This window comes from Syngnathus acus, chromosome 15, assembly GCF_901709675.1.
Source record: "Syngnathus acus chromosome 15, fSynAcu1.2, whole genome shotgun sequence".
Classification (NCBI taxonomy): domain Eukaryota; kingdom Metazoa; phylum Chordata; class Actinopteri; order Syngnathiformes; family Syngnathidae; genus Syngnathus; species Syngnathus acus.
The window spans coordinates 5,005,986-5,286,213 of NC_051100.1; the positions used below are offsets into that span (position 1 = coordinate 5,005,986).

General features: G+C 41.7%; 22 protein-coding genes and 1 long non-coding RNA gene across 45 annotated transcripts; 11 read left to right on the forward strand and 12 right to left on the reverse strand.

Moving 5' to 3' along the window:
* Positions 1 to 26,039: 26,039 nt before the first annotated feature.
* Positions 26,040 to 48,994, reverse strand: ccser2a (coiled-coil serine-rich protein 2a). Of its 4 annotated transcripts, XM_037271218.1 has the most exons (12): positions 48,522 to 48,994; positions 43,630 to 45,029; positions 43,326 to 43,540; positions 41,702 to 41,795; positions 39,359 to 39,452; positions 39,111 to 39,291; positions 38,306 to 38,377; positions 38,119 to 38,238; positions 36,447 to 36,578; positions 34,025 to 34,109; positions 33,043 to 33,082; positions 30,250 to 30,447 (listed from the first exon to the last, which is right to left on the reverse strand). In XM_037271218.1, exons 2-12 carry the CDS (start codon positions 44,984 to 44,986, stop codon positions 30,396 to 30,398), a joined length of 2,442 nt encoding a protein of 813 aa, XP_037127113.1. In that variant the 5' UTR covers positions 44,987 to 45,029; positions 48,522 to 48,994; the 3' UTR covers positions 30,250 to 30,395. The 4 variants fall into 4 exon arrangements, with proteins under 4 accessions (XP_037127111.1, XP_037127112.1, XP_037127114.1 ...); XM_037271219.1 differs by lacking the exon at positions 33,043 to 33,082 and having other exon boundaries at positions 30,229 to 30,447; XM_037271216.1 differs by lacking the exons at positions 33,043 to 33,082; positions 34,025 to 34,109 and having other exon boundaries at positions 26,040 to 30,447.
* Positions 48,995 to 49,602: 608 nt separating this feature from the next.
* On the reverse strand, positions 49,603 to 51,835 carry dnajc12 (DnaJ (Hsp40) homolog, subfamily C, member 12). Its single transcript, XM_037271232.1, has 5 exons — positions 51,220 to 51,835; positions 51,017 to 51,095; positions 50,722 to 50,861; positions 50,506 to 50,647; positions 49,603 to 50,146 (listed from the first exon to the last, which is right to left on the reverse strand). Exons 1-5 carry the CDS (start codon positions 51,295 to 51,297, stop codon positions 50,061 to 50,063), a joined length of 525 nt encoding a protein of 174 aa, XP_037127127.1. The 5' UTR covers positions 51,298 to 51,835; the 3' UTR covers positions 49,603 to 50,060.
* A 2-nt stretch (positions 51,836 to 51,837) lies between these two features.
* sirt1 (sirtuin 1) lies at positions 51,838 to 56,415 on the forward strand. Its single transcript, XM_037271221.1, has 9 exons — positions 51,838 to 52,224; positions 52,668 to 52,790; positions 52,876 to 53,111; positions 53,407 to 53,559; positions 53,658 to 53,805; positions 53,887 to 53,966; positions 54,183 to 54,366; positions 54,451 to 54,969; positions 55,166 to 56,415. The coding sequence occupies exons 1-9, from the start codon at positions 51,879 to 51,881 to the stop codon at positions 55,444 to 55,446; spliced, it is 2,070 nt and encodes a 689-aa protein (XP_037127116.1). The 5' UTR covers positions 51,838 to 51,878; the 3' UTR covers positions 55,447 to 56,415.
* A 692-nt stretch (positions 56,416 to 57,107) lies between these two features.
* Positions 57,108 to 59,899, forward strand: cacul1 (CDK2 associated cullin domain 1). 3 transcript variants are annotated; one of them, XM_037271228.1, is made up of 8 exons: positions 57,108 to 57,558; positions 57,668 to 57,794; positions 57,959 to 58,061; positions 58,180 to 58,275; positions 58,698 to 58,800; positions 59,192 to 59,281; positions 59,384 to 59,522; positions 59,705 to 59,899. In XM_037271228.1, exons 1-8 carry the CDS (start codon positions 57,237 to 57,239, stop codon positions 59,742 to 59,744), a joined length of 1,020 nt encoding a protein of 339 aa, XP_037127123.1. In that variant the 5' UTR covers positions 57,108 to 57,236; the 3' UTR covers positions 59,745 to 59,899. The 3 variants fall into 3 exon arrangements, with proteins under 3 accessions (XP_037127123.1, XP_037127125.1, XP_037127124.1); XM_037271230.1 differs by lacking the exon at positions 59,384 to 59,522 and having other exon boundaries at positions 59,192 to 59,331; XM_037271229.1 differs by lacking the exon at positions 59,384 to 59,522.
* On the reverse strand, positions 58,273 to 83,997 carry LOC119134510. The gene is made up of 5 exons (XR_005100352.1): positions 83,942 to 83,997; positions 83,224 to 83,309; positions 82,855 to 82,984; positions 77,804 to 77,873; positions 58,273 to 58,396 (listed from the first exon to the last, which is right to left on the reverse strand). It is a non-coding gene; the product is annotated as an uncharacterized LOC119134510 (long non-coding RNA).
* Positions 61,860 to 73,537, forward strand: mypn (myopalladin). Of its 2 annotated transcripts, XM_037271211.1 has the most exons (21): positions 61,860 to 62,068; positions 63,088 to 64,149; positions 65,821 to 65,996; positions 66,154 to 66,193; positions 66,281 to 66,605; positions 66,685 to 66,759; positions 66,832 to 66,973; positions 67,060 to 67,083; positions 67,422 to 67,538; positions 67,619 to 68,324; positions 69,063 to 70,070; positions 70,139 to 70,271; positions 70,549 to 70,629; positions 71,339 to 71,560; positions 71,635 to 71,784; positions 71,869 to 71,948; positions 72,226 to 72,352; positions 72,430 to 72,637; positions 72,712 to 72,877; positions 72,943 to 73,076; positions 73,159 to 73,537. In XM_037271211.1, the coding sequence occupies exons 2-21, from the start codon at positions 63,089 to 63,091 to the stop codon at positions 73,335 to 73,337; spliced, it is 5,154 nt and encodes a 1,717-aa protein (XP_037127106.1). In that variant the 5' UTR covers positions 61,860 to 62,068; position 63,088; the 3' UTR covers positions 73,338 to 73,537. The 2 variants fall into 2 exon arrangements, with proteins under 2 accessions (XP_037127106.1, XP_037127107.1); XM_037271212.1 differs by lacking the exon at positions 70,549 to 70,629.
* atoh7 (atonal bHLH transcription factor 7) lies at positions 76,431 to 77,064 on the forward strand. Its single transcript, XM_037271231.1, has one exon. The coding sequence runs from the start codon at positions 76,446 to 76,448 to the stop codon at positions 77,055 to 77,057; it is 612 nt and encodes a 203-aa protein (XP_037127126.1). The 5' UTR covers positions 76,431 to 76,445; the 3' UTR covers positions 77,058 to 77,064.
* On the forward strand, positions 79,681 to 85,283 carry pkd2l1 (polycystic kidney disease 2-like 1). The gene is made up of 15 exons (XM_037271220.1): positions 79,681 to 79,994; positions 80,125 to 80,238; positions 81,027 to 81,154; positions 81,237 to 81,490; positions 81,567 to 81,791; positions 81,859 to 82,087; positions 82,164 to 82,334; positions 82,407 to 82,588; positions 82,668 to 82,788; positions 82,873 to 82,971; positions 83,042 to 83,163; positions 83,243 to 83,360; positions 83,468 to 83,601; positions 84,280 to 84,418; positions 84,601 to 85,283. Exons 1-15 carry the CDS (start codon positions 79,721 to 79,723, stop codon positions 84,712 to 84,714), a joined length of 2,424 nt encoding a protein of 807 aa, XP_037127115.1. The 5' UTR covers positions 79,681 to 79,720; the 3' UTR covers positions 84,715 to 85,283.
* tial1 (TIA1 cytotoxic granule-associated RNA binding protein-like 1) lies at positions 85,279 to 91,570 on the reverse strand. 3 transcript variants are annotated; one of them, XM_037271224.1, is made up of 12 exons: positions 91,391 to 91,570; positions 90,895 to 90,991; positions 90,547 to 90,645; positions 90,387 to 90,441; positions 90,222 to 90,309; positions 88,326 to 88,401; positions 87,968 to 88,076; positions 87,791 to 87,886; positions 87,619 to 87,703; positions 87,414 to 87,537; positions 87,173 to 87,318; positions 85,279 to 87,062 (listed from the first exon to the last, which is right to left on the reverse strand). In XM_037271224.1, exons 1-12 carry the CDS (start codon positions 91,417 to 91,419, stop codon positions 86,939 to 86,941), a joined length of 1,128 nt encoding a protein of 375 aa, XP_037127119.1. In that variant the 5' UTR covers positions 91,420 to 91,570; the 3' UTR covers positions 85,279 to 86,938. The 3 variants fall into 3 exon arrangements, with proteins under 3 accessions (XP_037127119.1, XP_037127120.1, XP_037127121.1); XM_037271225.1 differs by lacking the exons at positions 90,387 to 90,441; positions 90,547 to 90,645; positions 90,895 to 90,991; positions 91,391 to 91,570 and adding an exon at positions 89,068 to 89,137; XM_037271226.1 differs by lacking the exons at positions 90,222 to 90,309; positions 90,387 to 90,441; positions 90,547 to 90,645; positions 90,895 to 90,991; positions 91,391 to 91,570 and adding an exon at positions 88,784 to 88,856.
* A 370-nt stretch (positions 91,571 to 91,940) lies between these two features.
* On the forward strand, positions 91,941 to 95,871 carry bag3 (BCL2 associated athanogene 3). Its single transcript, XM_037271223.1, has 4 exons — positions 91,941 to 92,249; positions 93,643 to 93,978; positions 94,060 to 94,398; positions 94,483 to 95,871. The coding sequence occupies exons 1-4, from the start codon at positions 92,052 to 92,054 to the stop codon at positions 95,272 to 95,274; spliced, it is 1,665 nt and encodes a 554-aa protein (XP_037127118.1). The 5' UTR covers positions 91,941 to 92,051; the 3' UTR covers positions 95,275 to 95,871.
* Positions 95,872 to 96,874: 1,003 nt separating this feature from the next.
* On the forward strand, positions 96,875 to 107,335 carry inpp5f (inositol polyphosphate-5-phosphatase F). Of its 2 annotated transcripts, none has more exons than XM_037271213.1 (20): positions 96,875 to 97,353; positions 98,226 to 98,306; positions 98,714 to 98,850; positions 99,344 to 99,469; positions 99,609 to 99,794; positions 99,899 to 99,955; positions 100,658 to 100,856; positions 101,007 to 101,186; positions 101,347 to 101,414; positions 101,742 to 101,866; positions 101,966 to 102,043; positions 102,189 to 102,309; positions 102,424 to 102,552; positions 102,646 to 102,763; positions 102,844 to 103,042; positions 103,183 to 103,254; positions 103,322 to 103,395; positions 103,609 to 103,737; positions 103,930 to 104,017; positions 104,104 to 107,335. In XM_037271213.1, exons 1-20 carry the CDS (start codon positions 97,257 to 97,259, stop codon positions 105,239 to 105,241), a joined length of 3,402 nt encoding a protein of 1,133 aa, XP_037127108.1. In that variant the 5' UTR covers positions 96,875 to 97,256; the 3' UTR covers positions 105,242 to 107,335. The 2 variants fall into 2 exon arrangements, with proteins under 2 accessions (XP_037127108.1, XP_037127109.1); XM_037271214.1 differs by having other exon boundaries at positions 99,627 to 99,794.
* LOC119134503 (minichromosome maintenance complex binding protein) lies at positions 107,166 to 111,567 on the reverse strand. Its single transcript, XM_037271222.1, has 16 exons — positions 111,510 to 111,567; positions 111,169 to 111,260; positions 110,960 to 111,100; positions 110,823 to 110,864; positions 110,661 to 110,750; positions 110,453 to 110,588; positions 110,253 to 110,380; positions 110,081 to 110,178; positions 109,843 to 110,015; positions 109,581 to 109,704; positions 109,396 to 109,513; positions 109,067 to 109,232; positions 108,860 to 108,993; positions 108,162 to 108,329; positions 107,914 to 108,002; positions 107,166 to 107,808 (listed from the first exon to the last, which is right to left on the reverse strand). Exons 1-16 carry the CDS (start codon positions 111,565 to 111,567, stop codon positions 107,682 to 107,684), a joined length of 1,884 nt encoding a protein of 627 aa, XP_037127117.1. The 3' UTR covers positions 107,166 to 107,681.
* A 564-nt stretch (positions 111,568 to 112,131) lies between these two features.
* Positions 112,132 to 117,764, forward strand: LOC119134584 (SEC23 interacting protein). Its single transcript, XM_037271402.1, has 19 exons — positions 112,132 to 112,331; positions 112,772 to 113,295; positions 113,380 to 113,596; positions 113,688 to 113,881; positions 113,972 to 114,061; positions 114,179 to 114,299; positions 114,399 to 114,488; positions 114,686 to 114,827; positions 114,901 to 115,109; positions 115,199 to 115,287; positions 115,400 to 115,540; positions 115,677 to 115,772; positions 115,843 to 115,983; positions 116,045 to 116,200; positions 116,275 to 116,377; positions 116,474 to 116,656; positions 116,717 to 116,885; positions 116,985 to 117,057; positions 117,446 to 117,764. The coding sequence occupies exons 1-19, from the start codon at positions 112,199 to 112,201 to the stop codon at positions 117,455 to 117,457; spliced, it is 2,883 nt and encodes a 960-aa protein (XP_037127297.1). The 5' UTR covers positions 112,132 to 112,198; the 3' UTR covers positions 117,458 to 117,764.
* Positions 117,243 to 122,836, reverse strand: csgalnact2 (chondroitin sulfate N-acetylgalactosaminyltransferase 2). The gene is made up of 8 exons (XM_037271403.1): positions 122,706 to 122,836; positions 120,192 to 121,061; positions 119,415 to 119,631; positions 119,256 to 119,357; positions 118,989 to 119,167; positions 118,826 to 118,920; positions 118,654 to 118,735; positions 117,243 to 118,586 (listed from the first exon to the last, which is right to left on the reverse strand). The coding sequence occupies exons 2-8, from the start codon at positions 120,841 to 120,843 to the stop codon at positions 118,294 to 118,296; spliced, it is 1,620 nt and encodes a 539-aa protein (XP_037127298.1). The 5' UTR covers positions 120,844 to 121,061; positions 122,706 to 122,836; the 3' UTR covers positions 117,243 to 118,293.
* Positions 122,837 to 124,339: 1,503 nt separating this feature from the next.
* On the reverse strand, positions 124,340 to 137,811 carry ret (ret proto-oncogene receptor tyrosine kinase). Of its 2 annotated transcripts, XM_037271308.1 has the most exons (20): positions 137,490 to 137,810; positions 131,003 to 131,248; positions 130,565 to 130,858; positions 130,082 to 130,320; positions 129,813 to 130,008; positions 129,544 to 129,743; positions 129,187 to 129,469; positions 128,916 to 129,041; positions 128,715 to 128,825; positions 128,503 to 128,616; positions 127,862 to 128,106; positions 127,651 to 127,798; positions 127,404 to 127,511; positions 127,114 to 127,328; positions 126,905 to 127,027; positions 126,763 to 126,833; positions 126,532 to 126,669; positions 126,343 to 126,442; positions 125,958 to 126,105; positions 124,340 to 125,203 (listed from the first exon to the last, which is right to left on the reverse strand). In XM_037271308.1, the coding sequence occupies exons 1-20, from the start codon at positions 137,569 to 137,571 to the stop codon at positions 125,046 to 125,048; spliced, it is 3,345 nt and encodes a 1,114-aa protein (XP_037127203.1). In that variant the 5' UTR covers positions 137,572 to 137,810; the 3' UTR covers positions 124,340 to 125,045. The 2 variants fall into 2 exon arrangements, with proteins under 2 accessions (XP_037127203.1, XP_037127204.1); XM_037271309.1 differs by lacking the exon at positions 124,340 to 125,203 and having other exon boundaries at positions 125,571 to 126,105; positions 137,490 to 137,811.
* Positions 137,812 to 138,585: 774 nt separating this feature from the next.
* Positions 138,586 to 157,683, reverse strand: si:dkey-192p21.6 (uncharacterized protein LOC565246 homolog). Its single transcript, XM_037271310.1, has 18 exons — positions 156,690 to 157,683; positions 156,289 to 156,383; positions 156,098 to 156,219; positions 155,251 to 155,369; positions 153,308 to 153,377; positions 153,162 to 153,228; positions 152,193 to 152,275; positions 149,461 to 149,537; positions 148,549 to 148,579; positions 148,294 to 148,454; positions 146,811 to 146,923; positions 146,278 to 146,399; positions 145,619 to 145,742; positions 145,461 to 145,547; positions 144,737 to 144,814; positions 142,281 to 142,351; positions 140,874 to 140,986; positions 138,586 to 140,789 (listed from the first exon to the last, which is right to left on the reverse strand). The coding sequence occupies exons 1-18, from the start codon at positions 156,769 to 156,771 to the stop codon at positions 140,608 to 140,610; spliced, it is 1,797 nt and encodes a 598-aa protein (XP_037127205.1). The 5' UTR covers positions 156,772 to 157,683; the 3' UTR covers positions 138,586 to 140,607.
* Positions 157,684 to 157,798: 115 nt separating this feature from the next.
* Positions 157,799 to 159,964, forward strand: pcbd1 (pterin-4 alpha-carbinolamine dehydratase/dimerization cofactor of hepatocyte nuclear factor 1 alpha). The gene is made up of 4 exons (XM_037271314.1): positions 157,799 to 157,930; positions 158,498 to 158,629; positions 158,705 to 158,785; positions 159,087 to 159,964. The coding sequence occupies exons 1-4, from the start codon at positions 157,928 to 157,930 to the stop codon at positions 159,177 to 159,179; spliced, it is 309 nt and encodes a 102-aa protein (XP_037127209.1). The 5' UTR covers positions 157,799 to 157,927; the 3' UTR covers positions 159,180 to 159,964.
* A 114-nt stretch (positions 159,965 to 160,078) lies between these two features.
* On the reverse strand, positions 160,079 to 166,855 carry sgpl1 (sphingosine-1-phosphate lyase 1). Of its 2 annotated transcripts, none has more exons than XM_037271311.1 (14): positions 166,703 to 166,855; positions 164,223 to 164,388; positions 163,960 to 164,027; positions 163,627 to 163,774; positions 163,470 to 163,549; positions 163,186 to 163,314; positions 163,014 to 163,102; positions 162,775 to 162,883; positions 162,593 to 162,691; positions 162,370 to 162,516; positions 162,040 to 162,278; positions 161,819 to 161,965; positions 161,625 to 161,745; positions 160,079 to 161,379 (listed from the first exon to the last, which is right to left on the reverse strand). In XM_037271311.1, the coding sequence occupies exons 1-14, from the start codon at positions 166,712 to 166,714 to the stop codon at positions 161,236 to 161,238; spliced, it is 1,698 nt and encodes a 565-aa protein (XP_037127206.1). In that variant the 5' UTR covers positions 166,715 to 166,855; the 3' UTR covers positions 160,079 to 161,235. The 2 variants fall into 2 exon arrangements, with proteins under 2 accessions (XP_037127206.1, XP_037127207.1); XM_037271312.1 differs by lacking the exon at positions 166,703 to 166,855 and adding an exon at positions 164,834 to 164,937.
* Positions 166,856 to 172,615: 5,760 nt separating this feature from the next.
* pdlim1 (PDZ and LIM domain 1 (elfin)) lies at positions 172,616 to 177,730 on the reverse strand. The gene is made up of 7 exons (XM_037272253.1): positions 177,500 to 177,730; positions 176,449 to 176,600; positions 175,490 to 175,574; positions 174,759 to 174,943; positions 174,087 to 174,232; positions 173,815 to 173,932; positions 172,616 to 173,155 (listed from the first exon to the last, which is right to left on the reverse strand). Exons 1-7 carry the CDS (start codon positions 177,590 to 177,592, stop codon positions 172,969 to 172,971), a joined length of 966 nt encoding a protein of 321 aa, XP_037128148.1. The 5' UTR covers positions 177,593 to 177,730; the 3' UTR covers positions 172,616 to 172,968.
* A 687-nt stretch (positions 177,731 to 178,417) lies between these two features.
* LOC119134313 (sorbin and SH3 domain-containing protein 1) lies at positions 178,418 to 204,422 on the reverse strand. Of its 9 annotated transcripts, none has more exons than XM_037270881.1 (28): positions 204,278 to 204,422; positions 198,309 to 198,351; positions 198,130 to 198,216; positions 197,774 to 197,890; positions 196,812 to 196,903; positions 196,594 to 196,735; positions 196,407 to 196,436; positions 195,388 to 195,530; positions 195,219 to 195,279; positions 195,031 to 195,099; positions 194,299 to 194,334; positions 194,092 to 194,194; positions 193,327 to 193,441; positions 192,081 to 192,164; positions 189,370 to 189,419; positions 187,851 to 188,029; positions 184,529 to 185,920; positions 183,948 to 184,012; positions 183,616 to 183,786; positions 183,446 to 183,492; positions 183,166 to 183,280; positions 182,974 to 183,099; positions 182,702 to 182,896; positions 182,066 to 182,581; positions 181,518 to 181,613; positions 180,941 to 180,993; positions 180,561 to 180,667; positions 178,418 to 180,430 (listed from the first exon to the last, which is right to left on the reverse strand). In XM_037270881.1, the coding sequence occupies exons 3-28, from the start codon at positions 198,161 to 198,163 to the stop codon at positions 180,363 to 180,365; spliced, it is 4,206 nt and encodes a 1,401-aa protein (XP_037126776.1). In that variant the 5' UTR covers positions 198,164 to 198,216; positions 198,309 to 198,351; positions 204,278 to 204,422; the 3' UTR covers positions 178,418 to 180,362. The 9 variants fall into 9 exon arrangements, with proteins under 9 accessions (XP_037126776.1, XP_037126772.1, XP_037126773.1 ...); XM_037270877.1 differs by having other exon boundaries at positions 180,941 to 181,128; XM_037270878.1 differs by lacking the exon at positions 196,407 to 196,436 and having other exon boundaries at positions 180,941 to 181,128.
* Positions 204,423 to 204,964: 542 nt separating this feature from the next.
* pik3ap1 (phosphoinositide-3-kinase adaptor protein 1) lies at positions 204,965 to 210,392 on the reverse strand. The gene is made up of 17 exons (XM_037271459.1): positions 210,169 to 210,392; positions 208,873 to 209,307; positions 208,659 to 208,759; positions 208,443 to 208,587; positions 208,192 to 208,334; positions 207,983 to 208,112; positions 207,444 to 207,640; positions 207,217 to 207,361; positions 207,053 to 207,115; positions 206,735 to 206,980; positions 206,600 to 206,656; positions 206,324 to 206,514; positions 206,171 to 206,243; positions 205,915 to 206,082; positions 205,646 to 205,716; positions 205,470 to 205,567; positions 204,965 to 205,256 (listed from the first exon to the last, which is right to left on the reverse strand). Exons 1-17 carry the CDS (start codon positions 210,197 to 210,199, stop codon positions 205,139 to 205,141), a joined length of 2,412 nt encoding a protein of 803 aa, XP_037127354.1. The 5' UTR covers positions 210,200 to 210,392; the 3' UTR covers positions 204,965 to 205,138.
* Positions 210,393 to 224,604: 14,212 nt separating this feature from the next.
* Positions 224,605 to 236,424, forward strand: fam204a (family with sequence similarity 204 member A). 2 transcript variants are annotated; one of them, XM_037270886.1, is made up of 7 exons: positions 224,605 to 224,944; positions 225,219 to 225,309; positions 225,963 to 225,993; positions 226,112 to 226,217; positions 227,520 to 227,609; positions 235,816 to 235,925; positions 236,082 to 236,424. In XM_037270886.1, the coding sequence occupies exons 1-7, from the start codon at positions 224,747 to 224,749 to the stop codon at positions 236,131 to 236,133; spliced, it is 678 nt and encodes a 225-aa protein (XP_037126781.1). In that variant the 5' UTR covers positions 224,605 to 224,746; the 3' UTR covers positions 236,134 to 236,424. The 2 variants fall into 2 exon arrangements, with proteins under 2 accessions (XP_037126781.1, XP_037126783.1); XM_037270888.1 differs by having other exon boundaries at positions 226,115 to 226,217; positions 235,816 to 235,924; positions 236,081 to 236,424.
* A 29,524-nt stretch (positions 236,425 to 265,948) lies between these two features.
* Positions 265,949 to 276,261, forward strand: LOC119134591 (rab11 family-interacting protein 2). Of its 3 annotated transcripts, none has more exons than XM_037271414.1 (6): positions 265,949 to 266,132; positions 267,030 to 267,550; positions 269,533 to 269,921; positions 270,155 to 270,506; positions 271,059 to 271,131; positions 272,641 to 276,261. In XM_037271414.1, exons 2-6 carry the CDS (start codon positions 267,198 to 267,200, stop codon positions 272,863 to 272,865), a joined length of 1,392 nt encoding a protein of 463 aa, XP_037127309.1. In that variant the 5' UTR covers positions 265,949 to 266,132; positions 267,030 to 267,197; the 3' UTR covers positions 272,866 to 276,261. The 3 variants fall into 3 exon arrangements, with proteins under 3 accessions (XP_037127309.1, XP_037127311.1, XP_037127310.1); XM_037271416.1 differs by having other exon boundaries at positions 271,068 to 271,131; XM_037271415.1 differs by having other exon boundaries at positions 270,161 to 270,506.
* Positions 276,262 to 280,228: the final 3,967 nt, after the last annotated feature.

Consider the following 280,228-nt stretch of genomic DNA (forward strand, 5'->3'; position numbering starts at 1 on the left):
AGTCTTTTGAACTGTACGCCCTAATCCGGTCAGATAAAAAAAGTAGTGCTTTGGCGCCCAGCTTGTTGCATGTCAATCTGTGTTAAATTGCATTAAACCAAATTCTCTTTACCTAATCTTTGGGCCAATTCCAATTTCTGATGCGGAATATTTGCGACTCGGAAGCACAGCTGGAGTTAAACGTCACACTTGGACGATTACTTCTTTTGTTTAAAAGGACAGCGCGATTTACGCCGTAACGCTAGGTTCTTATTTTTGGGCGTACGGGACACAATGCAAAAACGATTCCGGTCATGTTCTTTATTTCGATCTCTTCAACCCATTGGCTGTATGACAACAAGCCCTATCCTTCAAAATAAGTACAGTTTCAAAGCATGTTTAAGTGGTTGCGCTCAGAGGCGTAGCCAAGCCGGGGCGAGCCGGGGCGGCGCCCCGGTTAGGACTCCCTGCGCCCCGGTTGAAAAAAATCGAGCTTTTTCGATTCTTCATTTTCATGCCGTTTTTTTCTTTCGGTCTTGCGCGAATGTGCTTGCGCTATTCTATGTGCGCGATGTTATCCATTCACCGTTTGCCTCCCGGACTCGGATGTTGTTTTAGCGATCAGCGAACAGCGTGGGTGATGTTCGATTTTCTTTCCTGTGGGCGTGCGCCCCTACTGGAAAAATTCCTGGCTACGCCTCTGGTTGCGCTCTTTATGGCGATGCAGCGCAGGCGGATGTTTTAATGAAACGGAACCGAAATGTCAAAAAATGACAGGAAGATCAGAGATGCTTTACGCTCCAACATCATAAAAAAATAAAAAAATAAACAATCCAATAAACATGAAAGAACATGCAAGCTTGGGGTCGTTTCATGTCGTATTAAAGAAGAAGAAATAAGACTGTTGTGAAGTGAAGAATAGCGTACATCAGGGACGTGCGGTCAAAGGGGAAAAACAAATTCAATTGTTTTTATTATACGGAGGCTACGAAAAAAGGTTCTCCAGGAGGGGGTGCTAGTGATCCCGGGATGCTTCATGCGCCTACCTGTAGAATAAGAGACCTCCAGTTCAAATTTACAATGAGCAACTGAGGCGCAGTCGTCCATTTATTTCGTTTTAGTTTTGTTTTTCCCCGTTTTTACATTTTGTTTTACAATGGAGGATTACAGGAGGTCGGTCATCAGTAAAGGAAGAGCAACTCCGGAGTTAAAAAGTTTGATTCGGGACTTAGGAGCAAACGGAGTGGTACGCACGATCGAAAACAAGTTTTTGATTCCATGTGCTTTATTGAGTGTTTTTATGTGTGATGACTGCTAATATGAGATTTTAATTAAAATAGTTCAAATTAAATAATGAATAAGCCACACTAGAGCAGCGTTCCCCAACTTTTTTTGTGACACGGTTAGGTGCCGGTCAAATTTTACCGGAGGGGGGACGTCAGTGCCTCCCCAGTAATGAACCTCACCGCACGTCACTGGCGTACAAAGCCGTATGCAGGCAATTAAAAGCATTCAAAAGCGCTGAAAAAAATCCAGGGACAGAAAGAGAGCAACAAAATGAAAAGAGAAGATCCTGGGCCATGTCCTTGTCTGTTCTTCTGCTTTGTCCTCCCCACTTCATCGGTGCTGTGGCCATGTAGGACGTGTTCAGGGCAGTCATGCAGACAGTATATTCAATTGATTGAGCACAAAACTTGCTAAGGCGAGTGGTTCATCTTTTTTCTTTTCTCTTTTAATTTGTTCTTCAGCTGCCAAGGACAAAAATGGCAACATTCAGCCATTTTGATGGAAGGCGGAAGCCCTTGAACTAGAAATGTTGTCCTTTTTCCCCTTCGCTACTTTGAAAAGGTTTCCAAATGTTTTAAGATATCTGTGACATCCTTTCATGAAAATACAGCAAGTATAAAAAATGATTCCATCTTTATACAAACCAGCCACATTTGTTTTCAATCAGCACTACCCATAAAAGCAGCCAGCCAGGCGCTCCTGAAAATAAATGATCGGTATACAAGTAATTTTATACTTTATTTTATATCAAATGTTTCTATAAACAATTGTACAAAGTAATCAAATAATTTGGGGAAAAATGCTGAAGAAGACTTTGTAGCTTCTTCCGCACCTCATTTCAGGGGGCTGAAAAGGTGTCCAATGACAGCAAAAGGGTGCTGACAACAGAGCCTTGGGGAACACCAGTGGCGATTAGCTATCATAACACAAAACTCGATTTTTATTTGAAATTTGAACTTCATTTGAACTTTTCTAAACTTTTTATGTCTAACTGTTGAGTCTTTCAGTACTTCTTGCACCACTTGCTATTTAATCTAAAATGAACGTATTGATTTTTGTTTAAATTATTATTGACACAACCTTTGTGGTTTTAATGCGTACCCTGCCTTTTGCCCAAAGTCAGCTGGGATAGGCTCCGGCTTACCTATTACCCTAATGAGGATAAGTGGTAGAGAAAATGGATGGTTGGAAGGGCTAATAAAGCCAATTAGATTGAAATGAATGGAAATGACCGTAGAGTGAGGTCAGGATTTCTCAAATATGAAGCAGACATAAAAAAAAAACAGTAGTTAATATAGAATAATTCAAGGCCTGATGGGCTTTGGTTGCTTAGCAATAATCCCAAACGAGGACGCACTCTGACTTGTTTCAAAATTGCCCGTCGGCCAGCGTTAATGGCCTCCGGCGGCTCACCACGGAACCACGTTGCACAAATCATTTCTCTTGGCAAACATGAAGAACCAAATGGGTGACACACACAGACGAGTGAGTGTGACAGGCTTGACAGCTTACAATGCAGATGCACCGCTAGCTGCTGAAAATAGAGGCAGCGGCGGCATTGTTAGAAGCGATGTTTTTGTATGCGACACCTATGCCATCTTGCCTCAATTTGGCCGTGTGGCTTCTCTAAACACAGCAAGTCTGTGTTCTCTAACAATGACGAGCTGAGTCAGACTATCATCCGCCACCTAACGAGACACGAGATTGGAATTATTAACTTGACAGTGACTGGTTTGAATTTTCTAAAGTCAGCTGTGAGCACCCCCACAATGGCACAGTTAAGTGAATTGCAACAACAATCGAGGTATTCTTATCTGCTCTAGTCTCAACAACCGGAACGTCTCCAACCAATTTACAAGCTCGGCTCATCTGTTTAATTTTTCATCAGTTTTCAGCCCATATGCAGACGAATATGTCACACAGCCCCCCAAAACACCATCTGTCTGATGTTATGTTGGTCGGAATTGCTTAAAAAAAATAGCCAATTAGTGACACTGCACAGAACACAACACATACACACACACACACGCACACTACATTACGTTGAACTCAAACATCTTCAACACTTCATATGAGATAATTTTTTGTGCAACGGTGAATCAAGTTGGCAAAATTCAGTTATACAATAATATAATACTATACATAATAATAATAATATATTATATATTTATTAATATATTTATGAATATAATTATATATACATTTACAATATATGTTAAAAGAGATATCATGTCAGCACAATAACTATTTATGGCAACAGTTGCACTTTGTTTTTTTACTCTTGCACTTCTTTTCTGTCATTCTCCACGCAGAGCGTTCTGCTGCTCTGTCTGTATTTAATTAACAGCCATGCTGCTACTGGATGGCGGGCCGCTCCTCTTAGTGATGATTTATTCATTTACAATAGAAAATATATGGAAAGTACTTTTTTTTTTTTACCAAGCGCATAGAAAGTTCATCTGCATGTGTGTGCAAAAAAGCAAAAGTTTTGCACAAAAGTTTTCTTTTGTCCCCCACCGCAAAATTCCTCACGATTGTCGATCGTTGGCGGAACCCTGCGCTAAACGGGATTCGGCTTGCGTTTATGTTTGGATGGCAACAACCTGAACTCGCGAGCAGCTGTGAGGAGCAGATGGATGTGATCATTTTGGCAGCCAAGCATGCTGACAATCAACCCAATTTTTACACCGAACGTCCAAATATTTTCAATAAACAAGCCACTGCTTCTCCTTTGGCTCGTGTGACTCAAGTACAAGACTGGGATTTGATGGGATGTTTTTTGGAATAATCCCATTTGAGTTGGATTTACGCGCTTTCTCAATACACGGGCCGTGATACGATTCCAGGATCAAAACCGATTCTCCGATTCCAAATTGGTTTTCGTCTCACGCTAGATGGCACAGTTCTAAGCCCGGAATTGTGTCATTCCTGGACTTGAAGCATTTGGTGATGTTTTTCGGTCTTAGTTCAATTTAAGGACATGTTTACATGAGGCTTGTAACATCTGCTGCTGTTGTTTGAAGGAAAATTCATAAAAATGCCTAAAAATCCAATTCAGCAGCTATTGAGAATTTCTGCATGTGCAATCACACAAGCGCTTTGGCTAGAAACCAAAAGTAAAATCTTTCGCTACTTTTGTCTTTAAACTCCGCCGATGAGATGAATGCGTTTGCGTGTTCTATCCGCTGATGTTGCAAGAAAAGTGCAACCGTCGTTACTTACTTGGCCCAAGCAAGCGGCTCATTAGCCGGCTGTAATTTAAAAGCAATAGTTGGATTATAATTATGCTGCTCCAAGGCACATCAGGTGGAGAGTGGACATCTCGCTCTCTCGCTAGCGCATAACTTTTAGAAGCTCTGCTGCAAAAAATAAAATAGGAATTCTAGAGCGAGCTGTGTTGTGTTCATATCGTTCCGTGGAAAGTATTTGAAAATCTTCAAGTGAGGAAGTCGTTTGGTCCCCGACGGTGCTCGGCCTTTTAATGTGTTGCCTCTCGGCGGCAGATCGCCACTTTTCAAGATCATTATGTCGGAGTTATCGTCGCGGCTGTCTTTCCGTTTGAGTCAGGGTTGCAAGTCTCTGGAGCTTGATTCTGAGCTCACTTTGGCGGCCTAGAATACGGCGGTTTTAACGAGGAGGCCGGCCAAGTTAACAGGCGCGACGTTACAATTTTGACGAGGGCCGTAAAAATGCAGGAAATTAGCTAAGTTGAACGTAAGCGCCCGTTAGACGGCTTCGACCCCCTTGAGGAGTTTGACAAACAATTTTCTATTGTGTTAGGCAGCTGCAGCTGATGCAAAAATCCATACAAAAAAATTTACCTGATTGTTTGAATTTACGGTTTAGTTAAGTTACAATAAGGTTAATTTTACGGTTCTGCTAGTATTGGAGGTTAAGCTTTGTTTATATTTGTAAACAAACAATGAAAATTCAAGTTTCCATTCTGTGCCTGCACCGTTGTTGGCGTGACAGCAATACGGTTCCGACGAATCCCATTCCTGCTCTTCGCAAGCCACATTAGTCGCTCGCATTAGCCCGGGCAGTCGAGTCGGGCCGATCGGAGCGCTCGGCTCCGTCCCCGCACTCGCTGTCAGCACAAATATCGGAAGGCAAACGTGAAGACAAGGCAGCAAGGAGCAGCTGGATCGGAAGACATCATTTAACACGCTCGCAGCTGCTATATCGCCCCCCTTTGCCCTGCGCGGGAGTGTGAAAGTTGGCCAAATGTGGTCGACGGGCGTGCGACGATAAATATTTTAAGCGGAGGACTTTGCCTCGTCTCTCCGCATCACTTCACGCCATCCCTCTTCCCCCTCGCCGGCTCGCACGTGCAAAAAAGGCAGCACTCGTGAGGACAAAATGTATTAAAGGGCTGCGGTCGACAGGTAACCTTTTTTTTTTTTTTTTTTCGCCCCACGCTGCCTGACGCGGCGGCCGCTTGGCACGGGTCCGTGTCGCGGCCGCCGCCTCGGGGGGAGTAGATGGCAACAACGACGAAAGCAAAGCGGACAAGCTATGAAGTCATTGAGTGTGTAATTCGAAGAGCGCGTGAGGTGAATGTTTGACTAGAGCTGAGCACATTCCAAAAGACGGTTTTATTTGTCTTACCCTATAATAAAAAATAAAAAAATGCTTTGATTGCTTGCAAAATGTTGATATTAAAAATGGTGGCCTGACTGGAAGAACTGAGTGGAGTTAACGACAAAGGTGCCGACTCATCGCGACCCGGGACGGCCAATGTCACATGCGAGCGAGTCCTCTCGACCCGATCTCCTAAACGTACTTGATGGCAAGTCTCCTGATGAACTTGACACTTTTCCACCTCCGTGCCATTTCTGCGAGGGCGCTTTTTACGCCAAGCGTCACTATGCATCAGCGCAGCGAGATGTCGCAGGGGGAGGCCTCACCTCATCCGACGCGTCGCCGGGTAATTGACGAAAACCGCGGGAGGCCGACGCGGGAAATCTGCTCCGGTGCCCAAATAGGCTATCCGGGGTGCAGATGAACAGGAATATTAGAAATGCTAGCGCGCCTATCCGAAGTATAAATCGTTTCCCTGGTGGAAGGCAAAATTGATGAAATCGGCCATGTTGATTTCGCTTTTCCCGAATAGCTCAAGTCTCAACGCCGGGATAAGCAATCTCACATTTCAGAATCAATACGCCGCCTCGCCATTGAGCGGCGACGAATGTTAGCCCTGCCTCTCGTCCTAACTCAGCTGGGATCGCCTCTAGTGTTGGCTCGTGAGTGAACGATTCGTTCAAATGAACGTTTATTTCAGTGAAAAAGAGTGAACGAATCACTTCCTAAAGTGATTCGTTCTTTTTTCAGTTCATATGACTTCAACCAGTAGGTGTCGGTAATGCGCATTGAAAGCTGGTGCCACCTCGCCGTAAAACAAAACGAAGAAGAAAATGACGTAACTTCCCGTTCAACAACTGAACAGATCTGTGAGTGAACGAGTCAGTGAGTGAGTGAGTGATTTGCATTTCCAGTTCATCGCGAGAACGGATCAGTGAGGGAACGAATCCTGACTTTCCCGTTCGCAGAACGAGATAATGGGTGAACTGCCTTCCTGTGCATCAACGGATCAGTCAGTGAACGTGTTGCGTCTCCTGGCGTGAACTATGTAAGCCAGAATGTAGATTTACGATTTGCCAAGGAAAGAAAGAACACACCACTTCTTTTATGCACGTTTTCTCCAAGCTAATTGCATGAAGGGATGCGCCGTTATGCAAAAACGGGGAGATTATGCTTCTCTTTGGGTCATCTTTATTTTATAACACTTATAGTAGTTTTTAAATAACATGTATGCATATATACGCCTAAATATTGTTATCCAATATATCTATTGCAATTTCACATTTGCTTGTTTGAAATCTACTTTTATTATTATTATTATTTTAATAAACATTAAAACCTGTTAAAACTAGTTTTATTCCTTGTTTTTATTTTTTTGGGCATGAAAACAAAAATCTGACATTTGGTTAACTGCTTTATAAGACAATATGTATATGTGTTTTACGTTGTGTAATATGTGTAATTGGTGTCCCCCAAAATAAAGAGCAAGTAGTCAAATGCACATTCTTGACACGTACAAAAAATGCAAAGTTATTAGGTACACCTGTAGGGGTGGGGCAATGAGAATAAAATCCGATTGGTTGGAAAGGGGGCGCGGTTATGCAGACGTGGGATGTAAAGTAGACGTGGCGTCGATTTGAAATGCTGCCTTCCGATTGGCTGATGGATAAGTGGGCGTGTCAGGCCAATTTTAGCTGCGCTCTGATTGGTCAGACTGAATTTGGGCAGAGGTAGGAGGCGGGCAAAGTGGCACTTAGGATTTTGGAGTTTTCGGTCTTGAGGTGAGCGTGGGTTGCTCTTCTGTCACTGCCATAGTCACGTGTCTTTGGTCGAGTGGTTAACGTCATTCCCTCTGACACGATGGGAATAGTGTTCGAGACCAGCCCTTGGGCTGTACTTTGTCCATTTTCTCTCACTTCTGCTTAAAGATTGTGACTCTTATTTTTCATTTATTTTATTTCCCTTTCACTTGTTTAATACTGCGTCATGATTCGCTGAGGTCTCACGAAGTGGGCGGGGCAATGGGAATGTAATCCGATTGGTTGGAAAGGGGGCGTGGTGATGCAGACGAGGGGTCCTTGTGATTGGTGGGATGTGAAGTAGGCGTGGCGTCGTCAATTTAAAATTGCCTTCCGATTGGCTGTTGGAAAAGTGGACGTGGTCAGGCCCATTTCAGCTGCCCTCTGATTGGTCAGACTGAATTTGGGCAGAGGTAGGAGGCGGGCAAAGTGGCACTTGTTTTCAGTCTTGAGGTGAGCGTGGGTTGCTCTACTGCAGGGGTCACCAAACTACGGCCCGCGGGCCGGATACGGCCCACGGGACCGTTTAATCCGGCCCGCCAACCCTGAACAAATTGCATTATTAAACTTTTTTTTTTTGGTCATTTTGCCTGCAATGACTGCGTTTCCCCAGTAGATGGGGAAGCGCTCGCCTGCGCATTTACTACCGGAAGCCGTGTCAGAAAGCTCGGTGCACACTCACAAGTGCGTGTACGACGTACACTGTACGTACTCAGTAGTACGGACATGGCGCACTCGCGCTCTATTTGTATCAGTCCCGAATTTAGAGCGTGGGCTGTGACGACAGCATTCTTGTAATACGCGCGCTGAGCTTTCAGATGCAGTTTTGCGCTAAAGCCACCCACAAACCTTCCCCTGGAATCCTTCCATTAAAATGAGTCGCCCAAGGAAAAGCAAGGTGGACACAGTGCCGAGCGTTTAAAAGAGAGTGGCCAATTTGGCTCGACGTACGCGACGTGACGTTCAGCCACATGAACGTCAACATCAAACCGTCACAGATCGAGGTAAACGGACCAACACCTCGGATCTCGCCTAAGAATTGCCACAACAAATTTTACTCCAGACTATGACGCACTAGCAAACTTTAACAAAAAAGACAGCGGTGTCTACAAGCCTACTGGAACCTACAAAAGGATAAGGAAGGAACACAAGAACTTTAAGAGACTGCTCATATGTGTCAGAGAGATTCTGCTCTGACAACTGAGCTGAACTTTTATCTGTTAAGATTGTGCATGGCACAACAGAAAGTTAATGTTCCGTGGCTTTTTTTTCTATGAGGAACCCAGAGAGAGTTATTTAGTTATTATTTATTTCCTGTTTTTTCTGTGAAGAACTCAGAGAGGGTTATTTAGTTATTATTTATTTCATTAATAGTGTTATTATTTGTTTCCTGACTTTTTTTCTGTAAAGAACCTGGAAAGGGTTATTAAATAACCGTTATTTGGTTATATGTGGCTTTCTGGAAAACAATAAATTTTTTAAGCTCCCCTACGATCGTCACACTTTTTCTGTTACAAACTGACACCGGCCCCCCATCAGAGAAGGGAAAAGTTATGTGGCCCTCACAGGAAAAAGTTTGGGGACCCCTGCTCTACTGTCACAAATGTAGTCACGAGTCTTTGGTCGAGTGGTTAACGTCATTGCCTCTGACACAATGGGAAAAGTGTTCGAGACCAGCCCTTGGGCTGTACTTTGTCAATTTTCTCTCACTTCTGCATAAAGATTGTGACTCTTGTTTTTCATTTATTTTTTTCCTTTCGCTTGTTTAATACTGCGTCATGATTCGCTGAGGTCTCAGGAAGTGGGCGGGGCAATGAGAATGAAATCCGATTGGTTGGAAAGGGGGCGTGGTGATGCAGACAGGGGTCCTTGTGATTGGTGGGATGTGAAGTAGGCGTGGCGTCGTCAATTTAATATTGCTTTCCGATTGGCTGTTGGAAAAGTGGACGTGGTCAGTCTTGAGGTGAGCGTGGGTTGCTCTTCTGTCACTGCCATAGTCACGAGTCTTTGGCCGAGTGGTTAACGTCATTACCTCTGACACGATGGGATTAGTGTTCGAGACCAGCCCTTGGGCTGTACTTCGTCAATTTTCTCGCACTTCTGCGAGTGTGGCACTTTTCACTTCCATGATTTTTCCTTAATGCGGTGCCCTGTCACGTGGTACGCGAGTGTGCAGAGCGCCATTGGACGAGCAGGCGAGGAAGATTTGAATTGGCGGATGTGACGTCTTGAATTGGGGACGGGGTGTGCTCAAGGGAAGTTGTCATATACAGGTGCGACACGCGGGCGGTTTCTCAGCTAAGCTACCATGCTAGTAAATGTTTGTCGTTCGTTGGTCTTTCTTACGACGGACGCCTTGTTTGTTTGTTGCAGGATTCAAGGCGCCACCGACCGTGTGGCGGTTTCTCGGGTAAGCTAGTATGCTATCAAATGTTTGTCGTTCATTGCCGTTTCTCACGACGGACGCCTTATTTGTTTAATGCAGGATTCAAGGCGAGTTATCAAATACAGGCGCCACCGACCGTGTGGCGGTTTCTCGGGTAAGCTAGTATGCTATCAAATGTTTGTCGTTCATTGCCGTTTCTCACGACGGACGCCTTATTTGTTTAATGCAGGATTCAAGGCGAGTTATCAAATACAGGCGCCACCGACCGTGTGGCGGTTTCTGGGGTAAGCTAGTATGCTATCAAATGTTTGTCGTTCATTGCCGTTTCTCACGACGGACGCCTTATTTGTTTAATGCAGGATTCAAGGCGAGTTATCAAATACAGGCGCCACCGACCGTGTGGCGGTTTCTCGGGTAAGCTAGTATGCTATCAAATGTTTGTCGTTCATTGCCGTTTCTCACGACGGACGCCTTATTTGTTTAATGCAGGATTCAAGGCGAGTTATCAAATACAGGCACCACCGACCGTGTGGCGGTTTCTCGGGTAAGCTAGTATGCTATCAAATGTTTGTCGTTCATTGCCGTTTCTCACGACGGACGCCTTATTTGTTTAATGCAGGATTCAAGGCGAGTTATCAAATACAGGCGCCACCAACCGTGTGGCGGTTTCTCGGGTAAGCTAGTATGCTATCAAATGTTTGTCGTTCATTGCCGTTTCTCACGACGGACGCCTTGTTTGTTTTATGCAGGATTCAAGGCGAGTTATCAAATGCAGGCGCCACCGACCGTGTGGCGGTTTCTCGGGTAAGCTAGTATGCTATCAAATGTTTGTCGTTCATTGCCGTTTCTCACGACGGACGCCTTGTTTGTTTTATGCAGGATTCAAGGCGAGTTATCAAATGCAGGCGCCACCGACCGTGTGGCGGTTTCTCGGGTAAGCTAGTATGCTATCAAATGTTTGTCGTTCATTGCCGTTTCTCACGACGGACGCCTTGTTTGATGCAAGATTTTCACACTCGTCACGACCACCGCAACTGTCGTTTTGCCGCCATTTCAAATCTCTTTGGCGTTTTGTTTCTTCAAATTAACAATGTTGCATTACATATAGTGTGCTATTTCCGTTTATGCAAACTGATGACTGTGACGAATCTGTTACGTCATGTTCAAATCGATTCCAAGATGGCGCCCGCCCGCAACAAACATTTGCGAGCGTGATTTTCCCCCCTTTTGGACGACTGCTCGATTCATGCCGCCATTTTTTAGTGAGTTGTGAGTACTTTTGTCATTACAATATACTGATAATCGTATACATATTTTAAATATAAAACCGTAGTTATGTATAATTGTTGCAAAAATATCATGCCATTGCCACTCTACTCAATGTCTACAAGTGTTGCAATAATTTGTGTTTGTGTTTTTGTAGCGCTCATAAAGGCCTCCCAGCCAGCACCCTTCTATACAAAGCAAGCAGGAGGCTCCTGAGCCATCTCAGTGATGTTGAGGATACTGAGGAAGAGTAGTCCCAAATCAGGTGAAAGCCCGTTGGTGTAAAGTTTCAGTTGACTGTAAATGTGATCACTTTCACCAATTGCACCATTTGTACTTTTCAAGGTTTTTTTTGTATGAAACCAGTGAGCAGGTTGACCGGTGAGAAGCCCTGACGCAGAGCTGTGCTTTACCATTCGCCAGACCAGGCAACTGCCTGGGGCAAGGCCACTAGGGGGCTCTCTTATTTATCCATTTTTACATTTGGCACTTGTCCCTTGTATTCTTGCACTCTCGTACGCTGCTGTGACAAGTAAATTTCCCTGTTGTGGAATAAAGGTCTATCAATCAACCAATGTTGTATTGTAGTGTTTGTATTGTATGGTATGGTATTTGTATGGTATGGTATGGTATTGGACTGTATGGTATTGTTTGTATTGTATGTATTGTGCTGTATGTATCGTATGTACTGTATGTATTGTAGTGTTTGCCATTGTATGGCGTGTTTTGTAGTGTTTGCCATTGTATGGCGTGTTTTGTAGTGTTTGCCATTGTATGGCGTGTTTTGTACTTTGTAGTGTTTGCCATTGTATGGCGTGTTTTGTAGTGTTTGCCATTGTATGGCGCGTTTTGTAGTGTTTGCCATTGTATGGCGCGTTTTGTAGTGTTTGCCATTGTATGGCGCGTTTTGTAGTGTTTGCCATTGTATGGCGCGTTTTGTAGTGTTTGCCATTGTATGGCGCGTTTTGTACTTTGTAGTGTTTGCCATTGTATGGCGTGTTTTGTACTTTGTACTGTTTGCCATTGTATGGCGTGTTTTGTAGTGTTTGCCATTGTATGGCGTGTTTTGTAGTGTTTGCCATTGTATGGCATGTTTTGTAGTGTTTGCCATTGTATGGCGTGTTTTGTACTTTGTAGTGTTTGCCATTGTATGGCGCGTTTTGTACTTTGTAGTGTTTGCCATTGTATGGCGCGTTTTGTACTGTTTCCCATTGTATGGCGTGTTTTGTAGTGTTTGCCATTGTATGGCGCGTTTTGTAGTGTTTGCCATTGTATGCCGTGTTTTGTAGTGTTTGCCATTGTATGGCATGTTTTGTAGTGTTTGCCATTGTATGGCGTGTTTTGTACTTTGTAGTGTTTGCCATTGTATGGCGTGTTTTGTACTTTGTAGTGTTTGCCATTGTATGGCGCGTTTTGTACTTTGTAGTGTTTGCCATTGTATGGCGCGTTTTGTACTGTTTCCCATTGTATGGCGTGTTTTGTAGTGTTTGCCATTGTATGGCGCGTTTTGTAGTGTTTGCCATTGTATGGCGTGTTTTGTAGTGTTTGCCATTGTATGGCGTGTTTTGTACTTTGTAGTGTTTGCCATTGTATGGCGTGTTTTGTAGTGTTTGCCATTGTATGCCGTGTTTTGTAGTGTTTGCCATTGTATGGCATGTTTTGTAGTGTTTGCCATTGTATGGCGTGTTTTGTACTTTGTAGTGTTTGCCATTGTATGGCGTGTTTTGTACTTTGTAGTGTTTGCCATTGTATGGCGCGTTTTGTACTTTGTAGTGTTTGCCATTGTATGGCGCGTTTTGTACTGTTTCCCATTGTATGGCGTGTTTTGTAGTGTTTGCCATTGTATGGCGCGTTTTGTAGTGTTTGCCATTGTATGGCGTGTTTTGTAGTGTTTGCCATTGTATGGCGCGTTTTGTAGTGTTTGCCATTGTATGGCGCGTTTTGTAGTGTTTGCCATTGTATGGCGTGTTTTGTACTTTGTAGTGTTTGCCATTGTATGGCGTGTTTTGTAGTGTTTGTCATTGTATGGCGTGTTTTGTACTGTTTGCCATTGTATGGCGTGTTTTGTACTGTTTGCCATTGTATGGCGTGTTTTGTACTGTTTGCCATTGTATGGCGTGTTTTGTACTGTTTGCCATTGTATGGCGTGTTTTGTAGTGTTTGCCATTGTATGGCGTGTTTTGTAGTGTTTGCCATTGTATGGCATGTTTTGTACTTTGTAGTGTTTGCCATTGTATGGCGTGTTTTGTACTTTGTAGTGTTTGCCATTGTATGGCGCGTTTTGTACTTTGTAGTGTTTGCCATTGTATGGCGCGTTTTGTACTGTTTCCCATTGTATGGCGTGTTTTGTAGTGTTTGCCATTGTATGGCGCGTTTTGTAGTGTTTGCCATTGTATGGCGTGTTTTGTAGTGTTTGCCATTGTATGGCGCGTTTTGTAGTGTTTGCCATTGTATGGCGCGTTTTGTAGTGTTTGCCATTGTATGGCGTGTTTTGTACTTTGTAGTGTTTGCCATTGTATGGCGTGTTTTGTAGTGTTTGTCATTGTATGGCGTGTTTTGTAGTGTTTGCCATTGTATGGCGTGTTTTGTACTTTGTAGTGTTTGCCATTGTATGGCGTGTTTTGTAGTGTTTGCCATTGTATGCCGTGTTTTGTAGTGTTTGCCATTGTATGGCATGTTTTGTAGTGTTTGCCATTGTATGGCGTGTTTTGTACTTTGTAGTGTTTGCCATTGTATGGCGTGTTTTGTACTTTGTAGTGTTTGCCATTGTATGGCGTGTTTTGTACTTTGTAGTGTTTGCCATTGTATGGCGTGTTTTGTACTTTGTAGTGTTTGCCATTGTATGGCGTGTTTTGTACTTTGTAGTGTTTGCCATTGTATGGCGCGTTTTGTACTTTGTAGTGTTTGCCATTGTATGGCGCGTTTTGTACTGTTTCCCATTGTATGGCGTGTTTTGTAGTGTTTGCCATTGTATGGCGCGTTTTGTAGTGTTTGCCATTGTATGGCGTGTTTTGTAGTGTTTGCCATTGTATGGCGCGTTTTGTAGTGTTTGCCATTGTATGGCGCGTTTTGTACTTTGTAGTGTTTGCCATTGTATGGCGCGTTTTGTACTGTTTGCCATTGTATGGCGCGTTTTGTACTGTTTGCCATTGTATGGCGCGTTTTGTAGTGTTTGCCATTGTATGGCGCGTTTTGTACTGTTTGCCATTGTATGGCGCGTTTTGTAGTGTTTGCCATTGTATGGCGTGTTTTGTAGTGTTTGCCATTGTATGGCGTGTTTTGTAGTGTTTGCCATTGTATGGCGTGTTTTGTACTTTGTAGTGTTTGCCATTGTATGGCGTGTTTTGTACTTTGTAGTGTTTGCCATTGTATGGCGTGTTTTGTAGTGTTTGTCATTGTATGGCGTGTTTTGTAGTGTTTGCCATTGTATGGCGTGTTTTGTAGTGTTTGCCATTGTATGGCGTGTTTTGTACTTTGTAGTGTTTGCCATTGTATGGCGTGTTTTGTACTTTGTAGTGTTTGCCATTGTATGGCGTGTTTTGTAGTGTTTGCCATTGTATGGCGCGTTTTGTAGTGTTTGCCATTGTATGGCGTGTTTTGTAGTGTTTGCCATTGTATGGCGCGTTTTGTAGTGTTTGCCATTGTATGGCGCGTTTTGTAGTGTTTGCCATTGTATGGCGTGTTTTGTACTTTGTAGTGTTTGCCATTGTATGGCGTGTTTTGTAGTGTTTGTCATTGTATGGCGTGTTTTGTACTGTTTGCCATTGTATGGCGTGTTTTGTACTGTTTGCCATTGTATGGCGTGTTTTGTAGTGTTTGCCATTGTATGGCGTGTTTTGTAGTGTTTGCCATTGTATGGCGTGTTTTGTAGTGTTTGCCATTGTATGGCATGTTTTGTAGTGTTTGCCATTGTATGGCATGTTTTGTACTTTGTAGTGTTTGCCATTGTATGGCGTGTTTTGTACTTTGTAGTGTTTGCCATTGTATGGCGCGTTTTGTACTTTGTAGTGTTTGCCATTGTATGGCGCGTTTTGTACTGTTTCCCATTGTATGGCGTGTTTTGTAGTGTTTGCCATTGTATGGCGCGTTTTGTAGTGTTTGCCATTGTATGGCGTGTTTTGTAGTGTTTGCCATTGTATGGCGCGTTTTGTAGTGTTTGCCATTGTATGGCGCGTTTTGTAGTGTTTGCCATTGTATGGCGTGTTTTGTACTTTGTAGTGTTTGCCATTGTATGGCGTGTTTTGTAGTGTTTGTCATTGTATGGCGTGTTTTGTAGTGTTTGCCATTGTATGGCGTGTTTTGTACTTTGTAGTGTTTGCCATTGTATGGCGTGTTTTGTAGTGTTTGCCATTGTATGCCGTGTTTTGTAGTGTTTGCCATTGTATGGCATGTTTTGTAGTGTTTGCCATTGTATGGCGTGTTTTGTACTTTGTAGTGTTTGCCATTGTATGGCGTGTTTTGTACTTTGTAGTGTTTGCCATTGTATGGCGTGTTTTGTACTTTGTAGTGTTTGCCATTGTATGGCGCGTTTTGTACTTTGTAGTGTTTGCCATTGTATGGCGCGTTTTGTACTGTTTCCCATTGTATGGCGTGTTTTGTAGTGTTTGCCATTGTATGGCGCGTTTTGTAGTGTTTGCCATTGTATGGCGTGTTTTGTAGTGTTTGCCATTGTATGGCGTGTTTTGTAGTGTTTGCCATTGTATGGCATGTTTTGTAGTGTTTGCCATTGTATGGCATGTTTTGTACTTTGTAGTGTTTGCCATTGTATGGCGCGTTTTGTACTTTGTAGTGTTTGCCATTGTATGGCGCGTTTTGTACTTTGTAGTGTTTGCCATTGTATGGCGCGTTTTGTACTGTTTCCCATTGTATGGCGTGTTTTGTAGTGTTTGCCATTGTATGGCGCGTTTTGTAGTGTTTGCCATTGTATGGCGTGTTTTGTAGTGTTTGCCATTGTATGGCGCGTTTTGTAGTGTTTGCCATTGTATGGCGCGTTTTGTAGTGTTTGCCATTGTATGGCGTGTTTTGTACTTTGTAGTGTTTGCCATTGTATGGCGTGTTTTGTAGTGTTTGTCATTGTATGGCGTGTTTTGTAGTGTTTGCCATTGTATGGCGTGTTTTGTACTTTGTAGTGTTTGCCATTGTATGGCGTGTTTTGTAGTGTTTGCCATTGTATGCCGTGTTTTGTAGTGTTTGCCATTGTATGGCATGTTTTGTAGTGTTTGCCATTGTATGGCGTGTTTTGTACTTTGTAGTGTTTGCCATTGTATGGCGTGTTTTGTACTTTGTAGTGTTTGCCATTGTATGGCGTGTTTTGTACTTTGTAGTGTTTGCCATTGTATGGCGTGTTTTGTACTTTGTAGTGTTTGCCATTGTATGGCGTGTTTTGTACTTTGTAGTGTTTGCCATTGTATGGCGTGTTTTGTACTTTGTAGTGTTTGCCATTGTATGGCGCGTTTTGTACTGTTTCCCATTGTATGGCGTGTTTTGTAGTGTTTGCCATTGTATGGCGTGTTTTGTAGTGTTTGCCATTGTATGGCGTGTTTTGTACTTTGTAGTGTTTGCCATTGTATGGCGTGTTTTGTAGTGTTTGCCATTGTATGGCGTGTTTTGTAGTGTTTGTCATTGTATGGCATGTTTTGTAGTGTTTGCCATTGTATGGCGCGTTTTGTACTTTGTAGTGTTTGCCATTGTATGGCGTGTTTTGTAGTGTTTGTCATTGTATGGCGTGTTTTGTACTTTGTAGTGTTTGCCATTGTATGGCGTGTTTTGTAGTGTTTGCCATTGTATGGCGTGTTTTGTACTTTGTAGTGTTTAATAAGTAGTGCAATAATGCAATGCAATCGTAGTTTGTATCGTTTGCACCGTAGTTTGCATTGCGTGCACCGTAGTTTGTATTGCGTGCACCGTAGTTTGTATCGATACAATATAAAATGCAGTGCAATAATGCAATGCAATCGTAGTTTGTATCGTGTGCATCGTAGTTTGCACCGCGTGCACCGTAGTTTGTATCGATACAATATAAAATGCAGTGCAATAATGCAATGCAATCGTAGTTTGTATCGTGTGCATCGTAGTTTGCACCGTAGTTTGTATTGCGTGCACCGTAGTTTGTATTGCGTGCACCGTAGTTTGTATTGCGTGCACCGTAGTTTGTATCGATACAATATAAAATGCAGTGCAATAATGCAATGCAATCGTAGTTTGTATCGTGTGCATCGTAGTTTGCACCGTAGTTTGTATTGCGTGCACCGTAGTTTGTATCGATACAATATAAAATGCAGTGCAATAATGCAATGCAATCGTAGTTTGTATCGTGTGCATCGTAGTTTGCACCGTAGTTTGTATTGCGTGCACCGTAGTTTGTATCGATACAATATATAATTCAGTGAAATAATGCAGTGCGATAATGCAATCGTAGTTTGTATCGTGTGCATCGTAGTTTGTATCGCGTGCACCGTAGTTTGTACCGTAGTTTGTATCGCGTGCACCGTAGTTTGTAGCGATACAATATAAAATGCAGTGAAATAATGCAGTGCGATAATGCAGTGCAATAATGCAGTGCACTGCATTATCGCACTGCATTATTTCACTGCATTTTATATTGTATCGCTACAAACTACGGTGCACGCAATACAAACTACGGTGCACACGATACAAACTACGATTGCATTGCATTATTGCACTGCATTTTATATTGTATCGATACAAACTACGGTGCACGCAATACAAACTACGGTGCACGCGATACAAACTACGATGCACACGATACAAACTACGATTGCATTATCGCACTGCATTATTTCACTGCATTATATATTGTATCGATACAAACTACGGTGCACGCAATACAAACTACGGTGCACGCGATACAAACTACGGTGCACACGATACAAACTACGATTGCATTGCATTATTGCACTGCATTTTATATTGTATCGATACAAACTACGGTGCACGCAATACAAACTACGGTGCACACGATACAAACTACGATTGCATTGCATTATTGCACTGCATTTTATATTGTATCGATACAAACTACGGTGCACGCAATACAAACTACGGTGCACGCGATACAAACTACGATTGCATTATCGCACTGCATTATATATTGTATCGATACAAACTACGGTGCACGCGATACAAACTACGATGCACACGATACAAACTACGATTGCATTGCATTATTGCACTGCATTTTATATTGTATCGATACAAACTACGGTGCACGCAATACAAACTACGGTGCACGCGATACAAACTACGATTGCATTATCGCACTGCATTATTTCACTGCATTATATATTGTATCGATACAAACTACGGTGCACGCAATACAAACTACGGTGCACGCGATACAAACTACGATTGCATTATATATTGTATCGATACAAACTACGATTGCATTGCATTGCATTATTGCACTACTTATTAAACACTACAAAGTACAAAACACGCCATACAATGGCAAACAGTACAAAACGCGCCATACAATGGCAAACACTACAAAGTACAAAACGCGCCATACAATGGCAAACACTACAAAGTACAAAACGCGCCATACAATGGCAAACACTACAAAGTACAAAACGCGCCATACAATGGCAAACACTACAAAGTACAAAACGCGCCATACAATGGCAAACACTACAAAGTACAAAACGCGCCATACAATGGCAAACACTACAAAACACGCCATACAATGGCAAACACTACAAAACACGCCATACAATGGCAAACACTACAAAGTACAAAACACGCCATACAATGGCAAACACTACAAAACACGCCATACAATGGCAAACACTACAAAACACGCCATACAATGGCAAACACTACAAAACACGCCATACAATGGCAAACACTACAAAACACGCCATACAATGGCAAACACTACAAAGTACAAAACACGCCATACAATGGCAAACACTACAAAACACGCCATACAATGGCAAACACTACAAAACGCGCCATACAATGGCAAACAGTACAAAACGCGCCATACAATGGCAAACACTACAAAACGCGCCATACAATGGCAAACACTACAAAGTACAAAACGCGCCATACAATGGCAAACACTACAAAGTACAAAACGCGCCATACAATGGCAAACACTACAAAACATGCCATACAATGGCAAACACTACAAAACACGCCATACAATGGCAAACACTACAAAACACGCCATACAATGGCAAACACTACAAAGTACAAAACACGCCATACAATGGCAAACACTACAAAACATGCCATACAATGGCAAACACTACAAAGTACAAAACACGCCATACAATGGCAAACACTACAAAGTACAAAACACGCCATACAATGGCAAACACTACAAAGTACAAAACACGCCATACAATGGCAAACACTACAAAACACACCATACAATGGCAAACACTACAAAACACGCCATACAATGGCAAACACTACAAAGTACAAAACACGCCATACAATGGCAAACACTACAAAACACGCCATACAATGGCAAACACTACAAAACACGCCATACAATGGCAAACACTACAAAACACGCCATACAATGGCAAACAGTACAAAACGCGCCATACAATGCCAAACACTACAAAACACGCCATACAATGGCAAACACGCCATACAATGGCAAACACTACAAAACGCGCCATACAATGGCAAACACTACAAAACGCGCCATACAATGGCAAACACTACAAAGTACAAAACGCGCCATACAATGGCAAACACTACAAAACATGCCATACAATGGCAAACACTACAAAACACGCCATACAATGGCAAACACTACAAAACACGCCATACAATGGCAAACACTACAAAACATGCCATACAATGGCAAACACTACAAAGTACAAAACACGCCATACAATGGCAAACACTACAAAGTACAAAACACGCCATACAATGGCAAACACTACAAAGTACAAAACACGCCATACAATGGCAAACACTACAAAGTACAAAACATGCCATACAATGGCAAACACTACAAAACACGCCATACAATGGCAAACACTACAAAACACGCCATACAATGGCAAACAGTACAAAGTACAAAACACGCCATACAATGGCAAACACTACAAAGTACAAAACGCGCCATACAATGGCAAACACTACAAAACGCGCCATACAATGGCAAACACTACAAAACGCGCCATACAATGGCAAACACTACAAAACGCGCCATACAATGGCAAACACTACAAAACGCGCCATACAATGGCAAACACTACAAAACACGCCATACAATGGCAAACACTACAAAGTACAAAACACGCCATACAATGGCAAACACTACAAAACACGCCATACAATGGCAAACACTACAAAACACGCCATACAATGGCAAACACTACAATACATACAGTACATACGATACATACAGCACAATACATACAATACAAACAATACCATACAGTCCAATACCATACCATACCATACAAATACCATACCATACAATACAAACACTACAATACAACATTGGTTGATTGATAGACCTTTATTCCACAACAGGGAAATTTACTTGTCACAGCAGCGTACGAGAGTGCAAGAATACAAGGGACAAGTGCCAAATGTAAAAATGGATAAATAAGAGAGCCCCCTAGTGGCCTTGCCCCAGGCAGTTGCCTGGTCTGGCGAATGGTAAAGCACAGCTCTGCGTCAGGGCTTCTCACCGGTCAACCTGCTCACTGGTTTCATACAAAAAAAACCTTGAAAAGTACAAATGGTGCAATTGGTGAAAGTGATCACATTTACAGTCAACTGAAACTTTACACCAACGGGCTTTCACCTGATTTGGGACTACTCTTCCTCAGTATCCTCAACATCACTGAGATGGCTCAGGAGCCTCCTGCTTGCTTTGTATAGAAGGGTGCTGGCTGGGAGGCCTTTATGAGCGCTACAAAAACACAAACACAAATTATTGCAACACTTGTAGACATTGAGTAGAGTGGCAATGGCATGATATTTTTGCAACAATTATACATAACTACGGTTTTATATTTAAAATATGTATACGATTATCAGTATATTGTAATGACAAAAGTACTCACAACTCACTAAAAAATGGCGGCATGAATCGAGCAGTCGTCCAAAAGGGGGGAAAATCACGCTCGCAAATGTTTGTTGCGGGCGGGCGCCATCTTGGAATCGATTTGAACATGACGTAACAGATTCGTCACAGTCATCAGTTTGCATAAACGGAAATAGCACACTATATGTAATGCAACATTGTTAATTTGAAGAAACAAAACGCCAAAGAGATTTGAAATGGCGGCAAAACGACAGTTGCGGTGGTCGTGACGAGTGTGAAAATCTTGCATCAAACAAGGCGTCCGTCGTGAGAAACGGCAATGAACGACAAACATTTGATAGCATACTAGCTTACCCGAGAAACCGCCACACGGTCGGTGGCGCCTGCATTTGATAACTCGCCTTGAATCCTGCATAAAACAAACAAGGCGTCCGTCGTGAGAAACGGCAATGAACGACAAACATTTGATAGCATACTAGCTTACCCGAGAAACCGCCACACGGTCGGTGGCGCCTGCATTTGATAACTCGCCTTGAATCCTGCATAAAACAAACAAGGCGTCCGTCGTGAGAAACGGCAATGAACGACAAACATTTGATAGCATACTAGCTTACCCGAGAAACCGCCACACGGTTGGTGGCGCCTGTATTTGATAACTCGCCTTGAATCCTGCATTAAACAAATAAGGCGTCCGTCGTGAGAAACGGCAATGAACGACAAACATTTGATAGCATACTAGCTTATCCGAGAAACCGCCACACGGTCGGTGGTGCCTGTATTTGATAACTCGCCTTGAATCCTGCATTAAACAAATAAGGCGTCCGTCGTGAGAAACGGCAATGAACGACAAACATTTGATAGCATACTAGCTTACCCGAGAAACCGCCACACGGTCGGTGGCGCCTGTATTTGATAACTCGCCTTGAATCCTGCATTAAACAAATAAGGCGTCCGTCGTGAGAAACGGCAATGAACGACAAACATTTGATAGCATACTAGCTTACCCGAGAAACCGCCACACGGTCGGTGGCGCCTGTATTTGATAACTCGCCTTGAATCCTGCATTAAACAAATAAGGCGTCCGTCGTGAGAAACGGCAATGAACGACAAACATTTGATAGCATACTAGCTTACCCCAGAAACCGCCACACGGTCGGTGGCGCCTGTATTTGATAACTCGCCTTGAATCCTGCATTAAACAAATAAGGCGTCCGTCGTGAGAAACGGCAATGAACGACAAACATTTGATAGCATACTAGCTTACCCGAGAAACCGCCACACGGTCGGTGGCGCCTGTATTTGATAACTCGCCTTGAATCCTGCATTAAACAAATAAGGCGTCCGTCGTGAGAAACGGCAATGAACGACAAACATTTGATAGCATACTAGCTTACCCGAGAAACCGCCACACGGTCGGTGGCGCCTTGAATCCTGCAACAAACAAACAAGGCGTCCGTCGTAAGAAAGACCAACGAACGACAAACATTTACTAGCATGGTAGCTTAGCTGAGAAACCGCCCGCGTGTCGCACCTGTATATGACAACTTCCCTTGAGCACACCCCGTCCCCAATTCATGACGTCACATCCGCCAATTCAAATCTTCCTCGCCTGCTCGTCCAATGGCGCTCTGCACACTCGCGTACCACGTGACAGGCCACCGCATTAGGGAAAAATCATGGAAGTGAAAAGTGCCACACTCGCAGAAGTGCGAGAAAATTGACGAAGTACAGCCCAAGGGCTGGTCTCGAACACTAATCCCATCGTGTCAGAGTCAATGACGTTAACCACTCGGCCAAAGACTCGTGACTATGGCAGTGACAGAAGAGCAACCCACGCTCACCTCAAGACTGACCACGTCCACTTTTCCAACAGCCAATCGGAAGGCAATATTAAATTGACGACGCCACGCCTACTTCACATCCCACCAATCACAAGGACCCCTGTCTGCATCACCACGCCCCCTTTCCAACCAATCGGATTTCATTCTCATTGCCCCGCCCACTTCCTGAGACCTCAGCGAATCATGACGCAGTATTAAACAAGCGAAAGGAAAAAAATTAATGAAAAATAAGAGTCAATCTTTATGCAGAAGTGAGAGAAAATGGACAAAGTACAGCCCAAGGGCTGGTCTCGAACACTATTCCCATCGTGTCAGAGGTAATGACGTTAACCACTCGACCAAAGACTCGTGACTACATTGGTGACAGAAGAGCAACCCATGCTCACCTCAAGACTGAAAACCCTTCAACGCCACTGCCCGGCTTCTTCCTCAATTTGAAATTGCCTCCCGATTGGCTGTTGGAAAAGTGGGCGTGGTCAGGCCAATTTCAACTGCGCTCTGATTGGTCGTACTGAATTTGGGCAGAGGTAGGAGGCGGGCAAAGTGGCGCAGGTTTTTGAAGGCAGTTTTCAGTCTTGAGGTGAGCGTCGGTTGCTCTTCTGTCACTACTGTAGTCACGAGTCTTTGGTCGAGTGGTTAACGTCATTGCCGTGACAGTAACAAAAGTACTCAAGTAGAAGTAGTGCAGCAGTATTTTTGTCAACACACTTATCCCTACTATGCTAGTTAATCGTTTGCCTACCTATTCCACAACTTCCCACTTACCAAATATTCCAAACTTTCAATTTTGAAATTCACCACAATTTCTCCAAATTGTCTTCATTTCTCAAGTAATTCAACTCGTTTCAACATCATTCGACAGCATTCCCCGAAGAAGTTATTCATAGTTTTCGCCTTCACACGCAATTTCTCCAGAAATTGCATTTTCTAGTTTGATTTTGATGTGCACTACGTAAATATCAAAAGTGGCGTAATTGTAAACAGAAAAGCCACCAGCCTGACGGAGTCAGTAAAAATAGACAATTTGGACTTTCAAGTGGAAAAATAATCACAAATATTTCATTATTTTTCAAAATCATTTGAGATAGTTGACGATACAGTTTGCTTGAAATATATTATACATGAAATATATATGTGGAGCCACAATAAGGGGGCTTTTCTTTTCTTTTTTTAGGTAACGTCATTCCATAGGCCCCCCATCTGCTACTCCTGTCACATTATTCTAAAAGCCAATTAAGGAAAATGTTAAACAAGGTTCCGTCAGCCCCATTCCATTCGTTACTTATTACAACCCTGACAGGAAAGCTGTGCCTTCTTTATTGTTTTTTTTAATACCTTGAATGAAAAACGTATGTGAAGTAATTAATCACAACTTATCTAAATGCACAAATCCCCAAGCTATTGCAAGCGGTGCAAACAAGCGGGAACCGCGTCACTGGTGGGAAATGGCTACAAAACACTCCGTGAATGAATCTGTCCTTCAAACACGTTGACGGCAGGGAGAGTGTCAGCCGGAGTCACGTTCGCCCTGCATTAGCGCGCCATACAGCTGTCTTTGGATGCCAGAGCGCTCGAGATTGCATGTTGTCATCCGGCAAGCGTAAATTCCGTGGACGGCACACTAAACGGGAAGGTCTCCAGATTGTGAAGTGCTGGTTGGCTTCCAAATGGAGAAAAAGCAGGAGGGGCACGACAGGTCCAGTTGTTGGAGAGCCTCTTTGTCTGGCAGCAGATCGGTTTCTGCAGTGCACTTAACCACACGCGGGGATTTGATCAATGCGTGGGAGGCGAGGCAAGTCCGAGGTGATGGAGGTACCTGCCAGGGCCTCACCAGCGGCAGCTCTCTTACTAATACACTCCCTCTCCTGAGGACATGAATCTCAGTCGCGGCTGGAGCCTGCACAAAAACAGAATCCAGAGTGGATATCGAAGTGCAACTTCATACTGTAGAGGCCATGTTTAGCACCTGGAAAAAAAACATTATTTTGGGGTTGAGAGGCTAAAAATGATGGAAACTGCCCCCCCCCCCCAAAAAAAATCCCAAACACTATTGCAGGTTCCATCATTACAGTCACACTCGTTATCAGATTTTTTTGGTCTAGTTATATACGTTTTTTTTGGGGGGGGTATAATTCCACCCAAATGTAATAGATGGCTGCATACTATGTTTTTAAATTTGAAAGAAAAAAAACATATTTCAAGTTCATTTTTGTTTAAGAGATTAGATCAATCATCTCATCCAGATTTTGACCATTTTGATTCAGTCTAATGGGTTAAGCAAATGATTCATGTTTTTAATCATGATATTCTGCTGGTCATTATATGTCGCCAGCATCGATAGATGAACAAAGACACATTATTTTTGGTAAATAAATCATTCTCAGAGCAATTAAATGAAACTGGATATTTTCCCGTGGCACATCTGATGATAATCTTTCAATAGGCATTCACACAAGCCTCATTCATCACTAGATTTTATCATTTAGAACAGGGGGCGGGAACCTTTTTGACTAAGACAGCCATAAAAGCAAAATATTTGGAAATTTGTTTCAGTGAGAACCATAGCTTGTAAAAATAAATTCAACTAAATGTCAGTATAATAAGCCTCTGAATTTATTTTTTAAAATAATGTTATAATACTCACCATTAATGCAACTTCTGCTGCTGCATGGATTTGCTGATGTCAGTGGCTTACATGGTTATGTTCAAAATGTGTGCGCAATATTATATAGATTGAAACATATTTATAATACACACTTAAAATACACAAACACTCACACAATGCTTATGTATATGCTTTTATATACACACACACGCTTGACGGACGGGTGGGCAGGCACTCCAAACAAAACTAAGAGAACGTGTTTCAAAATTATAGTTTATTTCCACAGTGATAGAACCAGTACAGTTCGTATTACCCGTTTACAGTAAGTCCGTGTGAAAGCACTGAAAAGACAGACACGCATACGTATGACCTCTCACCGGATGCCAAACCTTCCAATTAACATTTTAAATATTGTTAAAGTGCATTGGGTTAGTCATTTTTCACAATATTGCACGGCCAGCGTCCACATGCATGTCAGTATGTAATGCTAAATTATGGCTTGTGGTTTTGTTTATTGGTTAATTATCGTGACTTGAAAATGAGCCTATCTAGCAATTGAACAGCAGAAGCGAGACCCCATATGGACAAAGTTATTAAGTATTATTTGTATTTTCACTCAGAGACAACACTTAATCGCCAAGCTGTCAGTATTAAACCTTGTCAGTCATTCGTTAATGAAAAAAAAAATGTTAACCTTTTTCTTTTTTTATACTATTACTGTTGTAACATTACTTGGAGAGAAAATTAAAGGTGGCCTTTAGTGTAAAACTGGTCTAAGTAATACCTGTCAGAACTGAAATGCAATTTCACAAGATTTTTACACAATTTGTGGCTCTTAAATAAATTAAATAAATCTTAATTAAATAGCAGTGACTTCTGCAGCCAATTTGAGGTCAAAGCAGAGCTCAGAAAGTGCAAGTATGCTTCAATGCCTGCCCATTGCGGGTTAGGTAAGACGACCTAACTCGGCGTTAACTACACTGACGCCGTCGCAATCCATCGCACGACAACCCGCTTTCCTCTGATGCTTTTCCTCCTTGTGCAAAACGCCGCTAACACAACTAACAAAAAACAGTCAAAAACAAGTTAGCCAATTCCGGCCCTCGCGCCAGCGTGAGAATTGATCGACGGTGTTTTCAGGCTTTGTGCTTTCGGCGGGAGCCAGACTGATTGGCCGCACTTTTAAACTTAGCGAGGGGATTGATTTGGAGATTAGGGCTTTAGAGCGGCACGCGGTGGGGAGAAGGACGCCGTTGGCCTTGCTTGTTGCCGTGCGCCGTGTTTGCCTTCCCGCCCTGTGGGCAGACGCAGCTTTGACACACACAAACACGCCGCATTGATTTCTGGGTTGGCATTAGCGAGCGATGAGTGACAAGGCCGAGTGGGGTGAAGTGGGGTGCGCGGGGGGGGGGGGGGGGGTCGATACCCCCTTCTGGAGCACGTCGCATCCAAACAAACATATTCCACCTCATGTGCAAACATATTACCCTGCCTCACCCCCTCAGTAATCCAAACACCTTCACGGGCTGCGTTTGAAGTTTGCTCTCTGGCTCTCCCATTGCGTCACCCTCCATTTTATTTATTTTTGGCTTTTTGTGCTGGATTTGTTTGTTCGGTTTGGAATACAGTTGAAACATCCAGCGGCTATTTGAACATAAATCCTCCCATTCGGTTACTTTCAATGGAACCAAATTTCACCTGAATATTGGAGGAAAAGTCACTGATGGTGTAGAGCAGTTCCAGGTCTCTGTGCCTTTAAAAGTGAATTAAAACAAAAATTAAAAGTAAATTATGTTCCAAGTCAATAAATGACAGAATGGCTTAGCACCAGAATGAGAATTACGCAAATGAAATGAGCTGCCAACACAACTAAAACTAGCCCAAATTAAAAATGTTTTTAAATGACACATGATCCTATTATGGCCTTTTAGAGCATTTGTGTAATAATGTTCTTGTGCTGTAGGTTCTTTTAGTAATTTCAGTAAACTTATTTTTATTTCACTGCTTTGCTGCTACGTGTTAGATTATTCATTATATTGAATAAAGCTGCCTTGATTGAGTTCGATTTCAGAGGTTCCGCTCTTATGTGTCTGTTGGGGTCTTGTGTGCTTGTGTGTTCCCTTTCACGTCCATTCTACTTGTGTCACAGGGCCCGTGCATGTGTGTATGTGTCTATGTGTGTTTGTGTGCGTGTGTCTATGTGGAGGGGATGCAGCCGAGTGGTCCCTGCCGGAGGCGTACAGAGGCGAGCGGTCACGCGGCCCCGACAGTGAAGAGAGCAGAGTCCCTGTCAGTGGCTCTTCTTAACACACCACTGCTCGCCATGCGGGAACGTGCGAGGGAGCGTTTGACAGTACAAAAAAAAAAGTGTGGGGAGGAGATAAACAGAATTCAATTAAAAAAAAAAAGTGCCAGATTCTAGTCGACAGATGGAGGCGAGAGCCAAGCACCTTAACGAAGTCCTGTTAGCTGATATTTGCATGATTGCAAATTAGTCATTTGTCGTCTGGCGAAACAACTCGGGATGGGCGAGTGATGACACCAGGTGTCGGTACCGACCTTATTTAAAGGTATCGGGTACTCGTGGTGGATGCTGGTACCAACCAAGTATACTAAAGGCAAAAAATAGATTTGACACAAGTCCTCCTCACCAGTGGGTGGCGCTACACTGTGGCAGTTAGACACTTCTGCCTCAGAAATTCATTGTTTCATATAAAATTATATCCTACAACAGGTGTCGGATTGGTGAGCGGTACTCGTACTCAAAACAAAGTGGCGTGGATAATCCCAAGTAACAAACCATAATATTAGGCACACAGTGACGGAAACACTTTGTCTTCACCGGTAAGACACTATAGCACAGTAGTCTTGACACTTTTTTTTGCTTTTCACTACTGTACAGTATCAACATTAAAATGCATATGTTGATCATTATTATTAATTTATTTATTTTGAGCTGGCAGCCAGTCCGGGGTGTCAGCTGGGATTGACTGCAGCGCACCCGCTTCCCTAATGAGGACAAGGGCTATACAATACGGATGGATGGACGGATGTCTTTGTAAAGCAGAGCGAGTCTCGTATTGGATCTCATTAGTGACTTTATAGTGCTGCTTTCTTCCACTGGGCACACACGGCGGTGCAAAGTAGCCACACGAGTTCTTTTTGCAAGACAGCTTTGTCTCCCACACCTAATCCACCTTTTGTGCCATGACTCACTTTGTCCAGCACAACTTGTTTTTAGCCTCCACGCTCCACCTCCCGCAGCCCTTCAGCTACACTGTAAAGGTCGCGTCTGTGCCACCTTGAAAACGGCCAGCCGCCGCGGGACGGAGGGCGCGGTCGAGCGAGGGCAAGCAATATTGTGTCGTCGTGAATCGAGCAACTAAAATAAAGAGCAGAAGGGGGCTTTTGTGAGTGGCACCTACTAAACCGGAAACGGGCTGGTTTTGGTGCTCAGGGCCACTATTTAATTTTTTAAACACAACAGATGGGCTGTGAGAGGTGAAATAAAAATTTGCTAAAACATTTAAAATCGTTTCTTCTAACACTAAACTCTTAATTAAATATACATATATTTTTTTAGAATTCAAGGAGTCAGGGAGGAGGTCAATTTAGTCCGGGTTGTTAGTGGAAGTTGCAGTCAGTTTTTGTTTAACGTGCCTGCACAAGCACGTGCAGAGCATTTTTTTCCAAACTGAAATATTATCAAGACAATTTTAAAATAATGGACATGAAGTCATATTGTGTGAAAACAACAAAATTGCCTTAAACATCTCATGACGCTAGCGCTGCTAAACTCAGCTGCAGTTCAGTTGTACCCCTGAAATAAAAATATTCTCATAATCTGTAATTGGGATTTGTTTCAGATTTTTTTTTTATGTTGCATTGTAATATTTACAGCCTACGAATGAACTAATTATTGAAACTCATTAATAAAAATGAATAAATACATTTGCAATACATTAAAAAAATGGAGTGACACTTTGGCCACCCCTGCACTAAACGTTTGTAAAAGTGACATGAATGCGGACTTACAGGTTGTGGACTTGCGTTGCTCATCTTGCTACATATTCTACATATTCAGTGGCGCTGCAGCGGCCATCTTTTCTCTTTCCTGTGCTGCATGAGGCTTCTCAGGGAATCTTTGGCTTGGGGAGACACGAGCGACCCAAAGGGGCAATCATCTTGGCCGTCTCCTTGAGCGGCTCCCGGTCGGCGTTCTCTGGGTTTGCGCCACCACGGGGCTCCGAGATGCGGCGGAGCAGAAGCGACGAGGTGCCGCACGGACTGAAGACTTGCTGCCGGGGGCCGCTGTTAAAGCAAGGAAGGCCTCTGGTCGGCGGGGGCAGCTGCCTCGTCTTGCCAGCAAAAGTCTTGGAGGATGACGAGTGTCTGAGCGGCTTGACAGCGGGAAGTGACGCGCCCTCGCCACGGAGGGACGGGGCGGCGACCGGGTCATGCCACGTGGCCGCAGGCGAGCTTGGACACTGACTTGGCCGTAGAAGGTCCGCCACATATGACGTGAGGTCATCGAGAGGAGCGTCGGCGTCAAAACGGGCCCTCGTGTCCTTGTCCTTCGTCTGGTCACTGCGGGCCTCGGTGGGGAGAATTTTTACTGGTCTTCCCGGGCGGAAACGCTCGCTGAAGTTGAAAGGTATTTGAAGCTGCAGGAAAGAGCAAAGAAAAATCCAAAGGATTAAAAAATGAGGATGAAATAGTCATGAAAGAGCATAACGAGGCAGACTTGGAGATGTTTTAGGATGCTGCTCCAGAAATGACACTTTTTTTTTTTTTTTTTTTGATGTCGCGCAGACATTTGAATATTTTTACAGCTGCAAAAGAAAACTCAAAAAGAAAATTAAAAAGTCTCTGTTTCTTTCACTTGTTTATTTGCATCACAGCTGCCAGTCACCAAACTATTCCTGGAACAGGAGAGACAAAGTCACAGAGGAAGCCTTGACTCAGCACTTGGAGGAGTAACCTTGGCGTGCGATTCACGTCTTTCGAGGCGCTTTGTGACGGGCCACCGCAGACCGAGTCAGAGGACCGCAAAGGCGCCTGACTCACAAAGTGCTCACACACTTTTTCAGTGGAAAATGTGTTAGGATTCTCACATCTTGGAAGCATCGTTGATATTTTACATGGGCGACGATTGCCCTCCAGCATTAGCTGCTAAGAAACCAAAGTAAGACAACTTTGCAAAGTAGCCTGTACGCAGCTCACATCATCAATACTAGATGATCATAGACCTGAATCGTTGCTGGAAGAAGAAAAAAAATCAATGTGAAAGGAAATGTTTAGCCATCTGGTTTTTTTTTCCAAGTTGTGGTTTCAGGGAGGAAGACCAACTGAAGCTGTCACACGCGCTTTTTCCACAGCAAATCTTTGACTCTGGCTTCGACAAAAAAAAAACAGCTTGGCAATTTAGCGTCATCCATCTGTCGACGACACCTGGTGCTAATTGGCGCTCATTTGGGTTTGGCCAAGAACGAGCGCTGGAATTTGCCCAAAATGGCTGCTTCAAAGCAAAATGTCCGACTTCCTGTTGCATCTTTTTTTGTGATAGGTGCTTATCCAATGTTGTGCTAATTGTTGAAATTGGTATCAGGTCAACTTTTTTTTTTTGTCTACATCCTCTACATAAAAATGTGCAAAATGATCAGTTAGACCAATAGCTAATACGCAAACCATATTTTTGGATCTAATTCTAAATGCAACGCGGAGAATAGCATCATGAGGTTCCACTTGATGAATAAAATAAAATAGTGGTTGATCGTTTCATGATTTCTCATCTTGTTTGCTTGTCACTTCAACTCAGTAATGACCCGCCGCCAACACAATTCAGCCGAGGTCTGCGACGATGAACTGCTAAAGCACAATGCCGCACCTGTGACCCGGTTGACACTGACGCATTCCCACCGGACGCTCGGCGCTATGAGGTATCTCTGACCTCCTCGCAAGCGCTCAGGCGGCCCCACGAGGAAGCCGAGGAGGCTCATTAGATAAATCCAGTCAACGAGAGGCGATGGCGCAGCTGCTCGGGTCAGAATAAAAGCCAACATTGCACCATCAGCGTTCATCTGGCAGTGCATAAATACAGCTTCCCGATGACCCGTGACCCCACCGCGGGGATGACATCCTACTTAGTCGTGTTGAAGGCGGATTCTTTAAGGCACGGGCGGGCGCTTTATTTTTCGCTATTACTCTGAAACGGCCTGAAGCGATCTGAAGCTATTAACAACATGGTGTGTTTTAGCGCAGCCATTTCGTAAGGATGTGTGAAGATGTGAGTTTGTGTGCTGGCTACTCAGGCCACTGCCTCCTGTTTCTATGCTCCACAGATGACAGGCTGGTCATTGGACGTCCAGGACCACAGCACCACCTGCTGGTACATCGGCGCATAGCATGTTGAAAAATGTATGCTTCATGCCACATTACATGAACCTTGGGTCATTTGGGAATTGCACTTTAGTTTACCTTACTACACTATACTTGCGCCTGACAAATCTATTTTTTTAATGTTTGTTATTGTTTTTATTGTTATTAAACTAAGACTAAAATGACTAAAAACTAAAAATGAATAAAATTTCCCAAAGGACGATGAGGAGGTGGGTCATTGCGACACATCACCAAGTAATCAATAAGGCAGCACCGTGTTTCCGAGCTGGAGGAGGCCAGAGTGTCGTTTAAATGTGGCTGTGAGAACGGCGACACGGATGCCCGAGCACAGCGCTTGCCTGCTTTAGTGAGTCAGTCGTGTCCGACGGCACGTTTGTTCTTGGAAAGACGACACAATCGACGGGTTCCGACAGGAGGATGTGACGCAAACGCACAAGCAAAACCACGCATGCTGTGTTTGACTTCATTTGATGACATGGAAGAAATCAACTAAAAGCAGCATAACAGTTCTGTTTAAAGTGTTTTTTTTAAAATACAGTTCATTATTTGCTCTAATTATTAATTTACATCTGTTCGCAAAGGTTAGTGATAGGCGACTTTAGTAGAAAATTCTGCTTAGGTTGTAAACTGAAGACCCCCTATATGGACAAAAGTCTTGGGACACTACTACTTTCATTTGCACTTGCTTATAGGTGCAATGGTGTCCCAATACTTTTGCCTAATCCAAACTCAACGCACAAAATGAATGCAAAACAGTGAAGACTTAGAAAAATAATAATTAAAAGTGAGCGCACCAAATGCATGCAGATGGAGGAGGGCATGCTTGACGGTTAAGACGTTAGAGAGAAGTTCTACTGTACCAGGCCCGGTCAGTGAAGTACTGCACTAGGTGCTCCACTCCTTGCCACATTCATTACGTGTGGGCAGGCAGAGTTAAGAGGGGAAGATGAGGAGAGGAGGCGTTAAAAGATGAAGGAGTCACAGAGAAGAGTGAAGAGGAAGGCAAAGAGACTTTGCTGAGGTCGGAACAAATTCCACAACAGGATTACTTCACGTTTAGAAGAATGTCACAAAGAGGCAAATGTACCAAATAAACAATTGATAAAATTCGAAATGATGATTTAGATGAGGTAGATTAAGGTTTGGGGGGGGGGGGCATTTTGTTGTTGATTCTAACACTTGGTCGAGGTCATTTTTATGTGAAAATAAATCGGGTATATTTTTGTGTTTGAAAGCCCAGGTAAAAGTTTCCCTGGCTCCCACCTCTTTTGTAGCGCTTAAGAGTGCACTGCACTCCCACCGGTGTTGGGAGAATGAATGCAGCAGTGATGCATTTGTCAAATTTCTTTTTTTTTTTTTTTTTTTTTAATTGCTGATATATATAAAAATAAAAAATAAAGATCTCAAGTGCATTCGTCAATGCTGAAATAACCTGAGGTGTTTGAACAATGTGCCGCATTTATTTCCCCTTCCCTCCTGATTGAAAAGAGCACCGCGTGGCTTTTATGTTTTTCTTCCGACTTTTTTAGCTGCTGGCACGTTCATTTTCTGTTGTTGATATCCTTTAGCGCGGCGTAACCATCAGTAGAACCAGAGTATGGCTTGGTTTTTTATCTTGATAACGGATTAAAAGTCTTGCTAAAAAAGGGGCGTTACGGTCGATAACAGATAGGCGACAGACCTCAGTGTGAGTTCAGGGAAACAAAAATGATCTGCACACAAACAATATAAAGCCAGGAAATTGCGGGTTGAGATGACTTTGCGCTTTTAAATGGCTGTTCCGGTGACAGAGGGTAAAAAAAAACAAAAAAACCCCGGCAGTTTAGCGTGTTAGTGACTCACTCTGTCTGCGCTGGGGCATGCCAGAACAGGTCACGGCCTGGTGCTGTGCCTGCCACGGGGGCGGCGAGGGGGTGGGCAGCACACCCTACGCAGAGAGAAAATACACAGGACAAAAAAAGGCATGACGAAGAGGGACACACACACACACACACACACGCAGAAGGATGAACAAAAGCACATACGGGCAAACTGACACGCACATTTCCTCTGACCAAGTGGAAAAAATCACATTTCCATCCACAGATGTCAGCTGTCAACTTGACAGCTGACATGACGGCTTGCACAAGCTCAGACAGCAGGTGGAGACACATTTTCACCTACATTTGTGTCCATCTAGTTTTTGTGTGTGTGAGCAGTTAATGATTGCAAGGAGCTTACACGCACACACACGAACACAGAGAAACAGTCCCCCCGGAGAGATGAAAAGTGAGACAGCACTACGGTCATCACGTCGGGACGGCAAATCAAACTCTTCTTAAATCGAGAGAAGAAATGAATTGAGTTCCCGGGAGAGGCGGGGGTCCTCCTGCTGAGTTCTGCTGGAGGAAGGATGGAACCTTCACTTTTGTCAATGAACACACGGAAAGCCTTCATTAACAAGGTGTGGGGGGGTCTTTGGCGAGCAATATTTTCTTGCAATAGATGTGTGTGATTCGAGAAGAGCAGCAATGCTTTTAGCACTTCCCTAAATGGTTGATGACCCCCCCCCCCCGACGTTTGGCATTTCAAGGTTGAAAACGTCACGCAAAGAACTAGCTCATCTAGTGGTGTAAGAATACATGATCATCCTGTGCTCTATTATATTTTTATTGCCCCCATGAACGGGACTGTCAAGGAAGCTGCTGTTAACGCTGGAACTGTGAATATTTGAGAGGCTCTTGCTAAGGACTGCAGAGTCCTATCAGCAGATGGTGGAAGCTGATGAAACAGGACACAATATCAAAAGCAAAGAAGGGAAGGTTTGACTGTCGTCTTACGTCACATCAAGAATTTGGCCGCTAATTTTCCCGCTAATCAACTCAACTCTGACTCCCATTTTCTGTGCGCATGTTTTCATGAATGTGTCATGGCGACATCAAGCTCATCAAAGAAGATGATGACAAGAGAGCAAGTGAGAGGATGCTTTCAAATCAATCCAAGGCCGCGTTTATTGTCTTGGCTTTGGTCATGTTTGGCACAATCGCTCGAAAAGAAGAGGGACTTGTTGCCCCAACACACTTTTGAGGACATACCAATGGACGTATAGAGGACAAATGAATAAAAATGTGCATTCGCTAAGCTAAACCTTGATACGTAGCTCCCATTCCAATTTGCAGGAGTATCTCATTGGCGCTATATTTAGACGCACGCGTAATGCCCTGCATCCCAAATTACAGCTATCGCACCAGCCTCCCGTTTTGTTTGCTGAACATCTGAGTGAGCAGCAAAAACATTTCCCCCCACGCTCATGATTGCCTCTGGGAGTCATTCAAGAATATTGTTTTTTTTTTCCCTCCGCTACAATTGACAGTTAAGCGGCAGTTAGAGCGACTAGTCCCGCTGCGACAACTGTTCCCGCCGTTTGTCCCACAAACGTCTAAATTGTACCCGACATAAATTTGGACTGAAATAGACTGCGGGCAGATGGGAATGGCTTGACTGGGGATTTGTTGGCAAAAACTTGAGAAAATGATAGAAATGCTCATAAATGAATTCAACGTCCATTGTATTTCTGATTTTTTTTTTGCGTTAGTCCTCTGGAGCCTACCTGAGCTAATCAGAATTCTCAACATGAGTCAAGTCCAAACTTTCTCATGTTATCGTACAACTTTGTTAACGCGGTTAGATGTTATCAGGATCCCCACTGAGAGCAAGTGGACTCGACTTGCCAGTCGCCCAGGCAACAGTGAAACCACACGATTCTGTGCGTGGCGGGCGCACAGTGTGTGCTTCGGAAGCTCAACCACTCCAGTTTATCAGAGACCGAGCAGCTGGCTATGCAAAGACCCTTTTGAAAGCGCTTTTCGACGAATAAATGGCCTTCATGGATTTTTAGAGGTCTGGGGAAAAACAAAGTGGCTATATTTAAGCCTACATATAATCTGTCAACACGTTAGCAGTTTTACCTCATCACGACACTTCCCGTCTGCCTCTTTCACTCATTCATCTCCTCCATATTTTTTTCCTCCCCTCCGCAACACAAACAGCGGCCTCGCAGCCCGCCCCGGTTATTAAACGTGTGACAAGCCGGCTGACAAGCTCATAAAGCGTCCTGGGCTGCGAGGTCAAAGCTTGGCACCCCGTGCCAAACACAAAAGTTGATGAGTGACTCAGCAATTTGCGGTGGAGAGGACTACCGGCCTCTGTGTGTGGTGCACATTTAATACTGAAGCTAAGAAAATAAAAGGAATAGTGAGTGGGTGTGGATAATATGTGGACTCACAGCGTGACCGGGGGTTCTCCAATGGGTCTGGGTGGCCTTGTCACACGGGCGCTGCAGTCGCTTGTCTCCCGGCGGTCGCAGAAGCGACGGCGCCCTCTGCCTCTGACACCGCACCTGACGCTCTCTAGCGAGCTGGGGGGGGGGGAAAGGCCGGAAGAGAGAAGTTGATTTTACCGGGGGATTATGTGAACATGGACTACTGGATCGAATAACTAGCTCAGCAATAATTGCCTGGGCTGCTCGGGAGGCAAACCAAAATCTTTAAGAGAACAAAGGAAATCTAGTGAAAGCAGGCTCGTGTCGTTTTGTGTTTTAACGAGTCGGGTGAGCAATGAGGCTGACCTAAAGTCATCTATTAAATAATGTACAGCCTGAAATGTCTTTGTCCGAAATCCTTTTTGGCTGTGCGCTACTTTCTCAAAGTGTTTGTATGCCAAGATGAGGCCAATTGCGGACATTGCAAAATATATATATATATTTTTTTAAATGTTTGGAGTTAAACTTACAAGCAAAATCGTGGAAGAAAACAGCTGCATCATTATTAGTGTCAATTTAATGGAGTGGCAGTAGTTTCCGCACATGCGTCATAAAAACACGCCATTCATTTTTAGGATTTGTTTTTATTTGTTAAAGCCCAACTGTAGCTCCTTATTCAACTCCCAACTGATAAATCACCTTTTGTAGCAAGGGCTCAAGAGTTTTGCGCTAAAACTTGTCAACTTTATGTGGGTGACCATCTTTTAAGTCGGCCCGGACACCAAAACACTATAAGAGCCATTTTTGGCATGTGTTGCATTTTTTCCCATTTGTGTACGCCAGCTGCAGTGGTCACCTGACGGAGAAGCCAATATCATTGGAATTCTGCTCTGTCCAATTCTTCTTTGAATTCACTCCGTCAGGTGCCATATGCAATGCCGCCATTCCGCCTTCCTTCCTATCTGTCTGTTGAGGGTGCTGCGATATTGCGTGGGATTGGCGAACCAGTTGTTTAGGTGCTAGCTCTAATTGGGAAGGCTCACGAAGCCTGGATTTGACATTTGGGTATTTGCGGCCGCGGATTTGAATATGTCAGACGGCCGTACAGTTGTTTGGCTAACAAGGGAGAGTCTCTTCAAACCACTAATGAGTGTTAGGATGGAGCAACCTAAAAGCAAACAGGTGCGAGATTATTGGTAGCCGGCGGTGGGCGCAAGGCAACTTGCGGCGGCCACTTCTCGATTTTATCGGTGCCGTGGAGAGTTGCACCGTCCGCCTCTGACTTCAGCATTGTTTGCGGCAAGTACTGATGACATTTCAGACAGAGGGGGAGTCTCAATTCAGACTTGGCAGTGCTCCACTTAACGCAAGATGGGGGGGGTCAGAATGGACGATTTGGAATTACAGCAAAAATGTTCACGTTTGAAATGTTTTTAAATATACGCATACAAAACTCTGCTCTCAGTTAACATTTTCCATTTGACAACTAAGAAAATGTTTTTATGTCAAATAAGTACTTTGAATCCTGAAGCTAGGCTCAATATTAATATCGTTTTTCTGTTTTTGTTTCTGTGAGCATTTTCCACCAAAAATTGAAGAAGAAAAAAAAAAAAAAAAGAACCCAGAAATCTAAGAGAGCATTTCCAGGGAATGAATGTGGGGAAAGAATGTTGGAGCCATAAAGGGGCCGTTTTACCGCTTGTTCCTGCTGATGCTGCTGCAGCTGCTGACACTGCAGAGTGAGCTGAACGATGGTTTTGTCTCGACTCCTAAGTTCTTCTCGGAGCGCGTGCACCTCCTTCAGCAGCTCCTCAAACTGCAGACGTGCACATATGCTCAGCTTCTACAGGAGTGGAGATTGGATCAAATTGTGTTTTTCTTACCTGGGCTACACCATTGGAATTGCCTTCAATCTCCCCCGCAACATTCGCTGTCGAGTCCGCCGTATCCTCCAGCTGGAAGCGCAGAAAGTACACGGTGAGAAGCGATCAATGACAGTTGCTGTAGGGCACGCCTCGAGAGCAATGTCGAGAGGTGGAATAATTTTATTCCTTCACACGTACGCCCCCCCCCCCCCCCCCCCATCCCGCCGGCCTTGGACTGCCAGGCAGCGGTGACAGACCCGTGGCGCAATCTCAGGGTATACTCAACACATTTATTTCTCTAAGAAGCATAAATGTCATCTTGCTGCTTGAGTAAATGCGCTAATGGACTTGGATTATTTTTTCCTTTTAGCCAAAAGGTAGTTCAGAGGTTGAGCATGATGATAGGGCAACTTATTTGCTAGACAAATGATCACGCATTCATCAGCGTTTAGGGTGCACGCATAACAATTATTGGGCAGATTTTTTTGTTCTCTCTCCACTTGGGATTAGTCAGCAATCTGTGGTGTGTGTTAAGCGTTTAGAACGCGAGTTTGCTTTCATGCATGTGCAGCAGAAAAATCTGGAACATCTGAGCGAGGCTATCGTTTTGTTTGTAAACAAACAAGGTTTGGCCAATCAAGCGGCCAGCGAGTGGATTCATTCAACAACAACAGAACTCGTTCCAAGCACCTTTTGATCTGGCTCTCTGTCACCATCCTCTCATTCCTCCAACAGAAACTCAGTTATTGATTTCCTCACACTGGCACGTCAAAGGCATGCAAGCACAAAGGGAAAAAAGCCAATGGAAGAATGAGGGTCGGACCTGCAGTAGGTTTTTCAGCCTGAGCAGTTGGTTCTTGACCAGGCTGCAGTCCTGGCTCATGAGCTCCAGCGAGAGCTCATCGGGCACGGGCGCATGGTTGTGTCGCCTCGCTTCGGAGTGGGGGGCTTGATAGGACATCCTTGAAGACTTGAGGCCATCGTAGTGATGGAAGAACGGTGCCCTGAGAGACAAAGTCGTCGTCATTTTTGTGAAACCGCAATCCATGCAAATGTGCGTTTTTCACTAACCTGCCGTCGCGCTCGGGTCCGTTCCAGCGTTGATGCCGAAGCCGCTGTCCCTGCCGACGAGGCGTGCTCTCACCGTTGGACATTCTGTCAAAGTCTACCACAAAAGTTAAGAACACGGTGAGGCGCGCCAAGGTTGTGGCGAAAAAGAAAAATCGGGACTGCCTTTAAAGCAAATGTTTTGAGTGTGTTGTGAAAGATGAGACGTGCCAGGGTAGGAATTTGTTTTTCAGGCAGCTTTCAAACAGACGCGCACATAACACAAACTATCATATTTTCTGCCGGTGAATACGCCTGCATTCCAAATGCTCTAAAAGCATGCGCATCATGATCTTTCCATCTCTCTCCTCGCTATGCAAACACACACACACACACACACACAAAAAAAAATCGGAACATCCGTTTCATTTCCAAGAATAAAAAAAAAAAAGACAGTCTTTGGAAGGGTAGAGCTGAGAAATGAGCCACGGCGAAGGGAAAAACTGACAAATAACAGAGGCTGACGCCCCCCTTAGAAAAGCCAGGCCTACAGCAAAGAAGAGAGACAGCGAGAAAAGATCATCATCATCATCATCATGGAAATGCTGCTGCTTAAAATACTTTACCCAAAGTGTCACCACACAGCCCGTTTCATTGTCAAGTGTTACATTCCGGCAACCTTGCAGAATCCCGGTAGTTAAAAGAGCCAAAGAATATTCCAGCGAGGAGACGTCTGCCAATTTAGGATGGCCCAGTCAGTCAGAAGGCAAAATCCAGAGTCTGGCTTCTTCTTCGGGGGAACTCCCAAGGAGGAGACTGCTGGTCCGATTTAAGGGGAAACTCTGCGGCCTCCGCCGGCTTAAAAGAAAATGTCACACGCGAGCTTCCCATCCGGTTCTGATCTAACTCCCCGAGTCTTCCCTTTCGCCTTCTTCCTGTTATGTGGCAGAGTCAGGGAGGAAACCAAGAATGGAGCAAAGGGAGGGCCGGCGGAAACTCCGTCGGCAAAACAATACCGCCTTCTTCATCCCGGCGGCCTTGTGGGCCGGGTCTACTACTTCAGCCCCGTCTCACTTTCACTGTGCCTCTTGTGGTACTTGGCCCGAGACGTGGGGCTATAAATACGGACACTTGCCAAAAAAGGAGCAGGAATGGAAAGCGGCATGCCAGTCACATTCCTCCCGAGTGAATATCCCCTTGCTGGTCTGGGACTGTTTACAAACTCAACGCCGGGCGGCAGAGTGAAGCTGCCTGCGACCCACAGCAACACCAAAAAAATAATAAAAAAAACCACACACGCTATGTGACACCGTTAGCTTCATTCGATTCACTTTTGAGGTCATTTTGGTGTTACAACTGATACGAGTAAGGGCAAAACAAAAAGCAGCCTCTCTGCATTAATGGAATCCAATTCGACAGCGCGGCCGTCCGCAGCGAGCGCCCAAGTGAATTACGGCGCCTTCGCGTCCGTTTGAACTCAAGCGCAACATTTTCACCTTTGTGGCGCTAGATAGGGAGAGAGGGAGGTCGTGTTGGCTATCGGCAAATTTGGGAAAATGTTTTCCAGTATGGCCGGTCAAACTGTGAGACAGCCTCCGCCCCCTCCCAATTCCCACCCTGACCATCTTTTGTTTGACACCCTCACATATTCCATCACCATTAGTACCACTAGTAGCGCACGTATTGTCTGAGGCATATCCGTGATTAGATTTGGTGCTTCCCGAAGGAGGCCTCGTCATACATAGCAGGTTGCGCTGTGTCACAGACATTCCAAATCAGCCGGCGCGATAAACAAGCCGGGCAGGAGCGGCCGACCCGAGTTTGCGTCGGGGCTGACAGAAGCGAATTATCGTCATAATAGACGACGGGCGAGGTCAACGTCTCTGAACCGCCTGCCTTTATTCTCTCGCGCATGTGATAGAGCTGCCGGCGCAATCACCATGACCCGATTACCTTCGACGCTTGCAATTAAGCCAATCTGCTCCACTTATGAAGAGGCCGCAATATAAAGGCATTCACAGAGCGACAACAAAAGGCTGCAATTGTGCTGACGTCACAGGGATGTGAAGTAGCACAAAGAGGCGCTCAACTAATCACCTTATTACTCCCGTCAAGGCAATGAAAACGTCTGCCGCCGCGCCTCGATATTCATCGCGCGTTCGGCTTTCATCTGTTTGCGCCGACACGCTCCAGACAGCTGGCAACATCCTCTTCGATGCAGGTTTGTTGCCGAACTGTCATATGCAGCGCGACAAGTAGTCTATAAATAACTCTTCGGCGAGCACGTACACCTCACAAAAGACGTTCAAACAGATGTTGCACGGATGCCCATGTTCTATTGCAGGACTACAAAGAGCGTGAGCTCACCATGCAAACCGTCCTCTGGGAGGTCCACGTCCAGCATGAGGTCCTCGTCATCCACCTCTTCAACCCCTGGGCTGAGCAGATTGTTCAGGATATCCTGAGGATCACAAACAAAAAAACAAAAAACTTTGAAGCTCATTGCAGGCACATCATAACCACACAATTATATTTTTTTCAATTACATTGTTTCCCTTATATATACAGTATAAGAAACAAATCTGGAGGTATTGCTTTGGCACCATCTAGTGGCGAGTTGATGGACTTCAGGTCGTGCTTTTTGCTTCTTTTTTTTTTTTTTTAGACAAAAACATTTCACGTCTTTCTATACAGAATCATACTTAGGGTGAGAGGAAACAACACAAACAATCCATTTGGCAAGTAAAGTCCGAAAGACGTCAAATTTGAAAATTCACGAACAATAATGTGCGCATTCTAAAATGACCACCACCCCTCTCAGTGCATGGCGCGTCATGGAAATGTGATCAAGCCGCGCTTGCCCACACAGTCATTTTGCACGGAGTCAGAGCCAAATATACCCAAAAGACAAAGAAGGAGCCATTTCAAATGCAGGCAGAGATTTGTAGAAGCGTTATGGAGGCACATCGCCACCCCGTGGACAGTTTGTATTACTACAGCATCTCTAACTTCACTGATGTTAATATTTAGTATTTACTAGGTAGAAGGCAGAGGCTATAATGTCTTACACGTTTTTTAAAAAAAGTGTGTCAAAAACAAACTAAATCACATGAGTAAATGACTGTTAATCGGATAAGCATGCTGGTTATGCTGAGAGCAGTAAAGAACACACGCCTGCATTTTTGTTTTTTAAATTCTGACAGGACCATGAACAACATAGTGCCATATATTGCCTGTAAAAGTTGCTGGAAGCATAACCGCATTAAATAATGACTCAAACGATGACTTGATGAGCAATTTGTGTTGTCAATTAGCCACATTTATGGAAAAACAAAAACGTTCTGTCCCTCTCTTTGATTGAGTCGAACGTCCACATCACATGCTGTAAGTGCTACAAAGACGCGGCTTATTATACAATTCATAATCTGGCTTCCGGAAAGCTCTTTACAAGTTCCCGAGATCCGGCGCCATGGTACGCGAGCGGCTGGCAATGCTATTAAAGCACGAGCTGTGGCTGGGGCAGCATTCCTCTCCGGGATAACCTCTTTGCCTAATGAGGAAGGAGGTGAATGCGTCGTGGCAGCGGCGGCCTTGCTAGGCAGGCAATCAAATCTTGAGCGAGGAGTGCCGACCGGAAAGCGATGTACGGCACTTTTTAGAATCGTTATGGATTGATTGGTCTTCGTTTTAAAACTGAGGAATCAAGATTTAGTTTGTTTGTACCATTAATCTGGTTTCTGGCTTTCAAATATAGATCATCATAAATACAAGAGTCAATTACAAAATCTCTTTGCAGGTCAAATGTTTAGAAATAAGCAGCAACCTCATTAGGATGCTTTTTGGGCCAACTTTTCACCAAATAAATTGTAATCGCTCCGCTCAGTTCAATTGCTAAGCGGTTCACGAGGTCGTCCTCTAATCTCTATAATTACAATTTGACTGAGCCAAATTATGCAGATGACGACCACTTTTACATCCGAGTAGGACTCACCATGCTGTTGAGCTCAGAGTCGTCATACAGATCGGACGGATACGTCCCGTCGGGCCCTGCGAAAGGTTCGAGACCTTCTTCGTCCCACATGTAGGTTCCTCCGGAGCTGTTGGAGGGCGAGAGCTCAGAGGATGAAGCTCGGCAGACATCGCCTTCCACGGCCGACTTCACAAGTGCTCCTTGGGAGTCCTGCATGGGGCTTTCGTCATTGTCACCTGGACGAAATGTTAAAAAAGATTTTAAAAAATCAGAAAACCAAGCTCAACGTGAGGATGTTGGAGGTTGATTGATTGGACTGATTTACCTGCCAGATCCCAGTCGGTGGTCTCATCGAGAAAGCGATTGGTCTTGTTGTTGTCGTGAGCGTCGCCGTCACTGAAAACATCCCCTACGCTGTCCAAGTCATCTAAAAAGTCTTCACTGGTGTTTCCTCTGTCGAAGGACGAAGCAGAAGACAAGGACATGTCTTCCGGACCGTCACTAAGAACCTGATCGGCGTTTGGCCGCAGCACACTGCTTTCTTCTTTTGCTCCTCCATCAGTGGGATTTTGATCCGTGTCATCGTGACAGTTTGCTTCTTCATCCTTTCCAGTGGGCTCAGCATCTCCACCTGGAGGAGTGGGTGAAGATTCGATGGCTCCTTTAACCCAGCCTGGAAGTATGGTCTTCTGCTGCTTGGCCTGCGCAGGTTTGGCCTGCCTGAAGCCCAAAGACCTGCCACTCGTCCCCAATAACTTGTTCAAACCGCAAGTGGAGAGCAGCGGCTTCTTCAGAGCTCTGGGAGTGGATGGCGCCGGCGGCGTCGACGGCGCCGCTAGCGAAGAGGCGGCCGCGGGTGCTCGGCTGTACTGCACACCTCCGGTCCCGCCACCGGAAGATCCAGACCCTCCGTGGCCGACGCGCAGAGCCCCGAGTCCTAAACTTAAGCGTCCGTTGCTGACTTGCGGGACTTTGAGCAAACTGCTCCTCGGTGGTCGAAGTTGAGTGTTGGCCAGAGGTTTGGCCAGTTCTACGGCCCGGTTGAAGGAGAAGGAACGTATCATGGGCTGGCTGTTGGGAGACGGAATCTGCTTGAAATGCGTGAAGCTGTTTGAGCGCACCATCTTGTCCAGCTCCAGAGTCTTCAGGCTTTCGCTGGACTGGGAAAGGCGCTCTTTGGAGCTGCTTCTTGGCGGGCCCGAGGAGAACTTGGGCTGTGCCAGGCGGGACTCAGCATCGCTGCGGTCTGCTTTGGGGACGCCGTTGAGAGAGCTTTGACCCATTTTGATGCCGTCTTTGGGGGCGACTTTTAAGGCCTGCTTGGGCGCGGCTTTGGGGCTCGATGCCGCCACCACCAACAACGCTGACCTCCGCATGATGGGCGTCCCCGGGGAGCTACTCTTTGCCTCTCTCGGCATGGAGGGAAGTTGTCTCGTCGTCTCCTTGCCTCCATCCGGCGGGCCGGTGAGGCTGGAGGGGGCTGCCCCTTCATCTCTCCTCCATTTCAGGGAAAAGGGAGACGTTCGGATTGTACCATTTGGGCGTGCTCCAGCGGCAGGCGTCTTGGCGTCCTGGGTGGACGAACCATTGGTCAAGGGTCCGGCGCCGGCACTTGCGGAGCGCCCGCCAAATTTGGGCAGTCTTGACACCATGCCAGAGCCGTTTGACACTTTATCTTCCATCAGATGCCGTAGGAGACATTGATGAGTCTGGACTCACGTGCGGCTAGAGCGAGAAAAAACAAATAGCAAACATTTAGTTTCGCAAGCAAGACTCAAATGCTTCATTCCACCTCGGAGAGAATTCTCGGAACAATAACATAAGCGACAGAGATGGAAGGATGGAGCGCTTGCATGTCTGCGTCTGAAAGCCTGCTCGCCACAAAGAGAGAGCATTTAGTATTCATGGGGCTGCTTTCCAAGGTGACTTAAGACTTGGTAACAAAATCCAGCCCACCTGCTTTCAGGCGGACTCATTTAAGAAGCACGGTTTGCAAATTTGTATATGATAAATATTTATTTCACTTATATTTGTTTTTACCAAACTGACAGTCTATTACTACTTCTGTCAACAATGATTGTTTTTTTAGTTCAGGAAATCTAATCCATATTTAATTTATCCTTGGCATCCGTGCGTGTGTGTTCGTGGGGGAGGTCAACGTGGATGTCGTGCTGCCCCACATTCCCATGCACAAACACACGTGTCGACATTCAGTCGCACTCCGCCGCTGGCATTGAAGCGTCTGACCGTCCTAATCCGCATCAATAAACACACATGGGCGAGCGAGAGTACGCAGAGACATGCTCTATCTCTCTCAAAAAAAAAATCAGGTCAACATGCCGAGACAGAGCCGCCTCCAAAGCCTCTTGCCCCCCTGAGGTCATTGCGCCCAACGAGTCCAAATTGCCGTTTGACCGTACAAGTTCCGTTCACATCCGAACGGGCGTTTATGTGGGTCGCCTCACTCATCAGCGCCGAGCGTTGATTCTCGAACGGGTTGACACACATCCCGAGGTGGGGCACTAAAACGTGTCTGCCATCTGTCAAACCTCTGGCCACTCCCACCTTCTAGGACTACACAGATGAAACAGAAATCGGACAACAAGAAATATAGCCAAGAGTTGGACGATTCAAAGTTATACAAAGGATTGAAACAATTAAATTATTCAAATAGCTCGATTACTTTTCACACCTGCATTAATAGCAAACAAGTGCAGCTAAATAGACACAGTAAGATAAAACAAAATGGCTGAATAAAAAGCTAAAGGGTCAACTCGGTCTCTCACCTTTCAAAGTGAGCGAGAGCCCTCCAGCCGGCGTCTGGTCATGCGGAAAGGCCGGCCGGCTGGCCGCCGTGATCCCCGTGAAGCGATTAACGTTTTGCCGGTGGAGCCGGCTAATAGAATGAGTCAGCACTGACGCCGGCCTAATGTGCACCGAGTGAAAACAACACCGAGCTGAGCGGGGCTTCCGATGCTTACCGACGCTAATCCAATGAAACGCCAAGGACGGCGCCAAGTAGAGACGAGGGCAGGGCGTGGCACCCGAGAGCACAAAACTTAAAAAGCTAAATATAAAAAGAGCCCTGGGGCTCTTAGAGCGAACAATTCTCTCCCCGCCAGCATCAAAAGTGAAAGAAAACATCAAGCGCGCCGACTGGTAACTGGTATTCTATGTCTGGTGGGGACATAAATGTTTAACTGTAGCACGGCTGGGAGTCACATTCTGCTTGGGGACAAAAACAAAGTCGCCGCGACATAAATCATTCAATTTCCAGATTTGGCTTCAAGGGGAAGCAAAGTAGAGGTGAAGTTACATTTGCTTCAAGCACTTCCTGTTCTCATGTTACGCGTCAGGCAGAAATCATACATGGTGTCACCGACGTCGTCGTCGTCCGGAAGCACCCGAGCGAGTGTCTGCTGCTATCTGACCTTGATTTGAGCTCCACTGATGAGATTAAAGTGCATTTAAGGGCCGCGTTTAATTGTCACATTCTGTCGGCCGCACAAGGATTGGAGAAGTTAAGCCGTCTAAAGCAAGGGGCCATCACTGCCAGCTTCTTCTACGCTCATCATTTTGAGTAGACGAGGGGGGGGTTGAAGGATGCTGGAGGAGCTGCTGGCGAAGTTCCAAACTCGTTAGAGAATCTTTCACAAGCGCAACTTTCCAGTCTTAACATCTGCGGACTTACCGAGGGAATGAAGACGTGATCAGCGAGGCTAAGTTTAGCTCTGATGAGAGACCGCATGGAGAGAGAGAGAGAGTGAAGAGAGAAGTAAAAACGACCTACACGAAGCTTCGGGTACTTACACAACACGCAGGCACATAATTGAAGTTCATGATCTCACATGACATTTCTTCATCAACGCGTAGGAGACATCAAGGTAACCTGGTTTAAGATGAACTAATCATCCCGTGGAGGTTTTTTTTTTTTTTTTTAAGAGATGCTTGTTTGCGTTCAACTCCTCTGGGACATATTTGCTTGCCGTCTTTCCTTTCATTGAAATGAATGGAGGTCCAATGAAAGCTGGTCCCACGGAGGGTTTCATATAATAAATGAGACTTTCCTCACAATGCTGTTGCTTCTCCATAATACTAAGCAGACAGGTTAGATGACAAAGCTTAGGCTAGAAAGACCGCATCAAAGGTTCAGTCAAAACCAGAACTGCAACCGACACCAATGACAAACAATACTTAAGTTGGCAAGGCACCAAATTGTTTGTCGCGTATCAGAGAGAACAGTGAGGGATGAAATATGAAAACACGCCGACAGAAAGATCCCCTGTTCAGGGGAAAAAAAAGAAAAAAAAAGGTGATATTCAACCTCACATTGTTGATCTTGAATGCAAGTTGTTGTGCAGGCTGGAGATATTCAGCTGTTTGCTGCTCCGTGGGGGAATCCGATTGTAAAAACACTTCCAGCCAAGGTGACGTTCCACAAGCGGAGCTGACAGGTGTGTGCACAACACACATGTGGATTTCACAAAAACTTTCTCACACTACCAAGGCCATGCGGCACGCGTATCTGCTGACGTGTTGATGTCACGTCGCTTTGCACCGCAATGGATCATAATTAAATCCACTTTTCACTAACAGTAGCTGGTATACAAATATGAAAAGGTGACTTATGACGACCTTGAGTTATATATGAACCCAAGGCAGCCATATCTAAATTTACAACATGAGGGCAACAAGGTGGAATGTGAGTCATCTTTGGTTACTCTTTAATCACGACACGTCCTACATACTTGGCGATTTTGTAGAATTATAAGGCCCAGATCTCTGTGTATTTATACAACGTAAACATGAAATATAGCACTTGAAAGTCCGATGGAAGAGCTGCAAAAATATTTGCAGGGAAGGCCATCTGCTGAGAGATGTTTCTAATATTTTGGTAACCTAATATAGCCACATTAGATGTTAGAAACATGCCACGAAGAGATGCTATGCAATTATGTCAGATTTTGTACTTCTCCAAACAATATTGTATTTTTTTACGATTCTTATGCTGACTCTCCTGTGCAGTTAATCTTACAAACTAATGTCAAAAGATGGTCACGGTACCGTGACAAATTCCATTGATTTCTATCGAGTGACGTCAGCAAATCACATCGTACTTATATCTATTTAAAAAAGTGGAGTTTGCGGTGTAGCGAGCATATCAACAAATGTATAGAACAAATGTGAATAATAAACAAGCAACACAAATGTACTTACCCGATTTAAAAGCACACCGGATGTCAGTAAACAGTCCTCTTGTTTCTTGAAGATGCTAGCTTGGTTAGCCCATAGCAACTTGTTAGCAAGTTGAATTAAACAAAATCGATATTATTCTACACCCCCAAAAAATCTGGTAGAAGTGAGGCGATAGTCGAGGAAAGGGGGAATCGGGCGTTGCGGGAAGTGAAAAATAGAAATACTGGGAAGTAGCAGCCGAGCTCCAGACGGATGCTTCCAATCAACACACACGTCCGTTACTTCTTCCTCCAAAGCCGGGGACAGTGCGCGATGTTGGGCTTTCGAAAGCAAACAAGGTGCCCCTATAGTAGAACTGGAGAGAAGCCCAAACCGAGTAGAATAAATACATTTAAAAGAGGGGGAGCGAGAAGCTCGATTAGAAATTCCAGTGCGAACACCCGACCACGAACAGCACTAGCGACCTCCGGAGGATCCACTCACGATATCCTTCATCAGCTGTGGCGGGGCGGAGCGAGTCTGTCATCGGACACACCCAACTCCTTATACCGAGAAAAGATTTGTCCATTAATAAAATGTTGAGCTTTATTTTAATGTAAATATAGCATAATCAATATTTTCCCAATTTCGTTTTCACGGGACCAAATCGGTTACCGTAGACGTCACATCACTGGGAATTGCAGAAATGTAATTTGAATGCCTACAATTTAAAAAGTGTCAACGCTGACAGTTCATGGCAGTTTTAAAAAGCTTCTAATTGTGACTTATTTTAAGTCGAATGACATCTTATCACTCTCAAATAGGTAAAACTGCCGTTGTCAAGTGTAACCACCAGAGGGTGCTACGAATGGAGACGAACCTAGTAAACTGTAATTGTCAATTTCAACCACTAGAGTGCAGCATTTTTACTTTCTTATCATCACATCATGATAGGTGCAACTAACAGGGGCGGAATTGTGGGATTGCTCTTTGTTTCAATTTATGATTGATTCATTATCCTGAGAAAAAAAAAAGATGAATAAATGAGAGTATCCCAAGCACTTTCTGCTATTCTGAGAAGAAAGAAAAATGCACTTGTGCAGTGGGAATGAAGGGATAACAATTTACAGCAGAATATGGCACATTTTAATTCCTGCATCTCTCTTGACAATATGATAGGTCAAGTATGCATTAATCTATTTTCTATACCACTTGTACTAATTAGGGTTATACAGTACGTGAGTTACAGCCTATCCTAGTTGACTTTGGGCAAGACATCCTGGACTGGGCAAGGCACATAGAAATATAAATGAAACATTTGTATTTACATAATACTATGTCAAACATAAACAATTCAAAATAATTTGATGTAATTGTGTCTAAAGGAGTAACAGCATCCTTGTTCATCCATTTTGCTTGTTAATGTTGCAAACATTGAATTTTGGATCCATGAACACAAAACCAGAATTAGACAGTAACATCTACATTTCCACTTTACACGCAGAATGGCATCACAGCTTGGACATGGTGTCCATAAACAATGCGACTAGAAGTAACAGGGTGTGATGTGCTGTACTGTATTCATATGTCATAATTACGGAACTTCTGCAGCAAATAAGATGCTGAGTCAGCAGCCCAGCGGAAGCGGCGGTGGTAGTAGTAATCACCTAGATAATGACAATAAAATGTTATTATTTTTTTCAAGAAATTAAAACTGTTCTCACAACAGATACACTACTCTCAAAAAGATTTCAAGATATACGTAAAATGCATCTAACTTTTACAGGTGAACTGAATTTTACCCTCTTACAGCTTTTGAATGCACATTCTCTACAGATTGTTTTAGTCTAGAGATGAAAGGCTTAGGTTCATCCTGAAACTTCACCCAAAAGGTGAATATCTCTATCTTCCTTTTTGTACAGTAGCCTCTATCAGAGGACACATGATTTAACAAGAAAAACAATAAAATTAAAAATGGTATTGACATCCACTATTATATGAATAAGGCTGAATGATTAGGAATTACTTGAGGACAGCATTCCTTCACTTGAGGGCATCCCCGGTGCTTCCTGCTGAGAATGAAGATCCTCGGCATGCGTGATTGGGGTTTCTGCATTTGCAGCCTCCAGCATGGGTTCCTTCTTATTTTTCACAGCCCAATGCATTGACTGAAAACATTTTTCAAATTGATCACAATACTGGTTTCTTTTGCAAAAACTTACCACAGTGAAACACCACCTACCGTTTTTACAGAATCATTTAAGGCTTGCCAGTCATGGAATGGAATAGAAACTCCACTTCTCTTCCATAGATCATAGTTTTTTCTTTTGTCGTCATTGCATAAAACCTCTTTGGCTTCTTGTAGCTTTTGAAACTCTGCCACTGTCAGAAAGAAAATGAAGAAATCCTGGTATAAGAGAGCATACTTTAAAAAGAAATAAACTCAATAAAAATATAATCATCTTTAAATAACATATTATATACAGCTATTATTTGAATTTTGAAAAAAAAATATCAGAGCAGTTTAACAGTTATACCTGCGTTGGGGTTATCTTGGTGTTTGTCTGGGTGGCATGCCAAGGCTCTAATCTTGTATTCGTTGATAATCTGTTCAGTCTGCAATAAAAATAAAAATGCTGTAATACTCTTGATGCACATAATTCTAACTTTCAGTTTACATTTTCTCAACTTTTGTGCTGTACAACTTGCCATGAACTGAGCATTACCGACAACAACTTACCGATGATAATTCATCGCATCCTAATAAAGCGTAATAATCTTCCAAATCTTCAGGTCTGCAGTTCAAAACGGCCTCCATTAAACAATGTGATGATTTCGAAGGGAGAAGTTAAAATATCAGCAGCAACCCGCTTTCGTTGACGCTGCCCTCTTCCCACACGTTGTCACGGAGATCCTCGGATTGAAATGAATCCTAATTTCGTGAAATATTTGGGGTTCTCAGAGTGGGAAAGCGGACTGTAATTGCTACCATATGACGTATGATGCATTTGAGTGACTCATCCTACTCTCCAACACATGACGAATTTTAAAGGGACATCGATGCAAATTCTACACATAAGAAAAATGACCAGATAAAGTTCATATTGTGACACGTAAGGCTTTCTGATTCCCCCCAAAAATAAATAAACTGTTGGGAAACGATCGATACCTATACAAATACGTATAATACGTACAGGATTTGTTGTCTTCGTCAAAATTGTCCGACAGTACCTGAACGCAGCATTTTTTTTGTTATGGTTTCATTTTCGTGACGTAAGGGGATGGACGTTCCTATTGCTACTACTGGATGAGAGCACGTCACGTGACCTATGCAAATGAGCCAGCTGTCCTCGGAGGAGGGATCCGCTCCCTCAGCTCAGCGGGCTCTGCGGGCTAAAGATGGCGGACGGAGAGAACAGTCTGGGAAAGGCCTTGTCGGGCGCATCCGATATGGACGAGCCCGCCGCGAAAAAGTCCAAAATTACCCTGACGAGCAGCTACGGCCACAAAGTCACTGACGCTAATGAATTCCCTTGCATGTCTGGAGTCACGGAGAGTTGGGGGGCGGCGGTGAATTGTGGCCAGCCAGCGGAGAAGGAAGCCAAGCCGGCGATGGCGGTAGAGCAGGCCCCAGGAGCGCAAGGCGGAGACAACAATGGCCTGGGACTGCTCGTCTCCAATCCTTTTAAGTCCGCCGTCAAACCAGACGACAGCGCCGTGCTCGGGACATTCGAGGCCAGTGCCGGTAGGTAAAGCGGCAGACGTTGTTAACGCACCAAGCGCCTTTTCTCCGGCGGGTGCACGTTTTACCAAATCGAAGGAAAATTCATTTTTTAACTGAAAAAGGATCGCTCCACTTTTTCCTTCGATAACCAAACTGTACCTGGTGGCAGAGTTTTCCTGACAATGATGACACGTAAGCGAGAAGGAAAATGTCTCATGGAGACATAAGAGGAGTTTTCATGAATGGACTTGTTCCCACGAGACACCGAACTTATAGCGACGTAGCATTTGTTAGCTGGCATGACTTTAGTCCACACCCACTTCCATAAGGGAGTTACCCGCCGACATTATTTTATACATCCATATGTATCAGATGTAACTGGCCGTGTAAATTACCACTCCAAACGTATATTTAGCGATGTCACCCGCACTTGTAGTAATAGTTCTTGCGTTGTCTGCACTCAGGTCTCATTGGGTGTGTCGATCACCCCGCCAATGGCTTTGCTGTCACGCCCGAGCATGTCACGGAGGAGGATGACAGATCCTCGCATGCCAGCTCCAGCGACTGGGCACCTCAACCACATATAGGTGCCTGGGTTGAATTTGAGCACCCTATATCGATTTATGATCATATGGAATGCATGCCGTGCTGAGTTGTCGTCTTTTTGACCAGGTTCCTACAGTTTCATCCAGCAGCACATAAGAGAAACGGACCCACGGACCATTCTGAGGGAGTTGCTGCCCGAGACTGTACTCCCGCCGGATTTAGATGACATGACATTGTGGCAGATCATCATCAACATCTCAGAACCTCCTAAAAGAAAAAAAAGGAAGGATATCAACACCTTGGAAGACGTGGTCAGGCTACTCCATGAAAGTAAAAGAATCCTGGTGCTGACTGGTGCCGGGGTATGTGTCTTGTATTTGTACTCACTTAGTCTCAGCCACACATGAAAAGTAGTTGCCAAATCCTGCACACTGCCCGAGAGTTTGGTCGGGTTCCGCCGCGTCAGTAACCTTAAAATCAATGCAAACATATTTCGTTTGGATTTGAAATCGACCTTTTTGTGACACACCTTGTATGTTCCAGACCCACCCAGAATAAATGAAAATATGTGATGGATAGAAAACAATACATACCAAAGAGTCCATTGTTCATGATTTTACGGGCTTACTACATTTAAATTCTCTGCTCTTCCTTCAGGTGTCCGTTTCGTGCGGGATACCAGATTTCCGCTCCAGAGATGGAATTTATGCCCGTCTTGCTGTTGACTTTCCTGATCTTCCAGACCCACAGTCTATGTTTGACATTGAGTACTTCCAAAGAGACCCAAGGCCATTTTTCAAATTTGCTAAGGTTTGCTTAATGTATGTTTATTCTTACGAAGCTAGTACAGGTGTGAAGTGTGGGTCCCGTTTTGCTCGCAAGTTCTCAGTGCATGGTCTTTGTAACAGGAGATCTACCCGGGTCAGTTCCAGCCTTCGCCCTGTCACAAGTTCATATCGATGCTGGACAAGCAGGGCAAGTTGCTGCGTAACTACACGCAAAATATCGATACGTTAGAACAAGTGGCCGGAGTTCAGCGAATCATCCAGTGTCACGGTAGGTGGCAACGTTAACAGCTCAAGATTATTTGTGAGGGAAATCACAAAGTTTCAAAAAGTCTAACAATGACTCTTTCAGGGTCATTTGCAACTGCTTCCTGTCTCATCTGTAAATACAAAGTGGATTGTGAAGCTGTAAGGGAGGACATCTTTAACCAGGTATGTATGTTGACATTTATTCTACGGCCCGACCACTAAGAATTCTTTGAGGCTGATATTTGGGAGAAAAAAAAAACGATTAATCAATATATTAGCTTACTGTTTTGTCACTTGCAACAACTATATGGATTTACTGTATACCGCTTTAGATTTAAAACAAAACATGTTCTTACATTATGTTCCATTTTTAAAAAAAAACTTTTTTTTTTTTTGCAGCGTGTCCCTCATTGCCCCCGGTGTCTGGATGTTCCTTTAGCAATAATGAAACCAGACATCGTCTTTTTTGGAGAGAATCTTCCAGAAATGTTTCACAGAGCCATGAAGCAGGACAAGGACGAGGTGGATCTTCTAATAGTTATCGGGTCTTCACTTAAAGTCCGACCGGTCGCCCTCATCCCAAGTATGCTCTCGCCCAGACTAGTGAATTTATTTGTGCGCAAAAGTTTTCAGCGGCTTTTTTTTTTCCCCCCCCCGTCCTATCCAGACTCTATTCCTCATGAAGTGCCTCAGGTCTTGATCAATCGGGAGCAGCTGCCTCACCTCAACTTTGACGTGGAGCTGCTCGGCGACTGCGACGTCATCGTCAATGAGCTCTGTCATCGACTGGCCGGGGACTTTGAGCAGCTCTGCTACAACACCGTAAGACTCACCGAGATCACGGAGAAACCTCCCCGGTTAGCGGAGCAGCCACCGTGCGAGGACCTGTCCGCCGCAGACGACAGAACGCCAGAGGAGCCCAGGCGGCACAGTACAGACTCGGTCCGAACGCCTTCGCCGCACAGTCCGAATGTCATAGAAACTGGCGGTCACGTCGCGCCGCCGGAGCCTTGTCCTGACGCTCAGTGTCCCAGCGAAGACAACTCTGAGCCCAACCGGTTCTCACTCAAGGATGCAACTAAAGAAGAGACCGCGGAAGAAAGGAGTCAATCTTCCCACCATGAATTTCGGCGGAGGTGCTGGATGAATCGCATCAGCCGAAGTCCAATCAGCAAGCGCCTTGACAGTAAGTCACAACCTGAGTAGAGATCACTACTGTGTAAATTTGGATCACTCTTTGCTACTTATTTGAAAGTTTTTTTAGTTAAAGGTTTTGTTATTTGTGAATAGTTTTCCAAAAATAGCCAGTGTGCGCTTAAGCTATTCACAGAAGGATAAAACAAAGACGTGGCCATTAAATTCATTCTGCATGTGACCTACAGCGGGCCAGTACCTGTTCCAAGCACCGCATCACTACATCTTCCATGGCGCCGAAGTTTACTCAGACTCTGAGGACGAGACGTCAAGCTCATGCGAAAGCGAAAGTGACAGCGAAGAGTCGGAATGCAGTGGCGACGAGGGAGGGGAGATCAGCGAGCTGGAGGACGCCGACGGAGCGGCCTGCCTCAGAGACACGATACAAGACACTTTGACCAATGAGGCTATGTCGACTTTGCAGACGGACAGTACAGCTGAACAAACTCACAGCAGCACACACTTTTAAAGTATACATTTGACTAAGCACTCATTGTCTTTTTACATATGTATATGTATACATATAAGCTCTTTCATATATTTTTTTTGACTCATCAGACTATCGTCTTTCATCAAATCGTGTGGCAACTTATGTGAATATGGAATTTTTTCAGCCACACACATTGTCATCTTTTTTGTGTTCTTGTATGGAAATGCATCAGTTCATCTACTGCAACTTCTGACTAAAGACAGCAGTTTAAGCTTTAAGTCATGACTGTCATCATAATGTGACATTAACTGTGGCGTGACGTGATGTTTTTGCAACTGTTTTATGTCACGGTAGCATGAACATTTTTGGTCAAAATCCTGCTAAGACGTACCCTCCAATGTCTTACTTGAACATTTTGGCTAACCTGAACACGAACAATTCAACTCTGATGAGGGTAAATGCAGCAGATAACAGTCCTCTTTAAGTTTAAAACCAAAGAACATTTCATCTGAGATCGGAATTCGATATAAGCTTTGTAATATATTCCTCGTGTCAATTGAGTCTCGGAGAGATGATTGAAAAGGTGTTTCCTTCAGACGCGGCAGCTACTTTTTATGGTCCAGCCTCTTATTTTTATACTCCGCTTTGAGACATACTCTGCCCAGAGTAGATGATGGTCTTTCTGTACAAAGTTGTCGTTTGTTTTATTACAAAGCCTTACTATGTTCCATCAACGTGGGGGGGGGGGGGCGATAAAATGCCATCTTCATGAAACCGATCGTTGCTCTTATTTTTCATGGACTATAAGTGGTGTTATAATAATAAGAGTATTCTCTTAGCGCTCGAGCCTGCTGCATGTAAACATGTTGGTCGGGCTGATGAGATTTATGTGAGCCTGGTGCCAACATCATTCACATGCTATTTCAGTCTACGATTGAAGAGTACGGTTTGCCGCCATTTAAATTGTTTTTTCTTCTGGGGTTCTCAGTAAAAAGTTTGGAAAAACAAGGGGTCACTCATCTGTTATTTTTCACACCTTCACACAAAATTGATTTTTGCCTGGACCCAATAAAATTGCCACATCAACATATAATGTACATTTATGAGAAGGGGCACACAGCACCTGAATTGACTATTGTCATTCACCCAAAAAAATGTCTGATTGATAATTGGTTAATTATCTTCACTTAATAGGCAAAACAAAAACTGAGCTGACATATTGGGTCCCTACCCAAAACGTATAAGGAAATATCCATGCTACATACAGATCACACACCTTGCAAAATGAAAATACATGTGCTGTGATGTAAGAATATGTAGCGTCATCAGAGGAAATTAATTTATTCCACTTATTGAAATGACATGTACATGGTGTCCATGATCGACCGTCCCTGAACTTGAACCAATTAATGTCCTAGTTCAAATAGAATTTTGTTTATCATAGAATGAGAGATTGAAAGAATCACAAAGGAGTAGAACTGGCAAATGTTTACGTAAACGGATTTTAAATGAGTTACCCCCTCTAAAAAAGACAACTTTGATGAATAAGCATTTATGCTAATATACTTTTGTATTGCATTTGTTAAATTGAGACAAATAATTGCCGTTTTCACGCCGAGCCAATTGTTGGTGGTAACGCGTCGTCTCGTCGTACGTCTTCACATAGATGACGTTACGAAGAAGAAGTACGTCACGACAATGTCGTAAAAATCCCGTCATCAACAACGCCAAGCTGAAAACAGACTCGGGTGCTTGATAATGCACTTGTCGATATCGAAAGTACGTCCACAGCTTTAAATGCCAGGTATCGGTTCACGGCGAAGGTTGGAATGGAGGCTATGGAAGATGATTGTTCGGACGTAAAAGATGACCATAATCATAACTACTGTACGGCCAGTGAGGTCCAGAAGAGTTCAAGCGGACAACTCTGCGACCTAACTCCGATCCAGCAGCCTGTCTGCTTAGCGGTACCGGGAGGTGAAGTGGGGTCAGTTCGGACGGGTTTACTATGCCGAAGCGCATCGGGTTCGGAGTTCATGGACTCGGACTCAGGCAGCGAGTGCAGCGACGTCGGTGGCGAGACCGAATGCGCGACGCCGGGCGGCGCCTCTGGCCAAGACAAACTCACTCTCGACTCGACTTCAAAGTACCGTAAGTTAACGTTCTTCCTGTACATTCACACCCTTATAATGTCTGTGGTAATAAACCATCATAATAAATAACAAACGGTAACCCTTCCCATGTTCTTATTGCTTTGTAGTTCACAATGCCATGGCCGTGGAAGACTACCGCAACAACCACTGGCCAAACCTGGAGAAGGCCATTGAGCGCCTTCTCATCCAAAATCCCACAGACCACATCTCTGTTTCATACTCTCAAATATACAGGTAATGACCCACATACTGTACAGCAAAGAGCTCACTAAAGATGGGATATTGTGATTTCCCAAGTATGTGGAAGCGTTAAGTGTGGCGAAAGCTACAATCAACAATAACAATCAATATTATCGGCAGAAATAACGGGCCCTTGTATGTTTTGTTTCTTTCCACAGTTACGTCTACAAATGTGTTTGCCAGCAACACTCCGAGCTGCTCTACAATGATCTGAAATCCAAAATAGCAAATCATCTACAGCGGGTATCCTCTGAGCTGAACGTAAGCTAAGCGAAACATTTCGATGCAAATACAGAAGTTCTGTCTCTCCGGAGTGTCTCCCAACCCATCAAGTGCAAAATGAAACCAAACTATGTAATACACTTTATATTGTTTCTAGGAGGTTCCACTTGAAAACCTGATTGAAAGCTTCAACACCGCCCTGACACAATACATCACATCTCTTCAGTGTATTGTCCCAGTGTTTATGTATTTGGTAAGTAACTGACACTGACAGAATGCGGCATTTTTTCTATGGATGTGCTAGTAACATACCTTATTTCACAGTATTGGTAATCGAGATGTCGGCCGATTCGAGGCAGTTTTATGATCAGGACCTAGAAATGAGAAGAATAGAAAATTGACATCAATTTCATGCAATTTAATGGAAATGTCTCTATTGTTATATGAGGGTTTTTTTTTTTTTTAAATGTATCAAAAGTACTAATGGTATCGGTGCTTAGTATCTGTGACTACTTGCACAGCTATCAGTTTGACAAAAGTGGTACCGAACATCACTAATATTTTCCATTCCTTCATCTGGCATTACAATGCTGTTCTCCATTTGACATGCATATTTTTGACAATAAACACACGCGTATACAAAATAGACTCCAATTTGTGCATGATTGTTTTCAGAACAAGTTCTACATTGAATCCAAGCTCCATCGTGACCTGAATCAGGATCTGATGAACCTGTTTGCTAATCACGTGGCAGAGAAATATGTCGACACACTGTTGCGTGAGTACCTTGCGTGAATATGGGAAAATCCCGAGAGTGCGTCTGGAACGATGCAGCCTCATTCCAAAATGGACTAAATACATTTTTGTGCACAGATGCTCCTCATTCAGCCTGATGGCTCTTGAGAGGTGCTGCATAGAGGAATGGGCGTAATTGCTCAAAGACACTAGGTGTGCCAAGCATGTGACTTTTATATTCCAAAAGACTTTGAGGTTGTAATTAGGATTAAGAAATGACTGGATATGAATGCGGACGTATGTGGTTTCGTACAGTTTATTTTGGGAGTTTGTGGAGATAATGAACACAATCCATTTTGGAATAAGGCTGCTGGTTTACTTTGCTTGTTTTTTGGGCAAAATTGTCACTGACTTCTCAAGCCTTTTTCTTTCAGCTCTTCTCATTAAAGCACACACAGTGCCCTTCAAAGTACAGCCGTCTACCATGGCCAGTGTGGTCAAAGGCCTCCACAGCCTCCGACCAGGTGTGGAACCGTAAAACAAAGTTGTTACACTGTGTGTGCGCGCGCGTCAAGTAAGTTGCACAAACCCTACATAACATTTATCATTTTAAAATTCTTTTGTAGAGTGGTCCCAGTTGGCACCTGCTCTCTTCTCTGACTTTATTCCTCTAATCAACCCTCCCGCTCTGGAATCTCTGCTATTGGACTACGCCGCTAATGACCAGAAGCTCCAAATGGAGCTTTCAATGAACGGTTTTCAACGGTTAGTTGCGGACTGGAGCACAGTGTGATGATATACCAAAAAATATATATATAATCGACAAAGCTCAAACCAAATTTCATAATTTTTTCTACTACCTTTACAATTCAGTTAAAAAAACAAATATTTTAGAGGTCAAGTACAATTAAATAATGTGGTTGCAAAAATGTGTTTTTGTTTTTCAGGGGTGATCAGTCTCGCAAGAGGGCCAACGATGACTTCTGAGTGGAAAGTGGGGATCTGCATTTAAACGACCCAACGACCTCACTGTTCCGCATGTAGGACAAGGTTCAGGATTGGCTCACGTTTGACGTAGCATCAGAGTCGGGACGGAGCTTGTGTAAAAGGGAATTGCGGAAAGCCGGAGCCAGGGGGTGGCGAAGTGGACAATGTCATGCCACGGCATGTGTCAACAGGCACACGTACACACAGTGGAGGCTCATACATCTTGACAGTTTTGTGTCTGACGTGCTTAAAACTGCATGAACCAGGCGGGCCTATGTTCCTGTGCCTCCCACTTGTTTATACAATCCGAGAGGACCTTTTTTCCAAAAACCGGTTACACTGATTGTAGCGTTAACGGTTTGTGTCTTCATGGTGTCTGTTCTGATCAAATATTTCATTCCTAACATTACTCATAAAAATGTCTTGCAAATGATGGGGCTAACAAAAACTCGTGCTGCTAATCACCTATACCAGGGGTGTCAAACTCTTTTTTTTCGCGTGCCGCATTGTAGTCATAACTTCTTTCGGAGGGCCATTATGACTGTCAACCCAAATAAATATATGAGCATCTCATATTATATACAGTAAAAGCTACAAAACAAACTGACAAATAACTCGTTTTCAAATCAGACGAGTAAAAACTGGTCAAATATTAAAAAAAAAAAGACTAAAAGTGAAGACAATTTGCAATTCTAGTAACGACACGAATTTGATGCACAATTTGTCTTCGCGGGCCACATAAATGATGTGGTGGGCCGTATTTGGCCCCCGGGCCTTGAGTTTGACACCGTGACCTATACCGTATGTTTGTAAACCAATCCTTTGGTTACACTTCTTTATACTGTGAAGTCAGCAGCAAGAACACAAAAGAGTGTGGCAAGAAATGGGAACTAAACTGTGATTCTACATCCATGTTGTTGCTTTTGTGTTGGTATTAACCAAGCTATGGTTCGAGTAACACCAAAGAGGATTGGCAGGAAAGTACTTAGTATTGATTCAAGCTAATGTTAAATATGCATGTTTACTTATGTATCCAGATTATTTTTTTATACAAACTATTTTTTGTTTTTGTTATTGAATTCAAAATCTGCATTGTAGACTTGCATGTAGGAAGGACTTTTTAGTCACTAGAGTGCCAGAGATCTTATTTGCCTTATGTGTCATTGTAATCGTACAACAACAAAAGATATGCAAATATTACAACAATGTGCAGGTCGACATGAACAGTCTAAGGTTTTTCAAAACGTCTTTATGTACCTTTTTATTATGTCTGTTCCACATTAGATCTGATAAAAGTTTTTGTGTGGAAAAAAATGTGACATAAACCTTCTATCCTCTATATTGCCTGGTGAGTTGGACACTATCCCAATATTGGACTTTCAGAAAGAGGTTCGTGGTCAATTAAAAGGCACTTAGAGACAAAAAAGGAAAATAAATACATTCTGGGATGATTATTTTTGCACTTGAATGCTCATTTGGAGATGTCACAAACATTAGGGAAGGTTTGACAAGATTCCGTTTGTAAATGGCGTCAAGTCTCACTACTTAGCTGCAACATTAAGGCCAAGCAGATCTGTATAACCGAAAGAATTAAATACAACTGAACTGTACTGAGTGATACATTTCTACACCACTAGAGGGAAACAGCATACCATTACCACACTTTAAAAATCTCTGGTCAAGACTCATGAAACCACACTTCTCCACATTGTGTACGATAATAATAGTCTGCCAATGGTAAACAACAACACGAGAATAAGTATAAGAGGTATACACCTGACTGTCCCACAACACTCATCAGTAATACTTTAAATAAAAACAATACAGAAAATACAAAGAAAGAACCATCTCAATCATTCCAGGTGATTTTGCAGGAATGTTTTGCAAATTGTCAGAGCTCTTAATCAGCAGTGTTGACAGTTGACGGTGTGAGTGTGAGAGAGGCTGGGTAAGGGGCTTCTAAATCTGTACGACGGGGGGTCTCTGGCAGTGCGGCCGAGGTGGAATCCCTTTACAGCATGCTCCGGCTGGCCAATGAGCACGGACGCCTCCCAGACATATGGGCCAGGCCTCCCCAAAATAACCTGCGAGCGCGGCGCTGACAAATGTTGCTACTTTTACTGCTGACAGGTTACCCTAACTACTCGCCTTCATATTTCCCTGTAAACGCCAAGGGGAACTCTGTGCGAGAAAAGCGGAAAAGCTGGGCGGCTGCCTGTCCCGAGGTTTTCCCAGGTGGCAGCAAGTCCAAGACCGGAATCTCCCACTTTGACCACAGGTGCAACCTGAGGATCCACCGGTCCCTTCGCAGAGGCCAGCTGCAGGGCTACTCTGAAGGTAAAAACATAACAGCCCTTAAAGTCATTCCTCCTCATCTTCCGCGCAGAGCCTTTAGAAAATCTCTGACACGATGGACTTAAGTCCACTTTTAGATACAGACTGCGAAAGCCGCTGCTTAATTACTTGACCCCCCCGCCCCAACCAGTTGTGTGGTCCTATGTTTGCGCAGCATGAAAACAAACCTTCACACCTCACTCGGCGCTCCCGATTTACGATCATTAGCGTCACTTTGTTGTTTTGATTGTTGTGTGACTGATCAAACTCACGCTAACAAGGTCACACAAGATGAGGAAGCCGCTTTTCTTTGTTGATTTTCTTCATGTAAACTGAGCCCAGGCTATTATTAGATATGACTTGGTGGGTTTGGAGTCTGTTTGCAAAGGATGAATGTACACAACAGCTGCACCTTCAGGTCCGCTGGAAGGGCATTGCAGTGCGCTGAATCGCGCCCATTTGAGTGTCAGTAGCATATGCTCGCCCTATCTCGTGTCTTTATTCCATGACTTGCTCATGCTTAGTATGAGAAAATTATGCAAGGAGGTAACTTTGCAGAAGTGAGGAACGGGATGGTGGAGTCTGTATCCAATCAAACCTGGCACCCGATTAAGACTATGATGGAATTAGATGAAAATAAAATGCTATTTTTGATCAGATCTCTTGCTGCTGTGTCAACAGGCCTGAAGTGAAAATGGAAGGACTTGATGGTTTTGCTGAGAAAACAACCTCAAAGGACTTTGGGGTCATATCAGGGACCTAATTCAGGATTAACTCAGACACATTGTTGAAACGCATCGTATTGCAATCTTCAGTAGGTGTATATTACACGAGCGTATTTCAGTATGATGTGTGAGAGGATTTAGGTTGCATGTGTGAGAGCGTTCCGGTAATGTGATTAAGAGCGTTTCCTCAGTGTGTAAGAGGGAATCCTGAATTATGGCCCCAGTGTCATCATGTCAATAAGAGTGCCGCGAATCTCAGAGTTCTTTTATGATTCTTTCTCCAGCATGCAAGAAAACGCCGCCGATCCGCCACCGTCGCTGTCTCAGCTCTTAAGGGAGAGCTACCTGGCCGAGGCCCGGGCCCAACAGCGTCACAGCGAAATGAGCCGCTCCGACGCGTCGTCGTCACGCCTTCAGATTTTTGGTTCGCTCAAAGGAAAGGCCGAAGACCCGACGGGGCTCCACGAGAGCCAATTGCCGGACCTGTCGGCGTTCCTCAGCCAAGAAGAGCTGGATAAGAGCGTGAACTTGGCCCGCCAGGCCATCGGACATGAGCCCCGTGACGAGAGGGTAGAGGTCAAAGCCGCCGTGGCTCCAAATGCCTCGGCATCCATTGCTTCATCTACGACGTCCTCGGTTCACCTCACAAAGACCCCTCCGGTTCCTTACGTGCCCTCCGCCACGATGCCTTTTGCACCGCCAGTCGATTTGCCAGCAACACAACCGAAGCTAGCACTGGACAGAAAACCACAGGCGGCCTCCATGCGGCAGGACAACAGCACGAGAAACAATAGCGAAGGTCTAAACCACTTGAACAAGTCAACCGGGAACTCCCCATTTGGGGCGGAGACCCAGTCCAAGAAGGAGTTCCTTAACAAGGCGGCCGACTTCATTGAAGAACTCTCGTCTCTCTTCAAGGCAAACACCTCGAAACGGATACGACCGAGGGCGTGCAAAGCCCATCGGAGTCGGAACCAGAACAAGAGCCAGAACGATGGAACAATTTACTCCGACGGCTCAGATAGCAGAGAGCGCTCGGCTATGCCTACGGACCTGGATGAGGACGGGCCCGATCCCGATGTTAGCCACCAGCCAGAGATCCAGCTAGACTCAGGGATTGGTCATGTGGAGTTAGAGGACAGTAGGATTACTGAGGCGCAGCAGTTTGACTCCAAAGAGTTGGAGGTGCCCGAAAGCTTCATTTTGACACAAGCTCAGCCGCGTGCAGATGAGCCATCAACTGAGCCACCTCATTTTATCCAAAAACTGAAAAGCAGAGAAGTTCTGGAGGGTAGCAAAGTCCAGTTAGACTGCATCGTCAGAGGACAGCCTACACCTGAAGTCCGGTAAGGAGCAAAAAATCTGCAACGCATTCATATCTTCAAACAAAAGTGTGACGCATCAGATTTAATTGCTCATGTGAGTGCAATTTAAATGGACGGATTAATTTTGGGATAATTTAGGCATTTCTGTTGCCGTAAGTGTTGATGTTGCACACCAATGTGTTAAAAAAAAATCAGATATGGTCATTTAATGGTAATCGGGCACTTGGGCCTAGAGTGAATATATGCAGCCTTTGGTTAAACAGAATCACTGCCTCAAATATCTGGAGGAAAGATTAGGCAACACCCTTAACAGTTACTGTGTAAAAATAAGCAAACCACCGATAATAGTAAAACGTAAAAGCAGTTCAACTCAATCTTAACTTTACCGTATTAATGAGCTGCACTGCTACAAATCAACTACAAACAATATAAATATATAATATATCGAAATATATTTACTTGAGATGACAATCGTCTGAAAATTTTAAATTGCTGTAGACACAACAGCACGGAGACGACGTACTACAGTATAGGCGAGGTAGAGGGGAGGAGGGGGCATGCTCTAGGTCGTCCTACTGAGCATTGTTGAGGCACTAACGTATACTTGCGCCGGGAGAATGCGAGCGCTCTGCCATTTTTAGCCTGGACTGCCACAGCGAGCTGTGGTCTCGTCTGATAATGGAACCAACTGAGCTCTTGGCAGCAGCATGAACACGAGTGGCACCTTGGTAAGATGCTTTAATTGCTCTTTAGTGGAAACTTTACATTGTTTCTCCGTTTAATTTTTTGTCGTTGTGTAAGTTGTTTTGTAAAAGTTACTTACTCCCTAAAATATTTCTCAAAGCTTAATTTTATACTATTGACCTGATTTTGGCTTCTCGCTTGACTAGGGACTGTTTCAAGGACTTATTTGTCATTTCTAATTGATCTGATTGGTTGTATTTGTGTGTTGAGAAGTTTGCATGACGTGAGTTTGGTGAGGGATTCTCCTTGCTAGATTTGAGCCGCAGAAAGAAAATAGCTCTGACAGGTGCAGCGAGGAGAAGCACACCAACCATCCTCTTTACTACTCATGTTTTTAATTTAGACTCTTACTCATGACAAATGACTCTTGTGGCAGAACATGCTGCAGTGAGGCATGAAAAAGAATTCCAGTGTGCTTTTACTGGGTCTTTACAATTGGACATTATGAGCATGTAAGTTCCAATCAGTTGAGTTTGACGGCAGCATTGAATCTGATTTACTGACAACATCTCGCCAGGGTCACGCCTCATTCCTCTTTGATTATTGGCTGGATTTTTAGAAAGCTTGAGCACTCATCCACTGAAAATAGATGTTGCGAGGGGCTATTGCTCATGTTGCTGCATAACGCATTGGAAGTCAGTCCGCTGTAAAAATACATTCGTTGAAATTATTATTTATTTTTTTAAAGTTGCTGACTAAAAGTTAGTCTCGACTTTCTTAGAATATTGGAGATGACTCAATAAAAACTGATATGGGAACGTCCATGATCGTGTCTGTAGTTTGCAGTGGTGTAGAATTGCGATAAATACCATACGCAACATATTACAAAGATATCTACAACAACAATAATCGACTTATCAAATGAATACCTTAAAAACAGGCGTCGTTTTTATAGCGAAGACGAGAAAGCAAGCTTCATGAAACAATGTTCATGCTGCCCAATTGCAGGTGGTTCTGTGAGGGCAAGGAGTTGGAGAACAGCCCCGACATCCAGATCATCACCAATGGTGAGCTGCACTCTCTGATCATCACAGAGGCTTTTGAGGAGGACACCGGACGTTACTCCTGCTTCGCATCCAACCTTTACGGAACTGACTCTACCTCAGCTGAGATTTATATCGAAGGTGATTTCCTTACTTGTCATTGAAACCTGTTTGCCCGTTTCTTTGCAGACATCAAAATCACTTTTTGGAAACGGTCACTAGAGTGGTTGAAAAAGTTTGAGAACCTCTGCTTTACAGAACTCGTATAAAATTTTCAAATGCACGTGTGAACCTACAGGTGCATCCTCTTCAGACTCTGAGGGGGAACTACACTTTGAGTAAGTTCTCCTGCCCTGCCCATTTCAATTTAAAGCTGTATAAATCACAATATTGGGAATGTTACTTCTTTGTTTTCATTGTGAAAGGCTACAGGACAACGAACCAAACTCCAAACCACTTTCAAGCCAAATCCCGACAGAAGTTAGAGACTCTTCAACAAATCAAACCGCCGGAGAACCAGCAGAGGAGCTCAGCACCCTTGTGAACCAGAAACTCCCAGTTCCTGTCCAGACGATAACCAACTCACCTCCAAGCCCAGAACTTTCTCAATCATCAGCAGCTTATCCAGAAGAGACTGAAACACAAGACCTCACAGAGGGTCAGTTGTTATCCCAGGCTGCTTTGCTAACAGCCACACCGCAGCTTTTAAACCCGCCGCTCCCCAACGCAGCTCAAACGGCTCAACCTGAGGTAGAACAGCCGAAACACTTTCTATCATTAGCGTTGCATTTATCCTGATAAGATGTTGCTTTTTTTTTTGTGTGCCCAGAATCAAACATCTAGCTTCAACCTCCTGCAAGGCTTCAACGGGCAAGGCACCATGGCCGCCCCTGTTTTTACAAAGGTAGAATTAGTCTTCAGCGGATTTGTATTTTTTTGTTGTGACTAATTAAGTATGTTGTTCTCTCATCTCTAGAATCTGCAAGACCTGGTGGCTTCAGAAGGGCAGCTGATAGTGTTAGAGTGCCGTGTGAAGGGAGTGCCGTCCCCTCGAGTGGACTGGTACAAGGAGGCAAAAATCATTGAAGACTCCCCTGATTTTAGAATCCTTCAGAAAAGTAAGCACAGACAAAACGACTTGGAAATTTCTAGGAGCAACGTCAGAAACCAATTATTGACAATGGTGTCCTTTTTTTGTTTTCAGAACCCAGGTCTCCAGCGGAATCAGGTAGCGCTTTTAGGATTCTTCATTTGTAGAAAATTCAAATGATTGCCTTAGGTATGTAACATGCTGTGCGCAAACATAGTGCTCTGAAGTGTTTAGTTCTTGGTGGAGACTCCTGCTCCTCTTCTGTACACAAGCCAGGGCTGCTTTCCTTTGCCTATGCACCTTATAAGGTAGTCTCTCATCCTGCGTGGAACCACCATGGCAGATCATTTCAACCTGCCCTAGATTCAAATAGACTCAGCTGCTTCCCAGCGTTTGTGTGCTCTCCCTCGCAAGACTCCCGACAGCAATCCCATCCCAGCAATTCCTTCATGTGAGTATCACTTTTGTTTCTCCAGAGGAAATATGTACACTGGTCATCGCGGAGGTCTTTAGTGAAGATTCGGGGATGTTTACTTGCACTGCAAGCAACGCTTATGGAGTAACGTCCAGTACCGCAACACTAAAGGTCAAAGGTAATCATTCTGTTTTCTTTTGGAAAAGGAACTCAGTCATTATGATGAATTATGTTTCTCGTCTGATTTGTTTTTTTCAGGTAACAGTGTTAACAACCATGCAATGAGACCTTTTTGCACTTTAACTGTGGAGCCCACTCGAGTCCAACAACCTTCCACGTCGGGTCTCACCATCCCTCCTGTAAAAGCTCAAACTGAGATTGCCCTGACCAATAACATCAAGCCGCACTCCAGCACCATCCGTCTGGATCCGTTAGTCAATAACACCGTCCGTTTGGACCCCTTAAACACCAGCACCCTTCGTCTGCACCCCAACAACTCCAGCATGCTTCGTCCGGACACCTTGCGTACCGGCCTGCACGATCTGGACTCCAACAGCTTGTCCAGTAGTCCCAGTCTCAACCCTCGCAGTGTTGGCACCCCCAATTTAGACCCGCTCACACTTCATCAGGAGAACACAGGACAGCTGGCTCCACACCCCAAAGCCTTCACTGGACTACCTGCGGTTGAACAGGAAGCATCGGGACCTGACGTCAGTTCCAATCACAAGGCAGGCTCTCACCATCACTATCTCCCCAACCCACCTCCTAGCTCCTGCCTCAAGTCAGGGGTCCTGACAAACCACAAAGACTCACGCTCCAGCTCAAGAGTCGGCCTGCGTGTACATTTCAAACTACCTGAGGCTGAGGAGGCGGAGCCAAATGACACATCTGCTCCACTTTATGAAGACACTTCTGATGAATCGGTCAACAAAGGACCGCCGCCAGTGCTGGCAAAACCCAAGCTGTAAGTAGAGCTACTAAGTTTGTGATAATCAAAGAAGGTTCTCAAACAACCTTTGCTCTGTAAGGTCAGGATCCTAAACAGCCTGCTACAGTACACAAAGATACGATTTTGAATCCCAAATCTCATTTTTAGTCCGCATAATATGAACATCTGACCCTCCCCTTCCTATTCCAGTCCAAATATAAATGCTCCTCCTTCAGCTCAACTATTAATCGCAATTCACTAACCCATGGAGGTAGACCTCAAATGTGGACGTTCAGGCTTTCCAAAACAAAGGATGGCATTTTCTACTTGTAAGTTCACGTGCGTTTCTTATTTTACAGAATTACAATTTCTGCTTATACTGTCATCAGTATCACGTGGTTTCCGATCAACATCCTCAAGAAGTTTAATTGCGGCTACTACCTAGGATTGGATTGGAATTTGATCATTTATTTGTTTTTATAAAGGACAAAACAAGAAGGTGATTTAGTAATTGTGGTTGAATATAATGTAAACTGTGACTGTAAGACTGAATTTAATCTGCATATTGAGAGTTCCATTGTTGGTTTGTGGCCAACTTGTTGGTGGTCCTTAAAAGGGCAGATCATCTTCATGCTGACTTTGGCTCACTCCTCTTGGACTTTACAGGACTGACCAGCCGTAATTCATTGGAACACAGAACTGAGCCTCCCTCATGTTCACCATGTATAGAGTCTTTCCAACTCATCTTTTGTGTTACTTGTACTTGATTGACAGGGACCCGGTGCAGCTCCAGCTCCTTCACAACCAGGTTCTTATGGAGCAGCAACAGGAGGGTGAACCCCAGACCCAAAGCCACAATCAGCCTTCACTCCAGGTTAAGCCAGAGACCTCAAATTCTCACGAAGGTTCATTCTGGTCCCTCAGAGAAAAACGCGATTCGCAGTCTTCCTACCTTAACAACAGCTCGCAGTCGACACCCAAGTCTGGATCTCCCCACACCATGACGGCACCTTCAGCGAGTTCTGCTCCTGCGGTCAACACTCCTCTACGATCCTTTCCATCCACTCCCCAGGTTAAGACGACCTCCCTGGTGACGTTGCCTCCACCTATGCCGCAGCTAAACACGGCTCCGCCTCTCAGCGTGGCACCTTCGACCCAGATGAACACCATCCATGCCTCCCACCTCAACCTGTCCACGACAGTTGTTGCCAGATCAACACCCACACCACAGTTTTCCTCCCTGCCGGTGTCAAATTTCAATTCAAGCTCCATAAATTCAACGGCTGCCTCACATCATGTCACGTCTCCGGCTGCTTTTCTGAGAAGCACCCACGCCTCCCTCATGAATCTAACCGCAACCTCACAGGCTTTCAACTATACCCGACCTAAAGAGTTCATCACGGCTCAAACTTTCTCACCCGTCCGGAGTCCCTCCCCAACTGAATCCCCAGTCCCGCTTCTCCACGAACTGGCAGCCGAGCTCAACTCCTCCTTGGCCAATTCGCCATTCTCTCCACCGACCAGGACCTTCCCCACAAGAGTGCTTCAGTCTCCAACGAGCCCATCATTCATATCCTCACCCACGCCGGGCTCAGCGCCAACCTTAAACAACGCGTACGCTTTCAGAGCCCAGTCGCCTCCGCAGGCTTCCTCGCCCACCTCTGGCAACTCCTCACCAAGCCCCATCCAAAACCCTGTGGCTTTCCTGAGCTCCATCCTGCCTTCCTTGAGTCCGTCTCAGCCTACCAACTCCATGGGCCTTCCCAAAGGGGCACCTTTAGGGTATGACTGTTCGCACTAGAGCCCGGCGGGCTGTCACGTGTTTCAAAACATGTCGTTTGTCTTTCAAGGTTGAAAAAGAAGACACCAAAGACGCGGCTCCCGCCAACAGAAAACATTCGCGAGAGCAAAGAAGCCGTTCTTTATGACCTTGAGAAAAAGCTGCAATGTCAAGAAGATCTTCCCATTTTTGCCCATCAGCAGGTACCAAACACACCTTCAGGTAGTTGAATGAGACAGTAGTTTATTCAACATGTTAGTACAGTATGTTATCACTAATTTTAAACTAACCAATATTGTAGGCTGGTAGCTAGTCTGGCTTTCAACAGTTATGTGGACAGTAGAGCATTTTCCCCTCTTAATTCCCGCTCATTGTGTCCATGTACTATATAACCATGCATAACATTCCTCAGCGCGCTTCTCTATTAGTCGGTTTGTGTGTCGCCGTGGGAGTTCATAACCCATCCCTATCCTCTCGTAGAAGCGGAGTATTGAGGGGAAAACAGCGAGCAGACCCCTTGTTGGACCAAACATTCCAGCTACTGTCATTAACTATGATGAGGTACAAGGATCATCTCATTGCAAGCACTGATCCGAAACGCTAACATGATGACACTTCATTCGGTGCCGGTCGCGTTTGGACACCATTTCTCATGCAATAGAATGGTTTGTCCCGACGTTTGACTGGTAACCATTCAAGCATCCATGAACTAATATATCACCTGCACGAAGACATTTATGACATTGTGCTCATGACTCACTGTTGGTTCAATTCAAATTTCACTCATCTGTCCTTTTAAGTTTCTATTTCCCACGTCCTTATCACACAAGCCAAACGTGACATTAAGTTCTTAGGCTCTTCGACAGCTTTTTTTCTTCTCTTGAATTTTGTAATCTGATGAGTCAGCGTTATTTTGCAAATACACTGTGTTCTTATTGAATTTCTGTTCTCTGTTTTACCCTCTCATCTTGCAGCATGAGCTCTTTTTGTGGGAGGGGCTTTCCAGCAGGCATTTTGTCAAACAGATGCTACAGCATGTTGCCAATAAAGTGGTATTAAGTCATAATATTTATGTTTCGGTTCCAGTATTATATTTTGACTTCAATACCACTACTGTGCTATATCAATACAGTATACGCATGTGATTACTGGATAAACTTTCAGAATCTGTGTGCATACATTCTAGTAAGACGATTTCTGGCAGGTAAAAAGGCAAAAAGTACTTGAAGTTTGCTTTCATGGAGCAGTTTTTCCTCTTTTTTTTTTTTAGGAGTACAAAGTTTCCAATTTTGAGCAGAGATTAATGAGCGAGATAGAGTTCCGCTTAGAGCGAACACCAGTGGAGGAGTCAGACGATGACGTGCAACACGACGACGTCCCCTCAGGCAAATGCATCGCGCCCATCTTTGACAAAAAACTCAAGAACTACAAGGCCATGGAGGGAGTACCTGTTACTTTCTCCTGCAAAGTTGTTGGCATCCCCGTACCTAAGGTGAAACATCGAGTGGTGCGAAAGAGCCCGATACTTTTACGTCAATACCTTAGTCATTAATTATTTGTCAACAGGTATACTGGTTCAAAGATGGGAAGCAGATCTTGAGGAAGAATATTCATTATAAAAAAATAAGAGAAGGTGATGGGACGTGTGCTTTACATATAGAGTCCACAACAGCTGATGACGATGGAAATTACACAATCATGGCAGCAAATCCTCAGGTAACGTAACATCATGAATTGAGCTTCTTTTTCGCAATCTCATCCTTCCATACGAATTCCGATTCATCATTTGAAAATCAACAGGGACGAATGAGCTGTTCGGGTCATTTGATAATCCAAACAGGACCACCCCGGAGCAGAATGACCCCCATTAACTCTCAGAGGTAAGCAAAAATACAGATGTCTCCAACAGGGGTTATAAAAAGTCTACACACCCCTGTTGAAAAGCCAGTTTTTTTTTTTGTGAGACTCCAATGTTGCTCTTCAACCATGTCATTGACTATTGACGTTAACTCAAGGCAAGCTGATGTGTTTTGACCACAAGAGGGTGCTAAAGAGCCACACCACCAAAAGAAAATACTGTACTGCAATATCATTGCAATCTTATATAAAGGGGTCAACCGTTAAGGACTTTCTTCAATCTCTTTCAATTTCTTTTAGGGTACGAACTCGTGTACAGGAAGTTGAGGGAGAGCAAACCCATGAGCGTTTTTTCCGGCCTCACTTTGTCCAGGCGCCAGGGGACATGGTTGCACATGAGGGGAGGGTGTGCAGACTAGACTGTAAGGTAGGTAGCATGTTCTGAGCATCACTTTTGCATATTTGCAGGTGCCAGCCTAAAAACGGCTCCTCATTGCCTTTTAGGTAAGTGGTCTGCCCAACCCTGAACTCATGTGGTTGGTCAATGGTAGGCCCATCTATCCAGATCTTTACCATAAGATGCTGGTCCGAGAAAATGGTATCCACTCTTTGATCATTGACCCCCTGACACAGAGAGATGCTGGCACGTATACCTGCATTGCTAGCAACAAAGCAGGGCAAAGTTCCTTCAGTCTAGAACTCAAAGTTGTGGGTGAGTAGATTTCTGATGAAGTGGTGAATAGACAATAGATAAGATTTGAATTTAGATTTTTTTTTTCCCTTCAGAGAAAGAGATGAAACAACCTCCCCAGTTTGTGGAAAAATTGCAGAACATGGGAATCCCTGAAGGGAACTCCGTCCGGATGGAGTGTCGAGTGACGGGCGTGCCCCACCCGCTTATATTCTGGAAAAAAGACAACGACACCCTTCCCAGGACACAGAGTAGAATGAGGTTAGTAAGATCTTTGCCGTACATTCCAAGAGAAATGGTGAAAAGCAACTATGCTTCTGCTTCAGCATGCTGCAGGATGCCACGGGATACGTGTGCCTCCTCATCCAGCCAACCACCAAAGAGGATGCTGGCTGGTATACAGTGTCAGCCAAAAACGAGGCTGGGATTGCGGCTTGCACCTGCAGGCTGGACATCTATGGTACGAAAGTGAGCAGTACCTAGATAAAGCGTCAGCGGCATTACTGAAGATTACACATGTGGCCATGTATTATGACCTTCAGCACAGTGGCATCAGAGCGTGCCGGCGCCCATGAAGACGACGCCACGTGGGGTCAGCCGTTACGCAGCTCTAACAGGCCAAGGGCTCGACATCAAATCGACCTTCCCCACATCGGAGACGAGCCCCTTCCTGTTTTCCAGCTCCCCCGCCGAGGCTACGCTGGAGAGCGAGGAGCTGTGAGGAGCGCCTCCTTGTGGAGGGGAGGGAGAATGTTTACCTACATGGGTCGTTGTGGGATTTGTGTGACGAGTTTGAAGTGAGACACTCGGAGCAAAGAGTGATTGTGAAATGATTGTGCCATTTGCTAGCACAGTGTCACCATTCCGGTATACGTAGGTCATATCAAGAGTGTTTCACAAACAGGAAGAAAAAAAAAAAAATGAACACATTTGCCAAGTCTTAGCTTATGAGCCAGCTATGGAGTTGAATTTTGCTCTCCAACAAGTTTGAATGATTAACATTTGTTTTTTGTTTTTTTTGTAGTAAGTAAAACAAAAAAATATACAATCTGTTCTCGAAGTAGTATATTTTCCCTTGCAAAAAACTAGTTCTTCTAATTTATAATATAATTAAATGTATATGAAAATTAATTTATTTAAAGGAATTTGGGAAATATACTGTATTATTTAAATGGATGATTTAGCATCAGATTGTTTCAACCCAAGTGCATTATTTATGTGAATTCATTAGGGTACCGATTCACCTTTTTGCACCATGTTTTCCATGTGTATGCATGTTGATGGCCGACAATGGATTTTTTTCACAGTTGCAAAGTGTTTTGTAAGTCGCCGAAACGGGATGTCTGAGAGAAGTGAAGTCAAAATTGTTTTAATTGAAACCGATCTTGGCAGTTACAATGATTACTTTCCAGAGTTTGGAAAAATATTGACGGAAAGATTCAAGCACCTACTCTACTTCTGTTATGTTGCACACTGTAAAATAGTCTTCAGAATAAAATTATATTTATTCAAATGAGTCAAAGTTTTTTTCTGTGCACTACATCAAACATAACCCTTAATCACTGAAATTTCAGATTTCTTTAGGGCTTTGTTTTGACTATCTCAAATTCAAAACAAACAGGAGACTCCAGGAGCCAATTAAGCATAGCTAATGAGTCTAATTAGAAGGGAAGAAGGTTCAAATAGGCATAAAATTACATTCACCTTACTTGACCCAATTAGACTGTGAGCCTCATTTGACCAGCTGCCAGGTCGAGTTGCTTGTTGGCTGTCGCTTGTGTGTGCTGCAAAGTCATAAATTTATAATGGGAAAATAACAGTACTCTGAAGGGGATTTTATTATTATTATTATTATTATGGCTGTTATTATTATTATGAATAATATTAATACAGAGGTGGGAAACATTATTATTGTTGCTATTATTCAATAATGTTCTCATCTTCAACTTGATGACCATAAACATTCTATTATGTAAATCAAAAATCTCAAACAGGCCTCATAGTGTTAATTCCGATCCATATGATAACAGTTACGTTTTGAATGATGAGATGCAGAATGATGCTCATTTTGTAATAGTAATCTGGAGATGATGACTGGATTTATGAGACACTTTCTCCCGGGCTAACTAAAACATACGCTTTGTGTCTTAATCTCCATTTCTCCATCAGGGGATGTGGATTTAATGCAGAATGTGTATCTGTTGAGGCTGACGGGTCACTCGTCAGTTGTGACATATGGCTTTTGTCAACACGCCACAACTGAGTCGTAGGTGCTCAAATGAGCCAATCATAAAACGAGTTGGAAGAGCATGGCCTCATCTCAGACGACGAGCCCCTCAGACAAGACAAGCAGCAGCTGGCAAACTACATCAATCTGTAATCAATGAACCAACTGGTAGATGGGATTATATGCCTAATTGCACAGCTAACCAGTCCAGCCCAAAATGACCAGACAGCATCAGCTTGACCCAATAGGAGAGACAGCCTTTATACTCGGCCTCCACGATGATTAATCATTCAAAACTTGCCTCTACACCCAAGTCTGGAGTTGCTCAATCCGAAGCTAGGATTGCATAAATGGCACAAATAGAGCAGCGGCAAATGTGCACAAAGACAAGACAATAATTTAGAAAGTTCTAAAGATAATAGGCATTGTGTTCTCATGGGATTTTGGTATGAGATTTTATTAGAAGAAAAAAAAAAAATCATTCATGGCTGGAATATTTTAATTATCACTGCAAAACCCCTCACATAACTGCCTTAAAAATAACATTAAAAAATGATTTAAAAAAAGCAAATCAAAAAAATTGTCAACGTTTTGTTAGATCTGACTAAAAACTAAACGCTATCCCTTCTAAATTCTTTGTAAAACCTGCCGCTAAATTGTTGCTGAATTTCCATCACAGATTGTTTTTCCTCAAAAAAAGATGATTGTTGTATTATATATATTTAATCTATGCATTGTGCCCCTGAATTCTAAATGAAATGTAACCAGATGGGAAAGACGAGACAGACAAATGATTCTGTCGCTCCCTTTTTTTCTCGGCTTGGTACACAGATCAATTATTTATTCCCCATCTCCATCTGTACTTAACATGTATGCCCACCATATTCTAAATCATTCTGAATCCAAATATCAATTATTATAACTCAAAGAGTATTAACCCTGAGCTACACGGTGAACAATATCATTTCCAGGTTTTGGTGCAATAATCTGGGCACCGTGTTGTCCATATTGTTGAAGATCTTTAATCCCCAGATTTTCAGACAAAATCCCTCGGGTTACAAAGCACACTTACACTTGTGTTGCCTCAGGCTAATAATCAGATTATGAGACACAAGTGGTGAAAGGAGATTTGAGGACGGGCGCACACAAAAAAAAAGCGTTTAGAAATCTCGTTTGCATATTTATTTGTATGGTCTTCTGAAATAAAATACCGATAGTTATTTTTTTTAAAGATAATTAACAAACGAGGAACAATTTTATCCAGTCAGTGTCCAGCGGCTAATTTTAAACTTTTTATATAGTGAGCATCTTTCAATGGGAATTCTTGAACATGATGTGGTTTCATCACAGTTTTACACCCAATAAATAGGAATAGATCCAAACTAATTTTGTTGTCATCTTTATTAATTAAATTCTTTTGCAGCATCAGTTGTGACGAGTTGTGCAAGCAGATGGCAGACTTTGGTGTTTGTGACACATGGCACCGAGTGAAGCCTCGGCCGGAGAGCCCAGCCCGAGATAATTGGAATTTCATTAAGGCTTTTTTGTTTGTGTGTGCCTGTGTGTGTGTGTGTGTGTATTGAGTGTGCATATATACTTTCTATGCATTTGTGTGTATGTGCAGCGAGTGGGTGTGAGGGGGTGGTAGAAGGCAGGGACTCCACCTGCTGCCACCTGTTCATCTGCTGTGCGCCTTATAAAAAGCCGCTCCGTTATGTGCAGCACAGACACCTTGGACTCTTCACACTGTCCGCTTCCAAAGCAAAAGGAGAAAGAGCTTGGGACATGAAGCCTCGCCGCTCGAGCTGCACAGACTCTGGATCCGAATCTTCAGAAGCGGACTCCAAAAGCCCGGAGAAATACGAGTCGGCCACGCGGCGGAGGATGGCCGCCAACGCCAGAGAGAGGAAGAGGATGCAGGGCTTGAACACGGCCTTCGACCGGTTACGAAAAGTGGTGCCGCAGTGGGGTCAAGACAAGAAACTGTCCAAGTATGAAACCCTGCAGATGGCTCTCAGCTACATCATGGCCCTCAACCGGATCCTGACGGACACTAAGAGGAACAACGCTGCACATGTGCAGTGGGTGGACTTGCAATTGGATTGCGTGCAGCCTGACGACTATCAGTACCTCATGAGGTACGATTCCACGGGGCAGGACTATATCAACTCTTCTTTCTCTTATCAGTTTGACGGGCATCAGCTCAACGTATGAAAAAAAAAAAAACAATCTGCCGGTCGGCGTGTAAAACACTCATGTTGTAAGTGGCAATGTGAAACCTTTGTTTTCTCCTATTAAGGAGACCGTAAATACATTTGTATTGATTTATTTCTTTTTTATCATCTTTGTTTGACAAAAGGCTTGTTTTTTTAAAGTCTTGCATATATTTTTGCTAGGATATTGAGCAGGTTCTTCAATACATAGTAAAGATCAGAGACATGTAGTGTAGTGTCATTAAAATGACCAATAGATGTGCAATTGTGTATTTATAGCTGTTTTAAATATACAGTTTTAAATTCAGAGAATTGTAGGTGTTAATTGCACTGTTAAAGCTAATATTGTTGAAGTGAAAAAGTAACTTTCAAGATGGTTTTTGTTTACATGCTAAATTCTAGTTTTGGAATGAGAATAAAATATCTTCTATCAAATATATTCTGCTTTGTCATTACTGTCTTCTATGGAAATTATGATTCTTACTTTTTGCATATAATTACAAATCTATGTTTAGAAGAAAAAAATTGCTTTGCTCAATTGACTGTTTAATATTCAATAGCCAAGCATACATTTGCTTGAGGTGATTTTTATTTTTCATCCACTAGCATTGGAATTTGAATCCCCCCCCCCCCCTTAATAAGCTTATACATCTGCTATCAGTTATTTGTGTGCTACTGAAGACATTGTTATTGAGGAGAGAATGTAATTTATAGGACAGTCTTTATTTGTGCAAGTGACGAGCTTACCTCAGCAGTAATGTCCACTTGCACTGCACCCTGATATGTAAATCCTCCTTTTGTTCACAGCTTCTGTACCCTGAGATAACAGAAACTTACGTCAGCCATGTCATAAAAAACAAAAAAAACAATACACCTTACGCAGCAAAAACCCAAACCACATTAGCATTATTCTTTGAAATAAACAAATTGTTTTTTATTTGTACCTCATGTCTCATGCACACAAAGGATTGTTTACTGCTGGAGCAGCACGACACATTTAAATGGCAATCAGAGCCCATTGTCACAGATTTAAAAAATTTCAATGGGTGGCACAAGCCAGGGCAGCTTAAGGAAGCCTCTGAGCTAGATGCATGGCTTCAGCGGGGGGGGGGGGAGCAAAAATTAAACTCCATTGTGTGCTAATGGCTGTGTGTAATCGCTTAGTTCAGAGTCAGTGGAGCGCGAGCGAGCGGCCAGGGCTGGACCCAAACACTATCAGCTTTAAAAATAAAAGATCCTACAGCAGTGGATTAACCGTAACGCCCAACTGCCATTTAACTGGTGGGCTTTGCAAATTGTTTTGTTTTTGCACAAAACGTATGATGTCCGAAAAAGGTCTTAGAGGTACAATGGTTAATTGTCCGAGGGTTTTAATTGTGAGATGAGGGGGCCATTTTAGCTGGACGTGGCAAACGCTGATACAGATGGTCATAATGACTCAGTGGCTACAATGAATGTTTGCCTACGTATTAAACGCTTTCTGACAGTTGCCATGTCAAAAATGAATAGACGGTAGAGTCAAAAGTGCGTGTCAGTGACACTGCAATTACACTCTTCATTAATTCAGTCACAGGCAGCAAACAGTTGGCAGCAGGCAAAAAAAAAAAAAGAGCATCAACATACAACTTGGTGACACTGCATTATTGCTGATGACAGCAATGTGCTCAGCAGGAAAGTCATTTAGAGGACTGAAACACAAACCAATGTTGCATTTTAAACTGCTGAATTATTCGTAAGACCCTTGAAGACACTAGAGTTGGCAAAATGAATCGATGAATTGACAACTGATCGATTAATCGGCAACTATCTTAACTATTGTTTCTCTTAAATTTGTCCCAATCTATTGATTTTAGCCTGTCAACAGTAATTAATCACTGATTTGTGTCGTCATTCATGAAAACAGACTGATTAATTTTGTTTAATCAAAATAAGAAATTTGAAACTTTTACTCGTCGAATATCATTTGTTGTTTTAATGTTTTTCTATCACCAACTCATTATAAATGAACAACAATAAATGATTAATAAAAAGTAATAAAGGATTCTTCTAATTCTTTCACGCAAAATAAAAGAAATATCCAATGGGATTATCAATAGAATAATCAATTCTAAAAATATTCAATAGTGACATCCCTAGCAGTATTCTATAAAGAGTTTGCCTTCTCTCGATATGGTGTCAATTTTGTTTGATTTATCTTTTAACATTCATTATTATTGCAACTGAGCTATATCGTACCGAGAAGTGTAATATAGCTTCTACTACTGAATACAGAACATTTAAATACATTATTAACATATTTTAATATATTGGAGTTGAGTTCTACAAAACAATGTCAGCACATTCATAATAATAGACAATACAACTGTAATAGTTCTAATAATAACAAAGCAAGACTTCCAGGAATGCGTTCTTGACATTTTCCACTACGGGATAACAATTATGCAAATGTTTAAATTGTCAAGATTTGTGAAATCCATATAAAGCCATCATCATCCCAATTTCCTATCGAGTCAAAATATGACAACAAATGCTCGTGCAGAGAGACGGGCGGCTCCTCCCTCCACAACGCTTATGTCACCTACTCCTTATAACCGTCGGAACACGCAGGTGCTCCAAAACTGCCCGCACTGCCCCCTGCTTCACTTTCCTCTCTGATCCTGCGCTATGAAGAGTCTGAACAACCGTGCCGACAGCCACCTGTCCAGTCAGGTGGAATGCGAGTTGGAGAACATGGGTTCGTGGGTGAACCAGGGTTACATTGGCGACTCGCCGCCCTTGCCTCGAGTCGTGAGCACAGACTACAACCCGCAGCCACTCTTCCAGGGTTCCATGGAGAGAATGTACAACGTGGACATCCCAGGCCCTTTGCCAGAGGAACCACGCTCGGCCGATAAAATCCCGGTGAAGAAACGAAGAGGCTGCTGCTCTTTCATTAAAGGTAGGACTATTATGAACTTGGCTGCTTCTACTTGAAAAATCCTCTCTACCAAGACAGTGATCCGTCACAAATGTTGTGTTTGATTGATCCGAGAACAGAACCATTTTCTTCTTTTCAATATTCTTGGTAGGCTTGTGGGGTACGACATTGACTGAGAACACCTCGGATAACCGGGAACTGTTTGTCCGCACAACTCTACGGGAGTTAATGGTCTACGTGGTCTTTTTGGTGGATATTTGTCTTTGTAAGTAATCAGATCGACACAATGAATGCGTTTGTGCCTGAAATGTGGTTATTAGACAAAGGTGAATGATATTTATTCAGAATGTGATTAGTATTAGGTGCATACAAGCAATGACTAACAGTAGGCCCATGTTGATACAACAAATTGATTTTGATCCCAAAAGATCACTTAGTTTAGTCAAGTTTGTTTGACCCCAAAATTTAGAACTGTCACAATAATTCATGATAAAAATTTCAGACAAATCTGTTTTATCACATGAGCAAGGCTGTCCAAACGTTTGACTGGCACTGCAAATTCAAAACTGACCGATTGATTTTGAAAAGTGTCCAAAAATTGGCGCTTTGAAAAAGAATTGAGAGCATGAGTGAAAACATATCAAGGAAATTGAGATGGTTGGCTTACCCCCAAAAAGTCCTGCTACCACAAATGCCCCCCCCTCCCCCCTTTCGTCAAGCCAACCATTAGTCATGAAAGGACCATGACCACAACCCTTTTGCCTTTTAGCGATAAGAGCATTTGGCCTCATCTTTTGTTTCTTTGTCCGTGTAAACGTTGACATTGTTTGATGAGGCTATTTGCGTCAGGCCGGCGTGCTCTCTCCTCAAACAAATTACAGCCTCTAATCTGGACCCATCTGATGCTTGCAACATAAATACATCCAAAGAACAAGTGTCCAATAGATGGCACGTCTTATCTCGGGAGGGCTGAATGGACCGAGGTTTAAGGAGAGCCTGAGCAAAGGCAGATAAGGATCGAGGTGTTAACAACGTCACGATGTTGTCTTTCAGTGACATACGGTATGACGAGCTCAAGCACCTACTATTACACCAAAGCCATGACTGATCTGTTTGTGAATACGGCCGGAGAAAGTGGGGTTAAGTTTCAGTCCATAAGCACAATGGGAGATTTCTGGACTGTGAGTATTTTGTCTGGATGGATTTCATCATCAGTTGGAAGCAATTTTGATGATTTCAACTTGTTTCTGTATAAACAAACAGTTTGCTCAAGAACCATTATTGGATGGCCTCTACTGGACTAAATGGTACAATAACCAGTCCCTGGACAGTGGAGATCAGTCCTTCATCTACTATGAAAACATGTTGCTGGGAGTTCCAAGGATGAGGCAGATCAAGATCAAGAATAACTCCTGTAAAGTTCATAAAGACTTCCAGGATGAGATCACAGGATGTTACGATGTCTACAACGATAAGAAGGAGGATGATCTCAACTTTGGTCTTATCAACGGCACGGCGTAAGTCACACCTCCTCACGACAGATTCGCACTGCACTTAGTCTTCTTGAGATGTTTATCCTATCCTCCTCTGTAGGTGGAACTATCACACTGAGAAAATGATCAAGGGTTCCTCCCACTGGGGGTTGCTGACCACCTACAGCGGCGCCGGATACTACCAGGACCTGGGTCGAACCAAGGATGAAAGCGCAATTGTACTAAAAGATCTAGAGGAGAACCTTTGGCTGGACCGAGGAACCAGGGCTATTTTCATCGACTTCTCCACTTACAATGCAAACATCAACATGTTCTGTGTCATTAGGTACAGACTGACATCCAAATTGATTGATTGCTATCCCAATTTGTGTTTGACGTCAGTCTGTTGACAGGTTGGTGGCGGAATTCCCGGCAACTGGCGGAGCTATTTCTTCCTACCAGATCCGAACAGTCAAACTGATTCGCTACATCAACTACTGGGACTACTTCATCCTGGGTTGTGAGATGGTCTTCTGCTTATTCATCCTCTATTATGTTGTGGAGGAGATTCTCGAGCTTCGAATACACAAGTTCTCCTACTTCAAAAGCATTTGGAACATTCTTGACATCGTAGTCATACTGGTAAGAACATTTTGTTCAGAACAATCGTTCCACGTTTCAATGAGCTTCAAACAATGACCAAGTTTCTCATTCCCAGCTCGCCATTGTTGCCATTATTTTCAATATTTTCCGTACGGTCAAAGTGGACAAGTTGCTCGGCAAATTGTTGGACCAACCCGAAATCTACGCTGACTTTGAGTTTCTGGCATTCTGGCAAACACAATACAATAATATGAACGCAGTCAACTTGTTCTTTGCGTGGATCAAGGTAAAATACTAGAGTAGGACTCTCAACTTTGACATTTGCCAACATTCCAAACTACTCTTCTTGTCTATGTAGGTCTTCAAGTACATAAGTTTCAATAAGACAATGACTCAGCTGTCCTCTACACTTGGTCGCTGTGCCAAAGACATTGTGGGGTTCGCTATAATGTTCTTCATCGTGTTCTTCGCCTACGCTCAACTCGGATATTTACTCTTTGGTACAGAAGTAGAATCCTTCAGCACCTTTGTCAAGTGCATGTAAGTGATATATCCAAAACAGCAACTTGAATCTGTATTGTGTGTGAACTAACCAGTCTTTCCATCTTTTTTCCTGCAGCTTCACCCAGTTCAGGATTATTCTAGGAGACTTTGATTATGACGCAATTGATCGTGCAAACAGAGTCCTTGGACCGATTTATTTTGTCACATACGTTTTCTTCGTTTTCTTCGTCCTGCTAGTAAGTAAGCCGTCCTGCTACGCGAGTCATTTGCAAGGAAAATATCAGTGTGTATGTAGAGCTTACCGTTTTATATCTCTTCAGAACATGTTTCTTGCCATCATAAATGACACATATTCCGAGGTGAAAGAGGAACTGTCGTCCCAGAAAGATGAGCTCCAGATCACCGACATCATCAAACAGGTAACAGAAATTGCTGGAAAATAGAAAAGTTCAAATATGATCTCACATGGTCTGGGATTTTACCAATCAGAGTTACATGAAGACATTCATGAAGCTGAAACTTAAAAATGAGAAAATATCAGACGTCCAGAGAGCTCTACGCGCGGGGTCTGGCGATATTGAATTCAAAGATTTTAGAGAAACTTTGAAAGAGTAAGTGGAAAAGATTCAGATGATTCCTTGCAATAGTAAAGTTTTAAACACAATTCTCACCACTCTGATGATGTCACAGGATGGGACATGCTGATCATGAAATCTCTGCAGCTTTCTCACAGTTTGACCGTGATGGGAACCACATTCTAGATGAGGATGAACAGGAAAAAATGAAAACAGAGCTGGAGGAAAAAAGGGTTTGTACAGTAACATGCGTTGACCTAAACGACATTCTGATATCTTGGCTTGTCATGCGATGGAACAAAGAGACCAATCAAACTTTTCCATTTTCCCGTTTTCTCAGGATGCCCTTGCTGCTGAACTCAACAATCTTGGAATGAACTATGGGAAAAATTTAGGGGAAAAGCCTCCAATGATCTTAAATGACCAAAAGAACAACGCTGATCACGCATTTATGGACCGAGAGCAGTTTCTAAGGTCACGTTACTGTAATTTCGGGACTATAAACCATACCTGATTATAAACCACACCTGCTAAAATTAGGGGGGAATCTTGTTTTGTTAATATATAAGCTGCACAGGACTATAAAACGCAGGTGTTTTAATGTTTAGTTGTCATTTATAAGAGAATATACACTGAGAGAATTGTTAGAAAAAAAATGGTTCTTTGGGGACGCATACCTTATATCAACATAACGTTTATTGACAGAAATGAAGGAGCTCTCCAAACATAGATATATCCCAGCGACAACCATAATAAACTTAATGTGCAGGGAACACTAGCAACAGACAATAATAAATAAAATGGGACCACTTACAGGAGTAAAGTTGGCAATGCGATACGAGCTAGCCGTAAAGCACGGGAGAAGACGCGACCCGGAAGTAGAATACACGAAAACAAGATGTCATCCACAATAGCCTAGTGCCCTCTAGTGGTCGGAAGAAACCCCTACAGTACATGCAGCAGCTCTATTTCGTTCGTTAAGAGCCAAATCGACTGCCTTTAATTCAAAACCGGCATCATGAGCATTTCTTTTGTCCCCCACAATGAGGCTCTGTGTAGAAAAACTTCCTTTCTTTAACTAAATAGCTTGTGTGAATTGAATTATACAACATTATACAAGTCAATTTACCTTCTCTTCTCTGTTAATTCCAGATTGTCCAGGCAGGTTCTCCACCTTGAAAGTGCCATGTCCGGCATCACAGTGAAGATTGAGTTGATTTTGAAGAAAATTGGGATAGAGGACATAAGCGAACTAAACAAAACCAATGGAAAGTCGGTGACCAATCACATTGTGAGTATAAGCAAATTGCCCGTAGATGTGGTCATTTTGTCAACGTGCACTGAAATTTGCATTTAATCAGACATTACAGTACAGTATAAAAAATGACTTGACTATCAATCGACAACAAAAAAATAAATATTACAACCAGCGTGTGAATGTATGTGACTGTTTTTTCAAATGACCTAATGCAGGCGGATAAAAATGCCTCCGACGGGAGCATCCTGCTTTGTGTGGACCGAGGGACAAAGCCCGCGCTGCCGTCAGGAAGAATTTGCCCCATCCCCACATATGACTGTCACATGTGATAAAACCTTGAGATGTGTTGTTGGAAGCAGTTTCATTAGGGATGACGGAAAAGTTACAGATCAAAAATGTTAATGCTTTAAAAGTAATATATCTTTGCTGAAAATATGCTCCACTCTCATTTCAGCATAGAAATCTTCAACACTTTGGTGCGTTTGAGCTTCGACCGGGTCACATTTCTTTAAAATATGCGCTGTAAATAATGTATTCATTTTTTTATTTGCTTTCTAGACATCAGCACTAGAGCTAAATATGAAATGTTTAAGCTCAAATATTTAAACAACTACAATGTTAAGTAGATTCTGCTTAAATATAAAACTACATATTAGAAGTGTGTACAATATATTCTTGTTAGGCAACACAGCATAACAGATGAATGCCTAAAATGATAGTTGCCTATTTTACCATTTACCCAAAAAGTTGTCAACTTCTTTGCGCAGTACAGTAAAGTGTGAACATTTGTTAATGTGCAATCAAGGGTTTCATAATTATTGAAATCTGCATTAAGGTGTGTTGGTAAAATGTATATGCGGTTAAATAAGTGTCTAATAAACATACTATTCAGATTTGGTTTCAATGTGTCTTTATTTCAAGTGACTAAATGGTTTTTATTTCTAATGAAAACAATTCCCAGCTTTTACTAAACATCACTTGTGTTTTTTTTCACGGAAGCAAGTTGTCATTACATTCAATATCTTATGCGACAAATAGAAACGCACTTTCCAATCGTGCAGTTTGAGCTAAAACATCCGCTTCCTGCTACTTGAAGAAAATGGCTAAATCCTCAGAGGACAATTCAAAATCAAGGGGCACCGCTCTCTGACATTGCTGCTATTTATTCACCGAAGACTTTTCATAACATCCGACCCTTAGTTATGTACGGTATTAAAGCTGCATAGAGTTTTGCAATTATTCTTTATTTTGTCAATTGTTTTGTTCATCCAAACAGCTCTAAACACCACCCCAGAAAAAAAAAAATTTAAACCATCAAGTATGTCTACTATTACACGTGATAAAACAAATGGCAGATAATTTCAAGCCAAATGAAAGGGTGCCTGGTTAAACTTTACTTTTGTTCACCAAAGATCACCAAAAGGGCAAAAGTAGCCATATTTACAAATCCTTCCACTAACATGCAATAACCCAAAATGAAATTAGGCAATCACATCTTAAAGGAAGGACACAAGATCTATTTGTCTTTACAAAGGTGGGTGATTAGAAAATGCTCTATAGTCAGGGATTGGTCTGCGAGGAAGAATGAAAAAGAAAAAATACTTTATATTCCTCTAGGAAACCAGCCCAGAATCAGCATAAAGATGATCTGTCAACAAGATGATGAATTCTTTTCTTGAATTTAACACTTCAATTTAATGTTGAGCCTATCAAAGTCGAGACAGGTTCACTAACATAAAATATGTCAAAAGCTTACTAAGAACATGCTGTTGATCTCACTGAAGCAGAAAAAAAACTTGCTTATAAAAGTAAACAGATACATTTGTTGTCATTATTTTTAAAGCCACAGCACTTTAAAAGAAATTATTGTGCGCCGCAAACTATTTCAGGAGTTTACAAAGCACTTTTCATTTCCATCAAAAAATGCAGTGACTGTTGGGTGTTAGCTGAACACCGACAAACGCTGTTAGGTTGCCGTGGCGCATTGCAATTCTTGCAATGCTGGTTAGAGGCGACACTCTGGCGTTGTACAAACTTAAATTAAGAACATCAACTCAGACTTGTGGCATTTTATTACCGACAGTATCAAATAATAGAAAATGCGCCAAGCGCAGGCAGCGCATAAATATTCTAACAAGGACTACAAGTAACCAATTGAAAAGATTTGATGTTTTTTTTACATTTGTTTTTTGGGAAGTGTGAAGAACATGGTTGACGTATTGCTGTAATTTGAGGTTTCAAACAAAACTATATTTGAGTGACATTCTAGCAAAAGGCACAAATATAGTTTGGGATGTACAGAGTGATGGTATTTTTATTTGTACGTGTATTTTATTTGTATTATTTTATTTGTATTTATTTACATTTTTACTCACATTTGAAATTGGGGAGCGTTTTGGGGGGAAAAACAACAGGCAGGTTCCCTACCTGTGTATTAGTTGAAATGGGCATTCTCATAAAAAAAAAAAAGTGTTACTTGTTACTTGAGGCAAATAGATGCGTTATGAGTACGGTTTGACCAGAGCCGGTTCTCCTCAGTAAATTTGGACCAGCTCACTGTGTTTGATAACCAGTCATGTTGAAGTTGGTCATGTTAGACATGACTGAACTTGCGGAACCTGAAGCCTGAGCTGATTGAGAGCCGAATCCTCCGACCCAGCCGGGTGACTGGGACTGTCTGTGAAAACAATCAATGATAAGCAAAATTGCGGAGAAGCAATATTTCGAAAATTCGTTCCAATTGTGACGTGTCAGTCTAACGAAAGGTTGCGTGAGTTTGGTACATACTCTACACCAAAGCCTTGTTGGTTCCATGACTGGCCATACATGTTGTAGGAGGGAACTTGCCATCCATTAGACACATACTGTTGCCCATATTGCTGCTGCGGACTTCCATAGACCTGATTCCACTGCCCCCACTGACCATATTCAACCTGCGACAAAAAAATCAAATCACTCAATCAGGAGCAAACAAGAGACTTGACTCCAAATGATGTTCATTAAACCAATATCAGAAGATTTACTGTACCTGCTGCGAACCTTTAGTCATGTCAGGAGATTCTTTGCCCCAGTAGCACTTCACGATGTGTCCTTCGATGCCCGTGCCGTTAACTGACACAATGGCATGGGCAGCACTGTCATGGGTGGAAAACCTTTCAAGGAGAAGAGCCCATCAAGCAATTTCACTCCACACGGAACTTGGTTGACATCTAGAGGCCAAACGGTGCAATTACCTGATGAAAGAATATCCTTTCTCTGGGAAGACTCTGATTTCCATGATCTGTCCAAATGGTGAGAAGGTCTGCCGCATTAGTGTATCTGATATCATTTGAGAGAAAAAGTACATTATTGTGAATTTCATCAAAACTGACAAGAGATCCAGCGCAACACTAAATAAGAACTTGCCTGATAATCCTGACTGGATACCTCCACAGTACACAGTACAGTTCTGTGGACTGGATTGGCTCACAACATCATCGAACCGCAATTGTTTTGAGCCATCTGAAACAGAAAAAAAATAAATAAATTGTGACACAGGGAAAAAAAACCTTCACACACAATTTCCTTTCCATCTAAACTTACTGTCCAGTGAATTTTTGGGAGCAGGTGGTTTTCGTGTTGCCCAGTTGGTCCTGATTTGGCGTCCTCCGAGCCACTGCCCTCCCATGTGAGCGATGGCGTTCTCCGCATCCTATAGAAACACATCAACAAGTTGAAACACAGAGTTCACCCAATCCATTGCTATATCTTGATATATGGTATTCTACAAATTATTCTCTTCATGTTATTCTCAACAAAGTTATGCTAAGAAATTACTCAAGGTACAGTTTGAATGTGTGTGTAACTTATATGCACGTCTACATTTATTTTCTCCATAAAGTAGAGTAATAAACAGGAAAAGAAATAACCTTTGATCTGTGTTGCAGCACTGGAGCCTTACCAGTTTGTTGTAGAAGGACACAAATCCATACCCCTTTGATTTGCCTGTCGCCATGTCCTTCACAACACGAGCATCTCTGGAGCAAAATGTGGAAAAAAAAATGTCAGTGAATCTTCCAGTTAGACGGCATTATACTAAAAAAAAATAATAATAAATAAAAGGAGCCACGCAAGACACACTGAATTGTGAATCCACTACACTGTCCTATATTACTGGTAGCTATTAGGACCCTGAACTGAGTGCTGACTCACTGACTCAAAAGCAGGAATTAAGTATACATGCAGTCTAGATTTTACACAACTTAAGATGTATTAGAAATTAATTGCCACAATAGCACCACTTTTTCCACTACGTAGAGTCTCATAAAAAATATGCTGTACGCTATCATGCATTCTTAAAAAAAATAAAAAAGTAGAAATACATAAAGAGGGGGGAAAAAAAGGAATAAAATGGCATACATGGCTAGATTTCTTTATATTCCTCGGTCAATTCTTTACCACCAATTGGAGTATGGCATTTGGGGAGCTGCAAATTTTGAGAAATTGACAATTTTCAGAGACTTTGGAAGAAGACCTTAACACGACAAAACTTAATATACAATTGAAAATGAAACACTTCAAATAGAGATTTAGAGGAAGACATGTCATATTGAATGTGATCATCTATACTATATCACGTTATGACAGAGCATCTACAAATAAAGACAAGAGGAAAAATGGAATAAATAGAGAAAAAAAACTACATCTGAGTCTCCAGAGTGCACAGTTCCTTGCTGTTAGCCTTCAAGCTCCTGTCCAATCCTATGAGCATTTCTGTAAAATAACCAAAATGCTATTACTTGACTGAGACCCACATCTAAAGGCTGTTCACGTTCATATACACGGCTTATATTGCACTGACACTTACCATCGACTAAATATGCAAAGAAGAGCAACACTAGCTGACATAATGCGGAAAAGACACTTCATGAAGTGATGGGTCATCAACAACTCCAAACCGGGCTGATAACAATTATTTGGAGTTTACGAGGATTGGTTAGAGGTTCAGATGCTAGCTCAAGTTATGTTGGCAGATATACAGCTTTTTTTTATTTATTTTTTTCTTCTTATCATGATAACCAACACTGTTGAAACAGAGCGAGATGTGATTTAAGTGCAACTAGATTTGACAAAAAAAAGTCAGTTACTTTTAGAAATTATAGACACTATTCATAATCATTAAAGTTCACAATCATTAACACCAATGTTGTCTGTAAAAATAACATCTTAAGTAATTTTAATATTCTTGGTCTACATGTGCAGTATAGAAGAAGATTGCTTGAAATACACTTACTGATGTCATATGAGGCCCTGGAAAATAGGAGTAATCTGCATAAACTCATTTGGGATTATTTCCTAAACGATAAATGCCACATTTGTGGGAAAGCTCTTAAAGATGAGAATCTACACTTCAATCACATCTGGAAAAAAATTCTGTTTCCCATGAAGGCAAAAAAATAAAGTCTGGCGCTGCTCAAACTGTAATTCAGAATTCAAAATTAATTTACAGTGACTAGACAACATTTGAATAAACCTGCAGAGGTATGCATTTGTTATCCATCCAAGTGATCTTTTCAAAACCACTTTACAGAATTGACCACGGTACAATGTATATACAAATGTTTTTGTTTTGTTGTCATTCTTTTATGGCTTGAAAACACCTATCAATGTCTGTCTTCTGTCTTCTTAATGAAATGTTATGTAACATTTTGAGTACAGTACTGTCTATATAAATATTATTCCTGAAGCCATACAGGGTTTGTGGTGACAAAACACAATTCTTACGGAAAAGCATTATTGTTAAAGCTGTGACAATGGGGGAAAAAAAATAAACAGATTAGTATTAAAAAAAACTTACGAGATTTTCCCAAAAGGTGCAAACGCAGCCCTCACATCTTCAGTGGTGATCTCAGGGCTTAGATCACCCACAAACACGTGGAAATGATCTATGACGCCACAAAAACAATGAGGAAAAAATATCTAACAGTTTCAGTTTCATTAAATAATTGCTTAAAATACTCACTGGATGTGTCTTTCTTTTGGCTACTGGGAGTGGTGGCCCAATTGACTTTGACTTCCTGAAAATAAAGGGTGTAAACATTTCATTTTCTAACCGCCAGGCTGGCACTTTCTACGTCAGAATTTTCAAAAAGACTAAATGTGTAACGTGAAATGTATCCCACCTTTCCAAGTATTTTTCTTCCATTCATAGCTGCTAGGGCTGCTGCAGCATCTCGGTGCTCAAAGAATTCCACAAAGCAATAGGGATCATTGGTTGTATGCTGCAAGATAAAGTGTCAGAGCAAGTAGTTAATTTAAACTTCAGTTACGTTGTATAACTTAAATGATAACCTAAAATTATACCCATATTTATTGGCATAAGGTTCAAATTAAATCACAGCCCAGCTCCGGATATGCCGGTAAATCTGCAATTTTCCCTGAAAACGTTTGTAAAGCACTTATATTTACATTTATTTTTTGTATTTAGATTCTATAATCATACACAGATGCAAAGTAGGTTGACCACTTACCTCTGTGATCATTTTACAACTTTTACATGGCCCTATTTGTGTGAAAAGTTGTAAAACCAGAATTTCAGTCACATCCCTGGAGAGGTTTCCCACGTACCTGGAAGAAAATAAGTTATTTTACACGACTCAAACAAGTCATACATATCATCAACAAAACAAGTAGTGACAATATGATAAAGGTTTGTGTGCACAGGGGTCAACGTGCTTGTGTAACTCGTTTCATTCGCTTGACAGTAAAACAACTCGCCGGGCTAACGCTGCTAACTTGACATTTGCCATGACATTTGCAGTAGTTTGACGCCAATCGTTGTTCTGGAACATATTCTACAAGCTGTAAAGTGATATTTTCTTGCAAACACGGTTGTCCTCAGCTACACTGTTACCTGAAATACAAACCAACAGCTGATTTCGTGTTGGCAGCGCAAATTAAGTTAGCAGCTGCTTTTCGAAATTAGCACAGCAAACGTTTCGTTTTGGTAAAACAATTGGAACTTACAGTGTTCTGGGGTAGCAATCGTCGTCCATTCTTGATGTCGACAGTCACCAAAAGCAATTAAAAAAACAACGATTTTTTTGGTAAGCTTCTGATTTTCGGTTTCGCGGCACACTATGTCAACTTGCTAACTAGCCAGAAGCTAGCTAACCGGACACCAGGTTTACGTCATGCTATTCGCCACGGGTAACGAGAGCGCATGCGTATTCCGTGACGGCACGTATTAGTAAAAGAAAAATAAACTTTTGGTAAACATAAATATCCAGATATCGGATCGCAACCTTTTTTTATGTGCTTATTTATTATGAGTGAAGCCCCCTAATTTTCTGCTTACTTATCAGTGAGAAAACAACTTTTCAAGGGGGTTCCTATTCTATAAATCCAATTATAATTCGGTATGGTAAAAAAAAAAAAAAAAAAAAAAAAAGGGAATTAGAACAACATAAATGGGGCAATGGGTAGATCAAATGATGAAATGATGAAACGTGTTTACTGCGCGTGTGTTTGTGAAGGGGGGGGTGCTGCGCGACATTGGTTAGCGAAGCCATGCCTCTGTATCCAGCGCTGTCCGCCCCCAGCATTAACCCAGCTATTTCGAGAAACTTCCAGCCCACTCTCCCACGTCACTTGAAGGAATCTTTAAAGCGTCCGTCGCCGATATTAAATGTCTCAGTGCTGGGCAGCCAGAAGCATGAACGGCATGAAGACGCAGTCGCCAACAACGACGATGGCGAATAACGACAACGACCCCTTGCCCCTCGGTTGGGAAGTCAAAATTGACCCCCAGACCGGCTGGCCCTTCTTCGTGGATCACAACAGCCGCACCACAACCTGGAACGACCCCAGACACGACACGAATAAGGTAAGGGATGCGCGAGAAAGTTGCTGTATTGAGGAGCGTGCGTTATGACATCTTCATCATGTTACCAGCCGCTCCGACGCGTTAACTGATCCGAGTTGCGCAGTTCACGAATGGTGCTGACCGTAGGCCATGTTTGCCCCCCTTAACTCCCCCACGCATTCCCCTCACGAGCCTTTTCGAACGGATCACCAACCCTGTTTTGTCCCCGCGTGCTGATCTAACGACATAATTACTCGGTGACTCATCCTGCAGTATATGTAGAGACCACCTTTGACTTCTAATATCAGTTCCTGTATGGCGACAAACACCGCGACGTCCTCATATTAAACTTTTCCCTTACAAGGCATTGCCGCAGGGCCACTGTGGCCAGGGGTGCAGTCTATATGTTGGTATTACTGCGTATTTATAGGATGCATGGAGAAATAGTCAGATTTTGATGGATTGACGAGGGACAGAAAAAAAAAATCGGCTCGCATGCTGCCACTTGTTAATCTTCAGTGAGACGTCGCTGTCGAAAGCAGAAGCTGCTGGAAAGACGACAGCTGTCAGTGGATAAAATGGGTGCAATGCTGTTGCCTGTGTGCAGCGTGCAGCGTCCCTTACTCAAATGGCAGAGGGCGAAGGGTCACTCCCAGAAATTTCACAACTTTTGTTTGAGATGGAAAACAGATGGAAAAGGTGCCTAACCATCTTAATGGCAGTGGAATGTAAACACAGAATTGGTTTTGACGTCTTTGAGATTGGTTGTCAGTGGTTACTCAGGCAGAAAGCAACAAACTATGAATAAACCTGTTGCTTGTATTCCACCCTGGCTGTCACTGGCAGTTGCTTCAAGCACTTGAGTTATGCTGTCAACAATACAAAATAGCATTTAATTGCAAATCCACATGAACAGTAGCTGTTCCTTTGTGCGATTATGTTCTGTTTGCATATGAATGTGTTTGGGGGTGGTCCATGTTTTAGAATAGAATAGAATAGAATAGATCTTTATTTGTCATTGTCACATGTACAACGAAATTTAAAAAGTGCCAACCGATCCGCGCATGCGATAAATTTTTTTATTGTCGTTATCGCGAAAATCATGAGTCAGAGAAAGCTGTTGAACACCTGAGCACAGAAAACGTAATAACACATTAATCATACATTCCAGAAACGTGATTCTTAATTAAAAACCGTAAATTCTCTATGGGCTTAAAATATCTTAATAGAGGAGTAGGACCTTGGAAAATTAATAAGGTCCGAATACCGCCTCAGATGTGACATAGGAAAAAAAATAGCTTATCACAATAGAGCATAATTATTTAGAAGTCAACAAAATATTTATTGACCTAATTAAGGTTCTTGTACATGAGTTTGTCTGATTTACTATTGCATACTTTCATGTGTACATCAGGTTAGGGAAATGTCTCCAAATGGACCCAGCACACCACCAGAACCAAGCCCTCAGGAGACGCAGAAGACCTTTGTAAAAGAGATGAAGCACCCCATCCTTCGGCCTGGTTATGTCCCAATCCCAGTCTTCCATGAAGGTGCTGATCTCAAACAGCAACAGCACCCGTGCTATTCGTACATCCACCCAACCACCGCGCAGAATATCAGGACTGAGGGGCGGATACCTTCGCCGACACCGGGGTTTCATTGTAGGCCTAGATCGCCTCTCCATGGACCCGCTGACAGCTGCTCTACGGGGCGTGGAAAATCCAGCTCTCCTGTATCGCAAACAGCGGAGGTTTGTCAAGAACAAAGATCCGTTCTAATTAAGTAGTTGGACTTTACAATGAAAATAAATTAATTTTCTATTGTATTCAAGGTTTATGCTGTCCCGCATAACCATGTCCCACGGCCCAGCAGCACTGGTCTCCAAGCAGGTTACATCCCCATACCAGTAATCCATGAGGGTGGAGGAGGCCAAACACAAGCACAGCCTCAGTTAAATCAACGCATCCCCTATGCAGAGCATCAGCAACCCTTCCACCACCGCCTTCAGCAAGACGAATGGCCCGCCTATTCTTCAGCAATGCAGCCACCTCGAGAAAGGGCCTCTCCCGTATTGTATCCCCAGCAACGAGACATCGCTGCTATTCACCTACCACATCATATCAGAAGTCAGTCACCTGTTGTAACACAGGTTCTGGGTGAAAGACCGCAGGTAATTATTTTTGGACTCGCACATAGACTTGTAGTTGATGTTGGTCCAGATATTAAAAATATTTAAACTTCTGATTGTCCACAGCATGTCATCATGAGAGAGCCACCTCAGAGAGTGGAGCAGGAACAAGTGAGCCCTCCGCAAAAAACAGAAAATATCCAGGTTACACAGCCTTTACGCACAGATGGCGATGGCCAAAAGGCTCCTTTTCAACAGCCTCAGCAACATCAACACTTCCAACAACCTCCACCTCAGCAACATCAACACTTCCAACAACCTCCACCTCAACAACCACAGCAGTCGGCGCAGGCATCGCCTCGGGCATCGCCTCGGGCATCGCCTCAAGCATCGCCGCAGTCCGAGCAATTACCACAACACTTCCCTGAGCCCCATCAAGAAGAGCAAAACACCGCCGACGTCATTTTCCAAACGCCGTCGGAACCAGAAGCGCATGACGCAGCGGCGGCCGTTGCCACAGAAGTCCCACCTGTAAAAGTAGAGGCCGAACAACCGCCCCAGTGTCCCGTCCACCCAGGTTTGGCCAAAGTACAGAAGATAGTTGAGCGGGTTGCTAATCTAGAAGAGGAGGTGAAAAGCTTTGAAGGAAAAAAGAATGATAAGAAATATTTGTTACTGGAGGAACTGCTGACCAAAGAGCTCTTAGCGTTAGACTCCGTCGATCCAGAAGGTCGCGCGGACGTACGGCAGGCGAGAAGAGATGGAGTCCGTCGCGTGCAGACCATACTGGAGGCACTGGAGCAACTGGAGGAGGCACCCACGAGGCCTGCCTTGGCGGCGGGAGACAGCCCGGCACCCAAAGGAGAGCCCAGCATGATCACCAAGGAGAATGTTGAGATGGCAAAGGAGATATCCTAACAAGAAGTGTTTGTTTGTTTGTTTGCTCGTCAACAAAATCACACTCTGCTCAGTATTTGTGAAAGTTGCATGCGTTCATTAACAGTGTTGGTATTTCTTGCCATTCGCCACGTAATCGACGGGAGCTCTGTGCTGTCATGTTTTTTGAGATGACATCGTTGCCTTCAGTATTGTGCCAGTGTTTTCATAATAAGACACCAGTCAAGAGCGAGGTGTTGACAAAGTCAAATTTGATGAAGAGGCCTTTATCGTACAATAAAAAAACAAAAGTATTTTCTTAATGAATGTTATGTCTGTATTCAATATCGTATGAAGCTTTTCTCAATCCAGTCGGCACATTTGTTTGTAAACAGTGCATGAAGAGTGCAAACATTTGGGGCTTTGGAGCTAAACTCGCTGCAAAATGTTGTCAACACAAAAGCATTTCCCCTTTATTACAATGTTGGAGTTGCTATGTGGCATAAAAAAAAATTGAGTTTGTCATTTACGATGCTGCTTTTTGGTACCTGAGTTATTTTTGTCATCTTTGCACTTCATCATGGAAATGTATCACACTGAAATGATCAGCATCAATTTTGAAATATTTGTTTCACCAATTTTGATGTGTTTTGAGTGTTTGTATAGACATTGGTTAATGTGTCATTTCAATGCAATCTATCAAGTATTTATATTTCACGATATAATATTTTATTATATTTATGAATGTGGACCTGTGACGTGAGGACAATCAGTACTTGGTGCTAATAAGGAATCAAGAGTTCTAGATTGTAAGAATGGTCTTTGAAGAAACACCAAAGCCACAATCTGTATTCTAGATTGTAAGAATGGTCTTTGAAGAAACACCAAAGCCACAATCTGTAATGTCACAGACAAAAAAATGCCTTACAAGTGCAATACGACACCAAGCTTATCACTTGAAAAGTGTCAAAATTTGCTTTATCATTAGCCTCGCACAATTTGTGTAATGCCTTATCACTCTCACAAATTACGGATTGTGGCTTAGTATCACAGGTGACGAGTCGCAGAAAAATGCATTGCAAGTTATATTGGTATAGTTGAAATAAACCGTATTTGACAGTAATTCTGACTAATGATTTCATCCACCAAATTCAAGTCATTTAGTAATTAAGTAAAAAAAAAAAATACAGATTATGTACTAAAGTTAGACAACAAAAATAGTACTCCCCACAATACCCATTTTAATTACTTGGCACAATGGGAAAAAATGCACACACTTATAATAAATATGGTACAACAACAACATGTCTTGATGATAGCATTCGATTAATCAATCAGAATTGTTATTATATATTAGGTCTCTTTTTATTAGTCCACTCCTTATAATCGTGCCAGGTTTGATGCATTTCAAGTCTTCTAATTATAAAAATAACAATAGTGTGTGTCATTGCCCAACTGCTTTCTGTATTTCCCCAAAGACGCATCTGAGTCATAGTTGAGAAAGTGTGGGTGAGTGGGAACACGAAAACCTCAACCTCAATTGCGAACAATCACGTTACAAAAAAAAAATAAAAGAATAACAACACATTTCCAGTAGGAACTTTCCACTCCCATTAAAACCAAGTGAGTCTTGACTGGCACGCTACCTGCTTTCCAGTGGTGACGACAGGTCACGTGTCATTGTTTAGAGCAGGAAACCTGGATGGCGGCAGTTCACTGAGATAAGTCCCCTTGTATTTATGATTTACTTTTGTGCCCAGCCTAACAATGGGGAGGAACGTGTATCCAGTGGTGAGGGAGAGCAATCGCTAATATGGGCACAAGTGGAGTAAACCTGGACAATCATCCAGCTGCTGCTAGCTTGTAGCTGTAGCTCACCAGTCAGCCGGAGGGGAACGAGGAGCTAACCCGAGTTAGCAATTCGCTGTCTGGCTAACCGCTGTCATTCTCACGACTTGACTCTTAACCTCCTCAAAGCGGTTGCTTTCGTTAGTGACTTCTTTTGTTGAACATATACGGACAATATGGAGCTATTCCAAGCCAAAGACGATTACATTCTTCAGAACGAGGACCGCGCTCTTTGGTATAGCCGAAAGGATGGTACCGTGACACTGAAACCTGGTACGTATCATTCCAACAGATGATCTTTTCCCTGAAATAAACACATTTTTCTTGACTAGTTGAAATCAAACTCCGAATCCATTTATGAATGCATATTTAGATGTAAGATCATTTGTGATGATCACCACCAACCTTAGCCACGATCATGCTTACAATTTGTTAACTGAATAAAAATAGTAAACAAGGTTGTCGTAGTGTTTTGTCCAATTTTACCGACAAGCCGGGGAATTTTAGTGACTTTTTATATTGCACTCACAGGCGAAAACCAGACATTCAAGTTCTTAATTACACAAATCTAATTAATAGCTGTAACAAGAGTCCAATCATACGTTTGTTTTTTTGACAGCTTCCTTGACTCAATTGTTTTTGGAAACCAGTTTGTTGTGTTTAAGGCTCCTGTAATGGCTTGTCAACGTTTTAAGTGAAAGTAAAAGAAGTGATAAATTAATAGAGCATTTCTTTACTGCTAAGGATGCTGATACCTTGAAGTCCTGTAGTCATCCTAAACAGGTTTACAGTTGCCTCTTTCATTATTTAATTGGAAAGAGGGTTTCCGCTCCTTTCTCAACTTCCACTACACTCCTGTGCACACAGGGAAGTATTTTGTGGAGTCGGGTTTGAATGGTTATTTAAGATTTTGTCCCAATTAATTTGTGGAGTCTGAAGAATTAAGAAATATTAGTATTGCACAAGTCTCATGTCAACATTCTGCTCCCTTTGCCGCACCCTTCATATGTCTCCAATTTTCACCTCTATGATGATGAATGAATGCATCACCAGCAATACGGTTTTCCTTTGACTCAGCCTTACCACTGCTTGGTCTTAAATGATGTCACTTCCACACACACACACGGGTTTTATTTTTCTTTCAGCAACAGACCTACTGCTTGCTTGGAACCCAGTATGTTTGGGCTTGGTGGAAGGAATCATCGGAAAGATACAGCTTCACACAGGTAAAAAAAAAAAAAAAAATGGAAAGCTTCTTAAAAGGGCTACAAAATGGCAAATCTATTTCTGTGACTCGTTTTAAATTCATACGTGAAGGTGTGAAAATGAGTGCAAATGTAGTACTTTGAAATGCATCTCGTGATGATTCAATAGATTTGTTTTCTCCCCATCCTTTGCCTATAAGAAGCACAGAGCCCGAGTTATTTTTATCATACACGCGGGCAATTGTGATATTTTCACAGACATGGTAGTTAAGCAGGAGTTTATACAGTTTTATTCAATATTTATTTACCAGATGTCTGCTGTATTATAAATGATTAATCAGTGTTGAGGCTGGTTCCTTCACACCTTTTCGAATGTGAGAAATTCCACATCCATCATGCACCTCCCCTTCTTCTACTCCTCTTGCCAGATCTTCCTCTCGGCCTTGTATTAATCCGCCAGAAAGCGCTTGTTGGACATTTGCCAGGCAACCACAAAGTCTACAAGATCATCAAGATAGCCGTCATTCCTCTGTCTGATGAAGAGCCGCAGGAGCTGGAGCTGGAGGTGTGTTTGCATCCTATTCAGACAAAGCGTATAACGCTTGACCTCTTTGAGTGTTGCCAAGAATACGATGACTGCGTCAGTGTATGATTCATAATGGGCCCATCCGCTACTACAATATATTCGTGTAGCTTTGTTTTGTTGCGAGGCCCACGTAAAGGTTAGCGAAAGTTTGCTATTGCTAAGATGTCAGTCTTTCAGGGGAGCTTCATGGATGGTGAGGCACAATATTTTCAAGTGAGTAATCCTGACAGTGAAAGATTGCTCCCCAAGAGACTGTTATTAGACTCCACCCTGTTTTACATTGTGCGGCAGAATAATAAGCCCCCCCTCCCTCTCCTCCCACCCTCGCCCATTTGTGCAAACAAATCCAGTTGCTCCATGTAGCATGTCCATGTGTTTCCTCATTTTTGTCAAATTTACATCCATTATAATATCAGGTCTGTCTGGGTGACATTTTGTATCCACTAAAATGACACAAGCTCCTCTTTTTCAGCTGTGCAAAAAGCATCATTTTGGAATTGACAAATCAGAGAAACTGGTTCAGTCTCCTGATGAGTCCAAGTTAATGAAAACCTTAAGCCAGATCAAATCCAATGTGGCTGTGCCCATTAAGAAAAAGGTAGGTCTCACTTCACACACCTTTGGTGTTTCTGATGTTTATTCTACTCTACCCGTTTAACAACTTAACTTCCTACCTAACCTACCCGACCTGGCCCTACTTTCTTACCTACCTAACCCACACAACTTGCCCAATCCAGTATTCCCCTGCCTTCCAGGTAAAGGAAAACAAAGAGAAGGAACGTCTCGAGAGGCGGCTGCTCGATGAGCTCTACAAAATATTCATGGATTCTGACTCCTTCTACTACAGCCCAACCTATGACCTGACAAACACTGTGCAGCGTCAAGGAGAATTGGAAAAGACCAATTTACCGCTTTGGAAGCAGGTCTGGAGGGAAACACAACTTGGACCATGGTCCTAACTTCTATCGGATTGTGAAATATGAAAGTTGGACGGATAAACGAAACTGTTTATTTATTTTTGTGAAAGGTGGATGACCGTTTCTTCTGGAACAAACATATGATTCAAGATCTTGTAGACCTGCAGGTAATGCTTTTCCCCCTATTATTATTTTTTTCCCCTCTCGCATTAAGACTGGAATAAATTTACTGTGTCCAGCTGTCCAAATATCTCAACATGAGCAAAGTTTAAGCACCATGACATGATAATCATTAAGTAATAAAAATGATGCAAGGTACAGAGATTATCTCTTGCATGCAATATGTGATATAGGGTCAAATAGATTGTATTTGTGTCTTAAATAGATTACATGATACTGTTCCTTCAGCAGAGGCGGCTTTTCTCAGATTACCAGTTCATTTACTTTCCAACACTTAGAGCCACAAAGCAAATGTTAAACCACTTGGAATATTGCTTTGGTAAAAATAGGTGTCCTTCCTTCTGTGACATCAGAAGTGCCTCTCCCATGTGCTGTTACAGTGGAACAGGCCTACTCTATTGTATCATTCCATTTCCTTAGTCTCCATGGCCAGCGAAAGCACCGGCGCACAAACACAGCAACAATCTTCTGCTATGCGTTTTTCAATTTGGGAACAAAGAGCTTCGATGAATTGGTGAAGACAAAAATGATTTCATTGGCAAGTCCTAAATTACACAAAAATAGTTTTCATTTTTCTTCTCAATGTTTTTTTCTTTTGCTTCCACTGTGGTCATGTTTGAGTCTTATATTTACTGGACAAGTACTGACAAAGATGTTATTCTAAACAGTAAATATTTCTTCTATCACAGACCCCTGAGGTGGACTTTTGGGTGATACCAATCATCCAGGGCTTTGTCCAAGTGGAGGAACTTGTGGTGAATTACAATGAAACGTCTGATGAGGAACGGAGCAGTCCTGAAACTCCACCGCAGGAGGTGACCTGCGTTGACGACATCCATCCCCGCTTCACCGTCGCCCTCATCTCCAGACGTAGCCGCCACCGAGCAGGTACACTACCAAGCTGTAGCGCTTATGAACTACAAGGTCTTCTTTCCAATATAATTGTTTCAGAGTAGGTTTACATAATACAGAAAACCACTATTGACTTTTCACGTGAAAAAGTTGAATAGTCTCTCTGTCCATTCTCCTCGTCCAAAGGAATGCGGTACAAACGTCGAGGAGTCGATACAGACGGCCATGTGGCTAACTATGTGGAGACGGAGCAGCTGATCCACGTGCACAGCCACACTCTGTCCTTTGTGCAGACTCGTGGCTCTGTGCCTGTCTTCTGGAGCCAGGCAGGATACCGCTACAATCCCCGACCACGCTTGGAGAAAGGTCAGTGGGCGGAAATCATTTCTCAGCCATTATTGCACTTCTCATATTTGTGGCTCATTCTAATCCGAACACATTGTTTGAACATTAGTTTGATAGTCTCTCGAGATATTTTCTGTTGAAATGTTAAAAATGTACATTTGTTTGTTTTCTGCCATTTTAGAAGAGAAGGAGACCATGCCGTACTTTGCTGCCCACTTCGACGAGCAACTTGAACTCTACAGGAAAGAAGTAGGTTTGCAGGTGTATGTGTAATTTTAAAATGATTGTTGCCATTGCACCTCCCTCCCCCAATTGCTTTTGGTGTGAATGTTCGCAGCGTCCTTCCTCGCTAAATCGTTTACACCCTGCCAAAGTGTATTTAGACACCTACCGTCTATTCGTGTATTGCAACACGAGCATTGGTTAGATTAGAGGTGAGCAATTCAATTTGCCATGGGGCCACATGAGAAATGAAGAGTTGTCGAGGAACGCGCCAACATGTTAACCTCAGTTGTGTTCCATATGTTCCAAACTCCAAAATGCGACATGCTATATGCTCTTTGTTCTTCATTTCAGGTCATCATTAACTTAGTTGACCAAAGTGGACGAGAGAAGTTGATTGGGGATGCGTATCTAAAGCAAGTGCTTCTTTACAACAACCCAAACCTCACCTATGTGTCATTTGACTTCCACGAGCACTGGTAAGACAATTACTTTGGCTGTGATGTGTTTACAATTTCATTTTGGGGTAACGCTGTGCATTTTCTTCCCTTTTCTCCGCCTCTCGTACTCTATCTTAGTCGAGGGATGAAATTTGAAAATGTGCAAATACTGACAGATGCCATCTGTGACATCATCACTGACATGAAATGGGCCTGGTAAGTGTGACTGGCTATTTTGCAATGAGCTGAAAAGGACAGTGTGTTATTTTAAGACATTCGAGAAAATCTAGAAAATGATGTACCATAGTGTTATCAGATTTGTCAGCTAATGCACCCTGTTACATTTGGATGTCTCTGCTAGGGTGGACCAAGCTGGCGTCATCTGCAAGCAAGAGGGAATCTTTCGAGTCAATTGCATGGATTGTCTGGACAGGACCAACGTAGTCCAGGCTGCTATTGCTCGGGTGGTTATGGAACAGCAGGTAAAATAATTACAAAGAACAAGAGCATCTATTTCGCCAGCATTCAACCCCTTGGGTTTCTCCGGGGAATCTAGCAAACAGCATTCTCCAATTTCTAATGTTGACTTCTCTCAGCTGAAGAAATTGGGTGTGATGCCTCCGGAGCAGCCGCTACCTCTCCAATGTTATCGGATCTATCAGATCATGTGGGCCAACAATGGCGACACCATCAGCAGACAGTACGCTGGAACAGCAGCACTTAAGGTATGAGTTCTCTTACACACACATCCCGTGTGGGATCCAGTAATGGATTTTACAAAATGGTTTCCAATAGTGAGGACACTGTTTTGTTTGTAGGGAGATTTTACAAGGACGGGGGAGCGAAAACTGGCTGGTGTGATGAAGGATGGCGTGAACTCAGCCAACCGTTACTATCTGAACCGATTCAGAGATGCTTACAGACAAGCAGTAATCGGTAGGAAACCTTTGCCGATAGTGTGCCCGCCCGCACATCAAAACAACTCTTCACGTAGCGTCTCACCATTTGCTTTGCAGATCTCATGATGGGTCATCCAGTGACTGAAGACCTCTATTCGATTTTCAGTAAGGAGAAGGAGCATGAAGAAAAAGAGCAGGAAAGCCAAAGAGGAGCCCAGGAGCAAGTCAGCCTGTTGTTGCAGACATACATGCAGCTTCTCTTACACGATGATGAGAGGTTTCACGGTGGTTGGGCTCTCATTAACTGTGACATGAGGTTTGCAGCACGTTTCTTTCGCGGTTATTTTATGGGTCGTTTAAAGTACAAAGCAACCATTACTATCACATTTACTGTGCTAGAAATCTCTTAAGTGTTTTGAGCTCAAAGTACATATGGCTTCTTCTTCTTCTTTTCAGTCTTATCGACGCCACTAATAAAGACGTGGGCGTTCTTCTGCTTCTGTCTGACAAAGCCTACTACATTGCTTAGTAAGTCTAAACAAAATATTCCAACCTATTCAATGGGATCTCATCCTCTGGTTGCATTCATCCCTAGCTACGACGAAGAAGCGGATAAAGTCAACCAGTACCAGCGCCTCAATTTAGAGGGTTTGGAAAAGATCGAAATTGGTAAGTGTTCAATTTGACTCAAAGCAGAAGCGACTGGGATTTGTGTCACCGTCTGAGTCAGCCAGCATTTCCGAAAAGTGTGTACGTAGCAGTTTCTCTCAGTGCCCTTATATTAATATTGGTGATGATTCATTCAAGGAAATGAAAACTAACACCCCACAAAAAAAAAAAAAAAATGCAAGTGAAGTTGTAAGTGTGAATATTCTTTTGCAGGTCCAGAACCGACACTGTTTGGCAAACCAAAGTTCTGCTGTATGCGTCTGCATTACAAAAATGAAGTGTCAAGTGGATACTTTCACACACTGCGAGCAGCCACCCGAAATCCTGAGGATGACGGAAAAGGTTGCATATGTACCTTTGCATCACTAGACATTGAATATTTTTAGAATCAATTCTATAGATTAATCAGATGAAATGTTCTTTTGTATTCCAAAACCATATTTCTCCATTGTTGATTTAATTCTTAAATATTATACTCCTACACTGTCATTTCTCCTGTGGGGATGATTAAAGGATTTTCTTTTCTTGTTTCAGATACACTACAGTGCATTGCTGAGATGCTTCGCATTACAAAACAGGCCAGGGGGTTGGAACTACTGGTGGTTGAAAAGAAGTTGGAGAGGTCATTTGTACATCCATCACTATATTCATAATACTGCCTAAACACAATGTTAGTCCTGACGTTAATGTTTTTTTTCTTTTCTTCAGGCGTCAGAGCAGACCTCATGAAGATATCATGGGGATCCAGAACAAAATTGGTGAGCAGGCGCAGGGCAGCTCTGGGCTGGCTCAAGGCAAAAGTTTCCTCCTCAATAAGTTCTCCTCTTTGAATCAGAAAGTAAAACAGACCAAAACGAACGTGAACATCAGCACCTTCAAGCCTCTCGGCAAGCTGGGAAATTTCTCTAAGCCTGACGTGAAGGTCAATTTCCTGAAGCCACATGTTAACCTGTGGAAGTCAGACAGCAGCTTGGACACATCTGATGGCAATCCCGTCGCAGGAACCTCCAAAGATACCAACGACGTCAATTTTGATCTCTCGGATGATTCCGACTCTTATAATTCGGACACTGACCAACCGCGCTCCAGCTCCTTTGAGAATGTGGACTACGTGCTGCCCAGCTGTGGCATCGTAGCATCTAACCCGAGACTGGGCAGTCGCTCCCAGTCCGTAAGTAGCGCCGAGCTAAATATTCCCTCAATTATCCGCGTCAGTGGCTGCGAAGGCCAACAGGAGAGCTCTTCTCAGGTCAGCGAAGACAAGTCCCCGGCCTCAGTGGCTGAAGAAGCCATTCTGATTGACTTCGACACTCCCTTTGATGCCTACTGCCACCAGTTTGTCCAGGACGCGCAGACCAAACCCGTCGAGGTCTTCGGAGAACGGCCGCCCAAGCCCATCGTGCCTGCGCAGAATAAAAGCCCAGCGGACCCCAAGCAGCCAAGCACAACGCCACAGCATCAGCAGGAGGAGGAGGAGTCAAACCTCCCCAGGCCATCCCAGCTTGACGTCCAGACCACTACCTCCTCTTCGAACCTTCTCAACATTCAAAAGCCTAGCTCTGCCGTGTCAGGTGGCTCTCAGAGGAGTCTGGGCTCACAGCTGGAGAGCAGCCTTGGCCCTTCGCCCGCTGACAGCAACGGCAGCCGGGTCGTGTCCCCCTTTGCCAAGATCAAGAGCTCCATGGTCCAGGTTGCCAGTCTCACCCAAGCGGGGCTCACTCAGGGCATCAATTTTGCCGTGGCCAAGGTGCAAAAAAGCCCGGAGCCCGAGACGGTCAACGAGGCCCAAGAGAGTGAGTTGAAGGCAATGTTTACGCAGTGCCAGACCAGGATCATTCAGATCTAGTGCTTTGCTCAGAGAAGCAGTTTTGGAGGACGTCATATAAAAACGTGTCGTTAGCGTAGCGGTAGCAATGACTTGTCCTTAGCCTCACTCCTTGGCCAACACATGTGCCGTCACTTATATACCCTTTAGTTTAAGTAGCCAGTGTTGTACAGAATTGAGAACGATAGGCAGTACTAACAATGTTTACATGCACACAAGAACATGCAGTTTCTCTTTTTTAAAAGGAACATTTTGCACCTTACAATATCCTCCAAATTCAGGCGTTTGTCAATTTTATCGGTTGTCACTCGCCATCATATTTTCTTATCTCGATTTTTAAAGCCACCCCTGACAAAATGTGCAATTTAATACTGTATATACATAAAATAAATCCGTTTTTCAAAAGGTTTACCACTTCTACATCGGAGGCACGTTTCTATAAAAGGCTGCATGTGTGCATCAGCAAGCTAAACCATTTTCAAACTAACCCTTCCACTTTGCCTCAGTGGAAGAATTTAACACATATATTCCGGAAAACAAAGCTACAGCAAACCATAAGTCATTTTTAAGGAGCTTGAATGGTGTGCAGTTTTTTGTGCATGTAAACATAACACTGTCCTCAGGTGATTTTAATGCCCACAATGCTTGCATGACAAGTTGGTGCTAATGGCTGACTTTGACAGAGCAGATCATTATTAGCTGCATGATAATAGACCAACTCTGGATTAATAATGTACGACACAGTATGTGCAGGTCACCTATTGGTATTTGTGATAGATAATAATCTTTCGTAAGAGCTGTCCTTAATGTCTGACCAACTAACTTGTGCGGATCCGACATGATGTTCTGGTGTAAACTATTAGAAACTAACAAGACAACACCTATGTAATATCAATATTGTCAAGTGTTGCTATTATGTAGTTCAAACTTTGATGACACAACACCTTAGTAAGAGTTTGATGATTGTGAGTGTGTTCGGAGTATCTGCTCTGTTCCCTGTTTAACACCTTCCCTTGGGATTTTTTGTTTTGTTTTTTATGGATGCTAGGGTGGCAGCTAAATGGAGATAAGAGCATATATCGGAATCAAATATATCAATATATATTTTGAAAAGTTGTATCAAAAGGAAGAAGGGTGTCTCCATATAACCGGTCTTTAAAGGGTCGGACTAATTCACTGTAATTTAAATTCACATTGTAGATTGTTGTTGTATAGACAGCCGAGTAGCACATTCTAAGTATATATGCAAATGCACCGATTCAATTATAAAGAAACTCCTGAAACTGAAAGCTTACTTGCCTTAACGGGGAATTAAAGTGGGACTCTGTGTATATCAGGTATTTGTCGTAAAATCTACGTTTTCGATCCTTTTTTTTCTTCCCCACGTTATATTTGTGTACTGTACTGTATAGAAAATGTTCAGGGTAACTCATCTTGGGATATTTTATCAGCACCCCCCCCCCCCCCCCCATTTTATGATCAGAGGTTTTGCATCATTGTTTTCTGAAAATATTCAATTGGAGACTCTGCCATGCGTAATCTAGGGAGTTAAAGATTTGGGGTCACTGTATCAAACCGATTGTAGTCTGGTCTGTGTTGAGATGGAATATCCCAAGATAATTGGTCACACTTTTCATATTTATCGTCATTAAATTCGCAAGTTTCAATTGTTTACCTTGTGGTTGCTGTATTATTATTATTATTTTGGAGAGTGGAGCTGCCAAAAGCTTTAAGGTATTGCTGGAATGTAGTTTTAATGCAGAAGTTGTATTTAAATAATGCATTAGGATTACAACACTGGAGGAAAAGGAATCCTCAACATTCCTAAGAGACACCACAATTATGTTTTTTTTTTGTAATGTAATAGTTTGCATTATTGTAATCCTGTTGAGGGTGATACTCTTCATTTATTTTTGACACAAGTACTTCAGCAACAATGTATTCATTTTCTTTCTGTTGTGCTTGTCCTGCCCTCCTACAACACGACAAGTTCTTAAAGCATTTCTTCAGCACTGTAGCCATGTCATCTGCTTGTGGGTCACCCCTTTTTTTTAGTCAACCCTCTTCCAGTGTTGACATTGTATTATATATATTAAAGTCTCCTATTTATTCTCATCCTCTTTGGGTGTTACTTGATGGAAAAGTGCATTGTCTACTTTTTGTCCAATATTCCACTGGAATAAAAAGTATGAGTGAATGAATGTGTAGCATGATGTTTGTTATGTACAGTAAGCTCACTTAGCAAATGAATGGGAATACCAGGATACGTGCATTATTTATAAAGGGAAAAAACAAAAAACAAAACTATTTTTCTACAACCTTATTTACATTTGTGAACAATTATAAACATGAACAATTGTGTACAGGCATAGCGGTGACAACTGTTAGCTACACAGCGACAAAAATAACGAACAGATGAAATGAGATTTTTTTTTTAGTATCAAAAAGAGAATAACAGTAATTACGGCTCATTTCCATTGACGCTCTTGTGTTGTTCCATCCTACAACTACGCTGAATCTCTAAGTGTTTGGCCCTCAGCCAGATGTCTCTGGACAGAGATGTGTGTCCCAGGCTCAGAGACAGCAACCTGACAACAGAGACTTGGTCAATTGCCTCCTATGGCACTATTTGAATACATTAAGTGGCACACAGTATAAATAAATAAAATATAAAAAAAAAAATTAGAGCCCACCTTGCTACAATAAGCAATCGGTGCAGGTCCTCAGCACTTATGCTTTGGGGATCGTCCTTCCTCATGTCTACAAAATCATCCTCAACTGACTGAAGACAACAAGGTAAGAAACAATTACAATATGAAATCTGCTCAATATATTTATACAAATTGCTGTCTATGTGAAATGTTTTGCCATCTGAACTTGTCGCTACAGAGGTCTAGGGAAATTTACCAAGAAGTAGGAAGATACGCGGAGAAGGTCTCACCTTGGTCACTTCCTCTGAGATACTGTAGTCCAGCTGCCGAGCCACACTCAGATAGAGTCGGAACTTATTGAACTGTGTGGAGGCTTGCGCATGTGTGGGGATGCTTGTAAGATATTCCTCCAAGTTCTCTGGAGCCACTTGAGGTTGCAGGTGTATCTGACAGTCAGACTGTTGGGTCAAAGAAAGGAATATTTTGACATTGTTTCAATTTCACATGTTGGGAAACATCTCATCATATTACGACTGCGCGTCAGCAAGGTGCAAAAGCTTGACCAGCCGTCACTCCCGACCCAAACAAAAGTGGACATCTGAGCAACCCTGGATGTTGTTTACAATGTGCTGCCCTTCTCTGCAGACTGACGCCTCTCTAGATTGTCCATGTGGCACACAGCTGCCGCCATGGCAACATAACAGCCCAGCACACAGGAATAGCACGCAATGCATTCCTTGCACTGTTGACAACAAAGTGAGACCCATGCTAATGCCCCCCGGCTAGGGATGTGGGTGGGCTTATACGTCCAGCCAATGGCAGCTGAGACAGCAGCGTGATGCTGGCTGGAAACAACCTCCAGCGTCGGACATGATCCAGTCTCAGGAGAGGCTGGTGGAAACCTAACACTTCCCAGGCCTGGCAGGGGGGAGCGGCTTGCTTGTGGCGTGTAGCGTCAAGTGAGATCAGTGTGGCTGCGTGTCCTCACCGACAGCAGGGAGCGCCCCTCCGATGCGATCAGCACGTTAATATTGCAGGGGAATTCCATCTGGTGGTAGTTAAAGTCATAATCAACCTTCTGCCATGTGATCACATTCCCCAAAGCGGTGACATTGCGCACACCTACAGCACCACAAAAACAGCGTTAGGGTCAAATGGTGGCGTCTGAGCTCGCCGGCTCGGGTGGACCCCTCACCTGTCGTGTCCAGCTGTCCCTGCTCCAGCCGGGTCTCATCAAGGAAGAGGGAAGTGTTTTTGGCCAGCTGCAAGGTTCCACTCAACAGCCGGTTGGCCACGTAGTCCTTCTTTGGCACCATACGCATCTGATTCATGTTGTGAAGGTTCATGGCCAGATAGAAGGACTACAGAAGAGGGGTTGGGTGGACACATTATTATTCTTTTTTTTTTGGTAAAAATCAATTTTCCAGAAATATTGTCAACATGGGAAACAATATTCAGAAAGATTTTCAGGTTATAGCACAGAGACAGGATAGCACGATGAAATGAATCTTGAGTTTTACTTACAGAAGGAACAAGTTGTTGGATGACCTTGTAGAGGTGTTGGGTGAACGAGGAGGTGGTGGGACAGCCACTCAGGTTCAGCGCAAACTTGCCCAGAGGTAGCACATCTCGTCTGGCATAGCTACAAAAAGCTCATCATGAAAGCTGCTTCTGTGACTTGCAGAACAACGCAAACACGTGATACATACACGTCAGAAATAAGATGCAGGATGAGGTACTCGGCAGCCAGCGAATCTCCAAGAAGAACGTGCGTTAGATATGCAAGGAATTCACTTCGGACTGACGCCATCTCACTCAGGGTTGAAGATAAAACTAGAAAAGAACACTTAAAGGTTCAAATGGGACATGGATTATTCTGTGTATATGTGCGTAAAAAATGTGGTTCAGTTCATACACGTATCAGACAGAGATTCAAATTCAGGAAATGCACAGCTAAGGGACTTTGCTCACAGGCGTGGTTGTCTTGCAAGGTGGCACAGGGCAGCAGAGGGTTGTTATGTGCCAGTACTTTGGCGTAGACCATGTGGAGGCGAGGAACCAGTGACGCAGGTGGGCTGTGCACTCTCAGCTCCTCCGCTGTCTCCATCGACTCGGAAGGGTCGATGAGGGATGAGGACGCGTCCCTGTGTGGACGTACAAAGCATCAGCGACAGATGTCCAGGCCAAACTACTCTAAATAGTGTCTTACTTGTCTTCTGCCAGAGCGCTGAGAGCAGGACTCACTGAGAGGATGCCATAGACTTCCAGAGTGTCATTCACTTTGAAGCCCTCCCAGTCCTCATAGATCTGCCAAGAACAAACCTTGACTTAGGGCCTAGCAGTCACACACTTCAGTTTGATGACATTTATGGATAATGCACCTTGATTAAGCAAGACGGGCCTTTTTCGCCTGGGAGAGGGAAGTTGAGGTCAAGATGCGAGGCGGACGCCACGTGGTTGGGAACAACGTCCGACTCCTTGCAGTGTTGGGTCGGGGGAACCTGAAGACCTGCAGGAATGAGCAATCTCACTTAAGGTCAACATTGTTGTTAATACAAAAAAAAGTGTTGTGTTCTCATACCTGCATGTGGTTCCCTTTGTTTCTGTGGCTGAGCATCCACACCATCCATCTCATCGTCTTCATAACTCCGCTTTTGTCTGTTTGGAGCGTACGAGGTGGATGGCAGCACTCTCGCTTGACTCAATTCAGCATAACAGTGCAACACAGTTAAGGGAAAGTCAGTAGCGGCGTAATTAAGCGCGCATGTTTTTCATCATGATCAGGATATAGCTTTCACCCAGGAGTTTTCCCCAGGAACAGGTACACAGTAGAAAGTTTGTCTTTCGGATGTCACAATGTTTTTGGAGTTAAAATCCACCTGAGGAAATACACAAGAGTCATTCATTGGGACATTTATGGATCTGGAATGACGCAACTGTGGAGGACTTACCCCGCATTCTGTGACATCTTTGTACTTCCCACACCTTAACACCTGATGTTAGAAAGAAAGAAAAACAAATGATGACATTCTTCACTGGTGAGCTCTATTTAGAGCCGTGAATGTGGAAAAAGACCAAAGATGCTCACTTTGGCTTGAGATGATGGATCAACACCTTCATACACTCTCATGTATAACTCTGGATCAAACATGTCCTGAATCAAACAGCGGAACTTGACCAGGCTGTCAGGCTTCAGGTAGTGCAGTGGGATGTCATTCATCGATGGAACCTAAAACAATAATATAATATTAATATTTTCAAGACAAAAGTATGCTCTGAAAAGGGCGGGACTGTTACCCAGGTGTGAGCATCCTTTTCTTTTAAATGACTTTTGAAGAAATCAACCACTTTTGCCTCCCAACCAGAATTTGGGTCGTTCTGAGATGCAACTGAAATATAACACATTATCAAAAAAAAAAAACATTTATACAAATAATGTACAGAAAAGTGGTTGTGAGAAAATGATTTTTTTATTGAACAAACTTATTTTAAACGATGCGGTGTTACTTATTACGTGACGGCCTCCAATAAATGGAAAGTCACACGAGTACATCATGGCCATGAGCTCCCAAGCTAACCAGTTACACTCACGCGCCGAGTTTTAATGTCGAATAGGGAAGTTCACGTGTGGAGCTTACCAAACATCTCCTCGACAACACCCAGTGGGTTGTTAATCCAATCAAGCGTGGAAGGCATCGTTGCCAAAGACGAATGCTTGACGTTGATGAATGAAACCTAGTAAAGTTAGCGATCGCAATAGTTACTTGCATTTACTTGTGACAGGACGGTAGAAGAAGCTAGGGCGGGAAACAAACGTCACAGGGCTATGCGGGGATGCGTTTGTTTTATACTTTCAGACCTCCCAGATCTATTGTGGCACAGTTGTAACTTCCGTGTTAGGTTTTGTTTCGGCTGTTTCTGTATCGACAAAAGTTTCACCACCCCGAGAAATTTACGCGCAACATAGATTATATGACGAAAAAGGCAGAACTACAACCGTGCCAGTACTTCTTTTCCCTTTCAGGCGGCAGTAAAAACGGGATGTGAGATCACATCCGTATAGCAGGCGATATCCGTTTGAGGGTGCTGCGTTTGGGTTTATTCGGAATTCAGCAAACTAAAACGCGATGGTGTTGGTGGTTTATCCCCTGGCATAAAATAACCACTTATACAGTTCTATTATTAAAATACAGCATTGAGTTGGTATTAGTATATCTCATACAAGTCTACAGTTGATCTGGTAGAACTGAGTTTCTTTCTTCCCAGTTGTCGGGAACGCATCATGCGCATACTACCCCGGTAGTGGCTACGTGTAATTGAGAGCAAAATGGCAGATAGAAAAAACAATAACGTTCCTAACCCCGGCGCAAATTTGTTATTTAGTGGGGCTCCGGAGTTTAACTTTAATTTGCCTTTTATACCAGTGAGTCAAGCCTCCGATCCGGCGGTGCTGTCAGGAGGTAAGATGCCGATAGCCGAAATGTTAGCATACAAGCTTATTAGTTAGCAGACTTCTTGATGAGATGTCATCTCATTTATTTCACTCTTCCGAAAAACACAAATGACAAGCATGATAAATATTGTTGTGTTTTTTTGTTTGTTTGACACGTTAACCCAAATTTGCAACCATGTCATGTGGTCAAAATTTATTTCAACTAGATTGACATTGACTTATATATGCAGTTAACGTTACTCACTTACGTTCACGTATTTACTGTGTTGAAATGAGATTCCATGACGAGTGTTTTTGCCTTTCATATACGGTGCAGTATTGCATTTCTTGTAGTTTAGTTTTGTTTGTTTACAGAACCTAATTTGTCTGTAATAGACTAGTATTATGTATTATTAATGTTTTGTGCATGGATAAACCATTTCATGTTTTAAAATGTGCATCCATCAGAGGATTCTACTGAAGTTGGCGAGGAAGACAGCTTTTTGGGACAGACTTCTGGAAACGCACAAGCTCCTTCCACCTTCAGCTACTTCTCTAACCCAGTAACCAGCAGTGACCCGTTTGCTTCTATTGGCCAAACATCATGCCCGCCACCATCATCGTCCGCAGTAGCAACAGCACCCATGTGTGCCGTCCCGGCGTCTGTTCCTAACAGTGTTAACATGGCCCCGCTGATGCCTCCAAATTCACAGTTGAACACGACTCCTCCTGTTTTCGCCAATACGGTATTTCAAAGCCCGATGGGCCGCCACACTCCTCCCCCCGGTACAATGACCCCACCACCTCCACAGATGCAACCACAGAGTCATAATCCATATAGACACACGGCCACCAGCAGCAAAGCTAGTCCCTATATTCCAGCTCCAGAAGTCCTGCCGCCAAGCCACACACCCCACGCATCACCCTACAATCCCTACTCGGTCACCTCAGGGTCACAATCATTCCCGCTGTCGGGACCCGCAATCACAAAGGTAAACCTCATCTATGCTGAATTGTATTTGTGAAGGTTACTATTATGCATGGAAAAAGTGATTTTCCTCTTCTCCTCCACTTAGCCTCCTCCCACTCACATGCAGGCATCACCACCACCACCTCTCCCAGCCAATCCTACTGGTGCACTGGTGCCTGCTGGGCCCATGATGCAGTACAACTATAATGTATATGAGCCCATTCAGCCACACTGGTTCTACTGCAAGCTAGTGGAATCCAAAAGTGTATGGCTTCCTTTCAGTATCATTGACTCCCTCCAGCTTGAGGAGACGTATAACTCTGGTACGTTTTTTGTTGTTCCTTATTATCACTCATTGTAATTCGGTGAATTTTTACTTGCGTAAAGATTTAAAAATCGTTTTATTCCTTGTAGTTCAGCCAGACCCAGAAAACGTGATCGTACGCACCGACGGAGGTCGGTTTGATGTGCACCTCTACGACCGCACGCGATCAGCTGTTTACTGGGAGGAGGAGGATTCGGAGGTTCGCCGCTGCACTTGGTTTTACAAAGGCGACACGGATAGTCGCTTCACCCCTTACTCTGAGGAGTTCAGCGACAAACTCGAGGTTCGTCATTAAACGTCTTTTTACTGCTAACTAAAAATCAATGTTCAGCACAGTGTGATGTAAATTTCCTTCATATTTTTATTCCCGCAGGCCGAATATAAGAAGGCCGTATCCACCAACCAGTGGCACCGCAAACTGGAGTTCCCATCTGGTGAAACCATTGTCATGCATAATCCAAAGGTAAGCCTAATACGGTCTTGGAAAAGTATTTGTAAAACAATAATTATTTGCTTTACAGCACAGTTATGTTTGTGTTGTTTGACGAGTCACCAAGCTTTGTTGTCAATGTGTCTGTAGGTGATAGTGCAGTTCCAGTCCTCCTCCATGCCCGATGAGTGGAGCACAAACCCGGAAGGACAGAGTCGGCCCAGAGTGGTTAAGAGAGGGATTGACGATGATCATGATCAAGTCCCCGATGGTAGACAAGATCCTCTTGACATAACTTACTATGTCCACACATAAATAGATAGGAGGACACTTCGATAAAGGCCAAATGTGTTCTCGATTTCTTTTCCAGGTGAGCTTGCCAAAGCGGACCATCTTGTGTTCATGGTTCATGGAATTGGTCCCGTGTGTGACCTGAGGTTTCGAAGCATGGTTGAGTGTGGTGAGTTTAATGTCAACGGCTTCTTGGCTGTCTTGTATCACAGGGTTTCAATTTTTCATAATTGTCCAAATTCAAAAAAAAAATTTGTGTTTACTGTAAAGCTTGCTCTTCAGACTTTATTGATGTTGAGCACTGTATATGTGGAATATCGTCCGCACATTTGTTTGCTAACTACAAATGACTGACTGTACTTTCAGTGGACGATTTCCGCAGCGTGTCGCTGAAGCTGCTGCAGAGTCATTTTAAGAAACCTTTGGATGATCACGACATCAGTCGGGTGGAGTTCTTGCCTGTCCATTGGCACACAGCTCTACATGGAGATGCCACAGGGGTGGACAGGTGAGGAGATCTCCACATATATGCTAGCTTGGAAAAGCAAACATTTTAAATTTTTACTCCAACCTCTTTGCAGGAGAATCAAGAAAATCACATTGCCCAGCACTGGGAGATTACGTCACTTTACAAATGAGACCTTGTTAGATGTGCTGTTCTACAACAGTCCTACATACTGCCAGACCATCATGGACACAGTTGCCTTTGAGATTAATCGACTTCATGCACTGTTCATGGAGAGAAACCCTGATTACAAAGGAGCAATATCCGTTGCTGGCCACAGCTTGGGTTAAACCCTCAACCTTTTATCGATAATCTATAGGATGCTTTTTTTTTTAATATATATATATAAATAAAAATTGATATTGTCTCCGCAGGGTCCCTTATTCTCTTTGACTTGCTGTCGAATCAAAAGACTGACATGACCCCTCCTGCAGTACCCGCCGTTAACGGAGAAGCCAAGCAGGTAAATGGCTTTTTTTTTTTAAATTTATCAATCCATCGAGGTTAGTGAGCCGTCAATAATCCTAGCCTCGTATGCTTCAAAGCGGTTAAAAAAATTTGACCCCGAAATCCAGGTGGCAGCCCCAGTTCCACAGCCTGTGGAGGAAGAGCTCAAAGAAGAGGAGTTAGAGGACCTTTCCGCTGTGCTGGAACATCTCGGCCTGTCAGAGTACAAGAACACCTTTGACGAGGAAAAAATTGATATTGAATCTTTTGTAAGTGACAATTAAAGGTCTGATTATTCTGAAATGTTTCATACACACTTTGGTGGATTTTTTTTTTTTCCCCATGATTTAAAGTGTGGGTTTGACTTGACTGATTTGTGTGTCTGTGCTTTTTTTTTTTTTTTAGCTCATGTGTACAATCGAAGACTTGAAGGAGATGGGAATTCCGCTCGGCCCTCGGAAGAAAATTGCTAGATTTGTCAAAGAAAGAGTGACAAAACAGGCAAGTTTATCAAATTCATTTTCTGAACAATGTGACTCTTTTTAAAGTCTGACTTTGTGTACATCTTCAGGAGAAGAAAGCTGAGGTTCAAGCGGTCAGTCAAGTTGTTGAGCCTGTACAAGCTGCTGAGACAAGTCCTGAGAAGAATCTGCCTGCGGGCGTCTCTTCAATCCACGTGGACTACAACTACTTTGAAGTTGGCACTGGCCAGGTACATGAAGATGATTGTCTTTTTGAAACGTGAGCATACTTACCATTTTTTTACTTGGCAGGTGTCTGTGGTCTACCACAATCTCGACTTCAGCCCAGCAAATTTCTTTGCTCTGGGTTCTCCAATCGGCATGTTCTTGACTGTCAGAGGCTTGGAGAAGATTGAAGAGAACTATCAGCTGCCAACCTGCAAAGGATTCTTCAATATTTATCATCCGGTAGGGGTTCCTCCTCATTGTGGATCCAAACGAGTCCACCAGCGTGTCACAAATTTGTCTCATCTTTGTCTCAGTTGGACCCAGTGGCATATAGGATTGAGCCCATGATAATACCAGACTTGGAATTGAAACCTTTTTTGATACCTCATCACAAAGGAAGGAAAAGGCTGCATCTCGGTAAGAGAAGGAATGGCTTGCATAGATATTTCATAGTGACATCCTGTAGCTGAGGTCCCTGGAGCCCTCGCATATGAATGTATGTCGGCGTTTCAGAGCTGAAGGAGAGTCTCTCCAGAATGGGCTCGGACCTGAAGCATGGTTTTATCAGTTCGTTGAAGAGCGCGTGGCAGACACTCAACGAATTTGCTCGCGCCCACACCTCGTCTGCTCAACTTCAGGCAGAGTTGGCTATGGTGGCCAATCAGATTGAAGAGCAGGAGAAAAGAGCACAAGATTGTGAGTCTCTCTTTCACAGATACAATTTCGATATGTGCTTTTGGCAATGTTCCGTTTCAGTTTCAGAGCAAAAAAACCCAGAGATCCCCGAACCACAAAAAGAAGAGGAGGTTCAGGTCAGAATCGGGATGCTGAATGGAGGCAATCGGATCGACTTTGTCCTGCAGGAGAAGCCCATTGAGAGTTTTAATGAGTACCTGTTCGCCCTCCAGAGTCATCTTTGCTATTGGTACAAAACTTTTTCATTCGACAGTCTTGCTTGATTTTTATCCCTAATTTCCATCTAATAAGTAAAAGTAATAATAAATATTGAATTTGTGTTTTGTAGGCAATCTGAAGACACGGCTCTGCTCATCCTCAAGGAGATCTACAAAAGCATGGGGGTCCAACCAGAACACACGGTACATTAGCACAATAAAGCCCCCCCCCCATCATGAAAGACTTTGCCAGTTGTCGGTTTATTTCATGCCATTTTTCTGGATTGTTTGTAATTTCTTTTACTGGCTATCCATGCGTGTTGTATGCAAATGTGTGTAATACAAATGGATTATATTATTTGTCTTAAGAAAAGTGAACGATGCCATTGTAGATTTTAAAGAGTTGACAAGTTTATTAGAACATTTTATAGTATAAATTATAGAACTGGACAAGAAAAGAAATGTAACAGATAAAATGACAATGGACAGGAATGAAGATGTAGCAGCAGTTATTGAAATGAAGCCTGAATGAATGAATCCAATGGGAAAATTGACCAATAAATCATTTTCTTTCACATTTCTTTGTGTTCAGGTGTTTGGCTGAGCGGAAGACAATATCTATTAACTAAATGAAACAACTACATAAAGTTGCAGTAACATTCATGAAGATCACACATCATTGTGAGAGTAAAATGACTACCCACCTGCCCCTTCTTGGTTGACTTCATGTCTCTGTCATCTGACTAGTCTGGAATAAAATTAAAGGAGTCTGCAAGAGTTAAAACATCACAACATAGTTTAAAAAAATAATAATTCACATGGATTAAAGACATATTGTAAAGTATTTACATGAATGTACCATTACTGGGAATAAATAGCGGCAATAAACCAGCCGCACAGGGCAAAAACAACAAAGGAAACAAAGAAAATAAAAATTCAGGTACCTTCAGACGCAATATTAGGTTTGCATGCTCACATTAGATCTTTGCGCCTTCAACAATCACATTAACATGCTTTTCTATTAAGACAGTGACCGATTGTCACGGACAATAAAAAAAGGTCCCTTTTATTAAACAACTCATAAATACAATACTAACTGAATACTGCTGCACAATTAATATTACAATTTGATTTATCCGCCATTTGCCAAATCGATTAAAAAAAAGTGGAATTTCACTTTTAAGAAACGGCTGAAATGTATTGGACGAGGTGACACTTGACGGGTAGCTCAGCAGCAGCAGTGAGGTGGGGTCCATTTCACAGCAAGTCAAAGGTCGATAATACCTGCGAGCTGAATGACTTTTGGGGTAAAAATTATTACAAAATGCAGCAGGGTAAGCAGCGACACGATCATCCGCTCTTTTTTTTTTTTTGTACATTCATTTGTCTACAGCTGTTCATTGTTAATGTCAGCATCTCACAATGGACACGGGTCGATGCTCAGTCTTCCGCTTTGTTCTGCGGCTTGAAGGCCTGTTTGCGGAGATGAGCCTCGATCTCCTCCCGGAACACCAACATTCCCAGGTAGGAGTGGGAGGCCTCGTTCATGGCTTTGGACTGGATGCACATGCGGTACTGTTCCGGAGTCAGCTCGTCGGCGCACTGCTTCTCGTGCCACAGGTGAAAGAGACTGGACACCGGCGTCCGGACCACTATGAGTTCGCTCCGAAGATACTTCCTGTACAAGTGGACGTCTTCGACACCCCAGCCTTTCACTTCAAGATCGAAACCCCCTAAGAGAGGCAAAACGATTAATTCTGGACAAAATCAATAATGAATACATGAAAGATCTTCCCTTACCAATACTTAAGAAATCCGAACGATACTGACACGTCATACCAAAGCCAAAATCTCTCCAAAAACCAGCATCCTTCTTGTGGACCTATTTCAAACAGACATTTATAATATAATAAAATATATTTTGTGTCACTAAAGATGAAACTACATTTAGCCATCAATCAAAAGGTCTTACCAGCTGAAGTTCAACAGGTGGAGCCAGCTCCGAATTTCCATAAACTATGGCAGGATTGTACAGACTAAACACGACTGGATAGAAGACCTTCTTGTCTGTAAAAAAAATAAAAATAAAAGTTCACTTTCAAATATTACAGAATGATTCAAATGAAAATGCATACTTGGTTCTGCGTGGAGACGACACGTATTCAGGAAGTCCAAATTGAAATGAATGTCGACATCGCAGAAAAACATCAGAACATCGCCTTTGTTCCAAGCACGTGCTCCGATATCCAGACCCCGCCCTCGGGAAAACTCCTCATCCACCGGGATCAGAGTGTAATTAGAAAAATTCTCTTCCCTGGCAAAAAAATAACAAATGATACATTCAACATTGTTTCAAGTGCGTGACAATGGCTCATTGTAAGTTTAAAAAAAAAAGGACAAACCTTGACATTGTTTCCAGCGATGACTTCACCTCTTGGAGCCCCTCTTTGCCAAAATAAACCACTGTGAGGTGAATGCGTTTGTCCTGCCGTACACACACCTCCCTAAGAGCAATCGGTGTTACAAGCGAGCACATGTCAGCAGGAAACAAATGTTCTCACCTGAAGTTGTCTAAGAACTGTACAAAGGTTTCTGCTCTGCCCGCCAGTGGCACAATGATGTTGATAATCATTGTGGATGCGTCCACGGTGGTGCTCCTGACTTTCATCAGTGGACCAAAAGGCCTGAAGAGGGTGACGTGGCGGAAGGTGTTGGACTCCTTTTTCGCAAAGAAGAGCTCGTAAAGTGAGCCTTTGTCCCGCTCGGTCCGGTACATGCCTGCCAACGCAGAACGAGAGGATAGCACGAAATTAGCGTGTGGATGTGACTGACAGACAATCGTACAAAATCTCCCAATTATTATTTGTATCTTACGTAATAACAGCGGTTGCATGACAAACATTTCTTGGCATTTATTCCCTTCACAGGATTCTGGAACATTTAGTTGCTTCAACCGACTGAGACATGTCTCTTCATGAATTCCAACGATGGCTTATCCCAACCAATCATGCATGAATAACACGGTTTTAACTCAAATGAATTCATTGTAAATGATAATGATCTTCCCCGCTGTGGGATGAATAAAGTTCTATGATCATCATCATCATATTGTCCCAAAAGATTTTGACATCATTTTTAGGTTTATTTGATTAAAAACGGCATTCCTGGAAAGGAACATCAAATAAAAGTGCTGAGCTTGCATTTGAGGAAAAAAAAAATACAGCAACTGGAACACAGATTTGCACATGGCACACAAGAGGGCCAAATTGGAAACATTTGTTTGAGTATCACAGGCGGCGCCCATATTGAACAGTTTTCTTTTCCTCACTCCAACATACCTTCCACAAAGTGGCCCTCTTTGTAGGCTTGCCTATGCACGGGCACGTCATCCTCCACGCCGTCCTCCTCGTCGGGGTTGTTGATTATTTCCAGCGCCGCTTCGATGACCTCCACCAGTTCGTCTCGGCGATCTTTGCGAACGGGTTTCTCCTCTGGGTGTCGCGTCAGTCCCATCTCCAGCTGGTACACCTTGGATGAGGTGAAGCTCTCAAAAGGCACCAGAGCGTACTCGCTGGGCAGGCGGGCCCCCGCGTTGACCTCGGCCTTATCGATCTGAGAGTGCAGGTAGTCCAGCAGATCTCCCGGCTCTTGCTCCTTGTTCTCGGCTAAGCCCTGCGCCTCGGGGAGCTCCTTCTTGTCCTGCAGGAGTTTCAGCTTCTCGCTCATTTCCTGCAGTTCCTGCTTGAGCTGAGCGATCTGCCGCTTCAGACTGGCGGCACGGTTCAGGTGGCGCTCTTCCTGCTCCTGCAGCAGGGCGTGGTAGTACTCCTTCCCGTAGGGTTCGCCGGCGATGCCGGGCAGGACCAGGCTGACGTCGGCCTGAGGGGTGCACTCCAGCAGGTAGGCTAAAAACAGCAGTAGCAGCAGAAGGAAGAGGCCCAGGAAGAGCCAGCGGACCCGGCCGTGGAGCAGCAACCCCCGTCTGGGCATCGCGCTCTCATACAAGCAACGGCTGAACAGTCGGCATTCCCTTCCCTTCCCTTCCCCTCCCTCCCTCACATCACTTTAGACACAATTGCACAAGAGACATTTTAAATTTCTTTTCTTGCAAGACATTTTAAGAATAAATGGGTGGAAAATTAATTTTGGTCTGGAATTTTTGGATCTTTTGGTAAAATATTCCCCATGTGAATCCATCTGATTGTCACCTACGGATGAGAAAAGAAAAATGGTGATTAGAATGTGCTTCACCATCATGGGCCAGTCACTGGGCAACAATTTTTTTTTTAATCTGAGATGCAAGTAAATGCTGCTGGATGCATTTTTTTTTGCCGCTGATTCCGAATCCGAATAATAATTAACAATGACAATAATAAATATTTAATTATTAGGTTTAGCAACACTTGGATTTTTTTTTCCCGATAGCTAAAAGTTCTAACTCATGTCATATTCATATCACACAAGCTTTTATGACAAACTTAAAAATAAATAGACTAATATGCCAGTAAACAAAGAAAAGTCGTTTTTGAAATCAGGGTTAAAAATGCATTTAGGAACATCTCTTGTTGCGTTTGGAGGGAATATATTTAAAAGAGGATGATTTATGTCACCTACCACATGAGACACAAACAGGCTGACGCCAGTTACATAAGTCAAACTGCACCACAAGGCTCCAAAATTAACAAGAAAAAAAACTGTCCTGCTACTTCCTGTGAAATAACTAGTTTAAAAAATAAATAAAAGCAAAATACTCATCCTGAGATAACAAAATAAGTGAGCCACAACATTATGACCAAGCTTTGCAGTAGAACTGCATCATATAATAAGAGCCGTGTCTCATTTTTTGGAGTTATGAAAGTGCATTATATTGAAGTTTTCAATTCGGCTTTTCACTTTTTAGGCTTGAAGGTCAGTGCTGCAATTCTTCTAACCTGACAGCTTTGGTCGTTACCTGGCTTTTAAATCAGTCACACCGCTACAATGAAAAGCAGCAGGGTGCAAGACGAGCTCACCATTGTAATTCTTATGTACAGCTTGATGATGCAATCACCTTGAATGTCCTTGATTTTTTATTTTTTTTTTAAAGTATATTAAGATTACAGTTTTGAAAGTTGAGTTATATTGTCAGTATTTTTTTCATGTAAGCTGCAAGTAGTTCTTGGCTATTGGCCTGACTTTAAGTTCCCATGATGAACAGGTTGCCAGCAAATTGCAGGGCAATTTTGGAATGTGGGAGCAAGCAGGCAGAAATACAATCGCACAAACTTGGCGATAATTTACGAAATCCTCAGAGGAGGGAACGCCAAACCTCAGAACTGTGAGATTGACAAGCAGCCACATAATGATATCTTAAAGAAAATTCTGGCTTTCGACACAGAGCAAATGAGATGACCATGTTTCATTAAGACTTGTGTGGCTTTTCTCCAATTAGTGAGAGCTCTTCCCATATCCCAAAAACATGCATGTTAGTTATACACTTGAAATTGTCAATGGCTGTGACTAGTCCAGGGTGTAACCTGCTCCACCTTATAAAGGACAAGCACTATAGAAAATGGATGATGGATGGGCTTCAGTCAAGTCATTCATTAACTGTACAAAAGTAAATATATTTTTTAAACATGAGGCAGCGTGAGATCAAAAGCTGTAATAACTCTGTTGATCTGTTTATAAAAGACAAATTGAATTATCAATTATTTTTGTCAACAATTATTCTGAACTCTCTAAACCGGAAGTCGACCAGGTTATGCTGTTAGCTTAGCGACATTGGGTTATCTCTACGGTTTCCCGTTATTTGTCCGTTTTTAAAACGTCCCGCAAGGAAGGTTTGTCGTGCAAACCCAAATACTACTCACGTCATCATGCCCGTGTCCTTCGCGGTTTGCTCTTGAAGGAGGAGGTTGGGAGCGAAGCGCACAGCGACAGGCAGCTTGTGTTGCAAAATGCCACGGAGCAAAAAGAAAAGAGTGGGTCGGCATCTACTTCCGGTCCGCACAAGCCAATAGAGTTCAATCACGTCACTAAACACGTTGACGCTCCTAAGAACAAAATATTTATCGCTCCAAAAACAAAAAAAATAACCAAGTTAAATTGCCGCCCAAGCACCTAAATACATTCATGCAAGGAGAGTCCTGCACTGATATTGTTTCGCTTTTGTTTTAATTATTTGCTGACAAGGATCAACAGAATATAAAAGTTCTCTGAATGGATTCCTGTGAATGATTAATTTCCCTTTAGGAAACAGCCAGTTTTGAATTACAAAATGTGTGGAATTAATTCTACATACTGTTGTGTGGAGGAAGTACGTATTCCTGAATTCTGTACCATATGCTATTCGCTTGTGAGCTGCTCCATAAACCATATACATACCTTCCAAGCAATCTAGGTGAGAGTTCCATAGTGTAGTGCAATGGGTGGGAAATTCCGGTCCTCGAGGGCCGGTGTCCTAGTCAAGTCAAGTCAAGTCAAGTTTATTTGTATAGCCCTAAATCACAAGCAGTCTCAAAGGGCTTCACATAGACAAACAATTGACAATTATTCTCAAAGCATCCCCTGATCTTAAGCTCCCAAAAGGGCAAGGAAAAACTACCAGGGAGAAAATGAGAAACCTTGAGAAGGAACCACAGATTCAATATCACCAGGCTACAATGGATGCACATAAAATATGAAAATCAATGAAAAAGTGGATGTCAACGCGAAGAGCTGTCGGAGGGAGGTGCCCTCGATTGTCCTGGCAGTCCTGCATGTTTTATAGGTCTCCTTGCTGCAGCCCACCTGATTCAAATGATCAGGATTGTTATCCAGCTTCTGCAGACCTTGCTAATTATCTGACCATTTGAATCAGGTTGACATAGGAAACATGCAGGACACCCGCCCTCAAAGCTCAGAATTGCCCACCCCTGGTATAGTGGTTAGTACTCTGGACTCTTGCCCCAGTGACCTGAGTTCAAATCCTGGTTTGACCTGAAATATTTTATCATGGAAACATTTGCAACACAGTTACTCATGTGCTGCCCCATAAAACCATACTAAAGGTGAGGGGTAGGGTTAGGGGTTGGGGACCACTGGCATATACTATATTATTATGGCAGACATCTTGCTTCCAACAACTGGGGCAAGATACAAGAAAGAACATGATGTCACAGAGTACAAACATCACCCCACTCCTAACTGAATGAGAGGCCTGGTCCTGAGGTCTGCCAAACAATACTATTTCATTAAGGAAATATTGACATTTTTTCAAATTATTTGGGGCAATTTAATCATTAAATCACAGCAGGGGTTGTATTTTCCTGATATCGCTTGGGACACTGCCAGCAGCATTGTGACCTTCTACCGCTTGGCCATTGAGAGCATTGTGACCTATTGCATCACAATATGGTTCTCCAACTGCATTCAGGAGAATGTAAGAGGCTCTAGAGTTGTTTTCATGCAATATATTTAGTAGAAGGTTTTCAAGGTCTTTGTCTAAAAAAAAAAGCACTCTGAATTATGTTTATTTTTTATTGTTTATTAACTGTAACATAATCAAAATAAAAAATTGCAATGATAACACTCATCAGTTTACATATTTTGCCATAATTTGCATTAAGTCATCAAACAAAAGTAGCACTGATTTACTGACATTTATATCATTAAAAAAAAATAATCATAATAAAAATAAGAAGTCAGTTACACCCCTGTTTGGAAATATTTCTGAAACATCATGTGGGGAAAACAGAAAATTGGTCTTTGGGCACATTAAGGAGCGCAGTCCTCCAAAGTAAAAACGTCTTGTCCACGCAGTTCCAGCTGTCTACAGCAGATGATGGTAAAGGTGTCCCCTTTAATTCCTGGGCTGGAACATTTATATCTTCACAGTAGCACACTAACATTTGGAGGCTATTGTCGAAGCGGCACAGGCACTTAAAAGACGCTGACGTACAATCTGGTACAACAGTCATGCAGTGATACAACGTGGCTGACATGACTGTGAGGTAATAATTAATATACACAAGAGCTGAATAAAACATGGCCTACTTTGATCCAGCAAGTTTCACGGCAAAAAAACCCCAGAAGATCCCAGTTTTAGTACCCGTGCAACAGAAATAAAAGGGAACCAACTTTAGCATCAAATTGTATATATATACAGTCTTATAGAAATATACACATCTACCAACACATCTTTTCTACAATGTGGATTTGTCTTGTCACATCTAGCTATCAAGCTTGTCCACGGTTTTTGCGGGTGAAGGCAAAGCCATCCAGTTTGCATAAACACTATCATTGGCATATCTTGTAAAGACTGGATTAGTGGCATCATGTCTGTTGAGCGGTACCGGGCTCTTCTCGGGCCAGTTCGGGTATGACATGCCTAAAAATGAGAACACATCATTTTTCTGCACTCAATGAAAGATAAGCAGCGTGCAGACAGCAAGGCTTTTAAATCAAACTCTGCAGTGGCCAGGCTGGAGAGGGTGAGAGAATAAAAAATAAAAAAGCTGACAGACGTGTCTGTTATGGCTTCATGGCTATTTCTTTGTAACGTATCAAGGCATCTGTTAATATTGCATTTGCAACCTGTACATTCTGTATTTTTATCTGAGTGACATCACCAAAGAGTTGCACTCAAAAGCCTTACTGTTTCTCCATTATGGAATCGATTAATAGACATGGAAAAAAGTGAGGAAAATTGAAAGACAATCTGAAAATCAAACCACAAGTTGTGATTGATTCAGCGAGGACCTGTTTCAAATGTCACAACAAAAGGAGGACTTTATGACCAAAAATATATATATATTTTTAAAAAGTAACATACAAATAAAATGGTAATGAAGGGGGGAATGGTGTTTGTTGTATAAATTAAAATGATGTCAGTATTTACATAATTTTTGGTCAATTTTCCTGTACATTAGAAGCAGGTCCAAATCAAAAAAAAAAAGAAATGCAAGACAACAGATAGTATTTCACTGAGCTTTTGTAATTTACGATGAAATGGTCGGGAAGAATCAGCAAAAAGGCATGCCCAGATCACAGTCACTCACACTTGCCTATAGAAAGCCAAAACATAACTCGAGAGCCCGTTTGCCCTTGCTTCTAAAATCGAGTAAATGCATGGGAAATTCTACCATAGAGCTTGTTTTCAATCCATGTGGAGGGGAGGGTTCGAGGGATAGGGGCGTTATTACAGTCCACAAGTGGTGTGTCCTCTTCAGAGAGTGCGTCATCGTACAGCAGGGCGTCAGCAGGCGTGGACGCTGCCAAGTCCAGATAATCCTGACAAAAGCAGATCAAGGTGTGATTAAGCTGATTGGATGAGGTGGGTGGGCGGAGTTTCTTTTTTCTTAAAGCGCACTGCCCCTTTAAGAACGGCAGTGCTAATCAGAATCTGAATCTTTATTGGCCAAGTTTGTGCATGTCAAACGAGGAATTGGGTTGAGAAAAGGATATTGATATGATGTGAAGTCCTTGTTGACTAAAATAAAAATGAAGCAGATTTGCTTTTCACCATACCCGACTTTTAACCATCATCTTTTCCAGTTCTTTGCTGATGTCGGAGAAGGTCGGCCTCTTGTCCGATTCTTGTTTCCAGCATCGGCCCATGAGGTTATACCTGCAGAGGATTTTTTTGTTTTTCAAAATTGCTTGGATGAATATTATTTGATTCGGAGATGTTGTCAAATTACAAAGACGAGGGCTCACATTTCTTCGGAGCAGTTCTCCGGTCTCTCCATCCTGTATCCAGTCTTCAACAGGTTAAAGAGGCGCTCGGGTGCAATGCCCGGGTATGGATTACCTCCTAATGTCACAATTTCCCATAAGAGCACACCAAAGGACCAGCTGGGAAGAAAGGAGAAACATCTTAGTCAACACCGAGTCAGCATAATAGCTTCGATAATGAAGCATCAACTTCAAGATGATGACTGTACTCACACGTCACTTTGGGTCGTGTAAATGTGATCAAACAGGGACTCTATCGCCATCCATTTAACAGGTATCCGACCCTTCAAAAAAAGCCACGAGATTTTGGAGTAAATTCAAAGGTTATGTTTAAAGTTGTTATTTTCATCTTCACCTTGCTTCTCTTAACATAAGAGTCCTCCTCATAAACATCTCTGGAGAGGCCGAAGTCTGAGATTTTCATCTTCCTTCCCTCTGCTACGAGGACATTTCGTGCTGCCAGGTCCCTGTGAACAAGCTGTTTGACCCCCCCCAACCAAAAAAAAAAAAAATCTTATAACACATAATCATAACATATCATGAAGATACCACAAAAAGTCCAACCTTCATTTCAGCTAAATACTGCATGCCTCTGGATATCTGCCATGCAAAGGAGATCAGGTCACCCATGGTCAGCGCCCTGTCGTCTGGGTTCTCCAAATAGCTGGAGTTTCGGTTGGCGTCCATTCCCATGAAACTCGGGCCAACTTTCCGGCTCTCGCGAAGGAAGTTGCGAAGTGACCCAAACTTGGCATATTCCACGATCAGGTATAATGGACCTATTCAGAGGAACACAGTCTTCACACTCCATGCACCACAGCGGCTGTGACTGAGGAACTCTGCTGAGGTCCTACCATCTTGGCTGCACGCTCCGTACATCTTAATGACGTGAGGGTGGTTCACTTGCTTGAGTAAAGTGAATTCTGACAACAGGTCCCGGAGCTCACTATGGGAGGCGTTTTCTATCACGACAAATGAGCCACGACATTAGGTCCACGTACAAATCCGTATTTGTTGGGTGAGAAGAATTAGAGATCAGTAGACAAATAATATTCATTTTATTTTTACTTGTCATGATGACAGGTGAGGCCGAGGTCTTACCTTTCAGCATTTTCACAGCCACGGTAGTGTAACCTGCTTTTCCTTTCAACCTGAATGCCGTCGCTTTGACGACTTTCCCAAACTCTCCCTCTCCCAAAGTCTTGCCGAGCACGAGGTTCTTCCGAGGGAATTCCCATTTGGGATCCTCCTGTTGAAGGAAAATAAACAGGATGTCTCACATGTATCACGTTTGAATTGACGTGTTGCTCACAGGTATTTTAAAGGTGTCGGTCTCGATGGATTCCTGCGAGCCTCTTCGTAGGTTGTTAGCGGGGAAGCTGATGGGGTAAGCCTGGGCCGGCCGGCGGAAAGTCATCTCAGCGGACGCTATTGGGGCCTTGGGTGACTTCTTGTGGTAGCGGTGGATGAAGTAGGATGAAAGGAGGATGGAAACGATGAAGGAGAGGAGCAGAATGGTGGCGATGACCGTCTTGCACATGTCGTCGCAGAGCCCCTCTGCGGGTGAGGGACAGTCGAAATTTAGTACTGAGATCAAGCAGGATAATATTTTGTGTGCTGCGAAAAAAAAAGGGAAAACATTTCAACTGTGTGATTGCAGTCACTCGAAGGAATGTCCAAATCCACAAAATATGAAAATCATCTGGTATGGATAAACTATTTTCTTTTGCTGCAAGGGCAAAAGATGAGACCAAGGACACAGATGCATTGAAGCACCAATAGAGTACTAAAAAAGGAAAAGAAAATGGTGTGGAATTTCGTCAAATTGTTGCACGAAAAAAAAAAAACATCTTCATTCAGCTACTTAATTAATTAATTAATTAATTTATTTATTTATTATGAATAGCCTAGTCCTCTCAAAACCTCAATATCAACACAGATGTGACAACTCACCCTCAATATCGTCTTTTTCACAGAAGCATCTTTCCGTCAAGCAGTAACATGTCCCGTAGCCAGCCTGGATGCCATTTCTTAGACCAAGTTCATGACCTCCTGTGACAGTTTCCTCTTCACAGCCACACACATGCATGTAGTCAACATTGCAAAAGCAACAATCTGCCATCATGACTCTTTAAAAAAAAAAAAAGAGAGATATCAGAACTTACTCGTACAGTCTTGCGGGCATATTGATGTATCTTTGCTTTCGATAGCGTCACAAAAGCTATCTGGACATGTGCGCAGGTCTGGGGAGCAGGTCGAGTAGTTTTCAGCAATTCCTGGAATAATAATCAAATTGCGCACTGGATGTTTGGCTACAGTTTTTTTTTTTTTTTTTTAAACTACTGCATGTGTACTTTTCAAATGACCTTTTTCAGTGCCTTGCCTCCACTGGCATCTCCCCGTCGTCGCCCCCAGGCCTCTGGTGGACTCACAGTCTCCTCGACGTCTGTTTTCCGCGCAGGACACGAGCTGCTGACTCTCCTGGTTCACGACTTGAAAAAAGGCACAACAGACAATAATACTTTACTAAATGTACTGGGAAGAGGAGCAACATAAACTTCATTTTAAATGAATGGGAAGGAAAGATGAAATGTCACGATTATGTCGATAAACCATTTTTTTGCATTCGTATTCCACCTTCAGCATCCAGAATGATTCGGATCTCAGCGCTGACTTCCCCTTGTGCGTTGGCCGCCTGAGCTACAACGATGTACTGCAGATCCTGGCACTCGGCTCTTCGTAGAGACTCCGAGTCGTTGACGTAGAGGAGTCCCCACATTTCGTCAGGCGCCTGGGCGATACTTATGGCCGCATAGCAGGACAGTTCGTCAGCAGAGATGTTCTTATCGGGAACCTTGAGCTGGTATGTGACACTGAAGCCATCAAACTGCTGGCAGTTTTCCACGCAGACTCTCCCAACCTGAAAAGAGGGAGGATTTGATTTGATCCATTCCGGATTGTACCCCAAAAGTAGCAACAGTTGAATTTGAGTACCTGAGCATAAATGGAAGCTCTCCGGGTGAGCGTGAAGATATGCGTGAAGTTCTCAAAGCGGATGTGGACCGGTAAGATGGTGACGTTGAAGTGAAGTGACACAGTTCCCTCCAGACCAGGGTAGGTGGTGTCGTTGACCAGGTAGTCCAGCTGCACACTGCGATTCTCCGTCACAAGCAGGTTCCTCTTCAGGATCAGGTCTAAAAAAAACAGACACAATATTTTCATTTCTATTCTTAAAGAGACGACGCTCACTTGAGATTACTGACCGTAGTTATGAATGGTTTCTCTGACTCCATTATGAGCTGCTTTCTTTTCACTGAAGCTGCGTTTTACATCAAATGTTTCTCTCGTCCATGGGTCCGTGTTGAGCAAGGTCTCAACATACCTATTGTGACTCTGGTCTGTAGAATAGATGGAGGTCAAGTCCCTGTCAAAAACTGACAATGTGCCGTAAGTGCCACCCTGGAAAAAGACAAATGCAATGAATCCGCATTCCTACTCATAAAATCTCAAATCTTGTCTTTTGTTTTCTCACTTTAGTCCGATTGAAACTGATGACGATCTCCGCCGTGTCGGTTAAGTTCACGTATGGCGCGTTATCGTCCTCGTCGTTGACAAAAACATCCAGAGGAGTGTCCAGGGTGGTGATGGCGGCCTCGGAAATAACTGTGCAAACCAGCAGGAGTCTGTAACGTTCACTCTCTTCTCGGTCTAAAGGAGCCGTCACGACCATCTCAGAGGTGTTCTGATTCACAGCGAAGGGAGCGGGTGTCTCTATTTGAACAAGAACATAACAAGACTATTATTTATAAGTTTTGATATCACAGATCAGTAAAAACTGTTCAAATATTTTAAAACATGGTAATAAAAAGCTCTATTTTTTTCAAAATGAAGACAATTTGCAATTTCAGTATTGACACATGAAGTCGATGCACAATTTGTCTTTGCGGGCCGCGTAAAATGATGTGACGGGCCGTATCTGGCCCCCGAGCCTTAGGTTTGACACCAATGCTCTAACCTGATTCCACAGAGTAAGAGATGGTAAAGTTGGGGCACACGTTGAGTCTGGTGAGTCGTCGCAGCTGCATCACGGGCCCGGGGAATCTGTTCTCCATGATGTGTGGTTTGGAGATGTCTCGGTGCGGGAAGCATAACTCTTTCAAATCAGTCTGTGCACATTGTGGCATGGTGGCATTTACAAAGTCCAGGATGATCCGAGGGTTATTTCTCGTGATGCACCAGGACCTCTTGGTGAACTTGGGTAGCGCCATAACAGACAGAGGCAGCTTCTTCACAGACCACGAAGGTTTATCTGATGCAAAGACACAAGAGACAAGCAGGCATTTTAATCTCCAACAGACCTCTTCCTGACGATGGAACTCCTTTATCAGTATGGGAGGAGAGTCGGCAATCTAATTGAATCTTAACGTCCAGGATGCCTGACAGCGGCACTCACATAGCATGGCAAAGTCATTCTCATCCAGGGTTTTGTTCAAGGACAGCACTCCCGTGTTTGTATCCATGTTAAACCAGGAGCTGTAGACGGGCCGCTTGAGCGAGCTGGACCAGCACAGGTAGAAGTGCGGCTTCTCGGACTCGCTGTCCAGCATGGCGTGGACTTGGAGGACCCGGCTCCCTGCTGCCTGGCCAAGATAAATGGTCTCCTTGTACTCATTCTGAGGGAAGTACAATCCTTTAGCTCCTAGTTAAATAAAACACACAATGATAATAGTCCGGTTAGAAGACACACACACACACACACACATCATCAGCAGTGACCCCAATACCCCCCCCCCCCCCATTCAGTTAGCGGAAATTGAAAGGAGGGCTCAAATGACACTTAGGCAGCTCTTTTAATGAATTTCTCATGCGGTCGATAATCGTGCGGTTTCCGATCGTCCTTGTATTCACCTTGAGATGTTTAATTACGCCAGATCACATGATACAGAGGAGAAATGAATCATTACTTGCCAGAGGAAGGGAGAGAGTGGTATTTTGTGCTTGTAAGGCTAATCCATAATGAGCTATATGTTTTACAAGAAAATTGAGATGCGAGTGTCGGTCCTGTAATTACATCCCTGCTATGATCCCCTTTGACGACAGTGGGCGACCATTTAGGGAGCGCGCTAATGTCATTAGCAGACAGCAAAACTAGATTTTCTATTTCTGTTGGTGCAATTCAGGCCTCAGCTCTGGTTTCAGACATTGATTTAATTTCACGGGACTTAGATGACAGGAGGCTGGATTGATGGATAAAATGTTCCTTCCTGAAAGATTGTGATTCACTCAGGGTGGTTGCGACCATTTTTTGTTGAAAGTGTTCCTGGAAGAAAAAAAAGAAAAAAAGAAGTCCTCTTGTTTGTCCCTCCCGTGGGATGAGCTCTAACAATTTAATTTAATTTTATGTCTTTAGATTTTTTTTTTCAGTCACTGCCAAAATAAAGGATAAAGGGAAAACAATTTAATACATCCTAGTAAATGCACATGAGCCTACTAAAATAAATTTTTCATCATTTTGTATGCAATAAATGAGAGTGGAAATATTTTTAATGAACTAAAATGTTTAACCTTGACAAGACAAAATCATTGAAAAAAAAAGCAGTTTAAAAAACATTCTTAAATTTGTTGTCTGCTAATTAGATTATAGCCTCTAGAGGGCACTGTTTTATTTTAGTAAGAGAGACCCTTGCTTGTCACATTGCAAAATGGATAAATCATTCTCATAAATCAGCAAATTGCAATATTGCCTAAGAATGAATTATTTCTAGTCATAAAAAAACAAAAACAAAAATCACATTAGCTTGAATCTGCTTTAGACTAGACTAGAAGATCCCAGTTGCTAACCAGATGGGAGCAAAACATACAAGCAAATTCTGGCTGGATGCCACCGTGGCAACGCAACTTGTTCATCTCAGTCAAAATTCAATTTCTCTCCAGGACTGAAGCCAATGGAAACCAAGTAATCAGACTTAATTGACTGGATCAAGCTGACCTCTCAGGACAAATAATATCTCTGCTTTATAAAAACATGATGACTCATTATACCTCCTCCCCTGAAATGCTACAAAAGTGACATTTGAGTTAGAGTTTATAATACATAACAGAGCAAAAAAAAAAAAAAATGCTCTTCCAAGAATTGAAATATCACAGTAAATTATCCCTGGAACAGGATTAGCCTTTCATATCAAAGTAGATACCGCCATCATAAGATGAACCTTTACAACCTTCATCGTTACAAAAGCAGACGCCGAGCTGCACAATCGCTCGAAAAGTAGGTGTGTAATTTTGCAGGCAATCTCGTGTTTGAACAAGAGGCCTCTTGCAGCCCATTTTTATAATAGCTATTTTCTACCTCTGAGTGGCTACACAAAAAAAAGACAAAAAAACAACCACAATGACAACACACTCTTTGCTTGACCTTGTTGTGATTCCAGAAAGTAATAACGACTCGCGTGTCCATTTTGCTTCGTATATTATCCGCGGAAGGACAAAGGCGACAGAAGCTCATCATAATATCTACGAGATGCGTCGCAAACCCAAAGTGTGTCTAGAGGTGCTGCTAGGGTGGGGACGCCCTTTCTGTTGTCCTAGACGGGAACTCAATTAGCTCAATGCGCGCTTCGACTCAGAGATTTACCAGCAATGAGCTCATGCTCAGTGCACAAACATCTCAAGGAAATAATATTAAGAGTCCCATACGTTTTCCAAATCCTCACTCGTCCCGCTTGCTTTGTGTGAGCACAGAGGCCATTGTTTGCCAAGGTCAAAATGCTCGAGGTGTCCTTGGAAACGACTCATTGGAAAAGCAGCAGAGCAATCAATAACCGTACTAATCAACAGTGCTGCTGATTATTTTTCACTTGATGAGACTGATGGCGGCACGTGGAAAATCATCTCACCCACCGCACACGACAAATCCGTTACAATCGATTATCCGGCTGAATAAAATAAACAATTACACCAAAACCATCAACACCACTTATTATTAGGCAACATTAAATGGGACTGCCTGGATTCAATTAGCTAAAACGTTCCATGTTGAGATATATAATTCCACCCATGAAAGCTGTTATTGATCATAATATTTTAAAAGTCCCTCCTACCCCAATATGCAGTGTTGTTTCATCATATCACACTAGAAGCTCAACCTTTATTAAATCAAGCGCGTGCTTTCAAAGCAATAAGGTGTTAGTGAGGGAATAAAGTCATTTCCTGTAACCGGGGCGAGCATTATGATATATCTGATCACTTTCCAGACAAAAGCTAATCAGGTAGTTTGGCTTTGCTGCATACCTTAACATAATAACCCATTACGCCATCAAGTAATCCAATTAGCTCAAAGAGAAGAGAAGAGCACAAGAGCCAATGGAGCATGTTCATCAGTCATCAACAAATCTAATAGAACATCTCCTTAGGGGTTAGATGAAAGTACAAATTAAGTTTTAAGAACTCCCAGGGGTCTGTCGGTGGGGAGCAAGAATGATGTTGACTTGGCGTCATTATCCTGCTTTGAGAAAACATCTCATCACAGCAGCAGTGATTAGACAATGGGCTTGACTCAAATGTACACACCAAAATAGAAATTACAAATGATAATGATTTCATTACAATTTGACATCAATTCATTTGCTTGCTTTTTTGGTAGGAACTAATCAAAAAAATTGCTGATAAAATGCCATCAAATAAGAATTTTCGATTATTCCTTCAATCTGGATCAAATAGCCCACAAATTCTTTGTTTCACTCCTAGCTGCAAATAGTGTGGAACTGGAAAATAACTTGTCAAGATTCTATGTGAAACAAAAGGGCCAAATTCCCAAAGGGCAAAATCTCAGTCAACGTCTCCTTGTCGTTTCATCGCAACAAATTATATTCTAACCATGCATGAGGAGGAAGCATGACCCATAACTGACTAAAGGATCACGCAGAGTGCCGGGGAAGCCTCCATGCAGGAACATAGACACTACTTCCAACAGATTATAGCTGCATGTATATTTTGATTTATTTTTCTTGAGACGGTGTGAAATTATTTTTATTTTTATTAGCACCTAAAGAAAAATCCCAAATCAGAATACAAAGAGCCATTTTCTAAACCATCAACCAACTAAATTTGTAAGGAAGAAGCTCTCGATCCATCAAACAATTTAAGCGAAAGTCCAGAAAAAAATGAACACCTAATAAAGACCTCACGTATGCTGATATATGGAAAAGACACGCTCAACTTCTACATCATGTTTTCAAATTGTATTGAAAGAAGTGCAGTGACAACAACAGAGACAAATTGACAAGATTAATGACGCTTCCGTATTGGCAACACAAAACAGAAGCTTTACTAAATCATGTAATGTAATAAGGAGCTAAATCAAATAGCAGCATGCACCAAATGAGATTTATTGCTTTGGTGCTGCTAAAGGAGAAAGATGCTGATGAAAAACGGTGGGAGGAGATTTGAGGGGAGGTTGTGGTTGAGGCCTCCTCAGGGATGGACAACACATTGCTGGAGGTTACCACTTGGTTACCAAAGGGCAAAGAGGGTCAAAGGTACGGAAACACGGTCACGGTGGAAAATAAACGGCTCGATGCTTTTATGTGAGAACATGTGTGGGGGAATTGATGGATGACATTCGACTGTCCGCTAAAAAGGATTCAGAAGAAGAACGCCGTGGAGTTTGCGTATCTACAACAAAATCAATTATTAGTCAAGAAAACCATTAAGACTAATCATTAGCTAGTTACAATTTTAAGAAAGTTCTTGATGCAGCAAAAGTGCTTTGAGGAGTTTTTAGATCTTTAACCCTCCTTTACCTGAAGGTGTAAGCTGCGGCTGCTATTAACCACTTAGCTTTAATTTCCCATTTCCTCAGATTCATTACCTCAGCAAGAAACACTTCACCAATCAGTAACAAACAACCTGGAGTGGAGAGGATGTGAACCGCACTCACAAATAAGGCTCGCTTGATTTTCTTTCCCTCTCATTCCATTTGCACATTAAACACAAATACTTATATAAGTTATACGTTTTATTATATTGGATTTTTTTGTCCATTTAGTAGTTTTTCTTATATTGAACAGGTAAGCAAATTCAATAATGATTGTAATCAGCTGATATGACATGCTAATATCATGAGAATATTTTCTGCCATATCACCCAACCTGATTTTCCAACGTCATCATGTTGTGCTTAAGTTAACAGTTGAACCCAATTGATTTTGCACATATTTATTTATTTACATTTTAAATTGATTTTACTTTGTCATTTTGAAGAAATATGAAAACTCAGGATGTCATTAGTTTAATTTTGCACTTGTCAAAATGTATTACAAAGGAATCCTAAACTCAGAGAAAGTGGTTTGAGGGTTTTTTTTCATTTTTTAATTCTCTAATGCAGAAAGACTGTTCTGCCTTTAGTCAGAAATAAAAAAAAGGTCTTGAAAATGATTTTACTCTTGGTATCGAGTACTCATACTGGTATTGTTCTGAAAAAGGGGAAATCTAATAACAAAAATATGTTTGTTTTAATTTTTTTTTTAATTGAGCTATATTACACGGGGAGCTTCGACAAGGAAGATGGTGTCGTTTTCATTGAGGGCTTGAGGGAACAATGAAATCAATGCGATGCGTCATTTCAACAACTGATAACAAACTGAGCGTTGTGTTCAAACAATATTTTGCCAAGGAAAACAAAGAGGCGCTGTTTGCCCGGAAGATGTGAGCAGCTGCCGTGCACCTGCCTGCTGCTCACCTCCTTTCCTCTTTCGCTCCATTGTTGCCATTCGAGGAGATCATATTGGGTGTTTTTCAGCACCCACCTTAATTACCCTTCACTTTCTCACTCAAACCAAAACAATGACGAAAATGCCTTCTGGTATACATGTCAAGCCAATCCGGAGCAACAAATACACAGGATATGTGACGCAAACGAACATCAATCAGCCTTTGTGTGCCCCCGAGAACGCCATAAAGCTGCTGTCAACATGACAAATAATCAGAGGACATTACATACAGCCATGACACCTTAAAAATGATCATGAATCATTTTAACGGCCATGCGAGGTTCTCTCGTGTGATTACCGGTCGCGCCATTTTTTGCAGAAATGAAAAAGCATCTCCATTGAATGACCTCTGATGAAGCCATTCTGCACAATTTTCTACATCATAAAATAAAAACAATGGAGTTGCTCTCTTCTTTGAATCTATGACAGCTTCCTCCTACGGGAACACGTTTTACAAGATGGCCGAATGTGTCTGTGGGAGTTCAACTTGAACTACAGTTTGGAATGTTGGCCTGCCTTACAATCTCCATTCTAGAATATCTCAAAAATGTTGTTTCACACCAAACTCTTCCAAGCAGGTCTTTATGGACTAAGCACTTGGACACAGTCAGTGAGAAACGTCAAAATCCCCCTCCTCACTACTAAAGCATGTCTACTTTTTATTCACAGAATATACTTTGCAGTCCCACAAAGATGTCCACGCTCCTGAGCTATGAGCCCGACTTTAAATATAGAGCGCTAGGAGCAACCATGTCGCTCCAGTTGGGCTGTGGGATTGTGAATGGGATTATGATATTATGATATATGCCTGTATTCACCACCAACATGCCATACCTCACATAACATGACATATGTACACTAGGCCACTTTATAAATGAAGCAAAAAAAAAGACAGCATACTATATTAAAGGCAAAACAATCATTTTTTTAGTTGATTGGTTAATTGATTGAACCGTTCATTTCAAACATGCAGAAGAATAAAAAAAGAAAAGAAAAATATCCATATAAGATTCTGGAACCTATGGCTGAAAAAGAGCAATTCCATTTGTAATATTTATTTGTAACTATAAGTCCAGTTTTAAACCAAATGTTACATGTTTCAAGTACTTTTTTAAATAAGCACCTAACTTTTTCCATCTTGGAAGAAAAAAGTAGAAATGCTGATTCTTACCTCTCAGCAGCATCCACAGCAACAGCAGCAGCAGCGACGCGCCGTTTCCCCGTGACAAACCACAACTTGAGCCCATCTTCATCAACCATAAGTGAAAGTTGATGCATGCAAAGGCAATTCACACACTGTGGAACTATTATAATTAAAAAAAAAAGATAGAATGAAAAGCAACCAGCGCGCGTGTCCCGCCTGGCCGCCGCTCCGAGTCGTGCGTATCCGTGGATCCAGCGGTGCGGTGCGCTGCGGTGCGTTCAGGCTCCAAGTGGCTGCAAGAGCTGCTGGGCGGAACGGCTGCGAGGTGCGTGGGGGGAGGAGTGGTTGGTGGTGCTCAGCTCACTGCCTCATTGCCCACGCGGCTTCTGCAACAGTGGGCGGCGAAGCATCTACAGGAAATTTAAGAGCAGTGGGTCAGTCATCTCATTAACACGCGGCAAGGAGGAAATAATGAATAATAACCATTACATACGTTTAAGCTATTAAGAAAGGTGCAGTAGAAAAAAAAAAGTGCCTGCATGGGCGTGAATTAAAAAAAAAAATCGACCTGTTCATGCCTAAACTGTTGCTATTATAATCGGAAAATTAATCTAGTGAGATCTCATTCCATTGCTTTAGTTTTCATATTTTTTTTCTCATTCCACTGTTTCAGTTTTAATATTTTTTAATGCCTTTTTATGGGATTTGCTGGATAATTTGGGTTAGAAATAAGAAGGATGCCCTTATCCCCAAGCTCTTTTTGTTGGCCACAAATTAATAACCAAAAACTTCCAATTGAGTCGCTGCTCGGCTTTCATTTGATTGGTCACCCAAGTCTCTTCATTGTTTTGGCTCTGTTAAAATCCATACCAGTTCTCTAACTATGTCAATCAAAATTAAGTATGAATAATCAAATATTGTAAATATACGCCAGTCATACACGCTATCATAACATGGTGGCCAGTCACGGAAATAACAACTTGTTAAATGCTACCTTTAGGCTTTTCCCTGCTCAGGAGTGTTTTGAGTGTGTGTGCATGTGTGTGTGTGTGTGTGACTGGATAGTGTGGAGTGATGCATTGCTGCTGCCTTAGGGCAGGACACCAGTCAGTCACACAGCATTTACTTTGCAAGCAATGTCTAAATGCAACTGCATGTCACAACTTCTCAGGAGCCTTCACTTACATTTAATAGTTGTTCATGGTTTAATAAATCATCAAATGGAGGGAAACATGGAAGTGACAACTATACATTTGTGCAGGATTTCATCATTTGGAATCACCGCTGAGCATTTGAATATGTATATTTACATGTACATCCTGTTGGCGCTATCGAGGGATGTAAGAGAGCATTACGTGATATAGGAGTCCAGAGAAGGCACCATTAGAACATTGGATAAAGTTTCCACATGACAGACTATAGCTGTCTTGAGACGTATGCATAACGAGAATCAATAGGAGCAAGGGAGTGTGGTGGTTCAGACATGCTATGTCAAACCACAAGAAGCGTCTTATTTAAAGCTGGCATGGCGTTACATTTGAAGTCATCGCATTTCAAAATTTACTCTTTTAAAAGCATCCAATGCTCTATTATCAGTTCACAGTTACATGCTAATTGTGCTTGATTTTTTTTCAAGTGCAGCTTCAACATTAAAAAAAAATAAAAATCTTACAACATGGTTGAAATTATAATCATTATTTTCTTCCCAAATCAGAACAATTGACAATGTAATGCATTTGCAATGCTGGCAGAGCAGTTTAAGAAACGCCTAATGGACTTTGAGTCTTAGTCAAGAACCCAGAGTGACCCTACTGAGAGTGGAGCAACCAGCAGAATCACGTCACCGTATTTATTATTAAAGTATGTACACACCACCAAAAGTGATCATGGGGAGACAAGAGGAGGATTTCTGCATGGTGGGAATAATGGAGGAACATAATGATCTGGGAGTAGTAAAAATTGTTTGTGTATGCTAATAAATTTGTGTTTTGATGGGATAGAGCACACACATAGCTGTTAATAAGCAACCAGGGTGTGTGGTGTGTAAGAACCTGACAGTCTGTAGGTGTCCAGCCACATCGGCAGGTGTTCCACCACATTTCTTCATCTAATCTATGCAGAGGCTCAGCCATGGCTTTGTTGCTGTCCTCTGATATATCACATTTAATTTCCTTGATTCTCCAACAGGATGAGTGTGAGCCGAGAGGTGTCCATCCCATTAATGTGAGTTGTGCGTCTTGACCCCTATTAAAGTATTGTCACTCAAACGGGCAGGTGGCACACACACACACAAAGAAAAAGGGGCGTGTCCATGGCAACAGACCTATAATGGCTGTGACCTGGTATGCGCTAGAATCACTTGGTCTAATTTGTTAAGTACCACCTCACTATATTTGATTTAATCACTGTAATTAATTCACAAGTTACTTGCATTTCCTGCACTCAACAGGAGCACCAATATTTAGTCACAATGGAATCTATTTTTTTTAAGCCATATTTGTTCATTTAAACTCCATGACTCACTAGCAGATGTGATTTCATTAAATTACGAAAAATTGTAGGTAAGTACAATAAAAGATTTTGTTGCTATGGAACTAAATAGAATGGTACTAAAACGGTCTATAGATAATATACGAAAATATTTGGGTTTTAATTTTTAATGACCAAGTCGTCAATAATTACATCAAAGTGTAGCTGTTTACATTTGACAACCAATCAGCAGAACTTATTTGAAAAGTCTTTTTATGTACATAGTTGTTTACTTATTGTCTTAAAAAAAGTTGAAAAACCAATTATTATATTTGATCAATTTGGATGACAATGAAATATCCAAATATGTATGCAGACAAGTTTGGCGAATCTCCATTACAGACAACAAAAGTTCATGATTTGACTTGCACAAAATAGAGAATTCAATATCCTCTAAATCAGGGGCGTCAAACTCATTTTTGTCGCGGGTTGCATCGCAGTCATAAAAAGATGAATGGTAAAAAAAAATTGCTAGCAATATTGTTATTTTTTCAAAGTAAAGACAATTTGTAATTTTAGTAGTGACACAATTTGTCTTTGCGGGCCACATAAAATGATGTGGCGGGCCGTATCTGGCCCCCGGGCCTTGATTTTGACACCTATGCTCTCTAAATCGTCAAATTTTGAGAAAGAATTTCTTTCTGTAGAGCAGGTAGGCAATGAGCACCCACAATGCAGTTCCCCACAGGCTTTGGAAGAGCCACTCCCAGTGGTTTTCCTGGAACTGCATCTCCCAGCTGAAGGGGAAGTAGAAACCCAGGAGAGAGTGTCCCACGTACACCAAGATGGAGTTCATTCCTGAGGCGGACACAGCACAGCCTTATGTGTTTTAAAGGAAAAATCCACCATTTGTCAACACAATGAGCCTTGCGGGTGAGCTACCTGGATATACGAACGGTTGTCCGCCCCACCAGCCCATAACATCCGTGACAAAATACATGGCTGCCAGCAACAGGAAGGAGAGACAGCCCATACACGTCACGTAGGACAATGACCTGATGAAAAAAAAACACAGCTCACATCACCAGTACGTACTGTGTCTCGCAAATACAATGGGTGTAAAGGACATCCGTATACTTTTGCCCATTTAGTGTATAAAAGCAGCAGCAGTGGATCCTTGGCGCACGCCCCGTGGCCTCTTGCCAGCCGGCCATGTCCCGTCAGTTCCTAAGTGCAAGAATGTTTGATGCAATATCATCTAATGCAAAGTGGCTGCCTCCCAGAGTCTCCGCCATGGCTTTTTTCCCTTTTTTTAAATCTCAGCTGAAGTGGAGCCAAAAAGGACTCTTGGCCGGGAGTTAATTACCGCTCGACATCCCGGCAGGGACTCGTACTCAAGTGCTCAATAACCTGTGCATGATGAACTGCCTATAAAAGCCCGGGCAGGTAATGGCGAGGGATGTGCACAGCTTTAGGGAGGTGGAGGCCCCTATGGAACATCGGCAAGAATTTGCTTACGCATCACAGATGAAATGGCATTCTTCCTGCTGCAACATTAAGACGTGCCCGAAAGGAAATGTGGAAGTGGAATAAACACATTTCAGTCAGTACGGTGACTTCACAAAGTGGACGTGCCTCTGTTCAAACAAATCCAAATGTTCTTGCTGTCAAACAATCAGATCCAATTTAGTAGTAATCCAGCTTTGGCTCAAGTCAGTTGAGATAGACTTGAGCTGAAAGGAATAAGCGACATTGCGCTTGACTTTTGACTCATTCAGTACCACTGACGGTTATAGACGTCAAAGATCATAACTGACTTACGGGTACAGTGTGTAAAATGCACTGTTCACCTAGTGGTGAATTAATAGAATGCAACAACGCGTGTATGTATTTTGACGCATGCGTACTTCTGGCAATTTTCCTTTTTTTTTTTTTTTTGATTAGGATGTTTAGTCCATTCATCCAAACAATACATTACACATGCTTTGGTCCTTTTCGCCAAATAGTCACATGATCGTTTGGGAACAGGCCTCACTGCGGTTACGTAGATGCTTTTCCCAGATCCCGCTTCCATTCCGTCACAGTCAAACTACGGAGTGCTTCTCCTTCTGCCAAAAGTGCCGGAGGGGGTAGAAAGGATAGAGGCTCCCCATTTTGCAGCTCATAAGGAAGAGTGATCATGCTAGGGGGATGAATATGAGCAGTCCACTTCACACTTGCGGCAATTATTTACAATCCCGGCTGTCGTTAGAGGTAACTAAACGCGTGTTTTAGTAGCTGTGATTTAGAAAACACATCCTTTGGTTTGTGAGGAAAGTAGTTGGGTATAGAGGGTCAGGAAGCACTTACCAAAGGTTTTTATTGATAGGTATAAATCCTTCGTCTCGCGTGCACTTTGAAAGGACGGCTGCCGAGATTCCCTAAGGAGGGAAATGAAACAGATTTCAAATCGATGAAGGGGAATAAAGCCAGTAGTTGGGGCAACTAAAAGGTAAGGCGGCAGAATCAAGCAAATCCTGCAGATGAGAGGATCAATTTAGATCAAAGCAAAAACACACCAGGCGAGTCATGTTCCTTCGAAGAGAGTGTGACGGTGTCAAACGCAAATCCGTCAATTCAGTGGCCAGTTGACCTCGTAGACTCCCAAACACAGAATGTACGATCAGATGCATCTGGCATCAATAAAAACCCAAGCGTGTCTAATCTGTTCCTATTTAGATATGATTTAGATATTTGAAGAAACATTTTATACAGCATGGAGAAAGAAAGCGGGGGAAGAGATCAGAATCACTGGCTTGTTGGGTGGATATCCATCATCCATGTATGGATGACAGAATCGATGGTGTGGAAATAGCCTAGCCGGGACTGAATTTAGCCTCCGGGTTCTCCGGGCTGCAGGATGAGGCTGCTATGTGGGCCAATCGCTCAATTTCAATCTCACTTCTTGAGCCTGATCGTTGGATTTAATTAACACGGCCTGTTGTTGTTCTTCAGCCTTTTTTTTTTTTTTTTTTTTTAAGGGGGCTCGGCTGGCCCAGAATAACAATCTGCCATAGGAATCAGACCAAAGCTCGGAAAGTGGCTTTGCATTTTGTGGTTTTATGGAAAAGTAGCGTGGTCTTGTGGTCGGTCTCCTGCGAGAATGAACACGGTGACCTGCTAATGTCTTAAACATCTATGTTTTCTTTCTTCACACAATTGTGGTTATTTTCAAGTACGTGGCACTAAAACTAACTAACTAACTGGATCTCTTCAATAACGACTACAATTCTGTGCAAACATCATTATGTTGAGTAGCATCGACATCATTAAGTATGGTTGAGCGGGGGAATCATAAAAGTCAAATGTTTATTAATCTTGTTACGTGTTACTTTATCACTCGGTGCCACTGGGAGAAGGTAAATGGAGCTCATCTGTTTCACTTCCGTCCAGCCAATAACAGGTCGGAAATATTCACCAGCGGGAGACATCATGTGAATAGAAGCAGGTTAATGATGTGAAAATTTCTGGATGAAATTTCAAATGATTGCCATATGTTAGAAACAGAACTTGAATAGATGACAACATATGGGAATTGACTACTATATGGAATTTTCTTTATGTTGGAATAAACTCTGTTGTGTATTATTTTCATATAATTGATTTATTTGTCTCCATAAAATATCAAACATCGCTTTAAAAGAAAGCTAATTTGTTTTTTTCTCATTTTTATTTTATTTTTTCCCAGCCAACATGGCCTGCCTCTTTCACAGTTTGATGCAGGCAGCCCATCCAGCTCCATCGTCACTTCAAGTCACATGACTGCCACTTGAAGACGTGGGCTGCTTTTAACCTCATTTGAAAAAAAGCACATATAAAACATCTCTGCAGCATCTCACCCTGATTAGAAAGAAAACGGCCAAACACGTGGAGGCTTCCCACTCGGACAACTGTCAATCGCGTAACAGCTTGGTGGCACGTTTTTGAGATGCAAAACAGGCCATCTCGTATAACCCTCGCATTCCCCTGTGGGACACGTTCCCATCCTTAGTGAAATAAAGGGCCAGCTTGGCTTTTTTTTTTTTTTGGCTCCCTTTGTGTTTGGAGACCACCCAGAATGGACTGAAGCTCCAAAACAAATATGAACTAGAAGCCACTGTGATGAAAACCTTTTTTTCCTGATAACTCTAAGCAATTCTCTGTTAACCAGTTTATCATTACTGCCGTGTGTTCGGTCTGCAAATATTTGCAGAGACTTAGCATGCAGGTGAGCAACCTTGCTCTCCATCAGATGCCATGCACTGGACAGTCTGTCAACAACATTAAAAAAAATAAAGTGCCTTAACAAAGAAAATGAAATAATAATGTTGTTCAGTTTGGGTTACCTTTAAAAAAAAAAAAACACATTTTGGCCCTTTGCCATAGCTAGGTAGAACAGCTAGGTAAAAATGGTTCCAATATTTTAAAAAGATTGCCTCGCAATAGCTCTATTTATTTTTATTTTTTTTCTTTAAATGAAGACAATTGTAGTCGATGCACAATTTGTCTTCGCGGGCCACATAGAATGATGTGGCGGGCCGCATCTGGCCCCCATACCTCGAGTTTGACACCAATCATCTAGAGCTCCACAAAGGCTACTGAGAGACAGTACGTATCCCCCTGTGGCGCTGGCTAGTTGTGTCTTCTGAGATCACACACATGTTCTCACTAAGCCTCGCTAATGAATGGCTTTGACGGTGATGACTAACATCCAGGCAGCCTTGAAAAAAAAAAAAAACGACTTGCATTTTACCTGGAAGATGAAATTGGTTTATATGTGTACCTACCAAGATGGTGGCCCACACGAGGAACCTGCCCAGGATGTGAATGTTCTTCTCCTTGTAGAAAATGAAGATTTTCCCTGCCTGCAGAAAGATAAGGGAAGGAAGTTAGCAAAGCGCCCGTCGTATTTACGTATTGGGTAACCAAATAGGCCTGGGAGGTGTCCCTGATGCGGCGGTCATATTTCTCCTATCCCGTAGAGCCAGATGTGGGGTGTAAGTCATCTGCGCCCTCCCTTTAATTTGGTGATGATGAATGCATTTCAGCCTAGGACATTGGCATGGGCCGGCGCAGACCAGGCCAGAGGACACCTGGCGCGTCACTGACTGATGTGCTCGCTTTCAATAGTCCATCGGGAAATGAGAAATGTTGGATTGGATGGGGAGATTCTCACAAGAAAACACTTTACACTGACGCCGCTGCAATCAGACTAGGTCAAAAAGATTCTCGCCTCAAATATTTCTTCCTGACGACATTTTGAATGTGAATGAAGGCAGTTGTATGTGTACTAATATTTGATTTGACTAATCAAGCCAGTTAAGAAAAATAAACCAAGTTTGTTTTGTTAACGTGCATTTGTCGGACAACTTCAGCTTTCCTAATGCGATCAAATTTTGCATTTAGTAATCTTATCCGGAACAGTTGAAAGTAGTGACGGAAGGCGTTCACAAATTTTCCCCCGTATTAATGAAATGTAAATAATGGAATACGGTATGAATTTTAAATCACCTGCATTCCCAGAAATCCCATCACAATGGAGTTGATTGTTCCCAGAATCCCCTCTGGGTCAAAAGGTTGGGTGGTGCGATACAATTCCTGGAGAACACCAAAAACAAATCACGATTGTTCCTCTGATACAAAATAAATTGCTTTTCAGAGCTACTTACTTTGCACGTGGGATACCTGTACATGTTGTCCCCAAATAACCACCTGTCAACATATCCCGCTGCTCCTCCAGTGCAATTGGGGTAAAGACCATTATCTCCAATTCCACCAGCTCCCAGATAGCCTCTGATACCAACACAGACATCAACACTATATCAACTCATTCACTCCCATTGACGGCTATAGACGTCAAAAGTCCATTGGGCTGGCAGTGAATGAATTAAAAAAAAAAAATGAATGTCTCATACTAAATTTAAATATGTGGGATGAAAAGCTATACATGTGTATGGAATCCTATAATTTCACAGAAAACACATTCTATCTGAAACAGACAATATTTGGTAATCGTGTGCGTTCGCAGCGACACACAAAAAGAAGCACTTAGCGGAGGACTCAGTGCGAGGAAGATGGATCCTTTGCCTCTCCTCCTCTTACTGCACATGACAGAGCCAGATAGTCTAATTACACCCTCTGAAGCATTCAACGCGGGCCCATAAATCACTTTCGTTCATAACACCAACAACACAAGGTGCACACAACACAACCAGAAACGTACAGCTCGCACCCTCACGGAACGTTCCGTGCAATTCACACATTCAGTGAATAATTCAATAGATTGATTGAGTTACATGAGAGCAGTCTTAGACCCTACAGTACGTACGTGGGGCAGTTGGGTACTGGGAGGAGGAAGGTGATGCACAGCCATAAGGTCTCCAAGAGGATGATGGTCAGCCACTGGGGCCAGTACGCCACCACATCCTGGATGGGGGCCCACCATTGATCCTGTGGTACAAAGACTTCAACTTGAATAATTGACAGCAAAAATGACATAGTATAGCATAAATCAACATTTAGGACTATTTTTGTGAGGTGGCCTGCTGTGAAAATGGAGACTGCATTCAATTGCTAATCCTGCGCCACAACTTTTACCTGCTTCCACCCGGTCTAAAGTTGAGTCTACTTTCGGTCTTCAAAATGTCAAATGCGCAAAGGCGTGTAATTGAAAAGTCCAGGTGGTTTGCCAAATTCCCAAACAGGATAATCTAGGTACGCCCAAGCACAAAAATGAAGATGCATTTGTTTTCACACCCAATATCGGAACCATACTTGATAACTGAATTTCGTTTTCAAAACAAGGAAGCACTGTTTATTTTTTTCTTTTACCAATAAAATCCAGCCTGCGGAGCTGCTTACCGCTTTTTGTCCAGTCTTCTCGTTCCCCCCTAGAGTCTGCAGGAGAGCCAAAACAAAATAAGTGAAGCCCAATCGCTGCAGTACTCCCGGGATCCTGAGCCACGACCAAGAAACTGGAACACATGAAGGAAATGATGAATACATGAACACACACATAACTCGCTTGAGCTGCTGATGTCAGCATATTATAAATCAGCAAATTGATTAATAGTGGTATTGGGATCTTTTCAAGCATCCCGCCAATACATTTGTTCCATTCCAGAGAAGACTGATGGACAGTATAAGTAAGTGGGGAATGTCAGCACGCCGGATACGGATGTTGCAAAGCGGATCAAAGGTTCCAAGTCATCTCTTGCTCTGCGCAGATTGAGTAGGATAAGATTGACTCTTGCTTGAGAGATTGATGATAATCTACACATTAGTTAATTGAAACGCCCTTTGCTGCAAAAAAAAAAAAAAAGTGTCGGAAAAACAATGAAATCCCAATCTTCGATCAGGTCGCATTAAATAAGAGGAGGAACTTCCAAAAGGGGGGAGCCAACTGTCACATTTGTTTTCCACCCTCGGACACAAAGGTTACCTTCATGCTTTTATGAATCCCAAAAGCACTGAAAGAACATCATCAAAACGGTTCAGTTTATACGAGGTGACTCGGAGTTGATTTTAATGGTTCTCACAGGTTCCTCTGCCTTGTCTGACATTGGCGCACGCAAAGATGATGTGACTGCATTCTCTTATGAGATCAAACTAAGCCACCAAACAGCCAAGGGTGTCCTTGGAGACTGAGGTCAAAGCTTCCGTTGATGGTAAAAGTCGCCTTGTTGTGAGAAGCTACAGGAGCAGCTGCATGGAGCTGAGCCTTGTAATTCTATCTCTTTGTAATCGTCCATTACCGCGCTGCTTGTTTTTGCTCAATCTTCCCCTGTTAAACGTCCCCCGGTGCGGGATTGGGAACACACACACATACAATAACAATATTTTCGTTAACTGGGTTACGCAGACTTACACCCAGGAAAAAAACACCATTAGCATCTGGCTAATGTGTGAAAGGGCGTGAAACCCCGGGTGGTCGATAAAATGAAAACTACTTTTCTGAGCTTTAACCCGAACACACCTTTGCAGCAAAAATCATAGCCTCAGATCCCATAAGATATATTGAACTCATTCAGTGCCACTGACGGTTATAGACGTCATATATATTAACATTGTTGGCAGTGAATGACTTAAGCTGGCTAACAATGATGCAGGAATATGAAAAAAAAAACGGGTGCTCACTTGGCGACGCTTTTGTTACAGAAAACATTTTCTTGACCACATTCTTGACCGGCTGAGTCTTGTTTTTCAAAGGAACAGGTACATTATTTATGTAGCAAGCTATTATACTTTAATGATGCTCCCAGCACAGACGTGAAGTAAATAACAAACCTGTCCGCAAACAGGATGTACAAGTTCCATTAGCAGCGCACGCTAATTTTGCACCTACGTGGTCCATCACGCGGGGAGTAGTTGAGGAAGCAGAAGCCGAGAGTCAGCAGGACCGCCGTTCTCCACGTGATTTTTTGCAGCAGCTGCAGGCGGCCTACGCCTTTCCTCTGCATGGAGTTCAACGCCAACACCACTGAGGTCCCGATAATGAAGACAAACCTCAAAGACACAACATCGCCTGTTGTTAAGGCAGCTCTTTGTATTTTTTGTTGTTGTTGCAATGACTGTGCTAAAAACTAAAATCATAACCTACCATGGCATGACTAGATCCGCCACAGTCAAACCTAGAGAAAATGAAATCTATTTTATTAAACATACACAGCTCCTGACCTCATATACTGTAATTCCAGCAATCCAAAAAGTTTTTCAATACATAAGATTTTTTTTTTTTTTGGTCCCACACATCTTTTAATAACAATAAATAAACAGCTTGGGCTCCTGTGACAGGACTGGCCCTTGAAGCACAGAAAGGATTCATCACATCACCTGTAAAATCAATATGGTGTATTGATTTGGCAAAAATGCGATTTTAGAACTCAACATGCTCATGGCAAAAGGAAGAACTTTGATTAATTTTGTTTATCTTCTTATTTTTATTTCAAACTCTCCCACAGAGTCCTATCTACTCTTTAAATGCACTTTTCTGCCTCCATTGTTAATGACAATAAAAAAAAGATGGATTTCATCACACTGGAGATGCAGGTGTGTGTGTGTGTGTGTGTGTGTGTGTGTGTGTGTGTGTGTGTGTGTGTGTGTGTGTGGCTTTAGATCACATTCATCATAATTAGTGAAACGGGGTCACAAATTGCTCAAAATTGAACATTTTGTCATGATATGAGCTGTTTTTAACTAAATATAACAGTAAGTTGAACACATTATTCTTAAATTTATATTTTATTTTTACTATTTTTATTTAATATATTATAATTTAATAAAACCCTATGATTATAAATTATAAATTCATATTTCCATTGTAAAGAAATTTACAGTTATTTACCTTTGTATTTTTTGAAATGATACTTTTTGTTTATGAATCTTTTGTATTATACGGCATATATTATGGCATCATATTGCATTGGTCATTTCAGCCCCTGCTCTAACAAAATATGTTCTCGCTGCTTTTTTGGGTGAAGTTTTGTTGTGAATGCATCAGACTTTACTTCACCATTCCACGGTGCATGTTGGAAGAACCAGTAGCCTCCTCCGCCGTAGTTGACAAACACCATCACGGTCAGGGCAAACCTACAGCGGCAGAAACAAATTTGGGAAACATAATAAAAAAAAAAGGTTTGAAATTCTGCTGTATTGCAGGATAATGCAACCTGAGCGGTATGAATCACTCAGGAAATGAACACTCGTCCTCTGGATCTCCTCGAGCAAGACTGCTGACTCAAGGCTTTTGTGTCTAATATATGATACACTTTATGCTTTGCAGTGAGCAAGGCTGCTCAAACACTTGCGCACGTGATGGAGTGCTTCACTGAATTATGCGCACTGGCGGGAAAAAAAGTGTTAATAACACAATAACAAAACTCAACACATGTTGTATCCTTTCAACATCATATATAAATTGTTGTGATTTACCGAAGAACAAAAAGATTGCCTTTAAGTGTCATAATGAAATCAGCAACATTTCCAGTCTGCCTGTATCTACTTGTGCCTCGGTTCGATTAAAAGGGCGCACCGAGCCATTACTGCTCTTTTAGCTTCAGACCGCAGATAGGAGATTTTAATCAGCCACTATCTTTCTCCTAAGGTCCATCAAAGTGAACTACGCATACTCTATCTGATGCTCACGTGTATATATCATTGAAGTTTTGACGAGCGTATCCATTAGTCGCCATAGCGACGGCGACAAAGGTCAAAGAAGTGACCAGACCAGTCCTGGTAAAAGAAAATAATTGCAATATGAGGCTTTATGAGCCATCTCTCGAATGAAAACATTGCAGATTAAACTAGCAGCATCACGTGGCTGACACTTGCTCCACCAAATAATCATTAAAGCTCTGGAAAACATATTTTTAGGTTGAATCAGTTTATTTGACCAGTTCTAATCAGTCGCAATGCCTTCCTCTGAATATTTATGACATCGGTAAGTGATTGATTTGGTGGGGGGGTGACAGGATTGATGATTTATAGCAAACAGATTACTTATAGACCGAATCTCGTCAGCAGTAGCGAGTGGTTACGACTCACTTACAGACCTCTTTGTTATGAATTATTGCGTATGCATGAGCAATTTCAGTGCTGTGTTGCAAATGAGCACAGAATTACTCGCGCTGATATGACCACGAATATTGGGAAACGTCTCTTAATCAATTAATTATATTTGATGTTGATGATGATTATAATGATCCATTTTCAAGATACCGATACTGCGCATATTATATCGGTTCTTGTTTTGTGGCCAAAGTTCAGGACACTTCTGAAACCCAATCAGAGAAAAATCTGGAGCTCAGTCAAAACAGGGAACAAAATGAACGAGTCAGCCATCTGGCAATGGTCTGCTCTGCTCTGCTTTATTATTTGTTCCCCTGTTCCACTAAATACTGACGAGGCAATTTCTTCCACGCAAACTGGTGACAAGCTTTCAGTTGTGAGGCACGGAATTAAAATTGGAATGCTTTTAGAAAAATTAACATGCAACTGTCACTGTGCCCTATATCATGTCTGTGGGGCAATTATTTGAAGCCCCCTTTGCTCACACCAAAAAAAAAAAAACGTTTGCCACGAAGAATGAATCGGCATTTACGGTAGATGACTGATGTCCGTTTTTTTCTGAGGCAAGAACTTGTTACTTATCAGGGGCATGGATCATAAGTCAAAAGGCTGAGATGTAATTGGATTAAATAAGTCTGGCCAGGTATTTCACATTATTACCAGTCAGGGAATTTATATCAGATGCTGGCGTTTCAGTTATCATTAGCTAATGTAGTATTTTTTTTTTTATGCCATTTACACAGCTAACGTTAGCTAGCGTAGAATCAACAACATGCAAAATGTAACGTCACTGATGTTAAACCTGCGAGGGGCCGGCTTACAATCTCCACTCTAATTCATCTCAAAAGTGAAGATGAGGTCAAGTTCACGCAAAACTCAGCCAATCACGCCTCGCTGTTCCCGTATTGATCCTAAATTGAGCGCAGGAAATTGTCCAAAAATGAAATAGTAGTAGGAGTCCCCATCCCTGAATTATACATTTTTCTTCCAATCTTCATTCATCAGGGAACCTAAATTACATTTTGGCTATTATAAGCAAACAGGTGAGTGGCTCGAACCGGCACCGATGGGAAATGGAATATCACTCATCCTTTCCATGAACCGTTAGAAACGCTTGTGCGAATGCACTTAACCAGCTGAGCCTCCCAAAATAAATAAAGGCATGCGGTGTTTTGGACTGGATGAATCTGTGCTGAGGTTCCACACAATTGAGTATCTTAATGCAATCCACAGATGGTGAAGATGTTAGTCATCTGCTGGATGCTGCCGGGTTTCCTCCCAGTCTCCATTTTGGCAAGAGATCTATGGCCATGTGCATGTGTGCTGATATGTTGACTATTATTACATCAATTATTTGGCACGGAGGAGGTCAGAGCCACACCAGCATCCTGTTTCCAGAGAGGCGTGCTTTGTGTCTCCCCCCCCGGGCCACAATTAAGGCGAGCAGGGAGCCCAGATTCGATCACACACATCCACCCTGCCCAATAGGAAGACACACGCATGGGCGAGGCGAGACGCGTCTGACGTTGGGACCCCCTCTTGATAACAAAAGCTTGGGGGGAGCTTGTGGCCAGACCGTGACCTCTTGTAATTATTCATTACGCTGGGCCTGTAGATTGTCATATACTGCTGCAAAAAAAAAAGTGGCGCGTGGTTGAAAAAGAAGATGGCACGTACCCTCGAAAAGCGTCCAATGAACGCAGGCGTTTATGTTTTACTTTGGTGGCACTGCCCTCAGCTTGGGGAGCATGCGCTTCATCCTGTAGATGTAATGACAAAGGGGAGAGAGATAATGTCAAACACTAAGTGCATTAGATCATGAGCGTTTGTCATCTCAACATACAGCAGATATTTTAATGAGCGTGCAATATTACGCAAATAGAAATTGATTCTTGCCTTCTTGGGACACAAAAAAAAACAAAATTTTTTTGTAACTAATACTAATGTTATAGTGCAATGTGTAGATTAAATAACAAATATTTTCCAATGTGACTTTTTTTTTCCTAATTCGTTAATTCCAAGCACAATTGTTTGCAATTAGTTAAAAAAATAATTACAAAAACACAACTTGACCATTTTTTTTGTCACCAATACTCATGTTATAGTGCAATGGGAACATTAAATAACAAATGTTTTCCAATGTTATTTTTTTCTAATTCATTAATAGTCATTTGGAATGTAAAGTGGTTTTGGCAAACTTTCAAGAAGCATCTTTTATGAAAGAACGTAAATACTAATATTAGGCTCCTGACTCTTTTTTTGTGAGAACAACACTCTCATTGCCTTCTCAGTTGGACTCCCATGCAGAGCAGGAAGACACCGTCCCTAATACGTAATGATGGATCTACATGACATTTACTCAGCATGTGGAAGGCCTGAGACAGCTTGCTTGGAAGAATGAGTGGAGCCATTCATGCTTCACAGTCATGTTTGTCTGAATGCCTCCATGTCAGTCTGCTGCACAATTGGCTCTGCTAACATTTGTATCAATCTTTCTATTAGTGTCTCTGCAGCTTGATGACTGCAGGCTCAGGAAATTTTCAGCGCTCACCATTTGGTCAAGCTCAACAAAGTCGTTGGATCAAGACGTAGTCATTTACAAAAATGACAGTTATCACATCTGATATTTGACAAACTTGAACTTACATTATCCAGCGAGTACTGGGGCCTTTGACAACAAATGCTCTTTGCAAATTTAGATGCGGAACACTTTCTGGAAGAGAGACAAAATAAATACATGAATGAAAATTGGAAAAAAAAAACAGGTGGAAGATTAAGAGTTGCGTGGATACCTGTAGATGTAAGGTGCAACAACGAATAAGAGAGCGGTTACAGCCAAGAAGAGAGTCGCCACCAGAATAGCTAAAATGGAGAAGACATCATCAATGACAGACAAAACTTTATTGCATTCCAGTATAAATGCAAAATCTAAATCAGAGTCGGTTTGAAACTAAATGACTCCCACCAAAATGATTTATTTATCCATTGATCCATCTTTTTGTTTGGGAGTGTGCTTCTTTTGACTTCTTTAAAAAAAAAAATGGCTGACAACTGTCAAACAAGTGAGACCAACAGGTACAAATAGTTGACTGGATCCAATCCCCCCAGAGTTCTTTATCTGTCAATCGGTGCCAAAGGTGATACCCTGAGTGACAAACAAGAACCTAATGGACAGAATTCTTAGTCAATCCATCACATGGGTAATCTAATCTGAGAGGCACACTGGTATTCCTACCAGGGAGACATATGAGGGACATTTGGGTCAGACCTCGACAACAGTCTCTTTATATTCTTTTCGACATGTTTTATGGCCACTTTTAACAATATAAAGCACAGGTGTCAAACTCGAGGCCCGGGGGCCTGATGTGGCCCGCCACATCATTTTATGTGGCCCGCGAAGACAAAAATTGCAAATCAATCGTGACAAAAAGGAGTTTGACACCCTTGATCTAAAGCGATGAAACATAGATAATAATAATTGTTAGTCCGTGTAATATTTACACTCTGCCTTTAGCTAAAGACACCAAAACGTAAAAAAAATCTCAATATGAGTCCGTGTCTGCATTATTATAAACGATGAACACCCCAATTCTTAAAAAATCTTTCACTGTAAAGATACAAAACATTTAGAAATACCCAAAAGTTCAATTGACTTAATCCTTCTCGTCATCAGTAAAATTCAACTGTCAAATGTATTTTACAGCCGTGAAGCAGTCTATAAAAGTAGAACAAACAGGCTCAGGAGATACGTGTGTGCGTCAAAGCGGAGCAAAAAGGGGAGGCCTCGGATGCCGTGTTTGCCTTTTTAGCGGAAGAACAAATAAAAAGACGCCATTGGAAGCCGAGCCGACGGCAGCACCGACATCCTCTCGGAACATGGAGTGGCATCTTCATAAAGAAACATCGTAAAGCTCTCCAGCGCGAAAACACTTTGCAGCGCTCTATTACTGTCAGGATGAAGGCCAGATGAATAGAGGCACTCGGAAACAACTAGATTAACTTCATCAATACATTTGCGTAAGACAGACACTTAATAGGGTTCGCTATTTAACTTGAAATTGTGGTTTGGGTGCAGCCGTGGTTCAAACATTGCGCACGCACCGAACAAATGAGCTCACAATGTCGCCAATCAATGCCGAGGTAAACTTTGAAATTCCCTCGCACGGCTTCAGCTGCTGACCAGACCATTACTTAAACTGAGCGTACCCTGTGGGGAGTTTGTATAATCACCGGCGTGTGTAGCTAATGGAAGCTCATCATACTGCGAGGGGTGCAGTTCCACTGACCGTATATCTGCTCGGGTAATGGCTCCCCGGCCTTAAAAGTCGGATCCGCAACATAATCTGCAATATTGTTAAGTAGGGTGTACATTATGGACAGAGACGCTTTCAAAATCCCATTATGCCCTAATCCTTCCACCTTCCCTAATGTATTACGCACAGGTCTGGGCCTTCGAAACAATCACAAAAGCTTTTCTTTTTGATCCCTTTTGAAGAAAGAATGTCTCATGTGATCAATACACAGCGTATCCCGAGAGACGGAAGACAATACTGTCCACTAAAAGCCAACAAAGCTAGTGATGCTGACAACATGAATAAAAAAGTGGGCAGCTTACACCCACTGAGGTTTTTTTTTTTTTTTTTTGACTGAACAGAAAAAAAAAAAAATCTTTCTGTAAGCTCATATATATGTATGAAATCAGCAAGCAGCCACGTCATCCTCCTTGGGCACTTACGCAAGTAGGAATTGTGAGGTTCTCCGTCCACGCTATGAATACAGGTGGCATTCCTGCTATCGTACGACCAGAGGATCCAAACCGTATAATGACCCTCTTCATGATATGTCTGCGTCCATCTGCATTCAAAACAAATAGTTAACATCTATACAGAAGTTACACAATCCTTTGCTAGCTGAAAGACTATCTGAAATGTATAGCTACATTTATAACCTCAATTGTAATATTTATTACAAGCCATTAATCATTCCACAAAAAACAGTCAAATGTGAAGTCCCCTGCTGGATTTTCTGACCAACTGGGCCTCTTTAATTGAACACAAGTGACACCAGTGAAGCGCTACATTGCCACCTAGTGTTCATCAACGGTTAGTGCACCCATCAGTCATCTGCTAGTCCCTGTTTCCAACCCCCAAAACATACATTGCGTGGTCACATTGATCCACCATTGGAATGACATACTAGCTATCACTTGGAGTGTTTTTTCAGAGAAAAGGAAATCAATAGCAGCAGTCTGGTTAGAGACCTCACAATTGACGTCCAGACCTTAAGTGACCCCCCCCTCAGGTGATTCCTAGATGTGGAGCACCCGTGTCTTCCTGTCAGGACAAAGTTATTTATGACAACTGCTGTCTCCAGTTTAACCTCCGCTGTGACATGGCGCTCATGTGTGGCTTTAATGATCGCCTTCCGTCAATACTGGAATGTCAGGTCTTATTAACCCCCAAAAAGCTAGTGATCAATATCTACCGAGGTAGTGGTTTCAGCAGCTGCGGAAATTCAGTTAGAAATCTAATTCCCTTAACAAAAGTTAAAAGTGGGAATAAATGTCTTGAAAAATAGATTACCGGCAAAGAACAGTATTATCCTCGATGGATTCCACTCGCATACTCAAAGTGAATTTGGTGCTGATGATTGCGGATGCATTTTTGTAGTTGGCTCTCACATTCCCCAAACTCTGGTACACACACTGAAAAAAAATAAAAAATAAAAATAGATACAACATTGCAGCTGTGTGTTTTTTGTGTGCAATTCTTACCTTGTAACAATAATCGGATGTGTAGAGGACTTTCACTTCATGTGGCAGCTGGTTATGAAATATTACCAAAGCCTGGTCCATTTTTAGAGTTGGCGCTGCATGGAAACCAATGTCACTCATTTACAGATTACGTATGACACTTTATGTTCATCATAAATATATCAACTCTTCTTCTGGATCACAACACACTATTATTTACTACATTATGCTGTGTTATTGTTTAAAACAGTACAATTTTAAGCTTAGCTGGGAACGAAATGTATCATTAGAATTTGTGCCTATTTAGACAATGCAATAATATTTTGGTCATCAATTGGAAGTTGCATTATTTTCCAAAATACAAAACGAGATAACACACAAGTGTGATACACTTATACGGCCTCAAGGAGTGAGGAGCTCACCTGATGCCATGTAAGCGCCACAGCTACTGCTAAGAAAAAGAAGTAAAGTCACACACGCTCGCACAAGTCTGACCAGTTCCATGTTGTCATTTGAAGACACTTCCTCTGCTCATCTTTATAACTCCGATCTGCAACTAATAAAGAATGGTCAAAGGGCGCTTTGCGTACGAGGTTTCTGTCATATGGCGTGTGATGTTTGGAATTTATTTTTATGGAACACTGACTGTAGTTTGGTCCAACAGGTCAAATATAGTAAGTACACTTACAAATTGTGCCGTTTAGAAATTTACTCTAGCTTTGTTTTGACTGTCAACGATTCATTTTACAATGTTTAAGATTGTGGTTGCTGCGGAGTAAGAAGCAATAGAGGCCAAAAATATCATTTATGTATATTTAAAGTTGACACACCCCTGCTCTAATGCCAGTTTTGTGAAGTAAAAAAAAAACAAATACACCAAAGTAAATAATTTCATAAGGTTTTCCACCATGCAAAGAAATTAATTCAATTGAAAATAAACAATTGCAATAATGTGCTTGCACAAGTCTGTACACCCTCTCACAATTTAAGACTATGGATGTGTTCAAAATTAACCAATCACATTCCAAATCATGTCCAATGGGAGCCAGTGCACAAGTGCTACCATTTGAAGGACCAAGTAGTTGGCTTTTCCCAACTTTTTTTTTTTTTTTTGGTACTGACTGCTATTTAAAACATCTGCTAATTCCCTCCACCATGACTACAGCCACAGATCCAGAAAAACAGCTCCAAAGTATGGTGCTATTCTGTAATAGCTTTCTTTCAATCAAAATCATCTTCCTCTGGATTAAAAGGCGACAACTTGTCACATCCTGTCCCTTGTTTCATTTCATTAAGCTCTTCATTTCCCCTGGCGCTCACAGATGACTTCACGAGGGTCGTCCTCATAGGAGCAGCTCATTGACCTTTGGCCCAAGGGGCAGCTCGGCACTTTGTTGCATATCTAAGGTTATCGCTAACGTGACCACACTAAGACATTACAAATACTGGCCTTGTTTTTGCAACCAGATAGCCTGAAGCATGAGTTCAGCAGTAGGAGTTTATGATTAAACCAATGTTGACAGATGGATTTGTGTTCAGGCTTCTACCGGGGCAGCTAAAAAGAGGACGTTGCTTGCCTGTTCATGTGTTGATTCACTCTACTTGTTGTCAGAGCACAGGAAGAAGCTGTTGCCTTTCTGCATGAAACTGCTCTGCAAACATGGTGAGTACACAACCTCTGACACACACCTTTGGGCTAAATTTTCTAGGAAATGACTTTTGTTGTATTCATGATTTGGAGCACAATAGGATTATTAACATAGTGTGTGTTAATTGCATGGCATATATTTGTAACAACATGTAGCACACCAGTTTGATAGTGGGTGAGGCTTTGAGTTTGCTGCTTATTGTTTGCTGCTGATCAGCAGATTAGAGCGTTGCTATGATACCTGTTGATGTCATTACTACTCCCTTGTAGGCTGGCTGTCTCGTGTCCCTGTCGCCTGGGGAAACCAAACCCCCTTTCCCTGCAAATATATAGAAATTAGGAATCAGTAAGAGAGCGAAATGTCACGAGGGAATTAGCAGCAGTCGTGTAATTCATGTGCTTTTGCATCATGTGACAAATGACCAGAGGGAGGCCAAAAAAAAAAAAACATACCTTTTTGTACCAGGCTGTTTTAAAGCAAAAAGAATGCAGCTTCTCATTGTTTCCAGATGGGATTCCTGCGTAGCCAATCACAGTTTGTATTGCTGTAACTGCCCCTCTCTCTTGCTCGTGTCATTTCAGGCAGCTAAAATCCAGAGTTTGACAGAAGAGGAGCGAGCTCACTTTCTCCCACTGTTGCAGAATGCCCAATGGGTGGAGGTGGTAGGACGGGACGCCATCTACAAAGAGTTTCTTTTCAAAGATTTTAATCAGGTTTTGCTTTTTACACCGTCGCACTCGATCCAGCAGGTACATTGTACAATTGAAAATCGATATTCTCCCACCTAGGCTTTTGGTTTCATGTCCAGAGTGGCACTACAAGCAGAGAAGATGGACCATCATCCCGAGTGGTTCAATGTTTACAATAAGGTATAGTGAGCCTCCACATAATTACAGTTCGGCATTCACAAATTTGGCAGAAAAAAAGTGAACCGACTCATTATTCACTTAAGGATTTTCTACTCACTGCCACCATCTTGTGGCCAAAGAACTATGATGGTGTGAGTTGGAGCCTAATTTAGACAAAAGTAGTGCCTTGCTGACATCTTGTGGCATCGAAACTTCTTGGGGACCTTTTGCCACAATATTTACACAATATTCAAAAAACCCAAATACATTTATATTATTATTTATATAGCTCACACATGACTAATGCATGGTAACCATCCAGGTGCAGATCACCCTGAGTACTCACGACTGCGGAGGGCTCTCGCAACGTGACATCACTTTGGCCAACTTCATTGACCAAGCCTCCTTGATGTGACAACAAAGTGGAGAAACTATGTGTGCCTAAAATACCCAAAGAGTTAAACTTTTTTTGCTGGTATTTACAATTGTGCTAAGTGGCGTGTAAAGTGTCAAATGTGTTTTTACAGCTGTTTGTTTGTGTACCTGAGGAAGCGTCATTGTGTAATGTTCATCTTTCAGAAATTATTTTGCTAGGTTTTTCAAAATAATTGTCTTCAATTTCAATCAAATGTGACACACTATGTATTGGAGAAAAATGGATAATTCCAAACGAGGGTTTGGCTATCATTCATTTCAGTACATCTGGAGCTAGTACTGTATATTGGCTTCAAACATCTAAAATAGTTTGTTGCAAATCTGTCCTTTCTTCATCCAAGAAAAAGATTCCCTCCAACAAAAGAGCAAAAAAAAGCACAGTATATGTATTTTATTGAAAACAACACTAAAAGATTCCAAGTTATTAAATCTTAACACTCAACTGCTCATTATTGATGCTTTTAACGTCTTGATTGTAGCAAAAACAGGGGCTGTTAGAATGCAACTTGGAGGAATACAACAAGCACATGGAAAATTTGAAGCTGCGTATTGTCCTGACGTATACAAATCAGACTTGCAACCAGACTAAAATCCTCCCCAAGTTCAAATAGTATGACGATTGTGCCCACCCCCTCTAAAGCGCATTGGACCTTAATGACATTTGATATAAGACTGAATCCCTGAGGGTGTTAAGAGGAAATAAAAGTAGTATGACCGGAAACCTCTGTAGGCACAGAGGTGAACACTCATTATTGTGTCATCATAAAAAAAAAAAAAAAATTAAAAAACATACAGTAAGCTAATAAAGCACTTATTTTTTTGGGGGACTAAAAGAGAAACTTTTGCTGAGTTGGTGTGGGCATCGTTAACTTGCCATCATTTTTTTTCAACCAGGCACAATCTGAATTAACATTACTACCCTGATAGGAGTGCAGCTCAAACATGTAAAAACATTCATGTCTTGAAAACATTTGTGAGAATACAAACACCCACTGGCCTGATAAGCTATCAATAACATGAATATATCGTGTTAAACGTTATTACGCAACAGTCCCTATTCTATCATTCCATAACACAGTTATTGCACAAACAGAGAAACAATTCCATGAATACAAAACGTGGTCCTTTGAGTGCACACGTGAAAATGTCTTATCAATAGCCCCAATCATGGCGGATCGCTAGAATTATTTTTCTACATCAAATGTCATGACAGTGTTAAACAGGCGACACTTTTAGAAATAAAAGTTTGCTTTGTAGGTTTGCACTACAAGTACAAATTGAGGTAGATTAAATTAGGACAATTATCAAAACGTGGCTGACTCCACAGGTGAAGTCAAGCACTTGAGCACAAACAGCAACAATCTTTTAAATGTGGGTTAGTGAAAGGTGAAGACAACCAGTACAGCTTTGGTTACACTAGCTGTTCAACTTCAAAACTATCAAATGCTCCCATGGTTGAAACCCATTTGAAGTCCCAACTACAAAAGAGGAATTGAAAGTAATGACATGAAGTGCTATCAAGTGATGCCGTAAGAGTACATACAGGATGAGCAAGTGGTACTATCAAGTGGTTTGAATAGGAATCTGATTTGTTCCTGCCCAGCCACTGCAGTGCTTTTACATAAAAAAAAAAAAATACTCATGCAGTTGGATCCTGTTTCACAAGCTCTCAGTGGTGTTTTTTTTTTCTTTTTTTTTTTTGCTGCGTCATCAGCAAAAAAAAAAAAAAAAAAGAAATGACAGCAGCAAATTGAAATATTCAGACTATGCAGGATAATTAATATTGAAATGAATCTAATGACACAAACACATTCACTACATGATTTCAATCTATTTGAACACCAGCCAGTCTCTTGGAGTCATTTTCCTCCGGTGGTGATTAAAAGGACGTCTTGTGCTTTTAGAAACTGTCGAAGTGATGCAAGATAAGGCAACCAGTCAACCCTGAACTCAAGAGCACCGGGAGGAGATGAGCGAATTTCCCGTGTGCGTGCAGCGAGTCGAGAACAACCCTGATCCTTTTTTTTTTTTTTTTTTTAGTGGGCTTTGCCGTTACCGTTCATGTGGCTGGTGTTGGACTTGGGCACCTCCGTGCTGTATAGACAGTCCAGGAAGCCTCGGGAGATTTCCGTTACCATGGATCTGTCTGGGATAGACTGGGCCATGCCGTAGATGGCTCCCTTGGAACAGAAAGGAAGGAAAACAAGAGTATGTAAGTGGACTGGTTCAAATGTCATCTTATCTTTACTTTCAGAAAGTCGTTTTTTCACTGAAGGAAAAAAAAAACAAATAAACCAAACCACCATTAGAATACTACTACTAGTAGTAATTCATAAATGGTGGCAATTTAATTAATGAAAGCTCATCATCTGCTATTTACTAGCACATTGTGTTCAACACTGACTACACGGGTGTGTCATCTCACCATTCCTGTGGTTTTCTCTTTGGGGTTCTTCATAATGATGGCAACCTGTTCTCTGATATCGCCAACAAAGCGCTCCACAACACCCGGCTGGGTGTGCAGAACTGTGCAACAAATGTGGATGCTGTCGAGACATGACGACATTGTCACTGCGGAGCAACATCGGAACCTGGTGCTGCTACCTGCTTTGGACATACCTGGATGGATACTGAAGCGTGTTCAGATTCCAGCCCTTTGACGTCAATGCGTTGGACAGACGGAAAATATCAAAATCATCCGAGCCGATCGCCACCACTGAAATTTCGGGATCCCCGAACACAAACACGCCTTTCGTCTTTCGAACCCTGTCAGAAGTCCAAACAAAATGAGCTTTTTAATATTCAAAAGCATCCCAAATCCACAACTGAACAGTTCTTACTCTGCTTTAATTTTGCGCGCCACGCCGATGATCTTGCGAGTGGCGTCCACGTATCCATTCTCTCCCATGTGCATCATGGTGGCCCAGCAGGCCGCCACAATTCCTCCGGGCCTGGAGCCCGCGATGGAGGGCGAGGCATAGATTCCGCCCTGCCAGTCTGGAGCCACAAAGTACTGATAGTGACGGTACTTTTTATCACTGTAGAGAATCACTGAAGAACCTTTGGGGGCGTAGCCGTACTAGAAACGTACAACAACAAAAAAAAGATCAACATAATGAGGCTGAAGTACCAGATGTCATTTTCTTTTTAGGTTTTACACATCTCCTCACCTTGTGAGTGTCTGCAGAGATGCTTGTAACACCTTTTACCCTGAAGTCGAACGGTGGGAGCTGGTAGCCAGCCTTGGCCATGAAGACGATCAGAAAACCACCCAAACAGGCATCTACATGCAACGGCAGGTGGTAACGTACGGCCAGCTGGAAAACAAGTAAGGAGAGAATTAGAGGGAGCTAAGATATCATATGACAAGATAAAAATGCTTCGGCCAGTGACCTTGGCAACTTCTCCAATAGGGTCCATAATGCCGTGTGGAAACTGAGGGGCTGAGCACACGAGCATGGCCGTGTTCTTGTTGATGGCTCTCTTCATAGCCTTAAAGCAGGATAAAAATAATCAAGACTATAGCTGGAATCATCGTACAATGACTCAAGTCACGTGCTTCTTTTCCGTCTCACCTTGACGTCAACCTGCATTGTTTTGCTATTGAGGGGAATGTGAACAAGCTTCATCCCGAAGTAATGCGCCGCTTTGTCGAAGGCCGCATGGACGCTAATTGGCGCCAGGCTGCAGACGTGACATTAATAAGAAAATAAATGCACTGTATTTATCAAGGCTTATTTATCAAGGCTTCCTCCATTGTCGCCAAAATAGCAGTAAATCGTTCACCGGCCCGATTTGAAAATTGCCATCTTACATTTCTGGGTATTTGACACCTCGTTCATACGCCATGTCTCTGTACGCCTTGCAGGCCATCAGTATGCTCTCCGTTCCTCCTGAAGTCACCTAAACAAAAAAAAAAAAGGCAATAAGTTGTCATCTTATGTGATAGTCCTGCTTCGTGTCGTTCCGTGCGCGACAACTCATACTGTGCCACACGAGTCGGGTCCGCCGTGGAAAAGTGTGCAAGCCATTCTGACCACCTCTGCCTCCATTTTTCTCACACCGGGAAAGATGTCTGGATGAAGTGGGTTGCTCCATGCAAAATCGCCATAAACCTTAGAAGTTAAAAAAAAAAATCTATTGAGAGGAACGTTGTGCCGATACATAACAGGCATCATAAGGTCACACAAGACGTCGGCATTATCTTCCACATTAAAAAGTGGCTACTTCGGAAATGGACGCCTTAAGAGAAGATGTCCTCGATGCATACCTTGACCAGGAGTTTCGTCAGTGTTTCATCACCCCAGTACACTGCGCCTGAAACACAGCCCTTCTGCCACTGGCACTCATCTGAAACAACAACAACAACAACTTCAGAACAACAGTCCAGTTGCTTTCAGACACGTGTCAGAATTAGCACAACTTACTCAACGTTTGGTACTCGCTGATCTTGTCCAACACTTGGCTTTGCGAGAGACCTTTTGAGGGCAACTTTTTGGTGTAACTCATGCCATTCTTCAGAGTGCACAGACCGGCAGACATGTCGTCTAAAGCCTTGTTCAGTTGACGCTGGATCTATCACGAGAGCGCGGAGAACATTATTTCGCCGGGAAAACGGATTTTATTCATGTCAATTTGTCCTAAGATGGCAATGTCGAGAAGTTGGTCGACGTTATCTCCAATGTTAAGTGTGCCAAAGGTCTACGCGTACTCTGCACTCAGTCGTCAGCCGTGACTCATGAATCAGTCAGTGCACGTACCGGGCCGCCAATGAAGGGTATTTTTCTGATGAGTCGAAAGCATTGCTTCTTCATTCTGGAAAGGAGACCTAAAACCAAAAAGACAGGGAACTTCAGTCAAATGTTGGCACCTCATCAACCACAACGTTTTGACAGCTGACTATGACATATAATCACATGTCCAAAAAAAAAAAAAAAAACAGCTGGTTTAGTTTTGATCTCTTAACCAACCCCAAACACACTTCCCGAATATTTTAACATGACTCATGTCATGCTGTGCTCACTTTCTTGTTGGAAGAGGAATCCTTTAAGCCACACGGCTCCCAGTGTGGTGGCGAGCGTCACTCCGATGAGCTGCCACGGCTCAAAGTCTCTGCAGTGCCCGTTCACAAGCCGCCGAACGTCCTCCAGGTAGATGAGCATCATCTCCTTGTATACCTCCAAGGCACTCTGGATTTACACACAAACACACACTGCTTACGATCAAAAATATTTTTACAAATGTCCAATTTTAAAAATGTCTTTCAAAAATAATCGTATTTTTCTGTCCGAAGCTTGGCTTAAAACAAGATGACAAATTTGTCACAAATTGCTTGTTGCACTAAATGGACTAAAATCAAAGCCACTGAAGTTTATAGAATTCAGAATAAGATCAAAAAGTCACAAACTGTAGAACAAAGCGCTGCCATTCGCGACGTTACACATCAAACATCATAATGAGCACTTTGTCATTGTAGTAAAAGTTATTTTTAAAAGCAATTATTTTCTTTCCTGGACTGGGTTCAATCCTACATCTGACATTTCAAGCCAAGTTACTTCGCACGATTAGTCATACTTTAAAGAGGCAAATACATAATGAATAATTCATGTCTGAAAAGGCTGCTGATGTACTTACATCAGCAGGCATTGTTGGCCCTATAAGGCTCAGGTTTCCCCCTCAGCAACAGGACTCGTCTTTCTCCAGACAGAAGAGTGAGCGAGTTTGTCAGCTGACTCAACTTCTAGCGCCCCAGACTCCTCCCTGGCGTTGCACGGCTAATCCGCACACGCAAACTGCCCGTCGGCACTGAGTTCAGCAAATGACCAAAGTGAAATTACGCATGCCTTCGTTTATCTACGGGGAATTTTATGACATAGCACCTCAACTACAAGTGATAGGGGAAAGCTTAAGGTTCAAATGATAACATCTTAACTAATCACAATCTGCTCAGCGCTAAGAACACTCCAGAACTGTGCACCTTGGGCAGGTTGTAGAATTATTTTCGGCTTCAGCGATTCGTCAGCTGCAAGTGGCGAATATGCCGATATTTAAATGAATTTACGTTGGCTTTGAAAGTATTAAGATTGGAAGGGTGCCTGAGATTTGACAGGATTACAAACAGGTTTGGCAAGGTAAACTGGGTCAAAGCCAAAGATGAGCTGCGAGTAGGGGACAAGACAACGCATTGACAACAGATCATTCCTGAACCAAACAACATCAAACAGATAAATAACAGTATTTCAAATAAGGCAATGGATGGGGAATATCTTATTAATGAATCTGTTGCTATCTGCACAAATCTCACATTTGCCATGTCGCCATTTTTCTGCAACCCACTTTTTGGTCCCAACCCACCAGTAGAGAGAGAATCAGTCTATTGAGATGCAGGTGCAGCATATCTGAGCTTTTTCTGTCGTAAAAAATAGATTAAACCTATCTCTCATCAGTTCAAAATGCAACTCAGTGCACTTTTACACGTACACCCTTTCTCTTGATTCCACTCACAAAACCGTAGGTGTCAAACCTAAGGCCCGGGGATCCTGCTCTGGTCCAGCGTATCATTTTCCTGTACGTGGCCCACTAAAGCAAATATCTGCTTTTCACAGTCATAACAGCCATCTTGGGAAAACCAACACGGACCACAACAATAATAAGTTGGACGATCCAAATCGAACTCCTTGGAAACATATTCAAGACTTGTCAGTATCGTCTTACTCATTATCACTCCCATAACAATGTAGAGAGACGCCTTTTGTGTCTCAAAGGGTGAAGGGGGGTTCTTTGTTGTCATGGAAATATACTGGGTGCATTGATGAAAAGTTACAGATCACACACAGCAGTTCACAAAATGAGTCAAACGGAGATCAAGATTGACTCACTGTCTAACAAAGTCACTGCTGTGTCTGATCTACAGTAGTACTCCCCCCCCATATATATTTTTTTTGTCTGTACAGTTTATACTAGTAGTGTCTGTTTTCAGGAGTTGATTGTCCTCCTTTGACACTAAATCTGACTCCGCATCACTCAGGCGATAAAAGCTTTGTTTAAGACTTCCTGCGGGCTCAAGCTGAACGGGAACTCTAATTTTAAACCATGGGCGCCACAATAAACGATTGTTTGAATAGAATATACAGTTTTTCACAGAGGAAGGGCCGTCTGTACAACAACTCAGAACTTTTCAAATGAGAGCTACTGTAGTGTACAGTCCTTTCGATTTGGAGTGCGTGCACGTCACAGAACCGTTTATTGCTGTCGTCTTATTGCCTTCAGCGAAGGTGATCGTGTCAGGAGTTTCGCAACAAGCCCTAAATCGAACCGCAACACGACATTGCACAACTACACAAAGCCTGTGAACTTAAGAGCATCCCAAAGAGGAAAACAGCTCAGCTCATGATCGCACGTCAGTGGCTGATAAACAAGTCCGAGTCTTTTAACAATTGTAAGCGTTCCAAATGTAACCGTGTCTAAAGATACATAAACAACAGGGAAAGAAGTAGCACTTACCCAGTAATCCATGTTGTCAAGACGGTTTTCAACCGATAACCTTGTTATTTTTCGTCTGCGACAAAGAGAAGTTACCTCCAACCAGACGCCTGCTCGAGATCTTGGCTCTCATCTACATGCTACTACTACATATTCACAGCTGCAAGCTAACTGGGATCCCGGAAGACAGTTTTCTGCGCATGTGCAGATATGATGGTACAGTGGATACGTTGCGAAGCGTTTCAACCCTACCTCCATACGCTATGTACATCTACTCTGTCATCTCTCTTGAAGACATTGTGGTGCTTTATGACGTCACATGAGTCGAAGCCAAAAGCAACACAGCGAGATAGTCTTTTATGCTTCATCTCTGTAAACAACAGCTGGTATTATTTTTATAGCAGTGCACAAACTTCCAAATGCTCAAGGTTTTTCCTTACAAGGAAAAAAAAGTTAAGGTGCAGTTATAAAAAGTGAACCGCTCGTTTAGAACCGCTAGATGTCGCTATATTTCCCTTTGGTGACGTCACACGCGTCGAAGCCAAAAGCACTACTCGAGATGATGTTCTTTGCCGGGTGTGGTGGCGCACGCCTGTAATCCAAGTTACTGGGAGGCTGAGGCTGGAGGATCGGTTGAGCTCAGGGGTTCTGAGCTGCAGCGGACTATGTCGAGCGGGTGTCCACGCTAAGTTCGGTATCGATATGGTGCTCCGGGGGGAGCCCGGGATCACCAGGTCGTCTAAGGAGGGGTGCACCGGCCCAGGTCGGAAACGGAGCAGGTCAAAGTCCCCGTATCGCCCAGTAGCGGGATCGCGCCTGTGAATAGTCCCTGCAGTGCAGCCTGAGCAATACAGCGAGACGCAGTCTTTTATACTTCATTTCTGTAAACAACAGCTGATATTATTTTTATAGCAGTGCACAAACTTCAAAATACTCAAGTTTTTTCCTTACAAGGCATAGTTCACATTAAAAAAAAAAAAAAACAAGGGAAGTTAAGGTGCAGTTATAAAAACTGAACCGCTCGTTTAGAGCCACTAGATGTCGCTATTTCCTTTGTGACGTCACACGCGTCGAAGCCAAAAGCACTACTCGAGATGATGTTCTTCGCCGGGTGTGGTGGCGCACGCCTGTAATCCAAGTTACTGGGAGGCTGAGGCTGGAGGATCGGTTGAGCTCAGGGGTTCTGAGCTGCAGCGGGCTATGTCGAGCGGGTGTCCGCGCTAAATTCGGTATCGATATGGTGCTCCGGGGGGAGCCCGGGATCACCAGGTCGCCTAAGGAGGGGTGTACCGGCCCAGGTCGGAAACGGAGCAGGTCAAAGCCCCCGTATCGCCTAGTAGCGGGATCGCGCCTGTGAATATTCCCTGCAGTGCAGCCTGAGCAATACAGCGAGACGCAGTCTTTTATACTTCATTTCTGTAAACATCTGATATTATTTTTACAGCAGTGCACAAACTTCCAAATGCTCAAGTTTTTTCCTTACAAGGCATAGTTCACATAAAAAAAAAAAAAAACACAAGGGAAGTTAAGGTGCAGTTATAAAAACTGAACAGCTCGTTTAGAACCACTAGATGTCGCTATTTCCTTGGTGACGTCACACACGTCGAAGCCAAAAGCACTACTCGAGATGATGTTCTTCGCCGGGTGTGGTGGCGCACGCCTGTAATCCAAGTTACTGGGAGGCTGAGGCTGGAGGATCGGTTGAGCTCAGGGGTTCTGAGCTGCAGCGGGCTATGTCGAGCGGGTGTCCGCGCTAAGTTCGGTATCGATATGGTGCTCCGGGGGGAGCCCGGGATCACCAGGTCGCCTAAGGAGGGGTGTACCGGCCCAGGTCGGAAACGGAGCAGGTCAAAGCCCCCGTATCGCCTAGTAGCGGGATCGCGCCTGTGAATATTCCCTGCAGTGCAGCCTGAGCAATACAGCGAGACGCAGTCTTTTATACTTCATTTCTGTAAACATCTGATATTATTTTTACAGCAGTGCACAAACTTCCAAATGCTCAAGTTTTTTCCTTACAAGGCATAGTTCACATAAAAAAAAAAAAAAACACAAGGGAAGTTAAGGTGCAGTTATAAAAACTGAACAGCTCGTTTAGAACCACTAGATGTCGCTATTTCCTTGGTGACGTCACACACGTCGAAGCCAAAAGCACTACTCGAGATGATGTTCTTCGCCGGGTGTGGTGGCGCACGCCTGTAATCCAAGCTACTGGGAGGCTGAGGCTGGAGGATCGGTTGAGCTCAGGGGTTCTGAGCTGCAGCGGGCTATGTCGAGCGGGTGTCCGCGCTAAGTTCGGTATCGATATGGTGCTCCGGGGGGAGCCCGGGATCACCAGGTCGCCTAAGGAGGGGTGCACCGGCCCAGGTCGGAAACGGAGCAGGTCAAAGCCCCCGTATCGCCTAGTAGCGGGATCGCGCCTGTGAATAGTCCCTGCAGTGCAGCCTGAGCAATACAGCGAGACGCAGTCTTTTATACTTTTTTTACCGCAATGCGCAATTTTGCACATTGCACGAATTTACACTAATAAACCTTCTTATATTCCATCTCTCTTTGCAAATGTATTCCTGTGCATGTCCTACACTGCCTCCTACTGGATGAAGTCAGTATTCGCTTGTTACAGTCACAGCTATGATTGGCTGGTGACCAAGACTCAGGTCAGGGTGTACACCGCCTGCCTACGCTCCCTTACCCGTGACTCTAAAATGAAATGAAGACACGATAAATGAAAGCCCGGTAGAGATGATTCAGATTTACCCTCAAGTATATATCATTTCCCGTGATGCAATGAGCTCCAAATTCCTTGTGCATGGGGTTTAATATAGAGTTGGCCCATAAAAATGATTCTGTCATATCACCTCATCATATTAATTTCTAATCCCATTCAGAGTGGTGATTCTTCAAGATTCAGCCAAAATCCCGATCTTTAAAAATTGAATTTTCAGTTGACATTTAAATTGAATGAGTGATTCATGTGAGATGCTTAGAGTAGCCCGTTTAGGAAGAGTACAAAGTACCATGTTTACTATTTTGATCGTTGATGATGTGAACAGCACATTTTGTCCTTTATGCACGACCCCCATCCATCAAAGAAAATAAAAAAATGGTCAAGACGCGCACGTGCATGTCCCTCAGCTTCAACAAAATGAAGACAAAACGTTTCCAGCTATTCCTCTGTAATTGGTGTACACTGGCTTCAAAAGCCGAGGTGAGGTGTACAATGCATTGCTTGTGAAAGGAAACTCCAAAGCACATTAAAAGTGAATTCGTTTTTGTGTAAAGTGTTTTCAGGGTCATTCCGGTCACGACGCGCGCACCTCTCCAAAAGCGCACACGTCTACGAAGGCGCACTCCATACTTTCTATAAAAGACAGTCAGTCACATTGTTGAAGGCTCTCACAAGAGCTGTACATATGGCATCCGGGTTGCAATTAAATGTTTTAAGATGTTTTCCCTTTCTTGAAGAAGTTTCATTTTCCCTTTCTCTCTCTCCCTCGGCAGCTCTTTGGCACAAGGAGCGAGAGGAGGAGGGGGGCACATTGAATGGCGTCCCTGATAACAATCTGGTCAGCGAGTTGTTGGACTCGGATTGGCCTTCTCAAAACGTCCTTCAAACAAAAAGCTGAAGACGAAAATAAAGCCCCACCTGGTACCTCTGTTTGCTAAAATAAGAAATAGATTTGGCTTCATAAATAAGCAAAGGAGAGCGTGAAGTAGTCGGGGAGTAGAAACCAGGCGCATCCGTGCAGGTATCACCTGCTCTGGAGCTTGCTCATTTGTATTGTTAAATATTGTTAAATCACTTTTCCTACCCCCTTTTGCTGTCATATCTTTTTATATGGGTGCTTATGTTTGCCCAAACTTTGCATAACAAGTAAGATAATACAACACACTGATAAAAAAATAAAATAAAATAAAAAGCAAGCAAAGCCCTGATTGCTTTAAACCAGCACCTGTCCGTCATATTCCAATATGGACTGACATTATTTGCAAAGTGGGGACATTTTCGGACTTTTTACAACTACGAGTCGACGACTCATATCTCGCATGTGTATTTATCTACTTTATTGAAAGCATATGGGGGGATCAGATTGTTCCCCAAATATTTGGACAAATAGTTAAACTGATAATGTATGTTTGAATTCTGCTACCCCGAACAACACAAATAAATTAAAGACCTCAGCTGACATAGTTTATGGAACTTTGATTTCTGGATTATGTCAATCACATAATTTGCACTGCTTAAATTGAAGTTGCGACGATATGGTCTCTTTGCGCAGCCATTTAAGATCACATGATTGTAGGAATTGAGTTTAATTGGCTGTGTCACATAGGAATACATTTTGTACTTCAAAACCCAACAGCGGGGTTTTCATTCCGAAATTGTGTTTTGGGATGGCGCCATGCGTAAATAGCCTTTGTCCAACTCGCAACAGTTGCGCTTCATGGCTGTAAAGGTGATTTTTGCTTCAGCATTAATATGTTTCATGGCAAGATAGTATCGATTCTTATAGAATATTCCGTTTTTATCAATTTATTTTAGGACTACGTTTTATTTATTGGTGTCTTGGCTCTAAAGTGATCCACCCGATCAGCGCGTAAAATGCGCCATTACATGCCATGGAAACGCCAAACCTCACGACGTATGAATATGAAACCCAAAATTATGCTTATGCTATACAAAGCAGGGGCAAATTGAGCACATGCTGTAATTTAACATCACACGAGAAATCAAAATGAGCAAACATCACAGCTCCGCGTCTTTACAAAATCCAACCAAACTCTCGCAAGTTGAATCGAACAATCCAGGTAAATTCATGCCACTTAAGTCATAATAATTACATTTTGTTCATTTGCTTTTCTTCTTTACTCAAAACCGTGCACAAAGCAATACAGTAGTGGGGAGAGGGTGCAAGACCTTCTGCCTGAAAGCTGATTGGCCACCTGACATATGCTGTTGATTCAGGCGCACAAAAAAGATAAGATAAAGGCCTTTATAAAATGACAGGGATGCGCATCCAGCACTCAGTCTGTTGCCTCCTCGGGAATCAGCCACAGGTATGTGCAATTATGAACGATATTAGGGTTTATCCAAAACGTAATGGTCAGTTATGATTGTCAAAAATGTCTTATTTAAATGGTTAGTTCGTGATGAATCGAATTGAGTTGTTCGGTTCAAATATCTAACTCGTTTCGTTTAATATACTTAATTCTGCAAGCCCAACTGTACTAAATATATGAATTTACTTCATTTGACTAGGATGCTTCCAACAGAGTACAATGCACGTAAAGACGCGCGCGCATCCAGAAGCGCCGTGACGCACAGTTGTGAAAATGGCCATAACGCAAAAGACTACAGTGAACATGTGCGTCAATTTGAAACGCGTCAAGTCAAAGGCGCACTGCGGGGGAGACGCCGGGTAAAGGCTAACGACAGAGAGCGTCACCGAATGCACAACCTCAACTCCGCCCTGAACACGCTCAGAAACGTCTTGCCAGCTCTACCCGAAGATGCCAAAATGACCAAGATAGAAACTCTGAGGTTCGCCCACAATTACATCTGGGCTCTGACTGAGACTCTGCGTATAGAGCAACAGGCGTACACTGCGACGGTAGACCTTCACCGGGACTGTCCACATGAAGCAGAAGCTCATCTGGTATTATCTGAACTGAATTATTGTGCCCCATCAAGCTTTTTTCCCCAAGCGAGTCTACAGTGAGACAGTTATGTGCGACAATATTGCATTTCTGATATACGATCAATTTCACAGTAACTGGGTGCAAAAACCTTTATACTTATTTTGTAAAAAAAAAAAAAAAATGAATGCGCTTTATTTTCCAGCTATTGGACTGATCTTGTTGAAGATGTAGCACTTAATTTAGCGTCACTGTCATTTATTTTATAGAAGCAATCACATTAAGAAAATAGGCACTGACTAAAATCAAAATATTTATTTGGCATTGATATGAAAATGTTTTTGGAATATTTTTGTACAATAGTTCTATTCAATAAAAACAATACAAAAATGATGCATGCTGTGTATTGTCAAGCATGAGATCCGCAAAGACAGTGGTTCCTTTCCTATGAATACTGCACTAATTATCATTCAAATCAGTGGCTATACGGGAATTGACTAACCCAAAAGCATGAAGTGTTTATGAATTGTATATGCCAGAGTTCTTTTGTGCAAATCAGCACTCTTCCAATGTCTGCACAAAAAAAAGTGTATAAATGCCTTGATGTGCTAAAACTAGCATGCAGTCTTGAGGCAGAGAGGTCTATGATCCCTCTACTTTGGAAAGACCGTGACCACGTCGTAGCCTTCGGGGGGTGTCGTTCGCTCGCGAGCATGCTTCTCGCAGTAAATCTGGTCGTCCACAAAGAAATGTCCCTTTTGTTTCAAGTTGACATCGCAGTCTGTGCAGGTGTAGCACTCGGGGTGTCGGAACTTGTCGCGCAGCTTCACTAACATCCCCCTGAGTCACAAAAGTCAACAATTCAAGCTCCGCTCCATAACAAACGAGGCACAATTTCCTCTTGAATTGAAAGCGCATCGACGTTGTCAATAAATTACAAGAAAAAGTAAACAAGTTGACCAGTTTTACTGTTTTTGAACTAGGATGACATTAATAGACAAGTGGTTTGCGGTGGGTTTTTTTTTTTGGGTTTTTTTTTAAACTGGGGTGATTGACAAACAACCAGTCCAGGGTGCCAACCTCATCCTGACCCTGAACCTATTGAACCTATGAACTCTTGTTAGTTTTATTAAATTATCTGCCTTGTTCTCCATCATTAATGTCATCGAAATATGTTAGGCATTTGTAATTTGGGTCTTTGACTAAAATATCTCTTAAGGGTTCTGTAACATTTACTTTGCAATTGCATTTCTTGCACAGCAGCACTTCCATACTGAGATGTAGCCTTGCCTTAAAAGTGAAACAATATTTTTGCCCTAACAACATCTTGTTGGACTTTCTGAATTGCAAATTAAGCATAGCTAGATATGACAACCAATGTTAAATATCATGGCGATATAAGGCCACAAGGTGGCGCCAGAGTAGAGGATTAGAACGGATGACTGTGCTAGCGCTAGAAAATAATGGGGGAAAAAAAACTTAAAGGCGTAAATACTTACACAACCCCTGAGCCACATTTATCACAAATGGGAAGCTTCTCAGCATTTCCAATGGAGGAGCCGATTTTTGTTGTCGGTGCTTTCACACTCCTGAACCCTGATGGTTTGTCAGAATTACCTATAAAAGGGTTATTCTGCATTGTGACGTCATATTATATACAACTGGTGGTGACCTGTTATGACATTTACTGGAGAATATTATATGTAATTAAACATGTTAACAATTGCCAGACGGAAAACTGTGAATTGGCTTTTAAGACTCAATTCCGTACCCGTCTCGAGAATCTCCTGCAGCACCTTGAAGGACGCAGACTGGCGGGGAGGCTCATCAGACTCCTGGTTCTCTTGCAGCATTTTGTAGACTTCTGAATCTGCCGCCACAGGTGGTCGTTTGCTGGACTTTGACGGATCTGCAGGTCTGCAAGGCAGGTGTCAAACATAGTTACATGTTTGCAGGAAAAACAAATATTATTGTACTATGTTTAATGATGAACACATGCACACAAAAGACAACACAAAAGAAATTTAGAAAAGTGCAATTGCATCTCCGATTAAAACAAAAAAAGTACCAAAATTATTTAACCAGTGTTATTTTTAACATTGGTCAACTTATTTTTACACTTGTGAGTTAAGAATGTTGGTATGTTACCTAGAAAATCTAAATTTAGTCAGATTGTTTATAGTTCGAACATTTTATATGATAAAAAAAAAAAAAAACTGACTTCATACAAATCCAAAGTCAACTAGCTCTTTACTAGGTCCATGCCACAACTAACTGAGTTCATAGCATACGAACACCTCAGGCTAAGTTGTTAGCAATGCATTTTGAGTTTAAATTTAAAATAAATATTTGTTGATGTTTGTTACTAAGGAGTAGTGCTACCAGAAAATAATTCAGTTGTGATTTCACTTTCACCGCTGTCACTCTGAGTTTTTGTTCTTACACAGTGTCAGACTCTTTAGTTGTGGTCAAGGTTTTGACTTCGTCCACAGCCGAGTTGAAGTTCTTGATATTCTCTGAGGAGTAAAGGCCAGCTGGGTTGTTGTACTGGTTGGTCACGACCTTTGAACCAAAACCCGAGAATGGTAGGGCACTCCTGTTGTGGGCGGAGCCTATTTGTTTCATTTCCTGCCAAAGACAGAATAAAGCTTTGAGTGAAATTGACCAAGAGAAGTTTGTCAAACAAAGTTATCTTTTTTTTTTTTTTTAAGACAACACAGCAAAGTATTCACATTTCAAGCATCCATTAGGGATATTACACAACAAACAGCAAGCTGAGTCACAAAAGTCAAGCAGGTCACGTCATAAAAAGAGTGGCAAGGCATCCAAGTGACAAATTGCATACTGGCATTCAACACGCGTGTTTGTGACAACAAAGTAACTGAACAGGGTGGCCTGCGACACATCCTACTGGCCTTTGCTTTCCACTCAGTCGGCAGGAACCGAGTCTTGCGTCATAGCTTGGCAGATAAACTACTGTCGTCAAGGGAACCTCCTGTTGGGAAGTAAACAATGACTTCATCGTGGGCTGGCAGGGTGCGGCCAGGAAAACGTTCAGACTCGCACAAGGCTGGACGACTACCGGTAAGTTGAATGTGATCGTTTCCCTCGAAATGACAGAGAGCAAGTCGCTATGCAAGTTCCCGTTTAGATGTTGAGTCTGCAGACACGTACCCGTGGCTCTGATGCAAGATTCATCTTGTAGGGATGCGACTTTCCTTCTTCTGATGACAGTGGCGACCACATTTTATTTTCTGATCTGAAACATAAGGGGAAAAATGTTTCTCAGTAGTCATCTGCCCATATACGTTTTGGCTTGACTTTTAACATTTAATATTTTTTTATTTGAGACATATTTAAGATACAAGCAAGCCTGAATCGAGAAATGCACAGCTTCAGTCACCATAGTACCACATTGTGTACCGGAACAGATGCGGTGTAATCAAGATGAAGTGGCAGATTATTAGGCAGAGAAGGCCCCCAACTAATCTGTATTCATTAATAATTCCCACAAAACAGAGCAAATAGATTATTCTGTCAATACTGATGTACAGTATGCTTTGTTTGGATGTGGAGCAGTTGTCGAGCGGTTTATAATCTAGATTAATTTTGTTTAGCCAGTCTATGGCTGCTCTCACAGTATGTTAGCATTAAACAGAATTCGATGGGACAAAATTCCATGTTTGCGTTGAGTATGTAAATATCTCATCTTCTATACTGCTTATCGTCACCAAATACAGAACAATGTTCAATTCAGCATCAGTTTTACAAAAAAAAAAAAAAATTTGTAATGACAAAAGACAGCTTAAAACAAGCCTGCTTTATCTCTTGTTTGCAGACTTGTGCAATCAGGAAAGTGAGGACAGTGCATTCAAAATGAACAGTACAATAAAAAAAATGTCTATCGTCTCTATACTGTAGGTTTTCACCTACTGTGGGTGAGTCAGAATCATAAACTTAAACCAAGGTTCACCAAACTGCTATAAAAGTCTAATGAGAGATGATTTAACACAGACTGGATAAAATAATCCTATAAAATTGTAAAGTGTGTCATGGCCTTAACACCTGGTTTGGTGGTTGGCTGTCCTTCTTGTAAGTATTCATAACGTGTAATCATCTGGATGATCTCTTACCTGTCTATAGAAAGTACCATCTCCTGTATGCACCCCTTAATTTTGTTTTGAGCTTCCAAGTGAGTCATGTTGTCGGTAGCTTCACCATCAATAGCTAAGATCACATCGCCGACACAAACGTCGGCCTCGGCTGCTTTGCTTCCAGATGTCACCTGCATTAAAGAGACAAGTATTGGGAAAAAAAATTAGAATAAAAAAAAATATATATATATATATTTTTTAAGTTTAATTCCAGCGCAGACTTTTACATGAATCACTTCTACTTGGAATAACTGACATTCACCCACTAACCTGAAATGCGTGTTATTGTTTACAGAACACACACAGACAGGCAGAGCTGCTTGGGGCCAGACACTATTGAAAATAAAGCCCTAAAGACAAGAAACTCTGGCACAGCTCAGGAATTTGTAATCAAGTTTAATGGGTGGGGAGGACAGAGCTTTGAGACACAAAAATAACAGCCGCCAATCTAGTCAAATCAACATACTGCATTCACACTCATTACCCAGCCAAATGCTCTATTTAACTGGCAGTCAAATATTTCTAAAATGTTCATTATTGCAGTTGTAGTTTGTAGGGATATAGAAGTTTACTGAATCTTTTTGTGAACAGTTTCTAATATTTTGGTTATCAATTTGCAAATCAGAGGGGGTCTCAGGGCAGTCCGTGAGGCGTTCACGGACCCCTGAACAGATTTTTTTTTCTACTCAACTAAGGTTAAGCATACTATTTGGACCCTAATTTAGTTCAGACTTTCATGTTTACAGCTACATACATCAAGACAAAACCATAGTTCCAAATAAAAACACAACTGCTTGCAGAACTTGTTAATTTTTTGTTTAAGTAACATTATACAAAATACATGCGTTTAGCTAGATGCTAAACAATTGCAAATAAGACAATCAATTCAACATTTACGACACGTCACCACAGGCAACTGGTTATAAGTAATCTAGTTGAGCAAGTTAGTTAAGTGCTCTCCAGTCCACTCGGGACAAACCCAGGTGTGCTTCACGCGATTTGTGATTATTAGTTCCACATCCAGACTTACCCGAGAAATAGTCAGCGGCTGCTCGAAGTCTTTTCCTCCGACCAGCCGGAACCCCCACGGCCCAGGACCCTGCACTACCACCCGCATAGGCATAACTAAAGTTACGTGGCGTACAAACGACTCCCGATGTGTTCGAAGTAGCTGTCACTCGCTCCAGTCGCTCATGCGAATGACCTGAAAGGTGATCAATGGCCAGGAGGCCTGCAGGAATTAAAGGGGCGGGGCCGTGGCATTAGAGGGGCGGGGCCTCAGGTTAGTGGAACGGCAAGGTTCAGGAAGCCGCTCAGGGAAGAGTCGAGGATCGTCTATTACAAACAGCATGTGGCTCGCTACTAAAAATGAAGAGTAAATTCAGCTGCCACGTGATGCCAGTATGCCGGCAAACCCGGTTTATTCAATAGCACATTTTAAAATATCAAATGATTCAAGTTACAAGAACCTTCGATTTTTTTCTCTCCCATCAAATAAGTCAACTTGCTGCACTGAAACGCATGCAAAAATACATCAGATACGTAATGGAAATATTAAATAGTAGCTAAGAGCATATATAACTTTTGCTTTTAATTTTTTTTGCATGCACTTTCATCACCCTTGACTGAAATTGTAAACTTGAATTTGAAGGCGCGTATGGAGTAAAGATATTCAAGAGTGACCCTCCTACATAATAAACGATCGCAGACATTTGCCCGTGGGTTCCGTCACTCCTGTTCCATGCAAGTTTACCATTTATGGAAGAGCTTTAATCCCAGCATGTGGAATGTGCCGCTCCCAAATCTTGAATTCCTTCCAAAATTTCAAGTGGAGTGAGAAAGCTACGAACAAAGCGAAAGTACCCAACTTGTATGTGAACCTGGAAAGTGTCAAATGTATACACTGAATAAAAAATAAATAAAACCTGACATTAATGCGAGTCACAGCTAGCAGTGTAAAGCATCTTTATTTTATTATGGTCAATGTAACAACACTGCAAATTGAAGCAAACAAACCAAACTTGCAGGTTGAGTGTCGCAAACAAATTCAACCGTTAACATAATCAGTGAAATCACTATGTCACACTTTTGATACTTGCACAGTAATTAACAAGATCTCCGAGATCCCACTGCAGACTAAAACTACATGTGGAAAGCTTTTGAACAGAAATGACATGTATTTCAGACACTCATAAATGACAATGAGGCACAATTTTGCATCAAACGTAAGGCATAATGAGCTCACAAATGGCAGCGTAATGTTCATAAGCATCAAACTTCCTGTGCTCAGTAATGTTCCACACTGTGGCAAAATCCTTCAGATAGATAAAACGCTGCATGTGACTGAAAGCTCCATCCGCTGCTCTCGTCATATGCAATCTATTTCTTATTTTACATATTTACAATCCTTCTTAGTTGTGTTAACCCCAGATGACCTTTCAACATTGTTTGCATACACTGCATCACATTCAAATATCGTACATTCATACATCCTGTGATGTGCTAAGGCGCCCGCCATGACACAAGCAATTTATTGTGTGTTAAAAAGAGAGCTGCGAGTCAGCTGTCTGACAAGTAAACAAATAAAATACGAGGAGCTGAAATGACGTGACAACGTAAAAAAAAAAACAGTTTGGCCAGCAGCACAGAATAAAACATGCTTTTGTGAGGTGACAAAATACCAGAACATTCTCTACGTACTAAAACAGGCACACTCGTAATACATTGTAGTCGTTGTGATGACGGTCAGGAAGAAACACTTTTTTTTTTTTTTTGCCTCAAGAAGCACACATCAATGAGGACAAAGTGCAGATTGCTACAGGGTGCTGTTAAATATGCAATCAAACCATATTGTGTGACACTCATCACTGCACAAAATAGAGCTAATACGCTGTGATGCTTCCATTCTCTATAATACTGAAGGGTTACTGATAGTCTGGCAATCCTTGATTAGATATTGACTCCTAAACATCCATACGGTATAAATATTTTTTCCAACTGCCCTATATACATCGGAAACAAGCACTAAGAATGGCTGTAAGTATAAATATACAGCTTGTTGAGGATATCCCGGTGTTTGTGAAGGGATCGGGCACCGTCCTTACATGTTCCGACTGCGGTTTCTAAGGGAAGTATCAAATCACAGTCAATAAACCTGTTTTAGGATGACAGCGCAGATTTGGACTTGTTCAGACACACATCGTCGGTCGGCTTCAAAAGCTTTATCCTGCGGTTAGTTTCCTTTTCGACCGAAAAAAGGTAAATAACACAAAAATCCTACATTTGGTTCATTCATAATCTAGTGTGCTGCTGGACTCAAGACTGAAGTGCTACAGAAACACATGTAGTGTCAATGTCGTGAACAGATTGGAAGCTTGTAGCTAATAGGTGTCAAACCCAAGGCCCGGGGGCCCGCCACATCATTTTATGTGGCCCGCGAAGACGGATTGTGCATCGACTACAAATGGTTTTCACTTCAAAAAATAGAGATATCGCTAGCAATCTTTTTAAAATATTTCAACAATTTTTTACTAGTCTCTGATTTCAAAACTAGTTATTGTAGTCTATACTTTGTATAAGACGTTTCGTCATATTGGCCGTCCGAAGGAAACTATGGCTACAATGAGACCCGTGACAAAAATGAGTTTGACACCCCTGATCTATAGGATTGAAAAATACTTTGTGGTAGATCTTCACAAAGAGTATACTCATGTGGAAACCGGCACGTGTGTAAAAATACATATGAATTCAACATGCTGTAGTTTGGACATTGAGACCTTCAGTGGTCAATTTTACAAATGATTTTGACTGAATAACTTCTCTAACCACCCCCTTCCATGTTTGATGTCCAAAGCTTGACAGGCAAGCGTGTGTTACAGTGGAGAGTCATCACGTTACAGTTTCACCTCCTTCACGTAATTCCCGGGGAAAGTTCCAAACTGATTTGTTCTCTTTGAGGTACCTTGAAAGAAACAGAAGCAGGAATCAGATCTGTGCTTTTTATCCGGCTTCCCGAGCTCATTCAAGAGAATCCCTATATGGTCACACTCTGTGACTCCATTTGTCAGGAATGTCAGGCCTGCGGTACATACCAACAAACCAGCCGTCATCGCACTTCTCCATGACGCTGACGAGATCTCCTTCCTGCAGCTCGAGCTCGTCTTCGTTCTGCGGCGCGTAACGGTACAGAGCTTGGAAACTGGAGCGGAGAAGAGGAAACGCCGGTAAACAGTACGAACGGGGCGGACATCTGAGACCGGTCACGAAGATGAAGTCAAAGTTGTTAAAATGAATTGATAATAACGAAACGACAAGTAATTGATGATGAAATTTCGACAACTATTTCAATATTATATCGAGAAATCGTTTGGTTTATCAGATTATTCGATGAATTGAATCAATGTAACAATGATTCTATAATAATTCCGTCAATATGATGTGAAATGTAAGGAAGCTGGAAGGTCCGACTTACACTCCGCAATTGAGACGGCTGGGTTCCGGGCTGCTGCTGTGGGACAGGGGTTGCTGGGAAATGATGAGAGATTGTTTACTGGGGTGCGATTGCAGTCTATGAAGTGCGTTGAGCGGCTGGTGCGACAACGTGCCGCAATACCTCACTGAGCTCTCAGCTATATTCAAGATCTCATTACACACTGCCTCCTAGTAGGAGAAGCGAGGTGAGTCCCAGCAGAGGTTTAGGTTGAAAAAGGAAAGGAAGGTGTTAAAAGAGTGATGAGGCCCAGTTTAGTAGAAAGGAGGAAAAGGAAGTGATCCGTTAAAGGAGCAGATGGTGATGGAGACCAGGAAGGGAAGCATAAAAAAGGCAAGACACCAGTATGAGTTCGTATACAGGAAAAATGAAATATTAGTTCATGTATTTGCATGCAGTATTAAAAAAATAAAAAAATATAGCTGCAGCTCTTGAGTGTTGCATTTTGATGTCACATGAGCATTAATAAGGATGAGCTGGGTGAATTAAGAGAAATGGGTTCAAATTTTACTGTCCTAAAAAATGAAATGAAATAAGAAAACAAGTGAAAGACACTTACCGCAAATGAGTTCACATTGTTGTTATCGTGGATATCAAACAGCGTGACAGGACTCCTGGAGTTTCGTCCGTGAGGATCAATGTCATTCCGCGCAAGCTGAAAAAAGCAAAGGACATCTCAATAGTGGGGAATTTTCCAAATAAAAGCTTACTCCCAGGAAGAGCCTCTTTTTAAAGTCTTTTAAATCTATTTACATATTTCAGGGAGTGCTGATTTTAGTGACCAAATTTGAGATACATTTTATTCTAATTTTGATTATTTATTATTTTCTTCACCAAACGATCACTCTGAGACGAGACGCAGCCAATGCTGACTTCTTTGCAAACTCCAAAACCAAGAAACACAAGCAGCCATCTCCATTACCGCTTGTGTGTTAGTCGTACACAACATGCACAACTGTCATGGGATTTCTATTCGAAGCCGATAACCAAAAACACTCATGTTAGCCACACCCAAAGAAATGTTAGCTGCACATCAGCAAAAGTCGAGAGATCAGAAGATCCCAGAGTGAGCCTGAACTACATCACGGCACACCATGCAGAAGGTACCTCTGCGGGGCTATTTTGTCTGTTCCCAGGAGGAGGGGCGGCGGTGCAGCTACTGCCCCCGTTGCCATCTGCAACTTCCCCCTCCGCCCTAAGCCAGCCTTCCAACACTGGGCCGCCACAGGGGCTGATGCTACGTGACAGGTGAGGTGAGGCCGGGGAGAGTAGGAAGCCTTCCCCTTGAGGAGGAGTAAAAGTGAGGAACGGAGTGGCCGAATTAGGCCTGGGTGGGTACGGCGGGGGCAGAGGGGATGCTGACGGCGAGGTCATGGGAGAGACGTAGTACGGGCTGATGGGCGGCACAGGGCTGGCGGAGAAAGGAGGGGGCAGGTACTCGCCGCAGCGGTAAGACACGGTGGGAAGAGGCGGCAAGGGTGGGGTCGGGGCGGCGGGCGGGCTTCCGCCTCCCACGGTCAGAGAGATCCACTCGGAGGAGATGGCGTGGACCTCGGGGGACACGGAGCGGCAGGGGGAGCGAGGGAGCGGCAGGGGCGATGTGGTCAGGCGATTACGATACAACTTTTTATCGAAGAGGCGGGTGTGAAAGGAAGAAAATGAAAAAAGAATGAGAAATTGACAAGACGGGAGAATGAAAATGAAAAGTTGGGTGAGGTTAAATTTGCCATGTGAGGTCCTTACCTGAGGGGAGGCATTATTGCTACGCTGCGGCGAGGAGGAGAGCGGCGGGTCGGGGTAATCCAAGCCATTTTTCACACGTGGCCGTTTGTGCACTTCCACGTAGGTGACGGGGAAGATGCCTTGGCGGTTTGTGCCCGGAATTTTGCCTTCGTACCAGTTCTCGTCCACTCGACGTATCAGTGTGATCCTTTCTCCCTGTACGCATTTTTGAAGCGTCGCGCGTACTCAATGGAAATGTATCGAGGCGCTTCCGCCGTGTTTCCTTTCCTTACCTTTCTGAACGACATCTCCACCACCGTGTCTCCTGCGAAGTTAAAGCGGGCAACGGCATCGCCGTATTCCAGCACCTGCACTGGGACACTTTTCTTAGGCTGTGCTTTCTCTGTGGGGGGCAGGAGCTGTGAAATTCAGAAAAATAATAAATAAATCAATAATTCTTTCACTTCGAACAACGGCAGTTGTACCTCGACGTAGCTTCGAGGGAAAATGCCAACTCTTCCATGATGCTCCCCTTCATACCAGTTCTGATCCACTTGTCTAATGATGTACACAATGTCTCCCTTCTGAAATGGCAATTCCCTAAAACACCAAATGGATGCATTAGGATCATTTCAGACAGCATCTTGTTACAATATTGCACTCAAAACGTTTTGTTAGACGATTGAGACCGATATCTGATGTACTGGACTGCAAAAATACTGGACTGTATGATTTTGTTTAGCCTTTCTGATTACGTGCACTTACTTTAGAGTTTCCGCTCTGAAGTCAAAGCGTGCCATGGCTGGCGTTCTCTGTGTAGACACAAAAAGACATGAAATTATAATTTGTCAAAATTCAACAGCGTATTTTTTGCCAGCCCTACACTTGCAATAAAAATGGCCCTGTATTTGTACCTCAATGCAAAAAAATTGTACCTCAACGCCAGATTTCCGTTTCTCCGTGTTATCCGTGATGTTGAGCAGATCTCCAAAGCGTTCGTTGGTAATGAACTGGTGATGTGTTGGCACGATGCCAGTGTGACGTCTTGATGCTATGTCAGCCTCTTCCTGTTCCCGCTTGAGCCGCCGCTGCTCTTCCAACATTTTCTGTCAAGGAAACAGATTGCTCTGTTTTTCCGTCTAGATAAGGCAAACTGTGACAGTCCTGGAGTTGGTCAACACATGCCTCCTTGTTCTACTTTCCAGTACGTCACCAACCCTTTTAGTAATCATTAAGCCTAAAGGTCACAAAATGAAAAGAAAATCACCTCTTTGTCGCCATGACGCCTCCTCAGAACTTCATCCTGACTCTCTCCGTGCGCCGGGGATGAGTCTGACAAAAAGAAACAAAACAGGGATTGACACGGTGAGGAATTTAACTCTCGGAGACAAACACAATGCGGCCATAAGATGATATTGCAGTCAAATCTCTGATTCCAATGAGTCAAACCAAAAGATAAGCAGAAGATGATTCACGTATACTTGAAACCAACGTAATCCCTCTCACGCAAAACCAACACATGCCAAACTTCAATCAGCATGCACAAACGGAATGAACACAGAATGATCAAATGTGTTCCTGAAGAAAATGAAGAGATTCAGGAAACAAAAAAAATCCACCCTGAACCTCCTACTTGTGCGACGATGGAACCGTAGTGATCCACATTTGAATGGAGGAGCATCAAACACCACACGCAAAATGACATGGAGGCTTCACTGTCACCACTCAGAATAAAGATGGACGACGACGGCGGCGGGCGCGTTGAAGACAAGGTGAAGAGCCGAGCTGAATGAGTGAGCACAGAAGAAGAGAGGAGGATGACAGTTGTAATGGAATGGACATAGCCACCTCTGTGGTGAGCTGCCAGCGGCTGCAGAAGGTTCCCGTTGGCGTCCAAGCCCTGTCCATTACTCAGCTGCTCACAGTTGTCGCCCTCTCCGTTACTCAGCCTCTCCAGGACCTCCAGAGAGGACAGACGCTGAGGTATGACAGGTTTGACTTCAGGAGATGTGCTGCGAGGCGGTCTCTGAGCGCCCGTTATCACTTTAGTAGCTGAAAGCGTCCTCCGGGGTTGCTGGGAGCGCAGGTTCTTCCGTAACCTGAAAGGGGCGGGGCCCATGAGCAACAAATTCCCAGGCAGCATGGTCTTCTTCTCTGGTGGTTTCTCTTGCTGAGCTGTGGCTTGCTGCCTCTCGTGCCTCAGAATAGTCGTGAAGCGGGTGTAGGAAGCCGGACAGGAGCCTTTGCATTTGGTGGCTTTGAGGGGGAAGTGGTTCAGATGATGTAGGTGATGGTGGTGGTGCAGTGGGAAAGACATTGGCGGCAGGGAGGGACTCTTTGTTCCACTAGGAGCAAAATGGGACTCTGTGGAGCTCTCCTCGAAGATCTGTACAACCTCAGGATCAGTGGAAGAAGCCGACTCGACCCTAACCTGACCTCCATCCTCCGCCTTCTCCGCAGTTCCATCGCCCGGTGACAAGGACTCCTCCGTTCCCTTTCCCCCTCCCTCCACAAGGGGGCAGGCATCTATCTGAGAGTCGCCCATCGTCAAAAGACTCTCAGCTGACACGGCGGAGGTCAGGTAGGGAGATGCAGCGTGTTCTGGGCTACGTCCATAGTTGGAATTCAACGTGGGCAACGAAGAAGAACGACTGGGTGTCAGACCGGACTGTTGAATGTACATTTCGAATTCACCGACCCGGGACAAAACGGCGTCCCGTGGAACGTTACCCCCATCGACGGCCTCCGACTCGTCGCCCCCGTTAGCTTTTGCCCCTTCGAAGAGATAAGCTAAGCTGCGGACGCTCCCTTGAGGGCTGCAGCCCACCGAGCTGGGCCGCTGGATGTGATGCATGATCCTGTACAGGCTAGAAAACTCGGACGTGCTTCTCCTCATGGTAGGGGAACCTTCCCTGAGGCCGTCGGCGCAGAAATCCGAATATCGACACCCCTCCCTCACCTCTGACCCAACTCTGTGACGATCACGTGTGTACAGATCCTCACAGCTGTGCGCCTTTGGTTGCTTCACAGGTGGCGTGTTGCTTTCCTGGATGTCACCACCGGGCGGCAGTAGTTTGGGCTTGAATTTAGACGGTAGGATTTGGGGTATGCAGGCTTTGGCAGCAGAAAGAGGCTTCTTAGTCTTACATGGGTTAGCTATTGCATTACCGGCAAGAACCGATCGACTATTTTTAGAGGCGCAGGGTGAAGCTATACAGCCATTCCCACCTTTATAATCCACTGGCAAGCATGCAGGACAACAGAATAAACAGTATATTAGATTACAATGGTCACAGGTTCACACACAAACACTCAAATAGAATTAGCCACATTTCTAGAGTAAAGCAATTGATTCAATTACATAGGGCAGACTTGATGCGGCGCACATCAAGTTAAAGATGACTACGAGTGAAACGGCACAGTGTCAGATGAAGAATTGTGCTCTGTGAAATGCTAATAGAATTGAAAGAAAAAATGAAACAAAGTGTTAATATGCGGTGAAATGTTATGTCAGGTCGAGGTCGCGGAGGAATATGAACTCTGACTGCAGTATCAATACATTCAAAACAACATTCAAAATTTGTGCGCTTGACCTTTTTTTTTTTAGCTATAGTGTGTATTTATATGTACCTTAAATATGTATTTAATATTTCATCCTAGTTTTCTGAACTAGCCATAGTGAAGAATATCGAAGCAGGAAATGACACACCACTTTCACCCACATTTGCAGCCACTTCTCATATGCTGCACATCAACTTGATATCTTAAACCAAAACATGTGGCAAGTATTCTAAAATGGCTTTTATGGAGAAGTCAAATCTCTTTCCTTTCAAAGTCTTTCTTGCCTGAGCATGTGGCCATGCCGCTTTAGTACATTTATTCAAGTGGCAGCCTGGTGATGGTAAAGGTTGAACGTCTGCCTCGAGATATTGAACAGTGTGTTTGTCATTTGACTAGAGTAGCAAATGCATTTAGAGCACAAGTCTCTCTAAATTGACTCTGTGGAAGCTGGAACACAACTCTCTTTATATGCTGTATTTTTCTTTCAACAGTATTGAACTGTATTTTCCAAAAGATTTCTCGATTAAATTTGGTAAGTCTGTAAACAATACCAACATCAAAAAACTCTCTGTTCAAGGACTAAAATAAATGGAACGAAGCAAAATTTCTACGTGCATGCAGGCTTTGGATTAAAGCTCATTTATATTTGTTTACATGTCTACGTTTCTGTATTGCTAATTAACGCAGGCCCCTCTAGTGGTATACAAAATAATAATAATAATTATAATTATATGTATAATATTTATATATGTCAATATATATTTATATATAATAATAATAATAATAAATAATAATAATATGAGTAACTGAGTTAAATGTCCAAACTGTACATTGTGTAATTAATTTAGATACCATCTTAATATAACTTTGACGTGCAATACATTGGAACGGAATCATTTTTGAAGTAGTTATTCATTTTCCTGTTTTTGATGGGTCCTACCACTCTAGTGGCAATAATTATCTGGGGTCAAAATTCAAAATGTCTCAGTCATGAGAAATCGATGTGATGCGTCTGTGCTGGATCATGCGGCAATCTCTCGCTTCCTTGCATTCCATGTGGTCGCCTCCCACAGTCTTTGACTCTCCGGCCACGTGCTCAGACATTCCTGCCACTGACCTCACACTGACAGCTGACTTCCTCCTCCGGCCTGCCCACCCTCTGTGTCCCTCCTGTTTGTCTCCCCCGCTACACCGCCTGCTTTAGTAGACCACAGCTCTTGTTTATCTCACTCACGCCCCCCCCCACCCTGTTCTATGACGATGGGACACTTTGAAATCCTGCCCCGCTGAAACCTGCCTAGCGACTGGCGCAAAAAAAGAAAAACTCCCCAAGGGTTAGCGTCCATAGACCTCACTTTATCCTTAAATGTTTTCCAAAGCAGGTGTCCAGCCAACAATGTTATTATCCATGTCATTGGTAATAAATCAAAAGTGACTGGGGGATGAATGCTGCGAGGTGATTGGCTAAAGCTGCGAAGCCTGCGAGAAGAGATGTGCCGACTCCAGCGGAACGGAAACACATGTTTATCATCAATGTTTTTTTTTTTTGGTACTGTCTAACCCCTGATGTCCATGCACATCCATAAACATATTATTGGCTGGTATATACCTTTCGAGGAGGACGAGCTTCCATGACGCTTGTTTAGGGCACGTAGACCTTGCAAGGGAATGTCGCCGCCTTCCAGAACGGTTTTGTAAACATGACGGTCACAATCTGGAGCCAGGGGCTCATTTTCTGAGGATCCTCCATCCTTCTCAACCTCACCATGTCCAGACTTGCTTGAGGAGCTAGACAGTGGAACGCAAGACAGCAAATTAAAGGAGTTAATTCATTCAGAGGAGATAAACAGAAACAGACTAATTAGACTTCCATATGGTTCCCATTTAGGATGTCTTGAGGTAATTCCTGCTTTGGGAGACTCTCACGATAATGAGAGGAGCTTGGGTGTAAAATTTAAGAGGGAGCGCTTGGTCATTCTTTGCTCACGTGCCACTCGTGGCGCTGCTCTATTTCAAGACGTTAACCTGATGGGGGATCACTGACAGCAAACGAACATTTGAAACCTGTCCTCTACTGATAAAAACAAAATAAATAGTCTATTGTTAAACTGGGTTTGAAGTCCACTAACTCCGAGTTTTACAAGCTTGGCAACATGCATGGATTCTTTACGCGCCTCGACAAAAAGCTCTTTCATAGCTGCTGGAAGAACATGTGAATTCCCAACTGCAGTGAGCCAATAAAATCATTTGGGTGCTTAGTAAGGAGCACTGTGGCTAAAGTTCAGAAGCAATGTGAGGTCCAAGATAGCTTTTTTGAGAAGGTTCTAGGGAGGATGCTGCCAGGATGAATTCAGAATTTACTGCTGACCGGTACTACATTCATCAATGTCATGACACACAGATGTTTTTGGCATTTTGAAATCAAACACCATCTTCACGTGACGTGCTAAAAACATCTTCTTTCAAACAGACCTCAAAAGAGAAAACAGCCTGGTTATTTTATGACTTGAGATTTCCTTTGGAGGTTTTGTGATCTTCAACTTCCACCCAAGCAAGCAACCATGAGAAAGCTCCTTCAAAATTAAAACCAAATTAGTCACAATTCTAATTCAAGACCATGAATGAGGGGAAAAACTTGCGGTTGTGACATCATAATGTGAGTACCAGACGGGAGTTGTTGCGAGTAAAAAAAAAAAGGGAGGGAAGTCCTAGTGGACGCTTTCAGTTGTATTACAAACAGAGAAGAAGCCAATGACACAACGGAATTGGCCTTGCTTTAATATCTCAAATAATCAAGAATCCGAGTAGTTTTTGCCAAACACCCTCAAAGGAGAAGATAGCATTTTTGAAGTTATGCAGAAGCTGAGCTTCCCTAAATCACAAAATAGCAGCTATGTCTCTGGACACAACCACCGCTGTCCAACATCTACCTAACCTAAAATCAGCAGAACTAAACAGAGAACACTGTGTTCTGCGAGCTTACTGCCTGATTCAAAGGTTCCCCTCAGGAAGCAGGAGGGGGGAGCGCCATCTCACAGTGACATTTATCCCCGCAACATGCCAGAATAATAATTAGCATGGTGGAAGGAGCGCAAGTATTTGGATGAGATCGATAAGCAGGAACTCACTAGTTCTTCAGGTCGGAGGCTGTTTCCAGGGGGCTGAAGGATGGGGCACTCTGCAACAAACCAAACAAAGAAGTCATTGATAGAGCCACAGGATGGTCTCCTCCAGCTAGAACAGAGGCAGGCACATAAGCAATGGCCAGATTCTCGTCTCGCTTTTCTTCTCTGTTGTTCACTCGCTGGTGTGGCTTTCAGTCTGCAAGCACCCTTAGCTGGGCTTGGCATGAAGTCGGAGAACGCGTGTGTTTTGGCCTGCATGCAAGTTAGCGGGGGGAAGAAAAACGGCAGTGAGGAGAGTGGACGAAGGGGAGGGGTGTGCAAGTGGGCGGATGGGTTCGCATCAGTCAGGGGGCGCCCATGCAGGGAGGGGGGGGGCTTAGCCAATGGGCTGCTGTCTCCCGGTGAAGCCATTCTCTTTTGTCTGCTATTGAGTCACTCTCATTACCAGTGGAGCAGACCGGAGGACAATTAACCAGCTGGTGGTACAACCAGGCTGAGTTACACGCAAATACTTATTTGATACTCCTTGACACACTCAAGTATCCGAAAGCAAGAATTCAGGAAAATACAATTGGGGAACTGATCGATAAAATAATAAGTTGTTATTTGGGAAAAGTAGATTTCTCCAAGAGTGGCCCATTGAGTAGCACGACAAATTTTAGGTCACTGTTTCTGCTGCTCTCCTCCTCACAGCAGGTAAAAATAACAGACGTGACACGGGCACTAGGAATATCAGCACAAGTGTTGTTTGCAAATACGATTGCACAATCCCAGTCATAGCGGCGGCCCTGCTGCTAATGCCACATCCACTTCCCCACCACGGCGCTTCTCTAACCGTTGGCCAGACAAGGAGCTTTCTCAACACCCCATTTGCCACAACATGCCTTTCTCCTTAGTTGCTAGGGCAGAATGATCATTAATAACCCATCAGAATAAATGCCTGTCTTTATAAGAACAGGACATAAGGCTGGCAGATCTATGTTCTGATCTATTTATAAAGCCAAATGTTCCATGTTAACTTGGAGGGAATGTCATTGAATAATCTCATGCGCTTCCTTGCACACTTAGTGATTTCCACCAAAGATGAATGAAATTTCCTTAGACACCATCATCAATCATCACATAACATTACACCGAAATATTTGCTTATCTTGAAAACGACACAAAACGCTGCATATCCAGAAAACAACAAAGTTCTAGTTCCTGCAGAATTGTATTTTTCCTAACAGGTGGCCCTGGGCTAGGCTCCGATGATTTATTCCAAATAGCCATCATGGGTAGGTCATGGTAACATGAATCCCATTCTTTCCAGCACCTTCTCTATGTTGACATGTTCTCCCGGAACCAACAGCTCCCCCAGTGTAAGAGCTCTGCTACAGCCATTGCGCCACTCATCGCATCTGCGCTAAATGCTTTATGGTAAAGGTTAAGTGTATAACAGAGGTTAAATATGAAAGCACAAAGAGCCGGTGGGCTTACAATGTTGCCTCCTTTAGAGGATGTCAGGTGGTGAGGTGGGCTGCATGATACTGAGCGATGAGACAGTGTGGCAACAGCACCCTCATCAGCATATGGAGTCACTCTGGTGCTTATAGCCAAGCAAAAATACTTGTCCTGAGCAAAGCTATGTGAAGAATTCCAGCTCCGTTTGACCGGAACCGCCGCTGCGCTTTTAAAAACTGCTCCAGAATCCACAATTTAATATTAGTCAAGAGGACAACTCTAGCCATCGTATACAGCTGTCAGTCATACCCTGACAAGCCTCTATTAATTCAATTCATTAAGAGAAAATGTTAATTCAAATAAAAAAATAAGTAAACAAATATTAAATAAATATAAAAAAATAAAAAAATAAACCAGTTTTAGGGTTTACAAAAAATGTCTCAACAACATGGCCAACCGGGCTTTTGTTCTTTCAAGAAGTACATGTTGGGTACTACTTTTTTTTTTTAGAAGTGCTCCTCCAGAGCACTCCAAGAGCTGACAAGAGCCAACAAGGGCTTCTCGTAACTCCTCAAGCACAGAAGTTTCTACCCCGAGTCACGTCTGCCTTCCAGTAATAATGCATGAGTACCAATATGTCAGTCAAAGTCCACTGAGTCAGTATGTCTGGCTAAGTCTTAAATGTCAAACGCTTCTCATACCAGGTGTCGCTTTTGAAGTGACTTTGACATTAAACAGGAGTCAGTCATCAGGCCCAGCTTATCGGGCAACCATCCAGGCAGAGAGTCAGACGCCTCAGACGCGCTAAACCTTCTCCGCATTTCCACAGGTTGTGTCCTTCCGAGCACATGAGCTCATGCCCAAGTCAGCGGTGCCACCTCATATGACCCAGGGCGGTGTGACCCGACAACAAGGAGAACATCTGCTCGTGACTGGCCCACTGCATTTGTTTGGTGCCAAGCACCCGAGGCACGGATGTCCTGACGTTCATCCGTTTTACAAGCTTGGTAAATATACCAGCGAGAAGGCGGGCAGGAATTGTTATCGGAGTTCCTGGGGTTTATCCTGGAGTTTTTGATAGAGTGGCTAGCAGCCTTGCTATATGTTGTGTGGAGTGACTTGGAGTTCATAATGTGGAAGAAGTAATAAAATATTATTAGACTGTGTTCTTTAAAAAAGATTTCTTTTGAAATGATCTAAACATGGATGTTATCACATGCAAGTCAAGTAAATAGGATACACTGACAATTTGAAAGACAGCAACAACTTACCGCTTTGTCAAACTCCATCTCTGAAAAGAATTTATACCACGGCTCATTCTCTAAATCTACATCTTCCGGACATACATCCTGAGTCTATAGGGGGCATGGCAACAAGAGGAGGAGGAGGAGGAGAAAGACAAAGAGAAGACATTTCAGACAGCATGGAATCACACACCAAGCTAATGAGCCATCAGATATTTTATCTCGTGATTTCGCCAAGAGTGAAGGGATAGGTTCACGTTTGATTAAAAAAAAAAAAAAGCCCAATTGTGGGGGAAAATAGATTTGGAAAAAATACTGGCGTGGCAAATACCAGCATTTATTTAAGAAATGTAGAAAAGGCTGAGAGTGAGAATAAAATGTTAGCAATCATCGACTGGAATTCAGTCAGTTTGGTCAGAGTGACCTTTAACCCCCCTGGGCAAATGATCCAGAGTTGTAACAAATACACACATCACAACTGGACTTTATATAAAGGAGGATTGTGCTACAATTTCCCACAGTGAGTGAACCTATCCTTTTTTTTTTTAAACTATCCTTTAAAAAAAAAAAAAAAACCACAATGCTGCTGTTTACACTACTCTAATAAACAGATACACAAAAAGGATGAATACGCATGCAAACCAAGACAAATGTGATCTGTAACATAATATTCCATAACAAAAAAAAAGCTTTTAACCCTACAGAATGAAAAAAAACCTGCTGACTATCATAATTGAAACAACTGGACGCAAACAAGACGTTCAGATAAACACAAATGACATCATCAATTCGAGTCTTCGCATCTTGTGTGAGCTCAGCTGGTATTAAACCAGGAGTGAAAATATTTGATTGGATATTATTATGATACATTACCAAGACTATCAATCAAGGCAGCAAATCTTCATGTAAGGAGAAGGACAAGCACTCAAGGACATTTGACATTCGGGTCATCATCGTGTCTTGAGGTTAGCATTTCAATTCCTCTCGCAAAGACATATAGCAACCGTGAGCTGTGCTCCGATTGGCTTCAATAACCTTAAATTGAAAACGAAACGACAAGCGATACCCCTCCCCATCTGTTAAAGACCCTTTTGGGAATGTGTCCCGCAAGGCGATATTGCCTTTGGTGCTGAAGCTGCCACCCGGGAGCTTAGATGCAGTGGTGGGGGATGGATGGATGGATGTAAAAGTGGGATGCCGCTCACACAACATGCAGCGAGAGAGCAAGAGAGACAGAGAGCGATGGAGCGAGCAAAGCAGGCGGCTTCCATACCGTTCTCTCCAGCTTCAACACCGACGATTTCCCCGGCTCATACTCAAAGATGCTCTTGGGCTCGGCGCGGTACTTCCTGGTGTCTACCTTTTTATCCGGGGGCTCCCACTCATTTCTGCGGGGAGGTGAGTGAGAGTCAGGGCGGGTTGGGAGAGAGACAATCCTCAGTCACCATAGCAACCAATATGGTAAAGATGTTTTTTTTTTTTGGTTGAAATATCCTGACAATCTCCGTTGCATTCCACAACAGAAAAAAAATCATTTTCATTCCTACTGGCACACCTCACGTTTTATAGCATGTATTCAGGCATTGACTTCTTCGTGACCAAGGAGGAAAGGTCATCCACAGCTCTGGTAGCTAATGCTTCCAATCTTCTAATCCTCCGTCACCTGTTCTTCTGCATCACTCATCTCTCAACAAGCACATCCTCCTTTGCCGACTTCTAAGTGTGTGTGTGTGTGTGTGTGTGTGTGTGTGTGTGTGTGTGTGTGTGTGTGTGTGTGTATGCCGACGGACAAACTTGGAAAGCAAGCAAGCCTGTTGTTTCATATAACGAGCTGACTGTCAACAAGACAATTCATTAGGTACACCTGCACAATCCAATGGCACCGAAAATAACGGAGAGAAAGAGTGCTCTAAAATAGCAATAATGTCTTTGAATGCCCAAAGGAGCATACTGTGGAATTATTTTTAAAACGTTATTCTCAAAGAGGACATCCTGACGATGATGATGATGATGCATGTTGCAGATGGAGGCCACGAACCTCTTGGCAGATGGCTTGAGTGATGAGGACCGCGTCGGGACTGGCATTGACCTGGCTCTTGAACCAACATCTGCATCACTTTGAGATCGTGGCACACCCTTCACTAAAAAAAAAATAATCATAAAAAAATGACAATGTAAAGTAGCAAAACACTGCATACTCTATTAAGTAAGTGAGGTTAGTACGTAAATTAATTTCCAAACTCACCATCTTCCAAGTAGCCAAACGGGTTTGGACCATTTTCTATTGAGCAAGAATAGAACACATCAAAAGGTATTTATTCATGTAGGTGTGCTGTATTTATGACTCATCTTTTTAAAAAGCTAAAGAAGGCACTAAAACATTGCTCTTCCCGCCTTCTGCATTCTATAAAGTATCAGTTTCACCGAATACAATCAAAGAGTGTCAGTGCAAAGCACTTTACAGATGCATTACTGAGCTAAAACGGGATCCAAGCATCAATCAACATAGCGAGAGTAGCACAGTGTGGGCAAAAACTACCACACAAGGAGACCTTATAAATAAATATCAATTTTAATACTAATAGAACTGGCTGGCGGCCAGCTTTTAGAAAGCATTGTGTTGTTGTTGTTGTCCTGTTTCGCCATCTAGCGGCGATAACAGTGCACTACACGCTCAAGGAACATCCACGCACTAAAAATGAAATGCCAATATTAGAAAGAATAGTTTAGATTGCAAACTAGAAGGTTAGATCAGATGAGTATTTCTGCTTTACTAATAATTCAACTGCATCTTAAGACGAGAAAAAAAGGGAATTTATATTTATAAAATTTCAATCTCAGTTGTCAAGAGAGCCGATATTCACGATATCTTTCACAGATGGGTGTTATATTATAGACTCAAATGCGAAAGCTAAATCGGGTAGTATGTAAGTAAGATTAGTAAAGCCAATGAAAATAGAGTTGTATCAAAAGATACCTTTTGATTTCATGTCATAGTTTTCAGGAAACATGTAGGTGGGGCGGTAAGGGTTTTCCTCAATAGCCTCTGGGTGAAGTGATGGAGAGACACATCGCAGTGTGGCATTAACACACAAAGGCGCACAAACGCACAACGAGCAGGGAAAGGTGACCGGCAAATGTCAAAAAGTTGAAATAGTTTCTTACCGGGTATTCTGTGAATCTGCTTGAACATCGTCTTGTACCAGTCTTTGGACTTTTCCGTGTTCTGATAGGAACATGAATGGAAAAGTAGATGCATTTCCAGCAGATAGAGAAAGTGAAGCATGAATCCAAACTTTCAATTGACTTTCCTACGACTCTTAATATGACTCACCCGAGCTGGCACAATGGGCCTGTTGAGCGGACTGAGGACGGGGGAGTGTTGCGACAGTCGCAGCCTTTTGCCGTCCATGTCTGCAACTGAATTGAGCGAGCCTCTCCCAGGATCAGGGCTTTTGTCTCTTTCTGGGGTGGGCTCTGCAACTCAAGACAACACAATAATTGCAAGACAAGGAAAGCCTTTCAGTTGCAATTTACACACTGAGCTCCACACAAAAACTTATTACTATTAAAATGTATATTATTGCGGTTGTGGTGTTTCAGTGCTGGCTGTCCACCAAAATATTAGAAATACTTCTTAGTGTAATATTTTTGGAACACAGCAAACATCAACCACGTCAGTATGTTTTTCTGTGATTATTATTTTTTCAAGTGCATGTTGGTGTACCTTCTAATCAAAAAAGCTATTAAGGGTTACATTTTTTCCATTTGACATAAAATATGCATGCCTGATTAATGGGAGGCGGCGACAGAGAGACAGACAGAGAAAAAGTGGACAGACGTTCACGAACAAGGCAGGTTTGGGTAATGTGAAACATTTTCAAATGCTGTGATTCACTTTTGTTTCCCAATATCTCATGTTTAGCTTTTCACTCTCTAGTACTTTCCAGCCTACTGTTTTCCAAATTTATCATTAAGGATTAAAATAAATAATTTTTCTTTAATTTTTTTCCTCCAAAAAAAATATAAAACATAATATAAACAATATATATGAATAATATGAACAGAATCAATCAGAACATCTCATTTTAATAGGTTGTAAAGGGTCAAACAAAAAAAACAATTAGCATGTAATTGTATTTGTTTCAACCCATTTATGGTAATATTCTCCAAATAAAATAATTTATTACATGATGAATTACCACGCCCGTGATTTTGTTGTTGTAATGGTCCAATACAATTTCGTAGCCATTAAATATTACATTGTTAAACAATTATGACAATTAAAAAAAAAAATCAAAAGCAAAATAAAAAAAAAATCAAAACAGAGCAACCTTAGAATCCCGAGCATACCTTCTAAGTGAGATTGATGCTTTTTCTGCTCTGTTGTGGGAGAACGACAGCGTGATGACATGTGACATTAGAACAACAAAGTGGAAGCACAGAAGATGACAAAGCAAGCGGACTGTCAAAGTTAAAAGACGTACAGAAGTGACAGACTTTGCGACTTTCCAACATTGAAAATGCTGCCCTCACTCACCTCTGTTGTGTTGCAGAAAAACTATTGTGGGATTAACTGTGCTAGTGCATGGATAGATGGAGCTGGGGGCTGATGGGAAACAATTGTTGGTGTCATATGTGGCTGGAGCTTGATTTTCTTTGATGCTTTCTGATGAACTGGCCTAAACGTGACACAAATAAATAATAAAAAAATATGGATGGATAGTAGGCTCAATCAAATCAAGAGCTAAAACCTACCTGGCGGTGACTGTTGTGGGAAAGCGGGAAATCAGATGTGACGTTCCCGCCTCCCTCGGCCGAGCCTCCATTCATCTGGCTTGCGCAGACATCTGCAAAAAGTCCCGAAATCTATTTAACAACCGGAGTAGCAACATTCAGTGCCATTGACGGTTATAGACGTCAAAAGATATTAACTGGGTTGATAGTGAATGAGAATGTTTTCGTTTCGGTTACAGTTGTTGATATCTCCCGGAAAAAGGACGGCGAAAAAAAAACGGTTCTCCCACAACCTCTGGTTTTTGTCACCAAAACAAAGTGGCTATTCAGTGAGCTGCAAAGCCTCATTGTTGTAGTGGCCTTTATAGTTCGACTCTACAACAATTAAAGCATCGCTCCAAAAGACTTGGCTGGCCTCCAGCGCTGTCCCGATGTGTTCATCGCAACAAACAGGCCCACAGTCGAGCAAAGTGCAATGTGGGCACGCTGCTACAAAAGAGCTCTTTGACACAGCAAATGAAAATATGAGCCATTGCCCTTTGCCATGACCCCTTGTTGCCTAACAACAACGGATGTACTTCAAAACATGATTAGTTATGTAAGTTTGAGAACTAAACAAACATCGAAAAGCAGTGTTGGAGATTTTTTTAGGATGGGAGAACGTGACTTGAGGAGAATTTGTGACAATTCGGAGAAGCAAGAAATTCCTCATTTGTCTTGTACTGCATCTAATTGACAGTAAATATGTGTACTTCCTACTAAGGGTACATAAAAAAAATATTTTGTCATCACATTAATGGCACATGCAATATGCATATCACAGTATCTAGACAAAAAAAAATATATTGTATTTACCCAATGTCATAAAATTGCCACAGCTAAGTAAAGTTTCATCATATCTTTGCTACTTCAGAACAAATAAGCTAAGCCTCAATTCAAGCAATGAGTGAAAGTTTGGATTGCAAATGGTTTCTGAGGCTTACTCTGTGTCGCGACGATGCTGGACCTCGCATCTCCGCTACCGTCGTCATCTAAGTGGACCAGGGTGGCCCTCATTGTCACCACGCCTTTCCCTTTGCACACCCTGCTGGGGTCCAGGCCTGAAAATAATCATCATGAACAGGTTTTTGCTTTCTCACGTTCCAAAAGACCAAAAAAGAACATCAACCAGGGCATCTAATTAATATCCTTAATTGCTAAGATCACTCCAAGCAGGAAGTGGAGCACATGTTATTAGCATTATTCCACATCCTTCTAGATTTTCATTAGGGAGTTTGAGGTGTCCCATACTTGTCAGTGCTGAAAGATTAATGAGAAGGAGGAGGTAGGGAAATATCACCTGCAGCAGGAATCAGGTCAGGGGATCCTTTCATGGTTGACAGAGGCGTGATCTTGACGGAACTCACAGCCCTGGGACCTGACGGGACTCAAGTAAACGCATGCACGCAGAGACAGAAGCTCACTTTCATGTGTTCTGTATTAAAAAAAAAAAAAAGAAAAATACTCAAGCAGACTTACTGGGAGTTGCGTTCGGTGACACGCTGCCCTCTTGTGGAGAGCCCTGAGGTGTGCACATATCAACAAAACAAAATCAATTCTCTCAGAACAACAAAAAAAACATTTAAGCAAAACTTTGGTCTCACTTCAAGGAAAATGTTATGTCACAAAAGAGAATTAGATTATTGCTGGGTGATGCGTGTAACTTCCTCTGCCCCAGCTGCATCACACTAAACCACTTTTCCCACTAGGGGTTCTAATATTAGCTGTGGATCCGGCTGCACTTTTCAACCAGGCGTGTCTTGTATTTTCTAACGCAGGACTGTGACAACTAAAGCAAAACAAAATGCTTGCTTGCAGATCAGACTCGTAATCAGATTCACAAATGAAATACACGATGTTGCAGGCAGACGGAAACACCAAGGGCAACGGCGTAAAAACAGTGCATCACTCTAACGGGCCTCCCTTTGAGCGCACTGATTTAAGAGACTTCCCCGTTTGAAATTCCGAGAAAAGGCACAGACACAGTGGTTGTTTGGGGAGGGGGCATTGCACGCAATCAATTCCAGTGTAGTTATCATAACCATTAAATTGGCAAAGTGCCTCCGACTATCATAAAATTCCCTGCATATTTTTTGTTGAACTGGCGCCTAATTAAAGTCAAACTAAATATCAATAGTATCATTCCATCACTTTTTGACCACTTACTGCTTACATATCCTCAGATGAACCTAAGGACTGATAAAGGACGAGAAGACATCTCGCTTTACTGTATAAACACATGGGAGCAAAAATGACTCCTGGCCTTATTAGGAAGAGATTGGCCTCAGAAGAGGTTCATCTGTTCTGTCTGAAGAAATGACTGGTTCAGAGGCTGTAGAATGGCTGACAGATTCATGACAAGAGGGAGGTACTCCTAAGAAAATAAGAATGTTAACATTTGTGACCATTTTTACTTACAGGTTGAAGAGCAAGATTTTGAGGGATGCTAGGTCCAGCTCACGGTCCCGCATGCGTCAAGACTTTCCGAAGCCTCCTGAGACGTCTGGCTAATCTCAGGGGATCAGAGCGGGACGTCCCAGCTTTGACCTTGCCCTTGACTATGTAGGGGGTCTGTTTGTTTCTGATAGCAGGTGTGTCCAGATGGACCTGTCAGCATATGCCACCTGGGAATGTGGCACCCACTCTGCACACCAAATCTGACTGCCCCTCCCATGTGGAGGCTTTGCTCCTAAAGTCAACCCTCCATACCTCAGTCAACATGACGCACTGCTTCTATGTCTGCTATTGCTTGTATGTTAATTGATATATGCTAGGTATGTTGCCAAATGGGAAGAGGGATTTTCATTCAGGTCAAAAATAGTTTGTTAATAGGCAGAGAAGTCTGGGACTTTAGTTACATGAGGACCATCAAGTAGAGATATTCATGGGGTTGCGTAAAACATTTTTTCCTCAGTCCAAACACTGTGTTCCAAGATAAATATTTTTTTTCACCACCCAAAACATCATACTGAATAAAAACTAGCGATGGGGAAAATGAAGCTTCAAATGTGCTTCGTGAACCAGTTGGTGTATTTGTCAGTCCTCTAGATGGCACTGTCCAACATTGTGCTGAACGCAGAGTGCCATACTATTTCTTAGATGTTGATGATGTCATATAAACAAACCAAATAAAAATCCTCACAAGTCTTGAATATAAGTAGAAATAATGTTCAGAGAAAACAAATCCAATTATCTGCGGCTCATTAGTGTATCCATGAATTAATGAGGAGCTTTTCAAGTTGCTCTTCCCTAAACTAGGTTAACACAAAAATGTCCTTACTACACTTTCTCGAATATTCAAAGGGATGTTACGTAACACCTTTTGACTTCTGTTTTGTCAACGAATGGCAGATAGGTGAGAAGCTATCCAGCAGTGCGTGTGGATATCACCAAACAGCTCCAAACATGGCTTGAAAAGGCTGCGGCAGAGCAGCAGCTTATCCTCCTAATTGAGAGCCCCCCCCCCTTCTGCCAGCTCTCTTCCATAAACAGCTTCCACCCTGGAAAGCAGCCGGGATTCTACACATTCCTCCACCAAGCTATTTGAAGTTCATTTCAAACAACTGCGGCATAAAAGGAAATGTATGTAACGTGTCATTATTGGCCTCGCCGAAGGATTACATATTCATGTTGATAATGGAAGGAGCTTAAAGTGCATCTGTATGGACACCACTTCAATGAATTCTTTCAAACCTCACTAATTACTAGATCACAGTAACATGAGAAGCAACAACTTAAATAAATGCATCTTTTACATTTCAGGGTGTATTTTGAAGAGTCGTCCTGTGTCGATGATGACCAGATTTTAGGGTAAGAAAATACCACATTGGTAGATGTCAAGGTTTTGAGGACAACAGGATTTGGCCCGTTTAGAAAAAAAACTGCAACAAACATTGTTTCCAAAGCCAGGCTTTTAAAAGGTCCGCTAGACTTTAAGAGACAGGACGAGAAGAATGTCAGTAAGATGACAGTAACCAGGGCACTACTTATTCCCAGCAAGCCCTCCAGGCTATACTCGAAGAATGACAGCATGGATCATGCGCCCATTATATAAAAAAATGACATCCTGTTTATTTTATAGTTGTTTGAGTGGGTTCCCTCAAGATATTTGGTCTGTACACAGTTGAAAAACAGTGCAATATGATAAATTTGGCAATCTGATTAGGGAAAAAAAATACAAAAAAATAAAATACAAAAAAAATATAAAACTTTTAAGGGCGGGCCTGGTGATGGCCATAAATATAGAAGCGCAAAAGTAACATTTCAGATAAAACTGCAAAGGCACATTGTGTGTAGCGCTTAGGCCGGACTTGTAGCTCTTGTTTAAAAGCGCATTCTTTTACCGAAGAGGGCAATTTACTTGTGGATAGTGAAGCAATGCACGAAACGTTGTTTGACGCCATCACTAGATAACAAGCTCAGCTGTCTTCAAATTCTATGTGGCTTAATTTCCGGGATGTTTTGACTGATGCACGGAATGGAAGCTCTGAGAGTGTTCCCTAATATAACTTTGTGCGACAGGCCTACTTGATAATTGAGTCATAGGATATGGCGGCTAAACTTGAATGTAAACAGTCAGCAATGTGATAATCCGGCAATTCTAAGCGCTATCAGGTTATCCTCGTGTGAAATGGGCTCAAAGCGGGACTCCACTGGGTTGTCTATTTGAAAACACAACATGCAACCCAATGAATATCAACCTGGCTTTCTCACAAATCTCCCATTTCAATAATACTTCAAGCATTTTATGAACTGCAATATATTGCTCATCTAATGATACGGTGAATCACACCCGCAACAAAAGTCATTATTGATTCATGATGAAACTTCACAGCGGCTTCACTCAGTGGCTTTTTACTTTTCTTGTTGTTTATGATGGCACCACAGTAGGTACCAATTGTTCTTTTCCTTTTGCTTAGCAATCAAGAAAGACAAAAAAGAAAAATAAATAAGTAAAAAATAACAGTGTTTTTTTTTTTTAAACTAGGGTGAGATCAAGAATATGAAATTTAAAAATGGAGCTCATGAGTGATCAATTAAAGTCAGATTTGAGTTAACAATTAAATATTAAAGGATGCTGAGTTACCGTAAGTGAGGACAGCGAAAGAATGGTGACTTATACATTTGCAACTTATCACTCACACTTTGGTGCTTCGTGTGATGATGAGTCACCTCACATTCTTTTTCAAATATAATAACAGCTGCAGTGACACAGTTTTCCATCAGCTGCTGTCACGTAACGGAGCAGAGCAGATAAGTGGGAGGGGTGTGGCACAGGAGGATGGCGCTGTCCAATTCCATCATCAAAGCACAAATTGCATTTTGCATGCTTTTGTTTTCATGTGTCCATCCACGGCAGACTTTGAAAAGCCAAAGCATCACACTTCACTCTCCACTTCACCCAAAGGAGAAAGCGGACAAGGGGGGAGGCGACATGGTTGCTAAGTAACCTGCTGTAACATTAACATGCAACGACAACAAAAACCTGGTGATAGCACGGAACATCTGCCCGATTACAAAAGATCCTGTCAATACGCTTATCATGTCAAATTTTCCATTGCATGCATTTTCAAAATTGTAATAAATGTTCCCCGGTTCCTCAGTGTATTTACAGTTTCTCACGAGAGATTACAAATGCTCTAATTAGCATTATGGTTCAAGAAATATTGGACAGGCAGCAAAGAAACGCCACAAAAACTATACTATGCTTCAAAACACTTTGGTCACCAACAATTTTTGATTTTTTTTAGGCTTTCCTTGGGATGTAAAAGCGTTTTTTGTGGTAGAATGACTCCTGAAATGTTTCATTAATATTCATAACTGTGCAGGGTTCAAGCAAGAGAGGTACTGTGATACTTTGTTTTTCTTACAGCAATATATTCTTAAAAGGAAAAAAAACAAACAAGATGCAGACTGTGACGAACAACACATGATACTTTGCACAAACAGTAACAGTAAAAATAAATAAAATAAATGAATAAATAAATACATAAATAAATAACACAAAGCTAGAGAGCACAGTAGTAGACACGTTTGACTTCAATGAATTGCATATGACAGGGTCAAACTTGTAGTTCCGGCTCTCGGTGTGACAAGACGGATGGTGGTTGAGCCAGCGGCTACGCAACATGCAAACTGAGCAGCCCTTTCTGTGTAAACACTCTCATGTCATGTTATAAAGCAAGTGGCTGTGTGTTTTTCACTGCTGTGTTACCAACTGAGTCAATACTTGGAAGCTAAGCAGCTTGTCATCCTCTTGCCATATTAGAATCAAAATGTATTGGAAGGTTAACTTGTCCAGTCCCAAATTTTGGGCAACCCGATATTTACATAAGGTGACAGTGGGAATTGTGGCAAACACACAAAAAAAGTCTGGTTTTCATCTGTCCTCAGACCCATTTGATGAATTATTTGTTTGAGGTTAATATTTTATCAAGCCTGTGTAGCGTCATGTTACGCACATCACTTGGACTGAAAACAAAAAATCTAGTCTTAACACTGAATGAGAGTGCGGGAACGGTGACTGAGGGAAGTTTGAATTTTTTGGGGGGTAGTTTAATCTGTCTTTCAGAATGTTTTGACAAATATTTTGAATATGAACGTGAAGTGAGGAAATGTAGCAAAATGTGCACAGGGATTTGTATGTTTGTGCGTCTCACGTGTGTCGTGTGACATTTGGTCATGTCACATGCTGTTGTTTGTTCTGCTAGAGCATGTCGTTAAACATTCTGTGTCAATAAGAGCAGGGAGTGCTCACATTATATGAGGTATACTACTGTGCTCTAACATTAGCTGAGCTACCATCAACTTAAGGCAGTGTTGATATGACATCAATACTGCAAGAAGTGATCAAAACCTTGGACTGGTCACGGGCCAATCGCAGGGCACATCTTGACACTCACATTTACATGAGTGGACATTTTTGAGCCTTCACTTGAATTAAACAACGTGCCTTCGAAAAAAAAAAAAAATGCTCCAAGCAGAAAGGCCAGAGTTACAAATGTCAGAACTTTGGGCTGGTGTGCTGCCATATTTGACACGATTGCCCAATAATCACTGTTACTGCATATTCTCATTTGCTCAAAGTCTGATCACCATGAAAGTCTGGGACCGAAGACAAGTCTAATCTATCAGAGCTAACAGAATGCAATGATAAATCATCCCATTAAGGTCATTGGTGGGCAATAAAGTCATGGATGGGCTCTGCTGGGCATGCAGCACTTAAAGGCTGCTGCTCCTTTGCTGCAGTGACTGTCCCATAAAGAAAAACTGACTCAGAAAAACGCTTTTGTTGGATCAAATAAGATGAATTTAATAATAAATAGCTGCTGCAGCAGTATCCAACAAAGTCGGACGTGTCATTGAAAGAGTGAGGTTAGGTAATTCATAGAATATTAAAAATAACAATAAACACTTGTGAATGATTGTAGTCATGAAAATGTGCTTACCTGTATTTGCTGCCAATAATCCAGTGTTGTGATGTCTCGTGCAGTCTGCACTGTGCTTGACTGGTTTCTGCCTGCCAGCGTCTTTTTCGCGCGACACACACGCGCCGTGCAGACACACACTCATGCATATATAAATATATATATATATATACCGCACGCAACAAAGCCTCGGCTGCGTCAAGCCTCGGCTGCGTCAAGTTGCAGTAGAACCTCCAGCCCTTCACAATAAAAGCATTCAGCTGTTTTAATATGAAAGCTCCAATCAGTTGTCCGGAAGCTGCTAAACGTCAGCTAAATGTCACGAGAACACGTGATTTAATATTTGGGAGTAAAAGAGATGATCTCAAAACGGATACGGATTGATTGCCTGTATTTTTAAAATCCGGATTTAGGTATGAAAAGTGACACTGGAGCGCCCTCACGTGGCCATTTGTTCTACTTCACTCTATTTAAATGGGGGGGGGGGGGGGGGTATGTCAATAAATACAGTTAAAGGATTGGTCCCCTTTCAATCTGCATCGGTTGTTGGATGACTGGAAATTTGCCCTTTAAAAACTAAAGTCAAGTATTGCCTCCATAATGTTATTATTATTATTTATTATATTATTATTATTTTACTATTGTTTTTGTTATTACTATTATTAGTAGGAGTATTAAATTTACATCAATAAATACACAAAAAGCATATTAATGTGCTATTTGGGTTGACACACCGTACGCATTGTACTTTATTTAATTGAATGTCCTGAAACTCAAAGCCGATTTAATGTGCAATTTATATCTGAAATTCTAACTGGATAAACTCTTCATCACACACACAAACTGAATCCAGATTTAACGAAAGAAATTGACCACAGTCCATCACCGCAATCGACGTGGAAGAGGAGGAGCAGAGTTGTTGTGTCTTTGAGGAGGTCTTTGAGGAGGCACCCGGGTCAGGCAGGAGACATAACGCTCGTGCAACATGCTATCCGACGTGCTGTAAGACAAGATGGCACGTGGGTTGGCTTGATGTTGTAGTCAAGACCATAAAAAAAGTTCTTTACGACAATCAGTTGAGCTGGTGAGTCGTATCGTTTGGGCCTTGTGTCCTAACACTTCTCCTCATATATTTTTTGGAGTATCCAATGTCATATCACTTTGTTTAGTGTCACATTCTTTTTACTGCGCTTATGTTCACGGACAAACGGACCTTTGAGAATTGCGCGGAGGAATTCGAGGCGGAATAAGTGGAGCAGAATCAGGAGGCCGTGGAGGTCTCGGTGGAAGAGGGAGGCTTTCTGAAGAGTCCTAGGACAAAATAAAATACTGGTCTTGTAATTCTGACACAGATAAACACAATCAAAACACAACACTTTCCAGGCTTACCTCTAAATCAGGCTCTGGGCCGCTGCTGTAGCTTAAGTTGCTATGAGTGCTGAGTCTGTTGCTTTCAGTACCTCGTAAAGGAAAACACATTATGTTGGTAGATCCACATACACAATAAATGAAAATCCAATCAAATAAAAGCAACATAAAAAAAATTCAGCATTTAAAAATATATCCAAACTATTTTTTTTAATTCTAATAATATAAACTATTTTTAAAATTTTTTAATAATATATTAAATCATTTTATTTAATTCAGAGCAGACTCACTGGATGTACTGGATGTACTCCCGGTCTTCCAACTTCCTCTTTGGATCGGCTGAGCTACTGAGGAGGACGGGAGCAGCGTTCTGGGCGTGGAGTCGTATACAGCGCACTCCAATGTTACGGTGGCTCCCCAAAAGGAATTTCTCTGCAGTGGAGCGCTTATCTCGTAGTCTGCTCGGTGACACACAATATCATACGCTAGTTGTAACCAAATGATGACTTTATTCTAATCCCCATGAAGACACAACAAACATGTTACCAAGTTCCTTCCCTGACTTGTCTCTCTCATTGTGACGCCTGTTGATGCTTGCTCTTAGTTTTTTCAGATTCTCCTGAGGGAAGAAAAAATTATAATTCAGGAGATGCACTCGCTGACTGTTAATTAGCATTTTGCACATAGTGAGCGTTTTACCTGTTGATAGCGCACTGAGCTTGCTCTGCTGTCATGGTCCAGCTGCCAAGCTTTGAATTCCCGGACAGCTTCATCCACGGTAATTTGACCTACTTTGACCTTCTCCTGCAGGGTTATGAGTTGTCTCTGACCAGGTGTCTTCATCCCGGCAAATAAGTCATACACAGGTGGGGGGTCCGTCGCAGACTGAACTGCAGATCATCATCATAAATTCAAACTCAATGGAGATCGAACAGCAGATTATATTTGACGTCGGAAAATTTACAGTCTGGTTACCTTCCTGATTTGAAGTTTCCGTCGTTTGACTTTGGGACGTCGCTTTATCTGAAAATACTGTCACAAGTACAGAGTTAGTTGCGTACTCCAGGAGCAAAACTGCAGTAGGTGTCATGGTTCACTGTGAAGTACTACCTCTTGAAATATAAGTGACAGGCCTTTCGGGGTCAGGCTTCATTTCAGGTCTCGGGATCGGGGCCGGCGGTCGGGAAAGGACTGCTGCGTTGTGGCAATTATTTTCATCCAAAGTATCATAAATATCTTCACTCAAGAGGTCGTATGGGTCAAACTCATGATCAGTTCCATCCGGGTCATTGGACTCCATTTTGCCTCCATTAGGTGGTTCTCTTTCATCCTGGACTATAACGTTGTGAGGTTTCGCTGAAAGTAAAAACTTTTTTTTTAATTTTGCATTATTGCCATTCCAGAATGTCGTTTTTGACGGTTGTTCACCTTGAAAAAACGTCCTCAACATCACATCATCTGGAGTTTCCACGGCGGCATTCATCACTTCATCTACAGGCACAGAGGCAACATCATCAGCTTTACAATCTTTCTCCAAAAATTCATAATTTGACTAATATGAAGAAAATATATGAAATAAAGAATGTAATCACATAGATCGTCTGCACACTCGGGGTTTATTCCCAGCATTGAGACATACATGTCGCTGGCATAACCTGAGCTCGTTTTGGTTGACATGTCTTCATAGTCGTCTGTACTCTCTTCTGGATCATCAGATTTTAGCATATCTGCAGTCAGCTCCATTTGTTAGGAAACAAGATATGGTCAAATTTCAACTCTTGACATGCCAATTAACAGACTATGATAATGATGGACTTACAACAACTTCATCAATAAACTCTCGGAGATCTGGGAAGCCATTCTTTTCCGCCAACGTGTTTGGATAATCTCCATTTTTGTTCATCACGCTGTAAGCTTGCAACGCCCCGGGAATCTGAAGTAGAATGCTCGTCAACTTCTTCAGACCATACTTTGCAGCAAAATGGAGCAACGTTGGAAGTTCCTCATTGCGCTTATCTAAAGGAGACAGTCAAATGTCAAGTGATAGATACTGAACTGAATTTTTTTCAGTCTAGATCAGAGATGCGTTGTTTTTTTTTAAATTATTTGTTAATTGTTATTAAAATTATATTTGCTGGTACATAGTTTGTGTAGCCACAAACTAGTATATTTCACAACTCTTCAACTTTCATTGCAAATGACATTTTTTGCATCATATATAATTAGACAGACCATTATGAAAATGGCTTGTATTCTGCTTGGGGGACAGCAGTTGGAGCGAGGATTTGCGCCCCCTTGTGGTTACTTGCCCCTCCTCCCCTAAAAAAAGATTAACAAGAATAGTTCTGCTGCACTCACATGTCGTCATATTGTTCTCCTCTATCTGCCCAATCCCAAACAGCTGAAGACATGCTGGCATCTTGGATTTTATTGAGTCAGTTAAAATGTTGTCCAAAAACTCAACTGAATTGGACATCAAATTGAAGGCCTTGCAGAAAAAAAACCAGGATAAATATCAAAACCTAGGAAATTAGCATGGGGACTCAATAAATAATACAATGTCTCACCTGGCAGAGGAAATTTATGGGATCGGCAGCATTTTCAAGACAGCGGCTGACTTCTCCCATGTTGGTATAATATGTAACACACTTCAAGCTTATACGTGATTGCTTCGAGCACAAGGTGAGTGATATCTCACCTGCGGGCATTTCTGGGAAGTAAAATAAAGCCCATAAATTTGAGTAGAGAAGTAGTATGTTCAAAACGTATTTATTTTCCACTGATCACTACTTTCTGTGGAAAATTCCAAAATACTTACCTGGTGCGGTTAGACTTATTGTGTAGTCATTCACAACGGTGCATGGAAAATATTCTGGTGCGTTATTTCTAGAAGAAAACTCCACTTGTGGTGATGAGAGACCCACTAATTTATCATTGAAGATGATAAAAATACGTTCCTGTGCCTGAACAACAAACATCAATGGAGCACGTACGACACATCTTTGGTGTCGTGATGTCATGAGCGCACACTTACCCCACACGGAAGTCGGGTTGGTTGAACAGTGAGGCAGTTGAGGTGTGAATGTGGGCTCATTTCCTTGCTTACTGAAAGTCCCGTGGTTGCATGTTCATCATCTTTTGAGGTTTTTTTTTGCCGACCTCCTTCCTGATATCACTTGACCTAAACAAACAGCAACAATGAAGATAATAATAAAAAAAAACAACAACAACCAGAATACAAAGCCTACTGTTAGAAACTGTCTCCAAAATGGAAGAGACATAGAGAGCAGGGTCATCCTCAGCATGCAGTTTCTTCCAACTTGACCAGTCTTCAAAGTGATCAGCTGTGAGTACGTCTTCTTCAGTCACACCACACAACAGCGCCACCACTCTGTGCGATGGCTGGAGCAGCACCTGAAGGCTTCCGCTCAGCTCAGGCTCGGACATTAAGTCTATGAATCCTCCGGTGAGGAGCAGCACGATGCATTTGAAATTGTGGAGATTTTTTTTAAAGTTGGAACCATGGAGCTGATCAGCTGAGGAGATGGTATAAAGTAAAATGGAGCTCTTGTGGAACTTCTTGGAGCTCTTTCGCATGATCTGCTGCAAATATGTTGCCCATTCCTGTGCGTCAACAGTGTGCAGAATTAGCACCTCGTGGTTTGAGAGGGCTGTGGAATTAACTGTAAAAAATACAAATAGTATATTTGAAATTATTACTATATATATAAATTCTTATGTTATTACACAAGCACAGTAAAGTATAATTTTATTTAGCGCAAATTAGCATGACTCTGAATGATACATACTTATCACACTAATTTTATCATTACACCTGAATATATGTTTTTATTTTTTTTAAAAGGAGCATATCATTTATCATTTCACGAGAAAATAATAAAATAAATAAAGATGCTGAAACTCTATAATGTGGCTAAACCATGTAAAATTAGCAATCCGTGTAATCATCCCAAATATTATGCTAATGATGCGACACTAGCTATATTATGCGTTCATTTCCATGTAACCGCCGCTAATGTTTATCGTGTTAATGCTCGACAACATACCGGCTGTCCGGCTGCGGAATGTCAAGGTGAATGTGGTTTGAGCATGAATGTCCAAACTGTTGGCTATTTCAGTGCAGAGAGTCAGTCCACAAGGATTTGTACAAACACTGCACTGTGTCAACAGCAGTCAGAGTAATTTAGTTTGACTCATTAAAGTGTTTAATCAGGTCAAGTTCACCTCTGCGCTTGCTTACTGGGGAAGAAACCCAAGACGAGTAATCATCTTCATCACAGTTTGCGCTGACGGCAGTGCCGAGAGGGCTGACATGTTATTTATTAATGGGCCGCTGCCATCAACAGATTATTATTGAACCCCAAAGCAGGGCTCAAAGTTCTTCCTCATTTGTTGCGCTCATACAGAAAGATTAGCGATGAAAAGAATCTTTTTTTTGAATTAATCACACTCTATCAAAATCACATTTAACAACAAAAAGATGAATTAGACATAGAGTTATGATTGAAAGAGTACTAATTTACCTGAGTTCCCACAAGAGATTTGCTCTTCCATGGTTATGGTGTCTTAAAGGTGTTTAATATCAGTTCACAAGGAACATCGTTCAAAGAATAGAGTCTTTTGATTCCCCTTCAAAAAAGCAAATCCAACGAGCTCCTCAAACAAGAATACGTTAGCTTTCACTGCTCTATCAATAGCAACATTGAGTTTCCTGATTTCACCCTCACTTCCTGAAACTGTTGAAGAAGTGAGAAACACAGCACACTCACTCAAATGTGCAGCAACAGCCTCGTCATCTGGAGGCCTCACACACACACACACACACACGCACACACACATACACACACACACACGCACACACACACACACACACACACATATATATATATATATATATATATATATGTATATATATAACATATCATATACATATATATGTATGTAATATCATATACATATCCTACATTACGTGTATGTCACCACATTAATGATAACACAAGAGGGCAGCATAAAACCAGTTAGCTCAGTCGACTGAAATTTCTTTGTCACTTTGTAACATCCATGTAACGTATAAGAGACAGCAATTTAAATGTACATCTAAATGTGCATTTAAAACCCACTCAATGTTACTCAAAGTGAATACATATATATATATATTTCTTATTTACCCAGTATCATGAAATTGCCACAGCTAAGTAAAGTTTCATGATATCTTTGCTACTTCAGAACTAATAAGCTAAGCGAAAGCCTCAATTCAAGCAATGAGTGAAAGTTTGGATTGCAAATGGTTTCTGAGGTAAAAGACATTTTATTTATGTGTGGTTGGCTACACTGGTGAAAGACTTTTCTCAAATTGATGCACCCATATCTGGACATTGTGAATGCCAATGAACACACAGTAATCATGGATGATCATAGAACAACCAGATCTTGGCACTTCTTCAGGATTCTGCGGTATTACCTAAAACAGCAATTGGCACCATCCAACCGCCATTTCTTGTCAGATTTTTTTACGTAACAAAATACACTCATCAAATCAAACAAACAAAAAAACGAGGTTAGCTGTCCACTTGAACATTTATAGGCCTGTCCAGTATGTTTTGGCATCACCTGCGTATTTGCAATGGCCTCAATCAAAGTTTCCTAATACTGTAGTTACAAAAGACAGCTTATTCACTCGTCTTACAATAAATCCCAGCCGTGACATCAATTTACTTAGCTTTGCCTCTCTCCAGTAGTACAATTACTTTGGTTTCTACTTTGACCTTCTGCCATGGAGACCTTTTAATGGCTGTAGCAAAAGTTCACTCGGGCTTTTGAAGCTCCCTGTGAAGAAGAGGGTGATCCATGACCCGTCTTTAAGAACAATTTCCTGTCGAAAACCAATCCCCTAATTTTTTTCCTAACCCTGCTATTAGCCGCTATATGCATGACCGTCCCGTTACCTTTTGTTTTAAAACCACTATCTATTAGGTGGCTCAAGTCAAATCTCGACAGCCTGAGTTTAATAAGAGAATATTTTGCTCCTATATCTTAACCTTGTTAGCCAATATCCTGTTTTTTTTTTTTTTTAAACTTTGCACACACGTTGTGCTAGGTCACAACTGTGACCTGACATCCTGCATCTCAGGACACAGGTTTTGAGAGCTGCTCTATCCATCCGTCCGTGAGTCCGTCCCACCGTGAGTGAGTCCGTCCGTCGGTGAGTTCGTCCATCCTCTCTCTCTATGTCTCTCTCTCTTTCGCTTTCTCTCGCTCTCCCTTGGTCTCTGTCTCTCTCTGTCTCTCTCCGTCTCTCTCTCTCTCTCTCTCTCATTGTATGTTTATTATTTAGTATTTTTTTTATACTAATTTTATTCCTATAATATTTATTATTCTCTCTCTCACACTCACACTCACACTCACACTCACACTCACACTCTCACTCTCACTCTCACTCTCACTCTCACTCTCACTCTCACTCTCTCACTCTCTCACTCTCTCTCTCTCTCTCTCTCTCTCTCTCTCTCTCTCTCTCTCTCTCTCTCTCTCTCTCTCTCTCTCTCATTATTTTGTATCTTTTTATACTATTTTTATTTATATTTTAGTCCTATAATATATATTTTTTACCATATTTGGTAATGGGGTAATTAAAAGTAAAGTCAAGAGTAATTAAAAGTAATCAAGTTGCATTACTTTAATAAATGGTACTTGGATTACACTACTCACTGCATTAAAAAAAAAAACAGGAAATAAAAATAAAAAAAAACTGTACAATACATACATTTTTCAAGTAACCCTCACAAGCCTTGACCTACTCATTTACTGTATTTCCCCATCTTGAGAAAGCTTTAAGTTCTTACCAGTGGCTTGGGGAGCCTTTTTAAATGGGAGGAAACTAGAAACAAAGCCCAATCTAAAGACACGGACTGCAATCTTGAAATGGAAAACTGAAATGGGCAGTGGGTCTCTAGTTCAAATGTTATTTGGATGATACTGTAGCCTGCAAAAGAAAGAGAGTGTGTTTGGTTTCTCATTGAGAGTCACCAGCAGGGCTCATTGTGATAAGAAAATAAGTCTAATGTTACCTGAGCTGCTATAATGCAGACCAATTACTACTCCATTGCACTTCATTACAGGACTGTAATAGGGCCGGGGTCAGGGTTTGAGAAGGGAAATGGAGTCGCCATTGATAATATGATAAAGTGATGGCCAGAGGTCTCCTCCAACAAATTATTGAAATTTACAGTTGGTAGGGAAACACTATAACCTCATTTGGTAAGCACTTACGTAAGACAGCTCCTTCCTCTAACACAATGGGAGGCATAGAGAGAGAAATTCAAAACGATAGTTTCAGCCTCTGACTGTTTACGAAAACTACCGTCTGCTTTTACAAACCAAGTAACAAAGAAAGGAAAGTAGGGAAAAAAATCCGAATTAAGGATAGTACTCATTCTTTGTGTTTTCTTTGCCATTAAGTCCACAGTGATATGCTGATAGAACATCAAGAATTCAAGAAAAAAAAAAAAATCCCTTGCTGAAAAAGGAACAGCAGCCATTTGTTTGCTTTAAACCGTCTTCAGTCGGGGCCCCTTGAATACATAAATCAAATAAACTGGCATCAGACATATATTTTCAATCCATCTAGGTAATCGGATTCTGTTTACTTGAATGGGAACTATTCTAAAATGTTATTAAACTTTAAATGGAGTTTAGGGCTGGAATAACTAGGGGGCGGGAAATGATGAGCAAACAGGAGGATAAGAATCCAATTACTATTAAGCAAGCAATGCATTGACTGGTAAAGAGGAAAATAGCTTTGACATTTTCCACAAGCGCAGCTCCCACCTGACGACGTTGTCGTGCGCACGCCACGCACGGCAAATCCAATTCAAGGGGCTGTGGAGGACATATACGGGTTTGTCGAAAAGCTAGCACAAATGTGGAGCTGCGCTAACCGGGCTAAACATGTAAATCAGGAAAACCAAATCTAAAATATATATAAATATATTCAAAATGTGCTTTTTTATAAAAAAAAAGTCATCAATTTTTTTGCCAGATAATGGGGGTGGCGGGGAATATAACTTATGAATCATTTACAAGCCCAGTTTAGTTTATCTTCTGTTTTTAAGTTTATCTCAGCCATCTAAATAGGCAATATATTGAATGCATGCTTCATTGATCAAAACTGTTGTGGAACAACTTATCAAACAGCCATCTTTTACTGCTATTTAAAGATTATTTTGCTTTCATCTACAGTCTCCACTCAGCTGAAAAGCCACTACAACACGATAAGACAGTCAATTTGGATGTCAACTCTGTAATCACACTGTCCACTAGATAAGCGCAACTTTCATTTATTTATATTGAGTCCCCTGTTCGTCGTGTTGAAGATAATAGTTTCATTTTCTTGACAAAGTTTGCCACTTATACTCATTGTGGGGCAAATGTGACACATTTCTGCTTCATTAGGATTTGCTGGGTTGACAGCGATTGATTCGTGTGATGAATTCACAATGGCCGAGGGAATAGGGGGCACCTTTTAAAACGCATTGCTGATCAGGGGCGACGGTAGAAGAATACAGATGAACGTTATCACATGTAAACCTTGGAAGAGACTTAAGTAATTGGAACAAAAATAAATATCAATTTTAAAAATGATCTCATTCAGTACCATTGACGGTTATAGACGTCAAAGATATTAACTGGGTTGGCAGTGAATGAGTTAAAAAAAAGATTGTGGTGTACGCTGTGGTGTATTTGTCTTGACAGAGGGTGAAAAAAAAGAAAGCAAAGAAGTTAGGGATGAGAAGCAGAAAAATTCCTAAACCATATGTAAGAACAGAACCACTTAAAATGCAGATCAATGAAATGAATCTCTGACCAGGAATTACATCCATTGCTTTGTTACAGACTTGGTTGCCTTGAGAAATGTTCCTTCCCAATTCCTCAGACTTGCAAGTGGAATCTTTCTATAGGCCTTTTCAAAACCTGATCAGAGCCATTTCTAAGAGAAATCTCCTGGGGGTTCTATCAAACACTCTTTATGGCTGGACTGGAAAATGAACTATCAAGTGGTTTCTGATTTTTTTATTTTTTTTTATTACAATAATACAAAGCTTTCTATAAGAGGAGCTTGGAATTGCACTTCCACTAAAAAGCACAAGAGGTCAGAGCTCCACTACAAATCTGAAGCATCCACTCTGAATGTTGCATGCCAGGCATGTCCTCCTTCCTCCTCATTATCATCAAGACAACTGCTTGAAAGATGTCCGTTGAAATAAGTTTGCTTCAAACATCATTGAGAGTCATTAGACTATAATGAAAAGATTTTTTTTTTTTAAATGACAGTAAATCCTTCAAGTGACACTAGTAATACTCTGACTGGTATAATTAAACATTATTTTATTGGGGAACACCAATAGAGAAATAAATAAAATATATAACAGTTCCAGCCATAAGAACTCCGCACTAAATTGTTGTGTGTGACTAAGTTTTGTTCATATGACTTCTCGTAATACACCAAGCATTGAAAAGCTGATATGAAGTGTGAAATATAACATCCATAAGCTTTGGCTGTCACTTCATCAAAGCTTATGTCCACAGTGCATGGTGTGAGTTTGTAAGCTGTTGTACTGCTTCAAACTGACCACTGCAGATAAAGCAAGCTGAAGGAAAATTGGCTCACTGGAATTTACCATCTGATCAGCGATATCGCTGTTGTTTGGAAGAGGCTTCGGCGAGTGCCATTTTCAGCGGAGTTCAAGTCAAACGAAGACCAAGTCTAAAAAAAAAAAAAAGGGTTGGATGTGAGAAAATATATAATGTACTACTACACAATTATGTACAGTATATATTTTGGATGGGTGGATGGATGGATGGATTTGTAAAACATCCATCCATCCATCCGGTTATTCGATTAATCGATGGAATAATCCATTCTAAAAATATTTGATAGTGACAGGCCTTGACTGCCATCATTTGTGGTCATACAAATATATTTTTGGTATCAGTAGAAGTGTATCATAAGAATTTAAGATGGGGAAATTTTTTTTTAATTATGATTAAAAATGACAAATTCAGTGATAATCACAATTAAGATTTGGAATACTGGCCACTGTTCAAGATAATTTGTCATAATACTGTCTCAATTCTCAGATTTATTCTCTTCTATAAATGTCAAGACAAAGATCATTTTCAGCAGTAAATCTATCAACATTTAAATACAAGTTTAAATGCCATGCATATAAGCCCACTTAAAAAACGTGAACATCACTATTCTATTTATGCTAATCTGTTGTCCCATTTTGTGCAGAAATAAAATGTATCGTGTTATCCAAGCCATTACCTCTTTCTCCTACGTCACTGACAACATTAACACTGAGAGGATTACCGGGGGAAAATCAATAAACAGCACAGGCTCCGTCAATGGCTCCATGTTACATGTGCTGGTGATAGCATTACTGACGGAGGTTACTGCCGCCTATGTGTGATGCTATCGTTGCTATAAGCCCCAATCCACTGCTACTGAAAGTCATCTCCACTTATAAACAAATGACAATAACCAAAAGCCAATGACTGTCAAAACCTTTTTTTTATTTATTTTTTTTATCTGTAACTCTTAACTAACTTGGAGCAAATGGCGAGCGAGACAAAACTGCCATCCGCGTTTCACTTTTCCACTCTTAACAAGCATAGTAAAACATCAGTCAAAAGCAATAATTTCACTATTAATGAAATTCCAATTTGCCTTCAGTGCATTTCACGATGACATTTTCCACATTGCAACAGCAGCTTGATAAAGTTTTGAAAATGCAAAAAATGCCATCCAAGAGGCTAAAGAGCAGGCCGGGTGTCAGCGTGCCTGGCAGAGGACTATGGTACTTAATTTTTATCGCCGCATGCCCGGGGCATTGGAAGCCTGAATGTTAACACTGGCTCCATTTTCATTATCATCGTATGATTATGGATTTTACTGCATTTAGCTGATAATACAATTCGGCTCTCACCTTAAAAGTATTGGCTCCGAGGTTTCATTTCTGCCCAAATGAAAATTTCATTTGACAAACAAGTCTAATTAGGCTGCACTTCTTATTCAGTGTCAGTCTGTTTTCTGATTGAACTTAGACCAATTTGCTGCCACTAAATGAGTTTGAATAATTTCCATTCGGAATGTCTTGGGGACATTAGCTTTAGGAGTGCTAAAGTGGCAGCATGCTTTTTGAAGTTGCTGATTATTTGATGCCACCCTAGTCTACCTATATGCATTTTCAGCTAACTTCAAAGTTAACAAAGGGACAAAAAAAAAATCCACATAACCTACCTCGGCGTACAATAAAAATGTGAGTGTTTTTGCCCAGGTCTTGAAGGCAAAATGAAAATGACTTTAATAAGTGTGTAATGTATTTCGTTAGCTTCAATCCTCTTTGCTCCCTTACTTTATTTCTTTGATGTGGCCGCTTGTATTGCACCCAATGAGCGGATTTGTTTCCAAAACTATACACATAATAACTATTATTGCAATATATTTGTATTAAACCTCCTAATTGAGATGTAACACAGGAATTAGAAAATAATCAGAATTAGCTCATTTTGATATTGACAACAATTTATCCTCAGAAAATGAGTTCATACCAATTACGAAGTTTTACGCTATCTTAATCATAACTAGTTTAAGGTAGCTTCAAGCTAACATGAGAGAAAAAATGGGTTTCTATTGATGATAAAGTTGTTTTATATGTAGATTTCTTCAAGTGCATTTACAAGATTATCTTGAATCTGACTATTTCACCAGGGATAATCCAGTCTTTCTAACCAAAATAAACACCAACGCAGAGAAAAATTGAATGCGAGGAGCAGAGTATAGGGCAAAGATGGCAAAGTGCAATATGGGCTTGATGAGAGGAAATGGGGATTTTGACAATGTGATTAAAATATGGGAGCGGGCGTAAAAAGAGAATATTTTACGTGGTTTAAAGACTACTGTGTGTCAATAAGGGCCAGAATTACATTTCATTATCATAAATACAGGAAGCTGGGTTATGGAAAAGTTGAAGAATGAGACAGTTATCCTCCCAAGTAGCGCTTTTTCTCTCCACAAGGATAAGCTCTATATCTTCCAGACGCAATTTTGTCGAGTAAAGATTTTCACATTACGGTAACGTCCATAGGTGGCGCTATACATACAATATATGACACATGTACATATTAGGGGTAATACTGAAGATACAAAAATGATGTCTGGACTAATTCATAATATATTTTAAACTCATTACTGTTACAAAAGAAGCGCTTTAGTTTCAACTAACCTGCACATACTCTGAATTGCAAACACGTCAGTTCCTCCTGTGACCAAATGACATCATTATCTAGAATTTTAGCTCACCGCATCAATAATAAAAGTTTAAAAAGTCGTGAGAACATGCTGATGCACTGTCGTCTCCCCTGGTAAGGATTTCCAGAGATGAAATCTCTCAAAGCTCACTCTACAAACAGCGATAAAGCCAAAATCAGATTTTGGTATCTACAATTTGCATTGCTATCCATAAGAAAGCTGCTTAGCCTTGGCAGCTGGTGCATATTTGAATGACTCCAGCCAGTGACAGCAGAGCAAATGACACCTCTGACTCAAGTACTTCGCAGCATCATGGATTCACTCAGCTCAGTTCAAATTTATCGTTGACGTCTATAGTCGTCAACGGTACTGAAGACGTCAATATGGAGAAACAATGCATATCGTTTGAAGCCATAATTATCAAAAAGGTCCAGTTGAAAGAGTTCCCCCCCCCCCAATGATAGTGGAATTAAAGATACGACATTAGGAGTTTACTCAGCCTCAATGGGCGTAAGAGTCAGCCCATTCAAGCTGTGCAGTTAAATCCCAGGTGAGTGACAGGTGCCAGCGACAGGGCTGTTAGGAGAGAGCGTTTGTTGATATAACCATGTTTTCCTCTCTTTGAGCGCCTGATCTGCAAAGGTACACATAAAGGCCCTCCTTCTGCAATGCACACAGAGCACTTGGAAAGGAGCACATAAAATGCTCCCCCCCTCCCCTCCCCTAAACATTAAACAGTGTGGAGGAGGTGCGATGGAAGCACAAGAGGGAGGCTGGGGGGGACTCAAACAAACGCTGGAGAGTGGCAAGTTTGCATTTGCCCATACCAACAAGCTCCTATCTCATTAACAAACCGCTGAAATAAAAAAAACGCTTTTTTGGCTCACAGCTATAAAAAAAAATTATCATAGTGATGATGTTTCTCAGCCGTCAACAGAGCTGTGATAACGTTGTTTGATGATGACTTTCTCATGAATGTTAAGCAGCCGCGGCGGCAGAGGAAAGGAGCTTATCAGCGCCTAATGCCCATCTCTAATTCCTGCCCTTCTTGAACTAGCCATTTTCTAACAGCATTAACTGTCAAATTTACATCCCGTCTTAATGCCACTAAAGAGTACGGGGGATGAAGAGTAAATGACAGCGGTGTAATGAGGAAGGCAAGGCATTCCGGCTCCCACTTTCTCTCCCCCTTCGCTTTCTGGGTGGAAAAAGAAAAAAAATGACAATATCCCGCTCCTTTGCCATGACGCCATGATGGAGAGCTTACCTGTGCACTTACGATACTCGAAAGGTAGGGTAATAAGTGGGACATTTGTAAAGAAAAAAAAAATCTACTATGTATTAAAACAAAGGGAGATTTTAGAAAGTGCAGTTAACTCATTCACTACCATTGACGGTTATAGACGTCAAATATAATTTTTTCTGCTGGCAGTGAATGAGTTAAAAGGGATTATTAACCTTGAAGGTTAGACTGGAGGAATTGAGAATTTATATGACAAGCACTTTTTTTTTTTTTTTGCTTTATCCATATAACATATTTGCTAAACTAAAATATTTCCCAGTCAACAGACAAATATGACTTTCCTGGATTTTAATTGATCTGTTTTGCATTAAGGTCATTAAAATGATTATTCCTGGAAACAATAAATTCTGACATTTAAATAAAATTGTTGCCACAGCTTCGATCTGAAAACAAATTCAGTCATCAATTGTAACCTTTGCTATGGCCAGCTGTGCACAGTTTAATTATTTCTTTATATGATTAAATTCTGTGAGCCATTACTTTTTCTTTTCATTACAGTCTGATCTAGTCCCGTGATCGAATGTGACCTGCAAACCCGCCGACATAATAATGAACAATTCTGGTCATGCAATTATGATTTATCCACAAGGTTTCCTGCGTGTGATGGCATTTAAGCTTCCGACCATGACTGCTATTATCATAATGAAATCATTAGGTAATATTTCACATTTTTGAATGCTTTCTTTTAGGGCAGGGGTGTCAAACTCATTTTTTTCGCGGGCCGCATTGTAGTCATAGCTTCTTTCGGAGGGCCATTATGACTGTCAACCCAAATAAATGTATGAGCACCTCATTATATACAGTAAAAGCTACAAAACAAACTGACAAATAACTCGTTTTCAAATCAGATGAGTAAAAACTGGTCAAATATAAAAAAAAAAAAAAGACATTAAAAGTGAAGACAATTTGCAACTCTAGTAATGACACACGAATTTGATGCACATATTCGCGGGCTGCATAGAATGATGTGGCGGGCCGTATCCGGCCCCCGGGCCTTGAGTTTGACACCTGTGTTTTAGGGCAACAAATTGATGCACTCTTTTAAGATATACAATATCTCCATCAAATATTAATATAAAACAAATTTGACGGCGAAGAAAGCTTGCACCTCCCATCTTATGCTATAATTAACTGTACAAACGATTTCTTCTGAAGGGTCAGAGTATGGTGGAGCAGGCGAGTCCAGATTAAATCTGCGCTGATCTGATTGGATCAAAAAAAAACAAAAAAATTCAAACTGGGCTAATTTCATGCCAATCTGGTTGGCTCAGGTGAAACTATGCAGGAACCAAAGGGGCTCTAATTATTTAGAAAGCTATATGTTGAAAGAAAATGAAAGGGCTTTCTCACTTTTGAAAGATAATGATTCATGGTATAATATGTGATTCATTTTTACAGCTCAGCGATCACATTTAATATCGAATCTGGCACACGGGCCTTTTGTACTTGTTATTTATGACATCTTGCGGAAAAATATAGTCAGACCTTAGCTTTTTTTCTGCATTAAGAATTTAAACAGCCTATAACAACCAATGAGGACATTTGTACAGAGTTACAAGTGACCTGAATGATGACCTTTTTCAAGATACGAGTTGGTTTCTTTTGCTTTGACTTACCTAACTCCAATTCAATATACGAGCATTGCTTCTCCCACCTTCTCACTTCCTGTACATTTGTCTGGTGCTGTGGGCACTGTAGATTTGACGCAAGAGTGCTGACGTTTAATGTGTTTATAAGCCCTAAAAAGCTTATTGGTGCTCAATGGAGTGCTACAAAATTACCACATTTGGTTGCTATAAAGACACAGAGTGACAAAGTGTGCAAAACGACGGGCAGCAGGCTGTCTCCGTGATTTATGTTATCGAGCGCAAAATAGACCTTGACGCAAATGCAGCGAGCGCAGATATTACAGTTTCTTTCACCACCTCATGAGTGTAACCCTCCACATTGATCCCTTTTTACAGTCTTTTCACACTAAATACTCCAGTCTTATCTTCGGTGCCCCCACCTCGCCTGTCTCGCCAAAAGAGACAAGCTGCCTAGATGACAGCTAACACCCCGCCATTTAATTCAAATGTCATGCCTCCAAATCAATATTGTAAAACTGTTTAAACACAACTCATCAACGCTGCGGTTAAGTGTTTTTGGGTGACGGCTGAAGTTCAAAGGCTGCGGCTGAATGCTGTGATTGAATTATCCCGAGAGAAACATCCAAATGTAGCCAATGTTACACAATTGCAAATTATCCGCACTGTCGTGTCGCTTTTTAACCTGTTCGACGAATAAGTCGGCGGCAGGAGACGCAATTTATAGAATACACGTTCATTTGGGAGATAATCTGCCAGGAGGCGGGGCTTATCGGTGCTTCTGAAATAGCTTCACTCCATCTGATGATGATGATTCAGCTTAATTGGCTGAATGAACTTCTGCAACAAAAGGTACCTCATGAAAAGTTTCCAAGAGTTACGGCAATGAATCGGAAAAGCCACAGATAATTTCAGAATACTCTGCATTGTGTGTGACAAAACTTTGCGAGGGTAGGCCGCCTGTTCGCACGTATTCATTCCGAGACACTGTTCCAAACGCGACGCCCGGGATACGGATAAAATGTGACAAATTCTGTCAGAGTAAATATGGTTTAATAAATGAATTAGCTTCATAAATAATGGCTGTAATGACATTTTAGGGGACAATAAGCCAGAGCGTTGTCAGGAAATAGTTGATGTATGAGTTTCATGCCTCAGCGGTTCCTCAAAATGAACAGGCTCGGGAAGATAGCACGGGGGCCCGCGACTAGCCTATTTCCTCGAATTATCTACTTGTTGTCAATTTGCACAGTGGAATTACACATGCAAATTGAACTGCCTGCACAAACACCACTTGGAGATGATAAAAACAAATTAACAAAGGCTATAGAAGGAGGATTTATTTCACCGGCTAACCAGGGTCAAGCAATACATGTATTTTACAATTGTGTGTGCCCAATTCTGGTGTAATTATAGCAACAAATTATTTCGCCTCAACCTTCCCCATACACACATAATTAACTTTATATTCTGACAAATAAATACATATTTTGATTTACAGATGACTAAGCTCACTTCAATGCGGCTGCAATACAAAGTATGGCGAGAAGTCAAGAGTTTAGCGAAGCTTCTGGCTTAAATAGCACAAGTATTCAAATATCTCCTCTTAACATCTTACCTCTTATTGGCGAGGACCTCCATGTTTGCTATTAAGATATCTCATTTACTTTGTACACACAGTGCTAATCTGCACTAATGAATTCTGCCACACCACGCCAGATGGAAATGACTTAAAATTATTACCACTTGCGCAGATTTGCCTTCCCTCATTTGAGGCTCAATTTGGTGGGCCTCGCAAAAAAAGAAAAAACAGTCTGTCACAGCAAGATACTAATAATTAGGGTTTTAGGATGATTAGTTTATCTCTGTGCTTTTTACAGGCCTGACTCTTATCCACCGTGGCCAAAAACTTAATAAGAAACTCCAAGTTTTAAACAGCCAACTCCAAATTACCAAGAAATGATGGAAATAATGAATTGGAGCAAGTGGCAGAGAAAGTGAGAGACAGAGAGGTCGCTAGCGGGAAATCTACAAGATGATATTCAAGTGTAAATTAGCGCGCAAAGCTTGATGATCAATACGTCTATTTTTTTGCAGCCGTATTGTAACATTAGTGAGACCTTAGGAGTCTGAAATTTACTTTCAGATGTTACAACTAGTCACACATGTAATTAAAGTCGCCATAATGCTGAGTGAGTGATACCAGTTAATGGTTGAATATTTAGAGGATGAGTTTGAGATTTTCCATGTCGAAGATGACATCCAATATAGCAGAAGGCTTATCTGTCCTGTTTAATGTGCACTGCACTTTGCAAAACTTATCTCTCATTTACGGTATCGGGATTTCAAGGACGCTACAAGGTCCCTGTGATTTGTCTTTTTTTTTTTTTTTTTAGCCTCAATGCTGCTTCATTTCTAAAAAAAAATATTTGGGGTCAGAAGTAATGGATGAGCATAATGTGTATTAATACACAGTTAAGAATTAGCATGGAATAAATTAATGGCGTCTTTCTGTAATTGTCAGATTTTGATTGAGATTGTAACAGGTAAAATCATTTTGCTCAACTCTGACCTGGACACGAGTTCAGAAAATAATAAATACATTTCACGAATAGACATTGAAATAGAACAAAAGCAGAAAAAAATGCAAAATAAAAATATTGTATGCCACTGTGAATATAGGTCAAAATATAATTAAACGTGTTTGCATTTGAATAGTTTAGGTCTTCAGAACTGTAAGAAAAAAAAAAAGCTTTTTAAATAAATTCATCAAATTCTTAACACGTTTGCTACATGGCTCACTCTTGGTCGACTTCACGACACAAAGCGCAGTCTTATAGCAGCTTTGCTATAAGACGTTAGCAAAAGAAAACTTAATGGGAACGAATGTGAAAGAGCAATTTGAGGGTAGATGTGCATGTGCCAGTGCTCTGGGTGATACAAGATTTGCATGCTAATCATCCTAATAATAATGTCATGCCTGAAGCAATGAGGGCCAAAGAAGGAAGCTTATCTCACCAGGAATATGGCACAAAAAATAGGTTAACATTTGAAGGCGTCCTTATAATTTATGGACCTCACCTCATTTAGAAGTACATCACTGGAACCTGCAAGTGTCCTTAAAAACTATTTTAGGGGCTGAAAACTAGCTTGGATTGTTGCCAGGGATTTTGAAGAAAATGTCCATCCAGTTGACTTTCTGCTCTGGTGACAACATTCTTGGGACCCATCTTGCAGTCAGCCCTAAATTCTCAGTTAAAACAGTGGACTGAACCAGAACTGATGTCTATGGACTTAGTTATCGGACACTCAGATGTCTGTCATCTAAGACCATACGGTGAATGTCATAATTAGACATCAAGTTAATCAGTCCAATAAATAGATTGATTAAAAGAAGTGTTTGAAATACTCTCTGGTTACTGTCACCGGTCCGGGTGAAGGAAAGGGAAAACTGCACAGTACATTGTAGGAAATTGCCGTTTCCATAGGTGCTTTAATGTATCAACAATCAATTCTATTCGGAATAGAAGTAAAATTGGGTAATTTTTTAAGCACACTCATATGATGCAAATCCTAACTTTCATCATTTTGTGGGTGCTGCAAGCCAGCAATTTTCTGTACTAGAGTGTCTTATTATTTCTACTATTAATAAAAATATTATTATTATTAGGATGGATGGATTATTATTATTATTACTACTACTACTACTATTATTATCATCCTTAGGTCAGCTGACCAAGTATCAACCAATTGGTGCGCCTTTACTCATGACGTCACCATGTTTACCCGGAAATGTGAGCTTCCACTGACGGCTGCTGTTTAAATATGGAATTTATCGCATAATCGGTCCGTTTTTCCACATTAACGGAATAACGGACTTTGTCCGTAACGTAACGCGTATGAATATGTACAGCGGGCTTCTGCCCAAGGACTTAACAGAAGACGACCTCAGTCCGGATGATCAGGAAGAGGAGCATGAGAGTCAAGTGGTGGAAGTAATAAACAATAACCCCGATGTGAAGACTTCTACGGTTATTGATGCTACAAATGAAGCCCCGACATGCTGCCTGCCTGGTATATCCCAGGAAATGTGGCAAGTATGTTGTACTATCTAATATATAGTGTCTCAAATAAGCTACTACTCACCGTGCTTTGCAGTTGCTTTGTATTGTGAAGCCCTTTGAGACTGCTTGTGATTTAGGGCTATGTAAATAAACATGAATTGACTTGACTTGACTTGACTTGACTATTGTTAAGTCAGCTGGGGAAGACTTCTAATTGCTCACATCCGTGATATACAAGAACACAAAAATGCGCGCACGCGCAGATCAATGCAAAACTCCTGTGAACTCACTGTGCTATATGTTCAAGAAATTTAATGATCTGCGTAAGAAGAAAGACGAGATGAAGATGATGAAACTCCCGAGGAAAAAAAGAAGAAAAAGACGACAATGCAAGAAAGGTTAGCTACTATCGATACCGCATTTCTTCACTGTGGGCATGTTTTATTATTATTATTATTATTATTTTACTTAACTGCAGTGGTGACGGGCATGCATATGGTGTTTATGGGGCTAGCCGCCATTACCCATCCACTACACTTTATAATGTTCAATAAAATTCTACTTATATTATTTTTTCAGAACTAAACAAACAAAACAATCAAGATTAAATGCAGAAAATGACCATAACAGAAACAAACGGGACATAACTAATCGGAACCATGAAAAGCAATTTCACACAACACTACTGTGGAGTGTGCAGGGAAGAAAGATTTTGCATCTATTTGGAGCGAAGCACTTTTTGCTTTCAAGAGGACAACTCACACCCAATGATTAATTATCAGTAAAGTGGACCACTATTTAAGGAAATGCAGTACTTTATAATCCGTAGACAAGCAACAGCCTAACTAAATGTTATGGTTTACATCTCCTATATTGTAATTACAACTTAGAAAAGTAGATGTAGTGCGGACACCTTTTGCTTGATTGGTATGTCGTCTAATATTGAGCATTGATTGAAATGACAGCGAAATAATTCGTGTAGCGAATTTCAAGCTGCATGTGTGTATGTTGATTTGATGATTCTAACAATGTCTCATTTGTCAACTGACAGAAACAGAGGGCAAAGAGCCAACAGAGACGAGGTACAAATCATCCTGAAGTCCTTATCCTCTGCATGACGTACAAAAAAAAGAATGCGAACCCAATATAATGTTGTAGGGCTACAAAATGGCGACTGCTGTAACTTTCCTTTTCCGTCAGCAGAGAGCGTCAGGAGGAGCTGGAGAAGCACTGGGATGGGCTAAAGCAGTATTTTGGTGTAAATGATCGATTTCATCCCCCTGCATGTTCCAACCTCTCTCAAAAGGTAATAAAAGCCTCGGCTTTCCATCTTATCTGCGAGTGAGTTTTAATACGCAGTTGCTGTTCGTGACACTCTCACATCCTTTTGTGTTTCCATGCCACTGTGGTCTTTCATTGTTTTATATGATATGACATCTGGATTAGAAAAATCCTCCAGGAAACTCAACCTGACATTGAGTAGAATATTAAGGATTATGTTCAGCTACATTTAGTGATAAGATTAGAGGCACGCTCCTTTCTTGTGCGCTTGAGATTAAAGTCAGATGTAGGGTGCTCCTTCACTGTGCAAATCCTCATAAAAACCCAAATTTTGCTTCGCAAGACGAACAAGGGTTTGTGTAAGTACTGATGGAAAATGTTCCTCCGGCATGCCTCACAAGTTGTTCATTTTTTTTATATTCAGAAGCATTGGAAACTGCAAGAGAAGCAGAACGTACGCAAGATTAATGAGCATTATAAGTGACCCGGAGAATAAAAGCTGCTCCCATTTTCGCTTTGAAATGATTGTCATAATTATTTTGGCACTATTTGTATTTTATTTAATTGGCTGATTTATTTTCATTCTGATGTGCGCAACTATGAAAAGATAAAGAAGCTGAATGAATCCAAAACTTTTGACATAACTGTAATGAGACAGTCTTCATCCCTCAAATGCAGTTTTTGTACATTGCTTTATCCTCAATTGAATTTAATTGCCTACAAATAATGAATGTCTTAGGATACAAAAGATGATGTCTGCCAATATTAAAAATGATCACCTTACGGAAAGTCATGTTGAGGTGTGGAACGTTCCGGATGTTTTGGGGGTAATAAACACGATATTTTCCCCTCATAGATTATATTTTAAGTTGAGGGCCACAAATGTTTCATCAAAGGAGACGCAGTTGTACCAACTATTTTATTTTAATGTGATGATATTTTGGAGCTGAAGGAATCTGGCGGTCTGCTTCCGTAGATAGGCTCATCACAGCAGAACTGCCTCGCAATCACAAAGCTCTACTTCGTCCCGTAATGGAAATTTGTAATTAAAGTGACATTTATGTTTGGTAATCTCCTGTAGCATTTTTTAAGATTTCCCCACTAATATCCAATCAAAAAAAAAAAAAAAAGGTTTTCATTTGTAAGGGGGAAATCTACATATTTGTAGTAATGGCAATCATATTAAAAATACGGCCCTGGGGACTTTTGAAGTTACTCTTTGATTTTTTTTTTTCTTCCACTGTACCCTTATTCCCCCCCCATAAAGGCTGATTTTTTTTTTTTTTACCCCCCCCCCCCTCTTCTCTCTCTCTCTCTCTTCATGCAGTCCGGCCTAGAAAAGAGCATAGAGAGGGCCATCGCTGAAGGGGACACTGCAAAGGCGGAGGAGATGAGCGACAGACTCGCCACTCGAGAGGTACATTGTGCTGATAAGAGATCTTTGGGGTGCTTTGGCTGTGACAAATCAGGCTAATGGATCCGTGGCCATTTCTGCCGCAAAGACATAGAAGAACATAAACACAGCCAGACACCCACCATTCAGTCCTGCAGCCTTTTTTTTTTTTTTCCATTGAGTTAATGGAAAGCCCTCCCCTTAGTTTTGAAGTGCTGCAGTTCTAAAAGACTTTTGGCTCTGCTTTTTAATGAAGGGTACATTGCTTTTAAAGCCAAGTCTTAAATAATTCCGCCGGTATGAGTTTCTTACCTTTGAAGTGTACATGTGCCTAAATGCAGCGCCTGAAGTTTGTAACTCACCCACCGCCCCGGTAAGGTAGGCATCAAGGATCAAGTGGTTTTGAAAGTAATTTAGCATCAAGTGTAGCCCGAACATGTAATTGTATTTGAAAAGAAACACAGCGACTACATTACTTTTAACTTCCTTTGCTTCATATTGAAACGTAAAATCAAAGTTCTTTGTTTTGTTATATATTTTGCTGACAGCATTCAATTTTGCAATAGTTGCTAACAAAACGCAACAATCGCAGCTGTATGTTTTTTTTTTTTATTTTGGCTTCAAGGGCACTCAAATTTAATTTAATGGCCTCTCACTAGTAATTTATAATTATTAGTTTAATTGAATATACCCCATGATATTGTCAATTAAAATTACTGTCAAGTAATTATTGGTATAGTTATTCATGTTTTCACCTAAATTCTAAGAAAACTGGGCAAATCCGAGGGCTTTAAAGGAACGAAATTGTGACTGGCACCGGCACTGCACTTTGAAAAAGCTTCTTAGGGTGCTGGTGGTTGGTTTTAGTCTGAGCCGAGGTTTTTGCCTCCCTGGCAACCTGCTTTGTGTTTTGCCAGAATGATGATGGGACCTGACAGCAGTCTGGCATCCTCTTCTACTTGTTTAGCCGTGATAATTTCATTCCCAGTGAAGTGACCAATTAGAATTCCTGAGAATTTACTGTAAATGTGGTTAAAAAAAAAAACTTCTACGGCTGTAACTTTTGAACTCCAACCCAGATCTATAGTATTCAAATTGGCTGAAAAAAAGATGCACGAAGCAAAAATATGTGACAAATATTTTGAGGATCAATAGTCCAGAATCAATTTCAGGGTTCTAATTGAGTGGGCTCATTTGGTACGCAATGGCTTAAATCTTTAATTTGTTTATGCTCGTAAGACCAAGACAAGATTGTGGCAGGCTTTTTTTTTGTTTTTGTTTTTTCCTCCCAGAAACAACACGAACAGGTTTTCCTAGCAAAAGATGCAAAAGCATTCTGACAACTGTGAAGAACTAAAGAGGCCCGTTTGTCCCTCCAGGCATTGTTTTGTCAAGAAAATGCCCTGACGTGTTGATGACATGATTTATTCTGTGCCAAATGGAAGGAAACAGAAAGCTGGCTGTCAGCATCCGCAATTTGTATTGTTGTGTGCTGCATTACACAATTTAATCGTTTACGTTTTTTTAATTGAACATCGCGACTCTTTGTTAACAAAACTTTCGAAATTCATAACAAATTGGAGGATTCCATCCGCCGCCAGCAATGTTCAAAGACAAAGTAAAGCGATCACATTGCCTTTTAGGTACCAAACGATCACAAGCGTCTTCATGGCTTAGACAAAGCCCCTTAATGTATTCGTTTAAAATGTGCAGTTCAGGGCTCTTCCCTCCTAAAGATGTCTCTCACTTCTTCTCATCGTGGTAATACTGCTTTTTAAATAAGCCACTGAACTCCCAAATGTAAAAAAAAAAAAAATCCATGTACCTTAGTAGTGCACATTTGAAGGTCCAAGTCCTCCTATTAAGCAGACAGGTTCTCCAGCTTTTAATAAATGCACATCCTTTTGCACTTTTCAGTTTCATGTGGGCTAATTAATTCTGTAATTAGCATAACATGGAGTGACTGAGGCATAATGTAGCCTCAAGCTCTGTCAGGAGATGTGATAGTGTCCATTGGCAGATTGATTTTGCAGCTATGTCAGCTAAACCAGGCAGTGCCGGAAGTTGAAAACAAATTATGAGTCAAAAGCCAAGTTAACCTTGCATGAGGGAGTGCCGTATGATAATACGATGCAAAATGTACAATATGCGTTGTTTGCCAACACAGCACCCTAAAATTTAAAAACTAAAGTAAAAACAATGACACAGATTGTAATATTGAGCATAATAAAGCATTATTTGAATAACTACAAATACTTTGATATGATTTTGATAACGGACACTTCAAACGTGTCTTTAAAATGAAGAAAATATACTTAAATATAGTTTATAAATATAGCCCATAAAGCAACTATCAAGTCAAACAAAGCCTGGCTTTGAACTCGGCAATATTCTATCATTAATCGACACTTTGCTTATTGTGTTCCATTCATCCTTAATAATGACTCACTTTTGTTTCCTTTTTAAATAACAAGTGCAAGTGAGGTCCTTTGAAATTGAGGTTGTCCTTTATGTGAAGGAATGGCTTTCTTTTCTGACAAAAGACTGTCACACTACGTTAGAGAGTCGAGTCTCCCTGTAGCACTCATCTCAACTATTAGAGAGGCATTACCACTTCAAAACATAACTTGGATTCAGTGTACCACAATGGGGGGGGGGGAATTTCATGACTGCAGGAGCCAAGGACTATGAAAATGGAAAGAAATGCATCGCATAGCCTCAGAAAGCCATAAGGTACACTATATAGCAGAGTTGGGCAACTTAGTTTGGCCGGATTGAATTTTTTTTTTTCCTGACAATTCTAACATTTTCATCCTGCGCTTCCTGCTAAGTAAATGTCTCTTATTATTAAAAGAAATGAATGCTTATTGGATTTTACTTGCACAAAATGACAAAGGGAATTGTTTCCCTCAGCAAATTAATATTCTTCGTATTTCAGCTTGAAAGTTAAATTACCCGATTTTGATTACGACTTAGTTCCATGTAATTAAAATCCAATGTCGTTGTTTACACGAGATGTTTTGATGGATAAGACATGCCACTTAAAAACAATTGGTGTCCTGTACCGTTTCGTTTTATAGCATTTAAACACACCGATGGTTATATAATTTCGCAGCTCAATTTTCTGACAGGAAAAGCCTCGGTGTCCTTAAATAAAATCATCCCCAACCCAAAAAGGTGCTGTGGCATTTTATCAGGGCGACGTGACAGCTTAGCTAAAACAAAGGAAGAGTGTTTTGTGATATTAATATCTTTTTTTTCCCCCCCCTCTCCTGCGCACCTTTATTTTGCCCTGCTGTGTTGTAATAAAAAAAATGAGCAGAACATTAATGGAAAGTTGGCTTTATCAGATTTGGACTTTTTCCTCCCCACCATCAGTGAATTAGGCTGACTGTCCCTGCGCAACCCCCCTCGGGCGCCCCTGTGCTGACTTTAGTCAAAGTCTCCTCTTTGTTCTGTTTCCCTTCATCATAAGCAATTTATCAGTGAATGAACTTTTATTGTATCTCCGGATGACTCACATTAAATTTCCCACCCATTAATTTGAAATGGATTTTAAAAACGGGTACAAAGCTTTTATCAAATGCCTGGGAATCTCATTTGGATTATTGTATTTCATTAATTACTTGAGAGACAAAGCATACTTTTCAATGTAGATTTGTGTGCTGTTTAATTAATTAGCATGTTTTCTCTTTTAATTAAAGCAATTTTTAAATTGGAGCCCACAGCAAAACACATATATAATTTGTTTGTAATTATGCCTTAATTGGTGGTAGTGAAAGCTTAGCAGCCGTGTTTTTTTTTTTTTTTCTCATGATTGCCGTTTATTGCGAGTCACTCATTAATTATACTGTTTTCTCTAATTAGCTTATAAAACTGTTGATGGCATATTATTCTAAGTGTGAGTTCCAAGCTTGCTAATAAGCCCACCCCACTCAGAAGAGGCAAGATAATGGATTGTGCACAAGCAAGTGAACTTTTTCTTGTGTGTGTCTGCTCCCTAATGATGACGCGTCACGTCTATCTCCAATCAGATTACTTGAAGAGAAAATTGAGACATTGTTGTTTGGCAGTGTCCTCCCTGGAGTTTTTTTTTTGTTTTTTTTTTGCCTGCCATGTAATTGTGTTTGTCAAAGTGGTGGCGAGATTACAAAAGTTCTTCTGAGGCTGCCCAGTGGGATGTGCATTGGGATTTAGCAATGTAATGCTGTGTTTCAATTATTCATGTTTTTCAACTTTATATTGTTCGCAGTGATTTTGATAGTGCTGACTTTAGTAGGCAGCCATGATCGCAGATTCTACAAAAGACACCGGCAGAACTATCCTACTGCTTTAATGTCTGCCTCCCAGTGTATGTCATTTATTCAGCGTAATTCATTAATTTGTCAATTAATTAGGGACGGGCGAGTATCGATATCACGTATCGGTGACGACACCAGCCAAATTTCAAGTATCGGTACTGACCACGGCGGCTGATTTAGATCAGGAACAAGACATTAGAATAGAAATTGACATTCATTTCATGTGATTTTAAGAATTTAAAATGATCCGTCATTGAGAAATTGTATGCATCAAAAGTGTCAGTGGTATCAGGACTTGGTATCGGTATCAGTGACTACACAAGAACTGAGTATTTGTCCTGGTATCGATCTGAGTGGTATCAAACATTCCTCAAATTGACCAGGTAGCCATCAAAAAACAAAAGCTTTTGTTTGAAATAGAAATGGTCCAAATGCTCGTCAGATGATTTATTCTCTCTTGGATTGTCTTTTGTAGGATTTGAAACCAGTTGCATGCTTAGTTGATTTCACTTGGAAGGCGACATGGGTGGTGTCCACTGATCTCTTGATCCTTTGACCTTCCCAATGTTGCTGCAACAAAACATGCTTTCTTCCCCCCCCCCCCACCCCCCTTCCGCCTCAGTTTTAAGAAATGATGCCGGAATAACACACACGCACACAACGCCTAATCTGATATTCATTCCTTTCTTATATCGCCCTTCTTGCCAAGGTTGACTAAGGCCACATTATTTAGGCATTAAGGTAGTGTGATAAGGGAATTAGGCTGGTCATTAATCGTTTACACGTCAAATGCAGCAGAGCAGCTCGGGGAGGTGATTTAGTGAGGCAAAGCCATATAGCCCTTGTTAATCCACCTCTCACACGATTTAATTGGAAGAGTCGTCCTGGATAGGAAAATTATGAATGGCTTTAAGGCAATTTTGTCCTTAAAGCCATCATTTATTTGATATTGTTAAAGACGCTTTCAGACTATCCACACGGAGATGCGTTTTTTTTTTTGTCGTTAATTGAGGTCTTGTATTTTGTAGCTGTTTGATTTAGCCTTACCAATTATGATTTCAGTTGCGTCATGTGCAGTGCAGCAGGCAGCATTATTATTTTTTTTCTCAAATCGCATTAGGGTGCCCTGTTTGGGCCTCCATTTGAATCTCCATGACGACCCAAACTTGAATGAATCTGTACTATTGACTTAACCCTCATCGTGGCCTTAAGCTGCAGTGGCAGCATTGAGCACAATGATGTTTTTTTTTTTTGCTTTGCTTTGTTTGCATTCAAATCTACCAAAGGTCAGAGTATTAATCCTCAGAATAAACCTTATTTTTAACAGGGCTGTGCACAGGACACACAAGTGAGAGAAACTACAGAAACAGGAACATGATGATGACAGGCACTTAATCATATATTAATATGCATGGCAGTGGGAAGAACTGCCTCTTAGGGCCACATAAACATAGACAGCAGGAGGTTTCTTGTCTCGTGCCTTTGTCCCAGCTTTGTACTGATGTGAGAGGACTTGGCACTAACACACATGGGGGAGGACAAAAAAAAAAGATCCTGAAAAGTGGATCAAAAAAGTAAATGAAAAATAATGTCATATTACAGAAAACATGAGAGGCTAATTTGTGCCGACTTTTGGCTAATTTTGTTCTCGCTACAGAAAGAGGAGCCGTCACCTGCTCGGCGCCACAGCGCTGACAGTGCCAGTGATCCATGAAATAAGCTGCCGCTGGCTTTGTTCAGATAAGAATGAACAAATCTGCACAATGTACTGCTCTCGGAATCTCATATTCATACTTGCATGCAGGCTGAAGGAAATAAGCTGTTTGCAGGCTTGATTAATCAGACATTTGAGGGTTTAATTTTTTTGTTTTTGTTTCTTTGATCTGTTCTGTCTCCTAGGTAACTTGCTTGACATTATAATGTCAACAGCTTCAGCTAAAACAATCATAAATGAATAAAAGGGAATAGTTGCATACATGCACACACACACACACACACACACATATATGTATATATGTGTATATATATATATATATATATATGTGTGTGTGTGTATATATGTAATATGTATATACACGTATATATATATATATATATATATATATATATATATATCAGAATGCCTTTTATTGTCATTATACATACGAGATAAGAGCTGCCCAACAGTGCAAAATAAAACTATAAAGTATAAAAAAAATATAATAGATGTAAAACTATTTATATACATATAAAAATAGTATGGAAATGTGTTTTAATTTTGGTTGAACAGAAGAGCAGGTGATTGTGCGTAATCCCCAAGTATGGAGGGGGGGGGGGGGGTTTACGGTGCCTCCACATCAAGCCATTTAGTGTCATGCCGATTCATTGGATTGTTCCCCAACGGTGAGACCTCATAGCTACAGAGTTGACATTGTTAATACTGTAATTTAATAAACGTGCGTGTGTATAATCTCGCCGCCACATCGCAGCCACTCTGAAGTATCGACACCAATCCAACAAAAAGGAGAAACGCCGATGCGCTATCTCCTGCTTGTAAAGCGACAGCAAATGCCCGCTGAGTTGCTCTCCAAGAGTAGAAAACATGATTTGGAGAATTTTAAAAGCTATAAAATGGCCAAGGACTGTCATCATCATATGTACGCTCCAGGTTATACAGACATTTTCACAAATCTTGTAGTGGCTGTAAAGATGAATGCCTTGAGGGCCCCGCCACTTGCAGCCAGCCGCAGCCCCTTATCTTAAATCCAAGCAAAGTACCATTAATCTTTTTGAAAGACCTTTATGGCTTTTAATGTATCCCAAATTAGAACATTTTACACCCTTGGTTCCTGAAATATAGTGATAAAAAGCCTTTAGAGTTTAATTTTTCCTGCCTGCTCGCTCTGACCTGCTTAATCCCAGCAAGCATTAGGAGATATTTTACTTTCAGTCTTCTAATAAAGTTTATTCCCTCTTAATTATAATTGAAATATTTCTTTTCCTGCCAGGTCTTTTTTTTTTTATTTTCTTCAAGTGGTGCAACGGTGCTACATTTCCTCATTACCTCAAGACCCCCCCCCCCTCTTTAGAATATTACAGAATTACCCCAACGTTTGGTGAAATTGTTCCAAGTTGTTTATCAAAGTTTTGCTTCTGCTTGAATAATATGAATGCTTTTATCTCAGGCAGGAGTGACAGAGGAGGGAGGATTTTCCCTTTGTTTCCTTTTTGCTTGTGTGTGACTGGGGTTATTGGGATTATTCTGCTTCACAATACACTGGTGTCTTCCCTGGGATTTGAATGTTTGCCTCTTGCTGTCACGGTCCTTCTCCTCACTACTGTTTTCAGGGACAGCCTCCAGTATTTCAAAAGTCGCTACTTAGATTTATTATTCACTGTTAAACCACAAATGTGTCTTTAGGAGTCGTCGACTCTTCTTTCATAAGCAGAATTTTTTTTTCTTTTTAACGACGACGTATTTTGAATCACGAACAGCGTGGGACTCCAATAAACGGTATTGTGTTGACATTCTGCTAGTTTATTGGTAACAAGAGTAGAAAGTGTTTTTAATTGATTAGATTTGTTGTCACAAACAGGAAGTGGCTTTTTCACCACAAATCTCCGTCAAGTATTTTATCGCTGCAATATTTCAAGCAGCGAAATCCGACGATCGATTGTAATGTATAAGCCTACTAAATGGGGGAAAAAAGAAAAAATCCCAAATTTACCATATATGTAATTGGAAAATTGCAATGTGGATTTGAATTTGATTAATTATTCGAGCCTATTCCGTTACTGCATGCCGTGCGAATGTCGAGCCCTGCCGTGGTGTGGAGGAGGCAGCAGAGACCGTGACAAGAAAGCACCCCGACTGTCAGTCAGACAGCTTTTATTTTATGCCTCAGACTGATCTCCATTCTCCAATGGGCCTCTCCTCTGTCTCTAAATAGCTGGCTGTGAAAATCGCCGAAGCCGCTGATTGCCGTGACTTTGTGCAGCACAAACAGGAAGAGGACGCTTTGAGGGCAGCGAAGAAAAGAAAGAAGCAAATAGCTTGGGGTATGAAGTCTCTGTCCTCATGTTTTGTGTCTGCCATCCCATCTTTCATGGTGTCAAGTGCAGTTAAAATGGACTTGCTGAAATCTGGATACTTGAGGTCTTTTGTCCATTCTCAGATGAAAGCTGCTCGGTAATGCAGTTTTTTTTGTTTTTCCAGGTTCGAGGCGAAAAAACGCTGGGAAACCAAAAGCAACATGGGTTACATGTGACCAAGATGGACGGAAGATTTTTTTTTATTTTTTTTTTATGATAATTGAATAAAAATTGTTTCTTATGGCAAACTGATATGTTTTTTTTTTTTTTTTACACAGTTAAGAGAATTAACACCCGCAAGAGTGTGTGTTGGCTGAGGGCGGAATAGTAAATCCATCTAAAAAAAAAAAAATGGCACATTCAAATTAATTCCCTAGGCGTCCATTGGAGTCTGCATTGTGTTAGTTTTCCATTACATTTCAGTGATTTGAGCGTTCTGGCCTTCAAATTAAATCTGCTGTACATTACTGGATGATGCGTTTATTTATTGCTGTAAAGTGGGTTAATCATGAAGGCGCTCCTTTCTTCTCCCGGGGAAGAGAAAAGAAAGATTAGGCCCCTAATGCAATGTACAGCATAATGTGCGATAGGATTTGTGTGAAGAAAATGAAATTGCCTGCTGTAAATTGTTGTTAGCTAACATAAACGAGAAGTTGAGAGAAGGGCTGAATGAAGGGGGGGACATGAAACGGAGGCTTTGCTTTGCTGTTGGCCGTCTCCCATGCTGGGAGACATACTATTGTTTTCGCATCTCAACAACAGGCATGCGTTTCTTGAAGCCTCCACTCAGCACGCTTTGTGTCGATGAGCGCTCTTAACTAGTCGTCGAAAAATGCGACTTTGATCTTTTTTTTTTTGGCCGATCAAGCTGCTTTTCAATGTTTATTCCAATTCCGACAACTGTTAATTCTAAACAGCTTTGTAATGATGATGACTTGTTTTTAGAATGCTTCTGTAGAGATATTTTTCCAATTGTGGGAAATAATTACTTGCTTTAACTCATTCACTGCGACCAGTTAATTTTTTTGACGTATCTAATGGCACTGAATGAGTTTCGATAACGAGGTATAAAATCACGTTATTGGTATTTATATTGAACAACCATTGTGTGCGGTTATTATGAACAAAACAAAACCTGTATATAAACTCAGAAACAGAATTATGCTGAAGTGACTAACTTTCAAGTGAATCTCATGGATTTTGTGCAAGGGTACGATGCTGTAAATTGCTTGGAATGTGTGCTAATTAAACTATTAATTATCTCTGTAATGAGATGTGAGTCCAAACTGCGTTAAGCACATCAAAGTACAACATGGGAATCCTTCACTTTGATGACTGCAATGAAAAACATCTTGGCTGAGAGTTTCCATTAACAGGGTCACAGAATGCGGAATTTTAGAGCCTTCTGGATGACTTTGGATATCGTAACAGTAGTTTAGCGGATATAGATTACAAAAAGCGGTTAAGTATCACGAGGAAATGTTTTTTTTTTTACAATATATGGGTCAACCAAAATTAAACGAGCACCAACATATCCTCTCTGCTCCTGTGGGAAGTAGGAAACTTCAATATTAAAATGTGGTACTCTTTATTTCTCTGCATTTTTCCAGTTGACCTCAGTATAATTTAATACTATAAACCCACCCTGACTAAAAAGCACCCTTAGAAATCTGCAGTACGGTAGGGTGCAAATGACATCTGGACCTCTGAACCGGTGAGGGTTCACGTAAACCTTAAAGACTAATTTGCTAACCTATTTTTGTCTCTAGATCAAATCACACTTTAGTGCTTATTTTAATAAAAGTTAACCGAACAACATAGGTAAACATAGTTTTCTTTTTGAATTATTTTTTTCATTCAAGCTAGCTAGATAGCTTTTTCATGAAAGCTAGCTCGATAGAATCCGAAACAAAATATGTGAATATGACGAGCGCCGATTCAAGAAAAGCGTGCCACCCTATCCATAGCATCGCCTGTTATTATTAATCTCTTTGAACACAAGATAATGCCTTGAGCAGAGATGATTCTGCTTTTAAGCTGGAAAATCCACTTTCCCTCCTTGTCATGTGGAGGAACTGTTTTCAATCGTCTGTAACTGGAGGCCAATCTTAGCCCCTGACCTAGGCTGATTTGTTCGGAAACACAGAGACAAATTCCCTGGGCACATGTCGAACGTCTTCGAGGAAAAGTGTTTGTTGTGTGGAACGGGGGAAAAAGAAAACAACAACAATCCTATTAAATGGTTGGGAGGCTTCTCTGGTATGAAAGGGGGAACATATGTTGGCGATAATAAGACATCAGCGCTATCGCTTGCTACGATCAGCAGGTAGAATAGGATTAACTCATAGGGAAGATTGCAAAGATATAGTTGGTTCTCCAAACACCTCACACAAAGTGGAAGCGGAAAGTGTTCATTGGGAAACTTTCAAGAAATAAAATATGTACAGTATGAGTAGGATTATGCATGTTTAATTGTTTTACATCTGAAAAAAAAAAGCTTATTCTTTAGCTGCAATTGACACATGAAAGAGGCAAGAAAATATTATATGTATATATATATATAAAATAAAATAAATAATAAATAAATAAATAGATATACTCTAGAGTATTTTTATTTTATTTTATTTTTTTTTTTCAAAAAACATGGTTAGCTCTTTGGGTAAATTTAGCACGACATATAACACATTCGAATCTTTCTCCTGTTGATGGCATATTGGAGGAGTGACAAGCTCTGTGGATGTTGACATACTCAGTTGATTTAATGACCTGTTAATCTTTACATGTCTGCAGCTCTCAAATGTTTTGCAGGTTTAATTAGCGTAATCACGCTCGCGAAAATTGGCCACAGGGTTGTTAATGGGTCATGTTTGTCAAGATGCACAGAATTATAACACAAAAGACATGTCATTTATGCAGTGCAGCAGTCTTCCAGTAATTATGGGTGTCACAATTGATAATTACAGAAAGGATCGGTTCATGGTGAAAGCCAAAGGAACCTCTGTGCTGGGAGGAAATTAATTTGACAGTGTTTTGTATGAACAATATGCCTGATGCAATGGTAATCACCTCAGTGGTAACTAGAGCAATATTTACAGACTAGTGGACTCTAACTCACATAAAAGTATCAATACAATATTTCATTCCGCAGTTTGACTGATGCGTGGTCAAGTGAAGTTATGACTCAAAATTGAAATTGTGAAGTACAGGACAAAGTATGATTCACTTCCCTCAAACTGTGAGATCTAGGCCAAACTAAATTGATCTATAATTAGAAAACTATAGTTTACTCTGTGAGTTACTTATGCGTCCTCTTGATTGCCTTTGTTGGAAATTGCTTTGAAAGCATCTGTTTTATCATTTAGTTTGACTTACGGAATGTAAGACATTAAAATGAACTTTTAATTAATTCTTTCCTTTGCTGTCATGGACTAAAACACTTCAATGACTAATACGCTGAGCATGCACCCCATTATGCGTTCATCTTCTATGTCCGAGCCACATATGGCATTCATCATCAATTTTTAAATAACTTAATTAATATTTCATTTTTCTTTAAGGAACCATTTAACAGTTCCAACAGAGGTAATCACATCTTAAGAAGTGGTACAAAGCTGAATAGGCTTTTGGCCAAACCTCACTTATGATGTCTCATCATTTTGCATTCGGGCAATTACATATTGCTTCCAAATTAGCATCACGTTACACAACATTTTAGTGGAGTTGTTTTTCTTTTGATATTTATCAAATCCAAATAATTGAAGATCTCAAGAGGCAGCCATTTTGCTGTCTATTGAAAATGACATCATGATTGCCAGGTGTCAGGTCACAACCAATCACGACTCAGCTTCAGAAAACTGGTGAGCCGTGATTGGTTGTGTCGTGAGACCACGTGTGATGTCATTGTCAGTCGACAGCAGGTGTCGAATAGTCGCCCCAAAAAAACATTTTGCTGCTTAACTCATATTCCACAAACACAGTGTCGTGTATAGGCTATTGAGAAAAAAAATATATATATACACTACCGTTCAAAAGTTTGGGGTCACAAAATTGTTTGGGTGACCCCAAACTTTTGAACGGTAGTGTAAATATTATTATAATAAAATATTATGAATTAAATATTATAATTATATCTTATATTTGTATAAGATTATATATAATCTATGAATATAAGTATACATATATATTATAAGATTTTTTACACAGAAGATTATATATATAATCTATAAATAATTATCTAAATAAATATATACACTACCGTTCAAAAGTTTGGGGTCACCCAAACAATTTTGTGACCCCAAACTTTTGAACGGTAGTGTATATATTTTTCAGTTAGATTACTATTACCAGTTTATATGCATTTTTGTATATGTAGCTACTTGAAATTTATTTTTATGTGATTGACAAACTATTTGCTGGTGTAACATTTCCTTGATTTATCCCTGGAAAGTCTAGCTCATGTGGTAATGTGTTGCTGAATTCCAAAACGACGAACACTCGCCTCCCGTTTAGCAGGGCAATTATACGGTGGCGCCATAATTAAAAGGCGGAAGAAACTCGTTACTTCTGTTTTGATACTGGTAATTCTTAATGGACATGACAACAGTGGCACTGTGGCCCTTTGTAAGCTCTTGCGCCGTCTCGGTCGAGCCTCGACTGACTCTCAGACCGGTTGAGCGAGGAACTAATTTGTGTCCAAACCCTAAGGAGCTCCAAACTCTTCCAAGTAATTCCCTTCTTTCAGACTTAGAACGTTGTGTCGACACAAACAATGGCAGCGCTTTGTAAAAGTGATGCGAGGACCACTGCCCAGTATAATTCATCATTTGAATGACAATAGACCACTTAGCACTGCTTAAATTATGTCTGTGTTCTATCGCCACTATTTCACTGTCTTAGCCTTGCGACAACGGACCGTCATTAAAGTCAATCGTTTGTGTGGTGCGCTCTTATCTCAGACTCAGTCCTCTGAGTTTACTTTAGACAAAAACTGCTCACACATGACTTCTCAGCACCATCTGGGTCATACCTAGAGAATGTTTCAATTGCACGTTAGTACCAGGACAGAATTTGCAAATAAGCAAAATGACACCATTTGAATTCTAATATGGAGGTCTAACAGCCTTGCTGTTGTGAGAGGACACAAACACACTCAAATTGCAGGCAGGAACGTTTGAGCCCAAAAACTGAGAAGTGTGAGGTAGACGTGTTAACCACTAGCCTTCTACGTTGCCACCAACAGGGAGGGGAAATTGAGTTTTCAACTCGCCTAAAGTATCATGCTCACGAGCAGGCAGGTACTGTTCAGCTTTTTAGCCCTCGGTTGACGTCTTGTTCTCTATACAGTGATAACTACCATAATGAGATTTGCCATTAAGAAAGAAAAGAATGAAAAGGACCCCGACCATCTGCATAGCTCACTGTGGTAAAAAGGGCTATCACGCTGGAATTCAATCACTGAATTATAGCCTCTTTGTGTGTGTAGGTCTAGTGAGTACCTCACACTATATTCATTTCAAAAAAAGACTCCATTTAATTAGCTCTCTTATGTTGAAAAATTCAGGAACTTGTCTGCAAATTGCTTATTCTATTGGGGATGACTTAAGCGCTGATATAGTCATGCAGTTTGGGAAAGAAAAAAAAAAAAGTACCCCTTCCTCCTCACACACACCCTAAAAAAAAAGAAACAATTCATGTAAATAGAGACAGAGTGTTTACTTGGAGGAAAGTGAAGCCCTGAACACAGTTAAGCTTGGCATGCTGCAGCCAAAGGGGACCTCTCACCATCAACTTCAGTCTTATTAAACTGATTACCAACTCGGTCTAATTAATCAGAGACAGTTCCCTTTCTTGTCATGTAGAGAGGGGAGCTCTGTGCCTCCGAGTTCCTAGCTAACCCATCTGTTCTCCTCTGGTGCCACTGTCTTCCCATTTCTTCTTCCAGCTTTTGATTAAAGTAGAGGAATGGTAATTTCCATGCATCATCTGGGCCGGCAGGATGCAAGGACAAGTAGCAATTACCTAAAACAAACACAAGCTAAGATTGCTTGAGACGCTAGCGTTTTATTGGAGCTCGCAGAATAAGACAACAGAGTGAGTGCATATTGCTTGCAAAACACCTTTTACGGGCCATTTTGTTCATTGTTTTGGGACTACTCAGGGCGTAATGCGCATTGACAAATTATGAGTATGGCCCCTTGTTGGATATTAATGTTAAACGTTCTGTGTTTGCTGGTTTTTAGAATGTGATTTTCGTCTTTCGTATTAATTTCTCTTTTTTTTTAAAACTTCAATTAATAAAAATATGTATTTCTTACAGCCAGCCGTCTGTTTTGGCATATTGCCATGGCGACATTTATAATGTTGATGATAAACATAGATCCCCATTGCACAGCATGGGTACGAAATTCAATACGAATACTTTGTCACTTGAGGGAATATTAGAAGTCGTTTGTAATATTTTGCTTGCCCCCATGCCAAAAAAAAAATAGTAGTCGGCTTGTGTGGTCTTTTTGATGCAGCATAATGCGCATGCTCCGAACTTAGGTCGTTGCATTCTGTTAGGTCACCACTAGATGGCAAGAAGCATTTTACACACTTTGCCTTCACAGGTTATCGAAAGTCAACCCAAGTAACAATCAATAAAATATGAGGCAGTCTTTCTGAGCAAGCATGGATATACAATAAGACGCAGCGAGAAGATGCTTTGAATGCATCAGACTTCAAAAGCTCATATCCCTCGCGCTGGGAAGCTCCTACTTGCCGCTATTCTGTTGTGTCATCTTTGTTTTAGGCTGGTGTGCTCACGTCCTCCTCTGGAGAAACTAATAGAGGCCTTTTATTTCTCCAGCAATCACACCAAATGCCAAGTCGAACTGGTCCCTTTATTACTCCTAATTAATGCCCGATTAAAGAGTGGAAATCAGGATTCTACCAGTGACTTGTTTTTTCCAAGGAGTGCGAGTTAATCCCCTTTGGATCTTGCGGAATCATTTAAGGATTCGCCTTGTTCTGTTTATCAAATAAACCAAGTATTAGAGACTTTAGATAAGTAGGCTAAATTGATGCCGCCCTTTGTCTTCCCCAGCTAGCGCTTGCAGATAGAAACAGCTGTGTTGCTCTGGTAATGTGCGGCTTTATACTTGTCCAATAACAATGCCCTTTGTGTTTGGTAGGCTTGTAATTACGCTGGGGAGCCTCCTTGACCTTGCTATGCGCTGCTATCTGACTTTGAAATCAGTGTATTTCATTTCTTAACCCACAAAGATACATCACATGGGACTTTACTGACTTCCCCATGAATGTAACTCAGACTGCATTAGCGCTCTAGCTAGCTTAATCCTCGATTAGCGCAGTCTGCGCATGGCTCTACTGTATCTGCTTTGGCAATGTTTTTTAGTTTCACCTGAAAAGCCAAGAGAGTTTTCTCATCTGACTTGATTTTGGAAAGTCTTATGTGTCGATGTTTGAGTTCATGCCGCAATGATGGAGCGTAATGCCGTTCAGGACCGATCATGTCTGGTGTTGTATGTTCCTAGCAGTGCAATCACAACATTGTCCGCCGTTATGATGACTCCATGTTATCCAGATGAAAGAGGGCGAGAAAAGTGTCAGTTCCAGTGTTACTAACTTTGACTTAGTCTGTGTTTGCAAGCGAGGGTTCAATTCTCACTCGGTGATGGTGTGAACGTGAGCGTAGAAGCTTCGCTATCTTTTGATTGAGTGCCGCACAGTCCAAGTTTAAGTTTGCCTTTTACCCAAAGCCAGCCGGGATAGTCAACCTAGAATAAAATGTATAGAAAATAAATGGTTTGATGCAGCTTCTGTAACACTACGAAAAATGCCAAAAATACAACACAGAATCTGACGACAAACTTGTATCTGAATGAGAAGACTTGTACAGTTTCACATATTGATCTTAAAGACTGACTTCATTCTTTGACAGTGGCTCACAATCTTTCTTCAATTTATTTGTTTTTCTATTTCTTTCCGAGTCGCAGCCTCCGTGTAGCCACGTGGTTCTTTATTCTTTGATGCAGCCTAACGCTGAGCCTTCCTCTAATTAGATCAGGAATTATAGCCCGGATTAGGTGTTGGAGGGGCATGCCAGTTCTTCTGACCATGGTAGTAGCTATTTGTAGTCACCATTTCAAAGTTATGTGCTTAATGCCATTTGCAACCCCTCCCCATCCCCTCCTTGCTTTGCAGCTGCAGGAAGAGTGACAAACACAGTTAATCTCTTGTTTGCTGGCAGCCCATTACAAAGGAGTAAAGAAGGATTTTTTTTTTTTTCCCGCAAACGCAGTAAACACTCAAAATTCAGCATTGTCCATTACCTCTTAAACACAGCAGATAACAAGCGTCATTAATTAAACTGTGGGAGTAAGTGGGGTTACATAAATTAAAAGTAATCATTGGAAGCAAGCATAAATAGAATGCTTGTTTAAGAATTGTTTCCTCTGAAATTCCCAAATGTTAGCAATGTAGATTAAGACTTTGGCTCGTTTTTTCCCCCCCCCTTTTACCAGTCCTGGGGAGAGGTTAGTCATGGAGTGCTCTTTTAAATTGTTTTCCACATTTTAGAAGGAAAATGATCAAGTAGGCATTTAATTGCTTTGACAAAATAAATTACATCCCATAGCTATTGTCTTGCTGCCAAGTCCGGCGCGCAAACTCCAAATGTCGTACAATATTTCAAACGTCAGTTACAAGTATACAATGGTTTGAAATTGATTTAGGTTCTTAGCGTGTATTAGCGTTGTTGTTGTCATAAACTGCTGAGGGAGTTAAACGTAATACATAGTCTTGGTAGCCGTGTTATCATTTCTAATGATCTCATTAAAAGGATTTAGCATGATGTGCTATCGCTAAAAGTCATCTTTGCGAGGTGCAAACATCTGACGGACATGATAAATTGCATGTTTGGTTTCTATTGTTTACATGACATGAAAACTGTACCACCAAAATCGTTCAGTCCAAAAATCCTCAGAATGATCAGGATTTTGGATTGAAAATAGAAAATTCTGCTCAGTCAACCTTGTGACTCCAATGAATGACTGTCAGGCACCACAAGCCACTGCAATCACTTTCAAACATAAACAACAGCCCTATTGGGCCATGATTTCCCCTTTGGGAAACAAACAATCCTCCTGATGAAAACCGACAACCGAAATCGTACAGAAATCTCCTAAATTCCCAAAAGGTGACAGCGACTCCCTGGTGTTCCAAATTGAGCGGTGGGTTGGACGAACAGCTGCCAAAAGTCACAGTTGAAATCCATATGGCGCTGAATTAATTGGCGAGCGCAGGCCCGGGCTTGATACATAACCTTTTGTGGGTGGCCGTGAAGTGGCTGGAGATTTCGGGTCGAGTCTCGGTCCTCCATTGGACGCTTTCACGGGGTCTCCTGAAATCTTATCCGATGGACGGAGCAAAGACCTTTTGGCACTTCCTGGAAAATGTTATCAACACCAATGACCTCGGCCTAATTTGATGGGCCTCGTGGAAATATTATGACCATTCCACAGTGACTAATCTGACAGAAACGTCATTTCATTCAAGTTGTGTGACATGAAACGCATCATCTCTGGTGTCTTTGCTTTCATCATAAATAATCAGCGTTTTTCCCTCCCAGGTTGTTCTCACTGAGGAAAGGCTTGATTGACTTGGACAGCAAGTCTCCTGTGGGCAATCTCAAGGGGGTTAAAGCCATGCAAGTCACAGCACACTTAACACGGAGGAGCAAGCCTACAGTACCTGCGCTCGGTGGTGGAAGGTAAAGAAATACAGCGTTCATTTTCAGGTATTTTCTACTTTGACCGAGTAGGCGCCTTACTTTTTTTTGAACTGCTGTGTAAAAAATAGAAATGTAAAAAAATATTTAAAAAATAAAATAAAAAGACGTATATAAAGTAGGTGAAGTCAGCAATGCTTAGAATATTTATTTATTTATTTAGAGATCTATAAGAAAAATATATTCCCACCATTCACAAATATAAGTTTGTGTTTTTCTTCATTAAAAACATAAAAAATAACTTACTGCTATTCCACAACTATTTGTTGGAGTAGAGGTCAAACCCCACCAAGAATAACAAAATTCCGCAAATAATTGACCCCGTCTGCAACATCGTTCACCGGCACTGAGATGATTCCAAAGTACAGCCTTAATATTAGACAGGGTTTTGGCCTGAGGGGGAAAAAAATCGGAGGTCATTTTTGGAATATTCAAAGCACCACTATAATTTTAATAGGGAAGATAAATTTGATGTACAAGTACTTTGAGTTATGAATTTTCGGATTGTTCATTTTCCATTCATTTCAAACAAATAAGCTCTCAGTCAACAAATTGCCTGCCACCAACTCCCAATCCCCACTGCACCCCCCCACTCCCAGCCCAACTTCCAGCCTTGGGAATTTCCATTAGAGGCGTTTGAGTCAGAATCAGCGTACAAATAAATGCAGCGCTCCTGGGAAATCACAGCAACATGCAGATACATGTTAAAACGCAAGAGAGGCTTCTCCGCTGTGCCGGGCTTCCCCAAATCCAGATGTGGCGGACGGGGGCTCAGGCTTCCACGCCAATAATGAAGCAATTAGCCAGACTATTATGAACACCTGTGACACTGATTGGAACGATGCGGCTCGGTCTCATCGGCCGCACTAAAGACGCCCCGATGTTGCTAAGTTCACCTCTAACGAGGCCTGTAATGACAAAGCACGCGTACTCACGCACACGCACTCAACCACGCGCACACACACAGGAGGTTCACATTAGAGGACGTGCTCATCCCACATAGCCCATTACGTCATGTATTATTGAAAGCTACGCTTGTGCAAACACATCTCCAGTAAATTGGGGTCTCAATTTTTCACTTTCATTAAGGTTAATGCAGTTTTAATTGGTGCTTGATTTGGAGCCTATTAGAAGTCATTTATAAGTTCTTTTCAGGGACCTTCCAAATGACGATGGGTGGGATTAATAAAGTAAAAGGCACCGACCGGTTGGAAATGTGGGTCCCCGCTGGATTGATGCGTAGTCTATGGGATTCCTTTTTTCCGCTCTTCCAGCTTGTTTATTTGCACAAGTGCTTTCAGGCCCATTAAGACAATCTACTGAAGAGAGAGCTTTGGCATCATGGATTGCATCATCCGTTCAATGAGCAATTGAAACGGTGCTTATGGCCTGATTAACAAGGACGCTCTGTAAATAGGTTGCGACAGCTGAGGATTAGAAACCATATTATTAAAATGACACCATTTATTAGTATTAGTAGTCGCAGCAGTAACTTTGTAGCTCATCAATGGGATTCCGGTTGAAAGTCAATATATGGGTACTTGGGCGCTTGTACGTCAAATCATCAATTGGTCTATGTGAAGTTTATCAACATTTTATTTAGCCACTTTTGGGGGTTTCGAAATAATAATATGTGACCTAAAACAGATCCCAGAGGTACACCTTAATGGAAGTGACTGTTCCGAGGTCTTACTAGCTGAACGCCGTTGAATCAAGATGAAATCTGTTTGCAACATGAGGAAAATCCGTATTTCAATCAACATCTAAGCACGTCTTAGGAAAATTCAAAATGCACACACACACAAGAATTTCCGCAGCTCACGATGCAGCACCAACGGTGAAAATTGCAAGAAGAAACCATCAAGCTGAACTGCTGACAATACAATACATTGCCAGATGCTGCTTCTTTCTGCACGACATTCTCACTGCGCCGAGCTGAATTGTTCAAACACGTAGACGTCATTCCGTGTGTATTTTTGACCCTCTTTGTGGAGGCAGAAAAAATCTCCCTCCAACAAGGTTTTGAGACAGGTGGAGCTCCCGCTTATGGCTCACAGGTTGCGGTGGAGGGCTCTCCGTTTTGCATGTTTGTAAATTGCCTACAGAAGTGAAGAAAATGGTCCCATCTGTAAACTGGTGCGCCAAAGCCCACTTCAGAGACCTGAGCTCAATTTTAGTGCATTTATTCTCTGAGAGAGGCACACAATGGGAGTGTAGTGAAGATCAGTTTTCAATTGGATAATAGTTTTGTGAAAACGAGGGGATCCAGAGGGCACTGCTTTCACACATTCTTCTGCCTCCGTATATCTGTAACACAAAACCATGTGCTGCTGCAGTCTCAACACCTCCACAAACCTTTTCTTCCCCCTCAATCAAATTCAATACAAAACGCTACTGCAATTTGACACACTATTATAGCGTCTCTTAATGACGTCTTGAAATATAATCAAACGCAACCCAATTAGGTGTCTGTTTTCTTTTCATTTCACAGTCGTTCCTTTTTTTTTTTCCAAATGTGTCACTTGTTTGAGCGAGGTCTGTCTGTCTGTCTGTTCGCCAGGTTACTGACCCCCAGCCTTTAACCCAAAGCAGCCACTAGATGGGGTATGATAACCACAGAGTGGCTCTCCCACAGGGGCGCACCCTCCCCCCTTACTTGAGTTGGGCGCTGCTTCATGGGAGAGGTGCGGAGAGGAAATTGTCTGCCAAAGTTTTCACAGATCCCTATCATCCGTACAATCTGTGTCTTTTCCAATTCAAATATTTCTCAAGCTAATTTAATGTCTCATACCCGAAAAGTATTTATTTCTTCATTTTTTTCCTTTTTTTTTTAAACGCAAGACTCGTGTGGATGTTTCATTCCCGCAAAGAATTTTTTTTTCACTTTTTTTTTTTAATGCAAGCCTCATTTGTGGATGACTGAACCGAGTCGTTATCACATTAAATAAGACGTACAAAACCTAATTTGAAAAATCGTTTCACTAAACTGCATTAAACTTGATATTGATATACTCTTGTATCTACCGCTAAACTCCTGGATTTTTTTAAACGCTAATCGAGTACTGTAAACTCCCGAGCAAGTTTTATATTGTTTATAATTGATTTATTATGACAAGGATCCATTCAATGTGTGTTATATTGTTTGGAATTTCACCCTGACCCCATGAAATTGAAATTTACTCTTGCACGTCAATAGCAACGGGGGGAAGATAAATAACTTTTTGTTGGAGATTGCATCAGTGTCAAATATTTCTGTATTAGCGTTGTATGCATATTAATTATTACAGCCATTTTTTGGTTTATTTTTGTGATGTTTTTTTTTTCTGCGATGCAAAGCGCTTACGATGACGTGAGGTTTTTGAGGCGATGTGATTTTGGGGTTGGTTTTAGATGTTTCAAAAGATGTTTTCATACTATTGAAATCTCTGTGGAATGAAAGCATTGGGAGGCTTTTAGTAATACCTTTGTGGTGGATCAAGTGAATAAATTATCCATTACATGCAGAAATGCTTTGAATGGTTCGTGCAGAGTTCATTTACATCAATGGCCAAAATAGATTTATTTTACTTGGGGCACCAATGTCAACAGTAGTTACGGGAATGACTTTGGATGCAATCCCATTATAGCATGTCAAATATTTTGATGCCATAGGTAAATGGCAGATTGGTGAAGAGCACAACAGCTCTATGGAAATTAAACAACTTCTAGATCAAAATAAAAATATACAGCCGCCCACTCACCTTTGCAATCTCAGGCCTAACCCCAGTCGGCAAAATAATACTGAACAATGAATTTTAAATAAAGTCAAACATTTGCTTCATGCTCCTCCACAGTTTAAACAAGACATTTCTGATGGAGACGTGTGGATTTATTGTAAGTAAGAGATATAAGAGATAACTTAATCCCCAATTGGATTGTAAAGCCCACCCCCACTTCAGAGAGCTCCACCCTGTCATACTGCTTTCTTGACCTTTTGTCTCATTTCTCTGCGGGTAATGAATGCTTTCGGACTATTTCAGATGAAAAGATCTCGCACGTCGTCCGCCGCCGCGTTGGAATGTCATATCAGAAAAATCATCCAATCAGCATGCCGGTGTTGAGAGCAAACAGAGAGAGCTAGGCCGCGGCGTGTGCAGAACACCGCTGGACTGGGTCGTCTAGATGTCAATATAATAGACTGGCTTATGATGTGTAAATAGCACACCACTTAATAGTCCTCTCCTTCTCTGACGGAACATTTTTGAATCATATGGAGGGCAGCGTTTCCACTCCCTGGACACACACAAGGTCCTGTCATTCGGACTTACTCTATTATACGAGGAGCGGCTCAAACATTCCTGCGACGAAAAGATGATCTCATTGCTATATGTCTGCCGATACATTTGAGTACTGATTATGTGTCACAAAAATCACAACTTGTGTCCACTAAATTGTTTTACAGATTTTTTTTTTTAATGATGTTATCTTTAAGATAATTTGAGAGATAACAATTGCAAAAAGTGATAGAATTTTCATTCATTGAAGTCATTACTGCATCAATGTCTCCATATTTGAAATGTGAAATAAATGTGTCGGCTTATTTTTATATAATACACTGCATGTCATGTCTCCTATTCACTTACATGACCACAATGTCATTTAAAACACATGGTGGCGATTAGAATATAATTGATGATTCTTAATATTATAAATAGTTATCAGGTGTCGTGAGCTACTAAGTCATTTTCAAATTTGAAACGAATCATTGCACAGCATAACAAATTGTAATATAAAGAAAACTAATCACAGTATGATAGTTACCATTTACAAATTCTTCCCAAGTTGCTTAAAAAAAACCATCAACACATTTCAGATTGTTTTTGTTACGCTTTATTATTGAATATTATTGAATTTATTTGATTATTCCGCCATGGTCTTGTGGTTGTATTTTTTTGTTGTTTATTGGTTGAACAAAAGAAGCTTTTAATTCTGACCAACCCTCCATTTGCGACACATCCTAATTCTCTTTTCCAGACACATTAAACAAACAATGAATTATTTACCAACTTACTAACAAACATGCCCTCAAGGACCAATAGGACATAAAAGGTGATATCTTTGTCAGTAAACATTTGCTGTTTTCATTTGAGTGGGAAAAAAAAAAACCCACCATGACATTTATTACAATAACCTTGAAATTGCAACATTAAGTCAATGACACACTTTGACTGTGTACTTGTTTTATTCATTTGACCAAATTTCGACATCAATATAATGCAAAATGTTCCTTGTTAATTTCACACTGTGCAACATGCATTAAAGAAAATATAGAAAACATGTATTGGAGAATACAAATATCACACGATGATACTGAGGTATTAAATTAAACCGGTTGAGCTGTGGCATCATAACTTTACTCCTGACAATTAATTTGCAATACAGCAGGCACCATCGCTCTCCCCTCTGCTACAGACTTTGAGTGTATGTGATACTCCCCCCCCCTTCACAGAAATAAATAGCTATGACCTCAGAGAACATATCACTCATGAGCCGTCTTTGATTTTGGGACACAATTTCCGTCTGACCCAGGAGACAGCAACAGTTCCCACATTGAGTGACCTTGGAGTCTCTTTCGAGCTCCCTCCAAACTCACAGCTCAAGGTCGCATCAAATCTGTCTGTTGTTTCACGACATTAACCAACTGGAGCCCTCTCTTGAAAAGTAACACCTTCCAGGCGTCTCGGAGATGTTGTGGGAGTGCAGGTCAGATAGGGTGAACAAAAACAATGGAAGAGGATATAAAATATAATTTTACCTCCCTCTTAATCCCAGGCTTCCACCAATGACCTTTGATCTGGCTGCATGTGAGGTGTGCTGAGCTGCCCGCTCGTCCTGCCCGCCGCTCTGATCCCGGGAAGCAATCACAGAGTGCCTCGACTATCAGAGAGGCTGCCGAGGAAATACTCTAAGCCCACGTCTGGAGGTGGGCGCCCTGCTAAAAGCAAATGTGCGCGGATGGGAAAAAAAAAAAAAAAAATGACCGAGTGCAGCCAAGCACACAGAAAAGCTGATGTGCTGGAGAGAAACTTGATAAAGTAAAAATGGATATTGTATCTACAACACAGCCCGAGGCCTGCTGTGGTTCAACACTAATCGCAAATTAGACCAATAGTGAAAGTTTGGTCAAAAGAAAAGGATGATGCCAACTCACTTTTTTGCTTCCTGGCCACAACGTACGGTGCATAATTACACAAATTCATGAGAAATAACACGAGAGATGTGTAAAAAAGTATTTTATACACCATCAGAGGTAGCAGATTTAAAAGAGCTGTTTTACTGGTTCCCAAGAAAAGGAAACTTAGTTATACAAAAAAACGATTTTATTTGTGACGTTTTCTAATATTCATATATTAAAGGTTTTATCGGACAATAATGTAGCTTTTATGGTAGACTACTTAAATGGATGGTAGCCCATCAATATTTTGTCTATGACAAAAGTTGAAAGCACCACTTGTCAAAATTGTGTTTTTATAGTAGTGGTGTGTTACTTTTGCTTAGAGCTGAATTGCATTATACAGAAAACGATTGGATTTGAAATAAGGCAATCTAATACTGTGGCGTTCAATATATCTATATATATTTATAAAAATATTGCAATTAACATTCATCCATCCATTTTCTCTTCTGCATGTGTCATGAGGGATCAAGAGCCTATCCCAGCTGACATTGGACAAGATGTTGGCTACACACGCTGGACTGGTTTCCAGCCAATCGCAGGGCACCTACAGGTAAACAATTTAGGGTTTTCGGTTTGGAATGTGAGAGGAAGCTGAAATACCCAGAAAAAACCCCAGGTGAGAAATGTTGATAATACTTGTGTATTGGTTCCAATTCCAATATGCAGAGTTATTATTTTGACCACTCTGAATGGTTGCATGCAATTTACTGTAGTGGCAAAAAATATTCCTAGACCTTCATGTTTTATGTTTTCAAAGGTGTCAAGTCCAACCAGTGAATTTGTAATCACTGATTGAGCGGCTCAATGTGGTGGCCTCGGGCTAAGGCAAATTCCCCACATGAGCGTTTATTTGATTGCTTAAGAGTGATTTCCGGAAACCAAGTTTTTGGACGGCCAGGAGCTGCCTTGTAACAATTACGGGGTTAAATGGCAGTTGGCCACACAGAAGGGCATTTGCCTGCTGGCAGCCCCTTCCTGCCTCGGCAGGGTCAAAGGTCACAGACTTTTCAGGAAAAGTTCATTTCTCAAGCCCCCTGAAGCAGGTGGAGGCCCGGACAGCCGTGTTTACTCTAACAGCAAGAGGGAAATGAAAAAGATCTCATCCGTACACTTGGTCAAAAGCTGCAAGTTTCTTGATTGGTTCTTCACATTGGTCCTCGGTGGTATGTTATGCACACAATCGGTGATAATGGCTTAATCAATAATAATAATAATGACTCTGCCCCATATGACTTCTTCTGGGATGAGCTAACTAATCTGCATTGATGCAACACACGATGACAGCAGTGACATGAACCAGACTCGGTTCATGACTTGGCCGCAAAACTAAGCTTGGATCTTTCATTTTCTTTCCCCGCCCCCATCGGCCATCATATTTATAGCCGTACTCACAATTGGTCCAACGGTAGAGGGCAGCGGGGTGAGCAGTGGCTTATTTGCATGAGGCAGCACGATCTTTTTTGAAGAGCTGCGATTCAGAACTGGATTGTATTATCCTATCAAATAAAACAAAATGAAAATAAGTATATAGAATACATAAAGTAAACAAAAAAAAAGTATAGTGCTAAACTGGATGGTAGCGTAGCTATTGCCAGAGTTCCTTTTGGCCTCGCTTAAATGTGAAATAGCAACGACTAAAAATATCAAGTGCCATAAACGTTTGTGTACATCTATAGATTTCGAATCAGTGGGAAAGTCCCAACTTTCGGAATCAAAGTAGAAAGGGGTAAAAGGCAGATCAGGACGAACCCCGACCCCTCGTTGCTCTTGCCGTTTGGATTGGTTAAATCGTTGGGACCTGGAGTTGAACCCATCAGGAAGGGCTTAAGTGTTTAGGATTAGGGATCTAAAAGGCATTTGGGGGGCCTTGAATCAAACCCCAGGACCGGGGCGGAGGCAAGCTTTGCTGTTTGGCCGGCACCATAATCAAACAACGAGAGCTGGGACCTTTGCACACCTGCAGGAAGGGGCCACCGCAAAAATAAAAGGGGGTCCTGAGGGGGCAGGCGAGAAGGCAGAGGGTCGTTGCAGAGTGACAACAGCTGGGGTTGCTGCATGTTGGTGTGGCCCAAGGGCAAGGTCAGCCTGGCAGACGGGGAGGGAGGGGCAGGATTGTTTTCACTCCACTAGTGAAAACAGCAAGCGTGGAGACAGTGAATGGACCAGCTGTGGCAATGGACTCCTAGTCCACAACCTGACCTCGTATTAACACTTTGAAGGGAAGCTGGGTTGCTAATGACCGCTGACCTTTGACCTCACCTGAGCTCCCCCGTACATACTGAGGTGATGAGCTTTTATATGGAATCTACTTAATGGATTCTATAATTGTGCAAATGTTTTGTCATTTTGCACTCGTGTAGAACTACGCTACATCAGAGTTGAAGAAAGCAACCAAAGCAGCTCTCTAAAAAAAAAAATACTTTTGTCTAATTTATATCAGCACAGATGAACCACACCCAACAACCTGACATTCCAAAACTTTGAAATCAGAATCCTCTCGGGAAAGACAGTTTGCACCGCATTCACGTTAGCATGAATGACCTCACAAATTAGCATCAAGTTGAGCTAAACAGAATGGAAGGGCCTCTTAAAACGAAGCAAACAATCATGAATTCTGCTTCTATTTAAATAAAAAAATAAATAAATAAATAAATTTACATAATCTGTAGGCCTACTAGTACTATCACCAGGGAACAATTCCACATTTAATATAATAATAAAATTAATTTGCCAATAGTAACACAAAATTCTGTGGTCAACAACGCCATAAAGTACAGTCACAGAAAAAAACAAAAAACATTTGGACGATAAAAGAACACACACGCACTGTAACTTTGGACACATAACACTCCAGGACATCATTTTTCCGTCTCAATCATTTGATTCTCCGTACACATCGGCATGTGCTGATACTACTTTTAAAAGTTCTGCTAATGAAAAATAGTTTCATATTTTAAAAGTCCCTCTTAAAATATGGTTTAATTGAATTTCCAGGAGTTGGTGTGTGGTTGCAGCAGAGTGAGAGTCAACCTGAATCCATCCATGAAAGCGACAGGCTTCACTCGTGTCCTCAGGCCTAATTGGTCTGGACAGTTAACATCAAAGAAAGCTGGGCTTTATATGTAATCTGCTCGCTTCTCTGCCACATTCTCATTTTTTTTTTATATGTTCAAACCTTGTAATGAAGGTCATTCGCCATCAATTCACTTTGATCTAAAATGGCAAAAATTTTGCATTTTAATAAAAAACGGGGGGAAAACTTTCTGGCGTTTTGTCGACTCCTCACACACTTTGTTTTCATACACTCTCAAAGGTGATATCCCATCATTCAAAATGTAAAAATTTAATGTAAGATATAATATGCATAAACATTTTCTGATAAAAGCAATAAAAACACCAATATTTTAACAATGAGGTGCGACAAGTACAATTCAATTCCTAATTTAGCCACTAGAGCTAAATGTGGAATTTCTATTTGGTGAGAATGGAGATGGACTGGGTGCTTTTGTTAAAAAAAACAAAAATTGAAATCAAAGAAAGGAGCAACATAAAGAACTAAAACAACCAAGAAAGAAAAGTTAATTTGTTATGACATCCATCACCTCCTATTTTTTTGTAACATATCTTTTCAATCATTGATATCTATTAATAATAGCTGCTGTCAAACTAACCGTGTGTGTTCAGTGTGTGTGTGTGTGTGTAATAGAAATATCGGTGCAAACATCTTGACGCAGATTGCACAGATTGTGACATGCCCGAACATTTCCAGATTACAGACTGCAATTACACTGTGTGAGTTTAGCATAGTTTATTATGATTTATAGCTAGAACATAGTCAATTATCCGTAAGTACAAAACAAAATTGTTGGTGATAAAATTCACCTCTGTGGAAATTCCCTCATAGCAGACTAAATATTATCATTTGGCCCTTTTAAATGAATGGGGAGTTTAGTGTCTTTGTTTAACTGCGCTCCAGTTTGAATCACAGGAAGCGCGACTAACTAACACTCACTTGCACGAACCATACGAGTGTTTTCTTTCTCGGAGATGAAAGTTGCATTGCATGCTTGGGCAGCGACTGGTGCAGCTGTGTGTTTTTATCAGTCTTCTGTAGTCAGAAATCAACTGTCTGGAGATCCGCTGCTGAAACACTGTAATGAGCCACGGGCGCTAATACTTGAGGATCAGTTGCACTGGATGAGGCAGCTTTATCCAGTTATTAGGGTAATGTAATGGAGTCTCCTAATCCAAACCCACAAAACTCTTCCACGGCAGGGGGCACAATCGCGAGAAAACACGTCATTGCTTTAAAACTGACTTTGCCGCTAATATGGCGCAGTGCACACATACACACGCGCTTGCGGCCCGGCCCGGCCCGTTCATTGAAGTCCTTCACACTATCTCCCCGTAAAATGATTTTCTCCTTTTTCCTCTCTCCCGCCAACAAACGCAGCGCGGGCAAGCATATTCTACGCTGCTTTAAGCCAAATTAAACCCCAACTCTTTTATTTTAAATGAGAAAAGGGAAAAGAGTGCTGACAATCTTGATTAGGCCAAAGCGAAGCAGGGAAAAGAAGAGGGGGAAAATTAAATGGTATTAAAAATGTATAGAGAACATTAAATGAATGCCGTCCAGTGCAATTGCTGCTAATTGGCAGATAATCCGAGAGCTCTGGGCCGCCTAATGCCATCTCTAGTAACGGGACAAGCCGGTCCTCTCGTTTGTCGTACGAGCCGTTGGGTGAGGTCAGAGTGTGGTGGAGGGGGGGGATGGATTAGCGCGAGCATTGTTGGCTTTTTCCATTGGAACTTGACCTTGACGAGACTGGCTCAACCCCGATATTGCAGCAGTGTAAACTTTATTATAATGAGCGCTTTTAGGGGGCAGAATGAAACTTGATACATGCCAAATATAACTTGACAGTGCAACGCCTTTAACTTACTGAAACGGAAGGCGGATTTAATAAGAGTGATGCAATGTTCCGCTCCAAATTAGATATATATATATATGGTATATAAAAACCTTTCTGCTAGTTGCTTAAAATGTCCTTGCTGCGGCAACGCATGCAACTCATACGCACACACACAAACTTCCTCCACTCCACATGAAAGGCAGTCCAAAGGAATATAAAAGCCCTCTTATGGAATGTTAGTGAGGCCCGTTGACGAGCGGATCCTCGGCGGCAAAGCAGCTCCTTTCTATCGCTGTATACTTGAGTGTTGACCATTCTCCAGAGAGGAGTCCCGTTTGGTCTAAGAGGCTACATTTTCCTAACCTCCAAGGCCACCGCCGCGAAGGCGCCTCAAGAGAGCCTCTTTCGTGTCAAAGGGGGGGAGCCATTGAACTGGAGAACAGCCCCTGGCTTTTGATCAGTTCATAAGTTAAAGTTTTGCCCAGGCCGCTTTTTTTCATGCAAATCGAAAAATCTTCAAACACTGTGGAAATTCGTCTCTTTCGGATGTGCCTTAATAGGTAGTGCTTTTAACATGCTCGCAAAAGGACTGGCTTGAAAGGCCCTTCAGAGTACTGAAAAGCACGCTCGGTGCCCAGGTGTAGACAGACGGCGGTTCCCCTTGAAGCGTTTCTTTTCGGACCAGACCAAAGTTTTGTATATTTGCTGGAAACTACATTGACTCCCAATTAAGGGATTAGGATCAAGATTATCCTGAAATTCCCACAACGCTTTGCATCACCAGCGGAACTTGATTGTTTGCTAAAATCAATGCTAGCTCTAAAATTATATGCATTCACACAAAATGTTTTTTCTTCTCACATGATCTCCTGTCAGGTGAAAGCCTTCACACCCGTTTCATGTTCTGAGTCGTGTCCGACGGCTGGTCCGTTATTGGTCCGATCCAACCATGACACCCTTCCCTCCCTTGCCTTCCATTGCTCTGTGACTCAGCTGGTTTCACTTAAAGAACATGGAGCGAAAGGAGGGGTGGGGAGGGGTCACGGGGTCACACCATGACCTCATCAAATTAGCCCAAACGAGTGAGGTGTTTAGCACGAGTTAAAACAAGTAATCTGAATGGCATTAAATGCAAATGCAGCGACCATATGCTCACTTCAAACATGGAGCCATCCCATCTCGCAAACCGGCCCCCTTTACCCACGCAGAGCCCCCCCTTGAATACACATCACATGACTCAGAGTTGGCGGCGCTGTTAAGATGACAATGACTTTCCGTGAAACATTCCCATCCAGGTGTTTGATATCTTTTTACAGATAATCGACAACAACTGTAATCGCTTTGGCTTTGAGCGCGCTGATCCGACCGACCTCAGTGTCACGTGCGTTCATATCGCTTGCCATTTTGACCTCAAACTACCAACGCGGGAAGAAAACAAAGGACGCTTGGAAATGTCGAAGAACAAAAAGGATTCACAAGGGTAATACCTTCTGCTCCAGCGTATAAACGCTCAGCCATGTGCCTCTGATAGATGGGAGCGAGGCCCTGGTCAGGTTGTGAAGATTATGGGCCAAGACTGATTTCGTACCCTCGGGCGGCGACTGAGCCGGGAACATGTGGCAGCTCATATGTGCTAATAAGCACCTGTGGAGAAGAGGGGGTGCGGTGGTAGTGAAAAAGCCCGGCGGGCTCTGCAACCGTGCCACCTGCACAGACCTCCACTGTGCCTCTGACTCACTGAGTGCTGCTGGGAAACACCAAGAACACATCTCCAGCTCGTCACGTGAACATCATTTTCATTTTGGGAATCTGTATGGAATTTCCTGTTTGACTTTATTTATTTTTTTTGCAACATTTCCATATGATTCACTCCCAATTGACTTTAGATTGAACTTTTTTTCCCCCTCTTTTTCTTCCACTTGTAATGATAAGCTGTAAACACAAAATACTTCCTGCAATTAAAACGCATAGGCGGACTGGCGCAAGTTATGTTAATCCGACAAAAAAAAAAAAAAACATTGAACAACAAGTGCTGTGATTACTTCTTGTACAGCCGCCTCATTTACACAACTCTCAGTGACACAAAATAACACTTCTGAAATGAGTAGCATATTCAGGCTTGTATAAAAGTTCACCTTGTTTGAGTCAACGTGTGTGTGTGCGTGTGTGTGGAGTGGAGAAAGATTTAGCCTTCATCTCATTGAAAACGGTGCACAGCTGCTGATGAGGAATGTGAGAGCAAAAAGAAGACATTGTGGGAGAAAGTGCTCCTGTCAATCAAAAGAATTCTGAATAAATTTGTTTAAGCTGTGAAAGCATTCTGACGGAAAGAAACAATGTTCCTCATGTGTTCTCCATGACCACCAATTCTCCTCAACAAAATGTCCAATCAAGACATGATATTTTTTTTTTCATGACATTTATTTTTCTTCTTTGCTTTGAGTGAGTTATATGTAGTAACTATGACAACACAAGGAGGACTAATCACTCTCTATTGATTTACTACTGTGTTTCATAATTCTCACATCTGGATTTCAAACATAAATACTTCTCTGCATTCGGAGAATATACAGAATTCTCATCAGCACAAATGCCGTCTTTGGGATTTAAGAGAAGGCACCGTGGACGGACTGCTCTTTGTGTGCGTGAGTTGGGTTTTTTTTTTTTCACAACATAGCGTAACCCATTTTGGTTACCCAATCCGCTACAAACAACATTCAGCTTTTCAGGAGCTCCACATAGGCAAATCAAAATGATTTCTATTCATTATTAGCACTGTAGTTTTATCTCGGGTGACTCAATCCGACACTCCAAATACGTTATTTCTCTCCTAAAAGTTGGTTGAAACAATATTAATAAGATTTTCAATTTAAATTTTAATTGAACGCCTATATCAGAAGCCTGAACTAATTTCTTTAACAATTATTGAATATGTTTGAGGGGGGGGGGGGGGAATGTCAGTATCAGCAAACAAGTTAAATAAGTGCGCATTATACCAAACTGTACATTTGTCATTCTGCGTTTAACTTGGGAAACATTCTGAATACACATCATTAATTAAATTTTTTTTTGTCATCTCCAAATTCAATTTGCTGTGTGACCTTAATTGACAGCACAAGTTTGACTGTTAATTTTGCTGGCATTTGAATCAACGACTTATCTGGCTGTCACTCCTTTTTTTTAACCTTTTGCTGCAAATGGTGCGAAAATATTTGTCAAAATCATTTCTCAGGTTGATTGTATAAATTACAAATAAATTTGTGACATTTTCTTGACTTTAGGCTTGGATTGTTTACATTGTAAATGACCCCAAACACTAACAATTTGCTTTCAAACCATGCCATGACTTTACATCACAAACTTTTATAAACAGAGGAAGTTCTTCATTAGTTCACGACACGGATTTCTCTCACTGAAAATCATCCCTTTTTGGGTTCTTCGAGGAGCACGAGGCCTTGATAGTGACTCCGCGTTTGAGGCGACCCCTCCTTTTTTCCTAAATAGCTTCAAACGTAAGAGATCCTGATCAGTGCTTGAAGTGAAGGAAGCATAGCAAGAGCATGAGATCAACCCCTGGATTATTGGGCCATTGTCCCAAAAGCAGCACTCTCCATTTAGTGGAGCGGGTATTATACCACAAGGAACACTATTGGGATTAAGCGGTGCCCCCTTTCACATATGCAACAAATGACAAAGGAGGAGATTGGGCAACTAACCTGCTGTTTAGATAAAGGTACTTTAATAATTGCTAACCGCCTCTTCTGTCGCTCCATTGTCCACTGACAAGTGGCTGTTTCTAATTGCTGACAGATTTGATTTTTCAGCAACAGCGAGCGCTCTGTTTGTGGCCTTTGCATGGAGTAATTACACCATCCCTCTCTCCCAACTGGCACCTATTTTGTCCCCGGATTTTTTTGTAAATCGTTCTCTTCCCTCTGTGCCTGAAAAGAAAAATTTCTCACTCCCTCTAGCACCTTGTAATGCACTCGATTACAAGAATTGATCGGAGTCCAAACACTGGCAGATTGTGAATGGCCTCAATATGTTGCTTTGTACCAAATCATCACAAGCAGGCTAATTATCATGTTTATGCTTAATTGCGAATGGTGGTAAAATCTGATTCCTAATTAGGAAACCATCAGTGACAATGTTTGACATAGGAATGGAACCCCTATTTCCTTTCAAGATTTAATCACATTAAACGAATGTCAAAAATGTGCTAAATTATCTTTGAAAAAAAAAAATTTCAGACCCTTCAGTATTTTTTGGGCATTCTGGAATTAATGTTGATATTCCCAAACGTTTATTTTTTAATATTCATTCGGTAAGTGTCCAAAAGATTTTTTTATTATCTATTATTTATTATTTATATATATATATTAAAAAAAAAATAATTATATTATATTCATTCGGTAAGTGTTAAAAAGATATTAACAATAACCGGTGAAAGTTTGCTGTAAAAGTTGACTGAAATTTTGGATACATATCTGCAAAATAATAATAAGCTTTACTTACACTATGAAGTCATATCAAAAGAAAGAGTCCATACTTGTTTTGCGATGGTAGGCTGCTGCCTTCCTGGGGCATGCTGGCTGCATTTATTAAGAGGAGAGCTAGAGGGCTCACTCCAAAAAGCAACACACGAGGGAGAGGCTTCGTCATCACCATCACCACATTAAAAAACCAATTATGCCACTAACAAAAGTACACTTTATTTTCACTTAATGCAATTAGTCATTAACTGTGATTCTAAGTTCTACATTTATACAAGCTCCCTTTCTCTGCCAATTATTCATAGTTTCATGTTCATAAAGCATTCGCACTTTCAAAGCAAACATATTTTCAGTGCTGGTGTCTGTGCTAATCATCCAACCCACACATTTCATGGATTAGTCATTCACATTGCATGAAATATGAGACGGGGTGCAGCTCTGCCAGCCATGTGCGTGCCCATTATCCAGAATATTTCTGTTGCACACTTAGCAACTGTGCAAGTGTCTGTGTGTGTGGATGCAACTATGAATATTATACACACACACACACACACACACACACACACACACACACACACACACACACACACACACACACACACACACACACACACACACATATATGTATATATATGTATATATATATATAATATATAAAATGTATGAGTGAAAGAATACAATGAATTCTAATCCCGCCAATAAGCAGCTGCAATAATTGTTCATTTCATAAATGACGAGCAAAATACAGAAATATTTAATCCGTCTTTGCATTGATGTATTTTAAATAGCGCTTGAGTATATGAGTATGATGAGCATCAAATTGGCATTTAGTGATGGAAAATCGCATATTTGTGGTAAAAGTTACATCAGAATCCGATTTTTTTGGTACGCATCAGAAAAATGGTTTAAACTCACACTGAAATTAAAAATGTTGAGAAAAAACTTAGATGGTCAATTACTAGACAAAAACATAAACAGTCATCAGATCCAGATTATTCATCATTTGAAACTTTTCCACCACAATGTCACACCAAGAATCTTTTGTGAATAAGAAGTAAGAGATAACTACAAAACTATTTGTGAGAAGAGATTCTAAAAGGAGTTGTTAAATATCATCAGGAAGCAGCAATTGTACATCACAGAAGGTCATGAGCCTCAAATTGCCAATCAAACATGTCCGCTTCGCTTAATGTCATCTGACTAACCTTTTGTGGTTGATATAACGCAAGAATGAAACAGTATTAGAGCATCTTTCCATCACTGGCCTTGACCTTTGTTGTCACACTGACAAGATGAATCCAAAAATGATCTGGTGTCACCAGTATGTCACCATCAAGCAGATACTTTTATCAATTAATGCATCCATCCACGTGAACTGTCCATAAAATGGACTGAAAGTGCATTTAACATGCTGTTCATCAAATCAAAACATCTGGCAGACACTTCATATATAAGTTATCGTGTTTGGAGAGGACAGTGTAACTGTGACATGTGCTTTGGCCGTGGTAAGGAGAGCAAGAAGGATGTTGGAAGACCAACAAAATGTCTGACCTGACTGAGGAACCACTCTGGGGAATGATGACTACAGATACCTAAAGTTGATTGAGACATTTTCGGTGACTCATAGCAACACACACATATAGAGTACACACTAGTCATAATTCTTTATAAGCCTCTGGATAAAAGAGGAGATATTGCCTTTTGTTATCTGAATGAGCATATACTGCTAAACTTTATACTTCACGTATGACAACGCAATTTTCCTCCCAAAAATAAAAATGGTGTATTTAATGCTAAATCAAGGAACCTGGTCTTGTTCTTCTCTTTTTGTTTCTCTTTTTTTTCTTAGATGTTTCAGAAATTAGAAATGATGTGATCTTTGATGTGTGTATTTATATTTTCATTGTGTTGGATGAAATATTATATGATGATCACATGTGAGATTGCGTGAAAGAAATCTTGTTTTATGTGCCTTGAAATGAATCATTTGAGACATTTACTCAATGTTGGTTCTGAGTTAAATGCTTTTATAAGTGAGAAAAAAAAATGTTAATTTCATATTTAATATAGGCAAAAATGCTATGAAATGAGAAGCTGTGTGGGATGAAATTGGTAAAGAGCCATTCCATTCTGCTTCTAGCCCCAAAAGCTTGTAAGTATTACAGCCGGCTCTATTTTTCCGTAACACGAAGGTGTGTGTCTCTGCAAATTCATATACATGATGAGGATTTTATTACATGCAAATGTTATCCCATTTATTATCCACTTACATGCTGGTGTACTTTACATACTAATGGTTATATGAAAGACATTTGAATCATAATTTAGATTTATTGCCGGAAAACATTTCAGGAAAATATTTTTGGGGGGATGCTTAAAGTATTAGACTAAAGCGACATTTATTTGGGGTTAGTAGGTTCTATTTGTTGACAAACATGCGATTGCCTCCCAAGTAGATGTGATAAATGATGTCATTGTGTTTGGGCTGACCTCAGGGCATACAGATGTGGGTGGATGGCAGGTCGGACGGACACCTGTTTCCCTGCCCCACTAAACATGACCCTGCTGACCCTAAACTGTGCTTAAAGTGAACTAAATCTCCAGCAAGATGTGATACTGTATAGCTTCTTCAGCAATGTAAACATTGCTGGATCAAAATGTGCAAATTTGTTTTGAAAATGTATTTTAAAATATTATTTGGGACCCAATGAGTTTATCTTAATCTTGAATAATTACTATTTTTAATATGAATACTTTTTAAAATAATTGTAATATTTTTTACTATATATATTATATAGTATATATTTTTTTAAATATTCTTTTTCTCTCAGAAATTCTTAGTAAATTTCACAAGTCCCACAAGACTCATTTACTGCAGCTCATTAAACGCCATTCAGTTGAACAAATTTTGTTGTTCACAAATTTCAGCATTTTTATATGATCAAACTACAGTTAGATTTGCACCCCCGCCCCCTTGCATACTCTTTTTGAGGTTAAAAGGTGGAAATGAAGACTTTTAGGGAGTCACCAGGCTCTGGCTTAGTGGCCAGTGATAGCTCTGCTTTTCACGCGAGAGTCGCACATCTGCATCCATATATCAATGAATTTCCACAAAAACATTCCTGCAAGCAAAAGCGGACGTGATTTATGTGCCTCTCTCCTTTTTTTCATTGAAATTTATTCTGGATTTAAACTGATCGCCCAACTAAAAGTTAAAGACCTATTAAATCAGTCAGTCCTACAGAACTTGTACATCACATTCAAAGCATAAATTTAGGAGCCCCCCCCCCCACAGCTGGACAAAATATAGAGCTGCTAGATATTACTTTAACAATATAATGCAACATATATGCTATAATGTTAAATGATGTGGTCTCAACCGCAACCACATGCACAAAAGAGGATGACAGCCCTTAGGGGCCTCAGCTAATATGGTCGAGCATGTGGATCCAAAACGTATATGTTGAACAGTTTACGACCTTGTGAGTGAGTGAGTTCATACCATACTGCTGCCTAATTTATAGACTGATATTGTATTTTCAAATGCGGCAATCTATTCTCTGGCAGTGCATGGTAATAAAAGGATACAGGTGATGTTGGAATGCCGCGTCTTTCATGTTTTATCTCACAAAGGAGTGGCGCACTGCTATTTTGTTTCTGTGGAGGGTATATGAAGGTGTTTGACTTATTATCAGATCATAGGAGTGCCATGACCTGTGTGGATGATAAGCACGCACCTGGACATTTGCTTCATACAATTCAACGCAACACTTTCGAGCACATCAGCTAATCAAATTTTCGACCAAAAATGACGTGTGTGCTGATGGTTAAATTGCGCCTCGTTTTAAAGGTGCAAATAAATCAATCAAATTTATAGTACAGTATTTGATAGATGATCTAGCCAGTGCGTAAAAACAAAATGTCAAATAAATAAAAACAATTTATAGGACAGTATTTGATGGATGGCCTAGCCAGTGCGTCAGGCCGGTTGTGTGCACAATGGTGGTGGAAGCGGCACCACGATAAAACCACCAGTCTGGTGTGTTTGGTTAAGATGCACTTGTCAAGTGGGCTGACAATCACATCTGTGCTCATTCAAGGGAACCTCTTATCTCTGCCTCCATGTCCCACTCAGGAGACATAAGCACTTAAGATGTTTGTATGATTTTGCTCTCAAGTAAAGTACACACAGCGTGTCACACACTCATGTGTTCACATGAACTCACACTTATAGACGGAAATGGAAAAATTACACTTATACTTGCTAAAAAAAAAAAGAATTCAGGAAAAAAACAGAAGTTGATCTCAAACAAAACAAAGGAGGGGGAAAATATTGTTTCTCCAATTCCGGTTGTTTAAATCACTGTTTGTAAGTTGATCTTGTGCAAATGTTCTAACCTCGAAAGAGTGAATCTAGGCTTGTTACAGAATGACTCATACATCAAAGCAGTAAATAATAAGTTACTATTTGCTGCTTGTCTTTGTTTCCGCATACTAAATGAATGTTTGTTATGGGCGTGGGCTTTATTGCAGCAGCCCTCTCTTTTATTATCTTGCACTTCCTCCATTTCTGCCGGCGTGAAGAGGAAGTGACGTCACACAAGGAAGTGAAGCTTGCATCGACAGCAGTTGTCAGCATAGAGCAATAACTGCAGCTTCAACTAAGATTATCTCGCAGTCATTTCCCGTGAAAAAGAACAAAAACCTGCATTAATGGAGCCCGAAAATGTTGCACTGAAAAATCACTATTTATAACTCCGAGGTAAGAATCACTGATCTATGGAATCTCTAGAACTCTTAGCACAGCAGTTAGCCTTTTGTAGCTAATGTGATTTAGCTTGTTTGATTAAAACAATGGAAAATCTGGAATCGCTGTTAGCTTCTATCAATTGCTAGCGTTAATACATCAAATGTCTTTAATTGTTTGGTTAACATACTTGTGTTATTCATTAATTACGAGTCATTCGATTCATTTCATGGCCAGCACACCTTGTGTTATGATAATAACAATGTAATCTCCTTAATTGGTTGAATAGTTTTGACAAACTAAAAGCTCTGCAAATACAAGCATTTGAACCAAATGAAACAATGCCATGCCTTTAAACCTGCTGCATCACAGTTTGCTGACAGGGACACACCATGATGCATCTCAGGATGTCGTCATCATGTTGTGGTAAAATACGCTATCATGATGGTGCAATCATGTTAACCTCATATGTATGCAAGGTTATGTATGTTCTTTGACAGTTAAAACGGAATCATGTTTCATATTTATATTTGCAAAATTCCAATATTTATCTCCAACAACAATTTTTTCATTTTTTTCCCCCCATAATCACCCAGCCCTAGTGTGTAGGGAAATTACTCCAACGTGGCAGTGTTGTTCAGGAATTGCCAAATACTCAGAGGGTTGTTATGGTGAAACAAATTTCGCCTCTCATCCCGCACCGAATGAAGCAAACCTGAAACATTTTAATATCTTGCATTACTGAACATATTTTTTTTGTGTATATACATACATATACTCAATTATCAAGTGGAATTTAAGAGTCGTACAGTAATCCCACGTTACCTGCAGTGATACTGTTCAGTAACATTTGTATTTCTCTTTTTCTGTGTTGATCTTGATTTTTTTTTTTTTTCCCCTTTCCCCCTCCAGATGACTCAGCAGTGGCTTGGATTCCTGGGTTTTTGGCCTTATGAAATACGGCTTTGTTTTCTATGACTTTAGGGTTGTAACAATAACATGAATAACACATTGCTAAATATTTTTTTTCACATGACACACTTATTTTTATAATACGACCATTGAAAAGCAGTACAGACAATGTCACTGGGTGAACAGTCTCAAAAGTGGTTTCCAACTCATGTCCAAGCCACAGTTCTTCAAGCTTCTGGTTTACAGCCAAAGGGCAAAAATAGCACCAATGATGCATACACTATCATTCAGCTGGGCAAAGAAAAGTACTCCACGTCAGTGGCAGAGAAGACACTAAACCCTGTCTGGAGAGAAGAAGCTTCCTTTGAGCTGCCTGGGTTACTTTTGGATGGCAACCCAGAAGTCTATGAGCTATGCTTCATTGTTATGCATCGGTCCTTGGTCGGGCTGGACAAGTTCCTGGGTCAGAGGTCCATCAACCTCAACGAAGTCTTTGACAACAAGCAGCGGCATAAGACTGAGTAAGTACTGTCTTAGTAGGAGCAATGTGGCATTTGATGCTGCTGTAAATCTGTACATCACTAATATCTCATTATTATTGCACGTGTGAACGTCCCTCACAACCGATTATGTACAAATGTTTTAACTCTTAAAGTGAAAAGATAAACTGCTGAAACGTGTTTGCGTGTAATACGAATCTTCTGGACTGTCGGCAAAGAATCGAAATAGTTTAATATTTATTACCTTTTTTTTTTTGGCGAGATTCTTCAAATGAATAGCACTAAATGGCTAGTTCAAAACGAGTGGAGCTGGCTGAACATGTTACATTAGACAACCATCTATCATCTGGGTCATGGGTGAGCTGCAACCGATCCCAGCTGCCTTTAGCCAGGAGGCAATTTAGAGTCTTCAATGAACTTAACAGGGTATATTTTTGGAATGTGGAAGGAATAAAAAAAAAAAAGTGCTTTCTTGGCTTCCATTTTTATTTTCACTGACTGATGAAAGACTAATGAAACGCAGGTTTCAGACCCCCCCTAAAAAATCTTGCTTTTCCAAAAACCTGAAGAACAACTGTGTAATAATTGCAAAATAAACTACAAGATTAGGTTGATTTGCCCCTGATGACATACATACGTGCTGTTGCCTAACCCTGCATTAAGGAAACAGGAACAGATCAATTAAATTGGATCTGGTGTTAATTAGCTCTCCAACATGGAAATACATTAGCACTTCCTCCCTGCCTATCAGTTTAGAGAATTGCAATATGTTATAATCAGTGCGAAACTGGGACACATTACACCCCCCCCCCCCCCCTTTGTGCCTGAGTTGATTCACGTCAAGATTGTGGCCCTTTTTAGGCCGAGTGTTGCTAATGGATGTGACCCATGTTGACCTATTCCCACACCGCAGGCAAGTCTGACAATGACACCAGGGCCCCGGATACGATGACCACATTTCACCGTGGTTCATTTGTGATGTTTTTGAACTGACCTATCGGGGAGGAAAGACTGTCTCGATATCTGAGCAGGCAGCCCATAATTATCGCACACCTGTGTTTGTTGATTGTGAGGAGTTTCCCAGCGGTCCAGGGGCCAAGCTGGCGGATTGTGGTTCCAAGCACAGGGAGGTTTATCTCGGCCTTGAGACACACTCGAGCCGCAGTCCCGGCCGGCCGGCCGGCCCCGTAGCAGCGGCATGCTGTGGCTGAAGATCTGACTGAGCGTGGCGTGCAGCCTGGGAAATGGACCCGGTCTACCGGGTCCACGAGCTTCATGGTTTAGAATAGCACTCATCAGCTGCAGTTCTTTGAATCAATTGCTTCCATTACCAGATTCTACCGTCTCACCAAAAAAAAAAAAAAAAATACTGTGAATAATGACAATTATTTATTGGTGATTTCCGATTAAATTTGTCAGTTTTTTGCGTTTTGTCTTGGGGTGCTGTTGTGTTGTTGATTGATGGCAAAAGGTTAGGGATGTGCAGTACATGTTTTATAAATAGCAGCTTCCTGGATTGTCCTTTCTTACAGTCCTTATAACACAGAGGATATGACAGATTAGCCATGCATGAAATGGCCGGTCACCCTGCGATTCAATGCCCCAGTTGCTTGCCTTTGCGGTTGTGAACAAAGGGCAGATTTGTGCAAATGCCACTTTTATTTTCAATGCACAAATCCCATTGCTTCCAGTTGAAAACGCAGGGAGGTTAAATGAATAGGAAGCCTGAAATACTCCTATTCAACAACATCTTATTTCTTATATGATGTTTGAGAATGAATAATGTTGCTCTTGAATGACATATTCTCCAGAAATCAAAGGATTTGAGCCTCTGAATTGATGTCAAGATTTTGGATTAGTATGCTCAAATTAACCTTGTATCTTGAGTTCTGCTTAAATGGATCATAAACATAGATAAATCCTGTCATCATTTTTTTTTTTTTCCTCTTTTTCATAAAATGTCCCCATTGAATATGCTAAGCTTTCTCCCATTTTCATTTTAGCTGGTATACCTTGCAGTCCAAGCCATCAAAGAAGCTCAAGGAGCGAGGACGCATCCAAGTCAGCATCCAGTTCATGCGGAATAATATGACCGCCAGTATGTTTGACCTCTCCATGAAAGAGAAGCCCCGCTCGCCTTTTTCTAAACTTAAGGTGAAAATGAAGGGTCGCAAACACGACAGTGACACGTCTTCAGCCATACTACCTCGCTCTGCGGCATGCGACTTGGACCCTAACTATCATTCGCAACCACGGGCCCAGCCTAAAAGCAAGCCGAAGAAGTCGCTACTCTCTGGGGCCCAGAAACTCTCTGCGGCCCATTCCATGTCCGATCTCATTGGGACCCACTTTCGACCCAAACTGGACTCAATGAATTCCATTGAAGAAACCGGTGAGTAGATTTGACTAGCAAATGTTTTGGTTTGAATTTATAGAGGTCACACTCCACTCGGGGAATTTTATGCCCAATTATTTATCCAGATAAATCAAATATTAGGGATGACCAAATTAGAAGAATAGAATTTCCATTCATTTGATCTACCTTAACAAAGTGGTACCATTTTGTCCATGTCTGCAATCTCTAAAGGCCTCTAAATATGCAATGACCTTACTTCTTGGTTCCAGGTACAGCTGGTCCTCACAGGCGTTCCCAGAGCGAGGTACCAGGCCTCCAAGACAACGAGGCACACAGTGACCCTTTTACTGATATCAGTGACAACCTGCCACAAAAGTATGCCACGCTCCCACGCAACCGCAACCCATTCGAGGCAGAGCAAGGGCAGCTGTGGGACAAGTCCAAAGAGAAAAAGGAGAAGATCAGCCTGCTGGAACGCATGACTGGAAAGAAGGACGGTCGCAAGACCAGCAACGGGGGTCGCTCGGGCAGTACGGGCAGCTCTGGAGACCTGCGATCCCCGAACCCTTTTGGTGGCGACTCGCATGTACCCGCTAACCCTTTCAACAACTACAAAGCAAGGTACATGATCATGTTTGATACAGTGCCATGGGTTTTTTTTTTTTATGAACTGGAGATCTTTCTTTCCCATGACCATGAGACAGGTTGACAGCGTCCAATCTACAGGATGTTTACAGTATTCTCATTAGCCTCAGAAATCGTCTCTCATAGACTCAAGTGTTTTTGTTTCCATCGGTCCATGTTATGTCTTTTCTCGGCTTCCATCCAGAGTTGAGGAACACCGAGACCACATCGTGCTTCATCTGAAGGGAAGGTGTCATTAGAAGCTCTTTAGAGAGCTTTGGCTTGATAACAGAGCCCTATGAGCATAACATAATGAGATTCTTTAGAGTGATAGACCACTCAATTAACCGCTTATCTTTATAGGTCCATCATCTTAAATGCATGCAGGCTTTATCATCAAGTAGCTCATTGGTCACTCGTAATTTAGCGCATTAATATATCGGAGCGGTGCATAATTAAACGCATTTCAAACATCGCAGTTGTCGTTTAATGTTAAAGCACAACAATCGTATTTTACCGACCTGTCCTTTTGTTTGATTTGCTATGCAGTGACAAAAGGTCGACTGGAAATGAAGACCTTACCCTGGGCCAAGGGAGCAGGGAGAGCCACGCCTTGAAAAACGTGAGACACCGAGCGCAACTTAACACGTCAAAAATCACAATTCGACTGCACGTTGTCACTTTGCCGTCAGCCGAAAACGCAAGAACGGACTTGTACCATTTTGACACGTTTGTAATGGAGAACAAGTCTCGAGTCTCATTTGACGCGGCAGCTGGTGACATTGATCCCCGTGGCCTCTAAAAATTCTGATGTGCTATTCGACTAATTAGCGGCTGCACACTCATATCGTGTCTTCCCTGAATATGAAGTAAAGTGAAATATTCACAAGTTCAATTGTGTGAGCGGCACGGCAATACTACATTACAATAGTTCTTATCTTATTTAATGTCTCTATTGTCCGAAACTTTCAAATGTTTGTTCGACGACACATGCAATTTAGGAAGAGAAAGGGATGCCTAAATGAGAACGAGGATGCTGATAATGGCTTTCGTCACCTTTCTCGGCGAGTGTTGAGGTCTGTCATTATCCACACATGTGCCCTCTGCACACGGCGCACTGGCTGCAAGAAACGCCAGCTCCCACTTCCTCCTCTTCAAGGCCTTAATTAACCACATGCACGGGCGGTGGGGGGGGGGGGGGGATAACACACACATTTCAAAGGATGAAGCTTTTAAATTCTCAAAGCTGAGCTCATTAGAAACGGTAATGACACAACTGGAGTATGGCAAACGTACGCCTTATCTTCTCAACTACCGATCGTCTGGGAAACTGTCGTCGTTACTTTGCCGGTTCATGGTCAAATTTAGACCTTTACTAACAGCTGCTGAAGTTCCTTTCATCGGACGAAAACAACAATGTACGCTCGCGACACCCAACCTCTATTCGCTTGTGTTGGTCCGGTTCCCCTTTTTTTGTCTCAAATGGGCCCGAGGGTGGTATCTTTTCATTCGATGCAATTTTAATCTTCAGTCGTGAAAATCTTTGAGACTTTTGATTCTGGCCTGTGTCCCTCTTCTCCTAAGTAGCCTTTGTGCTCATGAAGCGATAAGACACCTGGCAAATAGTCCAATTCGGAGCCATTCGGCATTGTCTTGACTCCGCAGCGGTCTTTGACTGCTGAGGCATGGGAGTGCGGGATGATAACTCCGGTATGTTAAACAGACTCGAGCCTTTGCGGCGCTATCGATTTGGGGGAGGATGACCTGCATTACGGCGATAAAATGCTCCCTCATTAAAAAAAACGATTGCGGCTCCTGTTCTCATACAAGAGTTCCCAAAACAGGACCATGGTGCCGGTCCTCGTATGGCTTAGTTGTGTCGGAAAAGTTCCAGGACTGGCGTCACCGAAAGTATATTTCAAATCAAGACGAGTGTTCCGGGATCTTCTACAGTCATTTTGACGTTGTCTATGTCTTGAAAACAAGTCCCCTTTGGTGACCCCAAAAATAAAATCGGTGATTCCTGAATATTCTATTACTACTTGAAATTGTTCGGACCAAAATTGAACTCTGCGGTCTGAATGTCACGTTTGGATGCAAGAACTTTTTATGATCTGTTTTCCGTTTCCAGGATGCGATGCAGCGGAATGCGGCACCCTATAGAAACTTGTCCTTTGAGGAAGTGGTTCAGGAACTCATCAAGCAGAAAGAAGTGGTGAAGAAGAAAGACGCCCACATCAGGGAGTTGGAGGACTACATAGATAACCTGCTGGTACGTGTCATGGAGGAAACACCAAGCATACTGCGGACACCTTACGAGCCTAAGAAAAGGGCAGGTAAACTCAATAAGAAGTGAAAAGTGCCGACGATTGACGACGATGAAAACCAGTGGGGCAGTAGATAGAATAGAACACAAAAATTGTTTTCATTAAATCCAATTACATATTTCCATCTGTTAAACGTGACCAATACTGTGCATTTTTTCGGTACGTCAACCAAATGACTCATTTGTGTGCATTTAAATGAAAATGCAGTGACTTCACCCACTTCTGTTTTCGGTTTCATTTTTGCACCGGTGAGGCAACGGCTTCCTGTCGCACACTTAGCTTCTATCTATGAGGTTGAAACGAAGCCCGAATTATGTTTACTGGAAGCTGCGGAATTAAAAAGCGATTGTAATGAAACCGTTTGTAACACTTGTGTTTACACTCGAGCACACATCTTAAACCTGCTACCGTTTAGTCAGAGCTGTGTCCTCACATTTGCTATCCTCTCTTGCTTATCAATGAACAAAGTCTCCATTCTTAATCCTCAATTGCGCGTAGTTTTGTTTTAATTGTGAAGACTATCATTTAAGGGTGAAATCTTTGAACTGGAAATGATCTTTTGAAGTGCAATAATCCTAATTTAAGCATTTTGCTGGATGTTATGCTGGAATGAAATTCCATAATGTCATTCTGTCTCACCTTTGAATGATGTTGGGGAATGTTTTTTTTATTTGTTACTCATATCCCTTACAATCAAAAGTACGATTGATGATCGCGAAACTCTGTTACATTTGAATACTAATGTATTTGTTCAGTACTTTGTCAGATTGCTACTGCATCCAAATGAGTTCTTTGGTCTTACACTGGTACAAAACGGTTTGTATTATGGATTTGTACAACTATGTGTAATCCTAATCTGTTGTAATCGTTTTTTTTTGTATGTAGGCTATGTATTGTATCACCAGCCCGTTTCTTTGTGTATCCTCCAAACGCAATCAATATCATAATGTCTTCCCTCCAAAGTCAGTAAGCACCGAATTTGTAGGCATAAACTCATTTGACACTGCATTTTCATCAAAATTCAATTTAAATGACACTGCTGATTCTAATCAGAGCAAAATGATGACCTCAGCAGATATTTTGAGTGCGGAAAAGCTACAAAAAAGGCGTATGCACTCATCTTTAGGTTTACATTGATTGGGGAAGTAGCTGCGGTATTGAAGCATGTGTTGTATCGGCAAAAGCCAAAGTTACACTTGACAATTCGATTCTCCTTCTTCTCATTCCTGCTGTATGTGTTCCAACTTTGCTATATATGATACCAAATTCACAGGTGAGATTGTGTTTGTTGTGGCAAGCAATGTAATTTTCTGCTGCCATTTTAAGTCGTTATTTTACCTGAATGTATTTGGTTTCGTACAGAAAGCCAAACTCTTTTATTAGTGAATGTATTTCAGTTGTGTCATATGTAGAAGATCAACAATGTTGCCTTTCACTTATTTTCTAGTTCCAAATAGGCATGGGATGATTTTCCTTTCTGATGGTATGGAGAAAAATATTGCATTATTAGCATATTAAAATCATACCTCTAAAAAGATTTGAACATGGAACCCAATTTATTTTATTTTAAAACTGTTACAACTCGCCCCTCGCCTCTGTGCTCAGCTGCAAGCAGCCAATCATATTGTGCCCTCAAAAAAAGACAACGTTTTAGTGGAAATTGATATCTTGACTATTTAAAATCACGGTAAACCATCAAACAGGTACAATCGGCCCATGCCTAGTTCCAAAGAAAACAATTTCTTTTTTTTCTTTTTTTTAACAATTGCGGTATAATGGTGGCAAGCTGCATGTACGATTTAACCAATAGCCCATTTTAGCATGTATACTGTACTTAAAATGTAGATAATTTCCATTTAGGAAAATCCCCTCACTGATTGCCTTCTAATGTATGCTCTAGTTTGACCTCTCGTTCCTACTTAACTGCTTTAAGCGTGTACGCGTCGTTAGCAAGTTGAAATGGACCTTACCTCCGCGCTTGTAATATTCCTATTGTATTCAATCTTTGTAACGTCACACCCCTTTATTTAGTTGATTTATAGGTCATTTTTCATTTTATTGTGCTTTAAAATATCCGAAAATGCATTCTCTGTGGATTTCTAATTGTAGAAAATCCACCACCTATTTTTCATTCAACGTAATTTTCACACTGCGATATAAAATCCATTCTCAGGAATTCAAATTATTTTACAGCTCAGGCATGTTTCTTACTAAAGATGATCCTACAAGCCTAATAGATTCCTATCCATGTGATAGACAACATGTAATTTATGTTTATTCCCACCAGGTGCCTGCAAAGTGAAGGCACGCAGCAGCTATCTGCTCTATTCAAATGATGAAATATGAATACTAAAGATGAGATACATTAAACATTGAACACATTTGGACCCTGAAGGGGAGTTAGCTCACATGAAAGAAAGCAATTGTGTCGAAATGAATTCATTTTGACTGTCATTTTTTTTTTTTTTTTGCCTTTTAGCTTGATTGCAACATTTGCTTTATGCTGTAATATAATTTGGTCCTTTGGTAGATGTCAAACGGCTGTACGTAAATCTAAAATGAAGAGCATTTTTAAATCATTTTCTAGCTCCACACTGAAAGGGGGTGACTATCATTACTATACTTCTTCTTAGCAGCCTCTTTGCATAATATTTTCCATCCAACTCAGTGCGGCTTTTTGAATATGCAAAACACAAAAGATGCTCCGAGGTGATGTTTCCTATAAAATCCGCTACTATTTTACACAGCAATTAGAATCAGAATCATGGCCATGTCTGATTAATGTGTACAATTGTTCTTGGTTGATTAAGTTTGGATGAAGCTGATGCACAACTAGTGGTGAGAATTTTTTTTTTCCCCGCACTGTTCGACACAGTTTTAAACACTGTATAAATTTGAGCAACTCCTAAATATGTCCTTTGTTTCCCCCCCTCCCAAAAAAAAAACAAACAAAAAAAAAACATCCCTATGCCTTCTTGTATAACTGGCAGTTTAATTTCAATTTGTCTTATTAAACACAACTGCTTGTACAGCGTGTAAAGTTGACCTTCCTGAAAGGTCGGAGTTGTAGTAAACTGACATATTACATTAATATTTGCCTTCAGTGGCCAGTTTGAGGTTTTTAAACCAGCATGTTTGGAAACAAGGTTGTATTGATTTTTTTTGGGGGGGTGCAAGGGGATTTAAGATTGTTTTGTTTTTTTAAGCTTTGGGCAAAAGTAGGGTCATTGAGAAATGCTGACTGTATGTCAAGTGCCAATCGTCTCCTTCAAAAGAATACTTGTACTTTATAATTAAATAAAAATCATTGAAAGCAACATTATTACTACTGCTGTAATTAAATTCCAAAAGTACTCTGGATGTTTTGAAAGGCACACGCAAGATTGTATTGTCCTTTTCAATAAAGTCGCACTAAATCCTCCTGACCCACTTTCTCTTGTTTTTTTTGTTAGCATGAAGTGTGCATTTTTATTTTACAGTGAATTACAAAATGTTATGGAGAGTCCTTATCCTCCCAAAAATCTATTCTAATAGTTATTTAAAAAAGGATCCATTCTTAATTATGCCGAGTTTTGTTTTCATCTACCTTAAGCAGCTCTTTATTTTGTTAGAAAATTTCATACCTTTGTATTTTGGATATAATCGGCCAAGTATATGTGAAGCCGTGCTCACACAGCTGATTCACTTAACATGAGTCATGATTAAATTTTCAAGTCATCATCTGCCTTGGAAGACATCGAACACAAATACGTTTGTAATTGGGCTTTATTTAGGTATCGCCTGTTGTATTCATCCACTAATTGGCAAGCTCATTGTCGTCTTTAGACAGACATCACCGGCTCCGATTACAAACGTGGCAGCTTGTGCAACGCTGGCACGTGTCACCTGAGTGCCATCCTAAATTAGAACCTATGTGCTTTATATCATATTGCTGTAATTTGAGTAAATATCCCATAAATGTTAAGTAAGGTTCTGTGGATACAGGAGAGCCCGAATGTGCAATTGCGGCACGCACGCCTTTTAAATATGGATGGGCGTCATAGTGGGGGGATCAGTGTCACCATGCACGCGTCTGTGGATGGGATGGGATGGGATGGTCTCAGGCAGTCATGGAGAAACCTGTTTGCGGAGAAATTCAGCAGATGGATGAGGTGTTTCAAGAGAAAAGCAGACTCTTATGGCCAGCCGCCCTGAATTTGTTGGATGGACCGAGGGCCAGATGTCAAGGTTAACTCCCCAACGTGGACTCCACCCTGTTCTCCAAAGCGGGACTCTTTTGTTGCATAGTTAGCCCCATCTAAAAAGCTCAGCTGGTGTTTGGGATAAATCAGGTGTCAAACGTGCTGTCGATCCTAATGTTAGCTATTGTGTTGAAGGTATTGTCTCTTTGATAGCTGCCACGCGTCTGGTATCAAGTGAACAAAGACAGATGACAACTTGTGGAAAGACACAATGTGTCAACACCAAATACTGGCCCCCCCGACTCATTTAGATCACAAAGGGTACCTCCATCGAATGTCGACGGCATAAGAGTCAATACAAAAGCCGTCTAAAATCTTTTAATTGATTGGTTGAGGGAGGGCCATGTAATTAGAATGCTAATGTTCAATACGGTGATGATTACCCCAAAAATATCTAAAATATTGTTGTGCTCATTGTATTGTATGAGTTGTGAATTTAAATTTCCATTTTTATTTTTTAAATCAATTACTTAAGTTATTTTTCAGCACACTTAAAAATAGCAGTGAAGAAAATGATATATTCATTTATTAGGGTACATACAATACTGTAGAAAATTATAAAAATTATCCAGTAGGTCATATATATATATATATTATTAACTTAAAAGGGCACTGATTACTACAGAAAACTAAGTTTGCTGTGAAAGTAGTAGTACCAATTTTTCACTGTGTGGGTGAAGGTGTTTCATTTTCACCAGTATTTCTTTTTTTCCTGCAAACTTTAATTCATGGTCATCAAGCAGGCTAATAGCATCACACAGGTTGCTTACGTGAAGTACAGTTTACTTTGCAGTGGATAGATCCCAGTAAAACTTTACTGCAATAGCTTGCTAAAGCCATACTAAAACTAGAGTAATACAATCAATCAATCAGTCATCTCCTGACTTCACAGCACAGAGGAGCCCTGCTGGAATGCTGCTAAGCTGCAGATGTACCAGCCAAATTACTCCAGAGGGGGAATTACCAGGCCATAAATCCAACCGTCATGAAGTCTGTAGCCTATTTCACGGTAAGGAAAAAAAAAAAAAAAAAAACCTCCATGCAACTTGTTTTCATTACCTCTATAAAGTGCGTTTGCTTGTGAGGTGCTCAAATGGCTCAGGACAGATCTAAACATGTTTGCATATAAACTACATGGCCTTGAATCACATAGACCTCCATCATGTTGTGGCAAGCTTTTTTTTAAAAAAATGATCTATGACATAGGCGTCAAACTCAAAACCAGGGGCCAGATCTGACCTGTCACTTAATTGATTGAGGCTTCGTAAAGCGAACAGATTGTGTCTACGTCCTAAAATTATACTAACAAAAATCTCAATCAATTTACATATTACACTTAGCATCGTAACTTTCTCAAGTTGTAATGAGTATATTTGGGCTCATATTAAGTCACCTGCTGGACCTTTTTGAAATTCAACCAAAACCGCTAGGAGTGCATGGCAAAGATGAAAAAAGTCACCTCATCTTTCTGTCACTCTGTGACCACCAGAGTCACAGAGAACACATTTTCTTGTTTTAATGTTTAATAATAACAAAAAATACCTTTTTTAAATATTATGATGACAGTTACAAATGTTATTTAGAAAAATCTGTGCAGAAAAAAATATTTTTATGAAGGCTAAAATGAATCATTTGGACAGCTATTTAGATTATTTTCTGAAAAAAGATAAATCCAAACAAACTAGGGTTGTGTGTCAGAAACCGGCTCATCTGTATTTTACCCAACTACAATATCCCTTGGCCTATTTTTTTTTTCCAAACAAATTTCATGAAAGTGGCAGGTAAACAGAAAAGGGAGTCGAGTCAACACAACCACTGGCATCAGACAGTTGGCACCAAACGAGCATCATTATTACTAATTAAGATGTATGAATATGTTGTCTGGCCCTTGACTTGTCGTTTGGAATGGGACATTTTTTCCACCAAGCTCGGAAAGTGCCAAGGTAGACACGGTGAGGGCATGGGTGCACGTTATTGTGTACCTACGTGTGCCCTTTAGCTCAGCTGGCATACATGGAAGTGACGCTTTTATGTGCCAGCAACTAAACAAGCCCAGGCTTGAGTGGAGAATTTCACGTGTTTGGGCTGTGATCAAGTAAAGTGTGCCAATGTCTTTGAGTGGCAGCTTTGGGGGTGCTCCTTTCCACAGCTGCATTCTCTGGTGCATCATAGACACTTTATGGTGACACTCACTGCCAAAAATAACATGACAGCTTGGTCTTCGAACAGAAATTATTATTGGGCACTACAGCTGCTAACTTGAATTGAGATATTCTTTATGCTGTTTTTTTCGGGATTTATTATCTACGTCAGGGGTGTCAAACTCGTTTTTTTCTCGTGGGATTGCGCAAACTATACTTTTGTTGCCCTTTTTTCCATGATCCCATTGTTTCAAAGTGGACATGCGACAGACTTCTTATTTTTTACATCTTTTATTTTGAAAATGTCAATAGTTAAGTATTATTTGAGTCGTCTAATAATAATAATCTTGTATATATGTAATTCAAAAAAGACATCTACATTTTATTAATCTACTGACTAGACAAAAAAAAATCAATGAGGAAATATTCCACATCAGTCAATCCTTCTATAAACTACCCAGCTTGGCTTTGAGCCAGCTGGATTTATTTTTCAAACGTATGTTCACCGCAGATAATTGTGTTGCACTTCTCCAGACAGCTCGTCGCGTTTGAGTGACACGCTGCTCTCGGCCGTATGGCCTGTCATCGTCAGGAATTTGCATGCTCTTTTTCCTGCCTCCATTATTATTGACGCCATCCACTGTTTTGAAAGTATCACGTAGCTGCGTGAAGACCCATCACGTCTCGACTTGGCTAGCAAGACATCTTTGTCGAAGGCTAAAACGCTTACAATTTGCAAGTGAGATGAGTTGTCAAGCTTTGGAGACTTACGCAGGTGGCGCAATTTGTCTCCTTGTTTTGATAAAGCTGAAGCACTGAATATTGGCAAAGTGTTGGTAAAGCTCAGCGAGAGCTGCAATTAATTATGTGGCCTAAGTTTTGACACACATAATATTATGCTGTCACTCTCATAGACCTGATGTCTTCATCCCTTGGAGCTAATTTGTGGATGTCTCTTACCCAAGGGTAGGAATCACTGTATGATTCAATTTATTAATAACGTTAATAAA

What these genes read in the sequence shown, in the direction of transcription:
- LOC119134584 (XM_037271402.1), top strand. Translation starts at nt 112,199, where the DNA reads ATGGCAGATAGAAAAAACAATAACGTTCCTAACCCCGGCGCAAATTTG. An exon ending in GATGCCACAGGGGTGGACAG is followed by an intron (nt 114,828 to 114,900) that starts GTGAGGAGATCT and finishes ACCTCTTTGCAG; the next exon opens with GAGAATCAAGAAAATCACAT. An exon ending in AAGGAAAAGGCTGCATCTCG is followed by an intron (nt 116,378 to 116,473) that starts GTAAGAGAAGGA and finishes TCGGCGTTTCAG; the next exon opens with AGCTGAAGGAGAGTCTCTCC.
- cacul1 (XM_037271228.1), top strand. Translation starts at nt 57,237, where the DNA reads ATGGAGGCTATGGAAGATGATTGTTCGGACGTAAAAGATGACCATAAT. An exon ending in TCATACTCTCAAATATACAG is followed by an intron (nt 57,795 to 57,958) that starts GTAATGACCCAC and finishes TTCTTTCCACAG; the next exon opens with TTACGTCTACAAATGTGTTT. An exon ending in TCAATGAACGGTTTTCAACG is followed by an intron (nt 59,523 to 59,704) that starts GTTAGTTGCGGA and finishes TTTGTTTTTCAG; the next exon opens with GGGTGATCAGTCTCGCAAGA.
- sgpl1 (XM_037271311.1), bottom strand. An exon ending in CAGCGAGTACCAAACGTTGA is followed by an intron (nt 163,550 to 163,626) that starts GTAAGTTGTGCT and finishes TTGTTGTTTCAG; the next exon opens with ATGAGTGCCAGTGGCAGAAG. An exon ending in CTATTGGAGAAGTTGCCAAG is followed by an intron (nt 162,517 to 162,592) that starts GTCACTGGCCGA and finishes CTTGTTTTCCAG; the next exon opens with CTGGCCGTACGTTACCACCT.
- fam204a (XM_037270886.1), top strand. Translation starts at nt 224,747, where the DNA reads ATGAATATGTACAGCGGGCTTCTGCCCAAGGACTTAACAGAAGACGAC. An exon ending in AAAGAGCCAACAGAGACGAG is followed by an intron (nt 225,994 to 226,111) that starts GTACAAATCATC and finishes CTTTTCCGTCAG; the next exon opens with CAGAGAGCGTCAGGAGGAGC. An exon ending in AAGAAGCAAATAGCTTGGGG is followed by an intron (nt 235,926 to 236,081) that starts TATGAAGTCTCT and finishes TTGTTTTTCCAG; the next exon opens with GTTCGAGGCGAAAAAACGCT.
- csgalnact2 (XM_037271403.1), bottom strand. Translation starts at nt 120,843, where the DNA reads ATGCCCAGACGGGGGTTGCTGCTCCACGGCCGGGTCCGCTGGCTCTTC. An exon ending in CAGTTCTTAGACAACTTCAG is followed by an intron (nt 119,358 to 119,414) that starts GTGAGAACATTT and finishes GATTGCTCTTAG; the next exon opens with GGAGGTGTGTGTACGGCAGG. An exon ending in CACCTGTTGAACTTCAGCTG is followed by an intron (nt 118,736 to 118,825) that starts GTAAGACCTTTT and finishes TGTTTGAAATAG; the next exon opens with GTCCACAAGAAGGATGCTGG.
- tial1 (XM_037271224.1), bottom strand. Translation starts at nt 91,419, where the DNA reads ATGGACGACGATTGCTACCCCAGAACACT. An exon ending in GATTGCTACCCCAGAACACT is followed by an intron (nt 90,992 to 91,390) that starts GTAAGTTCCAAT and finishes ATTTTCTTCCAG; the next exon opens with GTACGTGGGAAACCTCTCCA. An exon ending in GCACCTTTTGGGAAAATCTC is followed by an intron (nt 88,402 to 90,221) that starts GTAAGTTTTTTT and finishes ATTTTGCTCCAG; the next exon opens with AGATGCTCGTGTTGTGAAGG.
- LOC119134503 (XM_037271222.1), bottom strand. Translation starts at nt 111,567, where the DNA reads ATGCCTTCCACGCTTGATTGGATTAACAACCCACTGGGTGTTGTCGAG. An exon ending in GCCCGTCTTGCTTAATCAAG is followed by an intron (nt 110,179 to 110,252) that starts GTGCATTATCCA and finishes TGTTCTTGGCAG; the next exon opens with ATCTATGAGGACTGGGAGGG. An exon ending in AGCGCTCTGGCAGAAGACAA is followed by an intron (nt 110,016 to 110,080) that starts GTAAGACACTAT and finishes ACGTCCACACAG; the next exon opens with GGACGCGTCCTCATCCCTCA.
- LOC119134313 (XM_037270877.1), bottom strand. Translation starts at nt 198,163, where the DNA reads ATGAAAGGATCCCCTGACCTGATTCCTGCTGCAG. An exon ending in CTCAAGCCATCTGCCAAGAG is followed by an intron (nt 193,442 to 194,091) that starts GTTCGTGGCCTC and finishes ACCTCCCCGCAG; the next exon opens with AAATGAGTGGGAGCCCCCGG. An exon ending in AGCCGTCTCAATTGCGGAGT is followed by an intron (nt 180,668 to 180,940) that starts GTAAGTCGGACC and finishes TCTCCGCTCCAG; the next exon opens with TTTCCAAGCTCTGTACCGTT.
- ccser2a (XM_037271216.1), bottom strand. Translation starts at nt 44,986, where the DNA reads ATGGAAGATAAAGTGTCAAACGGCTCTGGCATGGTGTCAAGACTGCCC. An exon ending in GGCTGAAAAACCTACTGCAG is followed by an intron (nt 38,378 to 39,110) that starts GTCCGACCCTCA and finishes CTGCGCTTCCAG; the next exon opens with CTGGAGGATACGGCGGACTC. An exon ending in AGCATCAGCAGGAACAAGCG is followed by an intron (nt 36,579 to 38,118) that starts GTAAAACGGCCC and finishes CCCCCCCCCCAG; the next exon opens with CTCGCTAGAGAGCGTCAGGT.
- dnajc12 (XM_037271232.1), bottom strand. Translation starts at nt 51,297, where the DNA reads ATGGAGGCCGTTTTGAACTGCAGACCTGAAGATTTGGAAGATTATTAC. An exon ending in CCAAGATAACCCCAACGCAG is followed by an intron (nt 50,862 to 51,016) that starts GTATAACTGTTA and finishes TCTTTCTGACAG; the next exon opens with TGGCAGAGTTTCAAAAGCTA. An exon ending in TGAAGGAATGCTGTCCTCAA is followed by an intron (nt 50,147 to 50,505) that starts GTAATTCCTAAT and finishes GTCATTATCTAG; the next exon opens with GTGATTACTACTACCACCGC.
- mypn (XM_037271211.1), top strand. Translation starts at nt 63,089, where the DNA reads ATGCAAGAAAACGCCGCCGATCCGCCACCGTCGCTGTCTCAGCTCTTA. An exon ending in CGCAACACTAAAGGTCAAAG is followed by an intron (nt 67,539 to 67,618) that starts GTAATCATTCTG and finishes TGTTTTTTTCAG; the next exon opens with GTAACAGTGTTAACAACCAT. An exon ending in CTGCAGGCTGGACATCTATG is followed by an intron (nt 73,077 to 73,158) that starts GTACGAAAGTGA and finishes TATGACCTTCAG; the next exon opens with CACAGTGGCATCAGAGCGTG.
- pkd2l1 (XM_037271220.1), top strand. Translation starts at nt 79,721, where the DNA reads ATGAAGAGTCTGAACAACCGTGCCGACAGCCACCTGTCCAGTCAGGTG. An exon ending in TTGACATCGTAGTCATACTG is followed by an intron (nt 82,088 to 82,163) that starts GTAAGAACATTT and finishes TCTCATTCCCAG; the next exon opens with CTCGCCATTGTTGCCATTAT. An exon ending in CAGAGCTGGAGGAAAAAAGG is followed by an intron (nt 83,361 to 83,467) that starts GTTTGTACAGTA and finishes CCGTTTTCTCAG; the next exon opens with GATGCCCTTGCTGCTGAACT.
- LOC119134591 (XM_037271414.1), top strand. Translation starts at nt 267,198, where the DNA reads ATGTCACTGGGTGAACAGTCTCAAAAGTGGTTTCCAACTCATGTCCAA. An exon ending in AAGCAGCGGCATAAGACTGA is followed by an intron (nt 267,551 to 269,532) that starts GTAAGTACTGTC and finishes TTTTCATTTTAG; the next exon opens with CTGGTATACCTTGCAGTCCA. An exon ending in TTCAACAACTACAAAGCAAG is followed by an intron (nt 270,507 to 271,058) that starts GTACATGATCAT and finishes TTTGCTATGCAG; the next exon opens with TGACAAAAGGTCGACTGGAA.
- pdlim1 (XM_037272253.1), bottom strand. Translation starts at nt 177,592, where the DNA reads ATGCCTATGCGGGTGGTAGTGCAGGGTCCTGGGCCGTGGGGGTTCCGG. An exon ending in AGCCGCTGACTATTTCTCGG is followed by an intron (nt 176,601 to 177,499) that starts GTAAGTCTGGAT and finishes TCTTTAATGCAG; the next exon opens with GTGACATCTGGAAGCAAAGC. An exon ending in AAATGTGGCTCAGGGGTTGT is followed by an intron (nt 173,156 to 173,814) that starts GTAAGTATTTAC and finishes TTTGTGACTCAG; the next exon opens with GGGGATGTTAGTGAAGCTGC.
- bag3 (XM_037271223.1), top strand. Translation starts at nt 92,052, where the DNA reads ATGTCTCAGTGCTGGGCAGCCAGAAGCATGAACGGCATGAAGACGCAG. An exon ending in CCAGACACGACACGAATAAG is followed by an intron (nt 92,250 to 93,642) that starts GTAAGGGATGCG and finishes TGTGTACATCAG; the next exon opens with GTTAGGGAAATGTCTCCAAA. An exon ending in TTCTGGGTGAAAGACCGCAG is followed by an intron (nt 94,399 to 94,482) that starts GTAATTATTTTT and finishes GATTGTCCACAG; the next exon opens with CATGTCATCATGAGAGAGCC.
- pcbd1 (XM_037271314.1), top strand. An exon ending in TTTTCAAAGATTTTAATCAG is followed by an intron (nt 158,630 to 158,704) that starts GTTTTGCTTTTT and finishes TCTCCCACCTAG; the next exon opens with GCTTTTGGTTTCATGTCCAG. An exon ending in GGTTCAATGTTTACAATAAG is followed by an intron (nt 158,786 to 159,086) that starts GTATAGTGAGCC and finishes GTAACCATCCAG; the next exon opens with GTGCAGATCACCCTGAGTAC.
- sirt1 (XM_037271221.1), top strand. Translation starts at nt 51,879, where the DNA reads ATGGCGGACGGAGAGAACAGTCTGGGAAAGGCCTTGTCGGGCGCATCC. An exon ending in GGCACCTCAACCACATATAG is followed by an intron (nt 52,791 to 52,875) that starts GTGCCTGGGTTG and finishes CTTTTTGACCAG; the next exon opens with GTTCCTACAGTTTCATCCAG. An exon ending in AATCAGCAAGCGCCTTGACA is followed by an intron (nt 54,970 to 55,165) that starts GTAAGTCACAAC and finishes TGTGACCTACAG; the next exon opens with CGGGCCAGTACCTGTTCCAA.
- ret (XM_037271308.1), bottom strand. Translation starts at nt 137,571, where the DNA reads ATGAAGATGGGCTCAAGTTGTGGTTTGTCACGGGGAAACGGCGCGTCG. An exon ending in GCTGTGGATGCTGCTGAGAG is followed by an intron (nt 131,249 to 137,489) that starts GTAAGAATCAGC and finishes TTATTTAACTAG; the next exon opens with GAGCTAAAGGATTGTACTTC. An exon ending in CCGACACCTTTAAAATACCT is followed by an intron (nt 127,799 to 127,861) that starts GTGAGCAACACG and finishes TTCCTTCAACAG; the next exon opens with GAGGATCCCAAATGGGAATT.
- atoh7 (XM_037271231.1), top strand. Translation starts at nt 76,446, where the DNA reads ATGCATTTGTGTGTATGTGCAGCGAGTGGGTGTGAGGGGGTGGTAGAA.
- pik3ap1 (XM_037271459.1), bottom strand. Translation starts at nt 210,199, where the DNA reads ATGGAAGAGCAAATCTCTTGTGGGAACTCAG. An exon ending in AATCTCTTGTGGGAACTCAG is followed by an intron (nt 209,308 to 210,168) that starts GTAAATTAGTAC and finishes TATTTTTTACAG; the next exon opens with TTAATTCCACAGCCCTCTCA. An exon ending in TGTCACTTATATTTCAAGAG is followed by an intron (nt 206,657 to 206,734) that starts GTAGTACTTCAC and finishes TACTTGTGACAG; the next exon opens with TATTTTCAGATAAAGCGACG.
- si:dkey-192p21.6 (XM_037271310.1), bottom strand. Translation starts at nt 156,771, where the DNA reads ATGGAACTGGTCAGACTTGTGCGAGCGTGTGTGACTTTACTTCTTTTT. An exon ending in TCATTGGACGCTTTTCGAGG is followed by an intron (nt 149,538 to 152,192) that starts GTACGTGCCATC and finishes CTGCCGCTGTAG; the next exon opens with GTTTGCCCTGACCGTGATGG. An exon ending in CCAACATGCACCGTGGAATG is followed by an intron (nt 148,580 to 149,460) that starts GTGAAGTAAAGT and finishes CATTTTCTCTAG; the next exon opens with GTTTGACTGTGGCGGATCTA.
- inpp5f (XM_037271213.1), top strand. Translation starts at nt 97,257, where the DNA reads ATGGAGCTATTCCAAGCCAAAGACGATTACATTCTTCAGAACGAGGAC. An exon ending in CCGACCACGCTTGGAGAAAG is followed by an intron (nt 101,187 to 101,346) that starts GTCAGTGGGCGG and finishes CTGCCATTTTAG; the next exon opens with AAGAGAAGGAGACCATGCCG. An exon ending in TTTGGAAAAGATCGAAATTG is followed by an intron (nt 103,396 to 103,608) that starts GTAAGTGTTCAA and finishes ATTCTTTTGCAG; the next exon opens with GTCCAGAACCGACACTGTTT.